Raw genomic sequence first — 288,358 nt, 5'->3', positions numbered from 1 at the left:
GTGCTAACCGAAACATGACAGGTATATGAAGATGGTATCTGTTCTTTCGGATATGACCGAAAGAACAGATACCATCGGTGACCAAGCAGCCTCTAGAATTAATGATAATTAAATCAAGACCCTACGCTGCCGACAGGCGTTGATATACACTCCTGGAAATTGAAATAAGAACACCGTGAATTCATTGTCCCAGGAAGGGGAAACTTTATTGACACATTCCTGGGGTCAGATACATCACATGATCACACTGACAGAACCACAGGCACATAGACACAGGCAACAGAGCATGCACAATGTCGGCACTAGTACAGTGTATATCCACCTTTCGCACCAATGCAGGCTGCTATTCTCCCATGGAGACGATCGTAGAGATGCTGGATGTAGTCCTGTGGAACGGCTTGCCATGCCATTTCCACCTGGCGCCTCAGTTGGACCAGCGTTCGTGCTGGACGTGCAGACCGCGTGAGACGACGCTTCATCCAATCCCAAACATGCTCAATGGGGGACAGATCCGGAGATCTTGCTGGCCAGGGTAGTTGACTTACACCTTCTAGAGCACGTTGGGTGGCACGGGATACATGCGGACGTGCATTGTCCTGTTGGAACAGCAAGTCCCCTTGCCGGTCTAGGAATGGTAGATCGGTGGGTTCGATGACGGTTTGGATGTACCGTGCACTATTCAGTGTCCCCTCGACGGTCACCAGAGGTGTACGGCCAGTGTAGGAGATCGCTCCCCACACCATGATGCCGGGTGTTGGCCCTGTGTGCCTCTGTCGTATGCAGTCCTGATTGTGGCGCTCACCTGCACGGCGCCAAACACGCATACGACCATCATTGGCACCAAGGCAGAAGCGACTCTCATCGCTGAAGACGACACGTCTCCTCCCTCCATTCACGCCTGTCGCGACACCACTGGAGGCGGGCTGCACTATGTTTGGGCGTGAGCGGAAGACGGCCTAACGGTGTGCGGGACCGTAGCCCAGCTTCATGGAGACGGTTGCGTTGGTCCTCGCCAATACCCCAGGAGCAACAGTGTCCCTAATTTGCTGGGAAGTGGCGGTGCGGTCCCCTACGGCACTGCGTAGGATCCTACGGTCTTGGCGTGCATCCGTGCGTCGCTGCAGTCCGGTCCCAGGTCGAGGGGCACGTGCACCTTCCGCCGACCACTGGCGACAACATCGATGTACTGTGGAGACCTCACGCCCCACGTTTTGAGCAATTCGGCGGTACGTCCACCCGGCCCCCCGCATGCCCACTATACGCCCTCGCTCAAAGTCCGTCAACTGCACATACGGTTCACGTCCACGCTGTCGCGGCATGCTACCAGTGTTAAAGACTGCGATGGAGCTCCGTATGCCACGGCAAACTGGCTGACACTGACGGCGGCGGTGCACAAATGCTGCGCAGCTAGCGCCATTCGACGGCCAACACCTCGGTTCCTGGTGTGTCCGCTGTGCCGTGCGTGTGATCATTGCTTGTACAGTCCTCTCGCAGTGTCCGGAGCAAGTATGGTGGGTCTGACACACCGGTGTCAATGTGTTCTTTTTTCCATTTCCAGGAGTGTAGATCAACGGGGACAGTTGTAAATGTGTGTCCCGACCGGGACACGAACCCGAGATCTCCTGCTTACATGGCAAACGCTCTGTCCATCTGAGCCACTGAGGGCACAGAGGATAGTCCGACTGCAGGGATTTATCCCTTGCATGCCCCCTGAGACCCACATTCCCAACTTAATGTCCACACACTACATTCGTAGTGCTCCTGTCCATTACACTCATTACTCACGGCAGACAATCTTACTGAGTCCCGTAAGAGTTTCGGCAATAAGTGCGCATCCGCACAGAAGAAGGTCAATGGCCGGTTAGGCTTAACTATATATGAAGATGATATCTGTTCTTTCGGACATGTGTGGACATTGAGTTGGGAAAGTGGGTCTCAAGGGGAGCGTGCAAGGGACAAGTCGCTGCAGTCGCACTATCCCCTGTGCCCTGGTAGCTCAGATGCATAGAGCGTTTGCCATGTAAGCAGGAGATCCCGGGTTCGAGTACCGGTCGGGACACACATTTTCAACTGTCCCTGTTGATGTATATCAACGCCTGTCAGCAGCGTAGGATCTTGATTTAATTATCATTTCATACATGACAGGGGTGAACGATGGGTGCGGAGAAGTGTAGCGGAGACTAGACGTGCTACTGACCGTCCAGATGAACCAACAAAAACGTTTCCCCATCGACCCTTCATCGAACTTGGCTCCGTGTGGGCCTGGTTCAGCACCGTCAGGTACATGAACCCATGCTGACTGCTCTTCATCGGCGATGAAGGCTAGAATTTTCACGCCAATTCCGTAACTGGACGTATGACGACGGAAGATCTGTTCAAATGAACCACGTTTTATGTTTCATCTGACAGATGGTCGTTGGCATGTACAGCATGAAACTTTTGAAAGCAAACAGCCTATAACAATCGTCAGAGAGTTATAGCCTGGGCTGACCTCGTCATTCTCGAAGGCTCCATAGATCAACACAAGTATGTATCGATCGTTAGAGATTTTCTCCACCCCTATATGCAGTTGCTTTTTCGTGAGCACGATGACATCTACTATCAGCACAATGCAACACGTCAGGAAAGCTTGCCGTGTACGTGAGTGGTTCGAAGAGCACCAGGATGAAAGTACCATACTCTTCTAGCCACTCAGCTTCCCAGATTTAACCGACTCGAGAATCTGTGGGATCACATCGACTGAGTTGTTCGCGCCATCGATCCTCATTCCAGAAACCTAGCGGAGTTGGCCACGGCACTGGATTCAGCATGGCTTCATATCTATGTTGTTACCTTCTCTAGAGTCTTGTACCGCAAGGAAGCGAGGGAGAGGGTGTTGTTCTACAACACAAACGCACACATAGATTAATACAGTTCTTTATTTACGTGAACTGGAAACATGATTAGGGTCCATTTCTTGTGGTACAAGCTCATTAGTAATTATCCTCCTGCAGACTGATGTAATGCAAATATCGGTAATCTTGCTATTATAAACTTTAGTTCCTCACTGCTACTGAAGTACAACTGTGGGCTAGGTAAACCAGTCCCGTTATAGTTAGTAATCTAGTCGCTATGTACTGTCGTAGACTGTGACGAACTAAACCCTCTCTGCGAGTAAACTGAGAGACACGAAACTGGAGATAAAACTGGATGTTTTGAGTAGGCCCTCCGGCAGCGGCGGCGGCCTAAATGCCTGCTGTCGAGAAGGCACTGGGGGCGTGTTGCTTGTAGGGGTGTCCCTGGCCTCTCACGTGATAGGTCCGCTTTATTCAGTGCCTACTAATCGATCTTCGCGCAATAGCTTATTTCAGCACAACTTATCTCATTACTAATAAAATCATAAACAGCTGATCAGTTGCAATGGATAAAGAAATTGTTTACCAATATAAATTTGTCTTCTTGAGAAGGTAGCCTAAGGACAATAAACATCATAGCTTACATCAGAAAAGTATGAAACATAAGCCAAGAATAAATTTTAACAGAAATTAGAGAGCTCTTGCATTACAGAAATATGATAACGACGACTGGTACTTACAAGTTTACATTAGTAAGGACTAATGTACCATCGCCGTTTTTACAAATGTCGGCGTAGATCCATTTGTCAAATATGAAAATAGCCCTACAATTAGGATCTGTCACGTAAATATAAAATAGTACATGGATCTTGCAGAGCTAACAACCGTCTGACTGTAATCGGCGAGGGTAGTTACTCTGAAACCAGGGCAGAATTGGCGTATAAAGGCAACGTGTAAATTATCAGTATTAATAACGTCCTTAGCTAAAGTAACAATAAAAAGGAAGGAAATTAACACTCCCGTTATAACAGTATGGGAGCATTGGTACAAATAATGTAGTTATACATCAAAAAAGCAGGTGGCGCTTACGCCGAGAAACTTACGCCCAGTGGCACATACAGACAAAATATCGAAAATTACGTTACTGTATTAGTGAAGCCCACAAACGGTATATATGTCAGAACTTTGAAGTTGACAACGATGGTTCTTGTCAAGAAAGAATTACGAACACTGGTACACGATCTTGTTAATACACATTCAAAAATTTTAGAGCCAGACAAAATCACATAAGGGCCGATGTAGTAACAAACATACATCGTGAGAAAACCACAATTACATAAGGGGTAGTGAGCTTAAAGCATTGAAGGTGCATCGTAGCTTCCTGAGGAAATAAACCACTAAGGATACCAGCATTAATGTTATACCATAACAGTACAGGTTCAAAGCCTTCGAAAAATTGTCTACAAGCAGGGTTCAACTGGTCGTTCAGTATATTACCGTCCTTGAGCTCAAGATGTTTGAAAATTTGTAACTCTTCCCACAGATCTAATCTACTCCATTTGACTTCTCTGTGTAGGATAACAGTGTCTTCTAAATGTTTAGGCGTATGAATGGCTATCAGGAGGTGTTCATCAAAAGTAGAACTGTGTATATTCGCTCCTTTTTTACCTAATAGGTGTTCTTTACATCTTGTTTTCACAGCTCTGCCTGTTTGACCAATATAATATGAAGGACAGTTATTACAGGTTAGTTTGTAAACCCCTGAATTGGAAAACCAGTCGCCGGCAATCTCTACTGAATGTACAAGATTTCTGTTTAAACTGTTATTTGTAGAGAAGGAGACGTTACAGTTATATTTTTTCATTAGAAGACGTTTTATCCTATACGATATATTATCCAAGAAAGGAATAGAAATAAATTTTTTTGGCTTCTTTGCTATCAGTGAGGAGGTTGTTGCTCAAAGTCGAACAGTTTTGGGTAGTTTTCTTACTGAATATGTAAACGATCATATATTTATTATGTGGAACAGTTGCTGTTGTGCAACTATGTTTAAAATATTGATTATCTCATTACTCTCTTTCTCTTGCAGTGGTTCACGCTGCAAAATGTGCTTTCTCAGGCATTAGGCAGTTGGTCACATTAATGTGACTGGACAGTGTATAATGTAATATGGATAGCAGTATTTGAGTTTCTTCAGGTGGATGCTGATCGGTCAAAACATTGTGACTACACCAGATTGAATGCCAGCTGGTTGTAAGGAAAGTATGTAAGCAGAGATGAGGCGAATAGGGAATCATTCTAGCGACGATACGAGCTACAAATGGGTAACACCACGATATAAGTAAATTTGACAGAGGGCAGACTGCCATGGCCAGACACCTGAGAACGAGCATCTCTGACACTGTTAAGCTGCTCAGTTGTTCGCGTACTATTGTCATGATGGAAAATGGTTGAAGGACGATGAAATTCTGGGTAGGCGACAAGGCGTTGGACGTTCACGCCTCATCACAGGGCAAGGACGTCGCTGGCTTACCCGCTTTTATGGCAAGGGATTCGGCGATGTGTCACAGACATGACCACATGATATACAGTAATGCTGCTTCAAGCAAATGTGTTTCGAAAGACACCATTTAGCGCGCTTTGCTCAACACAGGTTTCCACAGAATATGACACCTACGTGTTCCCATGTTGACTCAATGACATCGTCAGCCAAAACTGTAATGGACACAGAGTAATGGAGTTTTGACCGTGGAGGAACATAAAAATTTTGCTTGGTATAATGAATCACGTTCCTAGTTACGCCAGGCCGATCGTCGTTTATCGATAGGCCATCATTCAGGTAGACGACAAGTCGAACACGCACCGCAGCAGAGACAGTCAGTTGGGGCAATGTTATCCTATGAGCAAGATTCACTTGGGTTTCCGTGGTACCTGTGGTAGTAATTGAAGGCATCACGACAACTATGGACCACATGGACATTATTTCACGTCTCCTGCATCTCATTCATACTTGGTGTCTTCTCCGACAGCGACGGCTCCTTCCACTAGAATAAATGTCCGTATGCAAGGCAACTATAGTGCTACAGTTATTTGAGGAGCAGGACAATAAATTGACGTGATGTCTTCACCACCAATTTCTCCTGATATGAATCTGATGCAACACATCAGAGACGCTACGAGGCGCCAGTCCAGTTCTCACAATCATGGACAAGTAATTTACGGAAAAGCATCACTTGAGCGAATACATTTTGCAGCGCTTACTGGGCGGGTGAAGTAAAACTTGCCTGGAAAACAGTTATATTAAGACTCACGCAGGATTGACCCTTGTTAATGAATATCATAGAAGTAGCAGGAAATGTCCACCGTTTCCAAAGATGCGGTCGTTTGTTCGTTGAGCATAATTGTCCACTCATCTCTCATCTTCTGCAGTTATAAAACAGATAAAGTTTCTTGACCGTGCGAGCTGTAGTAGAACCAGTCGTATTAACAGTATCTGAAGAATTCATCAAATTTTTCTAATATCAGGTTAACTGAGATATTAAAGGATAGATAATTAGTGAGTGAAAACTTCAACAATACATTCTCACTGGTTTTAACACTCACACGCAATCACTGTCACTTCTAATAACCAGCTTATGGTATTTAACCAAACCCGTTACCGGAAACATTTCGAAACGAAATGTCTGTGACAGTTCCCAGCTCAAATGTTACACAACTAGTCCCTTTCAACGATCTGTTCCGGTTCCCGATTTTCCTTGCGGATTTGGGCTATTCAAAAGTCACAGTTCACACATAAAAATCGTAATCTCGCGTGTTCGTCTTTCTCACTCGTTCGTGTTCACTTTGCAGCACTCCACGGTCAAATTTAACTCATAATTCCGTAAAAGTATAACATTCATTTGGTGCTCCTAATACATCCGTCCGATTATGATGAAGGTTCAGTTCCCGCTACAAAATACGCACGAACGTACTGTCCTCTGGCTGGCTGATATACATAATAGAAAATCCAATATTAGTATTAAACTGCGCAATGCCGCATCTTTTACACTTGACCTAACACAGTCCAATAGTTTATACGAACAATTTATTAAATGAACAAATTTAAAATACCGGAATAGCTCCCTGATTAAAGAAATTAACTGTCGTAAGACGTTTCTCGTTTCCCAGTACCATAAACTGGTGATTTATACATTAAAAAGGTCCCCTGAGAGTATTACTCACACTCTCTGTAAAGCCCTACTTCTCACGCTAACATGAACTCAGTTAAAGGACATTAAAAAAATGGTACAAATGGCTCTGAGCACTATGGGACTCAACATCTGTGGTCATCAGTTCCCTAGAACGTAGACCCACTTAAACCTAACTTACCTAAGGACATCACACACATCCATGCCCGATTCAGGATTCGAACCTGCGACCGTAGCTGTCACGCGGTTGCAGACTGACGCGACTATAACCGCACGGCCACATCGGCCGGCTAAAGGACATAACGAACATTCATTTCTGTTAATACTGCGCATTCACGCCTTCAGTCGTAGTAATAACTAAACATACTAAATCAACCATAATTGATAGAAATCGTAATATTTACAGCAGGTAAATTTTTATTTCCAAGACACTTGTTTTCACTTTGTAATTTCACGCTGACTCCTTCCGGCCACAGCCTGAACTTTTAGGATCTGCTGCACCGTAACAGCACATCTGTCGTGCTAGAGCCATGATTCGTATATGAAGCTATGATTCATGTATGAAGCTATGTGTTTGCTACTGTCCGACTTTGTTTGCTACTGTTTGCTACCGACTGTTTGCTACTGTCCGACATACTAGCGATGCAAGGCGCTACACCTCACGTTGACTTAGCGTTGTGCTCGATTCATCGAACTGAGAGACAGGGAGTATCTCTGATTGAGGTACAGCAGCAGTATGGTCTTTAGTCTTCTGCTGTAGCTCTTCCAGTGTTTGAGGACTATCTGAATACACCTCAATCCCCGGAAAATCAGCATATCGACATGGCCAGGAGACTGCATTGCCTCTGCCGGATGTCCTCTCTTCACCAAATACGAAATGCACTCGTGAAAAGGCTGTCAAGGCTGTGTGTGCTATGGAACTGCCTTGGTGAGAATATCCATACAGCCATTTGTCGTCTGTGAGACGATTCGCAGATTGATTAAAGAGTTTTTTAATATAACGGTAAGCATCAACATTTTGGCGGAAGGAATAATAATGTTGCGAGATTCAAAAAAATGGCTCTGAGCACTATGGGACTCAACTGCTGTGGTCATTAGTCCCCTAGAACTTAGAACTACTTAAACCTAACTAACCTAAGGACATCACACACATCCATGCCCGAGGCAGGATTCGAACCTGCGACCGTAGCAGTCGCGCGGTTCCGGACTGAGCGCCTTAACCGCGAGACCACCGCGGCCGGCTGTTGCGAGATTCGGACACCAGACATTGCGTACCAAACACCAACCTTGAGATTATACAGCGTATCCTCAAAGTACTGATGGGGTTTCTCGATGCATAATGAAGCATGTTCTGTGAGTTCACGTACCTTGATAGGCTGAACCAGGCCGCACCTGAGGAAATGAAACACTTTAGATCCCAAAATTCTTGATACCACTTCACTCAGAAATCACCGGGGAAACTCAATGCGTGAAAGCGTCTGGACGCTTTAACCCATGAACAGCGGTTAATTTATAAGGATACAGATGCAGGCCCTTTCCGATAATGTGTCTACACGACGACCTCTTAAATCCTAACAGAGAGTAGACTTCGTCGGACTGTTCCAAACTTTCCTTATTGAAGCAATCTGTCTTAGTGTTCGAACGCTTTTCGAGTAGTTGCGGTTTTTATTCGCTGCAGAGCCAATTTCGTGGCATTTTACCGCTATGTTTTGCATTGCAGACTTTGCTGGAGGTTTTCCTAAAACACTTTAGATCTTAACCCCTTTCCGCAAGAAGGTTCTGTAACTTTTACCCACAACGTTCTCTCTTTGTTTTAGCATGGACACCATTATGTGTTGCATTCAATTGGTCACGGAACACTCCTACGCCTCTCACTCGCTAAAACGTAATGAGGACGAGGTATCCGGGACAAAGTAGGCGGGAGATGTGCCTTTGCATACTCGTAGTAGCAACCGATTGGTGCACGGAAATCACGATTTCCATCAGTTAATGTGACCGGCAGTTCTCCTTTCACTAACAAGAGTCGATTCTGCTTCAGTCTTACAAATAAAAAGACGCACCACGAAAGTATTTTCAGAATGGAACTGAAGTCGCTAAATATGATGTACAGTCATACTCAAAAGTATCCGAACGACCTGAATTGCATTTCGCCTGATTCGCATGCAACCGGCATAACGCAGCTGTCTAGCAGGTCCCCTAATCGCCCCGTTGTACAGTCGTTTGACTATTGAAAATGGTTCCAACAAGTCACCACTAGAAAACACTGCTCTGTATCGCAGTAACTCGAGACGTAAAGTAATACCACGATGCTGCAAATATCAGGGAACACCTTATCACAGATAAGACTGTCCTTAAGGGTTGTAAGCTCACCTTTATTACAATAAATGGCATACCTGAAATGTTACCACTCTCATTTTTACGTCAGGTAGGTAATGCACGTAGTAAGTTCGTCGTACTCATGGTTTCCTCTTCAAAGTAACATACAGTACTTATTATTTAACACAAAATGACATTAAAAATTTAAGTTATCCATGAGCAGCTAGTTGAGAATATGTATGAACTTCAAATGACACGACGCACCGTCTCGTTCTACATATGGAATCAAACCCAGGTTAGGCAGACTAAGGAATGATTTCGTGACTGACGAAAACTAACAGTCATTTCTCATTAGGCATACAGAGAGATATACCTCGATTTTAGACAGTATCAGTTAGCAAATATCAACTTTAAATTACAGAACGCAAACATTTTTAACGGACGTGAATTCCTCCACAGCATCTCTTGTCTCTATTAACGATCTACGAGATATGTTAAATATTTCTTCTTCACAAGTAACTAACTTGAAATGCCGTGGGGTAAAGCTTTGTGTTGGACAAGCATTCGAATCCAGCACCTAATCAGATTGATATCGAAACACAACCAACTGTGACATATCGGATTTCCTTGGCAGTAGCTAGATGTAACTGAAATGACGAGACGAAACATTAATTTTTTCCTTCCCAGAACCCCAACCGGGCACCTATCACTGTTATATTCTAGAGAAAACGAACGTTAAATATGGGTTTGTTGCACCAGCAGCAACATGTGAGCATGTTTGAACAAGAATGTGAATATGTGGAAGAGTTCAGTGCTCACTGAGAATAGAGCCCCACACATATCGTTGTTGACTACACACAAAGAGACATCCGCTACCGAATTTTTCTCCACCAGCAGCTCGGAATAACATCTTGAACTTACAGCGATCTCTCAAATAGGTCTGTGTCCCACTGGGAGTCAAAAACATCAGATATCGTTAGTGTTGATAACAAATGAAAAAACATTAAAAATCAAAATTATTATCCACCAGCAGATAGGTGTTCTCATGCTAGAGCTTGACAATACATAATGAAAACTCAAGCGCCAGGCCAGCATTCGAACCCATTCACGAGCAATATGTGGAGATGTTGAGGAATCTGCAGTTTTGAACAAACAACAAATTGTGGCCGAGCTGTATTGTCACGAAGGGATCAAATTCCGCGTTAAGGGCGCTCTGAGTTGCATTCTCAGTTCAGAACCAATTTTATCGACATACAGAAGCTCAGATAAAAGATGGAATAAGTGTCCTGTGACTCTACATAGCGTTTGTTTCGTCACTAGAAATAAATAACTAGTATAAGAAAGGTTACTGCTGATAGAGTTTCTACATGTCGCCACTCCAGACTTGATTGTGGTTCAATCTAACGTCTACTTGGCAGAGAAGGAATATCATCTTTAATGTGAATTTCAGACCACAGTGCCATTATATCTTCTTCACTTGGTGTAGTCAGAAGAGAATGGAATCTTTCTCTCCCAATCTAAAATCATTGACAGAAATGGGAATCCAACCCAGACCAAAGGTGTATGAAATTACCATCAGCCCAACAGACCACCACACCTTTTTTCTGTGACTCATTTTTCTATCATAACGCCGTTGAGCCACACTGGATGAGAATTCTGACACACAGGCTCCCTGTAGTAAATTGCAGCATGTTCGCTAAATTCATTTACTTGGGAGACTTAATCATCATGAACTAGCTGCCTCGGCTACCCAGAGCATACATTCGACTCTATTTTGTAATCACCGAAATAAAATCACATAACTGCCACCTACACAGAACTGCCAACAGTGTAGGATGCAGAAATTTAAATAGGAAGTGTTCTTTTCCACTTTAGCTATTCTATTGCACTATCTGTTAGTAAAAAATGTCATGCAGCCCAAAAGAAAAGCTGTAACTATTTCTTTCAGAAGTCTAGGCCCGGCCATTTGCATTATCTCGCAGCGCTGTGGTATGCAGAAGTTCTGGAGGAATTTTTGTTCAGCTCTGGAGCTGTTGTTGGTATGTGTCAGCTAGTAGCGTAATTGTAAGTGTCGTGCACTCTAGATAAGATGTCGCGAGTTCGAATACATTTACTGCCAAATTTTTTAGAACGCAATTCTGCTGTCTGCTGAAGTTACAAATCTAATGGAACTTCACTTCTCAACCCAAAATAGTCGCATGTGGAAAAAGGGCTCACTTCTGTGACATTTTGTTCTTTTCAGGTTTAATAGACAGCCAGGCAGCAGACGCATCTCGAAGCTTTTGTGTTATGCATGCGAAGAGCGCATCGTGCCCACATACGTCAGAAAAGTATTTTCTTCATTAGCTGTCGTTTGGTAGTGACATTTTATTCTTCTTCAAACATGGTTTGACACAGGTTTAACTCAGAACAAGTTTTCTACATGCATGTAATCGATAAAATGCATGTGCATCGTCAGACTTATAGATAACATCAGAGAATTCGCATATCTCGTTGATGATTAATTTCGCTCTCGTGTTTACTATTGTTTCAACAACACTAAAGGAAACCTTACCAGAATTGTGCACTGTATTATAAGAAATGAAATAAAACTACCCACGATAACCTTACGACGAAAGTCTGTTTTAATAAAACTGAGTATCTGTACACAAGCATGCCTCTATCGACACGAATTAGTAAAATACTACTCACTTACATTTTGATTGGGTCAGTGTTTAATTGGTATGCTGTGTCATACTCAAGAGGTATGCAAATGTGGCATTTCATAAATATAGTTATGTATTTCTATAAACCCAAAATTTGCTTGTCAGCAGCGGAAAGAGGCGTTACCTGTTGTGCAGCATTGTAAGTTTTTCACCACTGCACTATGAGTCGAAAACGTTTTTTTGCGATTTTCTTATTGATGTTTGATCTGACTGCTTGTAGCTCTTTCACAGAAGGGGTAAAAACATTGAAGTCAGTGAGACTGGAACTGCAAACCACAACTGACGCTTTTTCACAGGTCAGCACGTTACCACAGGCCAATAGTGGCTAGAACTCATAAACCGCTATTTAAAGGACGAGATTAGTTCCGATTTCCACCTACAACGACTTTCTGGGCTGAAAATAGTAAGTTTACAATCCTTTGTTACACCTCAAGCGATAATAACTGAGATTATTCAATGGAAATGACAGGTAAAATCAAGTGAACTTTGAGGCTTAATTTCGTGCACACAAGGAAGTAACTCGTCGATCACAGAGTTGCCATACATACGTCGCCTTGTTGCCAAATCTCAGTTACAGTACCAGCAGGAAGAAGACGAACCGATGTGATCCTACAGCGGGCTAGGAAGTGACCATAGCTGGTGTTGTCCAAGTCCAAGCTGCTACGGTCTGGAATACGTAATGCGTCTGATTCGCAATGCTGTAACTAGGTTTAGGGACTGGAGCGTAGTTACTAAAAATACTCAGAATTGACTGCAAACTAAGCATCATAAATCAGTAACTCTCATAGTGTTTTTTATATTTCATTCGTAAGTGTACTCAAAACTAAGAAACTCATTCACAGGCTTTTTCGTGCCTCACCGGTAGTCGAGCACAACAAACAAAATAAAAAAAGAATGTGTGTGTGTGTGTGTGTGTGTGTGTGTGTATGAGAGAGAGAGAGAGAGTGTTTGTGTGTGTGTGTGTGTGTGTGTGTGTGTGTGTGTGTGTGTGTGTGTGTGTGTGTGTGTGTGGATGGCAGACACACACACACACACACACACACACACACACACACACACACACACACAGAGAGAGAGAGAGAGAGAGAGAGAGAGAGAGAGAGAGAGAGAGAGAGAGAGAGAGAAATAAAAAAGAATGAGAGAAAGAGAGAATGTGTAAAAAATTGTTGTAAAGAAATTGATTCGTGGTATGTAAAGAAATCTTTCATTTAAAATGACACGTTCCACATCATTACGAGGTGTCTCATTCATGATCTATGGAACAAGAATTAATCTAATCTAATCATATTGATGACTGGCCATGAAGAGTCGTGAATTTCGGGAAATTTTTGCCAATACCGGTAACCAAATGTAAACTTGAAAATAAAAGACGACAATTTTTGCAATAAACTGGGACTCCTATCAAGACCTTTTCGTCCCTGTTAGCTGACCATGGAAGATGTCTGATATAACTCCATTCTGAAGTAACGAAGTGTGCATGCAATTAAAGATGAAGTGCATGATGTGAAGTTCTATGACGGAGATTCGAACCCAACACGTAATCGGATTGTTAACTAAGAAAAATCAAATGTTACGATCAGTTTTTCTTAATAGCTGCTAGGTGTTTGAATCTAAAATAAGGATACATACTTTTCTGTCTAAGCGACAGTCGAACTGCACACCTACCGTGCATCCACGAATATAGGTTAAGTATCCGTTGCTTACTCACCAACAGTAAGATGTGTGCGTGGTTGGCCAGAAATAACGACACCTATTGCAATTGTTGGCAACACATCAACAGACATTAAAAATGCACGGTAATTTTCACTAGCAGGTGGATGTGCACTTGATAGGGCTTGAAATGAAATTATGAATATTTTTGTACTGGATCCTTTGGAGGAGACCTAGAGAAGATTGCAGTCTTGGGAAAAGGAACGAAATGATTGAACTATACTGTTCTGAGAGATTCAGATCCTCGAAAGAGGAGATACTAATTCGAATCACAGTCCAACACCAAATTTTTCAACGTCTCTTGTTCAATCAAGTACAAGTACAATAAGAGACCTGTTCCTTTAAATGGCTATCGGTTCATCAAATAAAATAAAATTTTCTGATGTAAGTTTACTGGCGACTGTATTTCTTTTTGCCATGACTTCCTCTATGTCATTTCCCAACGTAAACCGGCTCTGCCCAGTTGGTAATGAAGGAACATGATGTTTAATGCGGATTATGACGTCTTTCTCTTGAGGTTACCAGAGGTAAAATAAATCTGTTTCTGCCTCTTAAAAGTAAATTCCTGAACTCACGCAGTGCACCTGTGATAATTCGTTCCACCAGACCCTTGTGGCCACATTTCCCAGCCTCAAGAGTGTGCTTAGCATACAAAATTAGTCACTGTGGAAAAAATGCGATTCTATTAAATGGTTAAGTAGAAGCAAGCTTCTGACGCGAAGATTATGCTATTCTCATGTCAACAGGATGTAAAGACTCTTGTAGGCATCATAGGCTTGAAGTAAAGCCATTTTGAATTTTCACAAATTGAGCAAATTTCTTAGTTTGAGAAAATCCACTGTGAAGTGTTGAAGTTACCGGATAATTCGATTTTTATTACTATCATTTTATTCATACCTCTGATGGAACACACGTGCTTGAAGATCACTTAATGCCTTTTGGTCAATATGGAAGTAGTTTCCCAAGAACAAGGTCTTTCCCTGTCTACGGAATCCTTTTCATGTTAATATCAAACATCAGCAGTTTCTAGTAGATTACATTAAAACTAAAGTAATTGATGAAGACGTTACTTGATAACAAAAACGCGCTGCCTTTCTTCATTCATTTACGCCTAGAAATGGCTCTCGAGTACTGCCAAACCGAAAGGCAAGAAATCTTACTGCCTTCCGATATACGTCGCTGTCAGTTCTTCCACATGATTTGGTCGACATGACCTGTTTCAACTTGTGTACAACAGACAATGTTTAAGAAAGTAAATTGTTTTCCTTTGAAATAAACAGAAACGTTTTCATTCTAAACTATCCAACTACAAAAATTTCGCAGTATCAGTTCAAATTTAATATTCGCTTCTATAATGTAGGAAAGTGTTTCACAGTTGCAAAACTCGCATCCGACTCATTGACCTTACACGGTATTCTATACCCCGTTTTGTTGCCCTTCATGGCAAGCCATCCTGGGCTTATATTTTAGCAAGATAATACTTGCTCGTAGACGGAGTGAGTTTTTGCTGCTTGTCATCGCATACCAAACCCTACCTTGGCCAGAAAGGTCACCGAACCTCTGCCCAGTTGAGGACGTTTGGAGCATTACAGGCAGAGTCCTTCAACCACCTAGGGATTTTGACGATTATTTGGACAGAATTTGGCACAACATCCGTCAAGAGGACGTCGAACAACTCAGTCAGCCACTGCCAAGCCGAACAGGTGCGGGCGTAAGGGGCAGAGGAGGACCAAAGCGTTACTGACTTGCAAAACTTCTGAAGCTCTTTCTTTTGAATATATCAATCAATTTTTCATCAGTGTGTAAACATTTGGATCCTCTTACAAATTTACTTAATATTCTGTTTAAACGATGTCGAATATAGATGAAGCTCATACCTGCTTCTCTGTATGACGCGTAAGATACACTATCACACTACAGTCCTACTGAATGCGAAATTGATCAGTAGATGTCACGAGAGGCAGAACTACCAGTATAAAAGGGGGCGGGAAGTGCTGTGTTGTCAGTAGCGAAGCAGTAAGGGCAGAATGGGTGGGTCAGGACGGTTCAGTGACTTCGAACGGGGACTAGTCGCTGATGACACCTTAGTAACAGAGCCATCAGGGATGCTTCAAGCTTTCTAAAGCCGCCCACGTCGACTGTTGGTGATCTGACTGTGAAGTGGAAACACGAAGGAACAACGGAGGCTAATTCAAGACGAGTTAGACTTCATGTACTGACGTCGAGGTTCCCAGGGGGTGGTTGAGCAACACTGCGTGAAACCAGCGGAAAGGAGTGAGTTTCAACGTGCTACCTGTAGTCAAGTCACCACAATGATTGGCTGAATGGTTCAAATGGCTCTGAGCACTATGCGACCTAACTTCTGAGGTCATCAGTCGCCTAGAACTTAGAACTAATTAAACCTAACTAACCTAAGGACATCACACACATCCATGCCCGAGGTAGGATTTGAACCTGCCACCGTAGCGGTCGCTCGGCTCCAGACTGTAGCGCCTAGAACCGTACGGCCACTCCGGCCGGCACCACAATGACTGTGCGTAGGGAGTTGAAAATGGTGGGATACAACGGTCGATCAGCTCCTTAAAAGTGACGCTTTAGGTAGAATGAAGAGTGACGCTACTGCTCATTGAACGAGTAAGAGAAGCGTGATTTGGAGTGATGAATCACGCTACACCATTGGTCAGTCTGGTGGTGACTTTTGGGTTTGGCGAATGCCTGGAAAACGTTACTAGCGACCATGTGTAAAGAAAACAGTCAACTACAGAAGACATGGTGTTGCGATATACGATTCTCTCTCTAGGCTGGATGGTGGTACCGTTATTACATTTAGTAAAATGCTAAATTCGATATGATATGGACATATAACAGTAGAGAAAGATTTCGGAGATAATGATTTCTTTTCAGCGTGGCAGTGGGTTCTGTCATAGAGAAACATTTGTAAGCTGATGGTTTGTGGAGAATAACATTTGTCCCAATTGGAACCAAATGAAACACCTTTGGCGTGAGTTGGAATGGCGACTTCACTCCAGATCCCAGCGTCCAACAACACTACTGTTTCGGCTCTTGTGGAAGAACGAGTTGCCCTCATTCCACAGACATTCAGACACATCATTCAATGTGTCCCCAGTAGAGATCAAGCAGCTATAAAGGAGAAAGGTGGTCACTAAAAGGTCTGTATACTTCTCATCAGACACTTTGTACAGTACTGGTCATTAAAATTGCTACACCAAAAAGGAATGCAGCTGATAAACGGGTATTCATTGGACAAAGTTATTATACTAGAACTGACATGTGATTACATTTTCACGCAATTTGGGTGCATAGATCCTGAGAAATCAGTACCCAGAACAACCACCTCTGGCCGTAATAACGCCCTTGATACGCCTGGGCATTGAGTCAAACAGAGCTTGGATGGCGTGTATAGGTACAGGTGCCCACGCAGTTTCAACACGATACCACACTTCATCAAGAGTAGTGACTGGCATGTTGTGACGAGCCAGGTGCTAGACCACCATTGACCAGACTGTTTCAATTGGTGAGAGATATGGAGAATGTTCTGGCCAGAGCAGCAGTCGAACATTTTCTGTATCCAGAAATCTCCGTACAGGACCTGCAACATGCGATCGTTCATTATCCTGCGGAAATGGTTTCGCAAGGATCGAATGAAGGGTAGAGCCACGGGTCGTAACTCATCTGAAACGTAACGTCCACTGTTTAGAGTGCCGTCAATGCGAACAAGAGGTGACCGAGACGTGTAACCTATGGCACCCCATACCATTACTCCGGGTGAGGCACCAGTATGGCGATGACGAATACAAGCTTCTGATATGCGTTCAACGGATGCGACCATCATGATGCTGTAAACAGAACCTAGATTCATCCGAAAAAAATGACGTTTTGCCATTCGTGCAGCCAGTTTCGTCGCTGAGTACCCATCGCAAGCGCTCCTGTCTGTGATGCAGCGTCTAGGGTAACCGCAGCCATAGTCTCCGAGCTGATAGTCCACGCTGCTGCAAACGTCGTCGAACTGTTCGTGAAGATGGTTGTTGACTTGCAAACGGCCCAATCTGTTGACTCAGGGACCGACACCTGGCTGCACGATCCGTTACAGCTATGCGGATAAGATGTCTTTCAACTCGACAGATAGTGATACGAGGCCGTTGGGATCCATCACGGGGTTTCGTAGTACCCTCCTGAACCCACTGATTCCATATTCTGCTAATAGTCATTGGATCTCGACCAACGCCAACAGCAATGTCACGATACGATAATCCGCAATCGCAATAGGCTACAATTCGACCTTTATCAAAGTCGGAAACGTGATGGTACGGATTTCTGCTCCTTACACGAGGCATCACAACAACGTTTCACCAGGCAACGCCAGTCAACTGCTGGTTGTGTATGAGACATCGCCTGGAAACTTTCCTCATGTCAGCACGTTGTAGGTGTCGCTACCGGCACCAACTTAGAGTGATTGCTGTGAAAATCTAATCATTTGCATATCACAGCATCTTCTGCGTGTTGAATTTCGCGTCTGTAGCACGTCATCTTCGTGGTGTAGCAATTTTAATGGCCAGTAGTGTATTACTACGCACAGCGTCAAATTCCGCCCTCTGCCTTTCGTCAGATAACAAGCTGACCCACGTTACCATCGCCTGCTGTTATATAATATAGCTTTTTACGTTACCACCGCTTTGTTTTGTTAATACACTCCTGGAAATGGAAAAAAGAACACATTGACACCGGTGTGTCAGACCCACCATACTTGCTCCGGACACTGCGAGAGGACTGTACAAGCAATGATCACACGTACGGCACAGCGGACACACCAGGAACCGCGGTATTGGCCGTCGAATGGCGCTAGCTGCGCAGCATTTGTGCACCGCCGCTGTCAGTGTCAGCCAGTTTGCCGTGGCATACGGAGCTTCATCGCAGTCTTTAACACTGGTAGCATGCCGCGACAGCGTGGACGTGAACCGTATGTGCAGTTGACGGACTCTGAGCGAGGGCGTATAGTGGGCATGCGGGAGGCCGGGTGGACGTACCGCCGAATTGCTCAACACGTGGGGCGTGAGGTCTCCACAGTACATCGATGTTGTCGCCAGTGGTCGGCGGAAGGTGCACGTGCCCGTCGACCTGGGACCGGACCGCAGCGACGCACGGATGCACGCCAAGACCGTAGGATCCTACGCAGTGCCGTAGGGGACCGCACCGCCACTTCCCAGAAAATTAGGGACACTGTTGCTCCTGGGGTATCGGCGAGGACCATTCGCAACCGTCTCCATGAAGCTGGGCTACGTCCCGCACACCGTTAGGCCGTCTTCCGCTCACGCCCCAACATCGTGCAGCCCGCCTCCAGTGGTGTCGCGACAGGCGTGAATGGAGGGACGAATGGAGTCGTGTCGTCTTCAGCGATGAGAGTCGCTTCTGCCTTGGTGCCAATGATGGTCGTATGCGTGTTTGGCGCCGTGCAGGTGAGCGCCACAATCAGGACTGCATACGACCGAGGCACACAGGGCCAACACCTGGCATCATGGTGTGGGGAGCGATCTCCTACACTGGCCGTACACCTCTGGTGATCGTCGAGGGAACACTGAATAGTGCACGGTACATCCAAACCGTCATCGAACCCATCGTTCTACCATTACTAGACTGGCAAGGGAACTTGCTGTTCCAACAGGACAATGCACGTCCGCATGTATCCCGTGCCACCCAACGTGCTGTAGAAGGTGTAAGTCAACTACCCTGGCCAGCAAGATCTCCGGATCTGTCCCCCATCGAGCATGTTTGGGACTGGATGAAGCGTCGTCTCACGAGGTCTGCACGTCCAGCACGAACGCTGGTCCAACTGAGGCGCCAGGTGGAAATGGCATGGCAAGCCGTTCCACAGGACTACATCCAGCATCTCTACGATCTTCTCCATGGGAGAATAGCAGCCTGCATTGCTGTGAAAGGTGGATATACACTGTACTAGTGCCGACATTGTGCATGCTCTGTTGCCTGTGTCTGTGTGCCTGTGGTTCTGTCAGTGTGATCATGTGATGTATCTGACCCCAGGAATGTGTCAATAAATTTTCCCCTTCCTGGGACAATGAATTCACGGTGTTCTTATTTCAATTTCCAGGAGTGTAGTTCCTCAGTTTACCCGCCAGTATTTGTGGATTGATAGACTAGAACTACGAGCATATTAATATCATACACATACCCAAAGTGCGTAATACTCCTCCCACCCTCACAACCACCCTCCATCCCCAATGTGATTTTAACTGTTCATTCAGAGCTAGCTCTCTCTCTCTCATACATAAACACACTCACAAGTACGCACAATCGTATCTGATGTCGCAGTCGCATACAAGTGAATATAAAGCATTTTTATCACATTTAAAGATGTGTAGTACCGAGGCTCAAAAACAGAACAAAACTCATGCCTTACTACTGCGTCAATAATTCGTAGAACAGCAATCTCGAACAAAGTACTGCTGAAACCTAGTAAACGACAGGTCACGAACTATGGTGTAAGTGAAGAATAGACTTCCCCACAGAATCATTCGAAGTGCCTTGCAGCCACTCAGAGGCCAGGTTTTGTATTGAGCTTGACACTCTTGGGCAGGCCCATGTGACGGACTGCCGGCTCCTCTTACAGACCGCCGGCGAAGTCGATGATAATAGCGATCGCACGGTATCGACCTCGGTGTCGGATGCCAGACATATTGCTCTAGTCACTGCATCATTTGATGATGAATTGTTGCTGTCAATTCCCATTAACACAGAGAGGCATCTCTGCAGCATTATTCGTCTTTAAATGCAAGAAACGAATTACCGCACTGTGTTCGACTTCATTAGTGGCGTGAGCCACTTTGTTTTCGGTTCTTCTAGTGGAATGGTACTGAGGCGTGGTGATTTCAGTGTGTACTAGGACTGCAGACATGTATCTACAAATAAACAAAAAAATTAACTACCCAATTTTATTTCTGTGTATTGATAAAAGTTTAAGGCCACTATTTATAATTGAATGCTTTGCACATAAATGTTTGTGTCACGGGGACATTAATACAGATAAGAAAGCCATGGCCGGACTTGCAGCAGTCTTCTGCAGTCTCATTCATCATCTCCAGGGGGACCAATGAAAGTTCGTCAGAAATGTCGGCTTATGGTTTACGCAGCCTCAGTCGTTTATCGTATGACGCACACAATTTTAATCTACCAGTAAGTTTCATATCAGCGTACACTCCGTTGCAGAGTGAAAAGCTCATTCTGGATCGTATGATGTATTTTAATATCAAAACGGATTTTATTCAAGTTAAAATACAATATATCGCCTTTTTGACGACAATCTCCACAATTTCACAAGAAAATTCATCACGTAAATCAATGCTTGAGCACATGGAAACTCTCAAAAGATATCACCATGGCAACACCAGCGTCAACCCTCCTCACGCAGGGGAAGCAATATGTCCAGAAGACATTCAGCCTCAACCCAAATCCGCCCTCACCACCCCTCATGCAAGGGGAATCAGTTTCTGAGATCAAGTCTCCATAACTCCAGCATCATGCTAAATACCAATGCTGATACGGATTACAACGATTCAAGGAGGGAGACCATTTCTGATTAGATGACTGAACAACCTTTTGAAATCTTGGAGCCAAATCTGCCATACGGAGAGAAATCTAGAGAAATACCAATCTCTCGTCTATTCCCCATTCCTCATATTACTTAATCATCCCACCTGCCTTTCTTATTCGTTAAAGTAATGCTCATCACAGTCACACTTTCCTGTATAGTCCGTCACCTGAGCAATTTATTTTCTCTCTCTCGTTTCCCAGTAATTTCCTAATGTTCATCTCTTCTTTCCTCGCCGTGTAAACATAAGTCTTTGAACGCTTTTTGTATTTTGGTCATGTCCCAGAGCTATAAGTAAAGACTTAATACACACTGAACTGTCTGTTTTACACATACAGTAGGCATAACGTTGCAGGAAACAAAGTAAACCATCCAGCACTGCAAAATGTGTTGATTGTTAAGACTAATATTAGTGTTGTTTATAATAAATTGTCTTGATGACATGTATACATATCGAATCACACAAATATCCATTACATTATCTATTGTTTTTTAATATTTAATGTGCTTAATTTCTTTACTGCCTTCTAAACTATATTACTGGTCGTAATTAAATCAGTACTATGTGAGGAATGAGGGTTGATGAGCGGTCCGTTATGAGAAAGACGAATCTGTTTGCAGGCGCTAGCGCATACAGTCTTACTTTTAGTCGTGACATAATACCATTAACGGACGAAGTCAAAAGAGGAATAAATTATTTTATTTTCTTTTTGCTCAAAGAAATGAAGTATTTCGCGAAGTATAACATATTTGCAGAAAATACAGCTTTGCGTTTCAGGGCACTCAAATATGTCCGCCAGCATTTATTTACCATGGTTTGATGCAACCACTAACAAAACGTAATGATTTTAAGTACTACTGATTAAAACTACAAAAGCGTTACATATTAAAATAATTACGTTAATATGTAACTATAGATTATCACAGTTACATAATATATGCACACGTGACTAATCATTCATAGCAACTAGTTTATAATTATAGAAAGAAGGCACTACTCAAGGATTTGCTTCAGTTAAGATCTGTGTACGCCAGTGGGAGTGAATTTATGGGTTTTACAGTCACACTTTAAGAGAACTTACTGATATTTCCATCTAATACATATTTCACACATAGTGTTCGACTATAACAGTTAAGAGTTATGTTCAGGAAGAATAGTTTAATTCCATTTGTGTCTTTCTTGATATATCAAACTTAAAAACAATATTACAATAGCTTAATCTTTGTGTTACGTATTTGTATCTCCCCATGCACATTTTATACCAATTGTACAGTTGACTTCAGAATCGTATGAAGTATCGTAGAACATTTCGGAGAACTGGTTAGTGGTGTCATAGAAATTTGAGAGAGTGAGGAAAACTTTTATGTGTCGTCGTATTGCATGCAGTGAGACTGTCTGTGGTTATAGTTGCTTTGAGTTGAAGTTCTTTACCTCAAGATACCTACTTTCGGATTGTGTTCTATGCTGTCTATAAATTTTTGAAGTACATATTTGGGACACCGTACGTGTAGTTCACAGTAGTGTAATTTCTTTCAACAGTTAGCATCCGCTATATATTTTTAGATGTTTGGATTGTATCTGTAATTTACCAAAGGTTTGTAGAAGTACACAGAACATTTGATGTAATTACAGATTACTTGTTCATAACAGTTATCACATTTTTAAGTTTAGTTTTATCATGTACCTTCATAAAATTATTGTATATTTTTAAATAATTATGCTGGCACAACAGTCGTGAATACATCAGAAACTCTAAGGACTAACATAAAATGTTTATTTTTTCCTAAGTGCTCGCCATTCACATTTATGGTACCGATCACTGAAGTATACATTTTAGTTTTTACCCTTTCGTTGTTACACAAGGATCTAATGATGGACGCTTCCAAGACTGAAACTAGTTGTTAGTAATTACTTGGCGTCCAGCTGAGTGATCAAACAATAACCCCCAAATACTTTAGAACAGTCCACAAAATATCCCAAGCAGTAAAATTCCAAACAGATTCTGTGTGTTAGTCATTGTAATGTCGTTAGCTGTTTGTTACGATATCACTTGGTACGTCCCCAAACGCATCTCCTTCATATTTATTTCGTTTGAATCAATAGTTTTGATTTTGCGTTTGTTTCACTCCCTGGAGTGAAGTTCAAATCAAGTTCCTAGCACGATATTTATTTTATTTGATTAAATATATAATGATAAAGATTTATTGTAATAGTTTGATAATGCCTGCCGCCATTTCCGAATGTAGGTTCTCAAGTTTTATCAGCAAAATGGTTCAAATTGCCCTGAGCACTATGGGACTTAACATCTGCGGCCATCAGTTCCCTAGACTTAGAACTACTTAAACCTAACTAACCTAAGGACATCACACACATCCATGCCCGAGGCAGAATTCGAACCTGCGACCGTAGCGTCCGCGGTTTATCAGCATACTGGACACTCTCAGCTGGATGCGCTGTATTTAGTATACCTGTTGGTAAGACATCTTGAATAACACAACCACACATTAAAACTACGTTTCATTTACGAGTAGTACTTGCTGATGTGTTACTAGTGTTTAGTAAATATGTAGCCCGTATCATAGTCAACAAACCGCTGACTGCCACCTGGCAAAGTAGAGACGTGAAAATAAGATAACTAAATCTAATCATGTTTTATACGTGGTACAATGCGTAACAGCTGAAGGTATCCAACGTTCACTATCACTCGCGCCCTAAAAGGTGGCAGACGGAGCTCTAAGGAAAGTAACACCTGGCAGGTCAAGGGAACGCACTTGTGCGAGAGGGTTCTGGTGCGCGGTTGGTGCGTCAGTTCCAGGTGCGGGGCCCTGCCTAATTAGCACCGAGGCTTTGGCAAAGCGGAGCCTCGGGGCAGGTGTCTCGTTGTACGCACGTCTCCACTCCGCGGCACAACTGGCACGCCCCAGTTAGCGCTCACGGCACTGGGGGCGCTGTTGCGAGTGATCGCACACATCCCGGCCAGCACTGTGAGGGAACGAGCTTGTGGGGCGTCTACACAGTGTCATTTCACTTATATTATTACAAATAATAAATATGTTATACTGTTTTGATGCGGTCTCCCTTTTCCTATTTTGTGACAACCTTTTCATCTCTATATATCTACAAATCCCAAAGTGCTGACCTGATTTGTTTTGCAGGCTCTACTCTTTGCCTACCTGTATTATTTTTCTCTTCAACTGCTCAGCTTGCGCATTCGTAGACGACGTAGCAGATATTCCGCTAGCCTGTCTCTTGTGCGAATTTTTCCTTTTGTAGGTAACAATTACACCCAATATTCTCTACAGTCTGTTTGCAATACTCCAGTCGTTATCTCTTCTGCAAATGCTTCCCCTGTGCTGCTTCTATGGTCTAAGTCGCTTGGCCCTGTTCAAATTCTGACGTCAGAAAAATGGTAGGACTGTCAGTAGTTTAACGCAGGTAAACCTAATTCCAATAACCGTCGAGGTCATTTGCAGTCTACAAACAAAACGGCCAACGGACAGACCTTTTACAGCCGGCCGCTGTGGACGAGTGGTTCTGTGCGCTTCAGTTCAGAACCGCGCTGCTGCTACGGTCGCAGGTTCGAATCCTGCCTCGGGCATGGATGTGTGTGATGTCCTTAGGTTGGTTAGGTTTAAGTAGTTCTATGTTTAGGGGGCTAATGACCTCAGATGTTAAGTCCCATAGTGCCCAGAGCCATTTGGACAGACCTTTAAAAGATAAGTCTCTGTAAGTCCATCTTTATTCAGGTGGTTGCCGAGCCTCAGTTCTTCTACATAAAATGTCGAATAAAAACACCATCAGCCGTCTGTGTTTCAAGTAATCATTTTATTTGAGCAATGAGTTTCAGTGCTACATTACGCCATCTTCAGGCCCCTGAGCGACGTGTAGGAAGAATCCCACCTCTGGTCCCGTCAAAATAGGTGCCAGCATTCAGTGATTGGTATCTCCAGTTCCAAGGACTTAACTGTGGCGCAGGTACATTCTGGTAATACTCGATGCCTTTACGCGCTTTGTTTCGCTAATACTAAGAGGGGATGTGGTGAAAGGTTTGACCATTTTCCATTCGAGTAAGATTTTTTTCTTATTTCGGGCCACCTGTAACCTTGGTCAGTTGTAATACAACTACCTTTAGATCACGACAGCTCAAAAAATTCTGTTTTGGGCGTACCGGAACCACTTTACCATCATTCCGTATTATCCTTAAACATTGTTTGCTGAGCGAGTTAACAGAAGCCTGGAATCTCCACTCATTTTTTAACACAGTGAAGCTCAAGGTAACTGGAATAATTCCATAGATTGGTTAAATTTCGCTTTCAACTCTGCTGCACGTGAGTCCCAAAAGACTAAGCTCAAGGTTTTTTTTTTACCCATTAAATTCTACAATGTCTAATCTCTGGTCCATTAACGACCTTCTCCCAGAGAATATATATACCGATGCTTAAGGGGAATTGGAAGAGACCATTCGATAACATTTACTCAGCAAATCAAGGAGAACATTTTATACATAACTCATGTAGACGTCTGCCCTTATTGGATGGGCGACCTTGTCTGAATTAAAACCCTGTGGCTGCACAGTAATGGAAATATAGGGCCTCAGATGAGTTACTGTCAGATTTCGCGTGGCCCTTTGAGGTCACTGAGATATGCAGCCATGTATGTTTGTCGAAAAATTTGAAAAGTTGGAAAACATAGGGGCCATTTTAACCAGGTAAAACCTGGAGCCAGGAAGTGAACAGTTGGTTTAGACAGTTTTCAACTATCAGTATCTGTTTTACTGTTTTCATTGTAGGAGAAGATGATTGATCGGTGCGTCAGGGGTAGGGGTTTCAGAAGTGGAAAGGTGCTGCGGATAACTTCAACTATGATATTATCACACAGTTTTTATTAACTTATTCATCTACCTAATGACAAATACAATTTTTGCAAACACATTTTCACGTTTCATCATAAAACGGATTTCTGAATTCAGTAGTAAGAAAGATATATTCATGAAATTAATAACAAGTACAACCTTCAGTTGGCTGATCTGATTAACAACTAGACCTCAATATCATAGAGATTACTAAACAATAAAGAACTTTAACTAACTCTACAAATTAATCACTCTTGTTTCAAAGCAATAAATGAAGATACTTTTGGTTCACTGTGTTGGCATAACCAGACGAATAGGCTTTTGGAATGGTAACATCAGACAGAAAGGGTAACAAATAACAGACAGTAAGCAACAGGATTAAAAACTGCAGTTAGATTGTTGAAACACCAATTTAAGCACAGATCAGACTTTTCAACCAAAAGCATGGGAGATGCAGAAACATACGTGGCTAAGAATTTGGAATATTTTAAAACAATAAACTGGTAGCCAAGATCGCAGGAATTATTCTTATTCAATGATTGCCGGTTTCGGCGGAACTAAAGCTACCATCATCGGATTTAGGGAGGACAGAAAACACTAAAAAAGTGGGCTAGTTACATACCTTAGGACACATACAGGTTACAACAAGAAGGCAAACAATGGTGATATTAATAGCTGTCTATAACACGCAGGCCTTACAAAATTGTTGTAAGTAGCACATAGGCATCCAAGAGAGAGGACATTACAAACGATAAGTCTCTCCATCACATACAAGCGCAAGCTAGGTACTACCGCAACTCCGGCTCTGTTCTTACACTACAGGTCGCGTCGCGAGATGGCGCTATCACGTGAACAAATACAAAACTTATGAAAACTGCAGACCTACACAATTGCACATCTGTCTGGTCACATACACGACATATCCAAAAGCAAATGCAAATTTCATGAGAACTGCGGAATTACAAAATGTACGTCTGTCTGGTCCTATACGTAATAAGATACGAACATGCATAGATATTTTATGGGATCTGCGGGGTAATACACAGCACATCAGCCAGCTGATATATAAAGTCTACCGAGAGTATATACAAATTTTAAGAACATTACAGGGTTACACAGTTCATACCCATCTGGTCATATATAGAAATATCAATAAAACACACCTTGTGTATGAGCGCAGTTTTTTCCGGTCATCTCAAATGCCCATCTGCCTGGTTACATATAAAACATACCGAAAAGAAATGCAAGTTTTCTGGAACTGACCGGCAATATCTGTCAGAAGTTTCTATCAGCAAAGATTCAATCAAAGACTGGGTGGATTGAAGGAGTACTAGAGTATCTGTGACCTACATGGTTTCCTGGAACAGTAGATGAAGCAAGCATCGCAGGAGGCTTTAGGAAGCGAAGAGTGTGAACTGAATGGATGACCACGGAGTTGTCGGATCTGGCTGATGAAGAGAGAAAAAAACTGTATCACATATTGTTAAACACCCGGAGTGGGAAGAGGTACATTGCATATATAAAGAGGCTTCAAAATTAATAATTAAGTGTTTTGAAGAGGCATTGGAAAGAGAATGTGGGGAAGGAGAGCATTTGATTTAACGAAGGAAGGCCGGCCTGTGTGGCCGTGCGGTTCTAGGCGCTACAGTCTGGAGGCGAGCGAATCAGTCCGAGAACCGTTTATTTTTGCTTGTATGTCTTCTGTTCGTTGCAGTTTGTGCCTTGAAAATGGCGGAGTGTTGTCCCACCGAAATATCAGCGGTCGCTGAAAGTGTTTCCTGGCTGAATTCCCGGAAGTTATTTGAAAGTTTTATGCGCCAGGAGAAACTCATGTCTCATACCGTACATTAGTGCGTTACTTAAAAAGCCCTCTTATAATTCATTATTCAAGCGTTTACCAGATACAGTTACAAAAACATGAACACATTATAGATCCATGACACAACAATGAAAATAAAAGCTATTGTTGCTTGTGAGGCCTTTCGAAATACATTTATCATGCAATTAAGTTTTTCTGAGCTGGAGAAAGCTATATTTTAATCGCACGGTACTGTTATCATTACAAAAATAACTTGTCTGTTATTCTGATTATGTTTTATTTGTTTTAGTACTGTTCTTTGTAGACCAAAATGCTTAAATTAAATTCTCAAATTAATAATGTGTAAAGAGATACAACTTAAATTGTGTTGGTCGAGTGTTGTGTATGTGACTTTCGATGTAAACTTTTCATACAGTGAGAGGTGTGTTACAATAAGGATGTCAATAGATCATTGTATTTATACTTACTCAGGAGATCTGTAGGGTGTAACAGGCATAAGAGCAGAAATTTGAATATGTGGTATCTTAATATGCCTACCCATTGGTGTAGGTTATCTTTTTGGTGCGTCTGACACTTTACCCTCAACCACATCGCATAATTTACTACCAGATATTTTGTGCAATGCTTATACCTACACCACTAATTGGACTACACCTATGACTATAGACTGACCATTTAGCGTTCACGTGTCCACACTTTAACACCAGACCTGCTGCCCAGGGGTAGAATAAGCATTGACAGGTTGTACTTGCCACATGAACTTCTAGGTAGTAACCACCCTAAAACACATTACCCTAATAGCTATAATTATTAGTCTGAAAATGAAGTAAATACTGATGTAATGTTGTTCAGTACGGCATCCTCTGAGCTCAATAAAAATACTGCAATTATGCCTGTTACAACCTCTATATTTGTGTATATAGGCAACAATTTCCGTGCTGTGTAGTAAATAGTGAAATATGCTTTATAGTTATCGCCCGCCAATGTAGCTGAGCCGTTAACAATGCCGACTACCATGTGTAGTAGCCTGGTTCGATTCTGGCGACTGGCAGGGACTTTTCGTTGATGGAAGGATTGGAACAGATTGCGCTCAGCTCCATGATACTCGTTGAGCGGCTCCAGGCCCCAAAAGCGATGTGATAAACCCACTCCCCTCCAGGCCACATTAGTTCCGCTATTGGCGGAGGATGACAATGATGGGCCTGTCAGGACCTGTGGATGAATAGTTAGATAGTAATCAAATATCGCAACATATGACATGCAAGTGGACTGAGGCTACCGTTGCAAGTAGCTACTGGCTGGCTCTGAGCACTATGGGACTTAACAGCTATGGTCATCAGTCCCCTAGAACTTAGAACTACTTAAACCTAACTAACCTAAGGACATCACACAACACCCAGCCATCACGAGGCAAAGAAAATCCCTGACCCCGCCGGGAATCGAACCCGGGAACCCGGGCGCGGGAAGCGAAAACACTACCGCACGACCACGAGATGCGGGCGCAAGTAGCTAATGCATAACGTAAACATTAAAGAGGAAATTTAATTCTAATGAAAAGCAGTGTAAAAAGAATGCTAATTTTATGTACTACATTGTATTTCAGGTGGTAGCCCGCTTGTAAAACATGTGTCCATAGAGAAAGAGATGACTTCTCCATAACTGAAACCAGTGGCTCATGGGTTTAATAAAGCATTGTGCCTTGAAATTTATACAAACATTTTGTGTAAATATTCTTCACACTATTAGTGTCTTTGTGAAAATGTGACTGCTGGTAGTTATTAATGGTTCAAATGGCTCTGAGCACTATGGGACTTAACATATGAGATCATTAGTCCCTAACTAACCACGTCCGAGGCAGGATTCGAACCTGCGATCGTAGCGGCCCCGCGGTTCCAGACTGAAGCCCCTAGAACCACTCGGTCACACCGGCCGGCGGTAGTTATTAGATCGCTCATGAAGCGATCATTGAACAACCAAATACAACGCAAGTGGTCACAATTACCGAAATTGTGTGACGAAAACAAGTATTCACTAAATCTTTTCTGGGTATGTGACCATGTCACTTTGTTGCAGAGACCGTCTTTCGGCTACAGAAGCAATTGACCGTCATCAGCGAAGTGTATGTTAATATTAAGAAACATGTACCAAGAAACTACCGTGGTTTGTTTGGTTTTATGTTCGTAATCCCAAAAGTACACCAAACTCTCTCAGTGGGATTTCACAAAGTCAGGCAACTGCAGTTCAACAAATAAGAGAAAACAAAAGGTAGTTCGACATTGAGCAAAAAGGTCCAGGGGACAGGTGTAGCCGTCTACCTGTAAAATCTTCCCTTCCTGGCACACAGTGAACATTTCCTTCACAAAGTCTTAGAGATATGTCTTAACTACTTCTGTTAGATGTAGATGACTTGTAGTTCATGTGGAGCGCTGGTGTTGCGTACATGCTGTCAGTGACGTTGAGAGAGAGAGACAGAATAGAGGAAGTAAAACATGTCAAACAGCCACATCCTGACCTCATCCAACGAAGTTCCCTAGCAGCAGTGAGCCTCAATCATTGATACATAGCAAAGAGGATGACAATATAATCCAAAACACTAGCGCGAAGTTTCATGATTAAGAGTTGTGCATGAGCACCTCCCCTCCCCCTGTCTGCGAAAACAACGGTAACGAAAACATTTTCAGTGGTAAGATTCAAACAGACTTCCTTCGAGTCGAGTGCCATCTCACAGGCATTTGTTAGCGAACTTGCCAGCGGTGACGGCAGGAAGAGCGAAACAAGATAGTAAAGTCAAATAGAACTATATAGTTCTAGAGACCTTTCCGAGTCTCAGACATCTGTGATGTGTATATGCGGCCTGAAGTGAGGAATGAAAATTTATACAGACGCTTGGTACAAACTTCCGTTTGTAGCTTAAGTCTGCACATAACATAGTGAAAGGAAGGTATGTACCATATAATACCTCCGGATTCCGATCGGTATACAATCAAAACTTTCTCTTCGCCGAAAGCGTCATAACTGTGTTCAATAAAAGAAGTGTAAATGTTTTTACACGTAACCGAAAAAGCTAATGCATGTATAATACAGAGACAAGGAACAGAAAGGGAACTACTCTAAGCGAAACAATATTTATGGTCGCATTTGATGTACTGATTTTGCGAGAGCACAGGAGAAAGAAAATAGTCGGATGATCGATACTGATCTGTTTCAGTTTTCGTACTTATTTTCCGTTGTATACGGTTGCTGCAACAGCCCGACGCTAGAATTATGTCTGTCGGTGGCAAGCGCTTTAATAAGGCGTATTCGTTTTGTGCCAGGTGCTCGCAGCAGCATAACGAACAGCCCTTATTTCAGTGACTCGTTCCCATGAATTTCCACTTTTCTTAAGTGCAAATTAATACTTACTGTATTTTACACGTTTTAATAAGAGTTTAAAGATAGCAGTTTCTGGTAAAATTTTACTTCGTTCTCTTAAAAAAAGATCACTGTTTGAGATTTCAGTTATGATACTGATCGGTGGGTTGTGATGTCATAGTGAACAAACAAAATCCTTTTGGGAGGCAAGGGAGATGGACAGTACGTGGAAACTGCGTTACTGCAGTACGTCACGTGATACTTTATGGCCATTCCAATCCACAAACCGTGATTAATGGATACTGCATTCCGCAAGCCATAGTACATAAACGCACCTGAGATGCAACTGATCCTCTTCCTCTTCTTTCAGCAATAGAACCTAGGGGCGTAAACGTAGTTGCTTCTGCTGTTCCTGTTAAAATCTCATTGACAGTTACCAGATCGATGGCACATGCTGTGCTGGTACCTTGGTGTCAACAATATAGTACTTCCGGGAGGGGGTCGATACAGTTCTCCACAGTCGTTCAATGAACAAAGTAAGAGCATATGGACTATCAGACCAATTGTGTGACTGGATTGAAGAGTTCCTAGAAAAAAGAACGCAGCATCTCATTTTCAATGGAGAGAAGTCTTCCGAAGTAAGAGTGATTTCAGGTGTGCCGCAGGGGAGTGTCGTAGGACCATTGCTATTCACAATATACATAAATGACCTTGTGGATGACATCGGTAGTTCACTGAGGCTTTTGCGGATGATGCTGTGGTATATCGAGAGGTTGTAATAATGGAAAATTGTAATGAAATGCAGGAGGATCTGCAGCGAATTGGCGCATGGTGCAGGGAATGGCAATTGAATCTCAATGTAGACGAGTGTAATGTGCTGCGAATACATAGAAAGAAAGATCCCTTATCATTTAGCTACAATATAGCAGGTCAGCAACTGGAAGCAGTTAATTCCATAAATTATCTGAGAGTACGCATTAGGAGTGATTTAAAATGGAATGATCATATAAAGTTGATCGTCGGTAAAGCAGATACCAGACTGAGATTCATTGGAAGAATCCTAAGGAAATGCAATCCGAAAACAAAGGAAGTAGGTTACAGTACGCTTGTTCACCCACTGCTCGAATACTGCTCAGCAGTGTGGGATCCGTACCAGATAGGGTTGATAGAAGAGATAGAGAAGATTCAACGGAGAGGAGCGCGCTTCCCTGCAAGATCATTTAGTAATCGCGAAAGCGTTACGGAGATGATAGATAATCTCCAGTGGGAGATTCTGCAGGAGACACGCTCAGTAGCTCTGTACGGGCTTTTATTGGTTTCGAGAACATACCTTCACCGAGGAGTCAAGCAGTATATTGATCCCTTCTACGTATATCTCGCGATGAGACCATGAGGATAAAATCAGAGAGATTAGAGCCCACACAGAGGCCTACCGACAATACTTCTTTCCACGAACAATACGAGACTGGAATAGAAGGGAGGACCGGTAGAGTGGCTTGCAGCAAGCAGCAACATCAGCCAGTTAAGTCATGGAGACGGTCTTCTGGGACTCTGAGGGGCTTTGTTTGATTTTCTCCTTCGTGGTGCGACAGTCAATTCTGAACGTGCTGTGCTACACTCAGGAAATGAAGAAATCACTTCAGCGCGTTCGTCGTCACAAAAATTCAAACGAGCTTCTCCATCTTCATGACAACGAAAGTCCTTACACAAATCTGCAAGTGAGAGGAGGTCACCAAGGTTTATTGGACTGTTCTTCCTCATCCACCCTATAGCTCTGATCTCCCACCTTACAACAACCATGTGTTTGGCCCAGTCAAGGATGTACTCTGCAGGAAGCAGTACGTGGATGACAGGGAAGTTATTGATGCAGCAACACGTTATTTCCGACGTCAACGAATAGGGTGGTACCTTACCAAGCGGGTATAGAAGCCCTCCTAGTAAGGTGGCTTAAGGCCGCCACACTGAACGGAGATCATGTTGAAAACCAGGGTTCTGTAGCCGAAGGAGTAGGGAGGAATATGGTATATTGGAATCCTAAATAAGACCCACCCGCTTTTAGAAAAGTTGGGACGGCCTTACTTATCAAACGCCCCTAGTACATTTCTGCTCATTTGGCGATTTTAAAATTCGCCAGTATGAAAAAATACGATAAATTCCCTATTAGTTAAATAATTTATTTTGCCGATTAGCAGCTTTTGCTGGAGTCCTTACAAAGTTCAGAAAACTTACAAATGGTTCAAATGACTCCGAGCATTATGGGACTTAGCAGCTGAAGTCATCAGTCACCTAGAACTTAGAACTACTTAAACCTAACTAATCTAAGGACGTCACACACACCCATGCCCGAGGCAGGATTCGAACCTGAGACCGTAGCGGTCGCGCGGCTCCAGACTGAAGCGCCTAGAACCGCTCGGCTACACCAGCCTGCTAGCAAACTAGCAATTTTAGTTTCGCAGCATCCTGTATCACCAAACGATGACTATGTAGGCAACATTATGTTCCCAAAATTGTTGCATTTTATTCCTTCACTATTACAATTTTATAGTTTCCCTCTTGAACCTGCTCTCCTACTTATAACGTCACATCGATAACTACCACAAATCTTGGTTGCTACAGAATATATTGAATTAAACACACCAGGTCAATACAGAACTGGATACACCTGGGTCTCTACAGGTCCTCAAGAGCTGAACGATGCGACTATCAGTCTCCTACATTTACCACACTATCTAATGTGAACTTGGAGCCGACTAGTATACAGTTCGATTACAGTTGCATACTTTTTACCAAATGCTCCTGGTGATCAAGTTTCCTGCTTTTGGAAGCTAATTAAGAGGGAGCAGATTTTTTTTATTCACTTTATCGGTCAAACTGTTTTATTTTTATAGAGCCCAGTCTGCGTCCGTTTTTCGAAGAACGAATTTTTATACTGATAATTAATTAATGGAAAATTGTTTTCGTTGGTACAGATACATGCTCAGTTACGAAGGTGCTGACAGTAAATGAATTTCCTGTAATTATAGCTCTCACGTTCCTCATATTTCACCGAGAGAAATGGAAAGTAAAACATCACGTAGAATTTTATCGAAAGTCACCAAATTGCAGTATTTCTATGTCATATAATCGCTCTTTCCTTTTAGTAAGCTTTAATATTGGTTGTAGTGAATATAAAAGGCAAAAGAGAGAAAGGTTGATTGTGATATTATGAGATGAACGACGAAAGCCGGCGGAGTATGCTGTAGGCCTGCCTTCAGCAGGATTATGTGTGACTGTGTGACGATAATTAATCAGTTTCGTGCGTCAGAATTCAATTTGCAATAAAATGATGCACGTAAATCAGCATCGGACTTCGTTATCTTGCAACTGAATGAAGGTAGGATTGTTTACCGGAGCGTCCAGTGAGTACTTAAATCTGCGAAAATAGCGACCGGTCCTTTACATAATCGTCCTAAGACAACCAACAACAAATACTTGCTGGAAAACTATGACAATTATCAGATGAGGACAAGGAGTAAATTAAATAATGCAAACACTAAAGTAAAAATTAATATTAACGTAATTCAGCAAGTTAAAATAAAATCATAAGACATCACCATCTATAACACCCGGTCAGTAAGTGTGCAAGACAGTACTGAGACAGTAGCGTTTGTCCTAAAAATGAATTCGGAGCGGGAAAGGGTCACAGGACATATCTCTGAGATTGGGAAGTTTTGAGGGTGATAGTGATAAATTGTGGGAGTACAGCATATATCGTACGTTGGTTAAAATTTCATCCTTATGGCAGCTAATTGGCAGTGTAGAAGAAAGTCATTCATACAGATGAGCACCGACTGAGTACATCATGAGTGTTGAGTGAGCTTAACATTACTCAAAGTTTTCAGCTGGAGATCGCAACAAAGCATGTGCAGAGGACAAGCTAGTGCTGTTTATATTAAACCTTTGTGTTGCATTCTCCTTTTGCATACGCAAGTGGAAACAGAGAGTTACTACGCGTGGCGTTTCAATAAGTAATGCAATACTATTTTTTTTCTCTGTCAAATAAGGTTGAGAAATACCGAATTTGTTGCCAGACGTCGTAGAATATTCTTGCTTCAGGCCCTGCAGTTTCATGAAGATCCGATACGTGGCCGCACTGTACGTAGTCTTCAAAGCGCTGTCCGTAACGAAGGTGCGTTCCAAGCTGACAGCTACCACTGAGTTTCTATTGGTGGAAAACCAGATTATTGCAGGTGCTCACAGGCGCCTGAAGAATTTCTACGGAGACCTAGTAGTGAGTAAACAAAAGAACGTTGAATCACTGGGCATGGCGTCTGACATCTTTTCAACGTCACTCCCGCAATGTTGAAACGTGGAGGCACTCTCATTTGAGGTGATCGACGGAGCACAATCAAACATCTCGCTACCAAACTGGACGTCTCTATTGGTAGTGCTGGCGCAACTCGGCGCACCCGAGAGGAGCTCACGAGACTTTGTTGTAATGATCTTTCTCATCCACCCTACAGCCTGGTTCTAGCACCTTCCGACTTCTGTCTGTTTGGCCCAATGACGGATGCACTTGATGGGAAGCAGTATTTGGATGGTAGGGAAGTCGCTGGTGTAGCAAGGTGTTGGCTCTAATGTCGGCCAGTAGGGTAGTACCATGCGGCCATACAGGCCATCCCGGTAAGGTGGTATAAGGTTGTCACATTGAACGGAGATTATCCTGGATTGTGCAGCCGAAAGAATGGATAATATTGTGGTGTATTGGAATCCTGAAAAAAAGCAAGCAGCTTTCAAAAAAGAATGAGTTGCGTTACTTGTTGAAGACTTGTTGTACAAACAGTGCCCTTCAGACACAACTACACACTTTGAATGTACAGGTCTGACATAAGCTCGACACAGTGGTCTCACAACGATTGTGTCCACTCGGAAGTAGAATTAGACTCGATCTGAACTTCCGACTGAACCTACATACTTATATATCATAACCACCATGCAGCGGCCGCCCCTTGCATCTCCGTCGAGGCGTGGCTTAAAACCAGTGATCTAGGCACTGCCGGTGTGACGTTATCCAAGGACGACTCTGTATTTCAACTGTGAGAAAGTTCGAATCATTGCCATGAAAGCAGTGGATGCATAATACCTCTGGATCGCGCGAACAGTGGGCTATAGTGGAATTAACGCAGAGCGTTTTGTGATGACACGGACTCAGGGCAACAGGGTGACAAGGTGAGTGAGCATGGGCCCTAACAGAAGGACCACACAACGACAATATCCTAAGACTGCTTGACTGACTATGGCTGATAGACAGATGACAAGAATTAAATTCTGGCAGAGGTTGCAGGCAGTGTGTCATCATGTACCCTCGAAATCAGAGTACTGGAATCTGGGTTGGTAGTCATGGTCCTATGCACTCTCTACCCCTGGCAACGACAAAGACAACAGTGAATAGCGAGGTGTAGCGCCAGAGTCAGTTTGGTCATGCAAAGAGTCTAACTTTTGTTCGTCTGGCCATATCGATATTACTATGCCTGTACGTGGCCTGATAAACGGCCACTGTATAAGGCAGCTAGATTTTGCCATCGTATATTTAATTCTATTGAAGACTTATGTTTATGTTAGATCATATTTACGCTGAACAATCATGTTATTAAGCATTTCTTTGGCTTTGATAGTTCCTTTGCTACAGCATGTCTTGAAGTTAATTAGGGCTGAGCACTGACATAAAGGGACCTGGCATTCATCAGTACCCGCTGTCGGCTAAAGAGGGGTTAGGAAGCATTTCGTCGTGTTCTGCAGGGGTGAACATTTACTGTTCCGAAACGGAGAAAAGCCTTTCGGCGATGGTTTATGATGCTATCGGACGCAGAACCGCCACTGAGCGGACAGAGCAGACAGAAGGTTTCTCTCTAGTAAATCGAGAAATAAATTTCAGAATAATGAACCTGGAGTAAGAGATTTGTGGGGCAGAAAAACGCGAAAGGCCATCCCTTTAGCGCATAGAAATGTGCGGGGTCCCAAACGATGGTCATGAGCTGACCTCTCAAGAATCTTCGCACGGGAAGCAACTGAGAACACTTCCCATCGCAAAGCGAAGACGCGTTTTTGTTTGTCGGAGTGCTAAAGATGGGGAAGGGGGGGGGGGGGGGGGAGGATGGGGAATGGAACCCACCAGAAAATATTCTGAAAGGAGTATGAGCTTCAGATGTTTCGCTGGCAGATTCATGACCCATGTAATGTTTTTGAAACGGCCGCCGGTATCCATTGCCAGAGCGCAAACGTAGACGCCACATGTCGAGGAGGGAGCGGTGCATGGCGTGAAAATTTATTTCCCTTCAGAGACTGACAGAGAACACTTCCCTCTGGAGATCGATCAAAGGCACTTTCCAGGCGAGAGCCAGAGTGGAGATGCTATCAGTTAAATTTTCAGCTGTGTTGCTTCCGACGCAAGGAGTGGTGTGATGTCATTTCTCTGTGACAGAGTTGTTTTCCTGTTTACTGGAGTGTCGATTATTTAGCTCTATGTGGAGCCTGACACAGAAACGTGCTTGTTTATGGGAAAATACTTTAAATAGCATTTCTGTTCCTAGCTTGTGAGCAAACAGAAGCCTTGATTCGTGCTCTGTCTCCTTAGACAATTCCAACACTAGGAGTTTTAGGACGGCGTATTGCGTCCGTGGAACAGGAACAGAATTGCATGTACACCATGTACGTTATCTGCACAATGCCAACGCCCAAATGAGCAGATCATGGGTGCAATACAACCGTTGTCCGTACCTTAGTAGACGTAATGCTTAGTCCTGTTCGTCAGATAGGGAAATACTCACAGTAAATGTGTTCCATTTACTTGTCCATCGAGTTTTTTCTGATAGTGCCAGTCTCGGGTGTAGGTCTCCTGTTTCTCACTGCCAATAAGTATCAGCCAAGTATGTGTCCATCTAATATCAAGAAAAGCGGTCTGAAGTCAAATATATGTTCAGACAATCTCGGAATCACATGTAGTGTAGAGTCTGATGTTGTGTATTTCATATCTGTACAAGTTTTTTATTGAGAGTAAACAAGTTCATTCTAGTAGCATCCCAATAAGAACAATTGGTCAGATGTGCTAGACTGAATTAAAACCACAAAGTGATACGTCATTTTATGGAAATCCCTAAGTGCAGGCTGTCAAACGCAGGATTATTTTAATCACTTACAAAAATGAGAATTTTGCACACTCACATGAACACGGTATATTTCAGACATCGCAAGGGTTTAAACCAGGAAGAGCCGATTTAGTGCTTCTCTAGACCCACATCTCATCAGTTCGTAGAATGATGATGTGAAATGCTGTGGGATATGGGAACAGGACTAGTTTGGCAACTATCAAAGGCAGGTTGACTAGTCATCAGAATGTGGCAAGAACAGTAAATCCTGCCATGCCCTTCATGTAAGAAGAAGACATACACTTTCTTACCAGACCCAGCCAGCAATCGTCATGAACTGATACATCATGTGCTTAGAGCATTGAAAGACATTCAAGAAGGCATTCTGAGACTATTTGCTTCCATGCCTTAAGAAATACGTGAGTGTATTCATGCCTGTGAGAGACACACTAAAATGTGTTTTTAATGCAATAAAAGCTGGAAATCATCATCTCCTCACAGTCTGATAAATGTAGGATAGCAGCAATATGTTGTAACTTAGTTACGTAGTCAGCCAAATAGCTAGTTCCACAGATCATTTGAGAAATTCTGTTATCAAAATTATGTGGGACGAGTCAGTTTGCAAGATATACATACATGATTAGTGCTAACATGAGTGAACACATATTTCTAGTACTATTCATGGAAGCCGGCCGTTGTGGACGAGCGGTTCTAGGCGCTTCAGTCCGGAACCGCGCTGCTGCTACGCTTGCAGGCTCGAATCCTGCCTCGGGCATGGCTGAGTGTTATGTCCTTAGGTTAGTCAGGGTAAAGTAGTTCTAAGTCTAGGAGACTGATGACCTCAGATGTTAAGTCCCATAGTGCTCAGAGCCATTTGAACCATTTGAACTATTCATGGAACTACGCTTAATTTTTTTTACTAGTTACCAGTTTTCAAGTAGAAATTCCTCAACGGAATAGAAGGGTCTGTCCAGGAGCAGTGATTTAAATTAGATTTAAAACTCGCTTCGATACATGTCAGACATTCTACGTTATGGTCAAATATTCAAAAAAGTTTATTGCTGCATGTTGAACTCGTTTCTGAACCACTGACATCTTTAATAATGGGTAATAAAGGACATTTTTTCCCTCTAGTTTTGTAGGGACAGAATCACTGTTCTTCTCAAACTGTGTTGGGTTGTTTATGAAGAATTTCACTGGTGAATTTATCTTCTGTGACAGCAGAAATGCCTAGCTCCTCGAAGAGGTATCTACGTGCTATCCATGACTGAACACCACATATTGTTCTTGCCCCTTGCTTTTGTGCAATCAGTACTTTCTGTGTAAGTGATGTATTACCCCGAAAAATTATTTCGTAAGAGATTATTGAGTGGAAACACGCAAAATAGCCCAGTAAGTTGATATGTCTGCAAAGATACCAACTGTGCCAATTGAATTTTCAGTGGAAGGTCATTCAAAACATAAGGAATACGAGTTGATCCGAAATTGAACACACTGAAATGACATTTTTGACTTTTTTGCCACCAGTCGCTAAAACTGTATACCTCTCCAACATTGAATTATTCAACACAACCTTTACAATTCTGTTTGTTACCTATGATTCCAACCAATTTAGGTTCAAGTCATTAATTCCACTTCCTGTTTCCATCGATGTATATTTAATAAGTAATATTTCATTAAATTTTAGAGGTAGATTGCCAGGAAATTCACATTGGAGCTCCAAAGGCTTATCGCAGTTTCATTAAGAAGAAAACAGCTAATTATTCAGTTTGTACTCCGAAATGCAAGCAGATTTAGTCAGTGATTTCAAAATGTGAAACTTACCGCTCCTAATGACTAGCAGAACGTCAGTGAGGACACGGAATTTTTCGCATTTACTGTAAAGAACGTGCACAGGCGACCATCTTCCTCCCGCATGGCGTATTTTATTAAGGAGCGGAGCCAGCGCGTTATCTGGCTCGTAACTTGTTGGGCTACACAAGTAGGAATTACCTTCCTAGAGTAAGAGGCACGCAAAAAAGGCTCGTAAAGCCCTCCGAATTATCTAAGCATCCATCAGCTACTGGTCGCTACTGTATTTTGGAGTAAAAAGGACATACCAAATATTTTTTTTTTTGCAGATACCAGTGATAAAAGTAATGTTTTTAACATTTCACCAGAAGAGACATTAACTGAATTAACCATTGGTGTCTGAAAGAGTATGATCGTAACTGAAAAAGAAAGCAGTTTTAATGATATTCTGCTAAGTCTGAATCAATTAACCAGATACACTGAGAAGGCAACAAAGAAGGACGATCAAAGATAATATAGCTATAGGGTACGCAGGAGTACGGATCGTACAGATGCTACAGCCTTTACAAATGTTAAGTTTCTCTTAAAGTACAGACTTAATAAAAAGGATATCTATGTAAAAAATTAATAACTTAATCCTTCCAGTGTGATTACTCCATTTTATTACTTACGTGGTAAAACTTAATTAGCAGTGTGAAGCTGTGTTAATTCATCTAAAAGCAAGCTAGGACTCTGAGACCTGTATTTATTGATTTTTTTATCCTTCCATTACTATTCACCTCCTCTTTATAGGTGTATGGAGATCGTCACAGTTTACATCACATAGATACATCGGAAAGTTCTAACATAATATAAATTACTTTTCCTCTTTGCTTTTGTTAGTCTTGAGCTTATCTCACTTTCACACTCTCCAAACTAGTTACAGACAAATCGTACATCCTAAGATCTTCTGAATGTAGCTCTTATTAGAGACTGTTGCAGATTATGTATCCTCTGTAGACAAACATTTTCTGGCACTGCATCACACCAGGTGGCCCATGCAATCCGTCCCCTGTAGTTTTATGTTTCCCACCTATGTCAATACAAGAAGGGTTGCCTCGTCACTGTTATCCAGTGGGGAAGTACACGTACAAGAGAACTTCGACCGAGCTGCACTGCTATCTGCGTGAGTTTTCCTCCTGGTTTTAGAATTACAGAGATGCGTTTATTAACCGAGGGAGCTTTCCAGGTACACCGTGTCGTGAAAAGACCAGTCCGTAATGCATCCGATATTGTCCAGAACGTTCTTGAGTATTTTGGAGCACATCCCATGCACGATAAAGAACAGCTGCAGCGCCCTAGAAGTATCGAGGTTTTTGGTGCAAAGTATTCTGGAAGAATGAAAATTACATCCCTTTAACGTTGTTCCTCCGCAGACCTCTCGTAAACAAACCAGCCATAAATCTGGATTTCATTAGGAAGAGTTTGTGGCGAGATGAATTCTATTTCGCCAATGACGCCACTGTCAACAGACACAGTATACATTACTGTGCTCCTGCAAATCCTCACTGGTTACGACCACACCACATCCGACCACACTGGGTGCAGCATTCTAGGAAATACCGTCATTTGACCAGTTTATTCGGTTCCCAGACTAACTGGTCGGCGGTATTTGCGATTTATACCGAATGAACTGAATCTTGAGCGTCTACTAGAAGACATCCCACTTCAGTTAGCTGTGAGGAGTCACTGGTTTCAGCACGATGTTGCCGCATTGTTGTAGACGGGTTATGGAATATCTTAACAATGTGTACGCCGAACGGTGGATCGATCGGGGTGGTTGAATTTACGAAATGGAATCGGAAAATCAGGATGTGTTAAAAGAACGGATACGTCATGTTTGTGGTTCAGTATTTGCAGATATGTTAAGAGGTCTCTATGCTAATACCGAGAGGCGCCTACATCAAAGCATACAACAAGGCGTACATGCATTTGAACATCTGTATCATGAATAATGCAATTATAAAGATCTGTCAGTCTATAAGTTTAAAGTAACATCATTTATAATATTCATTGTGCTCCCTGTTCTTTATTACAATCAAAGAAATGATAGCGTTTACGTAATACTGTGAGCATGGATTGAAGCATTACGTGTTGTTAATGAATTAGTTGTCGTATGTTAATATGCCTTGAAACAGGTAATTAATATTCTTTGACCATTGTGCGTATTGGTTTGGTGAGGGCAGTCCTTCTTCTATACAGATATCTTTCTTGAGCCCAAGAATAGAACCCGGCAGTCCTCACACAGAAAGCAAGTTTTCTAGCGACGAACTATAGGACAAGTTATAGCTGTAATGTGTTTGTTTTCAAGCAGTGGTCTTAGTTTAGCAGCGTCTCCTCTGTTGATGTTGAATCCCCTTTACTGTTCTGCTTAGGCAAGCCTTTTAGCGTCTGTGCTATCCAGCATTAGTTAACGTCAATGGAGGACGGCGTGCTTGGGCCACCTGGTATGTATGCACTAGCTGGTCAAAATCGTCTGGAAAGATGTTAGTGAACATTAATATGGTGTTTATCCACCCTTCATCCCTACTAGGAGACACATCCCTACTGCTGGAGACACTTTGCAGTGAGGTGTCGAATGTCTCTGGAGGAATGGCAACCTATTATTCCTCAAATTCCAAAACGAGGGAAGATAGTGATATTGTGCGCTGGGGTCTGGAACGAAATCGGCGTTCTTACGCAACTCATCGGAGTTCCGATGGGTTCAGGTCGGGATTTTATGTGGACCAGTCCATTTCAGGAATGTTGTCCAAAAATCATTGCAGTTGTGTAACAGACTGCATTGTCATGCTGGTACAACCATCGTCTCCTCTACCCAGTACACAATGCTGCAACATGTGTTCCTTCTTCCGTATTTAGCGCCTTTTTTTATCACAACAAGTAGACCACAACATAATCACGAAAAACACCCCTATACCTTAACACCACTTCCTCCATAATCACTGTTAGCACTATACATGACGGCAAGTAATGTTATCCAGAAATTCGTCTAATGTAAAACCCTACGTCGGACTGCCACGTGGTAAAGGGTGATTCACAATCCAAAATTACTCGTTTTTAGTCACCCACTGTCCAGTGGCATTGCTCTTTAGCACCTTAAGCATCGCTTAACCCTGACTACAGAAGTGTGGCTTATAAGGAACTACTCGACAACTCCATGTCACCCTTTTTTAACTCCATACGAACGATTCATGGCTAGATGGACTGCTGGTATCACTTTGAGGCACACGAGAGGTTGCTTCCGCAGATTTGATTTGATTGCTTACAACCACCCTCCACAATGCTCGACGACCCCTATCCATCAGTCCATGAGATCTGCCTGGTCCTGGTTTAGCTACTGTCGTTCCTTCACGTTTCCACTTCGCAATCACATCGTCAACAGTGGACTTAGATGGCTTTATAAGGTGTACAACGTCTCTGATGGATCTGTTAGATGACATCCAGTGACTACTTAACGTTCCAAGTAACTGCGTTTCTACTGGAGCTACTCCCCACCTCATTTATACTGGCGAGTCTGCCTCTCGTGCCATTTAGTGGTCAATTCCGCATTACATGGGGTGTCTGGATACCTTTCATCAGTTAGTGTACGTGTTCCGAGGTTCGTCTTCCGGTTCCTTCTGGTTATACGTAGTATATAGAGGAGTCTCAGTATCTAATGCAGATTATATAGAACAAATTGTAATTGTACAAATGTTAAGGCGTGCATTCATGGAGCTACTGGTGCTTCAGCTATCAGAATGGTTACTTAACTACTGCAGAAAAACTAAACACACCTATCCATTACACATACACACTCTATTACTAGAATGATACTACTCTGTCCATTATTATATCATCCAGTCGTCTGAAAATCCTTCTGACTGGAAAACTCTTTCCGTTTTGTGTGTATGAGATGACCACAGCATCATCACGAACATGTTTCTTGATGTCAAATGAGATCGAACACAGTATCTCAACTGGACTTATCAGGAGCCATTTCTCCTGATACGTCCTCGGAGAACACAGCAATTCACATCAGACCCAGACCCCTCACATGTACTCACAAAAATTACCTCCTGTTGGTAATTATCAGTTTTTGTCACTGATATTGTGTAGACTTTTTAATACTCGCGACGTTGGAAAGGTCACACCTTTATCTTGATTTCGTCATAACTCCTAGTAATGTTTCTCTGTCTGCAGCGGTTGCTGGTCTGTAGTTTCTAACGAACTGTTTTGACTTTTGCTGCTTCCTTTCATGATAAAGTAATGTTGGTAGTTTGAGATTCATCACATTTAACTTTGGATATAGTATTCGATAGAGTATCAAGCAGCAGCAGCTTCTTTTTCTGTACGGACTATGCCATATACAATGACTGATATTATGTCCTCTCCCAGTCTACACGCTCCAGTTGCTTTGGGTTTATTAATCGACTTACACATTAATATTATTATTATATTTTCTGGAGTTCCAGTTGTGAAGTTGTGCTTGAGTTGACATACATTTTTAACAAAAAATGTGCTGCATAACAGACAATCAGTTGTTGTATTATTGCACCGTCTCACATGGCCCTGTTACACATTAATATTATTATTATATTTTCTGGAGTTCCAGTTGTGAAGTTGTGCTTGAGTTGACATACATTTTTAACAACAAATGTGCTGCATAACAGACAATCAGTTGTTGTATTATTGCACCGTCTCACATGGCCCTGTTGCCCATTATTTCTTGAAAACCAGCTTCCAGCATTATTATTAGAGATAACTTCGGCTAGAAGGGTGGGTATATTTTCCAGTGTGACAGGACCCAAGGATATTCTACTGACACATTATTTATGCCTAATACTCCTTGAGAGAAGAATCGGCAGAAATGGTAACACTTCATAGCCACCGATGTCCCCAGACCTTATCGGTTTTCATTCTTGTATGTGAGGCCCGTTGAAAGGTGAAGGCTACACAGAAAAAGTACACACAAGACATGAATTGATAGTTGGGAGTATGAATATTGCTGCCTCCACAAAAGAACGCCAAAACGACCTCAAAAGCTTTCCACATGTTGACAAGAGCTTTAGAATGTGACTTGAAGTCGAAGGTGGAATTTGTGAAAGCTAACTTTAAAGTTAATCACATCTTTTGCTTACTATCTTCTTTTACATTATAATAGCTAAAGCCCTGTAACCTTTAAAATTTGGACTTATGTTATATGGAATGTTTTACACTCCTGGAAATGGAAAAAGAACACATTGACACCGGTGTGTCAGACCCAACATACTTGCTCCGGACACTGCGAGAGGGCTGTACAAGCAATGATCACACGCACGGCACAGCGGACACACCATGAACCGCGGTGTTGGCCGTCGAATGGCGCTAGCTGCGCAGCATTTGTGCACCGCCGCCGTCAGTGTCAGCCAGTTTGCCGTGGCATACGGAGCTCCATCGCAGTCTTTAACACTGGTAGCATGCCGCGACAGCGTGGACGTGAACCGTATGTGCAGTTGACGGACTTTGAGCGAGGGCGTATAGTGGGCATGCGGGAGGCCGGGTGGACGTACCGCCGATTTGCTCAACACGTGGGGCGTGAGGTCTCCACAGTACATCGATGTTGTCGCCAGTGGTCGGCGGAAGGTGCACATGCCCGTCGACCTGGTACCGGACCGCAGCGACACACGGATGCACGCCAAGACCGTAGGATCCTACGCAGTGCCGTAGGGGACCGCACCGCCACTTCCCAGCAAATTAGGGACACTGTTGCTCCTGGGGTATCGGCGAGGACCATTCGCAACCGTCTCCATGAAGCTGGGCTACGGTCCCGCACACCGTTAGGCCGTCTTCCGCTCACGCCCCAACATCGTGCAGCCCGCCTCCAGTGGTGTCGTGACAGGCGTGAATGGAGGGACGAATGGAGACGTGTCGTCTTCAGGGATGAGAGTCGCTTCTGCCTTGGTGCCAATGATGGTCGTATGCGTGTTTGGCGCCGTGCAGGTGAGCGCCACAATCAGGACTGCATACGACCGAGGAACACAGGGCCATCACCCGGCATCATGGTGTGGGGAGCGATCACCTACACTGGCTGTACACCTCTGGTGATCGTCGAGGGGACACTGAATAGTGCACGGTACATCCAAACCGTCACCGAACCCATCGTTCTACCATTCCTAGACCGGCAAGGGAACTTGCTGTTCCAACAGGACAATGCACGTCCGCATGTATCCCGTGCCACCCAACGTGCTCTAGAAGGTGTAAGTCAACTACCCTGGCCAGCAAGATCTCCGGATCTGTCCCCCATTGAGCATGTTTGGGACTGGATGAAGCGTCGTCTCACGCGGTCTGCACGTCCAGCACGAACGCTGGTCCAACTGAGGCGCCAGGTGGAAATGGCATGGCAAGCCGTTTCACAGGACTACATCCAGCATCTCTACGATCGTCTCCATGGGAGAATAGCAGCCTGCATTGCTGCGAAAGGTGGATATACACTGTACTAGTGCCGACACTGTGCATGCTCCGTTGCCTGTGTCTATGTGCCTGTGGTTCTGTCAGTGTGATCATGTGATGTATCTGACCCCAGGAATGTGTCAATAAAGTTTCCCCTTCCTGGGACAATGAATTCACGGTGTTCTTATTTCAATTTCCAGGAGTATATATATATATATATATATATATATATATATATATATATATATATATATATATATATATATATATATATCAAGAGGCAAACTCGTTTATTTCCAAGACTAGCACTTATACTAAGAACAAAATTACCTGAACTTAATTACAATTCAAGTTTTAATCATTATGTACATCTAGAAATGCGGAGCAGTTTACCTTTTTACTGACACGTGTTCACGTGCTACATAAATTGTTTGTATGACTATTGCACAGAATTTAGTATAGTAAATTTTCTCTAAATTTAGGAGGAGAACCTCGTAATAATTCTTTGAAAAAAAACCATTAAAATCTTTCTTGTTGCTTTTCTCTAATGAGATTTATTACAAAACTAGTATCGTCTGCAAAAAGTACCAATTCTGGTTGTTGAATGTTAAGTGGAAGACCACTCACATGTATAACGAACTGGAGTGTACCCAAAATTGAACTCTGTGGAACTCCATTTGTGATTTATCTTCAGCCACTAACATTTCTTTTTTACCTTCGCAACATTGTTTCAATTATTCAACACAAATTTTTTGCATGCTGTTTGTTAAGTATTATTCAAATAAGTTGTGTGTAAATACATCAGCTCCATAAAAACCTGATTGTTCTAAGAGTGGAACATGCTCCAGACTGTCAAACTCCACCGAAAGATGGACAATTAATTATTTAAGGCTTGTAATATTTGTGGGTGAAAGTATAAATAGCATTCTCAGTTGAGCAACCCTTCTGGAATCCAAACTGTGATACGCTAAGTAAATTATTATAAAATATAGAATGAAGCAATCAGTCGTCCTTTTCATATTTTATTACGAAAATCCAGATTTCGGCTAGTAGCTAGCCATTGTCAATGCGCAATTTTTTATTCTCAATTTCCAGTTCAAAAAACAGTGACTGACGCCCGAACAACAGGGACTTACATGCATTGAGAATAAAAAATGGCTCATTGAGAATGGCTAGCTACTAGCCTAAATCTGGATTTGCATAATAAAATCTAAAAGGGACGACTGATTGCTGCACTCTATAAGTCACATACAGTCGCTGAGTGCATCCACTTTCCGAATGGAAGGTAACCCTGGTCAAAATTTAAACAGTGCTGAAGTTCGAACACAAAAATTTCCGTATTTCCTGACATCATTGGCGGTAGCGATAAGACTGTTTGGCAAGCCATCTTGCTCCTATCCCTCTATCCCCTGCCACCCCTCTAGCGTCCCTTTCCTTACATATATCTCCGTGAACCAGCTGGTTGTTACTGCAGTGGCCGTAGCCAGCTCACATGAGCAAATCGGTGAATAGGCCTGCCACAAGGTGCAGAGTATTTAGTAAGGTTGCTAACACAAAAAGATATTTAGACACATCATCGCTGCACCACACATCCCATAAGTAAGTAGTTCTGAACATTCTGTCTTCGCATGCATTCTCCTTCACTGAAAAAAGCAGCTTGAGATCAGAGCTGTATGGCTTAAAGGAAGCACTGATGCCCAACAGCTGTGATGATATTTCCATAAAATGGCATTGAGGTTGCATTAGTGGGAAAAGCTAAAAAATATGAAGAACTTATCTCACCCTCTCTCCCTCATTCTCTGATTTTCTCTCTCTCTCTCTCTCTCTCTCTCTCTCTCTCTCTCTCTCTCTCTCTCTATCTTCTCTCTATCTCTCTCTCTCTCTACCTTCCTCTCTATGTCTCCCTCTCTCTTTCAGTTGTAAGGCTGCAAATGATTACAAGACGACGGAATCATTGGCAAAATACACTACTGGGCATTAAAATTGCTACACCAAGAAGAAATGCAGATGATAAAAGGGTATTCATTGGACAAATATATTATACTAGAAGTGACATGTGATTACATTTTCACGCAATTTGGGTCCATAGCTCCCGAGAACTCAGTACCCAGAACAACCACCTCCGGCCGTAATAACGGCCTTCATGCGCCTTGGCATCGAGTCAAACAGAGCTTGAATGGCGTGCACCGATCCAGCTGTCCATGCAGCCTCAATACCATACCACAGTTCATCAAGAATAGTGACTGGCGTATTCTGACGAGCCAGTTGCTCGGCCACCATTGACCAGACGTTTTCAATTGGTGAGAGATCTAGAGAATGTGCTGGACAGGGCAGCAGCCGAACATTTTCTGTATCCAGAAAGGCTTGCACAGGACCTGCAACATGCGGTTGGGCATTATCCTGCTGAAATGTAGGGTTTCGGAGGGATCGAATGAGGGGTAGAGCCTCAGGTCGTAACACATCTGAAATGTCACGTCCACTGTTCAAAGTGCCGTCATTGTGAACAAGAGGTGACCGAGACGTGTAACCAATGAAAACCCATACCATCACGCCGGGTGATACGCCAGTATGGTGATGACGAATACACGCTTCGAACGTGCGTTCACAGCGAAGTCGGCAAACACGGATGCGACCATCATGATGCTATAAACAGAACCTGGATTCATCCGAAAAAAATTACGTTTTGCCATGCGTGCACCCAGGTTCGTCGTTGAGTACACCATCGCAGGCGTTCTGCCGTAATGTAGCGTCAAGGGTAACCGCAACCATGGTCTCCGAGCTGATAGTCCATGCTGCTGCAATTGACGTCGAACTGTTGGTGCAGATGGTTGTTGTCTTGAAAACGTCACCATCTATTGACTCAGGGATCGAGACGTGGGTGCACGATCCGTTACAGCCAAGCAGATAAGACGCCTGTCATCTTGACTGCTAGTGATACGAGACCGTTGGGATCCAGCACGGCGTTCCGTACTACCCTCCTGAACTCACTGATTCGTATTCTGCTAATAGTCATTGGATCTCGACCAATACGAGCAGTAATGTCGCGATACGATAAACCTCTATAGCGATAAGCTGTAATCCGACTTTTATCAATGTCGGAAACGTGATGGTACGAATTTCTCCTCCTTATACGAGGCATCTCAACCACGTTTCACCAGGCAACGCCGGTCAACTGCTGTTTGTGTGTGAGAAATCGCTTGGAAACTTTTCTCATGTCAGCACGTTGTAGGTGTCGCCACCGGCGCCAACCTTGTGTGAATGCTCTGAAAAGCTAATCATTTGCATATCACAGCATCTTCTTCCTGTCAGTACGTCATCTTCGTGGTGTAGCAAGTTTAGTGGTGAGTAGTGTATTATAGATCATATTTGACAGAACTTGCATTAATCATGCCTTTAAATCTACCGCGATTACATACGCTTCTTCTGATGTTGGACCATTCGCAACCCTAAAATTTTTCCTATCAGTACTGCACGATCTGATTTAGGGCTAACTGGCCCAGTAGCCATATCTGAAACACACACACATCACTCGTTGGATGCTCCATCACTGACGGTAACTCTTCGGGTTAACGCAAACGTAGTAATGCTATCGGCAGATGTACTTAATTTATCGCTCATTCCGGCAGATGTACTTAATTTATCGCTCATTCCGGCAGCTGCTGCCTAATATGGAATGCTCCCGATGTCACTTATGAACTTGCAGTCGCCAACGGCAGACTGAGCAGCAACTGCTGCCGCTGCTGTTCGTGCTACTGTAGGAAGTTTCTGCTGTAGCTGGCTACTGCAGACTGGAACTCAGTACGCCTCTTCTTAGCTTCTTCTTCTGCCTTGATGTTCCTCGTCTATCTCCTCCATGCTTTACTTTTGCTACCGATTATCACGCACGCAAATGCAGAAAAATCATGGAGTTCCCACGCACACTGCGTATCATGCAATAAATTTGGGACTTGAATCGCAGACTATTGTACGGCTTATCACGAAGGAGCCCCCGTTTGCGACGTTACTGAAAGGTATTTTGCTGAGTAGCTGCCTTCTGAACACCAGCCCATGTGAGCAACTAACTCCAAATTTGCCTGATGACGTTCCTACTTTAGGTAACTAAGCTATGCACGGCTCTGTTTAGAGAAAAATAGCTCAATGTAATCGTAGAGTTGAGCCGCACACGTCTGCTTTCATTCCCGGCAGTTAACTCGCTGGATATACTAACCTGAAGCAGTGTTCATGCAGTCAAATAGTCTACGCATTTGTTAGAGTTATACAGAAGTACTGAATATAAATTAAGTGAATAATTTAATAAAAATAATTCTATTTTGACGTCTGTAATCGATATAGGTGACAAAGAATTATGCTGACTAATGTTTGTTCAAGAAAGTGCCCCTCAGACAAATGGAAAGTAAAGCAGCATTGAGTCACGGGAATGGTAGCAGAATACCCATTCTAAATAGTCATCCAAGATGCGCCAAAATTAAGTACACTTGGAGATCACAATAGCAGGAACTTTTCCCAGTCCATATAGTTTAGATTTCAATATGATGATTTACAAATCAACACATGAGAAATAACGAGTAGAAACTGTACTACTCATTCTCTGTCTATTCTCAGTTCCGAAATTCAATCGGAAAAAGTTACAGAATCGCAGCAGCCGTTCACTGTCCAGAATTTATCATTCACTCTATCGAAAAGCACATTACATCACCAGTAGGTTTGTCTTCGAGAACAAACGTAAAAGTATCCTCTTCAATATCTAAACGAAAAGTGCACCACTCGAAAAAAGTCTTCTCATGATTCCGGTGGTCTTCCGCCATGCCTGGTTGCCCATTGGCTGAAAGCTATCCTCACCAAAAATACCTCGTTCTTGAGTTCTACAGATTTGATTTGTCTCAATGTGGCCACCTTCCGCACTAAACTAATATATTACGACTATATTTAAATAAAGAAATGTTATAAACACTCAGACCATACAAAACAAATATAAAAAGATTTTGTTTATAAATAAGTGTCAGTATTCTTGTGCAAGTGCAAGTTGCCGCTAAATATTCAATAAAAAATTATTGATGCCTGCTTGACAGAAGGTCTTTTGGCACTGTTTTTATGGTGGTGTCAGCTAACACATATGACTGACCACTTTTAAATTACCACTGTTTCGTATTAGCAGTTATAATAAATAGTTAAGTAAATATCTGGAAAAATAATAATATTATAATCATTAACTAAACAGAAGTGTGATGAGATATGACTTATTCATGCAGCACTTATTTGCCATGTTATTGTGGAATATACAATGTTCTCACAGACGCATATATAAAAAACAATATAAAAGACATCGAAAGTCAATAAATGAAATAGATACAGATAAGTAGCGTTTGGTGGTGATAGCTGTTGTGTAATACTATAAACTGAGATATCGTTTGTTCAAATCTTGTGAAGCATTTAAAAGTTGTTAATGCAGTGGTTCAGTGTAAAAATGTTGTCATTGTAAAATATTAACTGCCTAGTTTTAAAGATTTTGAAAATATTGTTGTGTCATTCAAAGCGCCTCATTTTTCTAAGATTGCATATGTACTCAGATATGCTTTTATATTTGATTCTGAATTATTATAGATTTTCTGATAGTTGCAACTTAGCCATCTTTAAGTTTGTCCCCTCTTCCACCATTCCTGGTGCATTCCGTCTGCTACTACGAGAGAGACCACTGTCCAGCCCGCCTTCTGGGAATTACTCATTTTCAGCCACGTAGCTCATCTTTATACCTGGTTGGCTAGTACCGGTTGCTTAGCTGGACCGGTTGTGGCACATATTCGGCGCTAGCACCGTACAGCTTCACAAAATCACCTCACCTCGTACCATTTCTAGCACGCCGATCAGGCTACATACCTGTAACGTTTCATCCCGCTCCACACCCATCTACAAGTGTGTTAGGACACTCACACACAGCCCTAACACTTATAGTAACTTTGTACACTAGTATGTGCTGACAATATGTGTAACAATCAGGTGAAATTACATCAAGGCTCAAGAGATATAAACACATACATTAAATCTCCTCACAGTTGCTGTTACCCTCACAAATTATGCGCGGTTTCCATCAGATTTTGTTTTCGCCTAAGAGCAACTCATCTGATGTTGTTTAGGACTGTGATTCTGAAACACATTCAGAATGCAAGTGACAGCGGCAGGAGTTAAAATCCGTGCCCGTACAGGTCTCGAATCACGACCTCAACTTCAGTAGTCACTAACGCTACCCAAATACCACAAACGCCTTCGCAGCTGACAACTTTCGATACCCACATAGACATGCATCCAACTTCTGTGAGGTTTCCCGACCGCTTTTATTTGTATTATCAGGGCTCCCACAGAGATTTCTGACGCTTTACGTGTCGTCAATCTTTAAACAGCTTCGTTATTTTCATCACAATCTGTTAGCAAAATATGATATCCACTTTCATTTTTAGAATCATTTTCGAAAGTAAACTGAACATTTCTTTCTAATTCTAAATGTCTAATGTTGCAAATATATGTTTCATAACATACTTCATTTCAGCCTTCGAATTTGTTATCAAACGAAGAGGTAAGTGACGTTGCCAGAATTTCTGTAACAAAAGGCAACAGCCACAAAACAGAAACAAATACAAATCTGTGAACCGAAAACTTTTGAATCTTGGTCAATGGAACGAATACACAAATAAGAACTAAGAAACGAGAACTCAGAAGTGAGAGCTTATAAACGAGAAGTGAGAAACGAGACCCGAAAACCGCCAACTTTTCTATGGTAGTAGTCATAGAAACATCGTAAACAGAAATTCTTGTTCTATCATGGACAAAATAACGCAGATGAATATTCAAACGAGGGGGTTTGTAAATAAAGCAAAATTAAAGTGAAATGTGGAGAATAATTAATGAATAGAATAACATGGACGAAAATGTAAGAGGAAAGCGAAAGAAATTAAATCGAAGTAACAGATAAAAATCACGTGGACAACCACTCGAATTGAAGAAAGAATGGTTAGAGGAAAAACTGATGGCAAAAAAGAAGTTAATATAATGATTAAAATGATATAGCAAAACATCAAACATAAAAATTAGCCTGTGACATAATTCTTTGAATAAAAACATGATAAAAGTAATTTCGATAAATATTCGAAGGTTACTTCGATTAAGATTTTAAAGCACTGAATGGGATTCGAACCCATGACCTTCAACACGAGATCAATACAGTTAAGTCTCCCAAACTACGCGGTCGCTCTGGGTTTCTGTTTAAATTCACAATATCAAGATACTTACACATCACGTTATCTGCAATTGCACCAGGTGCCGGAACATAACGTATGTGACGATAATTACCTGACACTACAAACCGAGAAATCAAAACCGAAATCGAACAACGAGAACTCTTTGGTGAACTCTCGGTTCACGGTTTGTCCATCACCACTATTTTAAGTTATGTGTCTTTTGTGTTATTGATTATTCTTAATAAAAAATGGCTAAAACACAAATAACTTGCAATCTGAACAGTGTTTGTAAGGAGCAGTATAGTTTTGTCGAATCCAGAAATCACGTGTTCATTGTGTAACAGTAGTGTGTCTGTTCACAAGAAAAATAATGTAGAATATCAGTTTTAGACACATCATATAAACTTCAATAGTGACTTTCCTGTAACCTCTGAATTACGAAAACATAAACTTAAAGACTTAAAATCTAAATTAACTTTACACCAAAGCTCTGCAAAATAGAGAGGTGACAATGGCCACTTACAAAGTCTGCTATGTTTCAACGAAACGGAAAAATCCTATTAGTCATGGCGAAGTAGTTAAGAAAGAAACGATCGATGTTGCGGAATATGTGTTTGATGGTCACTAAGATAAATCTTCACTTACGCCTCACAGATCTGTTGCCATGCGTGTTGAACAAATTTCTAAACATTAGGACTTTCATATCAGGATCTGCAGTCGTGTGAATATTTTTTGCTTTAGTTTTATGAAAAGATTGTTATAATCGGTATTAAAATGTCTATTTATTAGAATGATCTTTCGTGATTTTACGTTTAAGAAGAAGTTCATAAAAGCGCTGTCACTTAATGAACGTCCTAAGGGAGAAAACATATTTAATGCATTCCTGAAATTTGAGAAAGTTAGCAACTCTCCACTCTCTAAACTTGTTGCTATAACAATAGGTGGAAAGCCTTCAATGACTAGACAGAATAATGGGTTTCTTTCTCTTTGTGCTAAACATGATTCATTTTCGAAATTTCTTTTTTATCACTGTATTATCCGCCAGAAAGCTACAGGTGCAAATATTTTGAAGTTTAGCTGTGTCATGAAAATTGTAACCCACATTTGGAATGTATTAGATTCTCAGCATGATGACATAATTCCTCACGCGGACATAAGGTGGCTTAGTAGCGGGAAACCAGAAGGATTTTGCAGTCTTCTGGATGAGATGGCAATTTTCTGAAATCATCTTCTGAGCAATATTTGCAAGAACGTGACGAAATACCATGGCTCCTAGATTTGGGTTTCTTGGCAGATACCACCTCAAAATTAGATGAGCTAAATCTCCAGTTGCAAGAGAAAACTCACAACATTTCAGCCATGATAGTTATAGTAAGTACTTTTCAAGTGTAACTCAAATTATGGATGCACATTTAAGAAGAAATACCCTGTCACACTTTTCAGTTTTGAATTCACTTATGGAAACCGTAAATCTCGTGGAATATGATTATCTACCTTCTTCCAAACATATTTAAATCCAAGTCACAAAATTTAATAACAGGTTTAGATAGATTTCAACATGTGAAACAGTGACCGCATTTATTAATAGTCAATTAGTGTCAGCTGACGTTACTGAACTCGGAGGTAGAATACGTGGGATATTCGAAAAATGTAATCTTGAAGAATCGTTGTTGTTGTGGTTTTCAATCAAGAGACTGGTTTGATGCAGCTTTCGACGCTACTCTATTCTGTGCTAGCAGCTTCATCTCCCAGTACCTACTGCAACCCACATCCTTCTAAATCTGTTTAGTGTATTCATCTCTTGGTCTCCCTCTACGATTTTTACCCTCCACAGTGCTCTCCAATACTAAATTGGTATCCTTGATGCCTCAGATTATGCCCTACCAGCCGATCCCTTCTTCTAGTCAATTTGTGCCACAAATTTTTCTTCTCCCCAATTCTGTTCAATACATCCTCATTAGTTATGTAATCTACCCATCTAATCTTCAGCATTCTTCTGTGACATCACATTTCGAAGGCTTCTATTCTCTTCTTGTCTAAAATATTTATCGTCCACGTTTCACTTCCAGACAGGGCTACACTCAATACAAATACTTTCAGAAACGACTTTGACACTTAAATCTATACTCAATGTTTACAAATTTCTCTTCTTCAGAAACGCTTTCCTTGCCATTGCCAGTCTACATTTTATATCCTCTCTACTTCGGCCATCATCAGTTATTTTGCTCCCCAAATAGCAAAACTCCTTTACTACTTTAAGTGTATCATTTCCTAATCTAATTCCGGCATCATCACCCGATTTAATTCGACTATATTCCATTACCTTCGTTCTGCTTTTGTTGATATTCATCTTATATCTTCCGTTCAACTGCTCTTTCAAGTCATTTGCTGTCTCTGACTGAATTACAGTGTCATCGGCGAACCTCAGAGTTTTTATTTCTTCTCCATGGATTTTAATTCCTACTCCGAATTTTTCTTTTCAGATTGAATAACATCGGGATAGGCTACAATACTGTCTCACTCCCTTCCCAACCACTGCTTACCTTTCATGTCCCTCGACTCTTATTACTCCCATCTGGTTTCTGTACAAATTGTAAATAGCCTTTCGCTCCCTGTATTTTACCCCTGCCATCTTCAGGATTTGAAAGAGAGTATTCCAGTCAACATTGTCAAAAGTTTTCTCTAAGTGTACAAATGCTAGAACTGTAGGCTTGCCTTTCTTTAGTCTATTTTCAAAGATACGTCGTAGGGTCAGTATTGCCTCACGTGTTCCAACATTTCTACGGAATCCAAACTGTAGAGTTATGTTAGGCCTGGCTCTCCCAAGGCTGTAATTGATTCTAATGGGATGTTGTCTACTCCCGGGACCTTGTTTCGACTTAGGTCTTTCAGTGCTGTGTCAAATTCTTCACACAGTATCCTATCGCCTATTTCATCTTCATCTACATTCTCTTCCATTTCTTTAATATTGTCCTCAAGAACATCACTTGTATAGACCCTCTATATACTCCTTCCACCTTTCTGCTTTCCTTTCTGTGCTTAGTACTGGGTTCCCATCTGAGCTCTTGATATTCATAAAAGTGGTGCTCTTTTCGCCAAAGGTCTCTTTAATTTTCCTGTAGGCAGTAGCTATCTTACCCCTAGTGATATGCTCCTCTACATCCTTACATTTGTCCTCAAGCCATCCCTGCTTAGCCATTTTGCACTTCCTGTCGATCTCATTTTTGAGACGTTTGTATTCCTTTTTGCCTGCTTCATTTACTACATTTTTGTATTTTCTCCTTTCTTCAATTAAATTCAATATCTCTTCTGTTACCCAAGAATTATAAATGTGAATTTTGAATCTTCCAAGAGATATATCTTTGAAACCATCTTTTACAATGCTGTTGATATACTTTCCGGGATGTGAGGTCATGGTCCAAGAACTTTTCTGCTCCTTACGTTTCGTCCAGGACTGCGCTGGACTTCCTCAGAGGCGCTGCTTCGCTGAGTCTTGCCGACTGAGAGAATACTGAGCCTCTACTTTATCTTGGATAATGACAGAAGCTGAATTATGAGTTAAAATTTGTGACGAGATCACAAAATAATGTGCCTCGTAGAGGTAGTCCCTGATGAATGTTACCTGACTGCTGCTATCAACGAAATATTGCAGACACGGAGAAGACAAATACACGGAACCACTGAAAGCGCAACACATTTTCATGGCTGGTGCGGTGTAGGAAAAATGTTGGCATTCAAAATAGCGGTCTCGGAATAGGCAAGTAAGTGTACTTTATGCACAAATAAAAAAATAACAAAAATTTCCTCACCTCGGTTCCAAGAGTTCCGGAACGTGTGCAGAAAATTAGAATAGAGATCAATATAAACATCATATCTGCCCTTTTTATTGCTCATGAAAATCACACATTGCATGTTGTACGACCGTACAGCGAGACCTTCAGAGGTGGTGGTCCAGATTGCTGTACACACCGGTACCTCTAATACCCAGTAGCACGTCCTCCTGCATTGATGCCTGTATTGCCGGCCGCGGTGGTCTCGCGGTTCTAGGCGCTCAGTCCGGAACCCCGCACGACTGCTACGGTCGCAGGTTCGAATCCTGCCTCGGGCATGGATGTGTGTGATGTCCTTAGGTTAGTTAGGTTTAAGTAGTTCTAAGTTCTAGGGGACTAATGACCACAGATGTTAAGTCCCATAGTGCTCAGAGCCATTTGAACCATTTTTGATGCCTGTATTCGTCGTGGCATACTATCCACAAGTTCATCAAGGCACTGTTGGTCCACACTGTTCCACTCCTCAACGGCAATTCGGCGCAGAGTCCTCAGAGTGGTTGATGGGTTAATTCGTCCATAAACAGCCCTTTTCATTCTATCCCAGACATGTTAGATATTGCTCATGTCTGGAGATCATGGTGGCTAGTATGTGTGAGTGTTTGAGGTTTACGGGCGCTAAACAGCGAGGTCATCAGCGCCCAATCACATAAAAAAAGGAACACATGCAGTGAAGGGTCTAAGAAGAACAGCGAACAAGAAGAATGGCTAAAAGACGCAGACCTGACGCAGTTCCAAATCCCCACATACAGAGGCAAAACAAGAGGAGAAGGAACACACAAAAAAAGGAAAGGAAACACAAGGAAAAGAGAACAGTAACCGAAGGGAAACAAGGAGGTAATCGTGACTGGCGGACCTCTTACCTAAAACCTGGGTGAGCCAGTCACCCAGCAGCACATTAAAACCCTCTCCCTAAAATCCGAAGCAACAAATTGGACAGGACACAAAACCTTAAGACCTTAACCACAGTCGTTGCGTCGTGTTGCAAAATAGAGGGCAAATCCGGTGGCAAGGAAACCACCGCCCTCTGGTCAGAGAATAAAAGACAGACAAGTAAAATGTGGCGGACAGTAATCTGGACGCCACAAGCACTGCAGATTGGGGAGTCCTCCAGCCGGAGTAAACAACCATGCGTTGAGGGACTGTGCCCGATGCAGAGGCGAGTGAGGAGAACCTCATCCCGCCTGCATGACTGGTAGGACGTACGCCATGGTCGCGTAGTGGCCTTTACCAGACGCAGCTTATTGTCACCAACTGCCAGCCACTCCTCTTCCCATTGACGCATAACACAAAAACGCAAAAGGGAGGTTACAGCATGGAGGGGGACGGCACATTCAACAACGTGAGGGAGGGAACATGCATCTTTGGCAGCCAGTTCGTTTCCCCTAAGACCCACGTGCCCCGGCACCCAGCGGAAAGAAACCTCCTTCCCCTGCCGTTGCAGGTGGAGTAGGGCATCATGGATGTTCTGGACGACCGTATCCGCTAGGTACAAGTGTTGCATGGTCTGAAGGGCACTCAGGGAGTCAGAACAGATGAGGAACTTAAGACTGGGAACACATCTCATCTGCTCCAATGCCCGCAAGATTGCAAACAATTCGGCATCAAAGATGGTAAATGCCGCAGGAAGCCGTAACTTGACGACTCGGTCAGGGAAAACAACAGCACAACCAACAGAGTCCCTGGCTACTCTAGTCAAGCGATGTCGTTATTCTGAAGGAAGTCATTCACAAGATATGCACGATGGGGGTGCGTATTGTCGTCAATGAAGATGAGTGCCTGGCCAATATGCTGCCGATATCATTGCACTGTCGGTCGGAGGATTGCATGCACGTATCGTACAGTCGTTACGGCGCCTTCCATGACCACCAGCGGCGTACGTCAGCCCCACATAATGCCACCCTAAAATAGCAGGGAACCTCCTCCTTGCTGCACTTGCTGTATAGTGTGTCTAAGGCGTTCAACCTGACTGGACTGCCTCCCCGACGATTGTCTGGTTGATGGCATATGCGACATTCATCGGTGAAGAGAACGTGATGCCAATCCCGAGTAGTGCATTCGGCATGTTGTTCGATCCATCAGTGCTGCGCTGCATGGTGTCGTTGTTGCAGATATGGGCCTCGCCATGGGCGTCGGGAGTGAAGTTGCGCATCACGCAACTGTTTGAGTCATAACACGACGTCCTGTGTCTGTACGAAAAGCATTATTCGACATGGTGGCGTTGATTTCGTGATTCCTCAAAGTCATAATCCATACGTAGCGGTCATGCACTGCAGTAGTAGCCTTTGGGCGGCCTGAGTGAGGCATGCGATCGACAGTTCGTTTCTCTATGTATCTCCCCTGAGTCTGAACAACATCGCATTGGTTCATTCAGAGACACCTGGACGCTTCCCTTTTTTAGAGCCCTTCCTGGCGCAAAGTAACAATGAGGACGTGATAGAACCAGGCCTGGCTGAACTAAAGACAACACGAACTGTACACACCTTCCTGGTGGAATGACTGGAACTGATCGGCTGTGGACCCCCCTCCGTCTAATAGGCGCTGCTCATGCATGGTTGTTTACATCTTGGGAGAGGGGGTTTAGTGACATCTCTGAACAGTCAAAGGGTCTGTGACTGTGATGCAATATCCACAGTCAACGTCTATCTTCAGGAGTTGTGGGAACAGGTGTGATGCAAAACATTTTATGACGTTTGTACTTTTAAAGGAAGTATTATACCATTCTCTCTGCAAAACAGCAGTAAGTTCAGGTGATGGATAGGGATAGCGCACCATTCTCTCTAAAGTAGACGAAAATTTTCAATAATATTGAAAGCTGAGAACTGTGGTGGCCAGAGAAGGTGCGAAATTCAATCTCGTGCTCACAATACTAGTCCAGAGCGATGCGATTTATGTGGGCCCTGTCATTGCTATTGGCTCATAAAAATTGTAGGAATGGAACTAATCTGCCAAAATGGTCACATAATCCATGTCTGTAATGCGACCTAACATAGTACCCATGGGGCCCACGGAATAGCACGATGTGCTCAGAAACAGGCTGAAGTGCTTGTAAGCGTGTTGCAATGGAGGATGTGCTTAAAAATTGTCTTTCAGGAAAAAGATCGAAACTGTGTACCATCCCGGAGTTATTTAGCACGAAAGTTAACCAATCAGGTCATTGCATGCGTAGATTCAAACAGCTGAGCACAGACAATGTCAGTGCTAAGTAACTCGGAAACAGCGCAACATATTGAACGAATTCGGAACATATTGAACGAATTTTCTCAATACATCCATCCTTGCAACAGTCTTACTAGTTTTTGTGACCACACTGTATATACATCCTGTCAGCACAAAAACAGCAGGAATGTATCTCCATAGACAGGAATTTCAGGGCAAACTGGAATTCGAAAATATCTCATCAGTGATGCAAATAACCTTAGCAGTATAGCGCGGAGCCAAGCCATAAAACCTGTACTACGGAGCAATGGAAGAATATCATTTGGGAAAGTGTCATTTCCTCCTCTCTATTTTTTTCACACCGTTTCCAACTTATGAACGAGTTTATGTGTCAATAGTAAAACATGACGTAGGTTCGGTGATGACATATATACCGAGAGTTTCTATACAGCGTTTTAAGCTTTGTATCTGTTATTACATTCAGCTGGCCGTTATATATAATACGTCAAAGGAATGTTTTTTTTGTGTCATCGGTCTTCTAATTGATGCGACCCGCTAAATATTCAACATTCTTCTGTAGCACCACTTTTCAAATTCTTCCATTTTCTTCTGTTTCGGTTTTCCGAAAGTTGATGTTTGGCTACCATACAATGACCTGCTCCAAACGTACATTCTCAGAAATTTCTTTCTCAAATTAAGGCCTGTATTTGATACTGACACATTTCTCTTATCCAGGAATGCCCTTTCCGCCAGTGTCACTCTGCATTTTATGTCCTAACATCTGCGCCCGTCATGCGTTATTTTGCTGCCTAGAATTCCTTAAATTTATCTGCTTCGTGATCAGCAAACCTGTTGTTAAATTTCTCACTGTTCTTATTTTTGTTGCTTCAACATTACTTTCGTCTTACTTAGATTTACACTCAAATCATATTCTGTACTTATTACACTGATCATTTTATTTAGCAGACCCTGTAATTCTTCTTTATTTTCAGTGAGGACAGCAACTTTATCAGTGAAGCTTATGATTGATATCCACTGACCTTGAACTTTACTGTCGAACCTTTCCCTTATTTCCGTCATTCCTTCTTGATGTATAGACTGAACAGTACAATTTACGTTGGACCATCCTTACACACTTATCTTATACACTTTTTAAACCGAGCACTTTCTTGTTTTCCACTCTTATTGTTCCCACTTAGCACCTGTACATACTGTATGTTATTCGTATTTCCGTATAATCACTATCTGTCGAGATGACAGGCATCTTATCTGCATGGCTGTAACGGACCGTGCAGCCACGTCTCGGTCCCTGAGTCAACAGATTTGGCCATTTGCAAGACAACAACCATCTTCACGAACAGTTCGACAACGTTTGCCGCAGCATGGACTATCAGCTCGGAGACCATGGCTGCGGTTACCCTTAACACTGCATCACAGACAGGAGCGCCTGCGATGGTGTACTCAACGACGAACCTGGATACACGATTGGCAAAACGTAATTTTTTGGATGATCCAAGGTCTGTTTACGGCATCATGATGCCTCATCTATGTTTGGTGACATCGCAGTGAACGCACATTGAAAGTGTGTATTCGTCATCGCCATACTGACGTATCACCCGGCGTGATGGTATGGGGTGCCATTGGTTACACGTCTCGGTCACCTCTTGTTCGCATCGACGGCACTTAGAACAGTGGACGTTACATTTCAGATGTGTTACAATCCGTGGCCCTACCCTTCATTCGATCCATGCGAAACCCTACATTTCAGCAGGATAATGCACGACCGCAAGTTGCAGGTCCTGTGCGTTCTGGATACAGAAAATGTTCCACTGATGCCCTGGCCAGCACATTCTCCATATCTTCCACTAATTGGAAACGTCTGGTAAATGGTGGACGAGTAACTGGCTCGTCACAATACGCCAGTCACTACTCTCGATGAACTGTGGTATCATGTTGAAGCTTCATGGACAGCTGTACCTGTACACGCCCTCCATGCTCTGTTTGGTTCAATGCCCAGGCGTATAAAGGCCGTTATTTCGGCCAGAGGTGGTTGTTCTGGGGACTGATTTCTCTGATCTATGCACCCAAATTGCGTGAAAATGCAATCACATGTCAGTTCTAATATAGTATGTTTGTTCAATGAATATCTGTTTATCATCAGCATTTCTTCTTGGTATACCAATTTCAGTGGGCAGTAGTGTAGATAAGGAAAAGCAGAGAGCCTGTAACACTACTTTGGGACAGAAAGCACTTCTGTTTTACTCGATGGCTTTCAGTCAATTACTACGAACTGTGTCATCTCTGACAGGAAATCACGAATCCCGTTACACAACTGAGACTTTCTTTCATAAGATCGCAATTTATCTACAATACACTTGCTTGATACAACATCTAAAGCCTTCAGGAAATCTAGAAATGCGGAATCAATTTGAAATCTCATATCAATTGCACCCAACACTTCTTGTTTTTAAAGGGATTGTTGTGCTCCATAAGAACGATTTGTTCTAAATCTGAGTTGACTCAGTGTCATCGAGGTAAATCTGATTTGTCTGAAAGCAATATATGTTAAAAATTCCTGCTCATATCAACGTTAATGTTATGGGCCAGTACTTTAGTGCATTACTCCTACTACCTTTCGTCAATACTGGTGTGACCTGTGCAGCTTTCCATTGTTAGGGGTACGGATCTCTCGTCGAACAAGCGGTTGTATATGATTGTTAAGAACGGAACTATTGCATCAGCATATTCTGAAAGGAACCTAAGTGGTATCCAGTCTGAACCCGAAGATTTGCTTTTATTAAATGATTTAAGTTGCTTCACTACTCCGAGGATACCTGCTTTTAAGTTATTAATGTTGGCAGCAGTTCTTGGTTCGAATTCGGGAATATTTACTTCGTCCTTTTTGGTAAAGGAATTTCTAAAGGATTTCTTTAGAAACTCTGCTTTCCCAGCCCTGTCATTGATAGTATTTCCATTGCTGTCACACAGGGAAGGCACTGACTGTAGGCCAGCCGCTAGCACACTTTGCGTACTACCAGAATCTCTTCGGATTTTCCGCCAGTATTTGAGATGAAGGTTCATTGTGGAAACTATTATAACCATCTCGCATTGATGTCCGCGCTAAATTTCGAGCTTCTGTAAAAGATCGCCAATGTTGGAGGTTTTGCATTCGTTTAAATTTGCATGTTTGTTTCGTTGTTTCTGCAACAGTGATCTGACCGTGTTTGTGCACCAAGGAGGATCAGTTCCGTCGTTTGTTAATTTATTTGGTATAAACCTTTTAATTTCTGTCGATAATACTCTTTTGAATTCAAGCCACATCTGATCTACAATTACAATATTTATTTGGAAGGAGTGGATATTGTCTCCCAAGAAGGCGTCAAGTGAATGTTTATCTACTTTTTTGAACAGGAATATTTCTCGTTTATTTCTGGAGGATTTGGGGGTTATTACAATCCTTATTCAGTTTTAGGAAATGGGAAGCAAAACTGCATCCATTACGAATAACACTACAATCATTTTGGAAAACATTATTGGAAAAACAGAGACCAGTATAAACCTTTTCTGATCGCATTAAATATTTATTAAAACAGTAACAGCTTTCTGTCTATTAAGATAATTTTCAGTCCAATATCTAAAATACAGATACGACTTAGAGGGACATAGGAACAATGAAAGTTAAAAACTAAGACCAGTAAAACGAAACATAATTAATGAAATGATGAAATGATGTATATCCCAGAGATATACTTACACTTCCATAACTCTTGCTTCCAAAAAATCTGCAGAACAGGCCGAAACATATGATTGTTTGTTATGATAACAAATACTGTAATTCTAATGTCTTCAGAGTTCATTGCGATGACTGGTACAAACAATACATCTGCAAAGTGGCTGCGATTTCCTCATCCGCCATAGACAACACTCTTACATGTACTGCTTGTACTAAATCACTATTTGGCCAACACGCTATGCAAGGTAATCATTCTGGAGACCCTATCCAAATAATTTAAAAGTTCTGCATAGTGACGCTTAGAGGACAATTACGAAAATCCCCTTCAGAAGTTTGGTATTTACGCACATTAGAAGAACGAGCTATCTTCTTTCCTAAATGAGGAACTGAATTCCAGAAAAAAATATTTTATGAATTTTTCGATGACTTGTTGTGGTACATTTCAAATGGTTCAAATGGCTCTGAGCACTATGGGACTTAACATCTGAGGTCATCAGTCCCCTAGAACTTAGAACTACTTAAACCTAACTAACGTAAGGACATTACGCACATCCATGCCCGAGGAAGGATTCGAACCTGTGACCGTAGCAGCAGCGCTGTTCCGGACTGAAGCGCCTAGAACCGCTCGGCCACAACATCCGGCTGTGGTACATTCCTACTTTTTTGTTTTATCCTATTTTATCTTGATGGGAATATCGTTTTTTTACATTTCTACTTATTGGTTCTAATCTTAATTTATTTTTGGGCTACAGGATCCACAGGTTTATATTATCTCTTATTATACTTACTTTCCAATTATTGCTAATTTTGATTAATTTTGGCCTTCTGAATATTTTTTCTACGCTGAAGTTCCAGGTCAATTATTTTTAAGCAGCCTATGTTGGCCGCTGAAATACACTCCTGGAAATTGAAATAAGAACACCGTGAATACATTGTCCCAGGAAGGGGAAACTTTATTGACACATTCCTGGGGTCAGATACATCACATGGAGACGATCGTAGAGATGCTGGATGTAGTCCTGTGGAACGGCTTGCCATGCCATTTCAACCTGGCGCCTCAGTTGGACCAGCGTTCGTGCTGGACGTGCAGACCGCGTGAGACGACAATTCATCCAGTCCCAAACATGCTCAATGGGGGACAGATTCGGAGATCTTGCTGGCCAGGGTAGTTGACTTACACCTTCTACAGCACGTTGGGTGGCACGGGATACATGCGGACGTGCATTGTCCTGTTGGAACAGCAAGTTCCCTTGCCGGTCTAGGAATGGTAGAACGATGGGTTCGATGACGGTTTGGATGTACCGTGCACTATTCAGTGTCCCCTCGACGATCGCCACAGGTGTACGGCCAATGTAGGAGATCGCTCCCCACACCATGATGCCGGGTGTTGGCCCTGTGTGCCTCGGTCGTATGCAGTCCTGATTGTGGCGCTCACCTGCACGGCACCAAACACGCATACGACCATCATTGGCACCAAGGCAGAAGCGACTCTCATCGCTGAAGACGACACGTCTCCATTCGTCCCTCCATTCACGCCTGTCGCGACACCACTGGAGGAGGGTTGCACGATGTTGGGGCCTAACGGTGTGCGGGACCGTAGCCCAGCTTCATGGAGACGGTTGCGAATGGTCCTCGCCGATACCCCAGGAGGAACAGTGTCCCTAATTTGCTGGGAAGTGGCGGTGCGGTCCCCTACGGCACTGCGTAGGATCCTACGGTCTTGGCGTGCATCCGTGCGTCGCTGAGGTCCGGTCCCAGGTCGACGGGCACGTGCACCTTCCGCCGGCCACTGGCGACAACATCGATGTACTGTGGAGACCTCACGCCCCACGTGTTGAGCAATTCGGCGGTACGTCCACCCGGCCTCCCACATGCCCACTATACGCCCTCGCTCAAAGTCCGTCAACTGCACATACGGTTCACGTCCACGCTGTCGCGGCATGCTACCAGTGTTAAAGACTACGATGGAGCTCCGTATGCCACGGCAAACTGGCTGACACTGACGGCGGCGGTGCACAAATGCTGCGCAGCTAGCGCCATTCGACGGCCGACACCGCGGTTCCTGGTGTGTCCGCTGTGCCGTGCGTGTGATCATTGCTTGTACAGGCCTCTCGCACTGTCCGGAGCAAGTATGGTTGGTCTGACACACCGGTGTTAATGTGTTCTTTTTTCCATTTCCAGGAGTGTATTTTGTGCACTTTCAAGTTCTAGGCCAGCTACTTTTTATCGTGCATGCTTTGGTTTACTCTCCCATCTTCACATCTACATCGTGACCAATGTCGTCCTCTTGTCGCACTATAACATTGCCGCGACGTTTACATTACTATAGATGCGCCTCAGGCGTGCATCAGTTCATGTTGGCTCATCGAATGTATACATTCCATGGCGACCGAGAGCGTCCGCTTTTCGACACATCAGTGGTTCACCGAAACTTCCTCTCCATACCGACCAACAGCGTCATCCTATCACCACTATATCTTTGGTTTACCGTCTGCTTACCACGCAGGTACGACATCGATACACTCCATGCCGTCTCCATGACACCGATGGCGTACTTTTTCTCATCTCTGCTGGGATCGTGTTCCTATGATTTGTGTTATACTTTCACGTACTGTCCACAGCTATCGTTCCCATAATCGACAGCTACTTTCTGTTTTTACTGTTCATTATTGTTGTACTGATTAACCACTGCTCATAGCAGTTAATGCTGATGTAATGTATTATTTATTTTCTTTTTAGAACTCAGATTTATAATTGTAGCATGTTCGACACTTTTTTACCTTACGTTACGCGTGATTGGCTCCTACCAAAACCGTGCAGCAGGAGTTGGCCGGAGCGTCTCCTACTTCATCCACAGTATATCCACGCTATTCAGTAAACGATGTTTGTGTCTGTGCACATGCGGTTCGTGCTCCACCCGCCGCCTCCGCTCATCAACTGATGGTATACGTAATTTCACTAATTTTCTTTTATTTTATCGATTAGCTTTCACTGTTTCTGTGTCCATCAAAGTTCTAAAGTTATCTGTTTTACATAGATTGGTCTGATGATAATAATTTATTGAAATCCGTTACCTATTTAATAATATTTATTGAGATGAAGATGGATAAAACGAATTTATTAACGCTCCAATCCTCTCATCACTGTGGTGAGCGAAGAAGACGAGGAAGGTAATACCTGAAACGGAACCCGTATCAGTGATTCATGTTCTAGTCACAGACAAGCGCGTGCGTTCGTTTCACATCTGAAAAGTGTGGGTCGCCGTACTCTGCCGTCCCACCAGTCCATTACGAAGCTGGGTCAGCCCTGGGTTTGCGCAGGCCGGAATAACATACGAATGTCAGAATCTATTAATCGGTATCAAGGATTGAATGTTTTGGCACATCGGGAGAAGATCCTCAAACTTATAGTTGAGCCCTTTAGTCAGTTTTGGCAATGCTCTGATGTTTCTAAACTATAATGCTCAACCGCAGTACAATGTTAGTTATCGAGGAAAAACACTGCGATTGACATGCCCAGGTAGCCAACAATAGTGTAACTTTATTCAGCGTAATAAATGAGATGCTATAAGGGCTTCGTGGAATGGGAGTTGAGATTAGGCGGTTCAGTCTGATGGTTAGTCACTGAAGCACTAGAATATCCCAGCAAGTGATGACTGACATTGCGCTGGATATTCGTATATGGTCAAAATGCTTGGTGACAGTGTTCCGCGAGGCGGTGAGCACGGAGACGAATCGGAGACGAAGTCCCGCGACGCAATGAGCAGCGGTGGACACCGACTGATGTATTGCTACGCGCGGCCGGTGTAGAGCATAGAACATAGAGCGCACTCAGCGAAAGAACGATTGAGGGACCTCTAGACACCTAAAGCCAGCAACGTGCATAGCAGTCAGGCAGCGACCGCAATACTCCACCAGCCGTAGGTTATCCATGGAGGCACGAGACTCGCGGAGTCAGGCAGTGCCACTATAGAAGTGGAGGCGCTTCAATTGGCTTAGCGTTAGTTTTGATGGTGACATTTCACGAGGACACGCTGAACCACTTGATAGTATACATGCAAGTGTTTTGAAACCATTCACAGTGCGATGGGTGTTCCACTGCACTTGTTTGCTGTAACATCAACAGTGTATCCGATAAAGACCACAGGTGACTCAGAGCAATAATATCGTAAAATGATAATTAAATCAAGACCTTAAGCTGTCGACAGGTGTTGATATACAGTTGAAAATGTGTGCCTCGACTGGGATTCGAACCCAGGATCTCCTGCTTACATGGCGGACGCTCTATCCATCTTTTTTTTTTTTTTAGCTGATCTAATTTTGTTCTATATTGTTAGTTGAATTTGTTCGGGGTGGACGCCCGATAATACTTGATGAGTTCTTTCAGTTTTTTTTACTGCAGAGAGTAGCTAACCCTCTGAACATGCTGAGCTATCGTGCCGGCATTCATCTGGCCACCGAGGGCACAGAGGATAGCGCGACTGCAGGGACTCATCCCTTCCACGCTCCCCGTGAGACCCACATTCCCAACTTAATGCCCACACACTACATTCGTAGTGCCCCTGCGCATTACACTCATTACTCGCGGCAGTCAATCTTACCGAGTCCGGCAAAAGTTCGGGCAATGCATCCACACAGAAGAAGAAAGTCAATGGCCGGTTAGTCTTAACTATATGAAGATGGCAGATACCATCTTCATACAATAATATTGTGGTCGGTTAATATTTGTGTGTTGCTGCATACTGTTCTGTGAGCTGCAGGGGAAGGTCCGTAAGTGAGCCGGAGCTGCGGCAATTCGCGGTACACAGCTGTGTGGCTGGTGGCTGCGTCACCAGGAGCTACGGAACACATCGTGTCTCTAGAGACCTCCCTTCAGGAAAAGGGTGTGCGGCAGGTTTCAATCTGTCCCGTAGAAGAAATCTGTTTCGGACAGAACGAGGCACTTTCGGATAATTCCGCCGACGCTCAGCTCGCCTCTGGTTTGCTCCTCATGACGCAGACCAGTGAAAGTTTTGCTTAGTACGCCCATATGCAATGCCATTCGCCGCTGTTAGATTTGAAAAACAGTCAAATGATTTGCCTGTGACCAACAATCTGGAAGTCACTCCTATTTGCTTCTCTACTGAGCCTGCCTATCGTACTGTCGTATTTTGGTTTCTGTTCTTTCTCGTACTAACAGTACTAAGAAATTCTTGACCGCTTTGCACGTATAAGAACACTGCAACTTTTGAAATTTAAGGTGATCTATAATGAATTAGCTGCAGTCAGTTACTTTTATAGGTGTCTATTTTTCCCTAACAACATTTCATGACATCTGACATCTGTTACTTTGCTAACGATGTTGCAAAATTTGCGACGGTTGAACAAACATAACATCCGAAGATGGGGTGAACACAAAATAAATGTACTCATTAAAGTTCTTCTTTTGAGGCATAATTTCCTGGCGAAGCGTGGCGCATTGAGAAAGGTACGCCGTTATATTGTTGCATTACACAATAAAAAGTAGCCTCATATAGTTTTGAATTCATGCAATAAACGCGCTATTGCCGAATAACGTGAGTTTAAGAAAGTATATGAATTGAGGGTCACGAAATGTTGTCCATGCCTCCTATAGGAGGACGGCACGAACCGAATGCCGTATGGTAGGCGGTCCCTGGTAACGTGAAGCCAGTTAAGGTAGCTCACGACCAGTACTTCTCCACACGAAAGAGAGAGGTGTCGTGAATCTCTGAGGAGAGGTGTGATTCTCCAGCAAGACAACGCACAGCCTCAAATTGCTCAACTAAGCCGTGCAACCATCGACAAAATGGGCTGGGAAATACTGCCTCATCCCTCTTGAAGTCATGATTTAGCACCTCGTGATTTCCATTTGCTTGGCGCATTGAAGGAGACATTACGCGGGAAGAGGTTCCAAAACAATGAGGACGTTCAAACATCAAGATAAAGAGTTCTGTGCAGCCGGTGTAAAAAAGCTTGTAGCCCGTTGCAGAAAGTGCATAAATGTTCAAGGTGATTAAGTTGAAAAGGAGAAAATGTATTGTTTTGTAAAAACAGGCCAATTTGTCTCTTTAATTCTTGAATGACCTTCGTCTTTCGGAGCGACAGTGACTTTGTGGAAAATCAAGCATCAAGAATGCCGAAATTAGCCAGCCCCAAATCATCCTTTTTTTTGTCAGTGGGTAGAAGAATTTCCTGATTTTTCTACAGACGGAAGAGTTATTCACTGCCATGTGTGTAACAAAAACGTAAGTAAAATGATAACCTATCTGCTACGCCCACTCATAACAGTGATGCTACTGTTTTTCCCGACTGAAGTTGGACCAGACACAAACGAATGCAACAATATCGTTTGTAAACCCTTAATGTAGGTTAATTTTGCTAAATAGATCTCGTAAGTAAATTCTTCCACAAAGTACTTCTCATTTCGTTTTGTTTTAGGTACGTTCTCAACAGACGTCGCGTTTAAGTCAGCTTATTGCAGGGATTAAACACCAGGCAAATTTAAAAACATAAATCAAACTTGAAAGAAACGTTTGTGACTAAATGAAATGAAACAAACAAAAACGAGTTTCACCTTCGCCTGTGTCGAGCCATTGTTGCAGCAAACGTACCATTCAAAGCAGTTGAAAAAAGCCAGTTCAACAATTTTCTAGGGCAATACTGTCACCGTAGTATGCACACTGAGGAAGAACTATTTAGGACTTTATATGAAAATACACAACTGGCTATTAAAATTGCTACACCACGAAGATGACGTGCTACAGACGCGAAATTTAACCGACAGGAAGGAGATGCTGTGATGATTAGCTTTTCAGAGCATTCACACAAGGTTGGCGCTTGTGGCGACACCTACAACTTGCTGACACGAGGAAAGTTTCCATCCGATTTCTCAATAGCTGTTGACAGGCGTTGACTGGTGAAACGTTGTCGTGATGCCTCGTGTAAGGAGGAGAAATGCGTACCATTACGTTTCCGACTTTGATGAAGGTCGGATTGTAGCCAGTAACGATTGCGAGGTTGCTGCTCGCGTTGGTCGAAAATCCAATGACTGTTGGCAGAATATGGAGTCGGTGGGTTCAGGAGGGTAATACGGAACGCCGTGCTGGATCCCAACGGCCTCGGATCACTAGCAGCTTCTTAGCAGGATGGCTGTAACGGATCGTGCAGCCACGTCTCGATTCCTGAGTCAGCAGATGGGGACGTTTGCAAGACAACAACCATCTGCACGAACAGTTCGACGACATTTACAGCTGCATGGCGGCGCTCGGTCTGCAATTACTGATAGTGGCGACACGCGGGTCCGACGTATACTAACGGACCTCGGCCGATTTAAAGGCTACTACCTAGCAAGTGTGGTGTCTGGCGGTGACATCACAGGAAGCGTGTATTCGTCATCGCCATACTGGTGTATCACCCGGCGTGATGGTATGGGGTGCCATTGGTTACACGTCTCGGTCACCTCTTGTTCTCATTGACGGCACTCTGGACAGTGAACTTTACATTTCAGATGTGTTACGACCCGTGGCCCTACTCTTCATTCGATCCCTGCGAAACCCTACATTTCAGCAGGATAATGCACGACCGCATGTTGCAGGTCCGGAATACAGAAAATGTTCGACTTCTGACCTGGTTAGCACATTCTGCAGATCTCTCACCAATTGAAAACGTCTGGTCAATGGAGGCCGAGCAACTAGCTCGTCACAATACGCCAGTCACTACTCTTGATGAACAGTGGTATCGTGTTGAAGCTGCATGGGCAGCTGTACCTGTACACTCAATCCAAGCTCTGTTTGACTCAATGCCTAGGCGTATCAAGGCCGTTATTACGGCCAGAGGTGGTTGTTCTGGGTATTGATTTCTCAGGATCTATGCACCCAAACTGCGTGAAAATGTAATCACATGTCAGTTCTAGTATAATATATTTGTCCAATGAATACCCGTTATTATCTGCATTTCTTCTTGGAGTAGCAATTTTAACAGCCAGTAGTGTACATTGAGCAGGATAAGGGAAGATACAGGCGATTCATACATATGGCTCTCTGTTCATGAGACAGCTGACATGTGGCTAATTTGCTTGTTCGGAAGTTAGATCTTCACACTCGCTCGGTTCTTCATCTTATCTTCAGTAAGCAGTTAAAAAAGAATAACCAGGAAACAGTTGCTCACTTTGTGAATAAAGCCCTCAAATAACTTTTCCCCAACAATCTAGCTGAAAGTAAAGTACATGTAATCTACACTGATGCAGCCACATACATGATTTTAAATTGTCGAAAACATTTTACTCTCACTTGCTCCATGTCACATGTCTTGCCCATGCCACGAATCGCGTAGCTGAGACAATACGTTTCGAATTTCCACATGTAAATAAGTTACTTTCATCCACCAAAAAGGTTTTTTTTTTTTTTTTTTTTTTTTTTTTTTTTTTTTTTTTTTTTTTTTGCACCTACAAGATTCCAATTATTTCGAGAGCTTCTTCAGTCAAGAGAACATGGGTGCTCGGTCCCATTGCGACTAATACCGTCATTTGTTTGAATATGCTTCGCTGACATCTGTTGACGTGGAACGCTCATTCTCGGCATATAAGATGCTATTGAGAGAAACGAGAAGATGTTTCTCAACAAAAAATCTGGAGAAAGTGGTTATTATTTACTGTGTCTGTAATTATGGACTGTGGATTTTTGTGAATCTATTTAACTTTGTAGACAATAATATGTCAGAATTTGGTAACCATGTTTCTGACATTTATAACCTATTTTTGTTAGTTATAGAGCCTATATTAGGTACTTAATTTAAGATTTTTAGAACCTTAAAGTCCGAGGTCTAGTGATCACCAATCCTGTTGTTAAATCTCACTGTTCCCATTTCTCCATTTGTCATTACTTTCATCCTCTTTCGGTTTACTCTCAATCCGTATTCTGTCCTCATTAGACTGTTCATTAGATTCAGCAGACCCTGTATTTCTTCTTTAGTTACTGAGAATCTTATGATTGATCTTTCACCTTGAATTTTAATTTCACTCTTGAACTTTTCTAGTATTTCCGTCATTGCTTCTTCGATGTATAGATTAAAGAGTTGAGGCGAAATACAACATTTCTCTCTTACACACTTTTTAATCTGAGTACTTCGTGCCTGGTCTTGCAATTTTATAGTGCCCTCTCAGCACCTGTACGTATTCTATTTTACCCGTCTTTCCATATAGCTTACCTATATTTTTGTCAGAATTTAGAACAAATGGCTCTGAGCACTATGGGACTTAACGTCTATGGTGATCAGTCCCCTAGAACTTAGAACTACTTAAACCTAACTAACCTAAGGACATCACACAACACCCAGTCATCACGAGGCGGAGAAAATCCCTGACCCCGCCGGGATCGAACCCGGGAACCCGGGCGCGGGAAGCGGGAACGCTACCGCATGACCATGATCTGCGGACAGAATTTAAAACACCTTGCACCATTTTTGTCGAGCTCTTCCCGCAGGTCGACAAATCCTGATTTTTCTTTAGATTTGCTTCCAGTATCAACCGCAAGGTCAACTGCCTCTATGGTCGCTTTACCTTTCCTAAAGTCAAATTGACAGCCGCCTAACACATCTTAAATTTTCTTGTCTTTTCTTCTGTATATTATTCTTGTCAGTAATTTGGATACAAGAGCTGTTAAGCTGATTGTGCAATAATTCTCACGCTTGTCAGCTCTTGCAATATTCGGAATTTTAAGGATGATGTTTCTCCAAAAATCAGATGATATATCGCCAAACTCATGCATTCTACACCCGAACGTGAACAGTCGTTCTGTTGTCAATTCCCCCGTTGATTTTAGAAATTCCGATGGAATGTTATCAGTCCTTTCTATCTTATCTGATTTTAGGTCCTTCAAGGCACTTTTAATTATGATTGTAATACTGGATTCCCTATCTCTTCCTATCGACTTCTGTTTCTTCTTGTGTCACGTCATAGATAATTTCTCTCCCTTGCAGTGGCTTTTGGAGTTCCCTTTCCTACTATGTGCTCTGTGTTCTTCGATTAACAATGGAATTCTCATTGCATTCTTTGTGTTACAGCCCTGGCTTTTAATTTCATCGAAGGTTGTTTTGAGATTTCTATGCGTTGAGTCAGTCCTTCCAATCAGTTATTTGTCGATTTCTTCATGTTTTCCATGCGACCTTTTCCAAGTATAACACCTCCTCCTGTGTTTCTTGAACAGAGTATTCGCTATTACTACCTGAAATTTATTGCAGAACTCGGTTAGTCTTTCTCCTTTCTCATTCCTAGTACCAAGCCCATACTCTTCCATAACTCTTTCTTCTTCCCCTACAACAGCATTTCAGTCCTCCGCAATTATTAATTTAACATCTCCCTTTTTGTACTGAATTATCCGTTCAAAATTCTCACATACTTTCTCTATTTTTGCATCTTCGGCTTGCGACAGTTGTTGTCGGTGTTGCTTTGCTGGCGATTCTGATAAGAATAACCCTATCACTGAACTGTTCACAGAAACTCACTCTCTGCCCTACCTTGCAATTCGTAACGAACCTCACTCTCGATATACAGTTTTCTGCTGATGTTGATTTGACCCTATACTCATGCCACTAGAAATCCTTGTCGACTTTCCATTTCACTTCCCTGTCCCCCACTATATCTAGATTGAGCATTAGCATTTCCCTATTCAGATTTTCTCGCTTCTCTGCCACGTTCAAACTTCTAAGGTTGCACTCTTTTTCTTTTTTTCTTTTGTCTCGCACGGCTTGTTATTTGAGAACTTGCTTCCCTCGAACTTAAGCCCATACACCTTTCCAGATAGGAAAGCAGGTATTAAACTTCTTTTGAGGCTGTTTACAAAGCTTTTCTTCTCTCATAATAAAAGCATTTTCACTCGATACTCATCGATAAATTGTCGACGGCTTTCACGGGAAATTGACAAAAACTGTGAGTTTCTCGAAAAATCTGTTAAAAGCAGAAATGTTTCCTACACCAACACGCAAACTATTGAAGGGGTAACAATGAAAATAGTCGTCTTACGTCTGCATTAACAACACATATACGACAGGTACATTGCACACTACGTCACACAAGTATCGTCATTACTCTGTTACGCACACTAGTATATATACACGCCCACATTAGTCTTAATTTTTTCTACGATATATTTTCTTAGAGATTAAAAATAGCTTGGTTGAATAGTTGTATCGGCTATCTTCCTACGTATATTCCCATTTGAGAAACTGTCCCTTCAGTTCCTGTTCGCTTTCATTTGACTGAAGAGAATTTTACAGTCGACAGTATATGAAACGTAAACTGCCTAATGACCAAATCTATGACAGAGTGAGTGATATTTTTGACAGTCCGAGACAGGTCAGAGATGGGTAAAAGTCCGTCAAATACGTGTCTAGGAGTATTCTTGAGAACTTTGATGTAAGCTCTCTGATTATTACAGCAGGTACGTGTACGATGTTGCTTCACTAGGGCTTGGTGTCAAATACAAGGCATACGTTTCATTTATTCGGAAAATGTCATTCGGCTACACCATCCAAGCATGTTCAATTCATCATGGTCATATTTAGTTCCATTTGTTTAAAAATAGTCTTAATAGTGTCTGATGTTAACAGAGGTCACCAGACAAAAAAGCAGAGATTTTGTGTGTCATGAAATTTCACACAATTCTCGTCACTATTTGTTTAAATTCCAAGTTAGATTAAGATCACGTAAAGCATTGTACTTGTTTTAGAACGTAGTAGAGCTCAAATTACTGTCTTACTACCATTATTTTGAATTCTGTAATTGCCCTGAAATTACTAAAGCCAAGATGCTTTCTCTCCCCACGTAGCCATAGAAATATTGATGGAGTTCCTTGGTTGCCGTCAGCAGTCTAAATCAATGTGGGCAACATTGAACACTACCGCCGATGCCCGCAATTTGTTCGCGTAACATATTGCAGCGCTCATTTGTCGAGCTGTCAAATCTCGCTTCTGACAGATCATCCTGTATCCAACATAGGAGAGGGCAAGTCCCATTTATCACATGTGAAAAATTTATTAATCGAAGTGTCGTTGCAATTTACATTTTGTTAAATGAGTCACGTCGAAACAATTAATGGAGTCACAATGTCATTAGTTTATGATCGGATACAGGTAGATGGTAATGTGCACTTTATCATCAAAACTTTAAATTAATATCTCGAACACTTGTTTCAATAATAGGAAGGACAAGTACGTTTGCACATGAGATTTACCAATAATTACTTTGTTAACGCTCTTCTGTTTGCTGATGACTGAGTTGCCCTACAAATTATCTGTTACTACAAAAACTATTCTCCAAGATCATTATCAAAATGTGACAAGCATCGTGACCTGACGATAAACCAGTTCGCTCAAAAAACTTGTTGTTGACTGGTTTGATGGTGCTCTCCAAGCTATTGTTCGTCTCAGAATAACTGTTGCAACCTACATCCTTCTGCATTTGCTTACTGTACTCATCTCTAGGTCTCCCTCTACAATTTTTACGCTTCACACCTACCTCCAATAACAGTGATCCCTTAATGCCTTAGGATGTGTCCTGTCAACCGCTCCCTTCTTTTAATCAAGTTTATCACAAATTTCTTGTCTTCGCAATTCTTTTCGGTATCTCTTCACTAGTTTCGTGATCTAAGCATCTAATCTTCAGCATTTTTCTGTAGTACCACATTTCAGTAGCTTCTGTTCTCATGCAGAATAAAACCCAGTCTTAAGTATCTCATTTTACATACTTGTAACAACATCTCTCATTTTCAAAACTGAGGCCAAAAGAAAAAAATCGAGAAGTATCAATACGGATGTAGCACAAACATTTTAAATTTACTAAATAAGGTGAGTACGGATATAAACATGAAATTCCAGAAAAACTGCACTGCCACAGACGTTCAGAAGTCACACTTCCACAAATAGGAGAAAGAAGAAACTACACTGAAGAGCCAAAGAAACTGATACACCTGTCTAATATCATGTAGTGCCTCCACTAGCACGCAGAAGTGCCGCAGCACAACGTAGCATGGACTCCACTAATGGTTGAAGTATTGCTGGAGGGAACTGACACCATGAATCTTGAAGGACTGTCCATAAATCCGTAAGAGTATGAGGGGTAGAGATGTCTTCTGCACAGCACATTGCAAGGCATCGCAGATGTGCTCACTAATGTTCATGTATGGAGAGGTTGGTGGCCAGTGGTAGTGTTTAAACTCAGACGAGAGTTCCTGGAAACACGCTGTAGCAATTCTGGACGTGAGTCACATTGTCCTGCTGAAACTGCCCAAGCCAGTGGGAATGCACAATGGACATGAATGGATGCAGCTGATCAGACAGGATGCTTACATAAGTGTCACCTGTCAGTCATATCTAGATGTATCAGCGATCCCATATTACCCCAACTCCACACGTCCCACACCTTACAGCGCCCCCACCAGCTCGAACCGTCTTCTGCTGTCCTGCCGGGTCCATGGATTGATGAAGTTGTGTCGTGCAGTCATGAACGGTACACGAGTGGTATTTCGGCTCCGAAAGCCCATATCGATGATTTTTCGTTGAGTATTTCGCATACTGATCCTTATTGATGGCTCAGAACGGAAATCTGCAGCAGTTTGCAGAAGGGTTGCACTTCTGTCACATCTCTTCAGTCGTCGTTGATCCCGTTCTTGCAGGATCTTTTTCCTGTTGCACTGATGTCTGAGGTTTGATGTTTTACCGGTTTCCTGATGTTCACGGTACACTCGTGGAATGGTCGTACGGGAAAATCCCCACTACATCGCTACCTAGGAGATGCTGTGTCCCGTCGACCGTGCGCCGACTATAACACCACGTTCAAACTCACATAAACCTTGATAACCTGCCGTTGTAGCAGCAGTAACCGATCTAATAATTTCAACAGACACTTGTTGTCTTCATAGGTGTTGCCGACCACAGCGACGTATTCTATCTGTTTACGTACCTCTGCATTTGAATACGTATGCCCATACTAGTTTGTTTGGCACTTCAGTGTATGCACACAAACATATGAAATGAGATTCCTAACTATAGTTAAAATTGTAGCAGAGAGAAGCGACAGTTAAAAGGTCGTAAGACAACGCGACAAACCTTCATTTAAGGGGGTTAAATCGAAAAATGATAACATGACAGATGAAAGAAAATATGATAATGACCGGTAAAGTTAACGAATCAGGGACCATGTGATTTAGGAGCATTTAGATTAGATTGGACGGAACAAGTACAAAACTTAATCCGTTACTGATGATGCCGATGATCGAGAAACATATGTTTAATTCTAGTAAAGCTGCGGAAGAAATGAACTGTGTTTATGCATATTGTTTAATCATATAATTTCCTTATTTTAGCTGAGATTTAAGGATGTCTCTAAGAAAATCAGAACATAAGTGGATCAACGAATAAATACTATTAGCAGTCAGTCCGACACCACAGGTTTAACCCGAAACGTTATTAAATATAATAGAAAAAAGATGTTACGTATGGAGGAATCGAGATGTGTTTTGATGACTGTTACGCAAATGCCTCCGTATAATCGGAATGCTGTTTACAGTAGATTCATGAATTCATTATTTTGTGGGAAGACTAATTGCTGAAGTTAGTCCAAAATGAAGTCTTATGCTTCTGTCAGTGTTGTTATACTAAAGTATAATTTTTCTTTCTCTATAATTCCGTTATGTATTGTGACCAGAGTAGCTATAGTTCTTTGTTTAAACTTGTTCAGTTCATCACAAACACCTATGGAAATGTTGACTTGTCAACAGTTCTCTGCTGTGAGAGTGAAGCCTCATGATTTCATCGTTTACGTACGCACTTACATGTAGGTGTACGAAATATGCAGCACACTCCAGTAGTAATTAGGAAATATGGCAGTGTGAACGATGTTAGACACAAGAAAGTACTGTTGCTAGGAAGTAGCCATGAGAACGAGATGGAGGCAGCGTACCAGGTCACTAGCTCCTTTAAACCTGGTCCAAGGCTGAGTCAAGTAATAGAGGATTTAGGGCATTTAGTAGGAATATCGCAAGTGACATTGACATTGTAATAGTGGATGAGGCAGGCAGCAATTTGGATAGGGAGTGCGCATGTTATGTGGGTGGTGACCTGGACAAGTACCTTTCCAGAGTCCTGACACCAAAGAGCACTTTGTTTACTTCTTCCAGCGCCATCTTAATGGTGGTGTGAATCGTGTTGATGTAGGTCTTGTGGCGCATCGTCTGTCGGGAGGAAAAGTTGTAATCCATGATATTAATTCTGTTCCCTGTCGGCCTCCTGAAACTGGACACACAAAGATTTTAAAAGCTGATCCAGGTACAGCACCAGTTGAAGAGGCCTAAGATCAGGCCTCTGAGAATGCGCAATGACTAATAATCTAGTGTGCCTCTGACACAACTGTTCTCAATCAAGGTGGGCGGTGATTCCACTTACAGCTCGTGCCTGCTCACCACCGATAAACATCAAGACTATCAAGGTAACTTAAACTATATCCTCCCAAAACACTATATCCCCACTGAATACCACGTGGCTCGTACAAATGAATAACTTCTGCAGAACTATCATCGCAATCATTAGCAGAAATAAAATTATCCTCACTGTAGTAGGCTTTTCCACCCAGCAGTCGTGCTAACCATATTTTTGAATACTAAAAATGAATGTAGACGGTTGCCTTAGGCAAAACATCACAGGCTGAGGATGACACTGATAACTGATGACTTAGGGCAATGGAACTAGCTGGACTGATAAAAGGGTTATCATAAGGCAAGGCCGACATCTGGTAAGGGAAAGCTGTTTCACTAATTAGTGAAAGCATACTAGGTGCGTCTCGCGCCACTAGTTTTCAAACACTTGTTATCATTCTTAGGAGGTGAAATAGACCCATAGTTAAAAACCTTTAGGCCACCTGAGAACTTTTGTCAGGAAACTGGTTTCTTTGGTGAACGCTGTTCAGCCTTCTCTCGAGGTATCAGATTTATTAGAACAAACTTTATTGCAATAAGCCTTTCTTTCCTTGACACTTAAGATACACATTAGTAAAACTTCAGCTGAATAATATTCATTTAATGGAAACACGCTCGACCGCATCACAGTAATATTAACAATAATGCAAAAGACAACAAAATAATCAAGGAAAACTATTATTGCGTGGCTACCTTTTCCTTTTTTCTTAATAAAAAATACAATTTCGTTGAACTACTTGTACAGGAAACCACATAAGACATCTTAACATTAAACAGCTTTCATGATCCCTCTGACAGTAATATAATATAGCTGCCAAAAAACCAGGCAGTTGACCCGATATTTTTATCGTCAAGAAACATCCACGGAGCACCTTGCGAGAAAAGTATCTATCATCTTTCATGTTATACCTTACACTGTGTTTAGAAAACACAAACAACAATCTAAGAATTATACACTGGCATTAATCAAAAAGACTAATCATTGACAAATAATACCAATAACATTAAGGAAATACAAATCAGAATCTTCCTAGAAATATTAAACCAGGGAAATTAGGGTAGCACCATTACCGAACCGCAGCCATAAAATGCAACACTCTGTCGCCTGGACAAGAGTATCCAAATGTGCCCCAGGCCGCTTTCAATTACGAACAATCCCATACTAGATCAGCAGTCAGTGCACAGGTTATAGTCAGGCTTCTAGAACAGACAGACAAGTGAAATTAGTTAACTGAAATAACATACACTTCCATTCATGCACTTACTGTCTGCTGCAATGTGCCCAATGGACAATAACACAGTGAGCCAAACAGTTTTGTAGCTATTTTTACAAACTTAAATTCGGGGCTAGACATGTCCACTGTGACAAAACAGCTTCTATCTGAAATTAATCTTAACAAAGTAATGTACTCTTGACCGCATGAACTTGCCGTAAGGTGAGAGTAGCACAGTCAATTAGAATCCTGGATTGTCCAGAAGGAGACAAATTCAAAACCCAGCATTTGCAACGAAGGTACTGTGTAATATTTACAACGAGCCCTAACCCCAGCACAATCCCCCACGGGCAAAACGTGCTACAGAACGCTCCACATATCACAAGAAAGTCTACACACCTCACGCCCTCTTTGACTGTAGTGAGCTTTTTTTAAGATACGACCTGCGTTACAGGGCATGTCGAGAAGTCACCTATCAGCGATGTGGTTGGAATCGATCGCAGTCAAGCACAATCGACTGGAACACATAAAGAGGGCTAGGCCTTCTTTATTACTATAAACCGTCAAGATGTGCCCTTGCTTAAAAAATATCCCGTTAGTGTAGAAACGTCTCCGATTAGATATAAAAACAGATTCCATTACAGCAAAAAAGTTTGCTTATCAGGCTTCGGCATCAGAAAGATGCCACAACGATACTGGAATTCGTAAAGATATAATAACCCTTCAACAATACATTGTCAATGATGCAACAAGAACCTGCCAACTGTTAGTCATTTCTCGAAGCACAAGAATAAATTCTGCCAGTACTAAATAGACAGTACAACTTTTAGATGATTTTGGTAGCTTCAAGACCAATCTATGGGTGTCTAACAACTGTAGCTAGAGTCAGAATATTCGTTGAAACTTTCCAGCGATAGTAGGCATCTTTCACAATTTTTCATCGCTGGCACGACGAAAATTCTTCGAATTATCAGAGTCTACTAGCCAAGTGTGCTGCATACTACCTAACTACAGGAAACTGACAGAGTGAATTTCAACAAGAAAACCTGAAGAATGGATATATGTAAGCGGAGACAGATATTATAGAAGTGAATCAGGAACAGTGATTTTGTTGGGCCTGCCCTCTTTCATACAGAGCGAAAGAGTGGATTATACTCAGCTCACAAGGCATACGCCCACTTCAGGATGCCCTATGCCCTATGCCCAGGGGCATAACCCATGCCTAGGTCAGCTAGCTTTGCTTGGAAGCGCCAAATCAAATATTGAACATTTTGTCCCTAGCAAACCTTGTTCCTCATTACGTCATTTAAACCTCTATACTTTGAAATACAAATTAGGAACTGGTGCATTTTCATGTTATTATATAATAAATATGATCAAATATTTGACAATAAATACATTATTCGAATAAAAGTAAAAAAAAATACATCAAGGAGAATCGAATCAATAAGCTAATTTTCAACTTTGTTGTCTCATCGTTCTGAGTTCCGTGTAATATAACACGTCTACAATACCGTGCACGCGGCTGCTCGTTGTTCTGTTACAAAGGTCGACTTTTTCTGTACTTAGCGTGTCTGGGAAATTTTCAAAGGCGACTTCTCTGAGGAATTTTGAGAAGGGCATCCTATTGTTTTAGGGAATTCATGTCTGATACTGACAGGTTGATTTGAGGGAAGGGACAAAACAGCGAGGTCATCGGTCCCGTCGGATTAGGGAAGCATGGAAGACGAAGTCGGCCGTGCCCTTTCAAAGGAACCATCCCGGTATTCGCCTGAAGCGATTTAGGGAAATCACGGAAGACTTAAGTCAGGATGGCCGGACGTGGGTTTGAACCGTCGTCCTCCCGAATGCGAGCCCAGTGTGCTAACCACTGCACCACCTCGCTCGATCCTGGAACTGATGTTATATTACAAAAAGTACGAAGAAAATCGAAGACGGCAGAGAACTCGATAAGGTCCCCTTGTAAGCTTCTGTTACAGTTTATATTTTAGTTTACAAAATGCGAGCAACCCTCAGCATATTTTCAAATCCACAACACCCGTAGATACACCGATCTTGTGGTCTTTTGTTGTCGAAAGTTGAAGGTCTACGGTTTGCAGTACAAACAAAAAAAGACGGCGAGAAACTGAATGATATTCCGATGACTGAATTGGCATGTTGTATGAAATTCCTGTAGAATCAAGCGCTAACTGAGTTACGTATCGAATGTGACGACGTTAGCCTGTTTCCAAATCAGCCTGTCTTAATTCCTGCTCTACTTTCCCTCCTCAGTGTTATCACGAATGATATATTACTGTTTCCATTTGTACTGGAGATACAGGACATGGGAGAGGCCTAGTTGTCTTCCACCGCTTCAAGCAAGAACACTGAGATTCACTTTTACTCCACTAAATCTTCTATGAATGTGCTCGTCCCAGCGCCGATGTAGTGTTCAGGTTGCGAGTTCGCATTTCTTGAAGTGAAGCTGTAAAATAAGTGGTGACAAAGATACATGGTAAGACTCTTGATTCGACTAAGTGATCTGATAACTCCCAAATTTTGGACGCCAACAACATTTTTATCCATAACACACCAAGCAGACAAGACTGTACAGTGCCAATAAGACGTGTCTACGAAGTCTTCATGTTTCACGCTTCATACCAGAATCAATCACAATCATATTACATTAAGTCTTGCAGAAAAAATATTCACAGAAATTATACACACTGTTACTTTGTTTCTCTTTGCTTTGCTCGCAGAGTCAAGATACCTAAATACAATTTGTTGCAGCCTGCAACGTGAACCATCTCGCTCAATACTGACCAGGCAACACGAGTCACTTCATATTTTAGCGCACTTTTGGCGAGAGACCAAGATGAACGAAGCGGTTACTCTGAATACCGTTATTCTATGTTAATAAAAACTGTTATTAAAACGAGATCGGAAATAAATGAATTAAAAACTTGCTACTGAGAGTGTATTCAGCGTGACAGAAACTAAATCTGAATTATATTTTATCAAACATTCATAAAATAAATTAGGAGTGCTCGCTCCTGTTGCGATGACCAATCGTATTATCCTCTTACTAAGATGATGCAACATTTTTCGAAATTTTTGCTCGCTGTCTCGCTGTAGCATCTGTTGTCTGCTTCTCATCCCACTTCTAACATCAAGCCTCAACTAATGCAAGCTCAGCAATACTGGAGAATAAATCTTAGGATGGAATTTTAAGGCTTTAAATCCAGAAATATCACACGCTACACACGTTGATTGAGGTGGTTTTGAACTTTTCGGGTATTGTTAGTTTATTATTCTTCATTCCGAAAACAATAAATAACACGAACTGATTCACCGAAACTTTGCCTTTGTGTCGTCACATTAGCCGAAAATGATATAGCGCTATCTTGACAAACACGCACAACCGTAGCTGTCAAAGCGCCTGCTTGCAGCACCCGTGGATAGCGTGAACAAAAATGTCCCACAAGTGTAGTGCCACCTAAGTGCCCACATTCAGCTGCGACTGCAGCTCGTATTCTAATAGCTTTCGGCGTCATTCTAGTTGCGTGAAACGAGGCGTATATCAGAATTACGACGCACCTCACGAATAAACAGTCATGTCATTATAAGTCAGGTTGCTATCCAGTTATACAACTAATTTCGTGGGTAGAAACGACATAGGGAGTTCCTAGGACATTTCTGGTTCTTTTAATATGCTAATATCGTTTTTAATCTATTGGCCGTACCAGGCTGAAAGAGCGTGGAAGGTCTAAAAATATGCAACAAAATCACAACGAAAAAGGCCAAAATAAGAACCACAATGTATATTTGATTTTAATTTATGTTTGATTAGAGGGAAACGAAGCTGAAACTCTATTTCGTCTAAAGTATTACAAGAGTTATCGATGCATGTATTCTATATATCCACCATGATGGAGAGAGGGAACGCAGTTCTCTTCATGAAGAACCGCAACAACTTTCAAAAGATGCTTTATTGAAACAACTGGTTCAGTTGATTTAGATCTATCCTCAGATATACATTTGAGTAGAAAATGCGGGAAAAAATAAAATAAACAATATTGTCTACACGTCAGGTTAAATATGATGTAGTAAATAACGTGTGGTATTGTCGAAACATCGCGGTGCTACACCAGAGATGGCAACTTGCATCGATACCACAGATATTAGCGATGTCTCGCTGCAATCCGCAACAAAGAATGGTAGCGCTCCTGAGGACACGCCCAATCTCTCAACACTGCGGCGCCATTGCACGGACGTTGATCTACAGCCGAGCACAGACTCGCTCTTTCCCCGTTCACAACCTCTGATGAAGCAGTCAGTATCGCCTAGCTACGACACCAGTGCGTTTCAAGCCTGAGATGGAACTGTACTTTTGTAATTTTTGAATTTGTGCTTCAAGAGAAGAGTTTTATAGCATCAAGTGACACTTTACTGTTGGAAGACAGTTGAAAAAAATCTGGAACAGTACTGTGGCAATGGATTGTACAAAGTTAAGTGTATATTCTTTTCATTCTTGTAATAATGTGAACTAATATTTCATATGTAGTTCCGATTAGCCAACTCACATAACGATCTAAGAACCCAGTTATGACTTCACGATTGCAAATAGTTCAAATGGCGGTGAGCACTATGGGACTTAACTTCTAAGGTCATCAGTCCCCTAGAACTTAGAACTACTTAAATTTTACTAACCTCAGGACAGCACACACATCCATGCCCGAGGCAGGATTCGAACCTGCAACCGTAGCGCCTAGAACCGCTCGGCCACCCCGGCCGGCTTGACGATTGCAGCTTCGTCGTGTCATAGCATAGCGTATGAAAGTACTCACTATCAATTAAGATAAAATGTAGACTAGGATGATACGGACGATCAGAAAAAAACGTCCGTGGAAGTAACGGTATTCAGGTAATAAAATAGACAGAATAGTGATGTCGATCACCCCTAGATAGCAAGGAATTCCACAGTAAAAAAACGTCAAGAGAACTGATAGGATCTAAAATTCGAAGTATGAAAATGTGGAACTGAAATGGAGGTAAAAAAACGGGAATAAAATTAGATAATCACCGTTGGGAATGTTGTGTAGAATGCTGTAGGACTCAGCAGCGACACAAACAAGGAAGGAGAGAAGCTGCGATGGCCCTCAGCAGGAATCTAAAAATGATCTGTACATTAAACTTGCAGATTAATATAAATATTTATTTCTGTTAAGGGAAGAAACAATATTTTACTTTTTTTTGCCTCCTAGATGCAGTGACTAAAGTCTATACGACCGAACTGGGGTCAACCAGCGATGAGCGGCTGGCTAAATCAACGCTGACAGTCGGCGTTGAAATCTGTCTTCCTGAAGGTATGGCGCTGACCGCTCTTTCCACTGGCGCGCGTGTCAGCGCCTTCTTGATGTCATTTCGTGGCGTTGAGCTGGCTGGTGGGCAGTCGATGCTTCAGAACTGCGCAGGAAGAGTAGCATAATGTAAATGGAAGCGTGTGACAGCTGCATACGGTGGCATGCAGATGGGAAGATCGGATGAGAACCATCATAAAATGAGAAACTTAAAATAAAAGTAGGACATTAATGGCCAATAAAGACAATTTAGGGAGAAAATAGATATAGAGAAACCGACTAACAAAAAGCTCCGAGAAATGGAAGAAGGGCGGTACTAAGGAACTTAACAGAATGTGAAATTCAGTAGTCATGTAGCTGGAGTAAACATAGGCGAGGGCTGGTAACACTGAGAGCGCAGGATCAAGGAACAGACCGGAAAGGCCAGCGCACACAGGCTAGGTAATAGGAGACACACTGCGAGCATGGTAGAAACAATAAATGCTACAAAGGAACGGGACGAACAAAGTTGGTTCAAATGGCTCGGAGCACTATGGGACTTAACATCTGTGGTCGTCAGTCCCCTAGAACTTAGAACTTCTTAAACCTAACTAACCTAAGGACATCACACACATCCATGCCCGAGGCAGGATTCGAACCTGCAACCGTAGCAGTCACGCGGCTCTGGACTGAGCGCCTAGAACCACGAGACCACCGCGGCCGGCGAACAAAGTTGGGTGGCCTCGTTTCATAGCTGATTAATACAAAGATAGCAAAATATAGTCAAACCTGGAACACAATCTTGCGCATGCTAGCTTTTTCGTTCGGTTCATTCCCATGCGCTCTCAGTGTTCCACCAGCTCTCGCCGTCGTTTGTTCCACCCACGTGACCACGGAGTTTGGTTCTCTGTATCTATTTTGTCGCAACCTGTGTTTATTGCCTTTTAATGTTCAATTTGTGTTTTAGGTTTTCTACTTTTACAGTGGTTTTTCTCTGATCTGTTTCTCACTCTGCATACCACCTCATACCACCGTCACACGGTTCTGTTCGGGATTTTGTTCTTCTCTCAACAGTGAGTTCATTTAATTGTATTCCAGTTTTCATGTCTTCACTTTAAACCCACATTTTCGTACTTTGAATTTTGTACCTATCTGTTATTTTGACGTTTGTTATTGTAGGATGCCTTTCTATCTGGAGTGGTCAACTCCACTGTTCTGCCTATTTTATTACCCGATTAAAATTCCTTTATTCTGATTTGACTGAGAATACTGGGTCGTCCATTTAACCCCGGTCAGGATTGTATATGGACTGGTATATACTTCCACAGTTGTGGCTGCAAGGAGTTTAAAAAGCTCTGCAGTCGTATACCTTGAGCTTAAGAATAAATTTTCCTCTAATTGCAAAAATTATAGTCAGTTTATTCTGTTATTAGCCGCATCATATGACCCAAGTTGTATGTGTAGCTGTACTAGTATCACAGCTTACTGTCAGGTACCACCAACCAGTAGCGTCCAATGGAAAACCTGTAGAGTGATGCTGTGGAGTCATGTTTCACAGCGCACGCGACTGCTGGTGCTGATGACAGCACGACGTGATCCTGAGGAAACCATGCAGGTGTTCGAGAAAAATATGGGAAGAACGCGAGATATGCATGCTCGAACATAAACACAGAAGCTAGCGGATCATGTAGGTTTCGCTGTTCTGTTTGACTGCTAACGGCACATGGGCAATGTCCTCAATACGTGTAAGCGTCAATTGTGGACAGAAGAGTGTTCTGCATAACTGTCAGTGAATGATGTTGGGGTTAAGTGAATTCGAAAGTAGGCAAGCTGCTGGTGCCAATATGGTTGGTGCTTCCACAACCAAGGTAGCCGAATTGTTTGACATTTCAAGAGGCACCGTATCCTAGAATTCTACAGCATGCAGGGAAAATGGAATAACATCATCTGCTATATGAGAGAGCAGACAAGAGTGCGTGATGAGTGATTGTGACGGATAGACCATCAGACAAGGAGCACTTCATGTTCCTACTGCTAATAAGGCTCGTTTGGTATATATTTTTACAAGCTTCCAACAGGAGCGACTTATTTACGGACACCTGTGTAGCTACTAGATTATTCTTGTAATTTCTTGCACGTTTGAGTGAGTACTAGGCACAACCTCCTATTTTAATAGCAGCATAGTGTACTGTAACGCCATTGATATCGACCCTTGTATCATATAGGCTTTTGTTTGTTTTGTTAGTGTAGCTGAGTGTTGGTTAGACAGTCACTGAGAATTCCTGCTGCTTATAAACTGAGTACACCATTCGTTTGTTACATATTTTTACGAGTGTCAAACAACAGCTACTGCAGTAATGGGTAGAACTGTGATTGCTATGTACAGATGCAAGGTGAGTTGGCGACCCTTCGCTCACAGCTCCAGGCTGCATTGGCTTCCATCACACAGCTTGAGGCTGCAGCCCAGGGGCTTCACTGTTGGGGGTCAGATGGGGGGATGTGAGGGACATCGAGCACATTCCACGTGTACCCCTATCGGTCGACTGCTGTGGCAGCCCCCAGTTCCGCCTTGCACTGATGTTGACCCCTCACCTGTGGTCGAGTGGGAGATCATTCCCAAATCTGTCTGGTAGTGAAAAAATTTGTGATGGGCCAATCGTAAGTCCTCCCTAGTTCGTTTGACGAACAGGTTTCGGGCGTTAAATGTGGCTGACGATGTCTCTAAGCTGGATGCAGTCGTCCACCTTGTTCCATAGGAAGCTTTTCGGCCTGCAAGGTCTGGCCACTCACAGATGGTGGGTTTGCTGGTAGTTGGGAGGTATAACGTTAGGCGCGTAATGGGGCCCCTTAAGAACATGGATGCCAAGGAGGGGAAGGAAGCCAGTGTGCACTCCGTGTGCATAACGGGGGGAGTCATTTCGGATGTGAAAAGGGTGCTTCCGGATGCCATGAAAAGTACAGGGTGCTACTAACTGCAGGTGGTAACTCATGTCAGTACCAACGACGTGTGTCGCTTTGGATCTTAAGAGATTCTCTCTGGGTTTGGGCGGCTAGCGGAAATGGTAAAGACTGCCAGTCTTTCTTCCGAGATTAAGGCGGAGATCACCATCTGCAGCATCGTCGATAGAACTGACTGTGGTCCTTTGGTGCAGAGCCGAGTGGTGGGTCTGAATCAGAGGCTCAGGCTATTCCGTGACCCTGTAGGCTGCAGATTCCTTAACTTGCGCGGCTAAGACCGGAAATAAGGTCAGTCGAAATTTTATCAAACGACCTAGCAGTGTTCTGAAAGGATACATTTGGTGGGCTGTCAGAAATAGTTTGCCTTGTAGTGAAATTGAAGTAGACAGTTCCTGCGAAATATTATGAGTAGAGGTTGTACCAGAAAATCGGACTAAACTATTAATTGGATAGTTACACCGACCCCCCCCCCCCCCCCGACTCAGAAGATATAGTTGCTGAACAGTCCAAAGAAAACATGAACCTCGTTTCAAATAAGTACCCCGCCCATAGAACTATAGTCGGTGGTGACTTCAATCTACCCTCTATATGCTGCAAAAATTATACGTTTAAAGCCAGTGGCAGACATAAAACGTCATCCGAAGTTGTACTGAATGATTTCTCAGAAAATGATTTTGAACTGTTAGTTCATGAGCCCATTCTAAGCGTAAATGGTTGCGAAAGCATACTTGACCTCCTAGCGACAAATAATTCTGGACAAATAGTGAATATCGTGACTAATACAGGGATTAGCGACCACAAGGCAGTTGCTGCTAGGCTGAATACCGTAACACCTACAATCATCAAAAAGCAAGGCAAAGTATATCCATTTAAAAAAGCTGATAAAATGCTCTTAAAGCCTTTTTAAGAGGCAGTCTTCATTTCTTCCGATCTGATCGTGTAAGCATAGAAAAGGTTGTGGAACGATTTCAAAGTCATAGTGACGACAGCAGTTCAGAGAGATATACCACATAAATTAATAAGTGATGGTACTGATCCCCCATGGTTCACAAAACGGGTTGGATCGCTGTTGCAGAAGCAGCGGAAAAAGCATGCAAATTTAAAAGAACGCAAAATCCACAAGACTGACAAAGTTTTACAGAAGTTCGTAATATAGCGCGTACTTCAATGCGAGCTGCTTTTAATAATTTCTACAACTAAATTATGTCTCGAAATTTGACAGAACATCCAAAGAAATTCTGGCCATATATAAAGCACACCAGTGGCAAGACGCAACGAATACCTTCACTGCGCGATAACAGCGGTGAAGACACTGATGACAGTCCCATTAAATCAGAGTTACTGAACACGGTTTTCCGAAACTCCTTCAACAAAGAAGACGGAGTAAATATTCTTGAACTACAATCAAGAAAAACTACCAATAAGAGAAACATAGAAGTAGATATCTTCGGTGTAGCAAAGCAGTTTAAATCACTTAATAAAGTCAAGGCCTCCGGTCCTCTCAGAGTATGCTGGTACAATAGCTCCATATTTAGCAGTTATATACAACTGATCGCTCACAGAAAGATCCGTACCTAAAGACCGGAAAATTGCTCAATTCACAGCAATACCCAAAAAGGGAGCAATCCGCTAAATTACAGGTCCATATGACTCATGTCGATTTGCAGTAAAATTTTGGAACATATACTGTATTCAAACATTTTGAAGTACCTCGAAGGCAACGTTTATTTTTCTCCATATTTTGCAGCTTCTTACGTGTTTGTACGTAATACACTCGAGGTATGAATTAAAAAAAACACCTTCAGTCACAACGTTTCGTGTTTTATTCAGTACACGATGCATTTTAGAAAGTGAGCTGCAGGGCAGGTTGCCAATGTGAGATAATGTGGATGATGTCAGAAGTAAAAACTCAGTATAAGAAGAAAGAAAATATTATTAAGTGCTTTTATAACACATATTTATAATTAGCTAATACATTACACCCATTAGAACTAAAAGCTGCTGAGGAGTATGTTGAAAGTATTTAAAAAAATTCAAATTGAGATCACACACAGGTACCAAAAGAAATTAGAAGCCATGCAACTAAAGCCGCATCAGGAACCGGGCAATCAAACATCCAACAAAACACAGTTTTATGAAAGAGCCGTTAACCAAACTGATATCACCTGCAGTGAAGACGGACAGCATCTACTCAAGAAAAGGGCTAAAGCACAATGTAAAACCCAGATTAAGTAACAATTTGTCATATTCCCAAAATGTATCGGATATCTTTTAGTATCCAAGCGGATGACCGCGCACTTTTTTTTTTGTTTAGTGCCAAATGCCACTTTTCGCACCAAACAGAAATTCTCTCTAGATCATTTTGTAATTGGAATTGATCGTCTGATGATTTTACTACACAGTAAATTACAGCATCATCTGCAAATAATCTAAGGGTACTGCTGAGATTATCACCTAGTTCATTTATGTAAATCAGGAACAGCAGAGGGCCTATGACACTATCATGCGGAACCCCAGACATCACTTTGTTCTACTCAATGATTTACCGTCTATCACTACGAATTGTGACCTCTGAGATGAAATCCAGTCACACAACTGAGACGATACTCCATATGCACGCAATTTGATTAATAGTCGCTGTGAAGTGTTTACAAACATGTGTTTGGCTCGAATGTGCCTCTTAAACAAAGTGATATGTTTCAAAACGATCGAGAAAAAAACGTATGGTGTTGCTAAAACGTTAAAAACGCTTTTCTTGCATTATTTGGTAATCCACTATTTCGCACGTATTTTCCGCATTTGACTTACGAAATTGGTAACCTAGCATCAAACCTTTTCGTGACAGGAATATGCATTTCATCTCATTCAAGAGAACAAAATAAAGTATGTATTAAGACGAATTAAACGTGAAGATGGACCCACAGGGTCCGAAATGTATCGTGTACTGAATAAAGTGACTGAAGGTGTTTTTTAATTCATACCTCGAGTGTAAACGATTTATTGACACATAGTCAGTACGGATTCAGAGAATATCGTTCTTGCGAAACACAGCTAGATCTTTATACTCATGGAGTAATGAATGCTATCGACAGGGCATACCAATTCATTCCATATTTTTAAATTTCCAGAAGGCTTTCGAGAAAGGTCACAGTTCGTGGTAATAGACGGAAAGTCATCGAGTAAATCAGAAGTAATATGCGGCGTTCCCCAAGAAAGTGTTACAGGCCCTCTATTGTTCCTGACCTATATTAATGACATACGAGACAATCTGAGTAGCCCTCTTAGATTTTTTGCTGATGATTCTGTCATTTACCGTCTTGTAAAATCATCAGATGACCAAAACTAATTGCACGATGATTTAGATAAGGTATCTGTATGGTGCAAAAAGTGGCAATTGACCTTGAATAAAGAAAAGTGTGAAGTTATTCATATGATTACTAAAAGAAATCCGCTAAATTTCGATTCCGCTTTAAGTCGCACAAATCTGAAGTCTGTAAATTTCAACTAAATACTTAAGAATTACAATTACAAATAACCTAAATTGGAAAGATCACATAGATAATTTTGTGGGTAGAGTGAACCAAACACTGTGATTCTTTGACAGAACAGTTAGAAGTTGCAACACGTCTACTAAAGAGACTGCTTACACCACGCTTGTCCGCTCTATTCTGGAGTACTGTTGCGCATTGTGCGATGTGTATCAGGTGGAACTGACCGATGACATCGAAAAAGTGCAAAGAAAAGGCAACTCGTTTTGTACTATCGCGAAATAGGGGAGATAGTGTCACAAAGATGATACGTGAACTGGAGTGGCAATCATTAAAACAAATGCGTTTTTCGTTGCCATGGGATCTTATGAAATTTCAATCAACAGTTTTCTCTTCCGATTGCGAAAACATTCTATTAACACCCACCTACATAGGGAGACATGCTCATCACGATAATATACGAGAAATCAGGGCTCGCACAGAAAAATTTAAGACCTCGTTTTTCTCGTACGCCGTTCGAGAGTGGTGCGGTAGAGACAGCTTGAAGGTGGTTCATTGAACCGCCTGCCAGGCACTTTATTGTGAATAGCACAGTAATCACGTAGATGTAGATGGGCAATTATTGAAGCTGACTGTGACGAAAAAGAAGACGGCAGCTACAAAATTCACCGCACTACTGAAGTAAGTGCCAAAACTATGTGAAGGGAGCTCGAGAGTTTTACGAGGCCCACTGATGTTTAGAAACCAATAGTCATTTAATCAAATGCCCGTAACAGAAAAAGTTGGCGTTGAAGTCTTAAAACCTATGGAACAGTGGAAGAAAATCACTTGGTCGAATGAGTGTTGTTTCACACTGTTTCCAATTTCCGGTCGAGTTTACGTCTCAAAATAGTAACACATGGCGGAGGGGTTGGTTACCATTTGGTCCCATGAGTACTATGATAGGTCACACTACTGCCAAAGATTATGTGACAATTTTGTCTTATCAGGTCCATTCCTTGGTGCAATGTCTGTTCCGGAGTGTTCCAAGACGACAGAGCACCTGTTCAATCATATCACAGCGTCTGTACTGGTTTTGTGAGCACAAAGGTATATTGTCGGGTCTTCCATTGCCTCCGCAGTCACAGATGTCAACATTTTGGAGGCACTATGCTCAAAACTTTGGAGAGAGAGGGGGAGGATCGCTATCCACCTCCATCAACGTAACCTGAGCTCACCACTATTTTGTAGGAAGAATGGTACAAGATTAACTTGGAAACCATACGAGACTTGTATTTATCCGTTCCGAGACGACTGGTTGCCGTTTTGAATGCCACGTTTTGTGCTACATCGTATTATTTATGATAGCGTCTTGTGTCGGAGGTGTTTCCATACCTTTGTTCGCCACTTTTTGCTCACATCGATCAGATCTATATACAGGGTGGTCCATTGATAGTAACTGGGCCAAATATCTCACGAAATAAGCATCAAACGAAAAAAACTACAAAGAATGAAACTCGTCTAGCTTGAAGGGGGAAACCAGGTGGCACTATGGTTGGCCCGCTAGATGGCGCTGCCATAGGTCAAACGGGTATCAACTGCGTTATTTAAATAGGAACCCCCATTTTTATTACATATTCGTGTAGTACGTAAAGAAATATGAATGTTGTAGTTGGACCACTTTTTTCGTTTGGTAATAAATGGCACTGTAGTAGTTACAAACATATGGCTCACAATTTTAGACGAACAGTAGGTAACAGGTAGGTTTTTTAAATTAAAATACAGAACGTAGGTATGTTTGAACATTTTATTTCGGTTGTTCCAATGTGATAACATGTACCTTTGTCAACTTATCATTTCTGAGAACACATGCTGTTAGACTGTGCTTACTTGTAAATACTACATCAAAGCAATAAATGCTCAAAATGAAGTCCGTCAAACTCAATGCATTTAGCAATACGTGTAATGACATTCCTCTCAACAGCGAGTAGTATAGTCACGAACATATAAGTACGTGCTATCACGTAACTTTCCGCCAGTACTGACGTTATTTGCTTCGTGATACGTTACCCGTTTTAATTGCGGAAAAGGTTGATATCGTGTTGATGTAAGGCTATTGTGATCCAAATGCCCAACGAGCGTGTGCTATGTATGGTGCTCGGTATCCTGGACTACATGATCCAAGTGTCCGGACCGTTCGCCGGATAGTTAATTTAATTAAGGAAACAGTAAATGTTCAGCCTTTGTGAAACGTCAACCACGACCTGCAACAAATGATGATGCCCAAGTAGGTGTTTTAGCTGCTGTCGTGGCTAATCTGTACATCAGTAGCAGACAAATTGCGCGACAATCGGGAATCTCAAAAATGTCGGTGCTGAGAATGCTACATCAACATAGATTGCACACGTACCACATTTCTATGCACCAGGAATCGCATGGCGACGACTTTGAACGTCATGTACATTTCTGCGACTGGGCACAAAAGATTTTACGGGACGATGACAGATGTCATTCACCAACAGCGGAAATCTAAATGGTGCAATGTATGCTGATTTCCTACGTAATGTTCTACCGATGTTACTACAAGATGTTTCACTGCATGACAGAATGGCGATGTACTTAGAATGTAATGGATGTCCGGCACATAGCTCGCGTGCGGTTGAAGCGGTATTGAAAGGAATATTTCATGACATGTGGATTGGTCATCGAAGCAACATACCATGGCACTCACGCTCACCGGATCTAACGTCCCAGGATTTCTGTCTGTGGGGAAAGTTGAGGATATTTGCTATCGTGATCCACCGACAACGCCTGACAACATGCGTCAACGCATTGTCAATGCTTGTGCGAACATTACGGAAGGCGAACTACTCGCTATTGAAAGGAATGTCGTTACAGGTATTGCCAAATGCATTGAGGTTGACGGACATCATTTTGAGCATTTCTTGCATTAATGTGGTATTTACAGGTAATCAGGCTGTAACAGCATGGGTTTCCAGAAATGATAAGTTCACAAAGGTACGTGTTTCACATTGGAACAACCGAAATAAAATGTTCAAACGTACCTACGTTCTGTATTTTAATTTTAAAAATCTACCTGTAACCAACTGTTGGTCTAAAATTGTGAGCCATATGTTTGTGACTATTATAGCTCCATCTATCACAAAGCGAAAAAAGTGGTCTTACTAAAACATTCATATTTCTCTTCGTACTACACGAATATGTAATAAAAACGCAGTTGATGTCCGTTTGACCTAAGGTAGCGCCATCTAGCGTGCCACCCATTGCGCCATCTGGTTTCCCCCTTCAAGCTAGACAAGTTTCGTTCGTTGTAGTTTTTTCGTTTGACGCTTATTTCGTGAGATATTTGGCCCAGTTACGATCAATGGACCACCCTGTATACCAGATGCATAAGAGGATGGAGCTGGTAGCCCATCACTCAATCATGCCAGTATAAAAAGAAACTGAAAAACCTTTAGGCTGATACAGGCAAATTTATTCCTAATCTCAAGTAGCTTGTGTATATTTATCTATATCCTAATTAGTTAGCTGTAATTAAAAATCGTTTTTGAATGAAACAATTTATCTGAATGGATGCTCTTCGACTTCGTGCTTCGACTGAAATACATCAAATGCTTGGAAGGCTATTCAACACACATGTTGAAATGAAGATGAGCAGTGCTCTCATATCAGGCATTGGTGAGACTGGTTCGTGGAAGTTATCCTCCGCAAACTCTGTTATGTCACTGCGAATGAAGGGTGGCTCTGTTTTCCAGTACGTGACAGCAAATCTTGGGATAATTAAAAAAAGAAAGGAACCAACTATGAAAACTCAAACCACAAAGATTGCCGTTGGCGTAAGCACAAGTAAAAGATCAGGGACGGATAATTTAAAGCAAGCGTCTGGTACTTTACATGAGAACCAGCTTTTATTACGTAGAGTCTTATGTTACAGTTTTCAGAGCAGTTTCCTCTGGGATAGATCGAGTTCTCGTAATCGATTACTGATTTATGAAAAGAGCGGCGTGTTCAACTAAATTAAAGCACATATGACACTTCTTATAATAAAATGCACAAAATGTCCTGTACATTGTGACGGCAGCCTCCACATGCTGTGACGGAACAGAATGGCCTGAATATTCTTATCGGCTCTGTGTACCGGATACAACCTCTTCATGAATCAAAAAAATGTGTGTGAAATCTTATGGGACTTAACTGCTAAGGTCATCAGTCGCTAAGCTTACACACTACTTAATCTAGATTATCCTATGGACAAACACACACACCAATGCCCGAGGGAGGACTCGAACCTCCGCCGGGACCAGCCGCACAGTCCACGACTATGCATGAATCGCAGAACGTTTAACGCACAGTAGCGCCGGAATTTAACGATAATGTGTCTGCTTAGTTTATCGGCGGCTCCATTTGTAAGACGATGCTCTACTTCGGTTTTACCGCCCTCCTCTGGGGCCTCTCGCGCAGGTCTTAATGCGGCACCTCGGCCTCCCTCGGCCGTCAGCCCTCAGCCTTCGGCTCTCGGCTGGCTAAGCAAGACGGAGCGCCCTCCCCAGCCGTCCACTGGACGGAGGCCGTTTGTCGGCGTGACAGATCGCCGCCGACGGCGCGGCGCTGCTGGCTGAGGGTACCTGTGGCTCACGGCACTCGGGCTGGCTCCACTCACTGGACAGCCTACTCCACCGCCGCCGCGTACAGATATCTCAACAGGCGGCGCACCACAGCACTTCGATCTCAGTGCAGTGGTCCCTGCCTTCTCTCCACCTTCCTCTCCCCCCTGTCTCACCATCTCCTCATCCTTCCTTTCTCTACCAATCTCATCTTGTAGCTGAAACTTTAAATTTAACATTTGAGAAATCTTTCACGCAGGAGAATCGTACAAACACACTGCCGTTTGAGTCTCGTATTGTTCGCGTATGGAGGACATAGTGATAGACATTCCTGAGGTTGTGAAGCAGCTGAATGGGTTGAAAATAAATAAATCGCCAGGTCCTGATCGGATTCCAATTCGGTTTTACAGACAGGATTCTACTGCATTGGCTACTTAATGATCGCGAATCTCTTGCCCAAGTCTGTAATTAGTCATAGTTTGGTGGTGGCCATTCATTTGATAAATAGCTAGTGTCATCTTCTCATAGAACACTGCGTACTAATTTAGCTACTCCTACAATTAGGGAAATGATTCAATCCTATCATACTATTTTAAATTATCCCGAGCGACTGGAAAAAAGCGCAGGTGACGCCTGTATATAAGAAGGGTAGAATGACGGATCCTCAAAATTGCAGTCCAATATCCTTAACGTCGGTTTGTTGCACGATTCTCGAACATATTCTCAGTTAGAATATAATTAATTTCCTTGAGACAGAGAAGTTGCTGTCCATGTATCAGCAAGGCTGTAGAAAGCGTCGCTCCTGCAAAACGCAACTCGCCCTTTTTTCACATGTTATCTTGCGAACCATGGATGAAGGGTATCAGACAGATGCCATATTCCTTGACTTTCGGAAAGCGTTTGACTCGGTGCCCCACTGCAGACTCCTAACTATGGTACGAGCATATGGGATTGGTTCCCAAGTATGTGAGTGGCTCGAAGACTTCTTAAGTAATAGAACCCAGTACGTTGTCCTCGATGATGACTGTTCATCGGAGGTGCGGGAATCATCTGGAGTGCCCCAGGGAAGTGTGGTAGGTCCGCTGTTGTTTTCTATCTACAGAAATGACCTTTTGGATAGGGTGGATAGCAACGTGCGGCTGTTTGCTGATGATGCTGTGGTGTACGGGAAGGTGTCGTTGTTGAGTGACTGTAGGAGGATACAAGATGACTTGGACAGGATTTGTGATTGGTTACAGAATGGCAGCTAACTATAAATGTAGATAAATGTAAATTAATGCAGATGAATAGGAAAAAAGAATCCCGTAATGTTTGATTACTCCGTTAGTAGTGTAGCGCTTGACACAGTCACGTCGATTAAATATTTGGGTGTACCATTGCAGAGCGATATGAAGTGGGACAAGCATGTAATGGCAGCTGTGGGGAAGGCGGATAGTCGTCTTCGGTTCATTGGTAGAATTTTGGGAAGATGTGGTTCATCTGTAAAAGAGATCGCTTATAAAACACTAATACGACCTATTCTAGCGTTTGGGATCCCTATCAGGTCGGATTGAGGGAGGACATAGAAGCAATTCAGAGGTGGGCTGCTAGATTTGTTACTAGTAGGTTTGATCATCGTGCGAGTGTTACGGAAATGCCTCAGGAACTTGGGTAGGAGTCTCTAGAGGCAAGGAGGCGTTCTTTTCGTGAATCGCTACTGGGGAAATTTAGAGAACCAGCATTTGAGGGTGACTGCAGTACAATTTTACTGCCGCCAACTTACATTTCGCGGAAAGATCACAAAGATAAGATAAGAGAGATTAGGGCTCGTACAGAGGCATATAGGCAATCATTTTTCCCTCGTTCTGTTTGGGAGTGGAACAGGGAGAGAAGATTCTAGTTGTGATACGAGGTACCCTCCGCCACGCACCGTATGGTGGATTGCGGAGTATGTATGTAGATTTAGATGTATCCTCTCTCTGTCCATGTCCTATTCTTCCCCTTATTCATGTGGTCCTCCCCGTATGTACGTTTTCTCCTACCTCCTTTGTCTGTCAATCTCTTCTTCTCCTCTCTCCGTCTGGGCATCTCCACTAATTCCCTTTCTCTTTATTTCCAACTTCCGCTCTCTTTATCCATCTTTCCGCCTCTCGTTCTGTCCATCTTCACCTACCACATTTTCTCTTCCCGTTATCATCTCCACCCCAGTAGGAGGCTGCTGGTTCTTTCGCCCACACAGTATTTCATAACACACAGTAAGTAGTATGTGACCCAAGTTCGGTTGAAATTTAAAATCGATGCAGAATCTTTCGGAAAAGTAACGCCTCCTAATTTTTTATGAAAAAGCTCTTAAAGTTTTAAAATATAGTAAATATTACTAACATTCTACATCTTTATTCTTCATGTCATCATATTTATTTCTCAACGTAGTCATCCTGCTGACGATCATATTTCTCCCACCAAGAGACCAGTTTGTTGGTACTGTCACTTTGGAATGTTTAATTTTGTTGACGGAGGCGCGACCTCACCTCTGCTTGCACCCCTCCATCACTATGAAACTGAAGGCCTCACAAGTGTTGTTTAAATTTTGAAACGGATGAAAATCGGTGGAGGGAGCCTAAGGCGTGGGAAGGTTGCAGATGTCGCAGCGTTCGTTGTAGTTCAGTATCATCATCCTGAACGAACTCTTCAAGTTGAAAACTCGATTCCAGTAAGTTGTTCGTATCGCACCGACATAGTTACGCTAAGACCGCATTCTTGCCCGCTATAATTCGGAACCCCCTGCGGCAAAGCGGTGGAAATGTCTAGAGATGATGAAAAAGATTCAGACTCTTAATACCGTTTGTTTTATTGAAAAATCTATAACAATTTTCACCTAAATTTCGGAGAAATTAATTTTGACCACGCCCTCGTATTTTACAAGTATTTTTACACATAGTTCGCTTCTATCTCTAGTTAATTTCATTCTGCAGTTTCATTTTCACGTATCGCAGTGTTTACGTCACCTTGTGACGTTCAGTGGTATAATTTTGTACATTCATTCAGCCGCGTATGTGGATAATGTCTGCGAAATGTGCTGCGAATAGGGTTACTAATATACAAGCAATAAACATCATCCGTGATGTGGCAGTGTTTCAAGCATCTCATTGCATACGACGGCATATCTCTTCACCTATGAATCGTAAAATCATATAATTTTGCAGGTCTATTCAGTGGTATATGGGAATACTGTGTTCAAAATGTGTCGCGAATACATTGAGTAGTAAGGAAGTAATAAATTTAAACTTCATGCCTCAGGCGGGAATTTTATTGCGTGGGGTGTGTTAGCGAGATAAAGTCTCTAAAATGTTTCAAATTATATGTAAAGTTCGTTGTAAGCCACTGAGTGCTCTCTTTGTTAAACATGGATGAATAAAGTCAGTGTATTCGCCCGTGGTGGGCTACACACATTTTTAAGGCACCCCGGCCCTCTTGTTCGTACTTTCACAGGCATTCTTTCCAGGCAATAAGTGACACGTGTACCAAGTTTGCTTGAATTCGGTCCAGTGATTTAGAAGGAGATGTGGAATATACACACATTCCTTTTAATAATGTGTGTGGATTATTTTAAGCTAATAACATTAGCGCCACCAGATGCTCTCTCGCATATTTTTTCGTTACATTCATTTCGATTACCATTTTATACGTTGCATATAATATAGAACATTACAAAACTTTCCGTAATTGCTCCACTGCATAAATAACACAGTCTCTGTATGAAAAGCAGTCTTGGTTGATGGGCTGTAATTGTTATTTAGTTACAAATAACACGTTTCGCCTAATTCAGTCATATTCAGATTGACTGATATTAGATTGTGCTAGGCACATGGGATACTAAGCATGCAAAACTTTTTACCAGACTTCATTCATATTTGAAAAGGAGAGCACTTGACGATTTCCAAGAAACACACAAATTCAGATCTTTACGAAACACTTTCAAGATGACACCCCTTTCTCCGCCCCCCCCCCCCTCCTCTACCCCGCACACCCCCCCCAGTCACACGCTGAAAGGAAAGAACTATATCGCCGACTATATTTTTGTGGTTTAACTTTTTCGATATTCCTTGTGTGAATAACCCGAAACTAATAATATCAACACAAAAAGAATTGAATCCCCTTCATCTCTGAAGGATGTCTAACACACCTTAGTTAAGTAATAAATTTGTAAAGTTTATAAAGCAATAAGCTCTTGCCAAAGGAGAGGGAGTGACGAGCGGGAGAGGGGACTCTGGCTTCTGATTCGAAAATTCCTTTATAATGCACGTCTTTCCGCTTAGTTGGCACAAAATCGTGCATGGCAGGGCGCACCACAGGTGTAGTTTAAAGTTCTACTGATCTTAGAATAAATATCAAGTTTTCAGGGAGCTTATCTAAACTTAAAGGCACAGCACTTGGTCTAAGATTTTAAAATATTCTACTGTCTGAAAATTCCCTACCCATCTGGTGAAACAACTAGTCTTTTTTTTTTTTAAGTTATCGTGTTAATTTTTTTTCAGTTTGTAGTCTCATAATTGAGAAAATTCGAAACACACCTCACTATCCTGAACTGTATGAAGCCAGACATATTCTATTTTCAACCACACTTACGTTTCAGCGCCAATCATTCAACTAGTTAATATAGAGCGCGGTCGTGAAACGCGGAATACTTCTTTGGCTGAAGTGAGCGTTTCGTGACGTGTCAGTTAACGTGCTGATGTGAGCGTTTCGCAACGTGTCAGTTAACGTACTACAAGTAATATCTCCAGATAGTGAAAATAGCGACATTTTACCCTCTGATGAAAAAATAACACTATGAAGCGCAGAATTCAATAGGAACACAGCTCAAAAGAAAGTAGCAAACTCAAAATCAGATCCTCTTCTAGGGGCAGAAACGATGGAGTCATGCCCAAACAGTGTGATAGACATATAGGTTTGTGCCAAATAAAGAACAGAGATTGTGAATGAAGCATCAGAATCCCACAAAAAGCCTCACAAACATTTAATGCGTCTTTGGCATTATACCAACTGTTGGGATCGAATTGGTCGAAGAGAAAGCTACGAATCTGGCTGTGGGGAAAAGGCACCCCAGAGCATAATGCCTGGCAGGGTCTGATGTATACCGATGTTCATACCAATAATCAACAACGTAATCGGCACGGGAGTCTCTATCTTAGGGAGACAACATGGTAGAAACTGGACAATATCACCAACGCTATTTCAAGAAAGACATATCGATCAAGTCTATTTCAGTTTACAATCTATTTCAATTAGTTCTAGTGTACACAAGTGACTGATTCGTGGGAAACAAGTTGCGGGAAAATAGTAGGTGTAGATATAACTAAATATGTTACAAGTTACTGTGCATAGTAACTAAAATATTGCAAATAGTTAAAGGGAGGTTGGACATCCAGGACTTGTAGTGGGGAGTGAGTACATAATGTCTTGAATAGGAAACGATGCCTGGAAACGCACCGTTTTCGTGCTACAGCAATTTGAAAAAGTGTTCGCTACGTAGGTAGGCAGTCTATGAGGCAATAGATACTGAATACCACAGTAAGAATGGAAGAAGCTCCCGTATTAAAAAGGGTATAAGAAAGGGATGTTGTGTTTCGTCCCATGCCGGATTAAAATTCAGGGTGAAAGTATTTCAATGATAAGATTCGCTGGCGACATTGCTGTCCTCAATGAATGTAAAAACAAAATCTAGAATCTGTTCAATGGAATGTTAAACTGCCATTTAACATTTTTGGTGCGTAATACGAGTAATGAGCGCTGCGTTCGACATTTCTCAAATAATGTCATGAGTCTAATATCTTTTGGGAAAAACGACATTGCGTTTCCGGGCACGGTGACTCACTTATAATAAGGTGTTATTTTTCATATTTGACACAACCACCTTTTTATGATACAACCCACATAATGCATGAACACTAGTTCATCAAAAGCCACCATAGCAGCTGAGGATGGCCATTGCAGTTCGAAACCAGTTATGACCGTTTCTTAAAAAAAGTGATTTAAAAGTGATGGTGTCCTTGTTTCTAAAATTTGGTTTCCTACTGACTAACACCGAAAACCGGATCGCATTTTCTTTTATTTACAATCTTAAATGTTATGCTATGTTTATCACCTAGAACAAATAAATATAGCATAACAGAAACTATTTGATCGGAACCATTACGCGCATTATACAGCGGAACAGAACGAGAAATGCCCATACTGCAGTAAGCCATTGGATTATCTCGTTAGAAATTGCTGCAAAGCTCATCACTAAATTAGCTGTAGCACTGATGAAATATGTGTTGTACTCTGTTAGCCTACGGGAGCAGGAGAGGATTCTCGCATATTAATAAAGGCGAGCAGGGAATCCCCGACGAGCCCCAGAAGCCAAGTCTGCTGTAGCCTCAAACTAATCTCGAGCCATACATCTTCCGGCAAAGCTGGACCTGCGGCAAAGACGCTTTCACTGCGCCCGTATCAGCATCCGCACGAGACTGCACGACCTGCTGGATATTCCTGCATCACGTGAATTACAGCAGTCTCTCCTTGTTGCTAAAACTGGTCTCCCAAGAAATATTGCCGAAACGGAGCACTTTTCGTAGTCACGCAGGTTCGAATATTTGTCACAATTGCTTAAGGAAAGTCAAAATCGTAAATGCATGGCTTCAATGGTGTTTCCTCCAGACGATAGTCTATGTTGCTCTGTTGCAGAGACCGGTATCACAGTACAGTTTGAGACCACTATGACAGTGGATATATATTTTCTTGTGAAAAATTCTAGTGTGCGATTCCTGAAGATTACCAGGCCTTATTCGTAAGTACACATACACCTCGTAAAGCAGCGGAAAAATGTTTCTATCGAAGCACAAAAAGACGAATATACTGCTTTTTAAACGACTCTGACTGAAAAGTGAAGCATCAAGTTGACTCGTTCCACCTCAATCAGCACCTTTAAAAATCTTCCCAAATATTTTCTCATACTCACCTCTCACTCCAAAAAGCTCCAAGAAGTGTAACTCGCTGTAACCCACTAGTTCACTTCTGTAAGTCGCTTGTACTCATCCACTCCCACTTTCCCACTTTCACTCATTCATTCGGCTCATCTCATTGTCATTATCTCTTTGTGGCTGTCTGTCACTCATAGCAACAGTCTCCTTCGTTCTGTACTACTACTGTTGTCTCCTCTCAATTTCACGGTTTCCCTTTTGCCCTCTCTTACTGCTACTCGAAGAAGGTGTTTGTCGTAGTCTCTCTCATTACCAGTGGCTCTCACCCACTTCCACTTTCTCCTTCTCGTTATTCATCTCCCACAGGCATGTCTCCTTCACTCTTTTGCTAGCACTGCTCTGTCATTGTTAACTGTGTTCCACTGTAACCTCTTTCCCCTACTTTCTTCCACACTGCCGTTGTCTTTGTGTACCACAAGCACTGTCTATTATCTTCCACTATCTTTCACTGCTAATGTCTCCTTCTCTCTTAGACAAAAATGCGCGAATATACTCGCATGCCAAAATTTCTGGAAAATTTTTTTGAAGGTGCCGAGGATGGTAGCATGAGGCAGCTGGTACCCCAACGTTCAGAGTCTTAATAAACAGGTGTATATTCGCCTTTTTGTTCTCCGGCAGGAACATTTTTCCGCTGGACGCCTTCTTTTCCCTGTAAAGTACGACATGCCTCTCATAAGAAAAGAAGTTTATGGGTTAGTAAAATTTGGGTAGTTTACTTATTTTAAACTGAAATTTTGAATAAAAATCAGTAGCAATGATGGCCGAAGGTTCCTGGTATGAGATACCCTCAATATGCCAACTGGATTGTCATACAGGGTGGAGGAGCGGCCGGAGTTGCAGTTTCAGGGAATCCTCTTGTCTTTAAGCCTAGATTACTTAATCCTCGTAATATTTACGATGCAGTTGCTGCCATGTCGCAGTTCCCACCAATCTGGTATTGCCAGTATAAAACAGGACATTTTGTACTTATTTCGTGTGTGACAGATCACGGCACACCTTGAGCTGTAATTCTATAAATTATGATGAGTTTCTTTGAATAGAATACAGAGCAGTAAAATAGACGACTGTTTAGTAACAGCTGAACATATACTCCGTTCGGTGCTCGAGGGTAGGTGGAGGACGAATCAGAAATATGAACGGCATTGGAATGCAGAAGGCAAGAAAACAGCCGGACACACAACACATATCCAGAGGGTATGTGCCCTGTATTGGAAGAAATGTCAAGATGAAATCTTCATTGGCGAAAGATTCCGAAGTAGCCCTAATTCTGATGCCCAGGACAAGAATGCAAGACGCAGGGGGGGGGGGGGGGGGGGGGGACAAGACTGAATAACCTACGAAAGGGAAACATGCTCTGAGTCTGAGCCTGCAATGTCAGAAGTTTAAAAGTGATACGGGTGCTATAAAATGTGAAAAATGTAATGAAAAGGCTCAGCTGAGATACAATGGCGAGCCACTGAAACAAATTGTAAAAACAAACTGTGTTCAGATGAATGCTGAATAATAATAACAGCAGCAAATTATGGCTAATAGATTCGCTATGAATAGGAACGTAGGGAAGAGAGTGTGTTAGTGAGAACAGTTTAGTGATAATGTTGTTCTCATCTCAGGATCGACAGCAAACAAACGCCAAGAACAATAGTTCAGGTAAAAATGTTGACATTACAACCAGAAGATGAAGAGATAAGAAAGTTTATGAGGATACAGAGCATTAATTCAATAGGTAAAAAGAGATTGGGGGTTGGAACCCCGTAGCCGGGAAATCAATAACAGAAAGAGTTGCTTGAGAACATGGACGTAGTAGTAGGAAAGACTGATTAAGTTATGTATAAATTCCTACTAGTGATAGCGAGTACACTGTTAAAAACTCTCAATAGGAACAGGTATACTTGGAAAAGTCTTGGAGATCCTGGAGGATTACAACACACAGTGTTTCCGAAATGAGATAGTGAATTACAATTAGGTGTAGCTAGAAGTAGATACAGAGTCAGAGAATAAGATATTAATGATGAAGAGTAGGCTGATGTTCAAGAGACTCAACAAACGTGCAGAAAATTGGGGTATTAAAGTACCGAGGAATAATGAGACGCATTGTAAGTTCTTCAGGTTACTAACACTGCGATAATGTATACAACAGTAGATAGGTCTGTCGAAGAGGAACTGACATATCAAAAGGGGCTTTAACCCAAGTCGGGCTTACAAATATGGGTGCAAGAAAGATAATTTCGAAGAAATCCTGGGTAACGGAAGAAATGTTTTATTCGTTCGACGGGAACGAGAAGACAACTCCATTAGGAATCTGTTCAGAGAGGAGACATGTCGATCTCTGCAGCATTCAGACAATGAAAGAACTGATTTTCGACATATGTAAATTTTTACCAAAGTCGTGAGTCGAGCCCGGGTGTCTCCTGTTCATGAGGCAGTTGCGTTAACCATATATACCACCTTAGCACAGAGGCTACACGTAACACTTTAAACCTAAATACATTTCCTGCACACTACCAAAGTCACATCCCCAAGTCGTACGAGGTCGGGCGATGAGTGCTCTGCATTGGATGATCATTTCAGCATTCATGGCCAAATATATCTACATGAGTGGAGTCTGTTCTTTCGGTCATGTCCGAAAGAACAGGCACCATTTCGGTGTTTGACTCCTTTGCTGGACACAGAATATGTTCAGAAAGGACAAATTCAGGTCTCTACTGCACTCGGGCAATTAAATAATTCATTGGCGACAAATAAAAATTTGTACCAAGGCCGCAGGTCGAAATCGGGTCTGCCGCTTTCTAAGCAGATGCGTTCACCATCTCCACCATCTTGGCACGGTAGTTACGCACAAATGCACGAACTACGAACTACCAAGCACGCTCCCACGCCCCCCCCCCCCGCCCCCACACAAAATCCAAATTCCCGTTTACCAAATGTACCAAAGTAGCGTACCCTATCATTGTTTTTCCCTTTCCGTCGTCACATAACGCGAAGTTCGGACAGGTCAGACACCACTCATATAAATATAAACTCGCAATTATGGCTCATATGATTCTACAGTGCAGAGCACTCATCACACAATCTCGTGCGACGAGCAAACAGAGAAAAAAAGGCTAGAGGACGCTACATTCGTAGTGTGCGGTAAATGAGAATTTGGATTTTGTGTGTGTGTGTGTGTTTGTGTGTTGGGGGGGGGGGAGGATGGGGGGAGGGGAGAAGCGTGCTGGGTAGCCCGTGCAGTTTTGTGTAACCACTGTGCCAAGATAGCGAAGCTGCTTAACGCAACTGCCTAGTGAGCAGGAGTACGGAATTCGCCTCCTAGCCTTGATAGAGTTTTCATTTGTCGTTAACCAATTCTTTCATTGCCCGAATGCCGCAGATATCAGAATTTCTCCTTCCTAAGCATATTCTATGTCCGGTTGCGAGATGAAACACAGAAATGGTGTTGTTCTTTCGGACATGTCCGAAAGAATGAACACCACTCATGTAGGTAACAATTATACATGAAACAAACAGAGCAAAGATCACAAGGCGAAATGGCTAAAGGTAACATATGGAAAAACCGAAAAATAAACGAACTTCGGAAGGACTGATTGAGCAAATAGAGCCGTGAGAACAACTTATAATATTTAAATGAGGGGCGTCAATATTAACTCTGCAAATGGGAATTCTACTGTTAAGCGCAAAGGGGAGAGCGAGTAAGTTGAAAGAAAAAACTTGTCTGATTATGCGAATAAAGAAGAAACGGGAGTCTTTGTAGAACACGCAGGGGATCTAGTATTAGAGGCAGAGTTCAACATCACTTGAATACTTGTGACTAAATAGAATAGAATGTTTAGATAACTTTCCTTTGGAATTCCTGAAATCATTTGAGGAAGACAAACTGGAGACATAGCATGCCTTCCGCGAATTAGATCCTTCACTTATGCGGGCACGAAATAAAATTTTCACTGCTCACTTAGCGAGAATGTTGTACCGGTACCCTACAACTACATTTCCTTGTAGTCTTCCACAAGAAGAATCTTCATTTCTTTCTGATAAATCATGATGCATTTTAAATAAGTTTGGAAATTTGTTGTAAGGTCTTATGGGACCAAACTACGGAGGTCAACAGTCCCTAAACCTACACACTACTTACTCTAACTTAAACTACACTACCCTATGGACAACACATACACCCATGACCGAGGGAGGACTCTAACCTCCTACGGGGGGAGCCGCACAGACCGTGACAAGGCACCCTAGACCGCGGGGCTGCATTTAAAGAAGCCTCTTTCTGCATTCTGAACTGATCTTTTGTTATATTTTGTTGAATACCTGGCATTTTAAGCTATTGTTTCTGTGAAGTATAATCACTGAAACACATTACAGATATTGTTTGGTGACCCAATGGTAGACATTAAAAATTGACACATTTACTGTCTTCGTAAGGGTGTTACATGAAATTTCTGATGTACATAAGGAACTTCAAAAAGTTATTTACATGGGGAATTCCTGTTTTATGAAAATGTTTGTTTCTACAGCAGAATCTACATATGCAGGGTGGTCAGAAGCAGTCTGAAAAGCATTTAAGGCTGTTGCAGGGTATCTTGTGCAGATAAATAATTGTTTAGAAAAAAATTAGATGCGTTGCACCGTTTCAGAGTTAGTCAGCACTAAATTATGACGATCAGGTCGTTGCGCGTGCAAAAACCGCACAAGAGAGCAAAACAAAAATTAAACATGAGACTGCAGGAAGGACTGAACCCGAGCCAGAGGCTGCGCTGTCTCGTGCGCTGTGCCATCATCTGCGCTGTGAGAACTGACATTAATTGTATCTGGTGGGCAGCTGAATTTGCGTGCCTGACAGCCAAATGGCGCAAGGTACCGAATTTTTTAAGCAATTATTTCTCAGCACAATCTATCCTGTAACACCGTTACAAGCTTCTCATACTATTTCTGACCATTCTATATACAAATATTAATGATGAATGACAGTCACAATTACTCTTTTACACACTTTCGATAATAACTTAGGAAAGTTCCATTGTGCTTTAGCCTTTTCTGCAGCCAGTCCGTTTGTTTGACTAGGTAAAACCCAGAAAAGGTCCCAGAACTGGTATCGCTTAATGAAGATTATAATGCATAGATAACATTGGGAGCAGAAATCGGGTTGAAACGAGACGTCAATGACAACGAAATCCTAAGTTCAGATTGGAATTTGTACCGTAAGGACAGGTTAGTCGCCAATGGTGGCGGCGTTATTTATTGCAGTAGAAAATTCGATAAAATCTAGCGAGGTTATCACGTATTCCGAATATGAATTTATCTGGGTGAAATTGAGCATCAAAGAACGGTCGAAAATGGTGATCGGATGCTTTTATAGACCACCTGGTTCAGGATCCGTAGTTCTACAGCGCTTCAGACAGAACTTGCAGAATACCATTACCAATTTTCGTGATCATTCAGTTGTTATAGGGGGTGATTTCAAACCGCCAGGTGGGAGTGTTATGGCATCAAAATTGGTGCTAGATATAGGGATTCGTTCGGCATTGTTCTGGTTGTCATATCCGAAAATTATCATGAGCAGATAGAGAACCAACTAACGAGGGTAACGTTTGGCAACAAACACACCTGAACTTATCGAGTCAGTTAACATAGAAAAAGGTATCAATGATCATAAGGCTGTGACAGCATCTATGACGACGGCTCTTAAAAATAAAGTTAAGAAAGGTAGGAAGATATATTTGGTCAGCAAGGGTGACAGGATAGAAATTTCATAATATCTCAGCAGTCAACAACACATATTCGGTGATGAAGACGAAGACGTGTAGAACAAATGGAAAAAATTCAAAGGCATAGTTCAATATGCACCAGAAAAGTGTGTTCCGAGTAAGGTTTTAAAGGATGGGAAAGATCCACCGCGGCTTAATAGCCGTGCTATAAAAGCGCTACGTAAACAAAGAGCAGTTCATCTGAGATTCAAAAAAATGGTTCAAATGGCTCTGAGCACTATGGGACTTAACATCTATGGTCATCAGTCCCCTAGAACTTAAAACTACTTAAACCTAACTAACCTAAGGACAGCACACAACACCCAGCCATCACGAGGCAGAGAAAATCCCTGACCCCGCCGGGAATCGAACCCGGGAATCCGGCCGTGGGAAGCGAGAACGCTACCGCACGAACACGATATGCGGGCTCTGAGATTCAAGAGAAGTAAAACCTAGCCGACAATCAATAGCTGAACGAAGTGAAAATGAACGTCAGGAGAGAAATGCGAGAAGCGTTGAATGTCAACCGACCTGAGTAAAAACCCTAGGGATTTTGGTCATATGTAAAATCAGTAAGTGGGTCAAAATTATCTACTTATTCTCTCAGCTACCACACTGGCACCGAAGCAGAAGATAACAAAGATAAGACCCAAAAACTGAATTCGGTCTTGCGAAGTTGTTTCACCGCGGAAGATCGTAACATTCTCCCTCCTTTCAATCGTCGTACGAACGCCGAAATGGCAGATATAGAGATAACCGATCGCGGAACTGATAATTAGCTTCAGTCGCTTAGTAGTGGAAAGGCGTCAGGACCAGATAAGATACCTATAAGTTTCTATAAAGATTATGCAGAAGAACTTGCTCCCCTTCTAGCATTAAATTTATCGTAGATCGGTTGAGCAAGGAAAGGTACCTAAGGACCGGAACGAAGTGCAAGTCACTCGTTTTTATGAAAGGCTGTAAGGCAGATCCACACAATTATAGACCTATACCGATGACGCCGATCTGTTGTAGAATTATGCAAGATGTTTTATGCTTAAGAATTATGATGTTTTTGGAAAATGAAAGTCTCCTCTACAAAAATCAACATGGATTCCGCAAACAGCGATCCTGCGAAACTCAGCTCACTCTGTTACTCCATGAAATTCGCAATGCAGTGGACAACGGCACTCAGGTTCATGTCGCGTTCTTTGATTTCAGAAATGCATTTGACACCGTCCCGCATTGCCGTTTAATGAAAAAAAAAAACGAGCTTATGGAGTATCGGAGCAGACTTGCTACTAGATTCAAGACTTTCTTACAGACAGAAATCAACACGTCGTTCTTAGCCAAACAAACTCGACAGATGTAAAGGTAATATCCGGAGTATGGTTCAAATGGCTCTGAGCACTATGGGACTTAACATGTATGGTCATCTGTCCCCTAGAACTTAGAACTACTTAAACCTAACTAACCTAAGGACATCACACACGTCCATGCTCGAGGCAGGATTCGAACCTGCGACCGTAGCAGTCACGCGGCTCCGGAAATATCCGGAGTACCTAAGGGAAGTGTGTCGTAGGAACATTGCTATTAATAATATATATAAATGATTTAGTAGAAAGCATCGGATGCTCTTTAAGGCTATTCGCAGATGACGCAGTTTTCTTCACCAAAGTAGCGACACCAAAAGAGAGTGAGAATTTGCAGAACGACTTGCAGAGAATTGATGATTGGTGCAGGTTCTGGCAGTTGACCCTGAACGTAACGTATTGCGAATGCATAAGACAAGAAATTCACTACTTTACAGCTACTATATTGAGGACAAACAGCTAAAACAGATAAAATATCTAGGCGTGACTATCCAGAGCGGTCTTAAGTGGAACGACCACATGAAACAGACAGTTGGAAAAGCAGTTGCCAGACTCAAATTCATTGGAAGAATCTTCAGAAAATGTAACTTATCCACGAAAGAAGCGGCTTATAAAGCGCTTGTCCGCCCTGTTCTTGAGTATTGTTCATCTAGCTGGAAACGAAATTAAGTCAATTAATATCACTATGCATTACTTCAGGAACGTCATTACGTATATTCTTAATTTTTTTCAGCTTAATATCTCGTGCTATGGCAACATTTAGAAATGTCTTGCAATATTTGTACAATTTTCTATCAGTTATTAGCTTCTGAAACTTCAGCCATCTTAATATGAAATGTGGTTTCCTTCCAGTATTACTCTGTCTTACAGATTTATTAATATTAAGGTCTTAAACGTAATTTTGTATTACGATGGATAATTCACAAGTAACTACTAGCATATACTTGTTTTTGTTTACTTTTCTGTTTATAGCAGACAACCCTGCAGTATTAATTTACAGTTCACTGCATACACACACACACACACACACACACACACACACACACACACACACGCACTCGCGCGCGCGTACGTACGTTTTATACTTCTCTCTACCATAACATTCTACAGTAATAAGTTTTTAGCACATTTTGCAATATTTCTGTAGACCAAACTCTTTGTTAATCATATTGGATAGTAAAGTATTATTCGAACGTGATCTTTCTGTCCAGTCATTTGTGCTAACAGTTTCAAGAAAGACGCAATAATTCCAGCTCCAAAGAGGCCAAATGCTGATAAGCGTGAACATTACCAAAATACTGGTTTAGTCATGGTTGCAACATACTGACAGAGTTATTTACAGAAGAATACAAAAAAAACTTGTAGAAGATGTCGGCCAAACTCAGTTTCTGTTACAGATAAATGTAGCAAAACGCAAGACATTTTTCACCCTACGAGTAATCTCAAACCTGCAGTTATGGCATATTTGTATTTAGAAAAAAAGCATTGATGATGTTCACTGGAATTCCCTCTTTGAAATTCTGACCGTAGCACTTGTAAAACACAGGGAGCGAAGGATTATCTACATCTCTTACAGAAACCAGACTGCTGTCGAAGAATATGAAACCGAAGCAGTAATGGAGAAGAGGTTGTAGCCTAACCGCGATGTTATTCAATGCTTATATTGAGCAAGTTGTAAAGGAAACAGAAAATTTAAAAAAAAAATGAACTAGGATTTCGGGGAGAAGAAACAAAAACTTGCAGGTTTGTTGATGGCACTGTAATTCTGTCAGAGACGGAAAGTGACTTGAAAGAAATTTTAATTGGAATGCATAATTTCTTGAGAAGAGTTTGCAGGACGAGTAACAACAGAAGTAAAGCAGCAGTAGTTCTCGAATTAAATCAGGCAATATCGAAGGAAGTAACTTATGGAGTGAGAAAATGAAATTTATAGATGAAATTCTGCTATTCGTCCAGTAAAGGAACTGAAGAGGGCATTGAATATTATTTAGTTCTACAAGGGTAACCTCCACATGCAGCTGATTCCATTTATATGAGGGGCCAACAAAATTAAATAAATTTGGCGTCAGTGGTCAAATGAAGCCGTTAGAGAACCGATATGCGGAACCACTCCCCAGCTAGTTAGTCTTTGGCCTCAGAAGTGCCAGTACAGCCTGCCCAAAACGCCGGATTATTACAGTAATTAGGAAGTTCAAGCAGAAGGGCAACCAGAATGATTGCTTCCATGTTGGTTCTCAACCGATTAGACAAAGATATGAGTCCATTGTTCAATGCTATGGACTCACATTCAGTAGTTGCACGTCGCAACTTTACATCCAACCATCCAGCTGCAGGTACGCTGTGATTTCCCTAAATCATTTGCGACGTATCCCGGAGTGCTACCTTTAAAAAAGGCACCACTGGTATTTTTCACCATTCTTCCACTATCCTACTAGCTATGGACTCCCCGTTGTAATTTTTAGACACTGTTGCTTTTACAAGGCGCGTTCAATAAGCAATGCAACACATTTCTTTTCTCAGCACATTTCGGTCCAAAAAATGCTGAATATTCTCCATTCAGCCCCTATAGTTTCACGAAGTGCCCACAGGTGGCGGTGTTACATGTAGCATTCAAAATAGCGTCTGTAACGGAGGTGCATCTTAAGCATAGAGTTGTCATTGAGTTTCTTTCGACGGGAAACCACAGCTTCGCAGACTTTCGCTGGTGTCTGCGGAGACCTGTCAGTGACCAGAAGCACGTTGAGTTGTTAGGCGAGGCGTCTGTCATCATCACAACAAGAACGTTTAGACGTGTCCGATTTCCCGCATACCTGCCGGCCTTACACAGCTGTAACTCCTTCAACGTTGGAGTGTGCGGACACTCTCATTCAAGATAACAGACAGATCGCAATCGAACACCTCGATGTACGCCTGAACGTCTCTGTTGGTAGTATTGATACACTCGTGCACCGGTTGAAGTACTCAAGGCTGTGTGGCCCTTAGGTTCTTCACGGCTTAACAGAAGACCGTAAAGAACAACGAAGAACCATATGCGCGGAATTGCTTGCACATTATGAGGTTGATCGTGAAAGCTTTTTGTTAAACAATACGTGGATGACTCGGCAGTTATTCATGCTCCAAGACGTTGGCTCCGGTGTCGTCGACCAGTTGAGTGGTACCATGCGGGTACACAGGCCCTCCAAGTTAGGTGGCGTGAGGCCCTCGCGTTGAACGGAGATTATGTTGAAAAACAGGGTTTTCTATCAAAAAGAGTGGGGATTAACATGGGACACTGGAATCGTGAACCTGCTTTCAGAAAAAAAATGTGGTGTAGTACTTACTGAGTGTCCCTAGTAGTTTCGCAGAAAATTGGTTCGACTCTTCTATGCGCTGAAGCTGTCCTTGTTAAAACCATTTATTTTTCAGTTTCTTCGCATTTTCTCCTACAGCCATTTATCTTTAACTTCCCTACACGTCCCATTAATTTCATTCCTAAGTGAATTATACAGCTGTATTCTTATATTTAACTGAACAATTTTGTACTTCCTTCATTCGTCGATCAATTAAAATGTTTCTTCTATCAGCAAAGACTGCTCTATATTATCTTCCTGGCCCCTCTATTTACCTGTCCAACTTCTGTGATTTCGCATTTTAGAGATGCCCATTTCTCTCCAACTAAACCGCCTGCTGTGGTAATCACTATCGCAAGGAACTACAAACACAGATCATCGGTGCTCAATAATTCAATATATAATTTCTTTCTGTATTGATTCTTCCTAATGGTTCTCCTAAACTTTAACCTATTCTTCATCATTACTAAATCATGGAGTACGTCTTACAAGGCGCTGTCTGGTACCGGAATCTTTGTATTGCCATGATATAATCCATCTGGTTTCTTTTCTTGTCTCCAGAGTTCTTTCAAATTACACCTTCCTACCCTGTGGTTCCTGAACAACTTATTCATTACCGGATGAATGTTATTACAGATATCAGTTACTGTTTCTCCTCTGTGCTTAAATTCTTCCGTATGTATGCCCACCCCTGCTACAGCGATGCTCGATTCTTATATTTACATCATCCTTTACATAATGAATTACCTGTTTAATATCGTCATGCACTTTCCGTGCCTCTTCATCTTGTGCTTATGACATTAGCAAGTATACCTGAAACGCTGGTTTGCTGCAGATTCTCATTAAAAAATCCTGTCGCTAACATGTTTACCGTAACTCACTCTCTGCCCTATATTCGTATACATTATGAATCCTATTCCCCATATCTTGCTGATGATAACGCTCTGTATCTTCCCTGTCCTTCCAAAATCCGGCCTTGTGCTCTGGCTCTAACGACCGCACTGTTGACGGGACGTTAAACACTAATGTTTCTTCTTCTTTTTGCGTTTGTATGAAGTTTTGGATCGCAATTTCTGTGATTTTGACTCAAAATTCAGCAATGCTGGTATCACAACCGGGATCCCGGTAATTTTGATCACTGGTCAAAGACGATACCGCTACACCAGGTTCACATCACTGTACGGAAATGAAACGTGTACCATTGGATATAAGCTAGAGAAAATTGACACATTTAAAACATGGTGCCATCGAAGACAAAAATTAAAGGACAAATAAATTAAGAAATGAAGAAGTACTAGGAAGAAAAAATCGGGGAGATTAGTGGACATATGCGGCGACCTGCGAGAATGGGAACTTGGCACAGGAAAGAAGAGTAGAATGTAATAGAGGTTAGAATGTACAGAACACATGATGGAGAATCTTTGGAGCAGTTGATACGTAGAGTAGTAAAGGTTAGATAAAGTAAGTCAGCGGACTGATAACTTTCAAAATAATCACCGCCCTCTACGTACTGACAGTTTACTATCAAGGAAGGTGAAGATCTTAATTTGGCTAGTCGGATTTTTAAAATAATTTACCTGAATGCACTCTCATGTCATCCGCGATTACCGCCGGTATTTCTGCAAGAGCACACTGTCATTTTCAAAGAAAAACTGCAGCAAGCAAGCGCTGTCCAAGGGAATTTAAAACTTCAGTTTGAAGAGAAATTCAGAAAAGACACACACGCACACACCCACTGTAAACACTAGCGCCATCATTCACGGGCATCAGAAGTCGTCGATGGTGAAAATTCACAACCACCGGTTGAGATAGAATTAAATCTGTTCCTTTGTTTTTTGGCAAGAAGAGATAAGAAAAAAATCTCCATCTATGTGTATAAGATTATTTGCTTATTTAATTTCAACTGAGACTTGAATTTTTCCCAACATGTACCATGTTCAAATAACTTATGGGAATGCAATTTCAGCTGGATGATGGCGTTGATAACCTGGTTGCATTCCCGTAACTAATGCTGATGGGGAAAAAATCTCTACACTAAAAATAATTAAAGTAAATTAATGAAATTTTCAGAATACATTTGTCTAGGTAAAATATTTGAGTGATTAAAATTGCAAGATCACAGATTGATGCAAGCTTGAGATAAGCCACTGCAAATTTGACATGCTGGTATGTTAATAAACGGTGTAGCCGCCAGATTGATGAATGTAAGCGAGCGAAATTGCATTCTTTGTATTGCTCAGGTGCCGGACGCCAGTTTGTGGGATAGAGTTAAATGCCTGCTGCGCGCGAGGCAATACGTCTGGTTACAACAGCGGCACGTGGGCGAGATTTATCCTGTTGAAAACATCCCCTGGAATACTGATCATGAATGGCAACACAACGGTTAGAATCACCAGATCGACGTACAGTTTTGCAGTCAGAGTGCATGGCATTACCACAAGAGTTCTCCTGCTTTCATACGAGATCGCACCCCAGACCATATTTCTATGTGCAGGTCCAGTGATTCGAGCACGCAGACAGATTGGTTGCAGACCTTTAACTCTAACCAACACACAGCCATCACTCGAACAGAAGCAGTACCAGTTTCATCAGAAAACACAACAGGCCTCCACGCCTCCCTCCAATGAGCTTTCGCTTGAGATCGCTGAAGTCGCAGAAAGTAGTGGTTTGGGGTCAGTGGAATGCATGCTACACGGCATCTGACGCAGACCTCTCCTTGAAGTAAATGATGTGTAACAGTTTATCCCCGCATATCGTGATCGTGCGGTAGCGTTCTCGCTTCCCATGCCCGGGTTCCCGGTTTCGATTCCCGGCGGGGTCAGGAATTTTCTCTGCCTCGTGATGGCTGGGTGTTGTGTGATGTCCTTAGGTTAGTTAGGTTTAAGTACTTCTAAGTTCTAGGGGACTGATGGCCATAGATGTTAAGTCCCATAGTGCTCAGAGACATTTGAACCATTTTTTTAACAGTTTATTGTGTCACTGAAGTGGAAACAGATGCTCACAAAAAATGGTCCAAATGGCTCTGAGCACTAAGGGACTTAACATGTGAGGTCATCAATCCCCTAGAATTAGAACTACTTAAACCTAACCAACCTGAGAACATTGCGCACATTCATGCCCGAGGTAGGATTGGAACATGCGACCGTAACACCATCGCGGTTCTGGACTGAAGCGCCTAGAACCGCTCTGTCACAGCGGCCGGCTGATGCTCACACAGCAACTGGAGGAGCAGAATACGATGGTCATCCCTCTCGGTATTGCAACGTGACCGTCCGTAGAGTTTTCTTTTTGCGACTATACATCTTCATGTACACCGCTGCCAGAAATAATGTACTATGACAGCATTCCTGCCAAGTATTTCTGCAGCATCTCAGAAGGGACATCCACCATCTATTATCTCTATTACACGACCTCGTTCAAACTCAGTGAGGTGTTGATAATGATGTCTTTGCCGGGTTAAGGACATTCTTCAATAACATCAACGACCACGTCGAATCTCTAAAGTTCAGGAGACTGTTACAGCATGTGTTTAAAGCAAACCTGATTTGCATCCTCATAATAATGCTGCTAGCACCACTCCTATGCGACTCATGCGAAACTGTAATAGATGTTTAATTTCTGATTTGGAAACACGCCTACCAATTTCGTTTATGTCGCACAACTCTGTCTTTCTGTTGCGATTTTTTCCCATCACTGTATTTGATAATTTCATCTGCTTCCTTAATAACACTTGAGCCGTGCCCGGCTCGTGGTCATGCCATTTATTGCTCGTCATCTTGTTTTTATGGTTCTGTCGCCACTTCCTTACTCAATTTTTTTGACATCACTACGTTGCTGGTTTCCTTGCCAGTGAGTGGCAGCAGCAGCGCTTATCGGTAAGTGCACTGTCGTACTATCTCTGTAGCGACAGTTAGTATTTCCGGGGCGTCGTCTGTCGGGAGTTAAGTCGGGGCAGAGCGCCAGTGAGGCGCGGACAGCCAGTACTTACCGAACGCTGGCCACACATATGAACTGACCGACGGAAGGAGATTGGAGCGGGAACGACCACCGGTTGGTCGTCTCATTGGGTGACGCGACGTGTATTTGGTCTTTAGACCGTTTCTACGCTTCGTCAGTTGGTCATCTTGCCGGACGTGGGTCGGTTATTTCCTCCTGCAGAGATGTCGTCGCCGATGGGCAGGAGTTATCATTGCATGGGTGGGTGCGAACCAGTGTGTCCGGGTCGCTGTGTCTCCGAGTTCCGAACGGACATCGAGTTGCGTCCGGTTGGAGCTGTAGTCAGCTCTGGACAGCTAAGACTCCCCCGACCGTTGCTGACACTGATAACTTGAATGGGGACGATTTGGTTGGTCGTCTCATCTGACGACGTGTATTTGGTCGCAAACTGGTTATGGAAACTCTGTTTGTGTGTGTGTGTGCGTGTGTGTGTGTGTGTGACTTGTCATTTCTCCTTGTTGTTCCACGGTGATTGGTTTGAGGATTGTCGGAGTTCTTGGTGCAAGTGTTTACACGGAACTGTGTGTAGCTTCTGTGATTTCCGCTGAGCAGATGAATGCTGTCTGCGTACTGGAGTAGCCAGTCGGTCGGTTGCGACAGAGCAGCGAGAAAGTCTCGATGGCGTGCGGTCAGGCTGGGGCCAATAGCACCGTTCACGCGCAGTTGGAGTTGTGAGGCACTAGCTGCGAGAGCAGCAAAGTTCGTCACCCACCAAACCTGGATACTGGAGCTGAATATTCTGTTAAACTGTTATGAAACCTCAACTGCCGTAACATCTCTTCGTTCATTACCGGTTATTGCCTCCTGGGCTGTTCCTTCAATCAGCAATGTATCGGGTGTTGCAGTTGGCAAATTTTGCAGCTATCTTTCTGCATTGTGTTTAACTATTGAAATGATCGTAACTTATTAGTGAAGTGCACCAGCGATATCTTCTGCCTTGTGGCCAGTAAAGTTCCGGTTACGTGCCCCAGTCGTTAGCATAGTTTTCTGGCAGTGTGTTTTCCTCGCCGTGTTGATGCTGTCCGGAATTGCGTGCAGTTCGACAACTTTGGTGTTCTTAATTTTTTGTCTTTGAGTGCTTATTGTACCTTGTCTGTGTTCAGACGCCAAGTGTCGAGACATAGTCTTAGCTGATATTTTCGGTTGTTGTGCCGTTGGTCGTGTGGAAGAGAATTGATTAGGTTGTTGGTTGGATTGTCAGCCGTTCCTAGGTCTACTGCCACCCGATATTTAGTGATACGCTTGGCTGCCTGTCTCACCTAAGCTGTTGTTAGAGTTTCCTCCCAAGGCCTACCCTTGGAACACTTCTGAGCACCACTGTTCCGTTGTTTGAGATTGTGAATTTATTTTGTATCAAGTACTGTGCGAGGCCTTCAGCAGTGTATTAATTTAGTTGGTTTTAATGTTCAGTATGTGGTCTTCAGTCGAACCTTATGTGAAATATTTTAAGATACAGCTTTCAACCATCTGAATAAAAACAAAAAGAAATCATCATTTGAAAATCTTCTCTCTATCTTGTTATCCAGGCCTTAAGCCTTGAGTTGTTCTATGTTCAGTATATGGCCTTCAGCTGAACCTTACGTGAAATAGTTTAAGATTAAGCCTTCAGCCTACTTAATTTAAAATTTCATAGGCCTTTGTCTAAAACCTATTAAAATTTTGTTACTGGAGTTCTTGTTGTCCAGGCCTTAAGCCGTCTGTTCTACTGTGTATTCCTCGACGCAATTTTAATAACTTGTGTTCTGGCCTTCAGCTGTATTGCTTCTGAATTCTTTTAAAGGCATGTGTGATTAAGTGTTTATAGTAAATAAAGTTTCTATGACTTTTGTGCAACTAGCAGCTACTGATTTGGGCCTGTTTCCACAACCTCATCCTCTCTGTCTCTATATTTCATAATTTCAAGTGCTTCCTTAATAACACTGTCCCAACAGCTGGGACTGCATGCCAGAATCTCCGTGTTGTATATTCATGAGGATGACCTGTGGCAAGTCTGTATTCTGGAGTAACAGATTTACACGGCTTTTGAAAGGTGTGTGCGACGCTTACGCTCAGTTCACCTACTCTCCACAGTCCTGACAGTCTGATCAATATGACACTCCACAACTGCAAGGAACACGGTAGACATCCGCTTGACGCAAACCAAAACCAACCTTCACGGACTTGAATCTCAGCGGATAGTCGAAAAACTGTCGCCATCCGCCTCAGTTTGAAAGAGTACTTTGGTTCACAGGACCGACATCATCGCAGACGCTAAGAGTCTGGCAGAAGAATTACCAATTTTGAGGTCCCTTTCACCAGAATGGATCTAGTGAAAGACGGTCGTTGCCCTGTCGACCTGCTGTTCCGGGGGTGAGTGATAATAGCGATGTGGAACCAAAGTATACAGCCCTTTCGCCCTATTGCAGAGAGCATTTCCAACAGGGTTGGTAGTACGAATATTTTGCGGAAATATGACGTGAAACCGTCTAGGATTAAGATCCTGTTATGTCCCAAAAGGATTATGTTGGTGTGCGTAATGTTACTGTCTTCCGTATTCCGTGTAGTTATGGTATTTCACATATCGGTTCAGACTCTCAGGACGGTTGGGGACCGGTGTACTGAACATAAGCGTCAGACACGCTTGTAACAGACGAGTAAAGCTGCTATTGTAGAACAGTCTCCAGCAACGCGCATCCTATGGAATATAACATGGAAAATCTATCATGAACTTCCAACTGTTGAGATAGTGTGTTCAAGGAAGCTTCTGTAATTAAATTAGCCACTAGCATTACAAATAGATAAGAGGTTTCTGCTTAAATTCCGCGTATAATCCTGCTCTCTTTCTTGTCAGAGAGTAGAGAAATGCTATTTCACCCATTCGTTATTAATTTTCACTGTCGATAACTCCTGTAGTTGGTCATCTATGGTTGAGTAATGGCACTAGTGTTTATAACAGGGCTTGCAACTGTCGAAATATCGGTGGTTGTCGAGAACGGCAGCCGATTGCATTCCAGTAAGTTACCAGAACATTTTATACGCAGGGAGAAATTCAGGTCTACAGAAGTTTTCAATGCTCTTGCGTAAGCTATAGACACACTGTTTCACTAGGTGATGTTTTAAAACTTTACTCCTTGTTACTTTAAGCAGTTCAAACACAACCCTTTGCGATTCATCTTCGGTTTGTGAAGATATTACGTGTAATGCAACATGAGCTTCTTGATGAAATTATTACTGCGCATGTCATTGTGGAAAGCCAATTGTGGACCTGTTCCCTTCGATCATATGATATCATTGCCAGTATTTTTAATGGAATACCCTAGTCATGCACCCATCTTAATGCATTCTGAAATGAGTTCCTATGGAATCTTCTTACTTATCTAGGTAAAGCCAGTGAAGCAAGATGGTGGCATGCTTGCAGGCTTGTACCAACGTGTAGCAGCGATTCTTATTAGATTTCTGTGAATCTGGATCTCCTTAGCATGTGGGGGAAATTATATTCTAGCTATGATCCATATAGCTTTTTTCCCAGAACTCCTGCAAGGGCATTAATGTAATCAATAATTACAGTGCAAGAGCTGAAACTCCATTATCTCTCTTTCTCAGTGATCTGCTTCAATACGAAAACGGTAGCGGTGGAACTACAAGGGCGATTCAGTAAAAAAGTCGATTTTTTTAAAGACTCTTTTACGAAAATGGAATACAACAATTATTTATTTTTCAACGTAACTCCCGTCAAGTTCTACAATAAGGTGAAAAAAGTCATGGGACAGCGATATGCACATATACGCACGGCAGTCCATTAGCGGAGCTGTCATTTGTACTCAAGCGACTGTCGTGAAAAGATTTTCGACGTGATTATGGGCGCAAGACGGCAATTAACAGGTTTTTAACGCAAAATGGTAGTTGGAGCTAGATGCAGGGGACATTTCATTTCTGACAAACGTGCAGTAATACAGTATTCCGAGATTCACAGCGTCAATAGCGTGCCGAGAATACCAAATTCCAGGCATTACCTCTCACCACGGACAACGCAGTGGCCGACGGCCTTCACTTAACGACCGAGAGCAGCTGCGTTTGCATAGGGCTGCCATTGCCAATAGGCAAGCAACATCCTGGGCTCGTGAGCATATCAGTTGGACAACTGGCGACTGGAAAACGTCGGTCTGGTCAGACTTCAGTCCAGACTTCAGTTGGTAAGAGCTGATGGAAAGTTTAGAATCTGGCGCAAACCCTTCTAAGTCATGGGCTTAAGTTATCAACAAAGCACGGTGCAAGTTGGTGGTGGCTCCATAATGGTGTGGGCTGTATTTACATTGGATGGGATGGCTCCTCTGTTTCAGGTGATCCGATCACTGAGTGGAAATGGTTATGTTCGGTAACCTGGACACCATCTGCAGTCATTCATTGACTTCATGCTTCCAAACAACGAAGTCATGTTATGAAACGTCCCCTAAAAAAAATTAAAAATGACAGTGCTGGAAAACCTCTTAGGTTGTTCGATTCTCAAACAGCAGAGCAAAACTGAACGTTTTCAGCCATTTCGCTCTTTACTTATTGTGATCATCACTAAACTGACACACAATATTTTTAGCGCAACGCAATCTGACTTTCAATAATCCCTACAAAACAATGGTCCTGACGTAGAATGACCTATACCTTTCATGAATCACTTACCTCACAATAATTTCGTTACTTGAACTACTGCAATACAGTGAGCGCCAGCTAAATAAGAGATTTTAACTACTGAAGGCACTAAATACTGATAGGCATAGTTAGCAAATGAAAGATTTTGATGGAGAACAAACAATGTATTTACCTTTATAATGTTCAAAAGTCATCATATATATATATCATGGCCGGACGGTGTGGCCGAGCGGTTCTAGGCGCTACAGTCTGGATTCGCGTGACCGCTACGGTCGCAGGTTCGAATCCTGCCTCGGGCATGGGTATTTGTGGTGCCCTTAGGTTAGTTAGGTTTGAGTAGTTCTAAGTTCTAGGGGACTGATGACTTTAGAAGTTAAGTCTCATAGTGCTCAGAGACATTTGAATCATATATATCATGACCTCTATCCTTTTCCTGATGGACACACGGCCAGATCGTCCGCTTATAGTAACCTCTCAAAACTCTGGTCTGCTATCTCTCTCTCCACATCCACTAGTGCTGGCGGCTCACCTCTAACTGCCCAACGCTACGCGCTGTTCACATCCAACTGCCCAATACTACAATAGCGAATATTCCAACAAAGCCAACCAGCCACAGACTGCACGCAGCACAGTCAGTGATTTTCTTACAGAGCACTACGTCGCGTTACCAACATAGAAACCTAAACAGACTACTTACAATGTCACCGGGCCACAACTGTTCGCGATTGGTTTTTAATAACATTCTGGAAAATGGAGCGAATGATTTGGCGAACTAGAACACCCACCATGAATTAAATTGAAAATTTAATAAAGATAATGAAGAGTTCGTGCAAAACACTCTGCATGGGCAAGAGTTTCGTAATTATGGACGGCTCTAGAGGCAGTGGAACCCATTGTCTCTGCCAGGGACTTCCAACGACTTGTTGAGCCCATGCCACGACGAGGTGCAGCTCTGTCTGAGCAAACGGAAGTCTGACACGGTATTAGGAAATGCCCATGGCTTCTCGTCACCTCAGTGTTTGCACATATGTGAGCGCTGGACAAGCTTGTGAATTCCACCTGCAAAGAATTCTTCGGGGTATCAGATCAGGTTGCCCGTCGCTGGTGCGAGATCAGTAATATTGGCACTGCTATTATAAAATGCTAGAACTGCTAAAATCTCATCCTACTCCCCTACCGCTACAATCATGTTCATTGCTGCATAACTGAAGATTCCAAGCTACTGCGATGAGGTAAGTCTGGGTTGCAGCACATATTTAATTCTTCACATGTTGATTTCTTCTAGAGATGTTTCATTCGTCGTTACCAGTAACCGCCTCCTCTCATCTCCATATTCTGTAAAGAATTGAACTCCCGTCAATAAAACAGCTTCAAACGTTACTTTCTCACACATGTCAATGTTTATTATATGCAGAACTATGTGTTGTAAAACGATATTATTTTGCATGTAGATTTAGTGCTATGTGTGAATACTATCCGCAAAACGTTTTGCGAAAAGAGAAAGGAGTAAAAAAGTAAGAACTTGTAACATCATGCCTGATGCTGAAATTTTCCCACATGTCCAACGAAAATGTAATACGCGATAAACATTATTCCTTTCATTGGTTCTTCGGTAGTCTAAGCGAGGATAAGTTTCTAAATGTTTGAAATTATTTGTGAAGTTTGTTGGAAGTCACTAAGGACTCTCATTCTAAAATACTGGATGAGTACAATCTGTGTGATTTGCACACCGCTAGCTACCCTCTTTGAAGACACATACACAATTTCTCACTTTACTTCAAAACGAAATTCGGTAGTCAGTTGCAAACATATTTCTATTTTGGTTTTCGACAAATTAATTTGTTATCTTCAGAAACCTACATCATTATGAATATTACAAATCATTAGACCTTGCCCATACATTTATGCAAAGTGTAAAAAGTGTGTTACAGAAACTTACTTAGCATTGGTTTAGTAGACGTAAATAGCTTCCTCACAGAAGCATAGTGCCATTGTATGTCCAAAAGTGTACATATTTTATGTCATTATAGCAAAACCACAGATTGGTAGATTGATAATTTGCAGTAAATCAATCAAACCTATGTACATGTTAAGCTGTTGTGCCAGCTGCAAGGAACATATATGGAAGCATACAAAATGTATAACTAAGGTATGTAACGAAGTTATATATAATACATTTGACGAAACGTGGCACATACTGCTAATATCTAAAAGGAACAGGATGATTTTCTCTTGTTATAAGAGTTGCTGTATGATAAAGACAGTATTTTTTGATGGCGCTCAGCTACAGTCATGCAATTTTTTTTTTTTAAGAATATACCGCCATTTGACTGTATGTTACTGTATCTTCTGTACAGTCTAGATTTGGGCTGTTATGCCATTATCGAGTATAGTGATAAAATTTCTTAGACCTTTAACACGACATATCTGGACTGGCTTCACCAGGCATGACGTATTAATGATCTAAGAACTTTGAACACTGTTCTCGGTAATGGCACAAAAGCCGAAATCTAGATAGTACAGAAGAAAAATGTAGTAATATTCTAGTACAGTCAAGTGCCAATTTACTCTGTAAAAAAAGTATATTTTTCAATGTAAGCTGATCATTCAAAGTATCTTTTGAATACAAGAAAAATATTCATATATTCGTATATTTCAAATTCTTCTGCGTTTTACAGCCCTTGCCATTTATAAGAAAAATTTCCATATGAGGAAAGGGTGGAGGGGGTAGAGTATGTTTCTCGATTTCGAGATGTTCTGCAAAGGTTGACTGATATGAATACTCACGTTCTGTTGAGCAAGTACTGACACAAGCTGGTCTCAAATGGCAGCCCTGTCTGCCCTAATCACGTACAAAATATACACTTCTGGACATGACATAGCATTGTGCTTCTGTGAAGAAGGCATTGACATCTGCTAAACGAATACTAAGTGTGTTTCTGTAATACACTTCTTATACTTTACATAAATGTATTGTTTATGATACCCCTAATTTTGTAGGCTACTGAAGAAGTACCTGTGCAACTGAAGAATGAATTTTATTCTGAAACATGTAACACGCCTACAGAAATGTAACAGCTAAACTGAAAAAAAAATCACAGCACCAAGAAGGAACTGTGTGACATAACCAAAGTTGGTTGGCGCGTTTCTACATCAGTTTCGCACCAGTCGCATTAGAGTGGCGTTAGTAGCATCACTATGAGGATGCAGATCCGGTTTGATTTAAATATAAACTGTAACGGTCGTGAGTGTTCGTTACCTCTAAGATTGGACTTGGTGAGATTACGTTACTCAAGAATAACTTTAATGGGACAAAGACGCCATTATCAACACCTCACTGATTTTGAACGAAATCATGTAAGGGACATATGAGAAGGTGGATGTTCCTTCGGCGATACTGGAGAAATCCTTGGCAGGAATGTAGCCACTGTACATGACTGCTGGCAGTGGTGGTCACGAGAATGTACTTCCGCAGGGAAACTGAGCTCCGGACGGTCGCGGGGTACTATTGAGTGGGAAAGACCATCGTGTTCGGCGTACCTCTGTGTTGCATCTGCAGCAGCAACTTGGCCAGCAGTTGGTATCGTACCACAGTGACACAACGAACTGCAAAAAATCGGTTGCTTCAAGGACAGATCCGAGCTGCTACGATCGCAGGTTCGAATCCTGCCTCGGGCATGGATGTGTGTGATGTCCTTAGGTTAGTTAGGTTTAAGTAGTTCTAAGTTCTAGGAGACTGATGACCTCAGATGTTAGGTCCCATAGTGCTCAGAGCCATTTGAACCATTTTGAACCACTGACCCCGAATCAACGCCGTATCGAACGTTAGTTGCGTGAACCAAGAGCTCATTGGAGAGCAGAATGGTCGTCTGTTGTGTTTTCAAATGAAAGCTGGTTTTGTCTTGTTACCAGTGATGGCAGTAGGTTGGTCAGAAGGACTCCAGATAAGTTCCTGAAACGATCCTGTCTGCATTTTAGACATATTGCACCTACACCTAGTTATGGTGTGGAATGAGAATTATGACATCAGGATCACTCTCATGGCTATCCCTGATCGCATGTTTGTACGTCAGTCTGCTGATTCGACCTATTTTGCTGCCATTTAAGGACATTCCAGAAGGTATTTTTCAAGAGGATAATGCTCGCCCACATACCGCTATTGTAGCTCAACAAGCTCTACAGAACGTCGACATGTTGTCTTGGCCTGCTCGACCACCAGGTATGCTGCCAACGGAGCACATGTAGGATATCATCGGACTACTACTCCAGCGTCATCCGCAACCACCATTAACCATTCCTGTATTCACCGATCACGTACAATAGGCATGGACGTCCATCCTACAAATGGATATCCGGCACCTTTGATGCTCTGGATAAAGATGAGTGTGCCACAGGCATATTTTTGGATCTTTCTAAGGCGTTTGATAAAGTCGACGACAAGACTCTATTAAATAAATTAGAAGCATTAGGATTAAGAGGGATATCTAATGACAGGTTTCGATCATACCTAACAGATAGGGTACAAAGAGTAAAGATAACACATTCTTCAAATAAATCTAAACTTTTAGTAAAACAATTATCAGAATCAAAATACATTAATATAGGGGTGCCACAAGGTAGCATATTAGGACCAATACTGCTCCTCAAGTACATCAATGACTTTCTGAACAGTGTTACTCATGGTGAAAAAATTCTCTTCACTGACGACAGCAATATTATAGTCACTGAGAAAACAAGAGAACTCCTTGCCGAGAAAGGAAACATAACTCTCAAGGAAGTTTATGATTGGTCAATAGGGAGTAAAGTGGCATTGAACATAAAGAAAACTAAGCCATTAATTTCAGTTTGAAGAGGAAAAATGACAATGTTAAATTAAATGTAGATGGCACTTCTATAGACTGTGTAACAAATGCGAAATTTCTAGGAATGAATATTGATCCCAGCTGAAGTGGTGTGAACACATAAAGGTATTTGCAAACAGAATGTCATCAGCATGTTATGCCCTTAGAATCCTATCATCAGTGTGTAACATTCATTGTCTTTTAGTTACATATTATTCATATGCACACTCAATTCTTAGCTATGGCATTCTTTTTTGGGGAGCAAAGGCACAAAATATATACACAATTTTCAAACTCCAGAAAAGAGCCATAAGAATGATAAGCAAAAATACTAGTCGAGCTCATTGTAAAGATCTGTTCAAAACACTGGGAATTTTAACTGTTCCATGTGAATACATTTACCAGTCAGTTGTACACATCAAAAATAACATTTGTAATTACTGCACAAACAGCGCTGTCTATGACCATGCAACAACAGAGAGACTCAACTTACATTTACCAAGGAAAAATAAACATAAAACTCAAAGCAGCATTTTCTGCAAAGGAATAAAACTGTACAATAAATTACCAAAGGGTATTAAAGAAATTGAAAAAATACACTTATTTGAGGCAGCTAAAAAGTACCTGTTCTGGAATACATTTTATACATTGAAGGATTACTTAGATTAAATAGAGTAGATATTTGATTAAAAAAATTATAAAAATAAATAATAATAATGATTATAAAACATCCAACATTCCACATAACACTTAATTTTAGTTTTTTTTTCTTCTTTTTTTCAAAAAATGGTTCAAATGGTTCTGAGCACTGTGGGACTTAACATCTGGGGTCGTAAGTTCCTTAGAACGTAAATCTACTTGAACCTAACTAGCGGTCCCGTTGTTCCAGACTGTAGCGCATAGAACCGCTAGGCGAGTTCGGCTGGCCCATTTTTTTTCCTTTCTAGGAATACTTACCACTAAGCTATGCATAACACAATACTAACACCTCTTCCTCTTTCTGAACTCAACATCTCACTCATTATGGAGGGCTGCTGACTCAGTTTTATGGATATCAAATGGGAAATTGCAGTACAGAAAATGACCCAGAGAACACCAGTGTGTGTGTGTGAGTGTGTGTGTGTGTGTGTGTGTGTGTGTGCTTGTGTGTGTAGTGAGTGAAGTGTTTGTGAATAGAGTGTGCTTTGGCAGATAGTGAGATATGAGTGAACAATGTGCCATTACATTATTTAATAAGTTATTTGGAAAAAGCAAATCTAATTATTGTCTCTAACTAGAAGCCTGTGTATAAGAATTAGCTTATTTTGAATCATTCTAAACTTGTAAATACTTTGACATGTCCTATAACCTTGTAGAATGAGATCTACGGATGAATAAAGCAACTACTACTACTGTACAATACAATAAATCCACATTTCCATGCTTGCATTCATCATTTTGGCGGCTACGCTGGTTATTTATGTACCAGCATGTCACATTTGGATTGGCGTAAGTGGCTCTTACATTAACCTGTGATCTTGTAATTTTAATCACTTAATTATGTTGCCTAGACAAAAATATTCCCAGCTTCGTTACTCTAACTTATGTTTTGGTGTTGTGTTTTATTTTACATAGGTGTTTTTCTAGCTTTAATACTTGATTTATTCTGACAAATCTATAACTTGAGATTATGCCTCTTAATAAACAGATTCCGAAAGTGTTGAAACTTTTTAATTCGGATAGTAATTGAATGAAATATTACAAATTAATCTTTCCAGCCCTGGAAGCCATTAGATGGGCAACTTGAAACTGAGATTGTGCACCTTTTCATCCCTTTAATAATGTCTATCGGGTTTCGACATCAAATGTTTCAGATAATTACATAATTTTGTTCCATTAATTCGTCCTCTTGCGAGTCTACCAGCCAACAGCCCGAGTTCATTAGAAATGTTAATCGACTTCACTGTCTCTATGTAAGACACGCCACGCTTCTCTGATGCCATCGATTACGCTGTTTGCGGCGTGGCGGTAATCACAGATCGATCTGCAGACGCCTGTGCAGTCTGCACATCGGTTCTGAACGCTGCCACACGGCAGTACCCCGGCAGATCACTGAAATGTCGTGTCGTCGATCACAAAGCGAGGCCTCGTTGCTGGAAGCGGCAGATGCCGTGCCGTTAGAGTTTACGACGTGCATTCCTCACCGTTCTAAGGGTCGTTACAAAGATCGTGCACGGCGCCGAATATATAACAGTAATCGTTCGCCACACAGCACTCTACTACAAGCCACAGAGTTTCGCTGCCGCTGCAGCTGCAATAACCTGGAAAAATGCTATAACAGCATCACGATTCGAAAACACGCAGGAAACGCTGTAATCTCTCCAGAATCTGTGTCGGCGGATACCTGCTCAACAAGTTCTTTGCAGTCAAGTGTTGATTGCACTGATGTATAAAAACGTTACGTTGTATGTTTGCAGGTCAGTGGTTTTGAAACTTTTTGTCCTGAACATAAACACCTGCGGCGCTAGTCGCCCGTGACTCCCGACTCGAATTTAAGCTTAGAAAAAAGAATAAGGTTAGTTATCTGTTTATCAGTTGTTCACATATCATTTTTAATCTACTTGTGAAGCCATTACATCATATTCTTCCAACGAAATCAAATAGGAAGTACGAACTTTATCATCAGTTCTTGAAACCAATAACTTTGTGAGCCCCGAGTAACGAGGGAAAAACTGTTATCGATATCTTGTGTAAGCTGATTGGTTTTTGTGTGTTTCTATTCCCTGCTCTGGAAAAGCAGCGTCAAACTGAGAAATTGAATGTTAATTCGCAGAAAGAATAAGTAATTGATTATCTAAATCTATAGTAATCATTAGTTTAACGTAATAGGTCTGCATCCTACTTGTTAAATAATTTGCATGTTTTCCTGCTATCGCACTAGACTCATCTGGGACCGCTGTATCGAATGGGTACGTAAAATGTACCTCTAAGTATCGTTTTCTTTGTAACGGAAAACAAACCGGCTCTTTCCATTGACACAGGGAATCGCTTGAAAGATTTGATGAGTAATATTTGTTGGGGCTGACAGCAGCCACCCATTGCAAAAGCGGAACTGTCCGTATCTCCCGAAACACCAGAAACAGCGCCTGACGACAGTTAGGAGAGACGCCCTGTATAAGATGAACATTAACAAAAGCAAAACATAGGTAATGGGATGTAGTCGTATTAAATCGTGCTATGCTGAAAGAACAAGAGTAGGAAATGAGATTCTGAAAGTAGACGGTAGTTTTGCTATTTGGGCAGCAAAATAACTGCTGATGGCTGAAGTAGAGAGAATATAGAATGTGTAATGGAAACAACAAGAAAAGGATTCTGAAGCAGAGAAATTTGTTAATATCGAATAAATACTTTTAGATGTTAGCAAGTCTTTACTGAAGATACTTATCTGACGTGTAGCTTTGTATGGAAGTAAAATGTGGGTGATAGTTCAGACAAGAAGCGAATATAAGTTTTTGAAATGAGCTGCTACAGAAGAATAATGAATATTCGATGGGCAGGTCATGTCACCAAAGAGGAAGTACTGAACAGAACTAGGAAGAAAAATTTGTGGGATGACTTGAGTATATGAAGGGGTCCGGTAGGACACATTATGAGACATGAAGGGTGTGTTTGTGTGTGTGTGTGTGTGTGTGTGTGTGTGTGTAAGGAGGACGGGGCTACGCATTGTAGAGGGAGACCAACAGATGAACGTAGAAATCAAGTTAGAAAGGCTGTAGGTTGCAGTAGTTACTGGAATAAGCTTGCACTGGATATACCAGGTGATCAAAAAGTCAGTATAAATTTGAAACCTGAATAAATCACGGAATAATGTAGATAGAGAGATACAAATTAACACACATGCTTGGAATGACATGGGGTTTTATTAGAACCAAAAAAATACAAAAGTTCAAAAAATGTCCCACAGATGGCGCTTCATCTGATCAGGATAGCAATAATTAGATTAATAAAGTAAGACAAAGCAAAGATGATGTTCTTTACAGGAAATGCTCCATATGTCCACCATTATTCCTCAACAATAGATGCAGTCGAGGAATAACGTTGTGAACAGCACTGTAAAGCATGTCCGGAGTTATGGTGAGGCATTGGCTTCGGATGTTGTCTTTCATCATCCCTAGAGATGTCGGTCGATCATGACACACTTGCGACTTCAGGTAAGTCCAAAGCCAATAATCGCACTAACAGAGGTCTGGGGAGCTGGGAGGCCAAGCATGACGAAAGTGGCGGCGGAGATCACGATCATCACCAAACAACGCGCGCAAGAGATCTTTCTCGCGTCTAGCAATATGGGGTGGAGTGCCATGCTCCATAAACATCGTGCGTTCCAGCAGGTGTTTATCAGCCACGCTGGGGATGATACGATTCTGTTACATATCGGCGTACCTCTCACCCGTCATGGAAGCAGTTACAAAACCAGAATCACGCATTTCCTCGAAGAAAAAAGGCCCGATACCGGTAGATGTGGTAAATCCAACCCATACCGTTACTTTATCGTCGTGCAATGGATTTTCCACGACAGTTCTAGGATTTTCGGTAGCCCAAATGGGCGTTGACAGACCCTCGGAGCGTGAAAAGAGCTTCGTCGGTTCACATCACGTTACTCAACCAATCGTCATCTTCCACCATCTTTTGAAACGTCCACATCGCAAATGCCCTCCGCTTCACTAAATCGCCAGGTAGCAGTTCATGATGCCGATGGATTTTGTACGGATAGCATCGGAGGGTACGCCTAAGTGCCAACCAAACAGTAGTGTATGGAATGCCGGTGCGACGTGCGACTGCACGAGCGCTGACTTCCCCGTGTATAGACGACCCCGCTACAGTCTTCATGTCTTCCTGAGCTGTCACAGCAGCATTACGTCTTGTGCTCGGACGGCCACTACGGGGTCTATCGTCTAAACAACCCGTGGCTTCGAACTTCGAAATCATTCTCGCCACAGCTGCATTTGTCAACGGACCTTTACCCGTTCGAATCCCCTTCCTATGGCGATAGGATCGTAACGCTGAACTAGCACATTCCCCATTCTGATAATACAGCTTCACTAAAAGCGCCTTTTGAGGTAACATCAACTTGCTACGACTGCTGCAGAATCTGATTCTCTCTCTTATTACAGCTCCTTTTATACACGATTGTCATGCGCAGTCATTGACGTTTATAACTGCATTAGAAGACTATATTTACGAAAAGGCAAATTACAGCCTTTGAAACAACGAAAATGCTAATGTTGTTGTTGTTGTGGTCTTCAGTCCTGAGAATGGTTTGATGCAACTCTCCATGCTAATCTATCCTGTGCAAGCTCCTTCATCTCCCAATACCTACTGCAACCTACATCCTTCTGAATCTGCTTAGTGTATTCATCTCTTGGTCTCCCTCTACGATTTTTACCCTCCACGCTGCCCTCCAGTGCTAAATTTGTGATCCGTTGATGCTTCAGGACATGTCCTACCAACCGATCCCTTCTTCTAGTCAAGTTGTGCCACAAACTTCTCTTCTCCCCAATCCTATTCAATACCTCCTCATTAGTTACGTAATTTACCGACCTAATCTTCAACATTCTTCTGTAGCACCACATTTCGAAACCTTCTATTCTCTTCTTGACCAAACTACTTATTGTCCATGTTTCACTTCCATACATGGCTACACTCCATACAAATACTTTCAGAAACGACTTCCTGACACTTAAATCTATACTCGATGTTAACAAATTTCTCTTCTTCAGAAACGCTTTCCTTGCCAATGTCAGTCTGCATTTTATATCCTCTCTACTTCGACCATCATCAGTTATTTTGCTCCCCAAATAGCAAAACTCATTTACTACTTTAAGTGTCTCATTTCCTAATCTAATTCCCTCAGCATCACCCGACTTAATTCGACTACATTCCATTATCCTCGTTTTGCTTTTGTTGATGTTCATCTTATATCCTCCTTTCAAGACACTGTCCATTCCGTTCAACTGCTCTTCCAAGTCCTTTGCTGTCTCTGACAGAGTTACAGTGTCATCGGCGAACCTCAAACTTTTTATTTCTTCTCCCTGGACTTTAATACCTACTCCAAATTTTTCTTTTATTTCCTTTACTGCTTGCTCAATACACAGATTGAATAACATCGGGGAGAGGCTACAACCCCGTCTACTCCCTTCCCAACCACTGCTTCCCTTTCATGTCCCTCGACTCTTATAACTGCCATCTGGTTTCTGTACAAATTATAAATAGCCTTTCGCTCCCTGTATTTTACCCCTGCCAACTTTAGAATTTGAAAGAGAGTATTCCAGTCAACATCTTCAAAAGCTTTCTCTAAGTCTACCAATGCTAGAAACGTAGGTTTGCCTTTCCTTAATTTTTCTTCTAAGATAAGTCGTAAGGTCAGTATTGCCTCACGTGTTCCGAAATTTCTACGGAATCCAAACTGATCTTCCTCGAGGTCGGATTCTACCAGTTTTTCCATTCGTCTGTAAAGAATTCGTGTTAGTATTTTGCAGCTGTGACTTATTAAACTCATAGTTCGGTAATTTTCACATCTGTCAACACCTGCTTTCTTTGGGATTTGAATTATTATATTCTTCTTGAAGTTTGAGGGTATTTCGCCTGTCTCATACATCTTGCCCACCAGATGGTAGAGTTTTGTCAGGACTGGTCCTCCCAAGGCCGTTAGTAGTTCTAATGGAATGTTATCCACTCCCGGGGCCTTGTTTCGACTCAGGTCTTTCAGTGCTCTGTCAAACTCTTCACGCTGTATCGTATCTCCCATTTCATTTTCATCTACATCCTCTTCCATTTCCATAATATTGTCATCAAGTACATCGCCCTTGTATAGACCCTCTATATACTCCTTCCACCTTTCTGCTTTCCCCTCTTTGCTTAGAACTGGGTTTCCATCTGAGCTCTTGATATTCATACAAGTGGCTCTCTTTTATCCAAAGGTCTCTTTAATTTTCATGTAGGCTATATCTATCTTACCCCTAGTGAGATAAGCCTCTACATCCTTACATTTGTTCTCTAGCCATGCCTGATTAGCCATTTTGCAATTCCTGTCGATCTCATTTTTGAGACGTCTGTATTCCTTTTTGCCTGCTTCATTTCCTGCATTTATATATTTCCTTCTTTCATCAATTAAATTCAGTATTTCTTCTGTTATCCACGGATTTCTGCTAGCCCTCGTTCTTTTACCTATCTGATACTCTGCTTCCTTCACTACTTCATTCCTCAGAGCTTCCCATTTTTCTTCTACTGTGTTTCTTTCCCCCATTCCTGTCAATTGTTCCCCTATGCTGTCCCTGAAACTCTGTACAATCTCTGGTTTAGTCCGTTTATCCATGTCCCATCTAGTTAAATTCCCACCTTTTTGCAATTTCTTCAGTTTTAATCTACAGTTCACAACCAATAAACTGTGGGCAGAATCCACATCTGCCCCTGGAAATGTCTTACAATTTAAAACCTAGTTCCTAAATCTCTGTCTTACCATTATATAATCTATCTGATACCTTTCAGTATCTCCAGGATTCTTCCATGTATACAAACTTCTTTTATGATTCTTGAATCAGGTGTTAGCTATGATTAAGTTATGCTCTGTGCAAAATTCTAACAGACGGCTTCCTCTTTCATTTATTGGCCCCAATCCATATTCATCCACTATGTTTCCTTCTCTCCCTTTTCCTACTGTCGAATTCCAGTCACCCGTGACTATTAAATTTTCGTCTCCCTTCACTACTTGAATAATTTCTTTTATCTCAATGTACATTTCTTCAATGTCTTCGTGATCTGCAGAGCTAGTTGGCATATAAACTTGTACTATTGTAGTAGGCGTGGGCTTCGTGTATATCTTGGCCACTATAATACGTTCACTACGCTGTTTGTAGTAGCTTACCTGCACTCCTATTTTTTTATTCATTATTAAACCTACTCCTGCAGTACCCCTATTTGATTTTGTATTTGTAAGCCTGTATTCACCTGACCAAAAGTCTTGTTCCTCCTGCCACCGAACTTAACTAATTCCCACTATATCTAAATTGAACCTATCCATTTCCCTTTTTAAATTTTCTAACCTACCTGCCTGCCCGATTAAGAGATCTAACATCACGCGCTCCGATCCGTAGAACGCCAGTTTTCTTTCTCCTGATAACGACGTCCTCCTGAGTAGTCCCCGCACGGAGATCCGAATGGGGGACTATTTTACCTCCGGAATATTTTACGCAAGAGGACGCCATCATCATTTAACCATACAGTAAAGCTTCATGCCCTCGGGAAAAATTACGGCTGTAGTTTCTCCTTGCTTTCAGCCGTTCGCAGTACCACAACAGCAAGACCGTTTTGGTTAATGTTACAAGGCCAGATCAGTCAATAATCCAGTCTGTTGCCCCTGCAACTACTGAAAAGACTGCTGCGCCTCTTCAGGAACCACACGTTTGTCTGGCCTCTCAACAGATACCTCTCCGTTGTGGTTAGACCTACGGTACGGCTATCTGTATCGTTGAGGCACGCAAGCCTCCCCACCAACGGCAAGGTCCGTGGAATAACATCCAACAATCAAGACGGATAGAACATGAGTGCTTGTGGTATGAAGAAAATTGCTCCACAGAGAACATAGAGGATGAAACCGAAATAAGATGTGAAAACGATTTATGTATGGGTGAATTAAAAAAAAGCTCTCAACTCCACAAGAATCATAAAAGCTATGGGTGGTATAAACCTGAACTGCTGAAATATGGAGGAATCCTACTACAACAGAGAATACTAAATTTATTTAATTTATTCTGGAGAAAGGCAGCTACTTCAGAAGCATGGCCACCAGCAAAGGTGCGATCACTATTTAAACTAGAAAACGAGAGTTAATTAGGCGAAGAAAAAATGGAATTTTGGAAGGACAGATCCGCAGAAAATGCAGTATTTATAATAAAACAAGTAATCTGAAAATAGAGAAACTTTAATGGGGAAACTCGTTTAGCGTCCATTTACTTTATTAAAGCATTAGATAATAATGATAGAAAGAAACTGTGAAGAATTATAAGGGAAACAGGATACCCACGGCATCTGATAAACGTTTAAAAATGTCTGTACACACACACGGCTGTAATTTTAGATATAAACGGTACTTCACCACAGCCTAGAGCCACAAACAAAAGAGTAAGACAAGGGTGCAACATTTCACTCATACTCTTTAACATTAATTAGATGGCACAGTTCGCCGGCCGCTGTGGCCGAGCGGTTCTAAGCGCTTTAGTCTGGAACCGCGCGACCGCTACGGCGCAGGTTCGAATCCTGCCTAGGGCACGGATGTGTGTGATGTCCTTAAGTTAGTTAGGTTTAAGTAGTTCTAAGTTCTAGGGGACTAATGACCTCAGATGTTAAGTCCCATAGCGCTCAGAGCCATTTGAACTATTTTTTAGATGACGCAGTTCGGAAATGTAAGGAGATATTTCACGTGGGTATTGAGGTCAACAGTAGTTTCTGATTGAATTGTCTATTATAAGAAGATGACGCCACACTGTTATCGGATAATGAAAATGACCTACGAAACGGAATACATTTATTCGTTAAGATATGAGGACGGTCCCATTTGACGATTTCAGAAAAGAAGAAAAATCAATGGCTTGCAAAGGGAAATATCCCGTACAGACAAAAATTGTGACCAATAATAAAACAATAGAACGCTTTAAACATTTTAACTAGCTTGTGACGTCACAAACGAGAATGACCGCGAAGACATATACAAAAAGAAACTGGTGCACCTGAATAATATTATGCAGGGCCCCCGCGAGCACGCAGAATTGCTGCAACACGACTTGGTATGGACTCGAATAATGTCTGAAGCAGTGCTGGAGAGAATTGACTCCATGAATCCTGCCGGGATGTCCATAAATCCGTAATAATATGAGGGAAATATATTCTGAACAGCACGTTGCAGGCATCCCAGATTGCTTATTAATGTTCGTGTCTGTAGGGTTTGGTGGGCAGCGGAAGTGTTTAAACTCAGAAGAATGTTGCTGCAGCCACTCTGTAGAAATTCAAGACGTATCGGGTGACGCCCAAGTCCGTCAGAATGTACAATTGACACGAATGGACCCAGATGAACAGACAGGATGCTTACGTACGTTTGACCTGTCAGAGTCGAATCTAGCAATATCAGAGGTCACGTATCACTCCAACTACACACGCCGCATACCATTACAGACCCTCCACCAGCTTGAACAGTCCCCTGATGACACGCTGGGTCCATGGATTCATGAGGTTGTCTCCATACCCGTACACGTCCATCCGTTCGATACAATTCGAAACAAGACTCGTCCAACCAGGCAACATGTTTCTAGTCATCAACAGTCCAATGTCGGTGTTGACGGGCCCAGGCGAGACGTAACGCTTTGCGTCGTGCGATCATCAAGGGTACACGAGTGAGCCTTCTGCTTCCAAAAGCCATATCGATGATGTTCCGTTTAATGGTTCGTACGATGACACTTTTTGATGGTCCAGCATTGAAATCTGAAGCAGTTTGCGGAAGGATTGCACTTCTGTCATACTGAACGATTGTCTTCAGCCGTCGTTGGTTGCCTTCTTGCGGGATCTTTTTCCAGCCGCAGTGATGTCGAAGATTTGATGTTTTACCCGATTCCTAATATAGACGGCACACTAGTGAAATGGTCGTACGGGAAAATCCCCACTTCATCGCTATCTCGGAGATGCTGTGTCTCACAGCTCGTGCTCCGACTATAACACCACTTTCAAACTCGCTTATCTTGGTAACCTGCCATTGTAGCAGCAAAAACGTATCTAATAACTACTCCAGACTCTTGTTGTCTTATATAGGCGTTGCCGACCACAGCTCCGTATTCTACTAGTTAACATATCTCTGTATTTGAATACTCATACCTAAACCAGTTTCTTTCGGTCTTCAGTGGGAGAAATTAGAAAACTTTAGGAATGTAGCTGTAACAATAAAAATAAGTTTTAAAAATAAATCAAGGAAAGGAACAAAACTGATGTTTTTTTGGAGACAACAGGAGTCTCAATGCTTGTTTTCGGACGCGAGTCATGGGCTTATAAGTAAGTGTTGAGAAAGTCGCATACAAGCCACAGAGATAAGATTTCTAAGAGCAGTAAAGGGATGCACAAGAGCCGACAGATTTCGAAATTCGGAGACTAGGGAGGAACTAAGTATATATAACATCCTCAATACAAGAAAAGAAAGTAAAAGAAACTGGGGTGAAAATCCTGAAAGAATGGGTGGAGAACTATTGCCTCTGCAGCTAAGAAGTTGTTAGCCAGTTTGGAGAAGAAATCAAGGAATACCAAGAAAGCGATTCGTACCATACCGTAAGAAGCAAAACCAAAAAAGGGCCTAATGTTTGAGGTGAAGATGAAGTTGATTAATCGTTTGTGAAGAAGTGGAGCAGTAAGGAACACACAATCAGTCATGCCGAAAATCCTGAGAGGCCGCAATAATTTGGATACTTTGGTACATCTGTAACATAAACATAACACTTGTCACAGAAAGGTAATCAGTAATATCAACGACTCACTATATTCCAAATTAACATACGCATTCGAAGTGACGATTATCATGTTTTGCCATAGCGTATTAGTACAGACTTTACCGTCAGTCTTCCGTTTCCTTGACGGTGCAGAGTCGGATACATTCGTTGCATTTTGGGCTGCACTTCGAGAACAGTTGAGGAGTTCTGCATTCATGGGGCTCCTAAGGACAGGAAGAGAACCGCGTTTTTATTCAACAAGCTCTTGTGAACGTAGGAGCGAAAGTCGTGAACGCGAAGTACCCAGTAAAGTGCTCTAGGGTACGGCGAATTCTCCTTCGGTGCATTGCCGTTCTATTGTCTTTCCTCCTTTCTCTGTAAGAGGTGGCGAGCCTGCATGAGGTCGTTTGCGGAAAAAGAACAGAATTTCGGCTAAAGGGACGCAGCGCATAAAGTCATGTAGCCGTCCAGACGCGCGAACCCCTTTCCTGTACTGGGTTTCCGGAACTGCAGGACAACTTTAAAACTAGTCTGCAGCTGCCGTTCACAGGCACTTTTACCGCGCGTTTCAAGTATGTCACCTATGCGGATGTTTAGCGATAAGCCCTTTCCAGCATGGTAAAATCAACACAAATGATAGTTAATTTCGAGAACGGCGGACGCCAGAAGAAAAAAGAAAAACAAAACAATTATTATCCAACTGAGCAGTAACTAATAGATTCCTGAAACTTTAACCACACAATATGAAGCTGTCTCATCACACTCTCTATGTTTGTGTCGGAGCGTATTAACTCTTGCAATTCCTCCACCTAGTGATCGAACTGTTTTCTAGGACTTGCGTAGTCTGGAATCATCTGAAAACAGATGTAGATAATACCGCTCCCACAAACTTCAATTTACACAGAAGCCAGGAAGCGTTGGCTAAGAATAAAAATCAATGGAACTTTACTTTTTAGTGATCTTCCAAAGAAGTTGTCGTTAATACGGAACCTTCTGTTACTTCATGTCTGTTTTTTTCATTATCCATGATCTCTGTTTATGAATGTAATGTAGTACTTCATCTTACACGTTATAACTGTGGCCTTCTTTAAGCAGGAGCTGTGCAAAAGTACAGTTTCCAACTTCAGTGGTCTTCCTGCAAGTAGTTATACATTGTGCACCAAGACTGACCTATACGGAATTTGCCACAATTGCAAGTGGTTTTGTATATTCCACTCTTTCCCAGAGCTGACGCACTGTCCTTACTAATGGTCAAAAGGTTACCGATAGTGATCAGTAGATAAAACCGTCGTTTAAAGTTCCTGAATTGAAAAGCTTTCTGAGACATTCAGACAGACGTTTCCAAAAAATGGAATGCTGCATCATTTATATCTACATTTGTATAACTTAATTGTTTGTGAAATTGGACCGATGGAAGGAAAGATTATTTTGTTCAGTCATTTACTTCTCAGAGCTATTAAAATTTCACAAAAACAGTTGTTCATGACTTTGTTTATATGGGTTAGAAGGCTGTATGTCTGTCGGAGAAATTATTTTACACTTTTAGTCCGTTTTAAAAACATATTAATAAATAATGTTACACGTAAGAGAAACACAACACTCTCAAGGACTGGAGAAATATAATTGGTCATTTCTACCCTAAAAAATTAAGATTCTGCGGGTAGTTAAGGAATTACTGCTACTCTTGACAGCTTTTCAAATTTCACATCACACTTTATTACCACGCTCTCAATTTCCTCAAATGAAATATTTTGTACTGGGCTGAATGTATTCATCGAGTTATATTTATTTTTGTGTTGTATGTATGAGCTTACACTTATTGCATTAAGTGAACAGCACCAGAAACTAAGCTTTGAAGTTGGCCTACGATATTCAGCTTACATATTAGTTCACATTTGATTAAGCACATCTTTAACATCTCATTTTCAATAGTGCTGTGGCAAAATTTCGTATATTTTCTGTAACACTTTCGAGTATTCTATTTCCAATACCACCAGATAACCTATGTACACATATAACAAGAATCAGCGATAATCCTTCAGCGAGCATTTGAAATGTAAAGGACAGGTAGTTAGCTTATTTTGTGGCACGATTTAGCCCTCATTCCTGCCATTTCGCAATACCAGTAGTTTTAAATATATTGATAAACTAAAATGATCGCTTCCATTTCAGTAAGTATTTACCTGCACCTTCATTTGGAAAATTCACTAGTAAAACTAAATGACAGCTGTAAAAACTATTAAGAATAACTGATATAAAAAATAAGCTTAACAGCGATAACTGATACTCCGAAATAATAGTTTGGTCCATCTCTTCAGCACTAGCCGATTCCAGTATAATTAGTTCGGTAGCTAACTGGCTGTTGGAGATACGAAAAGAGCCATTATTATTGGATTAGCAACAAATCCCCCACACAATAACAGTCGTAAAACACCGAGGAATAACGCTCAAGTTTGACCTAATGTAGAATGACGATATAAAACTAGTTATATGAACAACAAATGAGGGTCTGAGATTCCCTGGAAGGACGCTAAAGAAATGCAATACATCCACGATAAAACTGTCTAACAAAACTCATACGACCGATCCTTGACTGTTACCCTGTAATCAGGGATCCTTATCGGGCAGTGTTAATAGAAGAGACAGAGAAGACTTAAAAAAGAGCAGTGCATTTCGTCATGGGTTCGCTTATGATGCACGAGATTTCCACTGGGATGAGCTTCTAACGCCAGTGGCAGGTAGTCGAGCGAAGTAATGTACTGAACGAAGAGGCTTTCTGATATAATTCCGAGGGCGTAAAATCTAAAAAGAGTCAGGCAACATGTTACTTCTCCTGCGTACATCTCTTGAAATGACCACGACCGAACAATGAGAAAAATCGAACTCCTACGGAAGGTTAAGCACAGTCGTCCTTCCCATACACCGTTCGTGAATTTAATAGGAAAGAAGTAGCCTCTGCCATATACAGTAACATGGCTTGCAGAATATTGACGTAAATTTACAGTCTATAGTATCACCGTGATGAAGGGGGGGGGGGGGGGGCGTATAGGGGGGCAGTCGAGACGAACAATTTGATATTGGACACTTGCGGCCTATCAAGCCGGAAGACAATCGCAAATTGGGTTTCAGAAGCCACCTAATCTACAAAGCATGCTGTCCACGCGTGATTTTCAATAGTCTCTCTCCCTCTTACGCCATCAACTTAGTCAGCTATTTAGTTAACCTTATTGTTGTAAAGAATTTTGTAACCAATCGCTAAAAACAAACCAGAAAGAAAATGCCCGTTTCAGAGCACAAACAAGACGAACATCTACCTCTTTTAAAGACTTCCACAGAAACGTGGGGAACTAGCTGCGTCAATCCCCATTCCGCCTTCCTCCCCAAAAATTTTGCCATGTGAACAAATTAAGTGCTCTTTTAACACATAATAATTTAAATCCTTTTACCGAGTCTCTTTTTTCAGGAAATCCTGCATACTCAGTATCTCCCTTTCACTGCTACTGTCTCCTATTTCTTCCATTGATTCGCAGTATATCCCAACTGCCACTGTCTCCTCTCTCACTTGCATTGTCTCCTTTTATCTTTCTTTCCCACTGCCATTCTCTCTGCCATACCCTGACGGATCAGATGTGCAGGGAGGGGGGGCGGGGGGAGGGGGATTCCAACTTCTTTTTTACCTTATCCCCACGTGTTTAAAGTTTCGGTCTAAAATGCACGCTGCACTATATCTATGTGTTTAAGCCCGCCTGTCCGATATATAGGCCAAACCTATATATCGTCTGCACTCTTGTGTATTTTTTCCTTCCGCCGTCTCCTCTCTCTCTTGCTCCCACAGGCTCTACCTACATTCATCTCTCTCTTTTATTGCTACGTCTCTTACTTACAATCAAAATTTCTACTCTCTTTGGCTTCCAGTACTATTGTCCTCATCCATCTCACTTTCTCTTTCATTTTACTTTCTCTCTCTCAACGTCACTGTGTCCTCTCCGTTTCTCTCCCATTGGCACTGTGTCGTTTCGCTTCCACCGTTACCCTCTCTCGGCTGTTCTCTTTAAACAACAGCTGCAGCAGGACTTCCTGCATATATAAAAAGAATAGGTCAGTTAAGTTTTGACAGTTTCTTTGTATACTTCTACACATTTATATACTTTGACACATTTAAATAACAAAGAAGTACACATAATAAAAGGTTAACAAAAAATGTTTTGCTTTAAATTTTTTCTGGACACTTCGCTCGTCGATTGCAGTTTGTCAATGATTCCTGGCTTACTATTTACGTCTTAAATGAGTAAGCACGTTATTAGAATTACTTTATTGAATTTGCAGACTTTCATGTGTTACATAACTTTTATCAGTCAATTTCAGTTCTTTACATTCATATTAAGACCTTTTTAACCCACTTTTAGTCAATGTAGTGCCACTTTGGGCGTATTTGTATAGATCTGAAATGCCCAGTACACATAGACACCACGTGATAGTTTTATTGACAGAAAACATGCTGACTAAAACATACATTGGTGACCTCAGAACTCCTACAATCATCCGAGAACCCTTGCCATATTTTCACTACGGCAGTTAAAACTACATTTACCCGTTAGACCGGACATCATGCGCATATTTTATGTGTGGAAGAACGTTAACTTTGAAACTCTGGATCTCGCTAACGTATAACGATACCGAAAAAAAGTTTCATGGTTCCTCGAGAACATCATCTTAATAACATACTGCAAAAATTTCGACAGTTTGTCATGAATATAAGGTATGGGAGTGGCCATCTGTACAGTTCGTACTTCAGGTTTTTCGGGTGTATCTTCATTACGCATACCAATTTTTGGTGAACGAGAAAATGACGCTTCTAGATGAATGCCAAAGAATGAACAGCTGAAATTTGAATAATTTGGTATGGTTAGTTACTTAGATAACAGCGGTCTACGGCCCAAAAACGGCAAATAAGTGTTTTTGCGGCTTTCTGCATAAGTACGTTGGTTTGAACCTCTGGATCTCGGTAACGGATAATGATATCGAAACATTTTAGAAGTTCCCCGACGATACCAACTTATGAACACATTACTTTATAACTTTTTACGATCTGGCATGAATAGAAATTGTAAAAGTGGCATCCATACAACTGATACATTTCGTATCCAAAAATCGTGGTTCATCGGAGTTTCCTCAAGGAAAGCCCGTGGCCAAATGGTGCTTTTATAAGCCACCTAAGGTCCACCGTAGGCCAAACCTAATGCAATTCAAAAGAACAAACCGATTCGCACAATTTACCTCTGCTGAAGAACATGAACAAAGTTTGACTCTTGGCCCTGTACACCTTCTTCCAATTGTGACACAAATGGTTGCTAGGCCATGAGCTATGCAAACCACTTGCCACCTCATCGCTGTGATCAATAAAGCCCGATATATGACCCCCTGAAAAGTAGCATTTTCCCGGGCGGCTTTTTGGAATATATTATTGCCGGACACTGTCGTGCACAGATCGTTTATGTTTACAGTTCAATGTAAAGGTAACCTTTAGTTTTATTGTACGAAGGTAGAAAAACAAGCCAGTTCTACTGTAAATTTTATGCTGTTAGAATTCGTAATATTTTAAGCTAAAATTTACTCAAAAGTCATTTTTAGTTTTTTGAGTGCAAAAACCATGGGTTTTCAATATCCAAGGACGATTTTAACCCAAATCTCGTGTGGTGCGCATGCACTGTGGCTTAGATGGCTCTTGCAGAACAGTTTGAGGTCGTTGCCTGGCTGGATAAGCCTCAGGTGATCCATTCACTGCTATGGTAACCGTTACCCGAGAACGATTGTGGTACGTTGTAAAGAGTTACTGTTAACACCGTGTGCACGTTAGCCCGTGATTTATGAGCGCCTGATATTTCCTTGTCTGGGTAAATATTTTACATCAATATATTTTATGTAGGCTACCAGTAGGTGTTTGAGGCGATGAAATTATTTCGATACAGACTTGAAAAGAAACTATAGATGTTCGATATGATACGATGCTGAAAGAGGTAGTCCAAAAGATAAAAAGAGATTAAATCATCAGAATCAACACCTACATGTTAGGGGGTGAAGATGCCATAGCTGTTGCAGTTTAATTGTAATCTACGAATGGTGGTCTTCCTGGGAAATAAGGTACCGTCAGTATACTTTAATTTCATATGCACCTCGTCATTCGGGGATGCAGCGCCAGGCAGAGAGTAACTTCCTTATTGAAATTCAGACAGGACCCACTCCTCCTCCTCCTCCTCCTCCCCCCCCCCCCCCTCGGGCCTACGTCTCACCTTCTCCCCTACTCCCCTACCCCACCCTCATCACCAGCGTCTTTCGCCTCTTTGCACCCCAACCCCTGTTTATCTTCTCCATCTCTCATTCCTCCCCCTACACGGGTAGGAACTTAACCGCTTGGCTAAAATACAGCTCCGTGCCGCTTAACTGTTATTTATGGGCACTTTTAAATTAGGACTTGATTTTTGCAGTGTATCAAGTGGAAGATAGACAAATGCGACTGCGGGTAGCTGTGGGGCAGCGCCAGAGATGAAACTGCTAGCAAATTCCACAGAGCTCGTTTTCCTAGTGTAAATAGAGGATTAAAATTAATTCCGCCGCATGAACAGCTGTTGACAGCTCAACTTTCAGACACCAATTTGTTTCAATGATTATGAATGTCTTCCTACAGTGTGATGGTCAGAAAAATCGTGAACCATGTTGGGAACACGAAGCTCTCCTAACATGATGAAGGCCGTGAAAGTTTACTTAACAGAAAAGGTCATACATTTAGACATTCATAAATCACATAAAATACGCTCCTGGAAATTGAAATAAGAACACCGTGAATTCATTGTCCCAGGAAGGGGAAACTTTATTGACACATTCCTGGGGTCAGATACATCACATGATCACACTGACAGAATCACAGGCACATAGACACAGGCAACAGAACATGCACAATGTCGGCACTAGTACAGTGTATATCCACCTTTCGCAGCAATGCAGGCTGCTATTCTCCCATGGAGACGATCGTAGAGATGCTGGATGTAGTCCTGTGGAACGGCTTGCCATGCCATTTCCACCTGGCGCCTCAGTTGGACCAGCGTTCGTGCTGGACGTGCAGACCGCGTGAGACGACGCTTCATCCAGTCCCAAATATGTTCAATGGGGGACAGATTCGAAGATCTTGCTGGCCAGGGTAGTTGACTTACACCTTCTAGAGCACGTTGGGTGGCACGGGATACATGCGGACGTGCATTGTCCTGTTGGAACAGCAAGTTCCCTTGCCGGTCTAGGAATGGTAGAACGATGGGTTCGATGACGGTTTGGATGTACCGTGCACTGTTCAGTGTCCCCTCGACGATCACCAGAGGTGTACGGCCAGTGTAGGAGATCGCTCCCCACACCATGATGCCGGGTGTTGGCCCTGTGTGCCTCGGTCGTATGCAGTCCTGATTGTGGCGCTCACCTGCACGGCTCCAAACACGCATACGACCATCATTGGCACCAAGGCAGAAGCGACGCTCATCGCTGAAGACGACACGTCTCCATTCGTTCCTCCATTCACGCCTGTCGCGACACCACTTGAGGCGGGCTACACGATGTTGGGGCGTGAGCGGAAGACGGCCTAACGGTGTGCGGGACCGTAGCCCAGCTTCATGGAGACGGTTGCGAATGGTCCTCGCCGATACCCCAGGAGCAACAATGTCCCTAATTTGTTGGGAAGTGGCGGTGCGGTCCCCTACGGCACTGCGTAGGATCCTACGGTCTTGGCGTGCATCCGTGCGTCGCTGCGGTCCGGTCCCAGATCGACGGGCACGTGCACTTTCCGCCGACCACTGGCGACAATATCGATGTACTGTGGAGACCTCACGCCCCACGTGTTGAGCAATTCGGCGGTACGTCCACCCGGCCTCCCGCATGCCCACTATATGCCCTCGCTCAAAGTCCGTCAACTGCACATACGGTTCACGTCCACGCTGTCGCGGCATGCTACCAGTGTTAAAGATTGCGATGGAGCTCCGTATGCCACGGCAAACTGGCTGACACTGACGGCGGCGGTGCACAAATGCTGCGCAGCTAGCGCCATTCGACGGCCAACACCGCGGTTCCTGGTGTGTCCGTTGTGCAGTGCGTGTGATCATTGCTTGTACAGCCCTCTCGCAGTGTCCGGAGCTAGTATGGTGGGTCTGACACACCGGTGTCAATGTGTTCCTTTTTCCATTTCCAGGAGTGTAGTTGTGATTCATGGTATCGCGTCAACAGTTCATAAAATTCACGAGTGTGGCATCATCGACTACAGGAAACTTAATATTAACGCAGGTGCTAACTTAAATGAAGAAAAAATTACAAACATTTTGTAACACGCAGATGACATTACTGTAGGTCAGGAGCACGGAAAATAGTGCACTAAGAGGGGAGCATCAGTTCGAAATGAAATTTATGTGACCTAATGATACAGATGAGAAGTCACGTGATCCCAAAATCAAGAAAAGTAAACAAATGCAAAGTAGAAAAATTCAGTGTCACATCAATAACGCGCTGGACCACTTATTGCTGCAATACATGAAGCAACACGGTCTGGCATATCGGTGAATAGATGCTGGATGTTGTCCTCTGAGGCAGACTGACCCACAAATCCTGAATAGCCAACTTTACATCAAGTACAGAGTGGCTCAACGGTATGTGTAGTTTCAGATGGTTGCACACATCTTCTGCAGGGGGCTAGTCCGAGGAGCAGGCCGGCCATGGAAGAGTCGGAACATGACGTATGCATCTTGAGCAGCTCGAGCTGTATGCGGACGAGCGTTATCTTGCTGGACAGGAGCCCCTGATAGACTATGTGGGAAACATTCAACATTGGGTCGAAGAAGGTCATCAGCATAACGCTGGCTCGTCAAGGATCCACTTACCACAATTTGAAGGGACTCGCTGTCGCAGTTTAAGGCCTCCCAGATCATTACGCCGGCTATGCGGACTCTTTGGTGCGTGGGTGGAACTGTGCCGTTTAGCAGGCCCATACCCGCATGTGGTTATCATCCGTCCCCAAAATATATGAGGATACATCACTAAAGACACGTTTTGCCAGTCTGTGCCGATCCACGTCTTTCTGTCTTGTCACGACTGTAGACGGAGTCGCTGATGCCTCACTGTTAAAGGCAGTACATGATAAGGGTGCATGGACTACAGTGTCGCATCCGCAAGACCTCTGGAATTGGTCTGTGGAACAACTGCTACCCACGCGTCTGCTTGTAACGTGGAGCAAGATACACTGGGATCCCTGACAGCTTGCCATACATGGTTCGATCTACTCACCTCGTCGTGCTCCCAGTCACTCCGGACTCGGTACGTCCCATGTGGGTGCCATCTTGTGTCCATCGCTTCCAACATCGTCTGACGGAACATTCCGAACGATCGATCTGGCGACCAACATGGCAAGGCATCCAGCCTGCGGTATTCATGCAGATGATTATCCCCTTCTCAAACTGAGCAAACGGTGAGGAACGTCGTCTAACACGGCTACCTGGCATTCTGCGGCTATTAATGTCCTTCTCGAGTGGGTATGAACGTCACTTCTAACACTCGTCTACTATGCACTGCTTAAATAGTCCCCAGTGCCACCGTAGTGTCTTTGGGAATGTGCATCGTCGCCATAGATGGATCATTTGTATATCGGATTTTACGCTACTTATTTGCAAAGATTCGTATTTGTATCTTTTTCCGCTCTGGGTGCGCTATTTTTAATGCCGCAATGTGTATATGGCGTAAGACATCTACTGGAAAAAGGAAGGCAGTGGCAGACTATGAAAATAAGCCGACGAGATCGAAAATAGCGACTGCGGACGAAAATTATTCGTCTGAAATTAATAATCGTAAGACATTGAAAGTAAGAAACACTTAAAAGATTCGTAGCAAACAATGGTGATAAGACTGAGACATTAAAGAGTAAAACCAGTCCAAAATCCAGAATTTAATGTTTCCACGTCTTATCAGTTCCTAAAGTGATGTATGTATGTGAGATGTGGATAAAAAGACAAAGAATAAGGATTAAATCTGAAATAAAATTTATAAGCAGGACTAAGGAATGTACAAGAGAATAAAAGGAATGGAAATATATGACAGGAATTAAAAGTACAGGCAGTCACCTTATGTAAGAATACAGATGAAGATGAGAACGTTATATTTAGAAGATGGATAATACCAGAGCCCAAACAGTAGAGATGTAGAAAGAGTAAGGAGGAGAGAATCGAAGGAACTATCTATTGAAGAAAAGATATCAGCTTCATCTACCTCTACAGACGTACTCCGGAAGCAAACGAATGTAACGTGGCGGAGGGTTTCTTCACTACTAATCACTTACTTTTCTGTTCTGCCAAAACGAGTAAGACCTTATTTCTTTTATCTTCATACTCCTTATGCGAAATCTTCGTTGGCGCTCTACAACTGGCTCAAACGCCCATTCTCCAAATTCTCACAATAGTATTCCACAAAAAGAATGTTTTCATCTTCCCAGGTATTCCCACTTAAGTTCACAAAGCACTCCGTAATAATCGCATTTTGATCGAACCTATCGGCATTTGTAGCCCTGCGCCTGCTATACGGACGTTTGAGTCACAGCTCCCGTACAAGATAAGTAATTTTAGTAGTAATAAACTGTTTGTAACACTTTAAACTAATTTATTACGTTAATTATAGTGCTCTTCAAGCGTACCATTAAAAGTTTTTGTCTTACTCGCGTATTTTCACAGTAATCAAGCAAAGTTCGTTTTGTTTACATATCGCGGCCAGGTCGAACTTTTGAGCTTTCAGATTAAACTTCATACCGCAATTTTAAGTGCATTTACTGGTAGTTTAGTGTGCCAAATACGTTTGCTGCCCCTTTATATCTGTAGAGTATCGTCATCTCTTAAGTAATTTCCAGTAAGGAACTTCTGAACCATTGTTTACATTGTCGCGAGTAGGCCAAATTTTTTGTACACGTATTTTCATTGTTTTCCGGTAACTTAATTGTCTTTCTGTCACTAAAATCGATTTGTACCATGAGTGTAAAGTGCCTGACGTGCCGTAGAATCGTTAGCTCCGGGGTCTGGTGTGATGGATGTAGTAACTTTTTTCATTGGGGAGATTCTGGTGGCGTGGGAACTGGGAGAATGAGCGAGACTCATCAGTGGCTCTGTAGGCTATGCAGTAGAGATAGAAAGATTGTGGAACAGGAGGGGAAAATTGCTGCCCTACAGGCTGAGTTAGATGAGGCTAGACGAGAACTGTGCAGGTTAAGGGGGGAGAAGGGTAAACAGGGGTGGGAAGTGGCAACAGGTACAAGGAACAGGCCAAGAAATTCTTCTGACAGCTTTGTTATTAATGTACAAAATAGGTTTGACCTGTTGCCTCAGTCGGAAACTGATGAGCCTCTCACAGAAGTAGATGTAGACAGGGATCAACAAGCTTTCAGCAGCAAATTGAATAAGAAGGTAGGGAAGTGTGCAAAGAGAAAGAAAGTCTTGTTGCTAGGTAGGTCGCATGCTAGGGGTGTAGGCCAACTTCTGCGGGATGAATCAGGGTCAGAATACCAGGTCACAAGTTTTTTCAAACCTAGTGCTGGACTGGGGCAGATAACAGAGGATTTAGGTTCACTATGTAGAGGCTTTACCGTGTTTATTGTGGGTGGGCTGGGCAACAGTATTGATAGAGATCCGGGGTACAGCATAGAGTGTGACCTGGCAAATATTGCATCGGCATCGAGTCATACCAGTTTTGGGTTTGTGTCGGTTCTGGAGCGCCACGACCGGCCTCATTTGAGCTCTTCTGTCAGGAGAGTTAATTTGGAGTTGGAACGGCTACTTGTTGGATCTGATGCGGGGTCACACATTGGTGTGGTTCCTGTTGATTCACTCTGTAGGCGGGACTATACTAGACATGGCCTACACAAGAAGGGGAAGGGTAAACTGGCTGGGCTGATAGGAGGAAATTTAAAGGGGGGAGGAACTACATCTCATGGTGGTAACTCTTTTTTAGTGTAAGATCAGTGTCCAGTGGGAAACTCAGCCAGGCAAGTACTAAAGATGTTAAAAAAGTTCAAGATACTCACAAAAGTAAAATGAAAAACGTTAGTATATTTCATCAAAATATTGGGGGATTGAAGAATAAAACTGATGAGCTTCTGCTTTGTTTAGAAGACATAGAAACTGAGAATGTAATAGATGTACTATGCCTGTCTGAGCATCACATTGTCACTGATACGCAAAAGGTTAGCATCAATGGGTACAAATTAGCTGCACATGTAATTAGAGATAATATGATGAGAGGAGGAGTTGCCATATATGTCAAAAGCTTCCACAGCGCAAAACATTTGGAAACTAAAAAATTTTGTGTAGCGCAACATATGGAAGCATGTGCCACTGAACTAAAACTAAATGATGGCACTTTCATAATTGTAACAGTGTATAGGTCCCCCTCAGGGAATTTCCAGCTATTTCTAGAAAAGTGGATACTTTGTTGTGCTATCTGTCAGACAGGGAGAAGCAAATTATCATTTGTGGGGATTTCAGTGTTGATTCCCTGAAAGAGTGTGATAGGAAGAATGACCTTGTAGTATTACTCAGTTCTTTCAATTTGAGCTCCATCATTGATTTTCCTACTCGGATAACAAAGAACAGCAGGACATTGATAGATAACTTTTTTATAGACCAAGATAAGTTTAAGGACATAAATGCTTATCCTGTTGAGAATGGTCTTTCAGATCATGGTGCACAGCTAGTTACAGTACATGGCTTAGCTCCATGCAGTATATCAAATCAGAATTTCAAAGCAGTGCGTTCAATTAACAATATAAATACTGCAAACTTTAGGGAAAGACTAAAGGAGCTAGACTGGAATGAAGTGTATATGGAACCCGATGCAAACTTGAAATATAACTTATGATACATTTTTAAGGGTATTTGAAAATTGTTTTCCCAAGAAAACAGTGAAACATAATTCCAAGAAAACATATAAAAAAACCTTGGCTAACTAAAGGAATAAGAATATCTTGCAACTGTAAAAGAGAACTTTATCTAACAGCAAGAGGGAGTACTGACCCCGAAATTGTTCAATATTATAAAAACTATTGTGCAGTACTAAGAAAAGTTATTAAAAAGTCCAGAAGCATGTGTATCATGTCTGAGATCAGTAACTCTGATAATAAAATTAAAGCAATTTGGAATATTATTGAAAGGGAAACAGGGCAACCAAGAGCACAGGAAGACTTTAGTGCCATACAACTGAATGACAAGTGTACTAACAAACAACCTGAAATTGGAAATATTTTCAATAATCATTTTTTAAATGTTGTGGAGAAAGTAGGATCTAGATCTTCTCTAGAAGAGGCAAGACTTCTAATAGAAGAGGCCATACCTGTGCAGTTTGAAACAACTGTATTTCCACGAACCTCTCCCTCTGAAATCAGTAAAATAATAAACTCACTGAAAAGTAAAAGCTCTTACGGAATTGATGGCATTTCCAGCAAGATACTTAAAGCTTGTTCCCCACAGATAAGTAGGATTCTCAGCCACGTATGTAATACCTCTTTGGAGCAGGGTGTTTTCCCCGATAGACTGAAATATGCCACTGTAAAACCATTGCATAAAAAGGGGGTATACGTCGGATGTCAACAACTATCACCCAATCTCTCTTCTGACAGCTCTATCAAAAAATTTTGAGAAAGTAATGTATTCAAGAGTAGCCTCCCATATATGTAAAAATAAAGTACTAACAAAATGTCAGTTTGGTTTTCAGAAAGGCTTTTCAACAGAAAATTCTATATACGCTTTCACTGATCAAATATTAAATGCTCTGAATAACCGGACATCATCCACTGGTATTTTTTGTGATCTCTCAAAGGCCTTTGACTGTGTAAATCATGGAATTCTTTTAGATAAGCTAAATTTTTATGGTTTGAGGGGGCAGTGCACAAATGGTTTAATTCATATTTAACTGGAAGAATGCAGAAAGTTGAAATAAGTGATTCATGTAATGTTAATACAACAGCAGATTCCTCAAACTGGGGGTCTATCAAGCACGGGGTCCCACAGGGTTCGATCTTAGGTCCTTTACTGTTCTTGATATACATTAATGACTTACCATTCCATATTGATGAAGATGCAAAGTTAGTTCTTTTTGCTGATGATACAAGTATAGTAATAACATCCGAAAACCAAGATCTAAGTGATGTAATTGTAAATGATGTTTTTCACAAAGTTATTAAGTGGTTCTCAGCAAACAAACTCTCTTTAAATTTTGATAAAACACAGTATATACAGTTCCATACAGTAAATGGCACAACTCCAGTAATAAATATAGACTTTGAACAGAAGTCTGTAGCTAAGGTAGAATTTTCAAAATTTTTAGGTGTGTCCACTGATGAGAGGTTAAACTGGAAGCAACACATTGATGGTCTGCTGAAACGTCTGAGTTCGGCTACGTATGCTATTAGGGTTAATGCAAATTTTGGTGATAAGAATCTCAGTAAATTAGCTTACTATGCCTACTTTCATTCACTGCTTTCGTATGGTATCATATTCTGGGGTAATTCATCGTTGAGTAGAAAAGTATTCATTGCTCAAAAACGTGTAATAAGAATAATTGATGGAGCCCACCCATGGTCATCTTGCAGACATCTATTTAAGGATCTAGGGATCCTCACAGCAACCTCACAGTACATAGATTCACTTATGAAATTTGTTGTTAATAATCCAGCCCAGTTCAAAAGTAATAGCAGTGTGCATAGCTGTAACACCAAGAGAAAGGATGATCTTCACTATGCAGGGTTAAATCTGACTTTGACACAGAATGGGGTAAATTATGCTGCCACAAAAGTCTTTGGTCACCTACCGAACAGCATCAAAAGCCTGACAGATAGTCAACCAACATTTAAAAATAAATTCAAAGAATTTCTAGATGACAACTCCTTCTACTCATTGGCTGAATTTTTAGATATAAATTAAGGGAGGGAAAAAAACTAACTTAAGCATTAGTGTCATGCAATATTTTGTGTAATGTAATATCTTGTACAGACGTCTTTCATTAACCTGACACGTTCCACATCATTACGAAGTGTCGTATTCATGATCTATGGAACAAGTATTAATCTAATCTAATCTAACAAATATTGCGAGCTGTATGTGAATTGCTTCAATGTCTTCCTTTAATCCGACATGGGGGGAATCGTAAACACTCGCGCAGTATTCAAGAAAGTGTCGCACTTGTGCTCTACGCGCAACCTCCTTGACCACCTCTGCTACCCGTCTTTACGTGCTCCTCACATTTCACATCGCTCTGCAACATTACGACTAGATAGTTAACTGATGTTCTTTATCAAGCAGTCCACTGCTAATGCTTTATCCAAATATTATGTGATCATATTTCATAGTCATCTGCAACAACTTTCTATATTTTGAACATGATGCCATTGATCATACGAGCCAGCACAATGATTTGGATTAATTTAAAGAAAACGTGTGGGAGGGTGGCCCAATTCGACATGTCATTTACCATGCCCAAACAAACATTTTTTATTAATAACAATTCTATCATAATCCAACTACCAGTTAACAAGATTCTTGCCCAATTCATACAACTAGTCAAAGCTTTTAAATTAATTTCACAATGCATAAGGAAATTTGGATTATTCACAAAATTACAAATGGAACTCGAAGAACATGTCAACTGTAGTATATAATGTAGACCCTACTAAAAACATACTGTTAAGTAAATCTGCAGTTGGACTCTGTTGCCGGACTAGCATCACAACCGTCAGCTAATCTCATAAGGATATGATTATAATTTCAACAAACGTTAATGAAAGAGATTAAAATGCATGTATCTCAACTGAAAAAGTAAGCTCCAGACTCGAAGGCAAGAAACTAGAGACAAGTATATACTGGGTGATGAAAAAGGCAGTGTTGTTGTTGTGGTCTTCAGTCCTGAGACTGGTTTGATGCAGCTCTCCATGCTACTCTATCCTGTGCAAGCTGCTTCATCTCCCAGTACCTACTGCAACCTACATCCTTCTGAATCTGCTTAGTGTACTCATCTCTCGGTCTCCCTCTACGATTTTTACCCTCCACACTGCCCTCCAATGCTAAATTTGTGATCCCTTGATGCCTCAAAACATGTCCTACCAACCGATCCCTTCTTCTAGTCAAGTTGTGCCACAAACTTCTCTTCTCCCCAATCCTATTCAATACCTCCTCATTAGTTACGTGATCTATCCACCCTATCTTCAGTATTCTTCTGTAGCACCACATTTCGAAAGCTTCTATTCTCTTCTTGTCCAAACTAGTTATCGTCCATGTTTCACTTCCATACATGGCTACACTCCAAACAAATATTTTCAGAAATGACTTCCTGACACTTAAATCTATATTCGATGTTAACAAATTTCTCTTCTTCAGAAACGCTTTCCTTGCCATTGCCAGTCTACATTTTATATCCTCTCTACTTCAACCATCATCAGTTATTTTGTTCCCCAAATAGCAAAACTCCTTTACTACTTTAAGTGTCTCATTTCCTAATCTAATTCCCTCAGCGTCACGCGATTTAATTGGACTACATTCCATTATCCTCGTTTTGCTTTTGTTGATGTTCATCTTATATCCTCCTTTCAAGACACTGTCCATTCCGTTCAACTGCTCTTCCAAGTCCTTTGCCGTCTCTGACAGAATTACAATGTCATCGGCGAACCTCAAAGTTTTTACTTCGTCTCCATGAATATTAATACCTACTCCAAATTTTTCTTTTGTTTCCTTTACTGCTTGCTCAATATACAGATTGAATAACATCGGGGAGAGGCTACAACCCTGTCTCACTCCTTTCCCAACCACTGCTTTCCCTTCATGCCCCTCGACTCTTATAACTGCCATCTGGTTTCTGTACAAATTGTAAATAGCCTTTCGCTCCCTGTATTTTACCCCTGCCACCTTTAGAATTTGAAAAAGAGTATTCCAGTCAACATTGTCTCTAAGTCTACAAATGCTAGGAATGTAGGTTTGCCTTTTCTTAATCTAGCTTCTAAGATAACTCGTAAGGTCAGTATTGCCACACGTGTTCCAACATTTCGACGGAATCCAAACTGATCCTCCCCGAGGTCTGCATCTACCAGTTTTTCCATTCGTCTGTAAAGAATTCGCGTTAGTATTTTGCAGCTGTGACTTATTAAACTGATAGTTCGGTAATTTTCACATCTGTCAGCACCTGCTTTCTTTGGGATTGGAATTATTATATTCTTCTTGAAGTCTGAGGGTATTTCGCCTGTCTCATACATCTTGCTCACCATCTGGTAGAGTTTTGTCAGGACTGGCTCTCCCAAGGCCGTCAGTAGTTCTAATGGAATGTTGTCTACTCCGGGGGCCTTGTTTCGACTCAGGTCTTTCAGTGCTCTGTCAAACTCTTCAAGCAGTATGGTATCTCCCATTTCATCGTCATTTACATCCTCTTCAATATCCATAATATTGTCCTCAATTACATCGCCCTTGTATAGACCCTCTATATACTCATGCCACCTTTCTGCTTTCCCTTCTTTGCTTAGAACTGGGTTTCCATCTGAGCTCTTGATATTCATACAATTGGTTCTCTTTTCTCCAAAGGTGTCTTTAATTTTCCTGTAGGCAGTATCTATCACCCCTAGTGAGATAAGCCTCTACATCCTTACATTTGTCCTTTGACCATCCTTGCTTAGCCATTTTGCACTTCCTGTCGATCTCATTTTTGAGACATTTGTATTCCTTTTTGCCTGCTTCATTTACTGCATTTTTATATTTTCTCCTTTCATCAATTAAATTCAATATTTCTTCTGTTACCCAAGGATTTCTAGCAGCCCTCGTCTTTTTACCTACTTTATCCTCTGCTGCCTTCACTACTTCATCCCTCAGAGCTACCCATTCTTCTTCTGCTGTATTTCTTTCCCCTATTCCTGTCAATTGTTCCCTTATGCTCTCCCTGAAACTCTGTACAACCTCTGGTTCTTTCAGTTTATCCAGGTCCCATCTCCTTAATTTCCCACATTTTTGCATTTTCTTCAGTTTTAATCTACAGGTCATAACCAATAGATTGTGGTCAGAGTCCACATCTGCCCCTGGAAATGTCTTACAACTTAAAACCTGGTTCCTAAATCTCTGTCTTACCATTATATAATCTATCTATTACCTTTTAGTATCTCCAGGGTTCTTCCACGTATACAACCTTCTTTCATGATTCTTAAACCAAGTGTTACCTATGACTAAGTTGTGCTCTGTACAAAATTCTACTAGGCGGCTTCCTCTTTCATTTCTTAGCCCCAATCCATATTCACCTACTATGTTTCCTTCTCTCCCTTTTCCTACACTCGAATTCCAGTCACCCATTACTATTAAATTTTCGTCTCCCTTCACTATCTGAATAATTTCTTTTATTTCATCGTACATTTCTTCAATTTCTTCGTCATCTGCAGAGCTAGTTGGCATATAAACTTGTACTACTGTAGTAGGTGTGGGCTTCGTATCTATCTTGGCCACAATAATGCGTTCACTATGCTGTTTGTAGTAGCTTACCCGCATTCCTATTTTCCTATTCATTATTAAACCTACTCCTGCATTACCCCTATTTGATTTTGTGTTTATAACCCTGTAATCACCTGACCAGAAGTCTTGTTCCTCCTGCCACCGAACTTCACTAATTCCCACTATATCTAACTTTAACCTATCCATTTCCCTTTTTAAATTTTCTAACCTACCTGCCCGATTAAGGGATCTGATATTCCACGCTCCGATCCGTAGAACGCCAGTTTTCTTTCTCCTGATAACGACATCCTCCTGAGTAGTCCCCGCCCGGAGATCCGAATGGGGGACTATTTTACCTCCGGAATATTTTACCCAAGAGGATGCCATCATCATTTAATCATACAGTAAAGCTGCATGTCCTCGGGAAAAATTACGGCTGTAGTTTCCCCTTGCTTTCAGCCGTTCGCAGTACCAGCACAGCAACTCCGTTTTGGTTAATGTTGCAAGGCCAGATCAGTCAATCATCCAGACTGTTGCCCCTGCAACTACTGAAAAGGCTGCTGCCCCTCTTCAGGAACCACACGTTTGTCTGGCCTCTCAACAGATACCCCTCCGTTGTGGTTGCACCTACGGTACGGCCATCTGTATCGCTGAGGCACGCAAGCCTCCCCACCAACGGCAAGGTCCATGGTTCATGGGGGGGGGGGGGGGGGGGGGAAAAGGCAGTATAAATTTGAAAACTGAATAAATCACGGAATAATGTAGATAGAGAGGTACAAATTGACACAGATACTTCGAATGACATGGGGTTATATTAGAACCAAAGAAATACAAAAGTTCAAAAAATGTCCGACAGATGGCGCTTCATCTGATCAGAATACCAATAATTAGCGTAACAAAGTAAGACAAAGTAAAGATGATGTTCTTTACAGGAAATGCTCAATATGTCCACCATCATTCCCCAACAACATCTGTAGTCGAGGAAAAATGTTGTGAACAGCACTGTAAAGCATGTCCGGAGTTACGGTGAGGCATTGGCGTCGGATGTTGTCTTTCAGCATCCCTGGAGATGTCGGTCGATCACGATACACTTGCGACTTCACGTAACCCCAAAGCCAATAATCGCACGGACTGAGGTCTGGGGTCCTGGGAGGCCAAGCATGATGAAAGTGGCGGCTGAGCACACGATCATCACCAAACGAAGCGCGCAAGAGATCTTTCACGCGTCTAGCAATATGGGGTGGAGCGCCATCCTGCATAAACATCGTACGTTCCAGCAGGTGTTTATCAGCCAGGCTGAGGATGATGCTATTCTGTAACATATCGGCGTACCTCTCACCCGTCACGGTAGCAGTTACAGAACCAGAATCACGCATTTCCTCGAAGAAAAAAGGCCCAATACGGTAGATGTGGTAAATCCAACCCATACCGTGACTTTCTCGTCGTGCAATGGAGTTTCCACGACAGTTCTAGGATTTTCGGTAGCCCAAATTCTGCAGTTGTGGGCGTTGACGGAACCTCGGAGCGTGAGAAGAGCTTCGTCGGTCCACAACACGTTACTCAACCAATCGTCATCTTCCACCATCTTTTGAAACACGCACACCGCAAATGCCCTCCGCTTCACTAAATCGCCAGGTAACAGTTCATGATGCAGATGGATTATGTACGGATAGCATCGGAGGGTACGCCTAAGTGCCAACCAAACAGTTGTGTATGGAATGCTAGTGTGACGTGCGACTGCACAAGCGCTGACTTCCCCGTGCATAGATGAACTCGCTGCAGTCTCCATTTCTTCCTGAACTGTCTCAGCAGCATTACGCCTTGTGCTCGGTCGGCCACTACGGGGTCTATCGTCTAAACAACCCGTGGCTTCGAACTTCGAAATCATTCTCGCCACAACTGCATTTGTCAACGGACCTTTACCCGTTCGAATGCCCTTCCTATGGCGATAGGATCGTAACGCTGAACTAGCACATTCCCCATTCTGATAATACAGCTTCACTAAAAGCGCCTTTTCAGGTAACGTCAACATGCTGCGACTGCTGGCGCATCCGATTCTCTCTCCTTTTTTTCCTTTATTGTTATTTTAAACCTGTTAACAGGCAGGCCAGCAGCAGCATACTACGCCCCTCTTCGGCCGCAGAGAAACATACAAGACAGAAATGATGACACTGTGAGATAAATAGATGGTGGACATATAAACGGAGACAAACACTTTTTAAAATACATGGAGCCGTTCACAGGTGTAGAGTCCAAGATTAAAGTCGTTCAGACACTTGGACACAGACATAGAGGAAAAATAGTCACACGTGAACGTAGGTGCACAAAACGAATAACACTGAGCCACGTAAGCACAAAACGACGGCACACACAGAAACACGAGGCGTCGATCTCCGGCGCCGGATTCTCTCTCTCATTACAGCTCCTTCTATGCACGATTGTCATGCACAGTCACTGACGTTTTGCTGTCCAGCGCCATCTGTCGGACATTTTGTGAACTTTTTTTTGTTCTAATAAAAGTCCATGTCATTCAAAGCACGGGTGTCAATTTTTACCATCTACATTATTCCGTGGTTTATTAAGTTTTCAAATTTATACTGACTTTTTGATCACCCGGTATAATGTTGGTATCCAAAGTCCATTAACCACCTCAGCACTAGGAGGTAGGCAGTCACGTTAAATTTTCCTTTTACTATCACTAATAGTGAGCGTAAGGCAAATGAGGCCACACTGGTGCCATAAGGCAGTATTATTCTGCTGCCTCATGGACAAGATACGACCAAGGGCAAACGCCACTCACGTATAAAAACCGAAGCAAACAGTAACATTTCACTGATTACTCACAAGATTGTTACACATAAATCAAGTAGTTAAATAAACTGCCGGGCACCTAGGATATAAGTATAGGAACGGAATTAAGTATAGGAGCGGCCCGCACATAAACATTGCAATTAAACTTTCCTGACAATAACAATAAAGAAGGGACAAAGTCATTTAAGAGGATAATCACCTAAAAATCAAACAAGATTAAATAAGTAAGGTATACCATTACTGGGGCCTTTTAGGGACTAATAGACGCTGTAATTTGGATACGCATAAAAGGGCAAATGGCAGGTTAATATGTACACCCATAACCAGAAGGGCTCCTCAACACAGAGTAAGAGACTGTGCGAATACAAGCATGCACACACACATCACCCACTTGTGCGTACCTTTAAGTTGGCTCAAAAAGGGTCACTGAAATGCATAAAGGAACCGGATTCGTGGCCAGCTCACATCGGGGCAGAATTAACAATCTTTAAGTACAGTACTTACCGAACAGTCTTCATACATAACTTCAAATAAATGCAAGGGAGGCCAATAGCTTCAGGACTCCAGGTAGACCCTGGATAATACTGCCCTTCTGGTCGTAGCTGCTGACAGCTTGTTCAATACATCTCGGCGTATTTAGCAAACCACAATTGATTGATGCACTTCATAACCAGGTTGCGCGTGACGATAGCAGCTCCTTGACAGCTAAACGTGCCGTTATCAACGGTCAAGGCTGCAGGAAAACGCAGGCTCCAATAGCTCCGCGGTCAAAAGTTTCAATTTCTTTGCGATCACCAGGATGCCCAATACTCAGGCACACCCGTCCAGCTCCGTGTCTAGCACACCACTCACTACGACACAGCCCCAGAGTAAATACATAACCAAACAAAAATGATACAACGAGGGCCACAAAAATTGTTCAAATGGCTCTGAGCACTATGGAACTTAACATCTAAGATCATCAGTCCCCTAGAACTTAGAACTACTTAAACCTAACTAACCTAAGGACATCACACACAACCATGCCCAAGGCAGGATTCGAACCTGCGGCAGCGCGGTTCCGAACTGAAGCGCGTAGAACCGCTCGGCCACACCGGCCGGCTGCTCACCCTACTAACCAGTTCATCTATCTATATAAAGAATAAGGGCGATCCTATCACATCTCCCTGGTGCACTCCTGATAATATCCTTTGCCTGATGAACTCTCCTCATCGAGGATATCGTACTTGGTCTACTACTGAAAAAGTGTTTGACCCACTCACATAAATGGGAACCTAGTCTGTAATCTCGTACGTTCATTAAGTCTGTGATGGGCCACCGTGTCAAATGCTTTCCAGAAATTTGCGAGTGCGGAATCTGGCTGTTGCCCTTCATTTACAGTTCACAAGATATCATATAAGAAAAGGAAAAGCTGAGTTTTGTATGAGTGAAGCTTTCTAAATCCATGCTGATTTTTGGATCAAGGTTCTTCCATCTCAATTATTATATTTGAACTGAGAATATGTTCAAGGACTGTACAGTAAACTGAGGTTAAGTGTACTGGTCTGTAATTTTGCAGGTCCATTCTCTTACATTCTCTTTATATAGGAGTCATCTGCATTTTTTTCCGTTCATACTGCATGTAGTTGAAGGACGTCTTTTTCTGTTATGTATATAAGGCAGAGTGTATGTGTGTACATCTGGTATCTCCTCCAAAACCCCGGCATCAATTTCATTCAAATATGGCACAGGAACAGCAGGTCCTGTGAGTATCAGCACTGTGGGGTTTATAGCCTCTTAGCTGCAATAAGAACGGACATACGGCAAAAAAAAAAAAAAAAAAAAAAAAAAAAAAAAAAAAAAAAAAAAAAAAAAAAAACAATTCTTCACGCCCTCCCATATAGGTTGCCATGTATGACAGCCATTTTGTATTAGAGTAGTATGGGTCTGCTTTACATACATGCTTTACATTGTGGCCTGTATGTTGGAGACAAACAAATGATTTTCATTTAGCCTTTCCTGCACGAAAACTATGATGTGGGAGCAGTATCAGCTAGCTTTATTGAACTGCATTGCAGGTGCTACACGTGCCAATGTGCACAGCAGGGGACATCTCGAGATGGGCAGATGGGATGGACAGAGTGAAGGAGGACATGGGCAGAGGCGGGAAGGTTGGGTAGATGCATGAGGCAGGTGGAAGACGTAGAGCAGTAGGGGGGAAAGAAAAAGGAAGGGTAGGTGGAGAAGGTGGAAAGGGGGAAGATGATGCTACGGTCAGAGGCAGCGAGAGGAAGAGATCGTGTCTGAGTAGGAGTGCATAAAAGGGACGAAAAGAAGGGGAAGAGTGGTATGTTCAATATATGTGTCGAATGTAGGGGAAAGGAAAGTCTTACATAAGCTCACCACACAAAATAATAGTCAACTCTTAAAAGAGCACAGTGGTTGCTTTGGTGCGCTGTTTATGGTATAGAACTGGTACCTGGCGGTCATGTTACTCTCCAACATTCATATAAGTCGTGGTAGTGAAGTGGTATGTATATGGTAGTAGTTTCTACGAAACCAACGCAGCAAGAACAGCGTAAAAGGGGTCGGAGTAGACTGGGAGGATGAAACTGTCGTGTTCGGATTTGTCAGTGGGCCACTGTGAACGAAGTTGCCAGGTTTATTGGTGTATTGACATGCTTTGTTCAACGTCTGTAATCTATAGGAAATGGTTTACCACCGACAATCATACAACACAGACTAAGAACAGTGGTCGTAAAAAGATACTAACTGAAAGGACTCGGAGATGTGACATCTTTTCAGTGACAATCTGTTTCAAACACAATAGCAACTGCAGTTGTCTGAGAATTGCAGGTCCCTGCCAACCAGTTTTGAAACAACTTTAGGAAGAGAAATATATACAATGGATGAAACTTCCTGGCAGATTAAAACTGTGTGCCCGACCGAGACTCGAACTCGGGACCTTTGCCTTTGAAAGGCAAAGGTCCCGAGTTCGAGTCTCGGTGGGGCACACAGTTTTAATCTGCCAGGAAGTTTCACATCAGCACACACTCCGCTGCAGAGTGAAAATCTCATTCTGGAAACATCCCCCAGGCTGTGGCTAAGCCATGTCTCCACAGTATGCTTTCTTTCAGGAGTGCTAGTTCTGCATGTTTCGCAGAAGAGCTTCTGTAAAGTTTGGAAGGTAGGAGATGGATACTGCAAGAAGTAAAGCTGTGAGTACCGGTCGTGAGTCGTGCTTCGGTAGCTCAGTTGGTAGAGCACTTGCCCGCGAAAGGCAAAGATCCCGAGTTCGACTCTCGGTCGGGCACACAGTTTTAATCTGCCAGGAAGTTTCATATCAGCGCACACTCCGCTGCAGAGTGAAAATCTCATTCTGTATACAATGGATGTCCGAAGTCGGTTGCCTCGAGAGAGGCATTTTCTCCCAGCTGCACGACTTGTGTTGGCCAAACAATTCCGAACCTGTGCAGTAGCGATTAGAGCCCGGTAGTGTCGTCTCACGAGTCGTAGGTTCTCTTCGTATCAAAAAATGCAAGGTGCCAAGATCACTGCCGCCTCAATGATACATACAACCCACTGTGTGTGTGTGTGTGTGTGTGTGTGTGTATGTGTAGATCAGGCGTGTGGTGGCCCTGTGATGTTTTGGAGTGCTTTTCATACAACTACTTGAACTCTTTCTTTATGTTACTGTGAAAATTATTCAGAGCTATACTTTAAGCATTCTCGGTGTTCTAGTGTTAGCTTTTTTCTTTTTTTTACGTCTTCATGATGAATATCAAATGTACATGCCTATCTTCGAGGTGACAACAGCGTTGATCACAGTGGTACGCTAGTATCTTCCTAGTCTGATGAGCTGTCAGACGCCCTATGACATCTCAACTGGTTCTCTGTATCATCCTACTTAATCCTATACAAAACTTAATGATATAGAATAGCGATTGAAACAGAGCACTATTACTGCTTTATGGTAACTCAGATGGATCTGATCTTGAATGACTGGTATCAGCTGCACATGGTGGAATTTGTGGACGCTCTTCCTCGCTGAACTAAGACAATTATCAAGGCTACAAGTGGTGTTACACAAAATTAGTCTGATGTTTCCAGCAGCTGACTTATGTTTTGCCCAATGCATACGCATTCGATGAATATGATCGTAGAAACTGATGTGATTAAACATTCAGTGCAACTGGGGACTAACGTACGGTAACAGCCTGCTTATAGTGACTGCATTAACTTACTTTACTAGGTAATCTACAGGCCTACTTGTCTAGGGATACTGTGTAATACAGAAGCGCTTGAGAAGGTAACCACAGTCCATAACGTAGGAAATTTCTATGTTTAGTAGTAGTAGTAGTATGGTATTCTGCCTTACGGTAGGTCTTGTCATGTGTTAAGCCTCTTCCAATTTTGCCTGTCCATAGCCAGTCTTTTCATATCTGAATATTTGTCTTCTTTTATATTGTCCAACATTTGATATCTTCTTTTTCCTTTTTACCTTTTTCCCTCCACCATTCCTTCAATTCCTCACTTCAACAAACAGTCCCTCCTCAAACAATGTCCAATCCAGTTCCGTTTTCTCTTTCTGATAACTTTCAACATTTTTCTTTCTTCTCCAACTCTTCTGAATACTTCTTCATTCCTTACTCGGTCTCACATTTCACTTTTTCCATTCTTCTCCGTATCTACACCTCTAGTGGCTCCAATCTTCGTTCATCTTCCTTCCTCACTGTCCAGGTCTCCACACCATATAGTGCAACACTCCAGACGTAACATTAGGAAAGTCTTTTCCACAGATCTTTGTTTAGTGATCCACAAAGTAATTTCTGTTTCCTCATGAATCCTTCTTTTGCCATTGCAATTCTTTTCCTAATTTCTGTTGAGCAATACATTTCATCCATTATATCTAGAGTTAAAAAAGAATGCAGAAAGAGCCATGTGACTATCTTCGGAGAACACGCCAATAAAGATGGTTTTTCCAACGAACAGGTTTTTGTGCCACATAGTACGTAATTCTCCCGTCTTTGTGCATCGTCTCCTTGACAGTGACATAAATCTGAGTTTTCCTAGGACCAGGAATTTTGCGACATGTAGTACCGAAAGTAATCCGTCCTTCGAAATGCCTCTTCTCTTGTATAGCGACATAAAGCCAGGTATTCCAGGGTGCATGTATTTTGTGCCACATCGTACGTAATTCACTGGTCGTAATGCATCGTTTCATCAACAGTGGCATAAAGCCGGCTTAACCTGGGAGCAGGGATTTTGAGCCATGCGAACAGGACAGGACGTTTCTCATCATGAGGGATGAAAAATTAAATATGTAGCGCTTTGTGTTTTCCCATGAAATGAAACTGCAAGTGCATTAACTACTCAGCCTACATCTTCTGTCCAGGAAGTACATTGTGTGATTGCTTTATTATAGTTGTTATTAATAACTTCTTATTATTTCAAGAAACAGAAAAGAACATAACAGTTTTACAAAGTGTAGCATACAACGAAAGCCTCTGTTACATACGACCACAAAACAAGTTTCAGATATTGTACTCTTTTTTTAATGTATAAAATGAAGCATGAATCATTGACACAACATTTTCTTATTCTTTGGTATTAATACATGCTAATTAGTAAGTCATTCTGTGGAAAACCGAGATCTTTGGTAACAATGTCACTTGTTTGAGTAACTTCAATGAGAGGTGTTGCAGGCGTGTCAGTGGTTGCAGGTGTATCAGTGGTGGATCTGAGGAATGGTGCTGATGAGAGCTGCAAGGACGAACGGCTTACTCTGCAATCCACAGATGGTGAGCTAGCACCTTCTCTGAGACGATTTTGAAAACTCCAATCTAGGTATGCATAATAATATCTGGCCGAAATTTTTTCATAGTCATAGCTGTGGTTTTGAAAGACATGTCTATTTTATCCCTAGTTGTAGTGCTTTCGACAGCTCTTCCAGGCAATTTCTGAAATAGAACCTATCTTCTTTGTTCTTACGTTTTCTCTTTGTTCTGTAGTGATTGTAGGTACCCTTCCATCATCATTAGCACTCATTCACTAGAACGCAGCGTACAACGCACTGAACTCGTTCCGAATCAGTTGGCCTGTCACTCTACTGTTTTGTCATTCTTTAGTGGACCACGTAGTAGGCTGGGTGCATTAAGTACCTCGCAGCTCAGAATTCCTGCTCCTAGGAAAACTCGGCTTAATAGTGTCGGTGTTTTTTGTCACAATGCAACACAGGGTGTAAATTCACGAAAGTCACTTTGAGGACATATTCCTTACACTAAAATAAGCAAAAATGTTCAGTAAACAAGGGCTCCAATATGCGCACCTTAAGAGCTATGAGAACTTGTTCATCTGGTTTACTGTGAAGCGTATATCTTCCACTGCAAGCTATTTTCTTGCTATATTTTGGGGGGAAGTATTGTGGACCAAAACAAGAAAAGTCCGGTAGACATGGGCCCTAGAATGGTTACTTTAAGAGCTATGAGCATTTGCTCATCTTCATTTCTGTGAAACATTTCTGTTCTATTGATTAAGTGCTCGTAGTTCTTAAGGTATTCATTTTAGAGGCCATGTATACAGGACTTTTTTTCTTGTGTTGGTTTATAGTATCTCCCCAAACGTATAGAAAGCAAAAAGTTTGCAGCAGAAGTGATGTGTTTCGCAGTATCGAAAACGAATAAGTGCCTATAGCTCTTAAGATATGCATTTTACAGCCCATGTTTTCTTTTGTTTTAGTGTAAGGTACCCGTCCTCAATGTCAGCAAAGGGCCGCCATCTATGTAGTACGCCTGCGCTCTGCACTGAGCGACAGAAGTCACGGGACACGCACATGTACAGACGGCGGTAGTATCGCACTCACAAGGTATGAAAGGGCAGTACAATGGCGGAGCTGTCATTTGCACTCGGGTGATTCAAGTGCATAGCTTTCTAATGTGACTGTGGCCACACGACAGCAATCAACAGAACGCGAAATGGTAGTTGGAGCTAGACACATGGGACATTTCATTCCGAAAATCGTTAGGAAATTCAGTACCCCAGATCCACAGTGTCAAGAGTGTGCCGAGAATACTAAATTTCAGGCGTTACCTCTCACCACGGACAACGGAGTGGCCCATGGTCTTCACTTAACGACCGAGAGCAGCAGCGTTTTCAAAGGATTGTCAGCGCCAACAGACAATCAACACTGCGGCAGAAAACCGCAGAAATAAATTAGAACAGTGTGGCGAAATTTGGCGTCGGTGGGCTATAGCAGCCGACACGAGTGCCTTTGCTGACAGCACGACATCGCCTGCAGAACCTCTCCTGGGCTCGTGACCATATCGGTTAGACCCTAGAAGAGTGGACAACCGTGGTCTCGTCAGATCAGTCCCGATTTCTGTTGGTAAGAGGAGATTGTAGGGTTGGAGTGTGGCACAGACACAAGAAGTCACGGACCCAAGTTGTCAACAAGGCGCTGTGCAAGTTGGTGGTGGCTCAATAATGATTTGGGCTGTATTTCCATGGATCATGGATTGTAAATGGTTATGTATGGCTACTTGGAGGCTCTTTGCCGCCATTCATGGACTATGTTGCCAAATAACAATGCGCCGTGTCACCGGCCCACAGCTGCTTGCGACTGTTTGAGCGAATGATTTGGCCACCCAGATCACTCTTCATGAAACTCATCGAAATTTATGAGTCGTAATCTAGAAGTCAGTTTGTACATAAAATCCTTTACTGGCTCCAGTTTTGCAATTGTGGACGGCTATAGAGGCGGCATTCCAAGTACTCCAAATCTCCTTTAAATTCTGCCTGTACGTCGTAGAATCTAATCTTTCTTCTGTCACGTAAGAAGACCCACCCCCCGTTCCTTCGCCTTGTAATGTAGCACGGTCTCACGTTGGGCACAAAAAATGTGAAGAAAATTAAATTGAAATGGAATGTAGGGAATAAATACAGGGTGGTTGTAATTAAACTTCAGCAACTTGAGCCATTGTTAAAGGGAAACTATTTACCCTAAGGGCACCAAACTTTACGCAACGATGTTCAGACTGTGCGCTGCAGGATTTGTGTTGTTATAAGTGTTAGTGTTATGTCGTGCCGTTACACGCCGGTACTGGTACGGCGACATGGGGTTGAAACACAAACATCAGTGTGAATTCCAACACTAGACAGTCAACATAGGTCTGGACAAGGTAAGCATGACTTTACTCGTATAGCATTTTTCTCTTTACTCTTCGCGAGTATCGATGTATTAAAGGAATACCGGAGATGTCCTCATTCAGCACTGGAATTGAAGCACATGATTCGGAAGATCGAAAAATACCAGAGATTTGGGAATTGCTCTTGGGAGACCCTGACGATCAATTACGCCACGAATTGTTGAAGAAGCCACTGTTACCATGACAGAGAATGAGATGTTCAAGCGGGGCACAAGTTGTGTCACGAGAGGTGAACATTCCGTGGTCCACCGTTCTAAAAGTGCTGTAAAAATGCCCAGGTTGTTTTGATTTCAGATGGTCGTCATATTGAGCGACGTTTGTAACCTGCAATGAAAACACAGCACGCAGTAACAAACGTTACTGTCTCAGGTGGAAATTGAAATCAGTTTCTTTCAATGGTTTATTCGTTATTTTTTTCGTGCGTTCTTATCAATTTTTCACCAGATTTCATTGTGCTATGATCAGTCGTTTTTCATGGGAGACGGACCTCTCAAGCAGCGGAAGTTCAATTATTACCACCCCTTAGATTTGAAAAAGTAACTTCGAAGAAATCTACGGTAACAGAAGAAACACACTGATCAACAAAAGAAGGAAGAACAAAAATGTTCGCCGGCCACGGTGGTCTAGCGGTTCTAGGCGCTCATTCCGGAACCGCGCGACTGCTACGGTCGCAGGTTCGAATCCTGCCTCGGGCACGGATGTGTGTGATGTCCTTAGGTTAGTTGGGTTTAAGTAGTTCTAAGTCCTAGGGGGCTGATGACCACAGATATTAAGTCCCATAGTGCTCAGAGCCATTTGAACCATTTTTGAACAAAAATGTTCAGGAAATGATAGTAACAGAATAGTCCATATAAGTCACTTAGGAATCAGACAAACAGGAAGTGCAGGGCAGAAAAGGCGAAATGGCTGCAGGATAAATGTGAAGAAATTGAAAATATTTGATCACCGGAAAGTCTGACTTACCATACTGAACAGTAAAAACACCGTTAGATGAAACTGAAAGCAAGGGGTGATATAATCAATCACTGGAGGGAAACCTGAACACTGGCGACTTGCACATACATATGGATACATGGAAACTTCACTATGAGTTTGGTCTGTCTCGACTCACAGTATCTGCTAATAGTTGTAACACCCTACGTCAGAACCCGTGATCTGATGGTTACCGCTTTCATTAATGATCAAATCGCCATCGGTCTCGGGTTCGAAAACCCGCCACCGCTCAAATTTTGGTTAATCATCACCACTGGCGGCAGGATGGTCAGCATAAGAAGACACCTTCACTCTGCCAACAGCCTTGTCAAAGAGGACAGAAGAGCGAACAGATATTCAAGACATTCTCTTGTCCTTCGTGTGCCAAACTGACCCTAAAGGCGGACGAACCAGCAATCATCAACGGCATGTGGATGCAGAAGGCAATGGAAACCACTATACTAAAGACACATAACGTGTATTCACAGGGCATGTAACTGAGAAAGTGTCATGGTGATCTCTCAATTGGAAAAAGATTCCGGAATATTTCCCTGTTCGGATCTCTAGGTGAGGGCTGACAATGGGTAGGTGACGATGAAAAAAAGATTCAATAATCAACGAAAGGATAGCGTTCTAAGAGTCGAAGAGCGGAATATCAGAAGCTTGAATCTGATAGGGAAGCTAGAAAATCTGAAAATGAAAATACAAGGGCCCAATCTATATATAATAGGGGTCAGAGATGTGAAATGGAAGGATGACAAGGATTTCTTTATCAGATGAGTGTATGGTAGAATCAACAGCAGCAGAAAATGGTATAACGATTCGTTATGAATAGGAAGGTAGGGCTGAATGTGCGTTACTGTCAACAGTTAAGTGATACGGTTGTCCTTAACAGAATCGACAGCCAATCGACATCGATAGTTCAGGTATACATGCCAACGTCGAAAGCTGAAGATGAAGAGACAGAGAAAGTGTATGAAGACACTGAAAGGGTAATGCAGTACCTAAAGTGAGGTGAAAATCTAATAGTCATGGGGGACTGGAGTGCAGTTGTAGGAGAAGGAGTGGAAGAAAAGGTTACAGGAGAATATGTGCTTGGGTCAAGGATTGAGGGAGCATAAATACTAACTGAGTTCTGCAATAAATTTCAGCTAGTAACAGTGAATATTCTGTTGAGGAACCACAAGAGGAGCATGTATACTTCGAAAAGGCCGGGTGATATAAGAAGGTTTCGGTTGGATTACATCACGGTCAGACTGATTCCGAAATCAGATACAGGATTGTAAGGCGTACCCAAGAGCAGAAATAGTCTCACATCACCATGTAGTAGTGATGAAGAGCAGGCTGAAGTTTAAGAGAGTAGTCAGGAAGAATCAATACGCAAAGAAGTGGGATAGGGAAGTACTAAGGAATGGCAAGACACGTTTGAAGTTCTCTAATGGTATAGCTCCAGCAATAAAGAGTAACTCAGCAGGCAGTACAGTTTCAGATGAATGGACATCTCTAAAAAGGGATACCCCGGGAGTTATAAAGAGAAACGTAGGTACGAAGAAGAAACCATGTGTAACAAAAGAAATACTTCAGTTGATCGATGAAACAACGAAATTCAAAAATGTTCAGGGAAATTCAGGAATACAGAAATAGATATCAGCAGTAATGAATAAGCAGGAAGCGAAAGGAAACTAAGGCGAAATGGCCGCACGAGAAACATGAACAAATTGAAAAAGCAATGATCGTCTGAAGGACTGACTCAGGGTATGAGAAAGTCAAAACTACCTTCATTGAAATTAAAAGCGAGGGTGGCAACAAAAAGAGTGCAACGGGAATTCCACTGTTAAATGCCGAGGAGAGAGCGGATAGGTGGAAGGAGCTCGTTAAAGGCCTCTATGAGGGGGAGATTTATCTAATGTGTTAGAAGAAGAAACCGGAGTCGATTTGGAAAAGAGGGGTGATACAGTATTAACATCAGAATTTAAAAGACGTTTGGAGGAATTCAGATCAAATAATACAGAAGAGATAGGTAATAGTCCAACAGAATTTCTAAAATCATTGGGGGAAGTGGCAACAAAACTACCATATACGTTGGGGTGTAGAATGCATGAGTCTGGCGACATATCATCTGACTTTCGGAGAAATATCATCCACGTAATTCCGAAGAATGCAGGAGCTGACAAGTGCGAGAATTATGACACAAGCATCTTAACACCTCATGCATCCAAGTTGCTGACAAGGATAATACCCACAAGAATGGAAAAGAAAATTGAGGATGTGCTAGATGACGATCGGTTTGTCTTTAGGAAAGGTAAAGGTACCACAGAGGCAATTCTGACGTTGTTGTTGATCATGGAAGCAAGACTAAAGAAAAATCAAGACACATTCATAGGATTTGTCGATCTGGAAAAAGCGTTCGACAATGTAAAATGTTGCATGACGTTAGAAATTCTGATAAAAATAGTTATGAACTATAGGGAGAGAAGGGTCATATACAATATGTACAAGAGACAAGGGGGACTAATAAGAGGGAACGACCAAGAACGAAGTTCTCGGAAAAATAGGGTGTAGGACAGGGATATAGTTTTTCGCCCTACCGTTCAGTCTGTACTTCAAAGAAGCAGTGATGGAAATAAAAGAAAGGTTCAGGAGTGGAATTAAAATTCAAAGTCAACTATCAACGACACGATTCGCTGATGACATTGCTGACCTAAGTGAATTTGAAGAAGAATTACATCTTCCGCTGAATGGAATGAACATCCTAATGATTACAGAATACAGATTGAGAGGAAGTCGAAGAAAGACGAAAGTAGAGAGAAGTAGCAGAAATGAGAACAGCGAGAAATTTAAAACCAGTATTGATAGTCACTAAGTAAATTAAGCTAAGGAATTCTACTACCTAGGCACAAAAATAACCAATGACGGACGAGGCAAGCAGGACATCAAAAATAGTTTAGCGCTGGTAAAAAGGGCATTTCCGGCCAAGAGAAGTCTGCTAGTATCATACGCTTTAATTTGAGAAAGAAATTTCTGAGAATGTACGTTTGGAGCACAGCATTCTATGGTAGTGAAAAATGGACTGTCGGAAAACTGGAACAGGAGGGAATCGAGACATTTGAGATGTGTGTTGAAAATTAGGTGGATTGATAAGGTAAGGAATGAGGAGTTCCTGTGCAGGATCGGTGAGGAAAGGAATATGTGGAAAATACTGACAAGGAGAAAGGACAGGATGATAGAACATCGGTTAAGACATCAGTGAATGACTGACAGAGTACTAGAGGGAGCTGTAGAGGGGAAAACAGTGTAGAGGGAGACATAGATTGAAATACATTTAGCAAATAATTGAGGACGCAGGTTGCAAGCACTACTCTGAGATGAAGAGGTTGGCGCAGGAGGGGAGTTACGAGCGGGTTGCATCAAACCAATGAGAGGACTGATGACCCAAAAAAAGAAAGAAAAAAAGTCAGAAGAACTCGATCTGACATAAGTTGCTGCAATGATTAGCAAATATTGTGTGGACTAAGCTAAAGGAAAATTCATAGTGAAGTGCCCTTGTACCGATATATACTTGTAAATTGCCAATGTCCTGCTTTCCCTGCACTGATGACGGTTTTATGAACCTAAACCGGCTGAATAATAGAGTTCGTTTGCGGTTCATTGTTTCAAGTGAATCACAGCTGTGGACTGTTCCTGCGAGAAAATTATAATCAAAGATAATCAAAGGGGGAAAAAGGAATTCAGCGTCACGGCCAAGCACGAGCCTACGCGGTACGCTTACTTCATCTACTAAACTAGCTGCTCTCAAGCTTTCTGAGACCCCCCCCCCCCCTAATCTTGTAACCCGCACTGTCATCAACGTTAGCGACTAGCTAAACTTTAGATTAACATTCTTTGACATTTCCATTTTTAGAAGGATGGAAGATAAATGGTATTTATTTATTATATCTGTTTTATTAAACTACGAGCTAATGAATCAATGACTCAATTGCACTGCTTAGTACTTACACGAATGATGAAGCAAGTCTAAGTCTGTCGCGAGTGCTATCCAAAACGCCTCTTTAGAAAAGAAAACTAATTAACCACAGTATGGCAGACACTTAAAACAAAACGTACTTTCTCTGTCCTACTCCTCTCCCTAGCAACAGCTACTTTAGTTACGCGCCGCACCCCCACCCCCAGCACTTACAAAATCAACGAAATTAAGTCTTCTATTTGCAAATTACTTGACTGCTGGACTCCATACTTCTAAACTGGCGGAAACTGGAAGATCTCATGCTGCCAATGCATTGCCTGACCATTCCCGCTAATAGTAATAATAATAATAATAATATGTAGGTCCTACAGGAGTGCAGTAGCCATAGCAAAGTTACTGTTGTACTGTGCTGTTAACTGTTCTGTAGGATACAGTGATGTAATTGCTACTGTACTGTGGGAACTACATACGACTCGGAGAGGGAAATCTCATTAGATATTTAAGCGTATGCCACGTACAGATGTATCAGAAACAGCTTAAAAAGCTTGTAAGGATGTTACAGCGTAGGCTGTGCTGAGAAATAATTGTCAACGAAAAATTCGCTGTGTCTTTTCGAGTTAAATAGCACTAAATTTAGCCAATCAGGCCGTTGTGAGAGCGCAGATTCAAGATGGTATCACCAATCGAGTTCTTTGTCATTTCCTGAAACCGAGCCATGAGATCAATACAAAAATTGGTCGAGGGACAGTAGTACGGATCAAACCCGAGCCGGCCGCTGTGGCCGAGCGGTTGTAGGTGCTTCAGTCCGGAACCACGCGGCTGCTACGGTCGCAGATTCGAATCCTGCCTCGGGCATTGATGTGTGTGATGCCCTTAGGTTAGTTAGGTTTACGCAGTTCTAAGTTCTAGGGGACTAATGACCTCAGATGTTAAGTCCCATAGTCCCTAGAACCATTTGAACCAAACCCGAGCCAAAGGCTCAGGAGGTTCGAGTGCTCCATCGGGCGTGGGTGGGTGTGTTTGTCCTTAGGGTAATTTAGGTTAAGTGGTGTGTAAGCTTAGGGACTGATGACCTTATCAGCTCTGTAGGAAAATCACTGACTGTGCTGTGTGCACTCTGTGGCTGTTTTGCATGTTGGAATTTTCTATTGTATTGTTGGGCAGTTGGCTGTTAACAGCGCGTAGCGTTGCGCTGTTGGAGGTGAGCCGTCAGCAGTGGTGGATGTGGGGAGAGAGATGGCAGAGTTTTCTGAGCGGATGATTTGGGCTTGTGTCCATCAGCGAGAGTACATTTGTAATACTGGATATCATGAACTGATATATATATATATATATATATATATATATATATATATATATATATATATATATATATAATAACTTTTACTATTAAGGTAAATACATTGTTTGTTCTCTATCAAAACCTTTCATTTGCTATGCCTATCAGTAGTTATTGCCTTCAGTAGTTAGAATCTTTTATTTAACTGGCAGTAGTGGCCCTCGCTGTATTGCAGAAGTTCAAGTAACGAAGATTTTTGTGGGGTAAGTGATTCATGAATAGTATAGGTTATTGTCAGTCAGGGCCATTCTTTTGTAGGGGTTTTTGAAAGTCAGACTGTGTTGCGCTAAAAATATTGTGTGTCGGTTTAAGGACAGTCATTTACAATTTTTCTAAGGGGACGTTTCAACACATTTGAACATTTTTTTAAGGCTCAGAAGTATCGTCCGCTGTCATCTGTGCGACTAAAACAACTGACACAAATTTTATCTGGCGGGCCGTTGAATTTGCGCTAACAGCGGCTTCATTGGTCAACTTCAGTGCTAATTAAATCAGAAACGGCGCAACGTATCAAAATTACATAGATTTGGAATCACTACACTGGACTAACTGCATTTGAGCCCATAATATCGCCCAGCGGTCTAGAACCTTATTTCGACTGCAGTATGGAGAAGCACTCCACTTCCCTGCCATTAATTTCAGCAACAGGGGCCACTACTTCCTTTGACAGTGACAGAAAACGAACCCGCATCCTCCAAGTACTGTTTAATTATCTGTGTGCAGCGGCAGTCGAGGAAGGCAAAGAGACCTGTAGTAGCAAAGACGGGAAATATAAAAGCACACGGGGACGGATAGCATGTGCCTGTGTGAAGACTGCGTGTGTTACTGTGGGTGAGGCTGTCGCGTGGTGGGGGAGCGCTGCTGGCCTGCTATTGGCTGACCGGCGCGCCGGTGCGTGGCGCGCCAAAGTCCTGCCGGCGTCGCGACGCCGACGCCCGGCGTCAGTCGCCTCGCGCCGCTCCACAGCCATGGTCGACCCGCTGAGGATCTTCTGGGTGCTCGCCAACAGCTCGTTTCTAGGTACGGTGGCGGTCTCAGTCCACGCTCTATTACCACACCCTGAAAACCAGTAACCTCCTCAGTTCTCTGAAAATAAATCAAAATGTAGATCGCGGCTAACGCCGATATTTACGGTAGCTTGATGCTAGGTGCGTTTGTAATTATTGTGTAAGATTTATTTCGTACTCACAACTCCAGAAGATACAAAAAAATCAATTTTAAGAACAATTAATTATAGCAATTTTTTATTCTAAGCACGCACGTAGATTGTTATTGCTCTGATGCTCGTTTCTAAATTAACGTTCGAATTAAAGAACTGCTCCTGTTTACTTTTCCTAGCCAGAATTGGTGCCGATGTAAGAAAGACGACAGAGAACGAACAAATTTTAAGCACATTTTTTATTCTAAGCACGAATGTAATTTGTTAATCATGTGGTCCTCATTTCTAAATTAAGGAACGGCTCCTGTTTACTGCTTCCTGCCGGAATTTGTAATGTGCTACAGGTTGGGATTTAATGCATGGACGCAGAAACATTTGCAATGAATTGAAACAACGTGAACATCCTTTTTATGAAAGCTTACTACATTGTCCTGTATTTTTAGGCTTACTTCGTGGACGCCGAGAAAAAAAATTAATCGCAAGGCATTCAAACAATGCCAACGCTCATTTCATGAAAGATTCAATAGTATGAAACCATTTTTACGCGATTATAAAAATATTTTTTTATAGAGATAATTAACCCTAACAATAAACATCATAAAAATTTTAAAAAACTAAATTCGTTATTTGTTGTTGACTTAGGTTAAGAACATACTTTTAAAAGAGTCACTGATGTGTTAGTAATGTCCAGAACCTGAAAAATGTCTTTCAATACCAAAATATTTTTAGTAGCATGTGCTAAAGGAGGTACTTTATGCCCACTCAAAAAAATTGTTTTTAATTTGAATTTCGTTAACTTTTATTGATTTTTTACTCACAATATACTTTCCAAAGAGAGATCATGACGTATGGGTAAGATCCTGAAACTGAAAATATTGAATATGACGTTCACTAGGAAATGTTATATCTACTACAGATACTTAAATTTTTGGGTTCCACTTACTTGTGGAATCATGTAGAAGAATTCATTAGAAACAACTTTTTTCTTTAATTTTAAAATATGAAGAACTGAGTACATTATAATATTTTTAAAAGGTGGGCACTGAGTACTCCCTTCCTCTTGGTATTGCGACGTTTAAGGAATTATGTTATGTAACAGAACAATACACCTTTTGGTACCTCCAGAAAGGACTGATAATCCCAGTGAGACTTTTGGCAAAAATCCGCTTTAATCATGAACGTACGAACAGATCCCCAATATGTGTTATCAGCAATGCAGAAGATTTGAAAGAGAGATGGGCTTTACTCCATGGATATGCACGCTACGCCTCTATTTATATGGAAAGTTTCACTGCAAAATTATATAACCAAATTCTTGTTTTCGGTATCTGTTGAAAGATTTTTAAAAAATTCTCCTAATTACTAAAAAAGAATCACGATTATTACATCTTCTTACCAGTTCGCCTTTTGTCACCTGTCTAACTTTGTTCCTATATCCTGATTTTTTTAAATAATGTAATAATATTGCTTGCGTTACAGAAATTTATGTAATGCTGTCAGAGGAGATGCGGCCGTCAGTCCGTCGCTTGTTTCAATTTTAGGGCTGCTATTGCAGAACACACAGTATAGTTCCTAGTATTTGGTGAGACTGTTCCACGGTTTATTAGTTTCTCCATATTTGGAGACCGCTGTTCCTCCGCAGCTGTGTGCTCCAGCTGCCAAAAATTTCTATATTTTCCTCGATGGCTGGTTCTGCCTTTTCTATTAACGCCATTTTCTGCGAGAATCTGTAAATTATTCTGTGAAGAATCGAAATTTTTATATTTATTTCACCGCGACACAGATGTCTAACTTAATTCGGAAATAGCTTCAATATAAAAGGTAAAACAGGTCATCGAGGATAAAGAAATGTTTCAGCAACTGGAACTGTTATTGATCAATTTATTCTATTTTTTGTCAGTATGTAGAGCGTCTTTTTAAATCGTGCTACAACGCAGGCAACACCAATCACGGTCATTTATGTCAAATTCCTGACTACTAGAAAAGACTCCAGTGGGCTGGATTAAGAACATTTCTCTCCACTGTGTCTCGTGGAGTGGCCGGAAGCTATCTTCTCGATGTGAATCAGTCCGTCGTTTAGGACGCATGCCACACCGGGTTCCTTTGTGCTAACTCAGAAGGATAGGCTCTGTGCTGACTCGCCGCTTAACTCATTTCCTTCATGTTATAACGTATCAACCCCTTAAGGAAGTGAAATGCATGGCACTGCAAAGGACTCACAACATTTAATAACAGGTCGGAGTAATGCTACCTCGTAACTCTTCACTAGGAAATCATTCCTACTTTACAGCAATGTAGCCGAAAAGAATCGTCCAGTTCAGCCGACATTTCGACCAGAAATCACCAAACACACTAAAGACACTAACTGAAATGTGATCTGTTCGTTCTGTGAAATTGAAGCCCACAGGAGCGTGTAGAATGATGATTACGAGAAAGCTACCCGTCCAAATACCAACTGTTTTGGCATATTCTACCCAGCCACACTACCGTAGACTGTTCGAACAATGTAGGCAACGGAAATAACGTATTTAAATTTTACACCATCACTAGGATTTAGTCCAGCACGGCACTAAGGATTCCAGAATCGTTCCCAGTACTCTCTGTCAGAGTTTGGGGCTGATTTTCCGTTTAAACACACGTTTTGTTTTACACATGTCGACTTGGATGATCGCTTTCTTATTCACACGTTCATTAAATTGATTGTTGCGTCCTTGCATTAGCAAATTGGTGGACGATTCCTTGATGCATCAGGATCTGTCCTGTCAAACTGATCCGTTCTCTTACACAAGTTCTGCCACAATTCTTTTTTTTTCGTAATTCTATTCAGTAGCTATCTACACATCTAGCCATCAATATTCTTCTATTATCGGAAAAATGCTCCTATCGAAGCACAAAAAATGGGAATATGCTCCTGTTTAACTGACTCTCACTGAAAAGTGGGGTACAAACTGTCTCAGTCTACGTTTCTCACCAACGTTAAAATTTTTCCCACAAGAATTTGGGCATACGAACATATTCAGGCACTTTTTAACATGAAACTCACGTCTCACTCCCACAAGCGCTCCTAAGTGTATCTCGCTCACACCCACTAGTCCAGCTGTAAGTCGCTTATACCCATCCACTGCCACTAGCCCATTCTCACTCCATTTATCCCAGATCTTTGTCATAATCTCTTTGTGTCTCTCTGTCACTGCCTTCTGCGACAAAGCCACAGTCTCTCTCGTTCTATGCTACTACTACTGTCTCCTTTGACTCTCACTGTCTCCCTCTTGTTCTCTCGTACTGCTAGAATCTGATTCCTTCCTTCCAACTGCTGCTGTCTCTTCTCATTGTCACTCTCTCTCTCTCTTCCTCGTTGGCATTATCAGATTCTCTCTCATCATCATTAGCTCTCACCCACTTCTACTTTCTGCTTCTCTTTATTCCTCTTCCATTGGAACTCTATTCTTCACTCTTTCCCTAGCACAGCACTATCACTGTCAACTACACTGCACTGCCACTATGTCCCACTCCTTCGTTAACGCTGTCATTGTCTCCATCGCTGTTTCTATAGCACAGCCACTTTCTGTTATCTTCCAGTTTTTATTACTTTTCCTTCTAGTCCCCATTGTCACTGTCGCTTTCTCTTTCAGGACAAAAAAGCGAAAATTTGTTTGAATGTGAAATGTTTTCGGGAAAATGTTAAAGTGCTAACGAAGGTAGAATGAGGCACCTAGTACCCCACATTTCACAGCCTTTTGAACAGGAGCATATTCGCCTTTTCTGTGGTCCGATAGGAGCACTTTTCCGCTAGTTCCCTTCTTTTCCCTGCTATAACAGAGCATGTCACTCATAAGAAGGGAACTTTATGGGTCAGTAAAATTTTGATACTTAACTTGTATGAAACTGAAATAAAGCAGATCTAATTTTACACCAGAGACCGGATTTTACGCGCACAAAAATTTTGTATGTGCTTCAGTTCTACAACGTAGGCTTCCCAGAACCATTTTGATGATATTGGAGACACTATACAGCATATATCTCTATGCTACGACCCTTTATAAAATAGGTTTTGGCCTCACAACGGATTATAGGTGTTTATTTTACGTACACATCTAGGGTAGCTTTGAACTGCTGTGTCTCGGACACTGATAAAAATATAAGAAAAAATTTTTCAAATTTATTCGAGATCAGGATCTTAGGAACATATTGTAAAAATTACTGCCCTTCACTGTGCGTAGACATTTTGAATCCGCGGTTCAGTTTGTTGTTGTTGTTGTCTTCAGTCCTGAGACTGGTTTGATGCAGCTCTCCATGCTACTCTATCCTGTGCAAGCTGCTTCATCTCCCAGTACCTACTGCAACCTACATCCTTCTGAATCTGCTTAGTGTACTCATCTCTCGGTCTCCCTCTACGATTTTTACCCTCCACGCTGCCCTCCAATACTAAATTTGTGATCCCTTGATGCCTCAAAACATGACCTACCAACCGATCCCTTCTTCTAGTCAAGTTGTGCCACAAATTTCTCTTCTCCCCAATCCTATTCAATACCTCCTCATTAGTTACGTGATCTATCCACCTTATCTTCAGTATTCTTCTGTAGCACCACATTTCGAAAGCATCTATTCTCTTCTTGTCCAAACTAGTTATCGTCCATGTTTCACTTCCATACATGGCTACACTCCAAACAAATACTTTCAGAAACGACTTCCTGATACATAGATCTATATTCGATGTTAACAAATTTCTCTTCTTCAGAAACGCTTTCCTTGCCATTGCCAGTCTACATTTTATATCCTCTCTACTTCGACCATCATCAGTTATTTTACTTCCTAAATAGCAAAACTCCTTTACTACTTTAAGTGTCTCATTTCCTAATCTAATTCCCTCAGCATCACCCGATTTAATTTGACTACATTCCATTATCCTCGTTTTGCTTTTGTTAATGTTCATCTTATATTCTCCTTTCAAGACACTGTCCATTCCGTTCAACTGCTCTTCCAAGTCCTTTGCCGTCTCTGACAGAATTACAATGTCATCGGCGAACCTCAAAGTTTTTACTTCGTCTCCATGAATTTTAATACCTACTCCAAATTTTTCTTTTGTTTCCTTTACTGCTTGCTCAATATACAGATTGAATAACATCGGGGAGAGGCTACAACGCTGTCTCACTCCTTTCCCAACCACTGCTTCCCTTTCATGCCCCTCGACTCTTATTACTGCCATCTGGTTTCTGTACAAATTATAAATAGCCTTTCGCTCCCTGTATTTTACCCCTGCCACCTTTAGAATTTGAAAAAGAGTATTCCAGTCAACATTGTCAAAATCTTTCTCTAAGTCTACAAATGCTAGAAACGTAGGTTTGCCTTTTCTTAATCTTTCTTCTAAGATAAGTCGTAAGGTCAGTATTGCCTCACGTGTTCCAACATTTCGACGGAATCCAAACTGATCCTCCCCGAGGTCTGCATCTACCAGTTTTTCCATTCGTCTGTAAAGAATTCGCGTTAGTATTTTGCAGCCGTGGCTTATTAAACTGATAGTTCGGTAATTTTCACATCTGTCAGCACCTGCTTTCTTTGGGATTGGAATTATTATATTCTTCTTGAAGTCTGAGGGTATTTCGCCAGTTTCATACATCTTGCTCACCAGATGGTACAGTTTTGTCAGGACTGGCTCTCCCAAGCCTGTCAGTAGTTCCAATGGAATGTTGTCTACTCCGGGAGCCTTGTTTCGACTCAGGTCTTTCAGTGCTCTGTCAAACTCTTCACGCAGTATCGTATCTCCCATTTCGTCTTCATCTACATCCTCTTCTATTTCCATAATATTGTCCTCAAGTACATCGCCTTTGTATAAACCTTCTATATACTCCTTCCACCTTTCTGCCTTCCCTTCTTTGCTTAGAACTGGGCTGCCATCTGAGCTCTTGATATTCATACACGTGGTTCTCTTCTCTCCAAAGGTCTCTTTAATTTTCCTGTAGGCAGTATCTATCTTACCCCTAGTGAGATAAGCTTCTACATCCTTACATTTGACCTCTAGCCATCCCTGTTTAGCCATTTTGCACTTCCTGTCGATCTCATTTTTGAGACGTTTGTATTCCTTTTTGCCTGCTTCATTTACTGCATTTTTATATTTTCTCCTTTCATCAATTAAATTCAATATTTCTTCTGTTACCCAAGGATTTCTAGCAGCCCTCGTCTTTGTACCTACTTTATCCTCTGCTGCCTTCACTACTACATCCCTCAGAGCTACCCTGTAATCACCTGACCAGAAGTCTTGTTCCTCCTGCCACCGAACTTCACTAATTCCCACTATATCTAACTTTAACCTATCCATTTCCCTTTTTAAATTTTCTAACCTACCTGCCCGATTAAGGGATCTGACATTCCACGCTCCGATCCGTAGAACGCCAGTTTTCTTTCTCCTGATAACGACATTCTCCTGAGTAGTCCCCGCCCGGAGATCCGAATGGGGGACTAGTTTACCTCCGGAATATTTTACCCAAGAGGATGCCATCATCATTTAATCATACAGTAAAGCTGCATGTCCTCGGGAAAAATTACGGCTGTAGTTTCCCCTTGCTTTCAGCCGTTCGCAGTACCAGCACAGCAAGGCCGTTTTGGTTAATGTTGCAAGGCCAGATCAGTCAATCATCCAGACTGTTGCCCCTGCAACTACTGAAAAGGCTGCTGCCCCTCTTCAGGAACCACACGTTTGTCTGGCCTCTCAACAGATACCCCTCCGTTGTGGTTGCACCTACGGTACGGCCATCTGTATCGCTGAGGCGCGCAAGCCTCCCCACCAACGGCAAGGTCCATGGTTCATGGGGGGAGGGCGGTTCAGTTTAGGTACCCAAAAATCATGATTTTGCGGTATTTATCGATAAGGATTAAAATTTTTGAGTACGAGAAGATGACACTTCTAGATAAGTACACATAGAATAAACAGTTAAAATTTAAGCCATTTACTGAGGTTAGATCTTCAGATATCGGCTGTTGATGGCGAAAAATCTGTGAGAAATGCTTTTTTCGAAATGTCTCCGGAATCGACCCTAAACTAAACGTTGCGACCACAAGCGATGTAAGGCTGTATCTATTGCAAAAAGAACCAACCTATTGCTCCATTTAGCTGAGCTGGAGGGAGGGTGTAATATTCAAAAATTGACCTATACTTTTAGAATAGTTACAGTAAGATGGTCCTCTTTTTAGGTACAGGAATTGCCAGTGGTCCGAGTGTTATTCAAAACACTTTACCTTGTATCTCTATCACCAACAGAACTCGAGGTATCAGCGCGGCGCATTGAAACTTACTAGGTAGCGCTGTTGCGTGAATACCGATAGGACCCCATTTGAGAAGCATGAAATGTATACGCAGTTGCGAATCCGAACAACCATCAGCTGTATAAGGATATAATGAAAATGAAGATGCCGTAACCGCACTCGAATCCGGATTTCCCACTATACGCGAGGGGTCGCCTTAAGCGCTTGTGCCATCCATGCACAGCTCACAGCCAGACCCAAACTTCCAAATACTTATATGGATATTGTGTCTGTTCTTTCAGACATGTCCGAAAGAGCGGACACCGTATCCATGTAGATCTGGCTATACCGGCCATGACCATCCTCTTCTCTGACGGGACTTTGTAAGAATGTCTTCCACGAATAATGAGTGTGTTGGGTAGCGACACTACGAATGTAGTGTGTGCAACATATAAAGTGAGAATGTGGGTCTCGCGGGAGGGGTGCGCGAGATAGTCCCTGCAGTCGCGCTCTCCTCTGTGCCCTCGGTGCCCGGGTTTGAGTCCCGGTCGGGGTGCACAAATAATGTGTGTGAAATCTTATGGGACTTAACTGCTAAGGTCGTCACTCCCTAAGCTTACACACAACCTAAATTAACCTAAGGACAAACACACACACCCATGCCCGAGGCCCGCGCGGCCGGGGCACACATTTTCACTTGTCCCCGTTCATACATATCAACGCCTGTTAGCAGCTGAAGATATTAATATATAATTCTAATTTCAAACTTCCGAATGTCGTCGTTCCCGCATCAGTGTCTGTATTTGTACGCACATTATGTAATTCCCGTACAGTGGGAGGGCATTTTAATGGAAATTCGCTTTCTGGTATCGGCGGATAAATACGATATTGTGGTGCCCGTATTGTTAAGAAGAGCGATGAAATGTTTCTTGGACATACATGCATGCACGTGAATTACATGAAGGGCTTATTTCAATCGTGGCACAAGTCCATTACTTCCACTTTTCTGTCTATAATGCTTTTGAAATTAATGAGGCAAACAAACAGAAAGAAAGGTTCATCTCTAACAAGAAGCCATATGCATGAATATTTCTGGTATTTCAACAGCAGATTTTTCAGCGCTCATTTAACTTCAGGACTCTGTATGTCAATATGAACAAAAGTGGACTTGTAACATTACTGAAGTAAGCCCTTCACATAATGTGTGGCGCAGGTAGATTTTCGTCTGGCTGTGAGTCGCGCAAAGCGATTAAGGTGAGCACTCGCGTAATGCAGCAAATCCGGGTTCGATTCCCGATACAGCAGATGGTTGTTCATATTCACAACTGCCAATACACTTCATGTACCTTATAAAGGCTGTAACCGTCGTAGTCTCTCTCCCTTCGGACATGCATGCATGTCCGAAAGAACTTAGCATCTTTGTTGTTAAGAGCAGGCACTGCAGTATTGCAAGACCAGATAGACTTTATGTACAGGCTGAGAGGAACCGTCGAGAGTCACTGAGAAGGCTGTAACAAACCATAAGAAAGCAGAGGAAGAAATCACTCGTGAGCTCCGTGATGCTACCATCAGTCCATTTATCACAATAACTGTGAGTGGGGTTCAATGGACTAGCAGCTCCTCATAAATGGTTCAGATGGCTGTGAACACTATGGGACTTAACATCTGAGGTCGTCAGTCCCCTAGAACTTAGAACTACTTAAACCTAACTAACCTAAGGACATCACACACATCCATGCCCGAGGCAGGAATAGAACCTGCGACCGTAGCAGCTGTGCGGTTCCGGACTGTAGCGGCTAGAACCGCTCGGTCACAGCGGCCGGCACCTCCTCGTAAGTTACACATATTTTTAGTCAATGCTAAACGGCGATTGAGGTGGTGGCGGGGGGCAGTGGATGACTGGGAACTAGATACTTGGAGTGATGATTCAAGCCATACCCTGTGGCAATCCGACGGATGGGCATAGGTTTGGTGAATACCTGGGGAACCAAATCTGTCATCATGTGTGGTGCCAATAGTGAAGCACGGACGAGGTGGTGCGGTATGAAGGTAGATCGAGTGTGGTCATTTTACTGCGATTAAGAAGACGGTAAATGCGGAAGGACATGACAACATTTTATAGCATCGTAAACTGGCCTCAGTTCAGCAACAATTCGGAGACAATAACAGTCTAACTTCAGTGACAGTAATTTTCCTGAAGTGGGCTGTCCTGGTCCATAGTCCTAGACGTCAACGCAGTGGGACTCCTTTGCGAGGAGAGAATGTCGGCCTCGATCCAGATCCCAGAGTCCAACGTAGCTTATATCTGGTTTCCGCTTCAGGGGCATAATAATAGGCTCCCATTGATCCACAGACATCATACATCACATTGAAATGGTTCCCCGCAAATACAAGCCGTTGTAACGGTATGGGAAGAATTAATTCCGTATTAATGTTCTCTAAGAGGTTTTCGGATACTTTTGATCGTGGCGGCCGGTGTGGCCGAGTGGTTCTAGGCGCTTCAGTGCAGAACCACGCTGCTGCTACGATCGCAGTTTCGAATCCTGCCTCGGGCACGGATGTGTGTGCTCTCCTTACGTTAGTTAGGTTTAAGTAGTTCTAAGTTATAGAGGACTAATGTCCTCAGGTGTTAAGTCCCATAGTGCTCAGAGCCATTTGAACCATTTGAACTTTTGATCATGTAATATATATGACTGGCAGTGGTGTGACAGTTTATGTCATTATAGTGGACTCGCACTTTACAGTATTCCTGTTTCTGCTTCTGATTTTGAACTGTTTTTACACCAACAGCAAAGGTGGGAATAGAATTTCTTTCGGTGCCGCGAGGTTTTTGTTCAAACCTTACGGTTTCAAAGAATTTTTTGCAGGTCACTTCAATCGGGACCAGTAGTCTAATATTCCATTCACATAAGAAAGAGGAGTATTTCTTATGTAATATACAAATTTTTAACCATTGAGTGTTAATTCTAAAACAATGATAAGTTAAAAACCGCCCACTGTGAACGAAATACCGAAAACGTCTAAATATTGGAACTGGTTCATCGTGGCCACAAGCTTCCTACTGAGGGAGCCAGTGCATATCATTCTCTAACTTTCCCTGAAGGCCAAGTCATATGAAGTTACATATAGGTTAACTACGTTCTATCACAAGAAACCGAGCGACGGAAATCTATCGACCGATGAGGAAATTTATCTTTACTGAATTCTTTCTGATATCTTTCTCTTACAGGGTGCATCAGATTAATAACCGGAATAGGAGCTGGTAAGCACACTTTGGGGCGAATAGGGGGGGGGGGGGGGAGGGGAATTTAAGGAACTAAATGTATTATAAAAGGGCGTTTACTCACAAAATGGAGCGTACTCCTGAACTTCAGTGAACATTTAACACATATAAAATCGTAACACGATGGTTCTGTTTGTGATGATCATTATTCCTTAGCGAGGACTGGGTTGACTAAGGAACGCAACATGGACACTCATGTGCTTACACACCAGGACTCAAATCCGAAGGCAAAATTGACAACTTTTTAGTAAAGGTTGAGTCGTCAAAGCTTGCTTGAGACCCGCAGCGAAAAGAAGCATCAAATTTAATCGCAATCAAAATGCATGAGGTGAATCGTCACCGGGTAGAGGACAAAATAAGAACCACTTAGGACTAGGTAAACGGTAACCGAATTGTCACTCACGAAATCTCTTTAATGCTTCTGACGAATGACTTTGAAAACTATTAAAACTTCGTAGCACGAAAACCTGGACTAATTCCCACCCAAAATCACCTTTAAAATACACCAAACCATAGCACCTCTCTTCCCTGGGGCACTTCTGGCGATACCTTTGTTTCTGATGATCACTCGTCGTTCCTTACAACCTACTCGGTTCTGTTACTTGAAACGTTTTTGAGCCACTGACATATCTGAGAACCTATTCCGTGTGCTCGGATCCTGATGGTATAGGTGAGTGTTGTACCTAGAAACAAACGATGTCCTTTGTCGATACTTCATTCTAGTGACTGATTTTAGACTCACATGAAGGAATGCGCAGTAAAGACCGCCATAAGCAGTTCCACCATTTTCTAGAGTTTTTGTTGATCTTTCACAAGATGTTGCTGTTTGCGGTGCATTTATAAATATTTCGTATTCTCACATTTAAATGCTCTATGATATATTAACAGTATTTGGAATATATGGTTAATTTTTCTAATTATGTTGAATAAAATGCTATATATTTTTAGAAGTATTTATATAACCCGTGGTCAGTTAAGCCACAGTTCGTCGGTCGTGCACCATTTTGGACCATGAAACAGAATAATGCATTTTAGCATGGGACATGCTAACGAATTGGTTTCTTTCATGTCCTAACAATTTCATGGTCTTGAAAATGTAACTTGTGCTAGTTTACAATACCTTCTATTTAAAATCATATTTAACTTGTAATTAGCCGGCCGGGGTGACCGAGAGGTTCTAGGCGCTTCGGTCCGGAACCGCGTGATGCTGCGGTCGCAGGTTCGAGTCCCGCCTCTGGCATGAATGTGTGTGGTGTCCTTGGGTTAGTTGGGTTTAAGTAATTCTAAGCCATTTGAACCATTTTTTTTGTAATTGGTGTCTGATAATACTTCCGCTCAATTTCATTTCACTTACTAGTTACTGGTTTGTGGTAGAGTAATATTGTAACAGGTAGACTATAAAATACAGTATTGACAACATTTTCTCGGCTGCAACACGTCTAAACGTCAATTGAGTATTTGTTCCTAGATAAAGGGCCATATTATACCTTCTAACATTTTCTCACAAACAGAAAAACAATTATCTTTTCTTATTTTAGAAAACGACTGCAGCACATAAAAGTGAATATCATCGTTATAAAATTGTAAGAAGAAATTATGCGAGTAGGGAACGTGTATTAAGGGCTGGCTAGTGGCCAAAGCCTGAAAAGTTTACCATACTACAACACTCGTTCGTATTCGCCTAAAATTTTGGGCATCAGTTCCTCTTTCTTCTCCAGAGGACTGACGTCTATATTTGCCTATACGTGGTGTTTAAACGTAAGTTCCCCCATATTCTTAAAGGTTATACAACAGATTAAAAGTAGAAGAAAAGACCAGTAACAGTAAATCCGGGAGCAATGACTCATTCTGTCCTATGACAGTATGTCTGTTTAACACTACAGGATTTGCTGAATATGATTACGATTCATTTTTATGCATTAGTCCACCTTGAATGATGAAATCGTGTTGTCAGAGACTCGATATGATCACATCCAAGGGACACACGCTGCGTCATATGTCCATGTTGCCTATGGATATGATATTTACCAAAGTCTGCAAATATCGCAATAGCCAGCCATGCAAGGAATTAAGTTTAGTTGAACGAGTTGGTAAAGCACTGGAGCCATCGCCCAATCTGTCACTCATAAGACTTTCGTGTTGGTTACTCTCCTGGAAGACCTACAACGAAGTGCATTGATTTGAAAGGGTATCACACAGGGATGTATGCTTCCACCCTTACTGTTCTTCCTAAACACCAAAGAAGGTGTAACAGAAAAAAAATTGTTCAGAAGTGGGATTAAAATTCAAGGAGAAAGGATAACTACAATAATTGTCGCTGTCCACGGTGGAAGTGAGAAATTATTCTATGACCAGTCGAATGGAACGAAAAGTGTGATGACCATAAACTACACACTAAGGTGACAAAAGTTAAGCGATGTCGATATACGCATAAACAGATGACGAGACTATCGCCTTCGCTAGATATAAATGGGCAGTGCATTGTCGGATACGTCATTTGTACTCAGGCGATTCATGTGTAAAGGTTTCAGCGTGATTATAGCCACACAACTGAATACGGATTGGTACTTAGAAGTAGACGCATGGGAGATTACATTTTGGAAATAGTTAAGGAATTCTATATTCAGAGGTCCACAGCTTCAGGACAGCGTGGAGAGTATCATATTTCAGGCATTACCTCATACCATGGACAACGCAGCGGCCGTTGGCCTTCACTTAACGACAGAGAGCAGTGGTGTTTAAGTAGAGTTGTCAGTGCTAACAAATAAGCAACACTGGGTGAAATAACCGTGGAAATCAACATGGGACATACGACGAACGTATCTGTTAGGGCAGTAGGGGGAAATCTGGCGCTAATTGGCTTCTTAGAAGATGACCGACACTTTTGTCTTTGCTAAAAACACAACATCACCTGCAGAGCATCGCCAAGGCTTATGGCCGTATCGGTTGGACCCTAGACACTGGAAACCCGTGGTCTGGTTGTATGAGTCCCGATTTCAGTCGATTTCATTTGGTAAGAGCTGATGGTAGGGTTCGAGTGTGGCACAGACCCCACGAAGCCCTGGGCTCAGGCTGGCAACAGGGAATTGTGCAAGCTGATGATAAATTCATAACTATGTGGGCTGTGTTTACATGGAGTGTATTGGGCCCCCTGGTTCAACGGAACCGATCATTGGCTGGACATGGTTTTGTTCAGAGGCTTGGAGACCATTTGCAGTCGTTCATGGACTTCATGTTCCCAAAAACCGATGGAATTCTGATGGATTTTAACGTGCCACGTCACCGGGCCATAACTGTTCGAGAGTGGTTTGAGGAACGTTCTGGGACAATTCGAGCGAATGATTTTGCCTCCCAGAGTGCCCGACTTGAATCCCTTCGAATATTAATGACACATAATCGAGAGGCAAGTCAGAGCACAAAATCTTGCATCGCAACATCTTCTCAATTACGGACAGTTCTTGTGGCAGCATAACTCAATATCTGTACAGTGGACAGCCAACGAATTGTTCAGTTCACGCCACGTCGAGTTGTAACGTAACGCATGCCAAACGAGATTCTACAAGGTGTTAGGAGGTATTCCGTGCATTTAGAGACTTTCATCATCTCAGATTGGGTAACGGAACAAGGAGGAAAATAGAACAAATGAGATTACCTGTGAATTAACATCAAAACTGGAAACCATGAAGAAGACAATTGGAATTTTGCTACACTAGAGGCAAAATAATTTATCTCGACTACTAAAGGCCTGCAGGTTGCGCTGTTGTATTTGATCATAACGGCACCTATGCTACGTCAATACGTTAGAAATGTCAGTCGTGGTCAGACTAGTATTCTGTGTAGTTGTGAATACGATACGTCGCAGCTAATTTAATTTGGACTGAGCAAATTGTTGGCGCTAGCGTGGGGTGTGCTTCCCTAATCAAAACAGCAGAAGTGTTTGGCGTTTCAAAACGCACTGCACCGAAAATTTATACCGCAAATAGGGGAGGTGGAAAAGCATGATTAGCTAAGTCACAACGAGGGCAGAATTTCGTGTTGAGTCATCATGACACAGGATTGTGATTAAAAAATGAGAGGACGACCGTTGCGAAAGTCACTGCAGAACAGAATGTCGTACTCGCCAACCCAGCCAGTACCAAAATAATACAAAGGGAGCTCCGTAAGCACCGAATCGTACGTAATCACAAAACCACAAAACCGTGCATCAGTGATGCGGATTCCAGTAATAGGAAGACGTGATGGTTCAAATGACTCTGAGCACTAAGGGACTTAACATCTGAGGTCATAAGTCCCCTAGACTTAGAAGTACTTAAATCTAACTAACCTAAGGACATCACACTCAATCGTGCCCGAGACATGATTCGAACCTGCCTGCAACCGCAGCAGCAGCACGGTTCCGGACTGAAGCGCCTTGAACCGCTCGACCACATCGGTCGGCCAGGGGCTCGGTGTTGATTTGGGCAGCCATATCGTGGTATTTCATGGGCACCATGGTTACTTTCCAATGTCGCATCCCTGCCAGTGATTAGGTGAACGTTTTGGCTGATAACTCCATAGTAAAATGTTTATATCCCAATGGTAATGCTGTGTTCCAAGACGCCCCCGTTCATACATATCGCATCCACGACTCGTTTTATGACTACGAAGATGAAATTTCGCATCTTTTCCGGCCAGTACAGTCACCAGCTGCCTTTGTGGCCAACATTGGAAGAAGAGTGCGTGATCGCTATCCACCTGCATCATCGATACCCGGATTTGCCACTATTTTGCAAGTAGAAGAGTATAAGTTTCTATTGAAAACCATGTAGAACCTGTACTTATCCACATAGAGACAAATGTAAGATGTTTTGAATGCCAATGGGATTCGTAGTTTGTATTAGGCGTGGTATGTTCTGCGTTTTTTCTGCTTCCATATTTTTGTCCGCAGGACGTATTTGTCGTCAAAATAGGTTTATAGGGCTTTTGGTTCAAAAATGGTTCAAATGTCTCTGGGCACTATGGGACTTAACAGCTGAGGCCATCAGTCCCCTAGAACTTAGAACTGCTTAAACCTAACTAACCTAAGTACATCACACACTAGTGCCTAGAACAACCCGGCCACTCCGGCCGGATATAGGACTTTTATCTAGAATTTTAGTCCTGCTTCCTGTATGAAAGGAGGTTTCTACTTCTTAAATAACCCGTGTACTCCATAGCACAATAATACAGCAGGCAAAAGATACATCAACCAATATTAACAACGTCGTTCCCTATCCTATGTAAATGTGGACCGGGAAGAAATCACTGTATGATTTGGCCGAGCGCTAGAATTTCTTATTATCATTTTTCCTACGCAAGATATACGATGGATTGCTTTATGGTCTGCCACCTCTTTCAAGAGCCTAAACTTTTTTTTAACAGGGGATGTCTCTTTTCCTGCGTGATACACTTGAACGTTTAATCGCTAATTAGTTATAAAACTTTTAAGTGCATATTTATTATCGTTAGTTTTACGTACTATACACGATAAACCATAATCCTGACATTTAACGAGCATATGAGAAAATTTTGCATATGAGGTAATATGATAAGCCAACATAAACTTGCAACTGCCGTGATTAATTGCGAGATATATTGCATTACTGCACTATAATTCTCGGCGTGTAAATCACCACGACAGATTTACATTGTTTCCTCTCCACATAATTAGCATAATTTTATGTCATACACTGTACCTCGCAGGACTGTCAACATCTGTAATCTCTTTCTCGACACGTGGTTAGTGGGTCGCAGCTGGTATGGGTTGTTTTGAAAGCTATTGTTCCTAGTTTGCATCATCTACTGCTAATAATGTAACAGTGTGTTTCCAGTTACTGCTTTCCATTTCTGCGTACGATGCACAGTTCCGTTACATGTTGAAACCCCCTTATATCGGATCATTTCCCTTTTACTGCGGTTATGCATCAAATCTAAGGGATATCTACAAACCGTGTCACGTCACAGATGAAGTTACTTCAAGATTGCTCGTACGTGTGACCTCTCAATACGTGTACCTCAAATGTCATACAACCGTTTCTCACGAATTAGTGACATTTATTTCCAGGATTTGTTAATGACTACAAGCCTCAACAAATAATTTATTTCTGTATCGTAAGAGGTTGTCTGTTTCTCGCAGCCCTTTGTTTCGCCAAATTTTTTCTCATCGCCTGAAAACAGTTATCATTAAAATCAACTAAAAGTTGTGAATACATTTTATTTTATGCATTAGATATGTCTACTGAAAGTCCATGACTGTAAAGACGATTATTGGTTTGTTATTTTATAACACTTGCTGCTGTCAGTTACGATAAAACAAGTAAAGGAAAATCAGTTTTGCTCCTAGCGAAAGTTATTTTGTACCAAAACTACTGAAGTAAAAATAGTACTTCGCTTCTACTTGGTAGAAACGATACTGGACAATCATTTAGACGAATATCAAGGTGGTATTAGGAAGATGAGATCTTGTTCTGAACAAATAATTAATCTGAAGACAATCATTTGGCACGGATTTATGAATTCAAAACATATTGTAGTAATGTTTGATCATTTCAAAAAGAGTTTAGATACCGTCGATAGACAAACTATGCATAAAATAATCCGATAATTTGGTGTAAAGAGTAAATCAGCAAATAAAATTCGTGAAATAAATACGGACAGAGAAAAGGGAAAATTCTGTAATAAATGTTTAACCCCTTCGAAATAGACGCATGTGTACTGCATCACTGTTTTAATTTTTTCAGAAAAAATATCGAGAATTTTGAATGAAAAACTGAAAAACGTAAGATTTAACAAATAAAGTTGGGAAGAAGGGAGAAGAAACATTGGAACAAATTGTCTTGCATTTACCACAATTTCTGAAAATGTGACATATGCTGTAACACAAATTTATCTTTTAGAAGAAATAGAAAGTAGGACCGACTAAAGAATTTCTGCAGAGGAAACCAATATTTTTTTACAAACATCAAAAACTCACCGGTAGTTCTGAAAGCAGATATTGGCCAAAAGGCAAAGGTTGAACAGTTTATTTATCTTGGTGAGATTATTCAAGAAAACGGTTTGGGAAAAGCTCTTATAAAGGATAGATAAAATGGGCACGGCATACGGTACAGCCAAAGAATTCTACAACAAAAAATTCCAGTCTAAACATGCACAAAAAAGGCACTGGAGAACAGTAGCGAAGTCAGAATGTCTATATGCAAATGAATGACTAGCTTTAATCTATAATTTAGATAAATTAGAAATACTAGAAAGGCGAATCATTTGTAAAACATTAGGCTCACGATACATAGAAATTACGAAGCATAGAACACATATCAGAAGTACTTAGAAAAAGTAGACTGTCACTTTTAGACATTTATATCGAGTGCAGGACAGTAGATCAACCAAAAAAAAATCTTCAAATTGTCATCGGATAAGAAGTCAACAACAAAGTGGATACGGAATGTAAAAAATCATTTAGATAAAAGTAATACAAAACCTGAAGAAACAACTGAGTGAGGAGTGTTTAGGGATAAAATGTAGATAACGAAGGCTTCAAAGGTACAAGCGAAAAAATTTGGTAAAGACTATTCAATAGCAAATATTGCACAAAATATTTCTGTAAGACAACTGGTTCAACAGACGTTGTATCTTCAGGTCTTAAAAAACTTTTCGTTGTAAAAAGTGTTCATTTTACACTGAACCTCAAGCCAAGATGGCAACTGGATAAAAATCAGCACATTATAAAAGGTTTGTCATCGCCAAAATATTTAAAAACATAAAGCGGCTTCCTCAGAAGTGCGTATCTGTGTACATAGTACTCACAGATTCTTACTACATCATGCAAACATGGTATATAATGGAATATTCTCATATGAGAATATGTCCCATACATAAGCCGATGTGCTATTATATATCGTGTTGTCGGGAAGGTGAGCCAAAGGTAGCGCTTCATTGGCAGGACACTTAGAAGATGCAACAAGTCTACTAAAGAGACAGCTTACACTACACTCGTTCGTCCTCTGTTAGAATATTGCTGCGCGGTGTGGGATCCTTACCAGGTGGGATTGAAGGAGGACATCGAAAGGGTGCAAAAAAGGGCAGCTCGTTTTGTATTATCACGTTACAGGGGAGAGAGTGTGGCAGATATAATACACGAGTTGGGATGGAAGTCATTACAGCATAGAAGTTTTTCGTCGCGGCGAGACCTTTTTACGAAATTTCAGTCACCAACTTTCTCTTCCGAATGCGAAAATATTTTGTTGAGCCCAACCTACATAGGTAGAAGTGATCATCAAAATAAAATAAGAGAAATCAGAGCTCGAACAGAAAGGTTTAGGTGTTCGTTTTTCCCGCTCGCTGTTCGTGAGTGGAATAGTATGGAGGTAGTATTATTGTGGTTCGATGAACCCTCTGCCAAGCACTTAAATGTGAATTGCAGAGTAGTCATGTAGATGTAGATGTAGATGTCTGTGTGATGTAATAAGCATCTGTGAGCTCTACGTATACGGACATAGCCATTTGCACAAGGTTCCTTATGTTTTTAAGTACTTTAGCGATGACAGACCTTTCGTAATCTGTTGATTTTTATCCACTTATCGTTCAGTATAAAATGAACACGTTTTGCAACAAAAAGATTTTTTAACGCCTGAAGATGACAGCAAAGTCTGTTGAGACTGGTTGTCTTAAATAAAGAAATGATTTTTGTGATATTGGCTATTGAATGATTTTTAGTAGTTAGAACAATCGCCCTTCAGCACTCACAAAATGACAAAATTCTACGAAAAAATTTGTTATGAATTGGAAACAAGACAATAAGAAAAGCCACACTGAACAGATGAAAGAGTACTGGCAGAAAAGAAGAGAACAACTAATAAGGAACTGAAATTGGCATCTGGTTCTTAGTTCGCTTATCCTAGGACAGAAAAAAATACACTTTGAATGTCAGAGGGAAATCAGCTGTGAAAGTATTATCAGTCAATATTACCGTGAGATGTATATTAGTGTACAATAAAGTAAGTATCGTTACTGTTCAATATGATTGAACGTAGGGTGTCCCACTCAAACCTCCCTGATTTCAAGGACCCAGGAGAGAAAAACCACAGTAGATTCGACAGTGAAAAATGCAACACATTGTAGAGCATCTCAAAGAATTTATATTCTCGCTTCAGAATTGCCAATTATCGTCGCCACAGTGCAGGATGGCGGCATGAACTGAAAATGGCGACTCCACTGCAGCGCGAGCAAGCAGTAGCATGGTTTGCAGAAATAAAATCGCCGATTACTGTGGAAAGAAGTTATCGTCGTGTGTATGAATGCGGTCCACCTGATGTAAAAATAATTAAGAAATAGTATAGGAAGCGTTCTGAAACATTCTGGCAGTACACGTTACGGAGTTTCAGAAGAGACAGTGGAGGACATCAGACAAATGTTTCTCAGAAGCTCACGTCAGTCAATTCGTCAAGCATCTAGGCAACTTGATGTACCTCGATCAGTATTGCATCGTGTAGTTCACTAGCGTCTTCGTATGTGTGCTTACAAAGTGCAAATTCTCAAACATATGACGCCGAACGACATCCACGCCGACACAAATTTGCTGCAGATATGATGCAGTGTATTGGTATGGATGCCAGCTTCCTGAAAAGATGTTTATTCTCAGATGAGGCAACCTTTCATCTATCAGGAAGGGTTAATAGGCATAATTCTCGGATTTAGGCTTCGCAAAATCCGCATGCTGTCATTGAACATGTTTGTGATAGCCCTAAACCAAACGTCTCGTGCGGGTTAAGGTAAGACAGGATTGTTGGACCGTTCTTCTTTGTGGAACAAACAGTGAATGCGTCAGTGTATCTGGAAATGTTGGAGCAGTTTGTGTACCCTCAGATACAAGACTTGCAACCCAACATCATTTTTCAACAAGATGGAGCTCCGCCGCCTAGGTGAATGGCTGTTCGCAACTTCCTGAATAGGAAATTCCCCAATCGTTGGATCGGGCATGGAGTACCCATTGCGTGGCCACCAAGCTCACCGACGTGACGCCGCTTCATATTTTCATGTAGGGATTCGTGAAGGACCGCGTGTATGCGACCAAAGTGGACGATATTCCTACGTTGCAACATCGTATCACTAATGCAATTGCAACAATAACAGAGGAAATGTTACAAAGAACTTGGCAATGAATTGAAAGTAGACTCGATATTCTTCGTGCTACAAATGGTCCACATGTAAAGGTGTATTGATGATAAATAAATAAATTCTTTTAGATGCTCTACCATGTGGTGCATTTCTCATTGTCGTATCTACAACGGTTTTTCTTCCTGGCTATAGTTCATCAGAACCTGTGTGCTGCGCCCCAGTACCTCGCATCAAAGACAAAGTACCTATCTCATCGTAATACAAACAGAAGGTCACACTCATGTAGTACCCTAGCTGTGCTTTTATAACTATCTGAACTGCATAGGACTCTTTCATGTAAGAGCTTCACGTTTGTTACAAAGAGTAACTCTAAATTGAAATCGTTTGGAAATAATAATGACATATCAGAATTTTTTCAGATAATAAAACTTAATTATATTTTTGGTGTTTATTGAGATTTTTTTCTTTCATTTAAAAGGTTACTCGGTGTTTTCTTCTATCGTTTTCTATACAATTCTATACAATAATTCGCAGAGTTATTTCTTTTTAGAGTTTTCTTTGTTGGTGTATTAACATAGCCGTCTTGGTTTTATTTAGAAAGATATTTTTTTCTGATGACTATCAAAACTGGTTCAAATGCCTCTGAGCACTATGGGACTTAACTGCTCAGGTCATCAGTCCCCTAGAACTTAGAACTATTTAATCCTAACTAACCTAAGGACATCACACACATCCATGCCCGAGTCAGAATTCGAACCTTCGCCGTAGCGGTCGTGCGGTTCCAGACTGAAGCGCTTAGAACCGCGCGGCCACACAGGCCGGCTCTGATGACTATCAAATATATTTATTTACACTAAAGGAGTATAGAGAAGAGAAACTTAAATTTGGACGATGACGTTCTTCCCATCAGCATTGCTGCTCTCTCTCGGGGGCTGCCTGAGCTCACACTACCGAGTTGTGTTAATCTTAATGGCAGGACACCACGGGTTGTTGATAGTTTTGGAGAGCATCCTTTCCAAAGCTCATTGGCATGCACCGAGAAAAGTGGTAGGATTTAGGAGCCTGCTTCGCGTGATCATTGTGGGTATGTGAGATCCTGTTCGCAAAAGTATCAGAAACTACAGAGTAGCATTTTGTGGATGCAGGGCATTCTAGGTTATTTGGAACACAGGAGCACTGCTTGTGCTGATAGACCCAGAATGATGATTAACAGACGATGCATCAACAAACCAGCTGGTTTTACCAGCCTGTACCACATTCATAATGATGATCATGATGGACAAGGCAGCGATTGTGTTTGTGGGCACAGCAGGTACATCATCGGCAAATGAGGCTCAGGCATAGAACACATTGTAGCTGGGTCAGTTAGTGGAATAAGCTCAAATGCAAGCCCACATTCCATTACAGCTTCCATCTCTACTACAAAGAAACAAGATACTTGATAAATGTCACGCGGTAATTTAAAAAGATGAAACATGCATGCCTCTGTAATGGACTACTCACCTTCTAAATTAGCGGCATGCAAATAAGTCTATGAACCCCTCATCAGATCTTTATTTGCAGCAATGTCTTGTAACATTGTATTCTGATAAACAATCATAATATTCCAGATTGAGATTTTCACTCTGCAGCGGAGTGTGCGCTGATATGAAACTTCCTGGCAGATTAAAACTGTGTGCCGGACCGAGACTCGAAGTCGGGACCTTTGCCTTTCGCGGGCAAGTGTTCTACCAACTGAGCTACCCAAGCACGACTCACTACCCGTCCTCGTAGTTTTACTTCTGCCAGTATCTCGTCTCCTACCTTCCAAACTTTACAGAAGCTCTCCTACAAACCCTGCAGAACTAGCACTCCTGAAAGAAAGGATATTGCGGAGACATGGATTAGGACGGGTCGTGAGTCGTGTTTGGGTAGCTCAGTTGATAGAGCACTTGCCCGCAAAAGGCAAAGGTCCCGAGTTCGAGGCTTGGCAGGTTGTGGTGTAGTTGCTACAGGTTGATTTCCAAGTCGACACACATCCACTACATCTGCAACAGATGTTTTTAAGAGTAGCATCTGCAGCCCATCACTCGCACATCACACGCCATTGTTCAAGAACGCCATAAATATTTTAGGAATGCGCATTTTGCAGACTACTCAAACACCTGCACTGAGTATGATATGTTCATCATCCTACCTCAAAACATTGACAACGTTTCCGTCATGCTCTGAAATACCACCGCCAGGGGCTGCAATATCATAAGCATCAATCAGTATGGGCTGATGACATGAGGTTATTTGCTGATGCAGCCATGTCATTCGCCTTCTGGCATTCCTCATGGAACTTCGTGGAATCACACACCTGTTCAACATCACTCTGGGTCTAGCAACAGCAGACGTGCCCCTGCCCATTCTGTTACAGATCACCAAGTAAGTCCTACAGCCGCTTCGGACTGCTCTGTTGTTGTTGAAATCTTTGGGACAGGGTCTCATATGTCCACAATAATCATTCCAGTGCAGGCTATCAAGATCCTGCCACTTTTGTGTATACCTGCCCATGTGTTTGGAAACAATGCTCCCCAAAATGGTCAGTAACCCGCAGTATTCTGCCATAAGTGTAACACATCATTATACTGTCAGCTTACACAACACCTGAGAGAGGGCTGTGATGAAGATGAGTGGAAGGCCAGCTTTAAAATTTTTGGAAGAAGTGTGGCTGTTTAATTGCAAAGTATTTCAGAACTTTCCTCAAAAGTGTTATACTCGGTCATGTTTTCAACATGAAGGAAAGAGGATCAGATAAGGAATTCCACTGTGAACTCCGTCTCGATATGTACTCTCACGTTTATGATCTACTTAGTTGTGGTCCAGTTTCATCCATTTTCTAATAGATATTGCTGGGTGTTCATTTCCTAAATTTAGATGAGGAGGATGTATATTGCTCTGCACGGTCGCTGCTTGCAGGCCACAGAAATTACCTGAAATATTCACGCTGCAATCGTAATTAAATATGCAGACATTACAATTTTCAAGGCATTCCATTTCCCACAAAATTCTGGAATTCACTAAAAATCGAGAGGCAGAACCCTGATAATTCATGTATTCAACCTGGATGCAGGCAATCCAGGAGATAATGACCATGAGCACGCTGTGTGGAACAATGAAGTCAAACGTAATTCAGTTGGACCAGACTACTTTTCCAAATTAGCTGGTCAGATTTGTTGCTAGCCTCAAAGAGCGATAAGTAAAACTATGTGTCCATTAAAAACATATCTCACCTATTTCCTCCCCGCCCCCTCTCCCCTACCCCAAACGTCAAAAAATAAATTGAAAACTTTTTGCCTTAGGTGTCTCAACTCTTTTACCAAGAGTGAGTAGAAAGGCACTTTACAGATTCCTTGAGCCAGGAACTGGTAATATAAATGTCTACCAACGATAAAAAGTTCTTGAAGTATAAGAAAGCCCACCAACAGGACCGATGCCCCTTCGTCTATTACACCGACTTTGACTGTATCCTAGCCCCTAATGACGGAAAGGCAATCCCTCTGCTTACCATACTATCTTCATAGAATGGCACATATCTTATGTGGCAGCATATCAACTTGTATACCCATAGTTACTCCATGTACAACACATTTCAATCATTCGTTAGGGACCCGAGAAAGTTGCGTGGGAATTTGATGACTTATCAACAACAATCCCATAAGCAGGTAGATATCACTGTTATCTAACGAAGAAATTTCACAATGCAGCTCACAATGTATGCAACTTGAAGTACCAACTGCCATGGCACATACCCATCTACTTTCACAATTTGAGTGGGTCCTATGATCACTTTCTCGTTCAGCATTTGGATGATAAGGCTGATATGGTCATCGTCATTCTTGATAATGTTGAAAAGTACACTAGTGCCCATTAAAATTGCTACACCACGAAGATGACGTGCTACAGACGCGAAATTTAACCTACAGGAAGAAGATGCTGTATAATGCAAATGATTGGCTTTTCAGAGCATTCACACAAGGTTGGCGCCAGTGGCGACACCTACAACGTGTTGACATGAGGAAAGTTTCCAACCGATTTCTCATCCTCAAACAGCAGTTGCCTGGCGTTGCCTGGTGAAACGTTGTTGTGATGCCTCGTGTAAGGAGAAGAAATGCGTACCATCACGTTTCTGACTTTGATAAAAGTTGCATTGTAGCCTATCGCGATTGCGGTTTATCGTATCGCGACATTGCTGCTCGCGTTAGTCGAGATCCAATGACTGCTAGCAGAATATGGAATCGGTGGGTTCAGGAGGGTTAAACGGAACGCCGTGCTGGATCCCAACGGCCTCGTATCACTAGCAGCCGAGATGGCAGGCATCGTATCCGCATAGCTGTAACGGATCGTGCAGCCACGTCTCGATCCCTGAGTCAACAGATGGGGTCGTTTGTAAGACAACAACCGTCTGCTCGAACAGATCGACGTCGTTTGCAGCAGCATGGACTATCAGGTCGGAGACCGTGGCTGCGGTTCCCCTTCAAGCTGCATCACAGACAGGAGCGCCTGCGATGGCGTACTCAACGACGAACCTGGGTGCACGAATGGCAAAACGTCATTTTTTCCGATGAATCCTGGTTCTGTTTACAGCATCATGATGGTCGCATCCGTGTTTGGCGACATCGCGGTGAACGCTCGTTGGAGGCGTGTATTCGTCATCGCCATACTGGCGTATCACCCGGTGTGATGGTATGGGGTGCCATTGGTTACACGTCTCGGTCACCTCCTGTTCGTATTGACGGCGCTTTGAACAGGATGATGCACGACCGCATGTTGCAGGTCCTGTACGGGCTTTTCTGGATACAGAAAATGTTCGGCTGGTGCCCTGGCCAGCACATTCTCTAGATCTCTCATCAATTGAAAACGTCTGGTCAATGGTGGCCGTGCAACTGGCTCCTCACAAGACGCCAGTTACTACTCTTGATGAACTGTGGTATCGTGTTGAAGCTACATGGGCAACTGTACCTGTATACGCAATCCAAGTTCTCTTTGACTCTGTGCCCAGGCATATCAAGGCCATTATTACGGCCAGACATGGTTGTTCTGGATACTAATTTCTCAGGATCTCTGCACCCAAACTGCGTGAAAATATAATCACATGTCAGTTCTAGGATAATATATTTGTCCAATGAGTACTCGTTTATCATCTGCATTTCTTCTTGATGTAGCAATTTTAATGGGCAGTAGTGTACTACTTATCAGTCACACCTTTTTCATATCACCAAACGTGATGCGTCGGCCGCCCCTATGTAATGTAGAATTGACCACTAGAAGTCACTTGAGGCGAACCCAACAGTATAAAAAGAGGCGGGTATTAGCTGGTGGTCGGTAAAGAAGCATAAAAAATAGAACGTATGAGACGGTACGAAGAGCTCAGTGACTCAGAATGTAGACTAGTTATTGTATATCACCTGAGTAACAAGTCTATCAGGGACATTTCAAACCTCTTGATGCTGTCAAACCCGACTGTCGATGATGCTGCTGTGCAAAGGAACAACCACAGCTAGCCAAGAGCAGGCACACCTCATGTGCTGCCGGCCGCGGTGGTCTCGCGGTTAAGGCGCTCAGTCCGGAACCGCGTGACTGCTACGGTCGCAGATTCGAATCCTGCCTCGGGTGTGGATGTGTGTGATGTCCTTAGGTTAGTTAGGTTTAAGTAGTTCTAAGTTCTAGGGGACTGATGACCACAGATGTTAAGTCCCATAGTGCTCAGAGCCATTTGAGCCATTTGAACCTCATGTGATGACAGACAAGAACAGTCGAGTGTGGTTAAAAAACTTCGCCGGAGGAGTCTATAGTGAGTTCAAAAGTGCTATCTTGCTGTAGTCTGTGGGGTTGGTTTCGGTGTGTGCCTGGCGCACTTTACCACCCACCACGTGTAGTATCAACAGTGAAATACAGAGGAGATGGTTTTAGTGTGGCTAGGGGAGGTTTTTTTTGTTTTGTGTGTATTCCCCTTCTTGCGCTTAAGAAAATGTTAAAAGCGAAAGGATATGAACACATTTTACAACACTGTGTATTGCATACAATATAGGAACAGTCTGCTGAGGATGATTATTGCTATCAGCATGACAATGCCAATTCAATACGCCATAAAGTAGAATGTGGGTGGCAATTGTTTGTGAACAATGAGATCACTGAATTTCCCTGGAATACAAAAAAGCCACAAACCAATGGAACACCTTTGGAACGGATTAGAACGTCACCTTTCGCTCGACGTCCAAGCACCCTACATCACTACCTTGTATTGATTCAGATTTTGAAAACGAAACGGCTCAGTTCCACCACAAGCATTCAGACACCACACTGGAAGCGCCCTCTTCAGAGTTCAAGCCCGTATTAACGTCCCTTAAAGATTTCTAGATACTGTTGATCGGATGGTATATATGTCGACTTCCTTACTAGATTTAGCGAATAGGACATTATTTAAAAAATAATAGATGGAGAAAGTGAGAAAGAAAGATTCTTCTTACATCCACTTCAAACGAAAGAGAGAGACATATTCACCAAATGAGTCATTGCCTGACACGTGAAGAGGAAACAAATCGAAATATACATTAGAGATCACAATGATAACGTATGCGAGTTGTGGGTCTTATGTGATGAAACGTGACTCTATAAAGGAGCAACTTGAGGACAACAATCAAAACTCACGTAACTGCAGGCAAGAGGTGTAACCGTAGGAGATTGCGTGAGTTGGGGCTCTCTGAAAACATTAATATTATTACAGGGGAATGGGATGCAAATAGATTCCGTCGCAGTCTTATAAGAACCAACCTAGCGCTCTTCACTAACTAAGTCAAGAGTAAATGGAGTTTCCGACGATTTAAGATGATTCATTTCTATTTGATAATTATCAAAATAAGTAAATGAATCCAAACAGCCACATCACATTGTTTGGAGGAACATTGCTAATGTTTATATGTCTGTGTCTTCATAACATATCAATTAGATGTTTAACAGATAGGCTATTTGTGAACATTTGATGGTAAAATGATAGAACCCATAGCGCTACCCCTGTCGATCTTTTTACCAACTTTCATGGACGGTTTTCGGCTCTCCTACATATCATTTTTACTATAATATCAAGAATATGTTTTCTGTTCTTAATGTTACTTACACGTTGACGATTTATTAACTGGTCTTGTTATTTAATTGTAGTGCAAACCATTGGTGATTTTTGTACTTCACATCCATTCTTGACCCAAGCGCATAAGGGGAGAAGGGTATTAGTGTTTAACGGTCCGTCAACAACGAGGTCATTGGAGACCGAGCACAAGCTTGGATTAGGGAAGGATGTGGAAGGAAATCGGCGGTGCCCTTTCAAACGCACCATCCAGGTATTTGCCTGAAGCGGTTAAGCGAAATCACGGAAAATCGAAATTAGGATAATCCGATGCGGGGTTGAACCGTCGTCCTCCCAATTGCGAGTCCAGTATGTAACAACTGTGCCATCTCACTCGATGCGAGCGCTTAAGTATTCCTTGAGAGTACATACAAGCTGTTACGTACAGACGGATCTTGCTAGCATCAAATTTTCCCTTCCATGTGATTTTTGCTACATTAACACTACCACACGGTCAAGAACGCAGTTGACCTTGCCAATAACAGATACGACAATCTCGTTAGGAGCAGTAATTAGCAAATCTATGTAGTAAAGCATTACTCCGACTGCCATTATGCAGTTCGCTTTCAGAAACTCAAGCTTCGAGATCGAAACCAGTTTCCTACTGAGCTTCTAGTCGGGCAGGAGCAACGACGATAGTACACCGAATACTGTTGTAGAACGTGAGAACTTGTCCAATACTCAACACCAGTACTTTAATAAAAACTCTCTTCGTTTTTATGACCGCCATCATTACTAGTTGACAGTCATTACATCTGCTAACGTAACTGTTTCCTCATTTACTCGAATAACAGTGATCTCAGGTCTTTTCAGGAAATATGGTAGTCTTTTCCGGACCTTAAAGTCACTTTAGCCTTAGGAAAAAATGTCCGCTAGCCGCACATTACTGGAAGAAAATAGTCACAGTAAAAAGAAAAAACCGTTTGCCAAGAACGTGTTTCTTCGTGCTATATTGTTCGGATTAACACTAAAGTGGGAGATGCGTAGAAATGGTGCTACAAAAATACACTTTGAAGCTTGACCTTGTCTTGCAACGCTGCTCACACTACTGCTGTAAAGGGACTGCAGGAGCACAGCTCGTCATAACATTTTTATTATACCAGTGGAAAAAGAGGTTATTTGTCTGCATGCGAACCGCGCTGCTAATAAAAATAGTGGTCTTTTGGAATAGTATTATTTTATCTCAGAGCCTCAAACACTGACGAAAAAGTAATTTCATCTTAGGTATCAACTTATGAGATTAAAGGCTTCCCCGGAGAGAGGATTAAGCTATGAAGGCGATTGAAGTACTCGGAGCCACAGTAAAAATAAGGGACTTAATATGAAAATAAGCGCTGCAGTTAGGAAGGCAGAAAGATCTATATTCTCGGAAGAAATTTTATTACCGGTTTCCAACTGTGATAGCAGAGGATCAAACTGAATTCTTGGTGTCAACACGTCACAGACATAAATTATTAACCCTTCAGCTGTTTCTAAGAAGATACTTCTCATTGTACAGTTGTCAGGTAGCTCCGAACCAGAACTGTATGAACTAATAATTCTCAGACAGGACACGCGTATTATACACGACTTCCTAAGATGTTCATAGCAAATTAATTTTGCGATGATGCATACTTATTCGACTGGAGATGAGTCCTTTGGCACTTTCTACGACAGCCATTCTGAGAAGGATTGGAAGAGGCACAAGAAAAAGGAACTTTTTTGGTGTTTGATCCTAGGACTGCTTCTAATGACGTCTTCGTCTACTGGACATTAAACCATAAACCAACAACCTCCTGCCTTTCTTTGTTTATTTCTTTATTTATTGTTTCTTTAGCCTGTCTAGATAAGGGCCTTAAGACCTTCTCTTACGTGTGCCCAGGTACAACAAATACGAAAGACATTACAAGAATATTCACAGGAATAATAATTATAATAATAAATAACAGTAATAAAATTATAATTGACCCTAATAATGATAATAATATCAATACTGAAAGTAAATGTTGGCAACGATAATAATAATGATAGTAATTGTAAAGTGCAGTAAGAATGATATAGATCTGTTTAACACATTTCCATTTATGTTTAGCATTTTAGAAGCGAAGGAATACAAAAAGAGGAGAAGACTGGAATAACAATGACATTGGAATTTTCGAAATAACGGAGTTAAAATAAAAGAAACTCTGCCAACAGGGGGAGGGAAAGTTTGAGGGGGAGGGGGTGACAGATTGACAGGTAGGATATGTGAGAGATGGCTATTGTGATACGTGGGCCACTAACTGCCTTTTGAAGTTTTAAAGGAATTCAGTTTCCCTGATTTTTTCGAGGAAGTTTGTTCCGAAGTCGGATTCTTGTACAGGAAACGGTTAGAGTACAACGCGGAGTTACGTGACGATACAGAGAGGATTTTACTTTGTTGAGAACAAGTATTTCTGCTGTGCTCTTCATACAGTAGTATCAGATTTGAAGATAAATAAGAGTACTATGATTGAAAAGACGATAGAGCACACGTAGTGTATTACAGTCGCTACACTTTTCGGCAAACAGCCATGATAATTGTTTCTTGACAGGAGTGCTATGGTCGAAATAGAATACATCATAAGTGTACTGCGTACAGGCATTCATCGCCAGTTCTGGGCTGCGTGAGCTTTTGTACGAAAATCCCTGAAGATTTAGCATCACCGTAGTCAAGTGTGGAGAGCTTCTTTTCAAGCTCGAAAGGGAAAAGTTATTTATATTTCTGTAGTGAATCCTAAGATGATTTTAATCAAAGTCTACGCTGGTGCATCATGTGTACATCTACTCGTTTCTGAACAACTACTGCAACCTACACGAGTTGAACCTGTTTACTGCATGAAGCCCTCATCTACTTCTACGATTTTTTCTCTATTGCCCCCTCCTTACCACTGATGAATCTTTGATTTCTCGGGATGTGTCCTATCACATTATCCCTGTTTTTGAAGATATTTCTCCCTTGTTTGTTTCAGACCCTCTTCATTAATTATTCAGTATACTGTCGTGGTCTTAAGCAGCTGTACCACCACTATCCAAAAACCCCAATTCCCTTCTTGCCTACACCGTGTATCGTCAACGTTTCACTTCCCAATGTCTACCATATTCTCTTTATTTCTATCATCACTATTTATTTTTCTTCCAAAATAGCAAAACTTATATACCAACTTTAGTGCCTTATTTCCCAATGCAATTCCCTGAGCCTTGCATGATTTAACTCTAGTGCATTCCGTTACTCTTGTTTTACCTGTGTTGGTGACGATCTTAAAATCTCTTTTCAAGATATTATCCATTCCGTTTTACTACTCTTCAACGATCTTTAGCATTTCTGTGAGACCAACAACATCGTCGGCAAACTTCACTGTTTTTATTTGTTTTTATTTATTTCCCCTGAACTTAAATCTACCTTCCATATTTCTCAGTATTTTTATTTACACCTCTCTCAGTGTACTGTTTTACCTCTGACAGTTGTCCATTCCTTTCCTGACGTATTTCTTGCGGCCCTATATCAGACACTGCATGTTGCGGGTTCTGGAGCTCCCAAAAACTTTTTATTGTTTCAGTGCATTCAGGTCCCGTCCTCCCATTTCTCTACTTTTATGTAGTCTCTTCCATTTTAATCTGCATGTACTAACTAATAAGTCATGATCATAATTCACGTCTCGATCTAGATAAGTTTTGCAGTTTAAATTTATTATTTAAATCTGGCTGGCCCACTGATTTATGAATCTACTGTAAATAAATTTCGGCATATAACGTCACCATGGTGCTGCCACTACATAGTCAGTGACAACGGAGAAGCGGACAAAGGTGCAGGACACATTCTTATCCTTGAGGTGAAAAACTGCCCTTAAAAGGCAGACGAATCAGAAATGCTCAACGGCAGGTGGGTGCAGAAGGATTCCACAGGGTCAGAGACACATAAAGTGTATCCACAGGGCGTGATATGAATGAGATAGTCTCATGGTGATCTCTATATGTCAAAAAATTCGAATCTACAGAATGGAACTGCCAATGGGGAAGTGACCAAGGGAAAAAGATTGAACAATGAAAGAAAGAGTGACATTCAGCGGGACGGGGAGTGAAATGTTGGAAATTTGAACGCGGTAGGAAACTTGTAAAACCTGTTAATGAAAATGCGAAAGCTCAATCTAGATACAGTGTGGGTCAGTGATTGAAATGGAAAGGTGGTCAGAAGAGTCTAGGGTAATACCAACAGCAGCAGGAAATGTTATAATGGCAGCAAGATTCGTTATGAATAGAAATTAGAATAGAGAATGAATTACTGTAAACAGCTCAGTGTTAGGACCGTTCGCACGATATTCGACAGATAACCTACGCCGACAACTATAGTTCAGGTATACAAGCCGACATGGCAAGCAGAAGATGAAGAGATAAAGAAAGTATGTGAAGATACTGAACGGGTAAATCAGCACTGAAAAAACTAGACTCCATCACAACAGACCATGAAGGCCCAACGGTACCGACCGGCCGCCGTGTCATTCTCAGACTACAGGTGTCACTGGATGCGGATATGGAATTGCATGTGGTCAGAACATTGCCCTCCCGGCAGTTTACGAGACCGGAGCTGCTACTTCTCAACCAAGTAGCTCCTCAGTTTGCCTCACAAGGGCTGAGTGCAACCCGCTTGCCAACAGCTCTCGGCACACCGAATGGTCACCCACCCAAGTGGTAGCCCATCCCGACAGCACATAACCTCGGTGATATGACGCGAATTAATGTTACCACTGGGCAAGGCCATTGGCCAATTCATAATTAAAGGGAGATGAAATTTAATAATTTTGGGAGAGGTTGATTACTGTTCTAGAAGAAGGAACAGAAGATATGTTACGGGAGAATACGGGCTCGGGAGCGGGACTGATAGAAGAGAAAGAGTAATTGAGTCGTCGGGCAAAAAGAACTCTACCCCCCTCCCTCCCAACCGCCCTCCCCTCCCCCTGTAGTCGCAGTGCCGCTCTGGTGCCTGAGACTATGTGCTTTGCAGTCCTCTTAAAAGTGGTTACAACCGCATGCACTGTTTGACGTGGGTCCCTTCTTGGCTGTTGCACAACGTAGCTGCCATTTGCTACTGTAGTTCAACGTGGTCGACCACCTCATCTCCTTCGGGTAGCAGTGGTTCCCATGCATTGGAAAAAATGCTGTGGGTAGTACCAAATTCCTGGGCTACGCTCGTCACGCTTCGTTTTTCGTTCAGTTGCCCGATGATTATCCCCAGTGTGAAGCCATCCAAATAGTACCTCCAGCCCGTGTTGTAATGAGAAACTCTATCGCAGCGCACCACAACTGCCCGCCGATTGACACACATTGTCTTTTCCCATTCCTTCTATTGCCTCGAGTTGTGGGGCCAGCCCCTACAGTTACGCTAATCTCTCGCCACATACATCCAACTTCCTGTGCACGACTGTGAGACATCGTCAACATGCTCTCGACATTTGATTCATTTCCTCCGAGTAGTTAACACCTTATCTTACTCTATCTTTTATATGAGTGCGTAGTGTCTGGTCGACTCTATGGGCAGTGAACCCGCAACAATCACTGTGGATGCACGTTCCCATGCGATCTCCAGATGGAAGCCAGACAGTGCAACATGTGAAGCCTCATGATCCACAGCAACGTTCTGAGTTTGCTCTTCGGATTCTGTCACGGAACGAAATTGATGGCATGTGGCCGGTCTATTTTCAGTGTAGTGTTGACGCACAATTTATACCACAGGTTTCATTAAATATACAGAACCGCCGATTCTGGGACACTGTTAAACCACCTGCTGTGCATCAAGAACCATTATATTCGCCATACGTGACTTTGTGGTGCCGACTGAATGGTACTTTTATTCTTGTTCCGTTCTTCTTCGAAGAGAATTCAGGCAGAAGAGCTATCAGGTGTACCGTGAATTTCGCATCTTTCCGAGACCTCCTTATAGAGCGCGTGATTCCTGCTTTGGCAAAGCGCAGCTGTGTAGAAACCACTGTTCTCATGCAAGATGGAACGTCACCTCATGTTTTCACCTAGTGAAAAATCTGGTTAATGGAAAGTTCCACGAACGTGTTATCTCCAGAGGTTTTCCACGTCTCCGGGGCTCATGTTGCACAAACTGTGTATACGGAGGTTAATAATAAAATCAAAAATATAGTTTCTGACTTGTATCATCTTTTCTGCCCACGTCCCGTTCCTAATCCATTACAAATGGAAACGATTCTACACTTCATTCTTTAATTCATAGTGTCTCATTTGCACCGGATTGTGCACATTAATGGATTAGCATATCTACCAAGTTATGATGCCATACGATAATTACAGCTCACATTTACCTATAGCGGCACTGTAATTATAACCATACAGTACCTGTACCACGCTGTAGGCATTTGCTACGTTTAGCCATCGTAATTGACGTTTTCCATAAACCACTTTATGCAAATGGTGTAATGATGCTTATGCGTCGCACTTTCATTTAGCTGAATTAAATGTTTCGCATGTTGAGATTTAAACCTCCACAAAACATTTAAACGTAATCTTCCTTCATTTCTCCTTCCGTCCCTCCAATACGGCACAGTTTTAATCTAGCTGGAAATTTCATTACAGCGTACATTCCGCTAAGTTCTAGACAATCCGTTGTTTAAGGAATAAAAACGATCTTACTGCAGAAAATGATGACTTTCATCTTAGTTTCTGGTTACAGTTGCATTGTTAGTGTTTGGAGAACGCCATTACGAAGTTTTCCTTTTCACAGCCTTTTGATCAACCCCGAACAAGTTAAGAAACTTTCTGAATAGTAACAGATCCTCCATCTACCTTCTCCGCTTGCAGTGAGGTATTGCGTAATATTGCTGAAACCGCCGGAATGTTCGGTGTCTTCTCCTGCGGCAATTTCGCAGCCCCAATGAGCCACATTCCATTAGGGCAATAGGATAGCTAAATTACTATTAGAGGCTACCCTCTGCCTTGGCAGCGGACTCTGTCAATAGTCGTTATAATGGAACGTAATACACCCAATAAATATTCTGTCATTGAAATAACTTTATTTCAGATAACTTCGTTCGGTTCTTAAAAACATTTATAAAAATATTGGGTCGAATGCGATTAGTCTATTTTGAGAACTACATTCCGATTTACATTACTAAGGTCTTTGGTGTCAACACAAGATAAGGTCCTCGTATTAAGTATCAGCTTTAAAATAATAGCACGTATCGTTTTGTATTCACAATGAACTCTGCGAGGTAATAACTTTTACCTTTGTTGTATTGGCCTTGCGGTTCATGCAAGACGGAATTCGACGCTATCGAAGCGGGAGAATGTTTGATGTAAGGATTTTTACATTGTGCAGCCCTGTCAGCAACTGTAATAATTCACCTTGTAACACGTTAGCCTCAGTTGCAAATAGAAAGCACTTTTTAGCCAGGTTTCAGTGAAAATAATTTGACCTTCTTCAGAAGCCAGTGACACTTTTGGCATGCAATAGCTTAGTGTCACTGGCTTCTGGAGAAGGCCAAATTATTTTGGCTGAAAACAGGGTAAAGACTGGTTTCTATTTGCAACTGAGGCTGACGTGTTACATGTTCCGCGTCTGATGTCCTGGAGGAGCACTTCGGGGACAGCATTCTGGCTCTAGAGTACCGAGAGACCGTTGCCATGGGCGTCGATTGGCCGACATTCACAGGATCTTATCACATGCGGCTCACTTTTTGGAGGTTGTATTAAAGACAAAGTGTAGGGCAATCAACAGGCATTCAGGAGGTCATCGATATCCCACACATCAGCGGGTCATGCAGAATTTCGCTATGCGCCACATCATCACCAATTGTGGCAGGCATAGCGAACACGTCAAAAAAATAATCTTAATATCCTTAGTGACGTTTACATGTCGAGCAAAGTGTGCACACGCCGTAGTTTGTAACTAATTTAAGTCTTTTTCATACAGTTCTATAATTGTCACCCTGTATGTACAATATTTCCACATGCGTCTCATCAAAATCTCTGTGGTTTATACACAACAGAAAATTTCCAGACAGCAAAGTTATAATATATCAGACAGGGAATACAATCCCCCCCCCCTCTCTTCCCCAAAAGCCGACACCCACTGCACTCTGAGAACAGATCTTGACTTGATAACATTCAAATCGCTTTTCCTTGTAGTAACTTGGCATAAGGCTGAAGCTGATTAGCTGACGCCATGACTAGGCTATCTGATACCTGTGCCTGCATAATGACGAAATCTTCAAGCACGTCGTTTTTTTTTTTTTTTGAGTATGGGGAAATCCTGGAAATGCTTATCTGTACCAGAATATAAAACGCTGAATTCATCTCCCCTTTGTACAATTTAGTGCATGATGCGGAAGGCTTCCACACCTAGAATAGAAATATCTCTGCATTTAGCTCCTGAACCTACTCCCTTATGCAAGTCAGTGTGTGATGTTTGAAACATCCTCAACTAGCTAAGGTCTGCTCTTCATAAATACAACGCAGATGAGGCGAGGATAGCATGTTTCAGTGATTTGTCGTCAGCTATTAAGCAGCGACCACACAAATTCAGTGAAACTGGATTCTTTTACACTTGTATTGAAGGTCAAACTAAGTGTTTCCACTGTAGTGGAGGATTGAAACGTCGGGAAGAAACGGATGATCCATAGGTTGAACATGCTCTGTGATTTCCCAAGGGTCTGTGTGTGTTTTTTATGAAGGGTAACGATTTTGTAGATACTATATGTCAGAACAAACACATCTTAGTTACAGTGAATGCAGCTAATACTGAACTTCCTACAATTCTTCAGGAAACTGGAATGTCTGTTAACTCGAAAGCAGCAAGTGTCTCTTCAAACTCGAACGGAAAATGACTAAGAGGACTGTTGACAATGACTGCCTCTGTAAAAGTAGTTTCCTTGAAGTGATGTCAGACCTATTCATTCCATGCAGACACATCACTGTTTGCATTAAATGTGTACCTTCCCTTTCCTCATGTTCTGTGTATCATAATCTATTTGTAGGTAGAGTATGAGCATTTTGTAGTAATAAATTCGGTATCAACAAATAGTTTTGACCTGTACACTTTGTTAACTGTGAAAAACAAATAACTATTCTTAAAAGAATGTCACTCTATTTTTTTTGTACTAGTGGTCTTTAGAAATAACAAACTTGTCCAACTCCTACGTCCATTTCAGTTCACTAGCTGTTTTTTTAAATGGGTTCGTGCTCTTCAGCTTGAAACCCCTGGCTCGGTCACAACTTCAGTTGTTTACAAATACTCCTTAACTTAAAAGTTGTTGCCAGTAGTTGCAATTAGTTTAATAAATAAGACAAACTATTAATATGTGGAAACATTTAATTTGACGAGCCATTTTCCTTTAAAAGAGTGCGAAATCTTACACATTTTGAGAAATAGCGGAATTTTATTTCGCTGCAATGTTCCCATTTGCATATTACGATAAGAAACCTGCGTGTGACTGTGTTTTTGTACTGGACGAATGATAATTTTTTCTGAGATTTTCATTTTCCAGATATCGACTCTATATTATTTGGTGTTACGTCTTGGTCACCATCTTTTGTCGTGTGGTGTGTACAAACGAAGCAGGTGTTCTGCAGTTCAAGTGATACATCGTAATACAATACATTCTTCCTTCTTTCCCAAAATCGTGTTACAGATTAAGTGATAAAAACGTTAGCTGCCTATTCAATATGAACTATGAGAGCCTTAGTTCCGATTGGTAAACGTTTTAGACAGCCTCGGCACCATAGTGTTCCACAGCAACCCTAATAAATTTTAGAGTCTTTTGCTCGACACAGACGATACAAAAACCAAGTCCGACTCAGACCTTGTGTTACAATCATAATATAAAGCACGCAGAGAGTGCCAGTATTGAAAAAGTAGGGCAACGCTCGTAACTCATTGCTACAAAGCAAGCAGAGCTCTAGCAATAAGAACAAACGGTGCAGTATGACGGTTCCCAGAACGTCGTTCTACAAACGGAGTAATAACGGGCAATATCCGAGCTCCTCCGTTCCAAAGCGTTCAAGTACTAATGAGAAATGAGAGGCAGGGAAAAATTGTCAGTACTTGAGTCTAAACATTCATGGTGGTGTCTGATTGTTCTATATCGTGTCTCCCTACCACTTTCGCGCAACGACGCTCTGAGCGTGTTTTTTAGGGAATTAACTAGTTTGAACCTGGGACCTGTTGCTGGTAAGGAGACGCCAGACCACACATGACATGTAGAATTCAGAAGAGTTCAGTGAGACTAGCGATGATATAACCAAAAACTTAATGATCTCAGCGTCAGCTCCACTGAACTCCCTGTAAAAGAATCTTAATACTAACTAAATTTAGTGGAAAGGGTTCAAGGCTCTCCTATTTTTAGTTAGCTGGTAAAATAACGTCGAAAAAGCAGTTAAATTTACCATTGGAAGTTTTATTCTACTCACAAAACATCGTTTATAAATTGCGCTATTGATAAAAGGAAATGTTTATACAGGATGTTAAAAACCAACTGCGTTCAACAAAAATGTGAACGAATATTCCCTGAATGGGTTTCCAAGTTCTACAATCGATCGAAGGATGACCTATGCCATATCACATCTATAATCTAGGTTTAATTTAAGTTTCACAAAAGAGAAAACTATCAAAATGGTCTACAGTGACCCTCAATTATCTTTAATTACTTATTTAACTTGTCGTAAATTACAGTGGCTGATGTGGCTTCTCAATAACTATATAACAGAAAAATTATCGCGTTTTAGACTTTTACTTCAAGTGGCAAATGTGAACACCATGACTATTACGCAAAAAGGAGGTGTAACAGATGAGACTTCTGCAGTTCTGAGTGAAGACTTATGCGCTCAAAAATGCGGCATCGCGTGCGTTCATTACCCTGTTTAAGCAGCGTCAGGGCGGCAGCGGCCGGCGCAGCAGCCATCCAGCTCGCCGACTCGGAACCAACTCTCTTAACTTCTCCTTACTACAATTTACCGAAGTTAGTTTAAAAAAACTATCTGGCTATGTTTTCATCTGACCAATCAGGGTCTCAATGTTAACCTTAAGCTCCGCCTACAAAAATTCTGTCTATTCAATGAGAAACGTTATACTTTTCGTGGTGGGGCAATGTTTTTTAAAGTTTGCAACGTAACAGAGACGCTAAAAAGTCTCACGCTAAAACCTGCAGCTGGTGTAGTCCTTTTAGCGTTATCGTGAGATCTATACTGTTCTTATGGAGGGCTCTATCTTTCAACATGGGCTGGAGGATTGTCCTAATGTAACAGACACGCGAAAAAGTCTCACGCTAAAACTTGCGGGTGGTAGTGGTCCTTTTTGTGTTATCGTAAGATCTACACTGCTTTTCTGGAGGGCTCTAGCTTTTAACATGGACTGGGGGTTGTCCTTGACGTACCTGAGACGCGAAACAGTCTCACGCCAAAACGTGCAGGTGGTAGTCGTACAGGGAGTCTGGCCCGTCCTCCCTTATCGTAGGGCCATCTAGCTTAACACGGTTCTGCTCTCGGCTTCTGTCCTCGTTTCTCCCCTCGGAACTGCGTCTGCCTCACGGTGGGAAGGTACGACATGCATTTAGGCATTCTTGTGTTAGTCTGTGGTATTCCATTTGCTCACTCGTTACTCGTATTACTTTGGTTAATTTAATGTCACGATTTATTCGGAGCTATGTGACATACTAGTAGATTTGCTTATTATGTCAGGGTTTTCATGGAAGGTGTTGGATTTGCCTGACACCTTACATGAGATACCACTGTGCCGACAGGGCCGCTGACAGTTGGGCAAATAGTCACCTAAACTGCTATAATGACGTAATGTACGTTTTTAAATACTCCGGTTTTGGTCACGTCGTCTTCAGCGTCTGGTCACTGCGTCTGCATCATTGATCCCGATGGAATGACAGGTTTGTTAGTTAACTGTGCTGGCGAACCGTATATGCTGCTTGCCGCCTGTTTGACTACTACAATATTGAGACTGCAGCTTGCCAGCTGTGGGTGAGTTTTATCGCTCCATGGTGCCGCTGTCGACTGATCGCAGTCGTAGCTGGCAGAAGTTTCGGACCTCTGGGGCCTTCCTCTGGTGAAGGGCCGAACTAACTCACTGCAAGCTGCGATCTTCCCTTTGCTGGGTGGACACCTGAGTGTCAGCTCCCAGGCTGTACGTGTACTGTCTTCCTGGCTGTATTCTGTGTGTGCTGAGTTAGCCCTGCGCTTCCGCCTTCGGCAAAACCGCCCTCCGGGAAATGCCGTGAGCACAGGTCTAAGCGCGCATTCCTCTTCGAGAGTGCTGAGGTCCTCACGTCCACAGAGTCGCGTCCGTGGTCCGCCTCTCTGGTCCCCGCTACAGCATCCCGCGCCACCTAGATATCAGGCGGAGTGCCTAAACAGTCCTACGTTACATGATCTGCTGGAGTGCTGTGTCAGCACTCCTAGCCGACGCCTGGGTCATTTCCTGAGTGCCGGAGAAGTCAGTATTGATAGCGGCAACCAGACTAACAAAGTTTTATTTTAGATACCACTGTTTCACCGACGCCTCCGGGCGTAGCACTGAAACATTCGTCATCCTACAGACCTCAATCTCTGACGCAATGTTACCGCCGCATCTGTCGAACATCGACGCCCATTTGACCTCTTGTCCCGAAGGAGACGCTTAACACAGGCTCCTGAAAAATATTTCAGCAGATCATTTGGATTTAGGCTTGACTAGACGCAATGATTTTAATGAAAATCAATAGTTATTTATTTCCTAGTGACGCATTTCTTCGCTGCTCCCTAACCGCTGGTGATAAACGTTATTTGGTAACCGTACACAGCTTCAGACTGCACAGCCTTTACATATTTGGATGCCTCTGTAGCATTTAAATATTTAGTTTCAGGCTGTTGCACAAATGGTAGGCCAAAATGATTGCATTCAGAATTCCTCATATGGTCAGTTTCAATCTTTTAAGCCTAACTTTAAATGTCAACTGCTTGTTACTTGTTTTTAAGTAGTTATGTTTTGGCATGAAATCAGCGTACTTGTGAGTTCACAGTTGTATTTTGGACACCAAATCGACGAATATGCGTGTGTGAAAAATAACATCATGACACTTGGCGTAACCATTTTGAAATTTGATGTAAACATTGAACTTTTTTGAAGAACTTTTAGACTATTTTGACACTTGGAAAGCATCTTAGATGTGGCGAATAATTAATTTGTAGGTTCATTGTGCTACTGAAGTGTGGTACAGCAACTGAACATCGGACATTCACAGGGGCAGCAGTCTTTGGTGACGAAAGTCAACAGGAGCATCAGCCAGCATTTAACCTTATTTTGTGTTTCTGAAGTTGTGCTAAATACTAATTAAAATGAAAATCATCTTTAGCAACTATGTATTACTAATTTGTTAATTAGATTGCATAAGCAAACTGTTTTAACTAGTCATTAAGAACATGTTTTTCGCCAATTCTTGTATTCCACAGCGAATGATCATAGAACGATTATTTGGAGTCAAATATGAAGGTGTAGTTGACCCTACTCTTAACGTGGCATTATTTTACGCAGTTCAGTGCGGGCGTTTAGATGATGTACGTTAGGTGTGAAAATAGTGTAAATGTCATTTTTGCACAATCAATTCGAATATTTCTGAGCACAGCAAAGAAGGGGCTACAGTCTAACTGTCTGTTTCTTATTAATGATGGCTAAAGTATTAGGCTCCTGTGAGAGGAGCTGGGACGAGTTACAAACCGCAACTGGGATAGATTCGCCAACTTTGATTTTGATTGACTGTTTCATCGGAATATTAAGCGGTGATTAGCTGGAGAGAGAGGTGATTTTAAATTTTCCTCTATTTCAACTGGATGTTGGATCTTTATTTGATTTTGCACTTAAATATTATACATCTAATTCCAATGGGAACTGTGTGCACAACGACCGTATTATTGTCAATATATTTTTAATAAGTGGCAGCAGCGGTCGTAAGGATTGAAATCCTTTATTTTACAGATTGATTTCGGTCACTGTGTGAGCATCTTCAGTGCAAACTGTCTAAACCTTGTAGGCTTTATCATTAAACACAACACTTTCCTTGAGGTGTAAGCCAGCCGCGGTGGCCGAGCGGTTGTAGGCGCTTCGGTCCGGAAGCGCGCGACTGCTACGGTCGCAGGTTCGAATCCTGCCTGGGGCATGGATGTGTGTGATGTCCTTACGTTAGTTAGGTTTAAGTAGTTCTAAGTTCTAGCGGACTGATGACCTCAGACGTTAAGTCCCGTAGTGCTCAGAGCCATTTGAACCATTTGAATCCTTGAGGTGTAACATGTACTGTGTTGGAATTACTCATCACAATACATATTACACCTCATCGAAAATGCTGTTATTGTGATCTGACCCTACAAGGACCAAATAGTTTCCACAGAAGATTGTCACACAGTGACTGAAATCGATCTGTAAAATAATGGATTTCAATCTTTACGACCGATGCTACCATTTATCCAAAATGTATTCTTCAATAGTAGGCTGCTATCTCCTGGAGACGGATAGGGAAAAGGAGGGGAGAGGAGTGACGGTGTAATAGGGCGAGGTGAGAGGAGAGATGAAGTGAATGTGGCTTTATGACATCATCGACAAGGAGAGATGAGGCTTGCAGCCATCTTAGATTGCGACGTCAGAGGAACTCGCTCCACCTTACAAATTTCCAGGAATGGCCAGTGTCTATATTGGACAGAAGCCCCATTTCCATTATATTAGAATTCTCACTGAAATACGTGGAGACCGTCAGAATATGACAGAAAAGTGTCGAAAAAGACTGGGTAAACAGCAAAAGATGTTGGGATTTGCAGTAGGTGAAGTTTCAAATACCGCACTGAGTAGTGTACTTCCAGGATACCTTTTCCACTTGCCCATTGACGATCCTTCCGTGTTTATCTGTTCACGGCACTTGTTACGTTCTCACCAGGATGATGTGTACTTGAAAATGAACGACAGCTCCAATCTGCGTCTCAGAATTCCGCCACAGAGGTGACTGTGATGTGTTTCAGTGACGCGTCTCCTGCAGGGGGAGACCGGGATGTTCTTCTCGGCACCTGTACTGGAGGCAGAGGTCCCTGAAGACGCAGCCGTCGGCACCCTGGTGGCGGACACAGCGCCAGCCGGTAGCCAGCGTGGTGAGTACCTGGCAGCTGGTTACACTGCGCTGCAGCCGCATTCGCTCAGACAAGAGGCTGGCAATTCCATCAGGACAGAACGTGTGTACGAGCTACTATACACGTTTATTGCGTTCATTTAATGGTTCTGTAGGGGCAGATCTCATTTACGAGCTTCTACAGAACTCCGATACAGCTCCTAAATGAAATCTATGATTTTCTTGTGTCATCAGCTTCTGCATTTTCTTTTGAAAGAAACACCACAAAAAATGAATATAAATAAAATGCTATATCATTTTGTTTGATCTATAACTGAAAGTCCTTTGTTGGTTTGGAAGAGTAAAATATAGTGTATAAGCTAAGTATAACGGGATAAAGACGTATTATTTCGTCATCAAATAGCGAGACCTATTCTAAGAATACAGCTAAGGTGCAATCTGAATAATTCGAGGTTCATTCTTTGAACCACAATTCAGGTGTGTAAGTAAGCGCAGATGAGTCGGTAAGCTGAGTGCGGCCCAAGTGACACTCGACTTAATTCAGTCTGATTGTGGTGACAGACTTAGCTTTAGCACAGCCAAAGGTCTACATTAAAATGAACAATGGTAATTTGATTGTTATTTGGTGAAGCCAACGAATTTAAATGCCAAACAAAGATTCTGGTAAAAGATTGCCCTGTAGCATGCCCTAATTTTACATTGTTACCATATTTAGTTTGTTGACTTCAGTTGAATGCCAATTGTACCATATTCACCTTAGTTGTTCATTAAGCACAGTGCTTAAATGAACTAGTCACCTTGGCCAGGGAGGGTGTACCCTTTCTCCCTCCATTTTCCCTCCTTGACCTCAAGTATTAGGAGTAAATATTCATAAAATCACTTGAACCATCAGTAGGGTACGCAATCATTATTAAAAATGAGTACGAATTACGGATAGGACCTCTACAACTTATTAAACAGTCTCGTTGCTCTACAAATCAAATTTAGTTAACATTTTACCAGAAGGGAACTTATAAGTGTTATTTATTGTCAAACATGGCAGTTTATAACGACTGGACAGGTAAGTTTCATGTAATATTTGTCAATGTAATGTAGTATCCACTTAATTAGTCGTTAACCACTACGAGCTTCACAGATACAATGTAGGAGAAGAGGCTCCAGGAGCATAAATTTCATTTATGAGTATTATATACCTGTACTTCTCAATACGGGAATTAAACGTGGCATACGAAATATACAGGGTGTCCCAGACATGTTGTAGAGGGTGTCTTCAGGAACAAATTGGGGATGGGAACCCGTTTACATACACATGATTAAACAACAGTATTTGTTATTCAGTGATCTCGATCGATTGCTGCGGTCACTAGTGGAGAAGATGGAGCTAGCTGCTAATCAGACAGGCTTCCTTTCGTAGGAATTCGATGTTCTTTTGCCTTGGTACATGGAGGTTTGGGACAAAGATTTCCATTTTCAGTTTTTTCCCTGTATAGCGATGTTAGAGCGTTACTGGAGAAAAATAAAAAGCAGATGGGAAGCTGTGCCCACAAAAATCATCTACCAAGGCAACTAAGCATCTCATTCATAGGAAACAAGGCATCTAGCAGCATCTTCTCCACTGGCGATCGTGTCAATCAGTGACGATTACTGAATAACAAACGACATTGCAAGATACCCTGCCTATAGTCCATCTGCGTACAAAGTCACGTTTGCTGCCGAAGGGGTGGCCCGGTGGCAGGCGCTGGTACGTATAACTTCGATTCACTGTAGCGTCGTTGGATGACTTTTTCGGAGAGAGGTTCCTATCCCCGATTCATTCCTCAAGGCACACTAAACAACCACATTCAATATTCCCTCAAAGCTTTTCGCAACATTTATGACTCACATGTACAACAAAGTGATTAGACTACAGAGTTATATCAGTTGTCTGTAAGATATTTTGTACATAAATCTTGTGATACTCGTATTACTTTTGGCAGCGTATTATTCTTTGAAATGTAATATCTGCAGCCATCATGCACCAAGTGTATAAGCTGAACAAAATGTACACGATCGCATGTATATTTATGCACATATTTTTCCCCAACAGGCAAAGTAACAACTGGAAGTTTTGATAAACAACTTCACTTGTGAACTTTGACTTCTCCATCAAAGACGTTATTAAACACCAACCATTTATGGCAAAACATAAAACTATTCTGAATATGCTGAGCACCAAAGCTGACGCTAACGTCAATGATTTATTAAAACCATCATCATTATTATGCATTCATTGCATTACGACCATTGTCAGATCTGGTGCTCAACATAATAAAGAATATTTCCTGTCTGCAGACGATCCAAAACCAGCAGTCCTTGCAGTTCAACGGACAAGAATAAAACTGGCAACCTGAAGGTGTTCTACAACAGGAATAAGTCGTAACCCAATAAATGTGCAGATATACATCTGAGATGGTTTTCATTCATCATGAAAATACAACTCATATGTCACACTCACATATTACTATATATCATAATTTTTGTCCATGACGACACTGCTAAGATTGTGCTCATCCTTTAAAATGTCATTTCGAAATCTGGTAATGAGAGAAACCTTCGTCACAGAATTTACAGAATGTGTCTATTACTCAGCACTGAAATGTGCTTTATTCTGAAAATTCCTGCCAATTTTGGACTGTCTCACCTCCGGAAACTTCCCTTTCTCAGGTAATGCTCTTACCGACTTAGCAACCCATGCACGATTCAGCACCAGAGCCCAAAGCCTCTGTCATGACTTCCTCCCTCTTTACAAACATGTCAGCCAGGTTTAGATTTTCCGCAGTTTCTTAAAATCGCTTGAGGCATATGCTGGGACGATTCTTTCCTTCTCTATCCTTCTCCAGACCAATTACGTATGCCATCTGCAGTGACCTCATCATCTTCAGGACTTTAAACCTCAGCCTCCCTCCCTTTCTTCGTTGTTTCGAACATGGAAATAACAACACGTCATTTGCCGCCGCACAGAATTACTATATACGACGGCCTGTAAGTTCATAATTCAACATCGCAGAAGTGGACTGTACACCTCTTCTATGTGTCCTGTTTCCCTGCGTATCATATACAGCCGAAAGTCTTGGATATCACCTCGGAAGGTATCGCTCAAACTGTCGAAACTTTTAATGGTACACTTGGCGATAACATTTGTGTAATATTGCTGAGCGGTGATGTAAGGCATAAACATAGTTCAGACTGTATTAACGAAATTTAAAGTATTGAGGTATCAAGCCAGATCAATTTCTGAACGAAATATGCGGACGTTTCACCACTCTCATTATACAGGGTGTTACAAAAAGGTGCGGCCAAACTTTCAGGAAACATACCTCACACACAAAGAAAGAAAATATCTTATGTGGACATGTGTCCGGAAACGCTTACTTTCCATGTTAGAGCTCATTTTATTACCACTCTTCAAATCACATTAATCATGGAATGGAAACACACAGCAACAGAACGTACCAGCGTGACTTCAAACACTTTGTTACAGGAAATGTTCAAAATGTCCTCCGTTAGCGAGGATACATGCATGCACCTTCCATCGCATGGAATCCCTGATGCGCTGATGCAGCCCTGAAGAATGGCGTATTGTATCACAGCCGTCCACAATACAATCATAAAGAGTCTCTACATTTGGTACCGGGGTTGCTTAGATAAGAGCTTTCAAATGCCCCCATAAATGAAAGTCAAGAGGGTTGAGGTCAGGAGAGCGTGGAGGCCGTGAAATTGGTCCGCCTCTACCAATCCATCGGTCACCCAATCTGTTGTTGAGAAGCGTACGAACACTTCGACTGAAAAGTGCAGGAGCTCCATCGTGCATGAACCACATGTTGTATCGTACTTGTAAAGGCACATGTTCCAGCAGCTCAGGTAGAGTATCGAGTATGAAATCATGATAACGTGCTCCATTGAGCGTAGATGGAAAAACGTACTGACGAAACTGAAATGAGCTCTAACATGGAAATTGCCGCCGCGGTGGTCTCGCGGTTCAGGCCCTCAGTCCGGAGCCGCGCGACTGCTACGGTCGCAGGTTCGAATCCTGCCTCGGGCATGAATGTGTGTGATGTCCTTAGGTTAGTTAGGTTTAAGTATTTCTACGTTCTAGGGGACTAATGACCACAGATGTTAAGTCCCATAGTGCTCAGAGCCATTTGAACCATTCTAACATGGAAATTAAGCATTTCCGGACACATGTCCCCATAACATCTTTTCTTTATTTGTGTGTGAGGAATGATTCCTGAAATTTTGGCCGTACCGTTTTGTAACACCCTGTATAACCTCTTCTTCGTCGGTGCGTATCATATGACACACGACAAACATCATTAAACTACTCTTTGTAGACGTGATACACAAGATGTGGCACAACTCTGCAACTAGACATTGTATTTACCTGAAGATGATCTTTCTCAAATGACTGGCAGATATTTTCTCATTTCACGTACACTTATAGACAATAACATATTAATAGGTAACGTTGGGTATCAACAACTGATACATGAAACGATGTTGCATCGATAGCATACCCTTGAAAGACGAAGCAGGTATGCGAAAGTGATATGTCGGATGCATCAGCATTAGCGCTTAGTGACTGTACCTATCAGTCATATCTTACTACGTAATTCGCCTATTTCTATGTCTTCAGTCCTTTCAATAATTTGATGCCGTCTTTCGTCTCCAAATATTCTGCTAAACATTCGCTTCTTCTGCAGTCAACGTTATCGATAATCTGGTTTGTGATCTTGCGACAAAAATCAAAAAATGTTCGTAATTGCGTTCGTCTGTTTCTTGAATATGAATCGTGGATAGAGAAGGAAGGAATTTTTTGGTAAAAATATATTCCCAAAAGAACGGTGAGGATATGAGTGAGGTGGGGGGGTTAGTGCGGAGGGGGAACTTACTAAGCATTACGCATTAATTAAATTTCGTGGAGGAGGGTGGATCGAGCCGTAGCTACAAAGATATACACTACCGTAACACACCCATTAAACAAGATAGATTACCGAGGAGCTACTGGCAAAGACACAATGATTCTTGCTGATTAACAGTGTCCTTTCGCTATAACAAGTTTCGGCCAAACTGTTCTACATTGGGTGATCCGATTAACACCGATGTGTTCTTCCAGTTCTGGCATAAACGTAACAGGACTCGTACTGCAAATGCTTGCACCTATCGAATATCAACAATTAATGAGGGACTCTTCACCGTAGCGCATATTTCCACAAGCGCCTGGATTCTTACCTTCTACGGTCAAAACATTTCTACACTTCGTATTCTGTAAGGCTGGTAACACATTCCGCCGTATTTGACTTGCAGCGGAGTGCGAGAAAATATTTGTGGTGAACAACTCCGTAAGACACGCCTCAGGTGAAGATCTAACTGGAGTGCTAATACGTAGTGTAATATACAGTGCTGCCCACTAAAATTACAGTCCCTTGAAGACAGCATGCATTATCAGTTGGCATGTATTGATCATATGCTTGGATATCCAAAGGGTTAGCGTTTCAGAGCAACTGCACGAGGTACACAGGGGTAATGTCAACTGCGCCCATACATATTATAAAAATGAATGTTTGTATGTATGTTCCACATCGCTTCCAAAACCACTTGACCCATTTAAATCAAATCTGGTACACATATCACACACTGTTTTGAAAGAATTGCTGTGGGGGCGAGAACCATCTACCTATCAAGAGGGGTGCGGGTCAAAAGATAGTGTGACCCACAACGTGCGATTACTGAGACTTTATTCATCCACTCTTTCCCTTTGAGAGCACTTAATGACTTACATCAAACATTACACATAATTTCAAGCTTTTAAAAACTTTTTCTCGCTGACAAACCCCACAAAATGATGACAGGAAAAAAGTTTAATACTAACTACATTTTCGCTCTTCATGCAGTAAAATTGCCACATCAGGCACGACGTTTTAGTTTATTGTGTATCCGTGACACTCTCTGCAGGGGTATTTACATACAACACTGAATGTACCTGTAAAATTATGTCACTGTATTATACACAGCTCAGGAGATAAATGTTGACAAACGTGAAAAACTGCCATATTATTCACGACATTTAAATTTATTACTTCTTTGCTACTAACTGTACTCGTAACACAATTCGGAGACAGAACCCACATATGCCACTGAATGTACCTACAAAATTGTATTATTGTACGACACATATTTAGGGAGACATGACTTCAGAAACATGAGCTGCTTGCAAACGAAATTGCAGGGTGAAATTCACTAAAGACATGGTTAAAATATGTGCATAAAAATATGTGAAATATGTCTACGATGTGTGCTTACGCGGGAAAAACCATGGATAAAAAGCTCCTCCTAAACCCTGAAAAGTATTCAACCAAGCTTGGTACACACATTACTTACTATCTGGAAAGAAATACTATGGGGTTAAGAAACACAACCTCCTATTGGGGTGTGGGTAATAACGTGTAGGGAAAGGGGGAGGGAAGAGATGGAGAAAGAGAGAGGGTTATATGTACACAGAAAGGTGGGAGCAGGAGGTGGACAGAGGAAGGGGAGTGGGAGATGGACAGAAGAAGGAAAGAGAAGGAGATAGACAGAGAGGGGGGCGAATGTGATGCACCAAGAGAGGGGGAGGAGGAAATGGACAGCGTGAGGCGCAGGAGGATATGGGGTAGGAGGAGATGGACCTATGTGGGAGCGTTGGGAAGAGAAGGTGGACTAATAGAATTGGAAAAATACATGCTGTAGCAATTGTGGGTACTCAGTTAATTCCATGCATAAGGAAAGATTATGCACCAAATATATCTTTCAGAAATACATTTGAATGTTGTTTGTGAAACGATAGTGTTCTTCAGAAGAAGAAACAAATATCAGCATATGCTGGAACTTTGCAATGGCAGTGTAGTGAAATACTGACAGAGTGGTTTATCGTTCAGAGATATTGCCGCTGGTGTTGGTCGGGATTCCATGACTATTTACTGAATGTGGAATATGGATTCACTAGGGTTAAACTGAAACGTCATGCAGTTGAATTAGATAATGTCAGTGTGTTAGAATAAGATCGCTCTTGTGGCCATATAACTACTTTAGTTGTATGACTTGTCTGCATTCATGACGTTTAAATTTATTACTTCTTTGCTACTAACTGCACTCGCAACACAGTTTGCAGACAGTATCTACATATTGCGATACCGTACTTAAATTTTACCACATGATATAAATTTAGGAAATGGACTTCTCTGATTATCAGGATTGTGACGCTATCAAACAAAATACAGGTGACTAATTATACACTTCCACCATATCTATTAATACTTTTATCGAATTGTGAACAAGACTATTAATGAAACTTCTTGGCAGATTAAAAAAGTGTGATGGACCGAGACTCGAACTCGGGACCTTTGCCTTTCGCGTAAAGTGCAAACGCAGGAGAGCTTCTGTAAAGTTTAAGAAGTAGGAGACGAGGTACTGGCAGAAGCTTTGAGGACGGGGCGTGAGTCGTGCTTCGGTAGCTCAGATGGTAGAGCACTGGCCCACGAAAGGCAAAGGTCCCGAGTTCGAGTCTCGGTCCGGCACCCAGTTTTAATCTGCCAGGAAGTTTCATATCAGCGCACACTCCGCTACAGAGTGAAAATCTCATTCTGAAAACTATTAATGCCTTTATGAAAAAATGCTGTGCTGCGGTTGCCCACGCATCGACTATTGCACGCACGCGTGGACCATTTCATTCGAAGCAAATGACGCGGCTCCCAAAACATAGAAATCGCAAGGAGAGAGATTGAGACTGTATACAGGAAACTGCTGCCGTATAGTGAGACAACCTTTGTAACATATGGATGCGGCCACAAACGATTCTCACCATAACAGTTGTCGCAAACTTAGGGCAAACAGCTGTATCATCTCGGACCACTTCCTTTTCGGTATACAGAAGCTGTCGAATCACTTGCACACTCATCGTTGCATGGTACAAAGGTAATGTTGTGCGCCATCGGACGTTCTAAGTGCAGTAAACGATCTCATAGATTGATGCGTCGTGCGGCGTGCATCGGTACAAACCAATGATAGGATCCAATTACACCGAAAGAAGCCTCATTAGGCAAAGCTGCCTAGTGTACAATGAAACAGCTCCCATGATACTTTCTCTTAAAATTTTTGACATAGGATTGTAGCGACGGTGCCGCGCGCTAATTCAAGGTCGCCGGTGTGTGTGTGTGTGTGTGTGTGTGTGTGTGTGTGTGTGCTGTGCGCGTGGGTCAGTGCAGTGTTATGCGGTAGTAATTACTGTACACGACGTTTGTGTAGTTCCGCGCCCAGTCTCTAGAGGCGCTGTGTTTTCTAGCTTTTATATACGTTCTGTTTATTATTATTATTCCTTGTATTTTGAGGATGAGTAGTTCCGTGCCTCCTGACTTGTGTGGACGAGTACTATTTTCTCTCCTAACTACGGAAGTTTTCCGAGGATTGAGGATCCTTCTGTAGAGTCCACAGGTAACCTACGCCGGCAGCAAAACAACAAACTGACCCATCATTCTTGTAGTCTGTCAGAAGACTCATATGATGCAGCGCTCTACAGGACTCTGTCGTGTGCCACACACTACGTAAATATTACCACGTATATCTATTTGATCCTGGTTGCTGCACTTGACCTTTGGTCTCTCTGAGAAAACTTTTACTTATCTCCTACATCAAACTGAAGAATTTTCGATGCTTCACGACGTGTCCAAACAATCGATGTCTCCTCCTGGTCAGATTGTGTCACTAATTTCATTTCTTCCCAGTTCCATACTGTGCTTCCTCTTTAGTTATTAGCAGTCCTCTAACCTTCAGCATTTTTTTGTCTCACTATTCTCTTCTTGTCCTATCTATCGTCGACGTTTCACTTCTATACAAGATAACACTCTAGATATATGTTTCAGAAAAGAGTTCATAATATTCAGTTATATTCAGTGCTATCAAATTTATCTTTTTCACAACTTTTTTTTTTTTCGCCGGTCTGCATTTTATATCCTCTCTGCTTCGGCCATCATCAGTTGTCTTGCTGCCCAGAGAGATAATCTCGCCAATCTCTTTTGGTTTCTAATTTCCTAATCTAATTCTCTACTTATCTATTGATTTAATTGCACAAGATTGCATTTTTGGTGCTCTCCTAATCTGTCTCTCTCTCTCTCTCTCTATTTCACTCTTCATCTTCTTTCAAGAGAGTATCCATTTGACGCAATTGGTCTTCCAAGTCCTTTGCCGTCTCTGACAGATTTATAATGTCATCAGCAAACTTCTTTATTTCATAACTTTCCAAATTTCTCCATCACCTCAGAGAAGAAGTCTTTGAGGGCACCGTGACCTTTCTGACACTACCTCTGTTCGGAGACCTTGGACGTCCCAACAGCTACGATCGACCGCCGTGTCATTCTCCGCCAAAAGCGTCGTTGGATGCGGTGTGGATGGGCGTCGGGTGAGCGCACCACTCTCCTGGCCGTCCTCGGTTTTCGATACGCTTATCTTGCTCACCAAAATCTTTTTCTATATATCTCACTTCTTATGTCGCTTTTCCGGCTACTCATTAACACATTAAAGATGGTAACACTGTGAAAGGGATATTATTGGAATTACGAGGGCTGTTCGGAAAGTAAAGTCCGATCGTTCACGCAATGAAAACCGCCACGAAGATCGAAAATGTTTTATTTAAAACAGTTACTTCTCACAATCCATAGCAATCACACAAGTCTAGGGCACTCCAGTTCGCATCCTCACTTTCGAGTGAGACAGTATGCTAAGTTCCACCGGACTCCTAGTACGTGCGGTAATTAGTCACAAGTACGAGCGAAGGCAGGCGTAGGACTGGCGGTACAATGGTGTTGCAGTGGCGTATACTGCAGTGGCGTATATACCGTCCTGGCAGTCCGGGAATACGGGGAATGGTGGCGTCAGAGGGCGAGTGGAGACTCGCTTCCATCTCGCAATACCGGCCCTCTAGTGGTCACCTCGAAATGGACTACGCGCCCGGTCGGCGAATCTATACGCCCGATCTCTGTGTGTATCTTTGCAGCAGCGCGGCTGGCTGCGCTTTTCGCGAGTTGACGTTCACCGGTGTCGGCCGGTGGCTGAGTGATGGCGGAGACCACAGTGTGTCAAAGTGTTATACCAACTTTCCACTTACCTAGTCAGAGAAGACAGACACCAGTGCATTCCACCATTTAACTACGTTAGTCTACAGCTCATTCTCTGTACCAAGAAGTTGTATTCATAGCCAGTGGCTCATCTGACCAATGATGAAGCTCAGGGGGATCCCATTACGGTCTGCATTGTGGGTGATCAAGCACTTCCCACCGAAAAAGCTGCAGGAGCGTCTTCATTGCCCCTGCAAAGTGGGCCCAGAATTTTCACGAAGAAGGAGAAGCATAAAGTTACGTTACGTGGGCTGCATGGCATCAGGTGCGATCGATGGGCACACCAGAGACACTGCCCAACACATATGTACAAAGCTTCAACAGATTTTTATTGTGGTTTCCATTTCGCGCCTGATGGGACCTTACTTTCTGAATAACCCTCGTACAAACGACCTCTGCCATATGCAGCTCAGCTGTTATAAATGTTTGTAGTGTCTAAACTGCATTACATTTACATTAAAACGTTTCACACAGCTGAAAAAGTTTTCAAACAAAATAGTTTTAGGGAAAAATCTGCATATAATGCAATGCTATACAACTTACCTAACAACCATGTAACATCACATATTTGAAAATAATACAAATAATACTATAACAAGTGGTGTTATAGCACGTGACAACGTGTGATAAAATATAACAACTGTAAAATATGGAAAGGGCGGACAGGAGAATTTATTATAACAACAAAATGAGATTCCGTTTAGTTATTTAAAAAGTTGTGCGCTGTTATGGAAAAACATATACAACTTCACAGCAACCACCACGTAACAGTTAACACGATGCAGTTCTTATCAGGCCGGTGTAGCCGAGGGGTTCTAGGCGCTTCAGTCTGGAACCGCGAGACCGCTACGGTCGCAGGTTCGAATCCTACCTCGGGCATGGATGTGTGTGATGTCCTTAGGTTAGTTAGGTTTAAGCAGTTCTAAGTTCTAGGGGACTGATGACCTCAGATGTTAAGTCCCATAGTGCTCAGAGCCATTTGAACCATTTTTGAACCATGCAGTTCTTATCGAAATAGTTGAAATGCTATGTCTCATCCCAGTGTTGTCGTAGGTATTTTAATATCGTTAACTAACGCTGCACAGTGGCAAAGATTGTTGATCTTATAACATGTTTTACTGCCTGTGCCAGTTTTGACACTGATGTTGTAGTGGAAAGATTACAAGTAACAAGATATTGTGAACCAATTTTCGATTTATGTTAGTAAGCTTCACTGCCTCATTGTAATTAGTATTTCTCTATTTTCTCTACCATTGTATTCTTATGCCACAGATCTGATGACGGGGTAACGTGATACGCATTATAAGAAGTTAGAAATATATAAAAATATTTGGTGACCAAGACAAGTGTATCGAAAACTAACCACGGTAAAGGAGAGTGGTGTACTGGCCCTACGCCCCTTCACATTGCATCTAATGACACCATTGGTGTAGGATGACACGTAGGTCGGTCTGTAGCAATGAGTCCTCCACGGTCTGTGGACGCAGTTAAGACAAGTGTATAAACAGCAGTGCCAAAATGGTCGCTGGTCCTCTCAAAAGCTTCTTCTCTAAAGTGATAAGAAGTGACAAAATAAGAGGTTTGAAGTGATATTGTAAATAATCTGTCATAGACAGAAAAGGAATTGGAAACCTAATTGCATGAAATGAAGTTGATCTTGAAAAAAGAGGAAGAGAGAAAAAGATAGAAGGGGTGAGAGAGAGAGGGGGGAGCAGAGACAGCGAGAAAGGGGGGGGGGGTAGATTAGGTGAGCACCGAAAATATAAAATTTATGCAATGAAATGTTGTAGAATTAAAACAGGCAAGACGGATGAAATTAGATTACGAAATGAGACACTAAAAGTAGGAAGTGAGATTTGCTCTCTAGGCAACCAGATAATTGATGACGATCGAAGTTGAGATAATATAAAATACAGACTTGCAATACTAATGAAATATGTAAAACGAAAATTGGTAAACATTTGTTTCATTGGCAATCTGGCTGATTCGCCTCACGTGGTTTTCGGCATAGATGTAACCCACAATAGGGGTGTATCGGCGCACGCTGCGCAGTACTTCAGTCCACGAGAGCGTTTAGCACACTTCCGACGTCCGATGACGCACAAGATTATCTCTGTATCCTACAACGGTCAGTGAGCAAGTGATTCGGTAACTCCTGTACCCCGGAAAGGAAGTGTTCGAGGTGGTACAGATGCTTACTCTAAGTTTACAACAGCTGATCTCGTTAGCATAATTTTTCTGCCTAAGCACATGTTGCCAAGTTTGTCTCGACTACGCTGCAGGAGTTTTTCGATGGGAAGCCCTTACGCTTCCTCCATACTGCCTCAATTTCTCCCCATCCCATTTCAAAATTTTTAGCGCCATAAAAAAAGAAATTCGTGGCCGTTGATTGCCTTAGGATAAAGAGATGCACGGTTAAGTACAAACATGCTTCCGTAATCAACCGTAAAAAATTTTCCATGAAGGCATTGACCGTCTTGTCTCGTAGCTGGAGAAAGGAGTTAAAATTATGGCGATCACTTTTGAAATAATGTAGAAATTAGTTACTTTTCGTACCTGCCTCCTTTTCATTTGACTGCCCCTTATATGTACATTTATTTAATGAACTTTTCTCTTTACGGTGGAATGTGCGTTATTTTAAAACTTCCTAGCAGGTTAAAACTGTATGCAGAATCGACCACGATCTCAGAACATTGTCGGTGAGAGCATTGCTCCCTAAAGGAAAGTTTACGGATCGAAGTCTCTAACGGGCAAACAGTGGTCATATGCTGAGTACACTGAAGATGTTACACATTTTCATTAATTTTCACAATGTTCATGTGGCATAAAAGTAGCCGAATGACTTCAAGCTAGTGGTATGAAACACGAACGTATTTTAGGCAAAAATCGTCTCAAGGAGAAAGGGCAGTTTATTATACTTAACGGTGTAGGTCACATTCAGTATACTAGTCAAGTGTTCCTGCCGAAAGCTGCACTAGTTAAGGTAATCCGTTCGTGGATTATCGTCGTGAATTGGTACGTAAGTTGTCCTCGTACCGCCTCTCTGTGAAGCTCTAATAGATTATGTCCCTAGAAGCAGCTCTTATTCCATACTGGATTCGCTCGAAGATGCAAGTAGGCGACCTGCGCTTCTAAGTGGTAGTACAGGTAAATATTTTATAGGAAATAATCCCCAAGATGCCATTACGTGCGTTTATTTGCAAACATCGGAACACAGTTAAGTACAGTGAAACGATTCCTTTCAGTGAAGATTAGATGGGTAGATCACATAACTAACGAGGAGGGATTGAATAGGGTTGGGGAGAAGAGAAGTTTGTGGCACAACTTGACTAGAAGAAGGGATCGGTAGGTAGGACATGTTCTGAGGCATCAAGGGATCACAAATTTAGCATTGGAGGGCAGCATGGAGGGTAAAAATCGTAGAGGGAGACCAAGAGATGAATACACTAAGCAGATTCAGAAAGATGTAGGTTGCAGTAGGTACTGGGAGATGAAGAGGCTTGCACAGGATAGAGTGGCATGGAGAGCTGCATCAAACCAGTCTCAGGACTGAAGACAACAACAACAATAAAAACCGAGAGCATGGTAAAGTCGACTACCACATAAAAACGAATTACGGGTACGTTTCATCAGTGACTGGCGAAACTGGCACACAACCCAAATCTCTTGCTTACAAAGACCTTCGTAAATATTCGGTAAGTTAACAATATTCGTTTGGTTTCTGAATTGACTGGTTTAATGCACAGCTATATTTTTGTAGTGAAGCTGTGATGACCCATAGCTCCTCTTAACACCAGTTACGCCACAAGCAGATTTTAATCTTTAAACCTTAATATTTAATAAAGAAAAATATGCATTGCGCTCCAGGACACTTGTGGTTGTCCTTCGTATTTACTGCCCAGCAAGATTCGTTCTCAAGACTCACGTTACTCTCTCCACTCTAGTGATTCACCACCGCGAAGTATGCCACTGTTGTTACCACTGTCTCCGAGAGAATCAGCTTCCTAGCCCCTGGCGTCTTATTCTGCAACCCTTGTAGAGGCAAAAAAATGATTTCTGCTATCCACTGGATTACTGTAAACGTAAAATTTGGAAAAATAGATACACCCAAAAGAGGAGAAACTTCATCACTTCCAAAGACTAGATATAGCCTTATCCGCCGGCCAGAGTGGCCGAGCGGTTCTAGGCGCTTCGGGCATGGATATGTGTGATGTCCTTAGGTTTGTTAGGTTTAAGTAGTTCTAAGTTCTAGGGGACTTATGACCTAAGATGTTGAGTCCCATAGTGCTCAGAGCCATTTGAACCATAACTTTATCCCGAATGCTAAAGTTATGAACGATATTCTGTGTGAATCACCTTGGTTGAAACACCGCTTTCAAGATGCCTCTATAAAAATCCCTGATAAAAACTTTACCTCACTGAACAGTCAATGTAAATTTTGAAAATACTATCAGTTCACGCATGTTTCGTAGAATCTAAAAGCTCTAGGGAAACAAGAAGCTGCTGTATTCTTTAATTACATGCATACGGACTACGGACTTGTGTTCGTTACCCGTGACCTTCTTCACATCTACATTAATTTCCCAAGTACTCAGTTGTCTAGTAAGCGAAGCTGAGTGTCGTCTCAGAACTTCTTTAACAGCCATCAACACAACACAATTTTAAATAAGTCGAATAGTAACAGAAATTTTCTCTACCTCTCAGCAACGGATTTATATCCTTCCAACTTAATTTAATGCTTAAGGGTTTTTTTAAGCCATTGTAGCTGGACTGCTACACACGCTGTGTTGGATTTATACGATTTGCCATTCTATATGGATGACGCTCATTTTTGAGGACCGCATCCAGGAGCTTTCCGAATGTATACTGTACGGGGTCACATTTTATACTCCCTGCGTCTGCCACGGAGAAGTGAGAGTAGTACCGGCGGAGGACGTGCTCGCCATTCCGAGCCTGCCACTAAATGTATGAGCTTCCAGTGGCCCCTGGCAACGTCGCATCTCCAGCTACAGCCAGAAGTAAAAGCTAGCGAGTTTCGCTTTACGGTCACTGCTGCCCCTCCGGATTCCTCACCACACCGCAGCCCCGGCACTTTTCTGAAACTCGCCGAGCCTGGGCGGGGCACATGACGGCCGCAGAAGCGCCAACACTACCGCCGCACCGCGCCTTTACGAGGGCCTTGTATGGCGGGTTGCCTACGTCGAAGGCGACCTGCCTCGGCCCTTCAAATCCATCTGTGCGGCACATTTGTCGGGAGGAAATGGAAATAGTCTACCGATCTTGACAGCGCGGCTGCTGTACCTTACTGTTATGCTCCCCGCAGAGTCGATGTTCCTTAAGCTTACCAGTTACACGTTCAGCGATGGATGCCATCTACAGTTCCCAAACTTTTGGGGCCTCAGGACGAAACTTCGCCAGAAGCTCTTTATGGAAGACGTCGGAGGCATTGATTGAGACAAGGCAAAGTTTTTGTCAGCAAAGGAGATGCAGCTGAGCCGGCACCATTCTGCAGAATTCCTTTCTGCATCAACATATACAATTAGGTTCGGAATCCAGTACAAACAGAATCATCCAGGATTAGCGTTTTTACTTCCTAACTATTGTAGACAACTGCACTTTGTGCAGACGCAGTCAGATGACTCAGAAATATGTAAGGTGTACTAGAGGGAGCAGTTGCTGTTTAAAGAGACAAATGTGTAATGGAAATGCTCTTGCTCCCAATGTGTAAATTACTGGAAATGGCATTCAAAAGTATTTGTTCATGTTAACAACTGATTCATTCTGATACAGCTGGCAGAGTGAATATTATAACTCTTAATTGAAGAATGCGTGGATTATAGGAAGCCCTTCTGTGGCTGGTACAACATAGTGCTACTATGAGTGAGCAACAAATTTCGAATAACAAATCGAATTATCACCAAACTTTCTGTCCATTTCACCATCAGTCGATGCAAGAAACTACTGTAAATTATGTACCATGCCCGTTTGCACTTTTTGCCAATGCGTAATTGGTAGTGGCAAAGATCGAGAGAGAGAGAGAGGGAGAGAGAGAGAGGAGAGAGACATTCGAAGAAAATATGTTTCAAACATGCGTAGCTAGAGTATGTAATTTCCGCGACTTAGACTGGTTGATAAAATTTTAAACTCCAACTTTTTTTTTGTCAGCAGTCTACTGACTGGTTTGATGCGGCCCGCCACGAATTCCTTTCCTGTGCTAACCTCTTCATCTCAGAGTAGCACTTGCAAACTACGTCCTCAATTATTTGCTTGAGTATTCCAATCCCTGTCTTCCTCTACAGTTTTTGCCCTCTACAGCTCCCTCTAGTACCATTGAAGTCATTCCCTCATGTCTTAGCAGATGTCCTATCATCCTGTCCCTTCTCCTTGTCAGTGTTTTCCACATATTCATTTCCTCTCCGATTCTGCGTAGAACCTCCTCATTCCTTACCTTATCAATCCAACTTACAAAATGAATAACAATCATCACGATCTGTGTCCATTTCACTAGCAGTGTATGACCCAAGTTCATCTGAACTATGTACCACGCCCGTGTAATTTTTGTCGATGTGTAATAGGTAAGCGCTAACATTGGGAGAGTAAGAGGAGGAAACGAAATGGGCTTTCGCAAGGCGAGAGGGAATGTCATTTTGGTGATTAAAAAACCGAGTCAAATTTATAAAGAATTTGGAAGTCCAGGCCTACTTATCTGTATGAGGTTGCACCCCTCTGGGGTGGATGCATGCGATGACTTCGTTGGGTAGGACTCATAAGGCCATTGTATCTTCTGCTGAAGCAAATTGGCTCACAGCTGATGTAACTGGTCCTTGACATCCTAAAAGCAGGCACTGGGACGGAGCTGGCCACCGATCTGGTCACACATGTTCTGTCAGTGTCAGATCTGGACTTGTTGCTGCCTACAGGTATACTTCGACATCACAGACACACTTGCCACGTTTGCGCGATAAATGTCACGTTGAAAAATAGCCCCATGGTGCTGTCAAATGTGAGGTTACACATGAGAGTGGAGGATTTTAGACGTACCGTTCTGCCGTGAGATTTCGCTCAATCGTGTACAACCATGACATGACGCTATACCAGATGGCAGTCCCCCTGTGCCCCTATGTAACCCTGGAAGAATGAGTAGTCCACCATATGCCATAGTCGCCAACGGTGGTCATCTGGGGTAGTGGAGAAACACGATTGACCGCTGAACATAGTGCGACGCCGTTCATCAGAAATCCAGGCTTCCTGGTCATGACACCACTCCAAATTCCACCATTTGTGTTGAGGCGTTAACGGCAGATTGAACTTCTTCTCCTTCTTCTTTCGTGTGCTCATTAGTCCCACAGTGGTCGCAGGGGCGCTGTGGTTACAAAGGATTTGGTAAGGTTAGTTTTAGGGGTGACCAGATGCCCTTCCCGCCGCCATTCGGTCCCCCCAAATGATGGAGTCAGTGTACCCCAATTGTCTGCGTCTAGTGTAAATCGTGAAACAGTGCGAACGTGTTTCAAATGTCAGCGACTCGTGTAACTGACACTGAACGTGGGGACCATCCAGGTATTCACGTAGTGGATGTGGAAAACTCCCTAAATCAGATCCAGGTTGGCCGGAACACAGGCCCTCGTCGTGAATCCGCCGGTCGAATTCTATCCGGGGCCGGCCCGCCTACCCGAGTCCAAGAAGTAGTGCATTAGCGCTCTCGGCTAACCTGGCGGGTCATCAACGACAGACTGAACATCGGACACATATTCCTCTGCCCGGCTGTTACCAGTCTCTGACCAATGGTGTGGCATGACACAGAATGTGGCACGGAGTACAGTACTTGCTCTTGGATGGGAAGCACGAATACAACGTGGTTGGTGCACAGTAAGGTGTTCGTCCCTTGTGGTGGTCGGACGTGGTCGACCAGAACGTTGCCCATGTTCCCATGTAATCCAATATCGCGCCTTTGTCACATCCGAATGCCTAGAAACCTATTTATTGCATGGTTCGATCAGCGGATCAAATGGAGCCAAAAATGTGGCATCCTTCAAACTTAAATCTACTGATAACGCCTTCTCACCTTAATAGGCTGCAAGTTCGTGTTCTTCACTCAACATCTGTTACATACCCCACCAGATCTATTGACAACATTAAACACGGAAAACACATGTACTCTGGTGATCGTCCCACCTGTCAGTGAATTGTAACCCCAATCTTTTGCGTATGCACGGATGGGATGTTTGTGTACACAGCTACACTGACACCCAATAATGTATTCTGGCAGCCTCAGGATTTTTGTCATGCTCAGTACATGAAATTTCTTATTATGATAATGGTTTTTAACCATATCTAGTAGTAATAACAAAGGACATGTAGACAGCTACGTGTCACGAATTTAATACACTGTGTGTTCAAAAGTACCCGGACACGTGGCTGAATATGACATACAAGTTCGTGGCGCCCTCCATCGGTATTGCTGGAATTCAATATGGTGTTGGCCCACAGGCCTTGAGGAGAACTTCCACTCCCGCAGGTATACGTTCAATCAGGTACTGTGAGGTTTATTGTGGAACGGCAGCCATTCTTCACGGAGTGCTGCACTGAGGAGAGGTATCGATATCGGTCGGTGAGACCTGGCACGAATTCGAAGTCCCAAAACATCCCAAAGGATTTGTATACGATTCAGGTCAGGACTCTGCGCACGCCAGTCCATTAAAGGGATGTTACTGTCGTGTAACCACTCCGCCACAGGCATTGGATTATGAACAGGTGCTCGATCGTGTTGAAAGATGCAATCACCATGCTTGAATTGCTCTTCAACAGTGGGAAGCAAGAAGGCGCTTAAAATATCATTGTAGGCCTGTGCTGTGACAGTGCCAATCAAAACAACAAGGTGTGCAAGGCCCCTCCATGAAAACTACGACCACACGGTAACACCACTGCCTCCGAATTTTGCTGTTGGCGCTACACACGCTGGCAGATAACGTTCACCCGGCATTGGCCATACCCACACCCTGCCATCGGATTGCCATGTCGTGTACTGTGATTCGTAACACAACACAAAGTTTTCCACTGTTCAAACGTCCAGTGTGTAGGCTCCTTACACCAAGCGAGGCGTCGTTGTGCATTTACCACCGTGATGTGTGGCTTATGAGCAGCCGCTTGACTTTGAAATCCAAGTTTTCTCACCTCCTGCCTAACTGTCATAGAACTTGCAGTGGATTCTCACGTAGTTTGGAATTCCTGTGTGATGGTCTGCCTAGATGTCTACCTATTACACATTACGACGCTCTTCAACCATCGGCGGTCTCTGTCAGTCAACAGACGGGGCCGCCTGTACGCCTTTGTGCTGTACGTGTCCCTTCACGTTTCCACTTCAGTATCTCATTGGAAACAGTGGACCTAGGGACGTTTAGTAGTTTCGAAATCTCGCATACAGACGTATGGCAAAAGTGACACCCAATCACAGACCACGTTCGAAGTCCGTGAGTTCCGCGGTGCTCCCTATTCTGCTCTCTCGCGATGTTTAATGACTACTGAGGCCGCTGATATGGAGTATCTGGCAGTAGGTTGCAGCACAATACACCTATATGGTGTTCGGATACTTTTGATTACATAGTGTAGCACTGTAGCTCAGCTGGCAATGATAATCTTCATTAAATGATTCAGTTGTTGACTCTAGTATTTTCTGATAGGAGCCACCAAGATTTTTGACCCGGAGGAAAGCTTCTGACAAAGATGTTGCTGTCACCATAGCGGAAACTCGTTTTAACCGTCACAACTGATGTCTAACAATAATGCCTTCAATGCAGATAGTGTGACATTGATGATGGAGTGGCCTGATCCTACACTTTGGATTTTGAATTTATTCTAAATTTCTGGTTATGGAATCACTGAATTTTCCTTATGTCTCGCCTGCAGAGAGACAATATTTCGCAGCGTTTACACCAAGCGTTTAGTCTTCAGTTAGACTCGATTCCCCTGCGAATTCTCCAATGATGTAGCATTTGCTATTGGTAGCAGATACGGTCGACCAATCAATCTGTGTCTTCACTTTGTGTAAAGACACACTATGTGTGACTGTATCCAGGGTGGTTCATTGATCGTGACCGGGCCAAATAACTCACGAAGTAAGCGTCAAATGGAAAAACTACAAAGAACGAAACTTGTCTTACTTGAATGTGGAAACCAGATGGCGCTATGGTTGGTCCGTTAGATGGCGCTACCATAGGGCAAACGGATATCAACTGTGTTTTTTTTCTTTGTTACATATTAGTGTAGGACGTAAATAAATATGAATGTTTTAGTTGGACCATTTTTACGCTTTGTGATAGATGGCGCTGTAATAATCACAAACATATGGCTCACAATTTTAGACGAAGAGTTGGTAACACGTAGGTTTTTTAAATTAAAATATAGAATGTAGGTACGTTTGAACATTTTATTTCGTTTGTTCCAATGTGATACTTGAACCTTGTGAACTTATCACTTCCGACAACCCATGCTGTTACAGCGTGATTACCTGTAAATACCACATTAATGCAATAAATGCTCAAAATGATGTCCGTCAATCTCAATGCATTTGGCAATACGTGTAACGACATTCCTCTCAAGAACGAGTAGTTCGCTTCCGTAATGTTCGCACATGCATTGACAATGCGCTGACGCCTGTTGTCAGGCGTTGTCGGTGGATCACGATAGCAAATATCTTTGAACTTTCCCCACAGATAGAAATCCGTAGACGTCAGATCCAGTGAACATGCGAGCCGTGGTATGGTGCTTCGACGACCAATCATGAAATATGCTATTCAATACCGCTTCAACCACACGCGAGCTATGTGCCGGACATCCATCATGTTGGAATACATCACCTTTCTGTCATGCAGTGAAACATCTTATAGTAACATCGGTAGAACATTACGCAGGAGATCAGCATACATTGCACAATTTACATTGCCATCGATAAAATTGGGGCCATTTATCCTTCCTCCCATAATTCCGCACCATATATTAACTCGCCAAGGTCGCTGATGTTTCACTTGCGCAGCCATCGTGTATTTTCCGTTGCCCAATAGTGCATATTATGCCGGTTTATGTTACCGCACTTGGTGAATGATGCTTCGTCGCTAAACAGAACGCGTGCTAAAAATCTGTCATCGTACCTTAATTTCTCTTGTGCCCAGTGGCAGAACTGTACACGACGTTTAAAGTCGTAGCCATGCAATTCCTGGTCCATAGAAATATAGTACGGGTGCAGTCGATGTTGATGTTGCATTCTCGACACCACCGTTTTTGAGATTCCAGATTCTCGCGCAGTTTGTCTGCTACTAATGTGCGGATTAGCCGCGACAGCAGCTAAAACACCAACTTGGGCATCATCATTTCTTGCAGGTCGTGGTTGACGATTCACATGTGGCTGAACACGATCTGTTTCCTTAAATAATGTAACTATCCGGCGAACGGTCCGGACCCTTGGATGATGTCGTCCAGGATACCGAGCAACATACATAGCACACGCCCGTTGGGCATTTTTATCACAATAGCCATACATCAACACGATATCGACCTTTTCCGCAATTGATAAATGGTCCATTTTAACACGGGGAATGTATCACGAAGCAAATACCGTCCGCACTGGCGGAATGTTACGTGATGCCACGTACTTCTACTTTGTGACTATTACGGAGCCAAATAACACAAAGCGAAAAAAGTAGTCCAACTAAAAAATACGTATTTGTTTACGTACTATACGAATATGTAATAAAAATGGGGGTTCCTATTTTTAAAAAAACGCAGTTGATATCAGTTTGACCTATGGCAACACTATCTAGCGGGACAACCAGGGCACCATCTGGTTTCCCCCTTCAAGCTAGACGAGTTTCGTTCTTTGTAGTTTTTTTGTTTGATGCTTATTTCGTGAGATATTTGGCCCAGTTAGTATCAGTGGATATATATATATATATATATATATATATATATATATATATATATATATATATATGTGTGTGTGTGTGTGTGTGTGTGTGTGTGTGTGTGTGTGTGTGTGTGCGTGTGTGTGTGTGTTTTCAGTAAAGATTGAATTGTTAGCATGAACAGTTAAAGTATAGCCATGAACTGTCTTGTTATGGTATAATAAATGAAATTTTATGCCTCAGAAAACAAATTAGAAACGCTATCTGGTCACGAAAATTTAACGGATTGTCGCAGATACAAATACGTACTTAATGTAGGTGCAAGAAAAACGAATTTTTCATAACTAACTGTTCAAACATTAAACAATAAGTAAATTTCCACTAATTAACAGTCCAAAAGTTATACAGTATATTTGCTTCCGGCTTAGAGACCAAGCAGTGCAAATGGTAATGTTCTCTCTTGCCTGTACTTACTAGATCTAGTTTTGAATGAATGGTTAGTGCTATATTTCCTTGAACCATTGAAATGAGAGTATAGCTTAAAAATACAATCTCCTCCTAATATGACAATTAGAAAGCTCTTCCCTATCATGTATTTCCCAAATACCTCCCCCTAATGTACCACTTCGTTACTCATTGCAAACAAAAATTTGCAAGCTTCCAGAAAAAGAATGCAAAGACTTACCTTTCCCCATCTGAAGTCCAACTCCAGGCAAAAAAACGGGTATTTGTTACTGATGGTTTAAAATTGTAGAATGTAATACATTTATTTAACTGTTCATGCTATAGCTGAGTATTTACGCGACAAAGACAGCGGAAACAAATGTGGGCAAGATAGCGGGGTGGCGGCGTGAAGGTGCGTTATGTAAAAAGAGTGAATGAAATGACTAAATAATAATCAGAGAAAAGTATTAAGGCTATACACATATATTGTTCTCAAAAGGATGCAACTGATTTACATTGCAGACACAGGTCCTCAAAGTAAATGCGAATAAGATTATCGGAATTAATAAATAGAATCAAATGCTGTCAAAACTCAACTTCTAACAAGGCAATGACTCTTTTACGAGGACGTGCTGAAAGGTAATGGCTCCCAATTTGCTATAGATAACGCTTAAAGCTTTTTAAATGAAACAAACGTTATTAACGTCCTTCATCCTTATTCTTTAAGTCTACACATTTATTTCTCAACATGGTCATCTTCTCAACATTTCCCCAAACGAGAGACCAGTTTGTTGATACCGTCACTGTAGAATGTTAGACTCTGTTGATGGAGCCACAACGTCACATCTGCTTGCACCGCTTCATCAGTAGCAATGTGAAGTCCTCGAAGGTGTTCTGTAAGTTTCGGAAACAGATAAACATCAGACACGGCCAAGTCGAAACTGTATGGAGGATAATTGATGACACTGAACACAAGGCCTCGGATTGTTACAGATGTCGCTGTGCTCATGTGTCGTTTGGCATTGTCATGCTGAAAGAAATGGTGCTCCATGTGTGGATGAATTCTTCGAATTCCTGCTTTCACTTTCTGTGAGCGTCTCACAGTATCTTGTAAAGTTTATGGTGGTGCCTTTGGGTGAATTCCAAATCACATTACCCTGACCATCCCAAACATTATAACCATAACTTTGCCTACTGATAGCATAGTCTTCGCGTCGGTCTCCTTTGTGGCGGCACTCCATTGATGCTCTTATGTTTTCGGGGTCACGTTGAGGTTATCAGTTTTCAATACCTGTCACAATGTTTTTAAGGAACTCGTCACCTTCAAGCTCACAACGCCAAAGAAATTGTTGACAGATGATCAATCTCCTCCGTTTCACACAATTTGCAGGTCACCCACAGGGCACACAATTTTTTGTACCGCAGTTCTGCAGTGAATGCCTGTACACGCTCTCGCAATACGCCACACTTACCTGAGAACTGTGTATTTTTTATCAAACCATATTCTCTGATAACTTAATCAATATGATTCTACATCTACATCTATATGGATACTCTGCAAATCACAGTCAATGCCTGGCAGAGGTTTCATCGAACCACCTTCACAAATCTCTATTATTCTAATCTCGTTTAGCTCGAGGAAAGAATGAACACCTATATCTTTCTGTAAGAGCTCTGATTTCCCTTATTTTATCGTGGTGATCGTTCCTCCCTATATAGGTCGGAGGAGAAGGTTGGTGATAGGAATTTCGTTCGAAGATTTCGTAGCAACCAAAAACGCTATAGTTTTATTATTTCCAGCCCAAATCCTGAATCATTTCTGTGACACTCTCTCCCATATTTCGCGATAATACAAAACGTGCTGCCTTTCTTTGAACTTTTTCCATTTACTCCGTCAGTCCTGCCTGGTAAGCATCCCACACCGCGCAGCAGTATTCTAAAAGAGGACAAACAAGAGTAATGTAGGCCGTTTCCTTAGTAGACCTGTTACATTATCAAAGAATTCTGCCAACAAAAGGCAACCTTTGGTTAGCCTTAACCACAACATGTTCTATGTGTTCCTTCCAATTTAAATTGTTCGCTATTGTGATACCTACGTATTTAGTTGAATTTACGGCTTTTAGATTAGACTGATTTACCGTGTAACCGAAGTTTAACGAATTCCTTTTAGCACTCATGTGGATGACCTAACTCTTTTCATTATTTAGGGTCAATTGTCACTTTTCGCGCCATTCAGATATCTTTTCTAAATCGTTTTGCAGGCTGTTGTGATCCTCTGATGATTTCAAAAATGGTTCAAATGGCTCTGAGCACTATGCGACTTAACTTCTGAGTTCATCAGTCGCCTAGAACTTAGAACTAATTAAACCGAACTAACCTAAGGACATCACACACATCCATACCCGAGGCAGGATTCGAACCTGCGACCGTAGCTGTCACTCGGTTCCAGACTGTAGCGCTTAGAACAGCACGGCCACTCCGGCCGGCTCTGATGATTTTATTAGTCGATAAACGACAGCTTCATCTGCAAACAACGGAAGACGGCTGCTCAGATTCTATAGATAAGGAACAGCAAAGGGCTTATAACACTACCTTGGGGAACGCCAGAAATCACTTCTGTTTTCGATGACTTTCCGTCAGTTACTACGAACTATAAACTCTCTGGCAGGGAATCACAAATCCAGTCACATAACTCAGGCGATATTCCGTAATCACGCAATTTCCCTACGAGCCTATTGTGTGGTACAGTGTCAAAAGCCTTCTGGAATTCCAGAAATACGGAATCAATATGAAATCCCTTGTCAATAGCACACAAAACTTTATGTGAATAAACAGCTAATTGTGTCTCACAGGAACGATGCCTTCTAAAAACGATGGTCTATTGACTGTGTGTCAATAGACCATTTCCTTCGAGGTAATTCATAATGTACGAACACAATATATGTTCTAGAATCCTGCTGAGTATCGACGTTAGCGATATGGGTCTGTAATTTAGTGGATTACTCCTACTACCTTTCTTGAATATTGGTGCGACCTGTAAAACTTTCGAGTCTTTGGGTACGGATATTTCGGCGAAAGAACGGTTGTATATGATTGTCAAGTATGGGGCTATTGCATCGGCATACTCCGAAAGGAATAAGTGTCATCGGTTGCTGTACGCAATCGTCCAATCCGAGCTCTGCCACGCACGTTGAGGTTAGCACCACCGGGAATGAAATCAGGGGAAATCTATCAGCAGGTATCGATACATAAACGGAGACACTATCTTGTAGACGACTTACGTGCTCTCAGAGATGAAAAGAGCGTCGTGACGAGTTCAACGGGCATACTAGAGACACTGCCCAATACATCTGTGCAAAGCTTCATCGGATTCTCACTGTGGTTTCCATTCCGCGCTCGTTGGGACCTTAATAAATGTATAGCCCTCTTATATTGGGTCACTCACCTACAATTTGTAGCGCAAATATTGCGGAAATGTAAAGCGCTATTGATGTGCGGTTTTCACACAGTGAATTGGCAGTCAGGGACTCGTATTGTTAACCACTAAACAGATTGTAATAACAGTTAGAAAGCGTATTTTTTTGTGCAAACATACACTTTTTAAAATGGAACAATGTCTATTGCTATTAATAGACTAAAATAGTTTAAATTAGAAAGTTAGTGGTTTTTGTTACAGGATTCTAGTGCGAATCATTTACGAGATATTGTATTTTGAGAAGTTTCTGCACTTGTACAATACCTGAGGTAGCAAACACTAAACAGCAACTCAAGTGCATGCGCTAGTAATATGGATTCTGACCAGCCAAGTGACCATCACGGGTTGTGCTGAAAGTGACCACCAATCTGGTGTGAAACGACTGTTGCACAAGTGCTAGATTTCAGCGGAGATGTCATAGCCGGCTGCAGTAATACGTCGTTGCTGCTTATCATCTCCTTGTAGACAGAGTCTCTCAACTTCCTCCACAGAAGAAGAATCTACAGGGTCAAATCTAGGGAACGGGCCGGCCAATCCACCGATTTGGTAACAATGCGTGAAGACATTCTGTATTAATTCGAGCTCTATGGACTGTACATCCAATATGTTAGCATCATAGGTTCCTCCTAGTCTGCAAAGGAATATCTTCCAACATCCGTGGAAGACAGTCTGTTAGGGGGCTGCGATACTTGCACGCGTTCAGTGCTCCTCTATGAAAAATGGGCCTGTGAGCTGCTGGTTTACTATCGCACACCACACGTTTACGCTTCTTGCACGCGATGTTCCAGCTGACGAAGCCAATGGGGACTGTCAACAGACGAATAGTGCATGTTTCGCCGATTTACCTGGACATAATTGGTAAATGTGGCTTCGTCACTAAAACAGACACATGATAGATCTGCAGTATCCTGTCTTAATTCCCTCGTACAGTATTTAACACAATTCTCATAATAGTTTACACGCAGTTCTTGCTGGAGAGAAATATGATAGGGACGGAACCTATGTCAATGGAAAATGCGGAGGACACTTGACTGACTCATTCCACTTCCTCGTGAGATTACGCGGGAACTAACGTGCAGAGCAACGGCAGCAAGAACATTGAATTTCCTCTCTTCTGTTGTCAGTTGCTTGCTTTTGTTACGTTGTCTAGATGTTGCAGTACCACTGTCACGTAACTGGTTGAAGAGGTTGATAAATGAATGCCGTGATGGTTGACATCTAACTGGGATATCTCGCCGCATACACCGTAAAAGAACAAACTGCATTCTTTCTGCACTCTCTACGCATCACGAGAATGTCGGCTTTTTCTGCACTGGTAAATCTTATCATCCACTCGCGATCTTCTGCTTCGACTGCCACAAACTAATTCACTAGCAAGTCACAGTCCATTCAAGGCACAAACAAGTGTCCGTGTAGAAACATTTCAAAATACGATATCTCGTAAACGACTCCCACTAGAATCCTACAAGAAACACCACTGACATTCTAATTTCTCCTACTTTTAGCTTGTTAATTTCAAAAGGTATTGTTCGATTTGAAATAGTTTGTTTGCACAAAAAGTACCTTTCTAAGTATTATAACAGTCTGTTTATTGTCTAACAATGCGAGCCCCTGACTACCAACCCATTTTGCGAAAACCGCATATCAATATCACTTTCCTTTTCCGCAATATTTGTGGAGCAAGTTTTAGATTATTCACCATGTATGTTTGTGATTCAGCCTGTATATTGAATGTCAGACGCTTATATATCTGTAGTGTCTCGATTTGCTATATGAAGGCAATTTTTTTTCCAAAGGTGTAGAAGGCTTCATATGGAAAGGAAAACTAACGTATCTTACACGACATGTCCGATAGTCGTGCATCTGTTTCCGCTGCTGCTTCCTTTCCCCCGCCCCTCCCCACCCCCGACCTAACACCATCCCCAAGGGGCATCCTGCCTTGGTCTGTGTATCTCTGTCAGATGGTATCTCACCCAGAAATCCGCTCATTCCGAGGATCCTCACGTATCACGAGCGGAAATGAAGCCGCCTTTCTCGCCGCATACGAAGCTGCGTTATATTTGCTTACATCTTCGTCTATTGAACGCGGCGCTCCCTGCATGGAAGGGATGCCAGGCGGGTGTAAGAGATAACCCTGGAGGCGCCGCTGCCCTGGAAATTTCACCGCGGCGACTCTTTGCTAACACTGGCTGCGTTTTTCTCAGTGCACAATCTGCCGCGGACGCGCGAATCAGGAGAAAATGTTTATATTCCGCCAGGAGGAAGATTGTACAGTACTTTTTGGAGCAAAAGAATACAACAGTATGCTGAGAACTTGAAGGTTCGACTTGCTCGTCAGATAAATTTCCAGTTGTAACCCATGTGCAACCCTAAGACCTGTGCTTCCAACCTCTGTTCACTAAATAAGCGCCGAACCAGGGGAAATTATACATTTTTTTAATTTACCAGATTGGTGTTGGGAGCCCCGCAGATTTATATGTAGACTGACGGTATTTTTGAAAATGTAAAGTGCATACCGCGATATGATAATCGCTCGATGCTTTGTAATTAGTTAAGTTTCTCGGTCTTCTTCTTCGAATGACTGCGGGTTCAGATTGTAAGATAAAAGAAAAAGTGTTATTGAGAATTATTAATGAAGTCTCTCTCACAAAAGACTAAAATAGCGGAACTGGCAGTACAACAATTACTAACATAAATATGTGGACTGGTGTTGTAATCAAGTAACCGAACACATTTTGAATGAGAAGTAGCTTAATATATCGGAAATTTTTCAGAGCTACAGAGAACGGTGCGTACATGTCAAGGTCAGGATGGTAAAAGACAAAAGCGAACAGCCAGGTGTCTTCTAGCTGCCCTTGGAAAAATCGAAGGCTGTACCCTCGTTCATTTGTACAGATAGTATAAAACCTGATGTATGGACTCTTTGGTCCTAAATCGTTACACAAAATTTACACACGAAAAATAATTTTTAATAAAAAGGGGTTTTACATGATGTCTCAGGTAGTTGGAGGAAAAAAAATTAATAATGATGCTGCCTTCAGCTTATTCATCTGGACTTACCAGGACCGGTGAAACGTGTTGAGAAGTGCTAATTACTTGGTTGGGTAATGCAGTAAGTTGTTTGTCTGGTAGTATTTGAGTAGAATGTTTGTTTTATTTCAGTCTTTAATAGTAAATAATTCCGTTGTTGTGTTCGGAACGTCTGCTGCCTGGTCGTTGGGGTCAGCGACTGGACAACTACAGAATGGCTGCACGTGATATGCAGCCAGACACGACAAACAGGTTACTCTGAAACCACAGTCCAACACGTACATTCACGACATTCCCGCTCATTTCTGTCATATAGTGTGATAGCAGCGCTCCAAGCGGAAGGAAAGTTAAACTTCCGTATATCATGTCGGATGAGTGCGAAGAGGATCATTTAAACTGATTTGTAACCTACTTTTTACAATAAGTGTCTCATATAGTGCCATAAAAATCAACATTAACTAAAAATTGTCACCACATTCGTCCTTCTGTAGCTTCCTAATCATCCTCGCAGGTATAAACCGGTACACTACAGGACAGTATATTTACGATTCTCTTGCAAGCTACAGACATTTTTTGAATAATATAGTTGTCTTTAAGGAAAAAAATGTCTAGTAAACACCACAAGACCTAAACTTTTGCTTAAAGATATTGTATACTTACTCAACAACGTAAAGATTTCCTCATCCCACTTCCATTCAAATCAGTAAATGTGGAGATTTCTATGGAGTGCAAGATCTTTATGATTTAACATACTAAATAAGCCAGTACAACCTTAGCTGCAAGAAAAACGACACAGACGTGATAGTAAATCGTCGAAAGCAATAAAACTGTTCCTTAACGCAAAAGAAACCAATTCCATAATTCTTGCTATATCTGTCTCACAAACGGCAAGAATCTTCAGTCATTCACTTCTGAAGCAAAATTAATTGCATTTAGAATTAATTTGCATTAGAAAATCGAGTGTAGTACTACAATAAGACCAGACAACGAAAATATGCGCATCTTACGTATAAAATCTGCGTTTATATTATCTTGCTTTCGGTGGAGTAAGCTGAAATTATACACGCATTCGAAAGAATTTCTTCATGAATTATATTGTAGCTCACGTCACCGAATCAGTGAGATTATTTTGTTTTACATAATTCAGGTTTCTTGATAATTTTCTAATTCTTGTAACGAAAAACTATAATAAATGTATTGTTAATTAAGTAGAATACTAACAGCATCAATTTTACGGCTGTTTTTGCCGGTAGTGGAGCTATTTTCACAGAAGCGATTGTTGCGACTGCTTACCTTAGACTGTAGTAAAACGGAGAATCGCATAAATAATGTGGGCTTTCGTAATTGTCTAACTCCTTACGGCGACATTCCAGATCTGGCAGGTGGAAATATTTTAAACACTTAATGGCACCATACTCAAAGAAAGCGTCCGTGACTGCAACTAATTAAATTAATCAAAATTTTCCAGTGTCCCTAAGCTAAAACTCCTTCCGAACAGGCCGTGAAGGCCTAACGGTACCGACCGGCCCCGGTGCCATCCTCAGAGCACAGGCGTCACTGGATGCGGATATGGAGGGGCATGTGATCAGCACACCGCTCTCCCGGTCGTATGTCATTTTCTGAGACAGAAGCCGCTACTTCTCAATCAAGTAGCTCTTCAGTTTGCATCACAAGGGCTGAGTGCACCCTGCTTGCCAACAGCGCTCGGCAGACCAGATGGTCACCCATCCAAGTGGCAGCGCAGGGCGACAGCGCTTATCTTCGGTGATCTGACGGGAACTGGTGTTACCACTGCGGTAATGATGTTGGCAGTGTCTCTAAAACAAAACAAAAAAACACATAACATCAGAAACGACTCCCTTCAACAAGAACAACATAATTCAATCTCTGATGCACGGCGTCGCCAATCCAGTAATAATCAACTCTCACAGGTTGATAAAACTTCCACTAACGACGAAATATCAAGCAGTCACAGATAGGCAGACGACAACAACAATTTTCTAACCGAAGGTGTGGAATCACTCTCTTGAGAATTGTCACTAAGGACAAAAGACCAAGCAGTCACAGATAGGCAAGACGATGACAGCAAATTTTCCAAACGATGTTGTGGAATTACTCTCTTAAGAATCCTCACAAGAGACGAAATAAGAGAAAACCAAATGTAACCAATAAACTAACATACATAGAACACAATCCAAGTAATTTCAAGTCCCTCAGCCGTAGATTTCGCAGCGGGCCTCGCACAGACAAAAGAAGGAGGCACACGTGACTGAACAACAAGAACGGGCGATAAAACACTTACCGTTACAGTGCCGCACAGTTCACAGAATTGATGTACCACTCAGGCGAAATCGCCGTGAACACTGAGGCAACCATCCCACCGACGCATCAGTTTGAAGATAACCGTTAGGTAAAACGCTGTTTACTGTTGAAGAAGACCATAACTAGCTGCTGAACATTCTTGTTAGACAAGAATCGTCAGCAATTCTCCCTTTTTAAGGCACCGAAGGCATGATAATCGTTTGAGGAGGGGTCAGGATTTTGAGTGGGTGCCCGAATGCTCCCACTTGTCTGTAATGAATAAGGCGGGCCTCCCAGGTTGACCGGCGTTTTGAGTCGAACCGTGACCAGCACAGAACTTGGCGCATCATCCCACAATGGTAGTTTTTGACAGACATGCTGCCGCATTCACAACCATTATTCTCCGATGGTTGTCTACCGGTGCCTGTCCTTCGGTAACCAAGAAAATGCTAACAAAACGTTTATCTTGTTTGGACCTCTTTGGCAATAAAGTAGCCATAGTTTACGCTTCCGCATTTACCGCACGCATGTCGGAAAGTTGCGAATACTACACTACACCCTCGCCTACCAGTCGGTGCTTGCATATACGGATTCTCACTACGTTGCATATAGGCTGAAACAACGCCTTCAAACGGAAACGTTTTCATCGCCCCTTGTATTAAGCTAATGATGGTGTGACTACACTTACTGTGTCACTAGTTTTTCAGATAACAAGCAGTCAGCTCAGTTGTGATCTTCCCCTGTATGATGCCCAAAATACCCCTTCATCTACACATAATCTGGAAAAACAGGAATCAAGGAACACTACCAGGCTCTAAAGCCAATGCCCGCAATTAATGTCAATTCACAGTCATTCAAGTGCACCATCGACAGATACAATTAGCGACTGAGCTTACAACTGATTTACGCATGACAATAAAAGTACATGTCCGAAACACCAAACTCATGCAGTTTTGCAAATAACGCCAGTAAACGAAATTCGTTTTCCCAAAACATGATGTCAGTGTTTTACGGAAAACGCACTCAGGCACATATTGAACGCCCTAGCAATGACGTTAGTTCCTAATGTAGAAGCAAGCATTAAACTGGATGGTGGACTTGGCGTGATACTTACGGCTCACGGCGGTCCACAGCTACCAACGGACCACTAGGTACACAAGTACTCTTGACCTAGACTCAGCACCATACTAAGTTCATCACGGACACTTCTACTTTCACCGACACCAGATAACCAATCATCCTAACATATGAGGGTGAGTCAAATGAAGACCTTAAATATTTATTTTAAATATTATTTATTGTGCAGAAGTGGTAGAAAGCTGTATCACTTCTCAACATAATCTCCCCCACGCTCAGTGCAAGTCCTCCAGCTCTTACAAAGTGCATACATTCCTTCAGAAAAAAATTCTTTTGGTAGTCGGCGCCACCACTCATGCACTGCGTGGCGTACCTCTTCATCAGAACGGAAAGTCTTGCTTCCATTTGCGTCTTTCAGTGGTCCAAATACATGGAAATCACTTGGAGCAAGGCCTGGTGAGTATAATGGATTAGGAAGACATTCAAAATGCAAGTCTGTGATTGTTGCAATTGTTGTATGGCCGGTGTGGCGCCTTGCATTGTCAGGTTGTAAAAGGACAACTGCTGACAGCAGTCCACGTCTCTTTGATTTTATTGCAGGCCGCAGATGATTTTTTAGAAGATCTCTGTATGATGTACTGGTCACAGTGGTCCTTCTAGGCATATAATGCTCCCAAATGACGCCTTTTTCGTCCCAAAAGAGTGTCAGCATAACCTTCGCTGCTGATGGTTCGGTTCGAAACTTCTTTGGTTTTAGTGACGAGAAATGGCGCCATTCCTTGCTCGCTCTCTTCGTTTCCCGATGGTGGAAGTGAACCCACGTTTCGTCCCCAGTAACGGTTCTTGCAAGGAACCCGTCACCTTCTCGCTCAAAGCGCCGAAGAAGTTCTTCACAAGCATCAACTCGTCGTTCTCTCATTTCAGGAGTTGCAGACACTTCGTGAAACTGGAGCACATCATGCCCAATTTGGTGTGCTGACCCATGACTAATCTGTAAACATGTTGCAGTGTCATTCAATGTCACTCGGCGGTTTTCCTTCACTATGACTTCAACTGCTGCAATGTCCTGTGGAGTCACAACTCGTTGTGCCTGACCTGGACGAGGAGCATCTTCCACTGAAGTCACACCATTCGTAGACTTGCTGCTGTGACAAACATGCATCACCGGACTGAACCTTCATTCGTCGATGAATTTAAATGGGTTTCACGCCTTCACTACGAAAAAACCGAATAACAGAACTCTGTACTTCCCTGGTGCAAGTCGCAAGTGGGGCGGCCATTTTTGTACTGATACTGCGACAGCATGTGTGCATCTGCTCTATCCTGCCACCTACAGGCCATTATGCACGCTGTTTGTAGCACGCTTACTAACGTACAGGATAACGGCGCCAAATTTCGATTTGTTACTACAAATTTAAGTTTTTCATTTGACTAACCTTCTTACATACGCTGTGCAGTCAGATTAATGTGACCATCAGTCAAAAGTTTGAATAACCACCATCTATAGCGTGGACAGCTGCGAAACGGGCTGTAAGAGAGAGGCTACCGACAGGTACGTGGAACTATGCCGACTCCATTGCCGTGGCTAGTTGCGCTAGGATTTTCTGTTATCGATCCATGATTCGAACAGCCTGACAGAGGCGGTCCCGCAGATTCATGAAGGGGTTTAAGTCCCAGATGTTTGATGGCAATGTTATCGATAAAATCCTGATGTTCTTCGAACCATGCATGTACACTACGAGCTGTGTGGCACGTTGCACTGCTGTGTATGCCATAACGCTGAGGAAAACAAACCGCATGTAGGGGTGGACATGGTCCGCAAGGGTATATGCATACTCATGTTCGTTCATTGTACTTTCCAGAATGACAGGACTTTCCAGGGAATGGCTCAAAAACTTTATCCCAGACCACAACACTCCCGCCTTCCTCCTGGACCCTTCCGGCGATTGTTGCAGGATGTTTGTTTTCAGACGTTTCACAACGATGGAGCATAAAACGTGATTCATTTGGAAACACCGCCTGTCGCCTTTCAGCAATAGTCCGGTTGCGATATTGGCATTAAAATTCCAGCCTCCGTCGTCGATGAACATCAGTCGCTAATGGTGTATGAATCAGGCGCCTGCTCTAGAGGTCGTTAAGTAGCAACGTTAGCTGAACGATCGTTCAGGAGACACTATTGGTAGTGTCTTGGTTCACTGGGGGGTCATTTTCTCAACAGCTGCAAGTCTAATTGCCCGTAGACGTTTTCACAGCCGTCATTCACTCCTGTCATCTATGGTGCACCACAATTGCCTCGGCATCGGGTTTGGATAGCGCCATTTTGCCCTGCATGGAATACTTAAACTACGGTGACATGCGAATAATGTACAAACTAACCGTTTTGGAAATGCTTTCACTCTTCACCAGAAAAGCCAATGACGATGCCTCTCTGGACGTCAGTTAAATTACTCCGTTTCCGCATTACAACAACGGATACACTGTATCCCGCGTCTCCCTTCGACACGCTTTACATACCCTTCATTGCTGGTCCTGCCGTCTGCCGTCTGCGAGTACTTATTCGACGTTGACGTCGAACATAGGCGGTGGTCACATTACTGTTACTGGGTCGTGTATACGCCTCACCTGAGAAGAGTAATTCCTTGCGAAAATACATTTGCCCTCGAACTTGGCAGGTGGTACTGGTCGATGGTCCCTTCCACTCTATTCGACTACACTAGAGGAACTCACTTCGTGGGCAGAGCCAAAAAGCGCCGCAGCAGTCAGACTTTCTGCCTATTGTTCGCAGCAGTAATCGTCCAAATTCCCGTGGACAACGAGCATTTAGCTCAGAGCGTGTCGAATCACAACGTACCACTATCCAGAGAATATATTTCAAAGAAAGAAAAATGCTGCAGAGTGTAAATGTTGAATAACACCGTGATAAGGCTATCGGCTTGACTGCAGGTAGAGTACATCCTTAAATGTCAGCGGCTCTAGAAGGGGATGGATGGCAAAACTTTTACCCCCGGAAAATATACCCAATAGCCATCTAACAGGAATCTACACCTAAGCCCATCCTGGAGGGACTGCAACTAGAAACAATCACTCCCCCTATCCGGTACTAAAGATGAGGCCTCAAGCGCCGAACTCGTTGCGCCATCCCCTAGACCTCCATGGCCACGAATTGGATCATGCCATTAATTAAATCTGAAAATTCAAATTATGTTTTGAAAACAAAATGGTTCAAATGGCTCTAAGCACTATGGGCCTTAACAGATGAGGTCATCAGTCCCATAGACTTAGAACCACTTAAACCTAACTAATCTAAGGACATCACACACATCCATGCCCGAGGCAGGATTCTAAACTGCGACCGTAGCAGCAGCGCAGTTCCGGACTGAAGCGCCTAGAATCACTCGGCCACTACGGTCGGCTGTTTTGAAAACATCATCACTTCGAAACGATAATAATTCAAGGTGTTGTTGTGATAAACAGCAGTCAATTATTCCCATAGGCTGTGATAGTTAAGCTGTGCAATACGTATGATTCTTACACACACACACACACACACACACACACACACACACACACACAAAAACGCGCGCGCGCGCACCTTCATAATCTACCGCAGCACGTTCTTGCATAGCTTCAATTTGAATATTAAATAGTGAGTAATGACTTATCAAGAAAGTGATCAAGGTTTTAACAACTGTTGGTATCTCTGTTTATAGCACCCAGCCGTGCTAATGATAAGATCAAAGGAACAAGTAACCTATCACAATAAACATGTAACTTGCATCTACATCTGCATGTACCTCTGTGTCATACTCTGGAAGTCATCTAACGCTGTTGGGCGCAGGGTACTTCTGGTACGACAAACTGGCGCCCCCCCCCCCCATCCCCCTTCCTTGTTGTACTTGCAGATGGCGCGTGGTAAGTATGGTTTCCGGTAAGCCTCTGTATTAGGTCTCATGTCTCGAATTTTCTCGCCGTGGTCATTTCGTGATGTATGTGGGAGTAAGGAAGATGTTCACGACTCTTCCCGGGAGACGCTCACTCAAAATTTTAGCAGTAAACATCTACGTGATGCACAACGATTCTCTTGTAACATTTGCCACTGGGCTCTGTTCCGCATATACGTGACGCTATCTCGCCGATTATCCCGTGTGAAAACGCGCTGAACTTCGTTGGATCTTCTCTATCACAATATCTTTCCTACCTAGTAAGGATCCTAATCTGGTAAACATTAGTCAAGAATCGCACGAACAAGTGCGTAGTTTTACAGTAATGGATTTCTTTTCCTATGTCTGCGCAATATATTACGTTTATATACGTTCAAGGTCAACTGCCATCGCATGCACCATTCGTCTTTCGTCGGCAGGGTCAGTCTGCAAAACGATATTGTCTTCTTGCGTTGCTACTTTCGTATGCACAATCGTATCATCTGTGAACACTCTTAAAGAGGTTCCGACGCTTTCTACTATAACACTTTCATACAATGTATACAGTAACGGTCCTATCACACTTCCGAAATTACCTTTTCATCTGTCGAATTGTTCTGTTAAGAGCGACGCGTTGAGTTCTATCTGCAACGAAGTCTTCAGTCCAGTCACAAGTCTGCTCTGATTTCATTAAACGCAGTGCGCCAATATATAACATTTCATTGACACCTAATAACATTGCACCTCGCATCATATTGAGTAAGCAGCTACCGTCGAATCAGCATTCATCAAGCTGGCTTTTCTGCACCTTTAACATGATAGCATGCAAAGAAAGAGCATTTATTTATTACTAAAGTTGTGACTGGAACTCAGTATATGTTACCGGTACATTCAAATCTTCATGGACAGTAAATCTAACGGGCGATGAAAAGGAGATGACAGACATGTAACGTGGCATATCACGTGCCCAAACGAGGGGTAATAGCGACCAAATGACAAGAAATTTGGCCAGCGATCCCCTAAATAACTGAAACACTCGCCTAAATTTCACCGCAGGAAATTTTTGAAATGATCTCATCCAATCTTTTAAGCGTTGTGGAATCTACACACCACCACAGATCGGCTCCAGACAAAACGAATCTTCTTTCCAAGTCGGAGCACATACACGGCACCAGGAAATGGAATGGTGAATGCCAAATGAAATACGATCACGTGGCTTTTAAAACGCAGAGCCTTGCAGTTGGTCGATAGACAGTCTGACTCCCCAAGTATGTGGAACCGCCTCAGTAAACATGCAAAGAGGCTGGTCGAGGAACTTATTCCGATCAATCGAAGATGAGTTAAGCAGGACTGCAAAGACAACCGTCGTGATCTACTGAAAGCAAAATGTAATGAGAATAAATGACATTGATCAACGGACGGCAACTTTCACTATATCGTAATTAAGTTTTTGTAATTTTTGGAGGTACATATGCACAGTGTTAGTAAACAATGAAGTCTCCTTTCACAGTACTGTAGCACGGCAGACAACAGTTTTTCCTGTGGAACGGTCTGGCCCAGCTGTAATATTTGCGCTGCTGCTCGAAATGCCTTACAGTTTCATACTCAACCTAATCAGTGGGCAGCACTATTTCGTTTTGGCTCGCCTAGTGGCGTGCTACGGTACTGTGGCAGGGGATTTCAGTGCGCATCAGGACAGCAGACATGTAACTGCAAAATAATAAAAAATTAATTGCGTGGCTTTAATTCGGATGGATTCGTTGTAGCCGATCTGCCATTAAGCAATTATTTAAAGAATGAAAGACACGGAAAACGAACGTGAAATCAGTTTTTCATCTGATTATAGTCCATAGTTGTAAAAGGCACCAGCTGTTTGCTACGATGTTCGGCCCATCTGCAGCTGGGACTGGGTCGGCGGGTAGCAGGGGTGGTGTGTCCGAGGAGGGCGGGGGCGGTTCCTTTTGCTTAGCCTCATCTTCGTTTTCCTCTTCTGTGGATCTTTTACAAAAAATTATGTAATCTACGAGTTAAGGAAACGCTCACCTAACAGTAGAATCGTTGAGTCGTCGACAGGCACAAAAAGCATCCAGACGAATTCCTTAACGAGCTAGACTGCACGCACACACACACACACACACTCACACACACACACACACACACACACACACACACACACACACACCAACACCCGTGGGGCTACATCGAACCGGCTGAATACACAATACCAGCATTGTGTGTTCAGCCGGCATAACGTAGCTGCACAGGTGTGTGTGTGTGTGTGTGTGTGTGTGTGTGTGTCTACTGTAGCTCACAAAATAATTTGTCGGAATGATAGTGAAGTTTGGATTTTCTTATTTTGTGTTCCTGTCTACGATTCGACGATTCTACGAAGAGCTGTTTCTTTAAATCGTAAGCTATTTATATTCTCTGACAGTATAAATGTTGAATAGTCAAGTTATTTGCTTTCGCTTTTGTTTGATCCTCTTGACTAATCGACGATTCCACTATTCGTTTAGTGGTCTTATTTACTCCCATCTATTTACTCTAAAGTCTGCTACTTGTGCAATCGATCTTCAGAAACTGAAGAAGTATTTTGTTTTTCAGTCAGATACATCGTAAAAGGAAGAAATTCTGGACACTCTTAGCTCAGTAAGTCGAACTCTTTATAAGTACAAACGTCGGATCGTGATGTCTTCAAACATCGTCCTAAGATGGCGGCGTCACGCAGACATGTGTTATGGAGACTGGTACGGGAGAGTTCCAACTGTTTTTTTTATTTAGTACTGACGCCCACAACTGCCATCTTTCCCGTTATCGTTGTTATGGCTTCTCTGCACATCTTAGCTTTGTAGTTATTCGATACTGATGGAATTATAGTTCAGGAGAAACAAATTTGGTGTTTCCCTGGTTCCGGTCCAGGAAGTGCAATAGCCACTTTATCCGTTTTTACCATATGACAATTGCTCTTGTTTCCTTTAAGTTGAGTGTTGATGCTTCTTTTAGTAAAACACATGTACACTTGATCACACGGACTAAATTTCTGAGTAGTTATGTAGTGATTCGAAGATCTACCAGGAGCTAATTTTAGCACAACGTAGGGGCAATTTCTTACCACGTCGAAGTGTTTACCAGTTAATTGAACGATTGAAAAGCGGTCGATCAAGCTGAACCACGAGGAAAGAACGAGACGCCAAATCACATTCATTACTTATGTCAATATTTGGCATGTCCATGATGTGATTTTCAATAACCAGCGAATGGCTGTCGATGAAGTCAAACGCTATTTCCACATAAATTATGGTTTTTCATATGACTCCATCCTTATCACGCTCAACTTTCGAAAAGTCTGATGAATCAAGAAAATGGAAGTTCAAAATATTTCGCAGCAGTCTTTGTGACATGCTAGCCAAGTTGAAATATTTATGAAACGAAACATCATATCGGCCCTTATCTCGAACCATACGGAAATTCAGGAGAGGATCCACTGCAGAATATATTATTAATTGATGTATTTTCTTCTTTATTTTTGAAGCTATCGACTCAGGTATGGGGGCTTTAAGCAGAGGACGTGCTCCGTTACAAAATAAACCTGACCCATGTGTCATACAGATAAGCGTCTCTTACAGAGTTCAAATGTCAAAGTTATTCAGAGTAAAATGGAAAATGTCACTTTTAAATAACAATAGTACAAGTCATTTCACTTTATTTTACCATCCCTTTAGCACGTAACATGTTTACTTAACTATGGCTGAGATCATATAGGCTCGTTTAATAATTATGCTTCTTCCACATTCACATTTGAAGTAATCATTGCTACGTTGTGTTCCCGCATTAAATAAGTAGGTAATCCTGTATCGATAAAAATCGTGCGTCACTATCGCAGATTTTCTTTATTGGTTACCGGTTTCGGCTTATTGACGGGGCAAACTCAGATATAACAAGAAATATCGTAGTTGGTTAGGTAAAATTACTTTTTTTTAATCAGTCATCTGACTGGTTTGATGCGACCCGTCACGAATTCCTCTCCTGTGCCAACCTCTTCATCTCAGAGTACCACTTACAACCCATGTCCTCAATTACGTGCTGCATCTATTCCAGTCTCTGTCTTGCTCTACACATGTTGCCCTCTACAGCCCCTCCTCAATCCCTCATGTCGTAACAGATGTCCTATCATCCTGTCCATTCTCCTTATCAGTGTTTTCCATATATTCCTTTCCTCTCATGTTCTGTGCAGAACCTCCTCATTCTTTACCAGTCCACCTAATTTTCAACATTCTTTAGCACCACAACCCAAATGCTTCGATTCTCCTCTGTTCTGGTTTCATGCAGTCCATGTTTCACTAACATACAATGCTGTACTCCAGAAGTACATTTTCAAAAATTTCTTTCTCAAATTAAGGCCTATGTTTCATACTAGTAGACATCTCTTAGCCGGGAATGATCTTTTTACCATTCAGTTGATAATGTACTTTTCATGTCCTTCTTGCTCCGTCCAACATTGGTTATTTTACTACCTAGGTAACTGAATTCCTTAACTTCCTCTACTTCGTGACCATCAACCTGATGTTAAGTTTCTCGCTGTTATCATTTCTGCAACTTCTCAATACCTTCGTCTTTCTTAGATTTACTCTCAATCAACATTCTGTACTCATTAGACTGTTCACTCCATTCCGTAGATCATGTAATTCTTCTTCACCTTCAATCAGGATAGCAATGTCATCAGCAAATCTTCTCATTGATATCCTTTCACCTTGAAATTTCATTCACTCCTGAACTTTTTTTCTTTTCTTTAAATTTCCATCGTTGCTTCTTCGATGTTCAGATTGAACAGTAGGGACGAAAGTCTACATTCGTGTCATACACTCTTTTTAATACGTAGACTTCGTTTTTGGCCGTCCTCTCTTATTATTCCCTCTTGTCTCTTGTACATATTGTATATTACCCATCTCTCCTAATAGTTTACCCCTGTTTTTCTCAGAATTTCTAACCTTTATGCACCATTTTACATTGTTGAACGCTTTTTCCAGGTCGACAAATCCTATGATCGCGTCTTGATTTTTCCTTACTGTCGTTATCAACCGCAACGTCAGAATTGCCTCTCTCGTGCCTTCACCATTCCTAAAGTCAAACTGATCATCATCTAGCACATCCTCAATTTTCTTTTTCATTCTTCTGTATATTATTCTTGTCAGCAACGTGGATGCATGAAGTGTTAAGCTGATTGTGCGGGAATTCTCGCACTTGTCAGCTCTTGCAGTCTTCAGAATTGTATAGATGATATTTTTTCCGAAAATCAGATGGTATGTCGCAAGACTCATACATTTTACTCACCAATGTGAATAGTTGTTTTGTTGCCATTTCTCCCGATGAATGTAGGAATGCTGACGGAATATTAGCTATCCCTTCTGCCTTATTTGATCGTAAGTCTTCCAAAGCTCTTTTAAATTCTGATTCTAATACTGAATCCCCCATCTCTTCTAAATCAACTCCTGTTTCTTCTTGTACCACATCAGGCAAATCTTCCCCGTCATAGAGGCTTTCAACGTATTTTGTCCACCCACCCACTCTCTCCTCTACATTTGACAGCGGAATACCCGTTGCACCGTTAGTCTTGCCACCCTTGCTTTTAATGTCACCGAAGGTTGTTCCGACTTCCCTGTATGCTGGGTCCTTCCCATAATCATTTTTATTTTTCGATATTTTCACACTTTTCATGGAACCATTTCGTCTTAACTTCCTTGCACTTCCTACTTATTTCATTTCTCAGTAGCTTGTATTTCAGTATTCCTGAGTTTCCCGAAAAAATTTTGTACTCCCCCCTTTTATTGATCAACTAACGTATTTCTTCTGTTGCCCATGGTTTCTTCGCAGCTACATTCTTTGTACCTATGTTTTTCTTTCCAACTTCTGGGTTGCCGTTTTCAGAGATGTCATTTCCTCTTCAACTGTACTGCCCACTGAACTACTCCTTATTGCTGTATCTATAGCCTTAGAGAAATTCAAGCGTATATCGTCATTCCTTAGTACTTCCGTATCCCACTTCTTTATGTATTGATTCTTCGTGACTAATGTCTTAAACTTCAGCCTACTTAATCACTAATCAAATATTGTTACAGTCTCTAAATTGCCACACGGCTGACAGTTGTGAAACAGATAACTTCCCTGCCCTGTTATGAACATTAGAAGTGATATCTCGTTTACACACACTCATGGAGGATGCAACTATCATTGCTGTTGATCGTTTCTAGAAGTATTTGGAAATGTGGCCACTGTAACAATATTTAATCAATGATTAATGTTGCCAGTTTTCACAACTAACAACGATTTTTCTTTTTTTATATCTGAGGATGGCTCGTCAAGGAGCCGAAAACGGTAATCAATAAAGAAAATTTGCGATTTTGACGTAGAACTTTTATTCACACACGTTTTAAATCAATAGGTCGCGTATCTCTGCATTGACAATGTCAAGGAGTAACATCAATAAGTAATTAGAGATCTTCGCTAGAGTAGCTCCTCAATTGGCATCACGAGGCTGAGTGCACCCCGAAAAATGGCAACAGCGCATGGCGGCTCGAATGGTCACCAATCGAATGGCCGGCCTCGTCCTACGCGCCTAACTTCTTCGATGATCTGACGGGAACCGGTGCATCCACTGCGGTAAGGCCATTGCCAAAAAGAAAACAAAGCACAATAATATTTACTATCTACTTCAATACTTCCAGTTAACGATTTTTATTGTATACTGTCGTACCTGTAGGCACTGACACTAAAATAAAGAATATTTATATCTCAAGAGCAAACAGCATGCAATCAGCATGTATAGCATCAATAATCGTAGAAGAGTAAACAATTTAAAACTTTTAGTTTTGCGTAAGTGATGTAAAACAGGCAGAAAACGTGATATCTGCAGTTTGAAAACACCAAGAAATACAAATACTGGCAGAAGTAAAGCTGTGAGGAGGGGGCGTCAGTCGTGCTTGGGTAGCTCAGTTCGTAGAGCACTTGCCCGCGAAAGGCAAAGGTCCCGAGTTCGAGTCTCGGTCCGGCACACAGTTTTAATCTGCCAGGAAGTTTCATATCAGCGCAAACTCCGCTGCAGAGTGAATATCTCATACCAAGAAATACAGTTAATACAAATTAGAAGCCATTTTCTTGAAACAAAACAATCGCCGTATTTGGCATTTTAACTTTTCGGCACAACACTTTTAGCAACGCACATACTCACTGAAATGTGAACTTATTATCTGATTGTCACGTTTCTGTTAAAGACCCGCGGCGAGCGAGACAGAGTCGATTCTGCGCTCTCGTCGTCGTGAAGGCAGCGTGGGATGGCGGCTCAGCGGCAAAGCTGACGCCACCGCCTGGCTCCAGCGAACGTGGCCATGCGGAAGGGGTAACGGCATTACCTCATAGCCCCCCCCCCCCCCTAGCTCTCCCGCTGTCATCTCAGCAGGTCCTCTGACATGTCAATAACATGCAGTGGCTGTACACCCGACAAGAATTCAAAACATGCGTAGCGCGTGACTCTCCTATTTTTTTGTAAGTGTTTGCTTCACAGCATGCCGAAAGAAAGAAAATTTCACTGTTCATTACAGCGAAAGTCTACATTGCTGCTAGCGTAAAACATACTGTATTGTGACGCAAACAATATAAAATTAAAAGGCAAATCGCGGTTCGTAAATATTTGACAGTTCTGTCATTTCCAAGTGCCACTCAGACTTCTTGCTGCCGTATAACACGAACAACCCATTATTGCAAACCTCTTCTTCATCTTTTTTCTTCTCGTCTTCCACAGCTGTTATTTCAGCTCTGTCCATTCTCCTTTGCACCAATTCTCGCACACTTGTGTGATCTTGACTGATAAGTTCGCTCTCTTTGCACTTCTTTCTACATTTCTTTTCATAAGCCTTACCTCACTCGTATTGACTGTGGTAATCGCATCCTTTCTTGTTACTTTCCCTTGTGTTTCGTCTTGATACCTTTCCCTTCTTGTCCGCTCTGCTTTTTTCGGACCCTTGTCGCTACTGCTTCACCATTCTAATTACACTCCTGGAAATGGAAAAAAGAACACATTGACACCGGTGTGTCAGACCCACCATACTTGCTCCGGACACTGCGAGAGGGCTGTACAAGCAATGATCACACGCACGGCACAGCGGACACACCAGGAACCGCGGTGTTGGCCGTCGACCGAGGCACACAGGGCCAACACCCGGCATCATGGTGTGGGGAGCGATCTCCTACACTGGCCGTACACCTCTGGTGATCGTCGAGGGGACACTGAATAGTGCACGGTACATACAAACCGTCATCGAACCCATCGTTCTACCATTCCTAGACTGGCTAGGGAACTTGCTGTTCCAACAGGACAATGCACGTCCGCATGTATCCCGTGCCACCCAACGTGCTCTAGAAGGTGTAAGTCAACTACCCTGGCCAGCAAGATCTCCGGATCTGTCCCCCATTGAGCATGTTTGGGACTGGATGAAGCGTCGTCTCACGCGGTCTGCACGTCCGGCACGAACGCTGGTCCAACTGAGGCGCCAGGTGGAAATGGCATGGCAAGCCGTTCCACAGGACTACATCCAGCATGTCTACGATCGTCTCCATGGGAGAATAGCAGCCTGCATTGCTGCGAAATGTGGATATACAGTGTACTAGTGCCGACATTGTGCATGCTGTGTTGCCTGTGTCTATGTGCCTGTGGTTCTGTCAGTGTGATCATGTGATGTATCTGACCCCAGGGATGTGTCAATAAAGTTTCCCCTTCCTGGGACAATGAATTCACCGTGTTCTTATTTCAATTTCCAGGAGTGTAGTTTGCACTGCAGAAGACCACAAATTTGACTTGATAGCTACCGGATTGGCCTATGAACAGTGTTATTTCCTCCATATTTTAATTCAGAGTACTAACTTCTTTCTGGTACCTTTTCCAGATTATGTGTACATTGTGTCGTATATCGTTAGATTTAAAGTATAAACTCTAAATTTTCTTGGTATTTATCGAGTAAAGTCTTCTCAACCTCTTTGTATGACAAACTTTCTCCTTCTTATTTCCCAAACAACAATTTCTCAATTTTCTTCTCAAGATCTATTGAACCCTGAAAAATATATATCATGTAAGCCGTAATAGCACTACAACACTTACCCGAGGCACTCTAGATATTACCTCTTCATCTGCCTTTGAAAGTCCCGAAATAAATCTGGTCTGACGCTCGTTAACCTCCTATTTTGTTTACCAAACTACAATGCGGAACTATGTCGAATACCTTTCGGAATTGAAGGAACACGGTGTCAGCGTGGGAACTTCTATCAACGGAACTCTGAGTTTCATTGACGAACAGAACGAAAAGCGTATCACAAGCTCTTTGTTCACGGAAACCACGCTGGTTTTCAATAGAGGAGATTTTCGTTCAATGTCATAATGCGTGAGCACAGAATATGTTGCATAATTCTAAAATACATATACGTCGGCGATACGTGCTTTAGTATGACGGTTCATCTTGAAAACGGGAATAAACATTGTTTCCTTCAGATTGCTTAGTAGGTTACCCGTCGTTGTTTCATCGATCGGCGACACAGTGCTGTTCAAAGGGGAGCAAGTTCTTTCGCATAATCTCTGTATAATCTCATGCGGTCGAAAAGTGTTTCTACTATTGAGCGATTTAGTTCATTCGTCCTACAATCACTTATCTCAAGATCAGCTATTTCGGCGTTCGTACACTGTTTTAAAGAAGGACCCTTATCACGATATTCCGCGGTGAAACAATTTCGGAATATTGGATTCACTATTTAGGCCGTGTATCTTGTCATCTTCCGATTCGGTGCCATTATGGTCACTGAGTGATTGAATAATTGATTTAGATTTGTCTTGCTGACTATCTTTAAGACCAAAACGTCTTAGGATATTTAGCCAGATCTTCTGACAAGATTTTACTTCCGTTCTGTTTCTGATAAACATCTTCTGCCCCTCTCCATCGCTTTGTCGTAAGCGGGCACCAACTCAGCTTATCTGCAGGATCGATACCTGACCACTATGTTCCAAAGCCTGCTCACATTCACACTAAAAGCGTACGTGAATTCCATTACAGCCTGTCCATGCTATCCGTACAATGCTATTGTGAAATTATGCTGGACTACGCTCATTCCAGTCCCCACTGTAAAGCAGTATACGTGACAGTATTACAGTATTTCTGCCTATACCAAACATTAAAGTAACAAAAAAAGAAATGGGTCTGAGCGCTATGGGACTTAATATCTGAGGTCATCAGTCCCCTAGAACTTAGAACTAATTAAACCTAACTAACATAAGGACATCACACACATCCATGCCCGAGGCAGGATTCGAACCTACGACCGTAGCGGGCGCGCGGTTCCAGACTGAAGCGCCTAGAACTGCTCGGCCCCTAAAGTAACAGCTTGTCTTCATTTTGTACATCTACCAATACATTTGCATACCCCAAATTTCAGAGGACGCTGTTTGGAAAATTCACTCATGTCTTAATGATAGGTAAGTTTTTATATCTCTTCATTGACAACGTAATTACAAATGTAGAACAAATACGGAAGAACCAGGTCATCGTTCTGACGAATACCAATAATCGTCTGATGTGGAATAGATAGGTTAGATGTGTGGAGGCGATAACCGACCCTTGTAAATTGGAATGTGTTCGGTTTATAGACTATCTTTATGTAATACTTCAGTTAAATGTCCATTTGTGCATTAGATATATGAGAGTCTCCAAAAAGTATGTTACCCCTTATTATGGTAGGCCAAGTAACGTTTATTGAATGATCCACTACAAAGTGACACAGATATATGACATTATTTTTCATCATTGTCACCAAACTCTGAAAGCAACCGTCTGAACTTTCTACAAATCGTCCAATTCTTCGACGATAGAAATCCGCTCCTTTGGCACGAATACTTCCTAGAGTGGTTGTGTGAATATCTTCGTTAGAAAATTCTTTGTCCCCTCCCCCCGCCCTAAGCATTCTTCCAGTTTTCCGAAAACGTGGAAATCGGATGCCGCAAGATCTGGCCTGTACGATGGATCAGAATCGCCCACGTCTGTGCGTCCCTAGTCACATTATTGGCACCTTTCCACTACGGCTGGACCTGACGTTACATTTAGTCCATATACTGCCAGAATTTGACGGTGAATCTGTGTGCGATTTTGACGTTTAGCCCACAAGAATTTTACTCTCCCGCGTAGTTTGTATCCGTTTCCAGTCGCCGCGATATTTCACCCCCACACTGTGAAGCATCTGTCGTATCTACTATAGCAGAACTGTATCTGTTTTTTCTGACAATGTGCCACTGTTGTTGCGAAATGGTCTTACTTTGGGACTACACGTGTAACTTAGTGTGTGAAGTCCCTACGTTGTACTGAAATTTGTATGATTCTGTTTACACGAAGCACGGTATACGAGCATTAATTTGTGCAAAAATCTGTGAATAAATAGAATCTACACCTCCACTTCTGACTTTTGTATTAAAACAAAATTATACCAGCATCAGACATTAGAAGACAGTGGTATACGTTAGAGGTGGGCAAACTCTTTCTTGTCTGAGAACTAGTTCACTGGGACTAGTTTTTGGGACCCGTTCATTTTTCCTCGTTCGTAGTTATTTTTTCTGTCTAATTGTGTAACGAATTTAAGAACTTATATTTACCAGCCTTTGTTGCTTCGAATGTTCTTTCCTGTCATATCCCTGAATACTGACCATTCCTCCTGAGACAGCCTGTATGAAATAAACTAGTTGTGAGTTTAAAAACTGAAGTATTTACAAGGGAATCTTATGGAATGGTCCACGTCAGTTTCCCTTATACTGATAGGGTTTTAAACTCAGTGCTAAGAAACGAAATCCAAAGTAGCACAAGCAGTTGTTACAAAACTAGAACAAAATCTCTCTTTAAGATTAGAAGATCTACCATCTCTGTTATATATAAAACATTTCCCCCTCAGAGCAGTTGCTATTAGCTGATCGCATAAATATACAAGTATTCACGATACATTAAAATTTGGTACAGGAATGCATAACATAGAACAAAAAATAAAATACTATTTGTTTTTAAATTTGAACAATATTGCTTTTCTATATAATTTCACAATCCGATCTCCCTGTTCCACTTCTGGCAGTACTTCACTCTGCGGGCATCGCAAGGTTTTGTGTTCGAGTCCCATTACGGCTCAAATTTTTAATCGGCCAGGCAGTTCCAGATTCCATTTTTTGTCTGTTTGCTTTACAAAATTAGAAAAACAAGCATTCTGTTATAGGATCAAGATTCTAGACTAACGCAAACTATGACCATAATAGAATGGCTTCTTAAATGTAACGTTAAGAAACTCTTTCAAGCTAGTTACGTTAACCAATGAATCAGGCTTAGATCTTCTGATTAAGATATTCATATTCAAAACAGCTGAATTGTACTTTTATGACTACTGCAGTTTTTCTGAAACTAGAAATCTTAGTGTGAAAAGTGAAACTCCATTGAATTCGATGAACTTCCGACTCCTCTTTGCAGGACCTAACTTGAGCTTCTAGAGAAGTAGTTCCAAATCTTTCTGAGACTACTATCTGTGGTGAAATTAGCTACCAGCCCCCCCCCCCCCCCCCCACCCGACTTCACCCTTACAATCACTGATGTTAGCGCCTAACTAAATTTTAGAATGAAAATGAATTTTATTTGAACGCTTTTATTTTAAAAATGTTGGAAGGAGACATATATTTTGTTTTTATAGGTGTTGTATTAAATCACGAACTAATAAGTCAGTAAGATATTAGGTGCCCACTGCTTGTTTTTCACAACCTTTTTTTATAGAATCGTGAAGCCGTTTCCGATGCATTGGGAGTGATAACTACAACTCATCATTAGAAAAGAAAGTTAACTTTCGACATTGAGGATACACACTTGTTACAGAAGAAATTTCTTTTGCACTGCTCCTCTGCTTAGCATTACTTCACTCACATCCTGTGCTTCCGTTTAAAATCAACCACGTTAAAATATGTGCATAATGCTTAAAGTTTATAGATCATTTCATTGACGGACCCCTTAATCTGAAATGTCGGAAATTGGACGAAATCAGTCTGCAATTGCTTTGTGTCTGGCTCCTGACATTAACAATAATAATAATAATTATTATTATTATTATTATTGCTATTATTATTATTATGATTATTATTATTATTATTATTATGGCAACTGGGATATGAACCAGATGGGACTGCAGTCGTGTGGCCACTATTCTGATTCTTTGGCTGCTCTGGGTGATGGCTCACTGAAACTACAACATATGAGATATTAGTTCACTTTATTACATGAATGAATAAAAAAGATTTACTTCACTTGATGCAATTCTACGCCACAGAAATGCTTGATAATTTTCAACTGTCACTGAGTATTAAAGCATCACTTGATGCACTAATTAACAAACTGTCCTCTTGAAGTACAATGGTGAACATTTACAAAAGTACATATAGTTGTGAGAACTAACACTTTTCCTGCTCTACAGTGATTACTGCTGCAGCTGAGACCATGAACTGGGTGGTACTTCCGTGCTCGGGTCTGTATTGACTTCTGTGTGAAGACGCTGCTGCACTCACAGAGAGGGCATATCTTCTTCAGACTCTCCCATTCGTCACTGCGGATTGCTGCGAGACATCGCCAATGCCTGTGGGATCGATGTGTGTTGCCGAATTTGGTGTGGTGCCGCGATCTTTGGATGATACCACAATAATAATAATAATAATAATACTGTTTAGATCCTCGCTTCAGTCCGGAACCGCGCGACTGCTACGGTTGCATGTTCGGATCCTGCCTCAGGCTTGGAAGTGTGTGATGTCCTTAGGTTAGTTAGGTTTAAGTAGTTCTAAGTTCTAGGCGAATAATGACCTCCGATGTTAAGTCCCTTAGTGCTCAGAGCCATTTTCTTTTGTGTAGATCCTACAGAAGTGTAGTAGCCATTACTTAGTTCCTGTTGTGTTGATAAATATTTTCTTTATAGTTGCCAATAGAATAATGAAGCAGATTCTGTATAGTGTTAGAAATATTTACAATTCGGACAAGGTATTTTCACCAGATATATGTCTGAACAAGTCATGGGAGCATACTGAAGTTGCGAAGTACGTACGTTGTCCGTGGACTATGTGAGTAAGATGTTCAGATGTTCATTTCACAAGCTATAACTTCCACCACGTCGTCTAACACATTAATGCTAGTATTTGAAATTAAAAGTGTAATTTTTGTTGACTTACCTAATCAGTATTGCAGTGTTACGAAATACTGATATTTTGAAAATAATTTAGTTTCATGACTGGAACACAATTGAACCCTTTCTTTCCAATCCCTCAGGGTGGGAATCACCGTTCTAGGGACTGTGGTGTGGCTTACAAATGCTATCGATTGTGTGTGCAGTACAGAAATTGGTAGTGGTCGATTTCATTGGGAACATCTGCTGGTGTAACAGGTGAAGCAGCTTGTTATACAAAAACAGCCCATTGCACTCAGTTTTTGGCTGGCAAGCTCTTTTGAGTGTGCTGCTCATCGGCACATCATAGTGTGTGTGTGTGTGTGTGTGTGTGTGTGTGTGTGTGTGTGTGTGTGTCTTTCTGTGTGGCGCATAAGCCGCGGGCGTTTAGCTGGGTTGCGTGGGCGCCTCCACTCCCCCTCCCCTCCGCCCCTCAATTAAACAGACACCGACTGCAGCAGCCGCGGGCCGTGTGCTCGTACGTACCCGGCATATTGTTCCATTGGCGACCGTTGTTGCCGATATATCAGATGTAATGCCGGAGACACTTTTAGCAAACCTCTCCGGGAGTTTACGCTTGGCTGGCAGCAGCTGTAATATTGTTATCGTTACTCCGCTAATACTTCCAGCTCTCCAATTACTGTCCTTTCCCTCTTTTTCCTGACAAGCTACCCCACCATTTTTCGCTCTTACGTCAAACACAACTGATCATCGTCAAACACTAAAGGTAACGCCTTGATGATGTATTCATTCTTTTGTGTCCTTCATCGTCTTTACCAATTGCTTTTGCAGCAGAGCATCTCACTGATAACGCTTTATAATGATACAAATTTTCTGAGCCTGCCTCGTGATGCTTTTCCCAGATTTTTCTTTTTAAGATGGTATTTCATGAAGCTCTCGTGTCGGATTCAATTAATTTAACTTTTTGTCTCTTTATCACGTAAATGTCCGATTCTCTTTAATTTCTTTTAGTATTTGTTCATTACATTTCCTTTCACTCGAGCACATCTTTTTTACCCCTCTCTGTCATATCTCTACACCTTCTGTTTTTTTTTCTTTTTTTTCCCCCATCTTGCTCCCTTCACACACATATGGTAATCAGGCAACATCGCCATGAACATTGGCGAAATCATGCTACCGATGCTCCAGGTTGAAAACATCCAGCTGTTAAAACGCTGTATCCTGCTGCGAGAAGAAATCCGTAACTGCCTGCTGTGCATCCTCAAGGTCTTAGGGGATCAGAGGCGTGATAATCGCATGGGAGAGATCAGGATTATATACCAGGTGCTGGAGTGTCCCCCATTTGAGGTGGCGCAACTTACGCGTTACAACATTTGCGACATGACGACGTGTTCCATCATGAAACAGCAGCACCTATTGTCGCAATTGTTTTACGGAGATATGTTGCCATAAACACATTCTTTATTTTGCGATGTGTGTCAACTGCTGTTTGTCCTTCATCATCAAAAACAAGAAAAGCAGCACATTTTTTGTGTTTGGACGTATTTCGTAAGTACGTTGCTATACTTCACGTATCCACATTTATCGCTAGCACGTCGGAAACATACCAATTACACATTAATCCATTGCCTATGTGTCGGTGCTTATATGCTCGCATCGGAGACGCACTACGTTGCAAAACTTGCAGTAGCACCCTGGAACAGAAATGAATTCTGGAAATATTCAATCAGGCTGTTAATTTTTCCGGGTGTGCTTGTCCCGAAAAGTATACAGGTTCAAATGGCTCTGAGCACTATGGGACTCAACTGCTGTGATCATCAGTCCCTAGAACTTAGAACTACTTAAACCTAACTAACCTAAGGACATCACACACATCCATGCCCGAGGCAGGATTCGAACCTGCGACCGTAGCAGTCGCACGGTTCCGGACTGCGTGCCTAGAACCGCGAGACCACCGCGGCCGGCAAGTATACAGGTGAAATTCTGTGACGTTTGGAATGCAGGAGGTGTACGGGTGAAAATGAACTTTGAGGATGGATCGTGGGTCTTGCTCTGGTGGCTGATTCAATAGAGCTCTTTTCCGCGAAAGGTAACGGTCTCGGGTTCAGTTCACTGTACGGCAAACAGTTTTAACCTGCCAGAAAGTGCCAGTATTTTACCTGACTGTTCTTGGAACGTACGCTCTCGAAACGTCATCAATAATGCTTTACGTAACCGATAACGCCTCTCTTGTAACTCCTGAATCTCTGTTACAGTGAAGTGTCGGTCGTTATGTGGCTAGTGATTACAAACATAAAAAGACATTTATGCTGAGAACAAATGAAACATGACGCTTCCGAGACGTTATTCTTCTTATTTAAACTGTTACCGAAGATTTTAGAAATATATCTACTGTGATAATTTAGAACCACTTAAGTTGAAAAACTGTGAGATATAAGAAGTTTTCTTGAATATTATGTAATTTATACAATTTAGACAGAATACTTAAATTAACATACCGAAAAATAATGAAGTCTGTAGAGGAATATTAATATACAGGTTGTTTATAAATGAATATCGGTGTTTTAACGCTTTATAATATTTATCATACTAAACTTACAATTATAAATGATATGTCAAATGGAAGAGCAACTTAAACAGTTTTACCAAGAACCTTATAAATATTCAATGTGGGCACCATTTGTCACACAGCACACATCAAGTCTACAGCCGAGTTCTTCCCGAATGTTGATAAGTGTGTCTCAGTGATTGTAGCAACAGCTGCTTCAATCCGGTTTCTTAATTCAGGGAGGTCTGCTGGTAGCGGAGGCACGTACACACGATCCTTGATGAAGCCCAAACGGAAAAATTCGCATGGCGTTAGGTCGGGTGAACGTGGATGCCTATCCATCACTCGGGTACAATGAAGTTTAACCAGTCGCTTACTTCGCTATTCCAGTGAGGTGGCGCACCATCTTTCTGGAAAAAGAAGTTCTCTGACTCATCTTCTTCCAACTGAAGGAACAGCCATTGCTCTAGTGTATCAAGGTAAGAAGTGCCAGTTACAGTAGGTTCACCAAACAAGAAAGGCCCATAAACTTTCTGCTGGGATATGGCATAAAAACAGTCACTTTAGGGGAATCTCGTTGCATTTGTACCACCTCATGAGGATTTTCGGAGCCTTAGGTGATTCAGAAAATCTTCATCGCCATGAAACAACATTTCGTTGGTGAAGTTGGCACTTAATCTATAGTCTGCCGGCTTTAGAAATTGTAAAAACTGTAAACGGTAAGGACGTAGTTTATGGGTTTTTTCTTAAAACTTTCCAAATAGTGGACACGGGAACTTGTAATTCACGACTAGCCTTCCGGACTGATTTCTTGGGCTACAAGTGAACAACTCTCTCACTCGCTCAATAGTCTCTTCACTAACTCTTGGTCGTCCTTTGCTCTTTCCTTTACAAAGGCAGCTGGTATATTCAAATTGATGATACCATCTACGAATGTTTTTATCACTTGGAGGATCACAACCGAACTTCAGCTGGAACGCACGTTGCGCAGTAACTACAGATTCGATCTTTGCAAACTGTAAAACACAAAACGCTTTCTGTTCACTAGTCGCCATCTTCGCTACGACCGCTGTCTAGCGGATTGCGGCGGAAACATTGTGCGCTGCGCATGCGCACTGGTGCCAAACACAACTGTTTGAGTTGCTCTTTCATTTGACATATCATTTGTAACTGTAAGATTAATGTAATAAGTATTATAAAGCGTTAAAACTACGATATTCATTTATAAAAACCTTGTAGTCCTATATGTTACATATTTCAGTTAAATATTTTTTGCATGAATCATATATACGTGTGTGTTATGGTACTACAGACCACTATGAGGCGGAATATTCGTACGCCAACTGTCTGTGTTCAGTTTTATTCATGTGAATGTGAACAAACGTTTTCTAAATGTTTGCGAATCGTGTAACCGAGGCGGAATTGCTTATCAGCCCGGTGTTCAGTTAGTGGAATGTGCAAAATCATATCCCGGCTGGCAGGCACAACGCTCCCCGTTGTTAATCCACCGGGTGGACTCGATCTAGATCCGACGCACCTCCCCGTCCCTGAAGCGGCTCTTTACAGCGCACAGCTATCCTGGTGGGTCTTGTGTGTCCAGCCCATTGTTAGCTCTAAAACGACATCGACGATATAACGGACTTGTAAATGGAAGAAGTGTATGTACTGGTGCTATCCGAGTCTGACTACTGTGTCTGATTTCCAAATTTCTAACTACTCATCTGTTTCCCTCTTCATACCATCCAAGTTCCAGAGACGCAATCCTATGAAGTCGGTAGACTAAGACCTCTTTGTGCCCAGGATGTTCGCAGCGAAAAGTTGAAACCAAACTAAACTACCCCCATTGGTGGACTACCCCCTACACTTTATATTAACAAACAATCTACGACCTTCAAGTACTCTTTTAAGTATGTAACAATATGGCCGCCACAGATTCCACTCAAACTCTTCAAAAAGAGTAACTTTAGTGCGGCCAGGCTGATAGCTCTGAAAGCCAAATTCGCTAGGAAAAGGCATACACACTTCTACGTTTCCTAATAATGAATCTATCAACGTAGACTTGCCAAAATTAGTATCACCCTATAAATAAAGTTGCAATTCCCTTACCTTGCGTAACGCATAAGAGCGATTGAACTAATTCACAACATTTGAAGCCCAGCTACCTCCAATATAAGGCTTATCGTATGGTGACAGATGTGCAGCCTTAGAACGCTTCAACCTATAATCATGAACGAACGTTTCCATAATTTTAAGTTTGCACCAATGCTAGACAACAGAAGGATGAGGAACATCAATCACAGATGAAATCAAGCCTCTCAGCAAATTTGCGCAACTGATAATACAAACTTAATTAAGATTCCTTTCCCTGGCTTGTCGGTAATTTTTAACTATTTTCTCTCTTACGTTAAGGCCAATGTTATACAGCGGGTCATTGAGTTCTTGTCAGACACCGGCCTGTTATGGACAGTCAATACACTACTATCAACGTGTGACCATCGAGGGAGATTGAAAACTGTAAATAACTCAGAAACACCATCAGCCGTTGTAAAAAGCAGTCCTGAAATCCTTTATGGAAAAGATTAAGAAAATAAAAAAGAACTGAAATGTTGACTATTATGAGACTCGTATGAGAATACAGTGGAGTCAAGAGTATTATACTGTGACATTCTTAAAGAGCAAAAACTAGCGTTGTACTCATTTCTTAACGAATCATTCAAATCATCAACATAATTACACGTGTTCCTTTCTTGAAGCACACATTTTCCTTTGTTTTTAAACGAACTTCTGTTTCAGGCTGTGAAGTCACAACCGATATCTAGTGGCTGCCATGTAATCCTCTGACATTTTGCGTGCGTCATGCACACCGCTCTCCCGGAAATTTTGCAGCCTTCCTAGACCAAGAACCCGCAACTATACGGTGAAATAACTCCTGAACTGGCATCATAAGGCGCATTGCACCACTCATTGCACCACTCATTGCACCACTCATCGCTTCAGTCACCAGAGAAAAATCCTTGGCAGCACTGGGAATCCCGCCGGGCTCCTCCGCAGGGCAGTATCCATGCCACCGTAGCGACCTTCGTTTGTTTTTAAGGATCTGAAATATTACGACATGGTTAAAACCCGTCTCATGGTGCAGGGTCCCATTTGCAGGCTGCGTATCTGACTGCTTCCATGGGCAACAAAAACGTTGATTTCGATACACCATATAATTACTGATAGCGTTAAAAATATACGTACAGCGCTGTCTCAAATTATCCATTAATGGGCTTGCATGTCCGAAGGACATTTTATTTTGAAGATTCACTAAGTGATCAAAAGTATCCGAACACCACAAAAAACATACGTGTTTCATATTCGGTGCATTGTAAAGCCATCTACTGCCAGGTACTCCTTATCAGCGACCTCAGTACTCATTAGACATCATGAAAGAGCAGAATGGGGCACTCCGCGGAACTCACGGTCTTCGAACGTGGTCAGTTCATTTGGTGTCACTTCTGTGATAGGTCTGAGATTTTCACACTCCTAAACATCCCTATGTCCACTGTTTCCGATGTGATAGTGAAGTGAAAAAGTGCAGCACAAAAGCGTACAGGCCGACCTCGTCTGTTGACTGACAGAGACCTCCAACAATCGAAGAGGGTCGTAATGTGTAAAGGCAGACATCTATCCAGACCGTCACACAGGAATTCCAAACTGCATCAGGATCCACTGCAAGTACTATGACAGTTAGGCACGAGGTGACAAAACTTGGATTTCATGGTCGAGTGATTGCTCATAAGCCACACATCACGCCGGTAAATGCGAAACGACGCGTAAACACTGGACGGCTGAAGGGTCGAAAAACGTTGTATGGAGCGACGAATCACGGTACACAATGTGGCAGGCCGATGGCAGGATGTGGGTATGGCGAAGGTCCTGTGAACGTCATCTGCCAGTGTGTGTAGTGCTAACAGTAAAATTCGGAGGCGGTGGTGTTATGGTGTGATCGTGTTTCTCATGGAGTGGCTTGCACCCCTTGTTGTTTTGCGTGACACTATCACAGCACAGGCCTATATTGATGTTTTAAGCATTTTCTTGCTCGCCACAGTTGAAGAGCAATTCGGTGGTGATTACATCTTTCAACACGATCAAGCACCTGTTCATAATGCACGGCCTGTGTCGGAGCGGTTACGCGACAATAAGATCCCTGTAATGGACCGGCCTGCACAGAGACCTGACCTGAATCCTGCATAACACCTTTAGGAGGTTTTGGAAGTCGACTTGTGGTAGGCCTAACCGACCGACATCTATACCTTTCCTCATTGCAGCACTCCGTGAAGAATGGGCCGCCATTCCCCGAGAAACCTTCCAGCATTTGATTAAACGTATGCCTGCGAGAGTGGAAGGTGTCATCGAGCCTAAGGGTAGGCCAACATCATATTGAATTTGGGCATTACCGATGGAGGGTGCCACGAACTTGTATGTCATTTTCAACCTGGTGTCCGGACACTTTTGATCACATAGTGTACATTAATTATTTAACAGTATAAGTCAAATACTGAAGTTAGGAACTGTTTATGCGCCTTGAACAGAATAGCGCACCCAGTCTGTAGTCATTTTTTGTATGTCTATCCTTGTGACTGACGATCTGCTGGACTTAGGCCCTACCAACAGTTGATGGTTGCAGACAGACTTCCAGTAGTTGACTACTGCAGGCGCGACATTGCTTTTACAGTACTGTACGGAAGCCAATCCACAGATGATGGACACTGTTTGGATCGTGTATACGATAGTAGTCCACACTCTTAGTGCACTGAAGACCTGAAGATGATTATTCAGTCACCTAAACTGCTTGCAATATAATAAAATAACATCAGAATGACAATTGCAGGTGTTTCATCCTATTACAGATTATTACATCCAGCGTTTGGGAGTGAGAGCACTTAGAAACTTCGCACCAACTTGACACATAGTTTTCAACATTTACGAAAAGTTCTCTCGCTGACGTTCCCCACAAAATGATGAAACGAAAAACGTTTATTGCTTACTACGTTTTCGCTGTGCATGCAATAAAACTCCATCAAGGCAACGACTTTTCAGTTCATTACTTCTTTACTACTAATTGTATTAGCAACACATTTTCTACTCAGTATAAACATATGCCACGGAAGTATCTGCAATAATAGATCACTGTACGAGTCACAGTTTAAGACGAGGCAAGCGAGATATATGGACCATGTGTAAGGTGTCAGGCAAATCCAACACCTTCCATGAAAGCCCTGACATGATAAGCAAATCCAGTAATATTCCACATAGCTCCGAATAAATCGTGACATTAAATTAACCAAAGTAATACGAGTGACGAGTGAGCAAATGGAATGCCACAGACTAACACAAGAATGCCTAAATGCAGGTCATACTTTCATACCGTGAGACAGACGCAGTTCCAAGGGGAGAAACGAGAACAGAAGCCGAGAGTAGAACCGTATTAAGCTAGAAGGCCCTTCGATAAGGGACGGACACCCACGTCACCAGCTAACCGGCAGGACCACCCCCCAGCCCATGTTAAAAGCTAGAGCCCTCCAGAAGAACAGTATAGATCTTACGATAACACTAAAAGGGCCACACCAGCTGCAAGTTTAAGCGTGAGACTTTTTCGCGTCTCTGTTACGTTGCAAACTTCAAAAACATTGCCCCACCACCAACAGTATAACGTTTCTCATTGGATAGACAGAATTTTTGTAGGCAGAGCTTAAGGTTAACATTGAGACCCTGATTGGTCAGATGAAAACACAGCCAGACAGTTTTTTTAAACCAACTTCGGTAAATTGTAGTAACGAGAAGTTAGGAGACAGTTGCTTCCGTGATGGCGAGGTGAGCGGAGCTGTGCTGCCCGCCGCTGCCCTGACGCTGCCTAAACACCAACAAGGTAATGAACGCACGTGATGCCGCATTTTTGAGCGCATAAGGCTCCACACAGAACTGCAGAAGTCTCATCTGTTACATCCCCTTTTCACGTAATACTAGTGGCGATCGTCAATTCAAGCTCATGGTGTTCACATTTGCTACGTAAGTTAAAATCTGAAACGTGATGATTTTTCTGTTATATAATTATTGAGAAGCCACATCAGCCACTGTAATTTACGACATGTTAGATAAGTTATTAAAAATATTTGAGGGTCGCTGTAGACCATTTTGATAGTTTTCTCTTTTTTGAAACTTAATTTAAACCTAGATTATAGATGTGATATGGCATAGGTCATCCTTCGATCCATTGTAGAACTTGGAAACCCTTTCAGGGAATATTCATTCATATTTTTGTCGAACGCAGTTGCTTTTTATCATCCTGTATTAAAACATCACCTTTTATCAATAGTGAAATTTATAATCAATGTTTTGTGAGTAGAATAAAATTTCCAATGGTAAACTTAACTGCTTTTTCGACGTTATTTTACCAGCTAACTAAAAATAGGAAAGCCTTGAGCCCATTCCACTAAATTTAGTTAGTATTAAGATTCTTTTACAGGGAGTGCAGTGGAGCTGATACTGAAATCATAATGTATTTGGTTATATCATCGCTAGTCTCACTGAACTCTTCTGAACTCTACATGTCATGTGTGGACTGGTGTCTCCTTACCAGCAACAGGTCCCAGGTTTAAACTAGTCAATTCCCTAAAAAAACACGCTCAGAGCGTCGTTGCGCGAAAGTGGTAGGGAAACATGACATAGAACAACAGACACCACGCAGAATGTTAGACCAGCAACGAATGTGTGACGTCATACTAGTCGGCTTGTCCTCCACACTTCGCGAACTCTAGTCTCCGTGCAGCACCCGCAGGGAATCAGTAATTACAAAGGTACCCTCTAAAGGTCTTAATTTTCTCGTGTGCTGTCGAGAAATTGCATGCATTTAAACACTCAATCAAGAATTATTGAACTCGTGTGAAATAGTACTTTCTCCCCCCGGAGACGGTTGCTGCCAAGAATTGTAGTTTCACGTGCTGTGACGTACGCGACGCGGGCCCTCTTTGTCGTGGGCTCGGTGTAGGAGATATGGCATCACAAACTTTGAGAAACGTGAAAATCTAGCTCTTGCTTAAAATGGAACGCAAGCTAACCAGCTATACGCTTCCAGCATCTGCCGATTTCAGAGTAGTTTCAAACATAATTTAAACGTTTTCTAATTTTTCTCTGGCTTAAATGTGTCACATCAAATATTTAATGCATTAACTCATTTGTGAAGTAATCAGAAGTTTGAAGCTACTTGACACATGGGAGGTCCATTCTTTGATTAATCGAGGAGGGGAGGGGGTTACTGATAACATAAATTTCGTGGCAGTTGTAGAAAATTTACTTTTAATTTCTATAACTTATACCTAAAAACGATTTGACGTTAAATGAAGGAATGGTAAATGTTATTTCTACGAGGTGCGACAATAAAGCAATGAGACTGATGTGAAAAAAATGTTGCTTATCGTTTTAGTCAAGTTAAGTGTCGTCTCCTTGAAAGTAGTTCCCTTCTGACTGCACACACTTTTTCCAGCGCTTTTGCCATTGATGGTAACATTCTGGAACTCATCTTGTGTAATATCCTCCGAGACTATCGTGACAGCTTTTCGGACATCTTGTGATGTTTGAAAATGGTGCCCCTTGACCGCCGTTTTGACTCTTGGAAATAGAAAAAAGTCGCACGGAGCGGTATCTGGTGCATAAGGTGTCCTGAAATTTGTTTTCAGGTTAAAAATTGTTGTACCGACAGAGCAGTAAGGGATGGCGCATTATCGTAATGAAGAATCCAATTATCAGCAATGTTGGCACGGACACAAAGACCTCTTTTACGAAGTCTTTCGAAAATTTCTTTGTAGTAATGTTGATTAAGTGTTTGTTCAGGAGGCACCCACTCTTTATGAACAATTCCCTTGGAATCAAAGAAGCACACAAACTTGCATTTCACTTTTGTCTTTGACAAACGAGCTTTTTTTGGTCTGCGTGATCCCTTTGAGCGCCATTGCGAAATTAGGCGTTTTGTCTTTGGATCGTACTGAAAAAACCGACCAGTGATAACACGGCTCAACAATCCTGCATTGATTTCCGTTTGCTCTAACAGATCGGGTGCCACATTTTTCCGTGTTTCTCGCTGTTGTGGTGTGAGACTTTTGGGGACCTTTTTTGCACAAATCTTTCTCATACAAAAATCTTCAGTTATTATTAGACGAACCGTTTCTCGATTGATGTTCAGTTCTTCTGCAATTATTTTCACAGATAATCTTCGATCACATCGTACGAGTACACGCAACCTGGCCAAGTTGACATCCGTCCGTGAGGGTGATGGTCGTCCACGGCTGTCTTTATCTTCAGTATTTGTTCTGCCTTCACTAAACATTTTATGCCAACGAAAAACTTGAGCTCTTGAGGTAACCTCCTCTCCAAAAGCCTTCTGAAGGTTACCGTGAGTTGTCGCCGCGTTTTCACCAAATTTAACGCAAAAAGAAATGGCATACCGTAGCGCAATATTGTGCGGTTCCACTTCCGTGACGAGAGACACAAACGCGTGTTAACCTATTACAGGACAACTCACGACTGAGCAGTTGTATCCATATCCCGCTTGGACTAGAAGCAGCTTATAGACGAAGGTCAAAGATATCGTGCCTATGTAAGCCTGCAGGGTTGTCACATCTTGCAAAGAAAATCAGACTCATTACTTTATTGTCGCACCTCGTGCGTTGTTTAAGACACATTTGTTTTAGTTATGGATACAAAAACAGAACGATAGCGCGGTTGGTAGTGAGTTACCCCCGGAAGGCAGTCATCCGAGTTGTCTTCTGTTCCAGTACAAAATTTTAGTGCGTCAGATGCGTTCGTTGCAGCTTGTTCTCGGCTAAAGGGTATAAAATGCATCGTGAGGAAAACACCTGTTATACCAGACGTCGTCGAGTGTTACTTTTTTTCTGTGCTACCCTCGACTCTCGCTGCCTGCTGCCACCGCCAAATGCTGCGAGTTCAATTTCTGCGAGTGCAAAGCCGTCTGGCCGGGCTGCGCACACAGAGGCAGCTTTCGGCTCGCTGAGACGTCCGACACAACAGCAGCCGGCTCTCTGATAAACGATGCCAGGGCGTAGACACAGCAGACGTCTGTAAAGCTGATGTGAGGCGTCGCCCCTTTGTGAACGGCATTGGGTCAAACAATGAGGGTACTGCCCTTCTCCTTGAATTCTTCTTATCCGGGGCCACTCCGTTAGCAGTGCTTTGACAAAAGATTTACACTACTGGCCATTAAAATTGCTACACCACGAAGATGACGTGCTACAGACGTGAAGTTTAACCAACAGGAAGAAGATACTGCAATATGCAAATTATTAGCTTTCCAGAGCATTCACACAAGATTGGCGCCAGTGGCGACACCTGCAACGTGCTGACATGAGGAAATTTTCCAACCGGTTTCCCATACACAAACAGAAGTTGAGCGGCGGTGCCTGGTGAAACGTTGTTCAAAACTGGTTCAAATGGCTCTGACAAGGGAACCTCCGCATCGCACCCCCCTCAGATTTAGTTATAAGTTGGCACAGTGGAGAGGCCTTGAAAAACTGAACGCAGATCAATCGAGAAAACAGGAAGAAGTTGTGTGGAACTATGAAAAAAATAAGCAAAATATACAAACTTAGTAGACCATGCACAAGCTAGAAAACATAAAAGTAGTGGGAACTCAGGAGCGCCGTGGTCTCATGGTTCGCGTGAGCAGCTGCTGAGCTAGAGATCCTTGGTTCAAGTCTTCTTTCGAGTGAAAATTTTATTTTCGCAAACTGATCTGTATGTTCCTTCATTGACGTCTTTGTTCACTGTAGTAAGTTTAGTGTCTGTGTTTTGCGGCCGCACCGCAAAACCGTGCGATTAGTAGACGGATGGACGTGAAAACATGGAACCGAAAACATTTGATCACAAGGTCATAGGTCAACCTATTCCTCCACAAGAAAAAACGTCTGATATATTCTATACGACACTGGTGCCGGCATGTGCGTCACATGACAGGAATATGTTGTTGGCCCACCTAACTTGTACACTTGGACAATGGGTAAGAAGATTCTTCTACCTTGCCCGATTTAGGTTTTCTTGTGGATGTGATAAGCCCGTTGGAGAGGCCCGTCTACTAATCGCACGGTTTTGCGGTGTGGTTGCTATACATAGATACTAAACTTATTACAGTGAACAGAGACGTCAATAAACGAACAGACAGATAATAACTTTGCGAAAATAAAGTTTTCACTTCAGGGATGACTTGAACCAAGAACTTCTCGTTCCGCAGCTGCTCACGCTAGCCATGGGACCACGGCGCTGCTGACCACACGTTATCCATAATATTGCCTATCTTTCGCATGGACTACTCAGTTTGCATATTTTGCTAATTTTTTTCATAGTTCCCCAAATTCTTCCTGTTTTCTCGATTGATCTGTGTTCAGTTTTTCAAGGCCTATCCACTGTGCCAACTTATAACTAAATCTGAGGGGGGTGCGATGGGGAGGTTCCCTTGTGAGCACTATGCGACTTAACTTCTGAGGTCATCAGTCGCCGAACTTAGAACTAATTAAACCTAACTAACTTAAGGACATCACATACATCCATGCTGGAGGCAGGATTCGAACCCTCGACCGTAGCGGTCGCTCGGTTCCAGACTGTAGCGCCTAAAACCGCACATCCACTCCTGCCGGCTGAAGCGTTGTTGCGATGCGCCGTGTAAGCAGGAGACATGCGTTCCGTTACGTTTCCAACTTTGATAAAAGTCGTATTGTAGCCTATCACGATTGCGGTTTATCGTACCGCTACATTGCTGCTCGCGTTGGTCGAGATCCAGAATATGGAATAGGTGGGTTCAGCAAGGTAATACGGAACGCCGTGCTGGATCCCAACGGCCTCGTATCACTAGCAGTCGAGATGACAGGCATCTTATCCGCATGGCTGTAACGGATCGTGCAGCCACGTCTAGATTCCTGAGTCAACAGATGGGGACGTTTGCAAGACAACAACCATCTGCACGAACAGTTCGACGACGTTTGCAGCAGCATGGACTATCAGCTCGGAGACCATGGCTGCTGTTATCCTTGACGCTGCATCACAGACAGGAGTGCCTACGATGGTGTACTCAACGATGAACCTGGGTGCACGAATGGCAATACGTCATTTTTTTCGGATGAATCCTGGTTCTGTTTACAGCATCATGGTGGTCTCATCCGTGTTTGGCGACATCGCGGTGAACGCACATTGGAAGCGTGTATTCGTCATCGCCATACTGCCGTATCACCCGGTGTGATGGTATGGAGTGCCATTGGTTACACGTCTCGGTCACCTCTTGTTCGCACTGACGCCACTTTGAACAGTGGACATTACTCTTCAGATGTGTTACGACCCGTGGCTCTACCCTTCATTCGATTCCTGCGAAACCCTACATTTCAGCAGGATAATGCACGACCGCATGTCGCAGGTCCTGTACAGGACTTTCTTTATAGACAAAATGTTCTACTGCTGCCATGGTCAGCACATTCTCCAGATCTCTCACTAACTGAAAACGTCTGGTCAATGGTGGCCGAGCAACTGGCTCGTCACAATACGCCAGCCACTACTCTTGATGAACTGTGGTATCGTGTTGAAGCTGCATGAGGAGCTGTACCTGTACACGCCATCCAATCTCTGTTTAACTCAATGCCCAGGCGTGTCAAGGCCTTTATTACGGCCAGTGGTGGTTGTTCTGGGTACTGATTTCTCAGGACCTATGCAACCAAATAGCGTGCAAATGTAATCACATGTCAGTTCTAGGATAATATATTTTGAAACGTCCCCTTAGAAAAATTTATACACGACTGTGCTTAAACTGACACACAATAGTTTTTAGCGCAACGCAATCTGACTTTCAAAAATCCCTACAAAAGAATGGCCCTGACTAACATTAACCTATACGTTTCACAAATCACTTACCTCACAAAAAATCTTCGTTACTCAAGCTACTGCAATACAGCGAGCACCACTACTGCCAGCTAAATAAAATATTCAAACTACTGAAGGCACTAACTACTGACAGGCATAGTTAGCAAATGAAAGATTTTAATAGAGAACAAACAGTGTATTTACCTTAATAGTCAAAATATATATGGTAGTTCATGACATCCAGTCTTACAACTTACAAAACTCTGCCATTTCTCTCCTCACATCCACCACTACTGGCGGCTCGCCTCCAACTGCCCAACGCTACGCGCTGTTAGCATCCAGCTGCCGCAGCTCAACACTACAGTGGCAGACAACAATGCAAACTAGCCACAGACTGCGCACAGCACAGCCAGTGATTTTTCATCCAGAGCGCTACGTGGCGGCGGCGTTACCAATAAAAAATCCTAAACAGCCTACTTACAATTTGTCCAATGAATACCCGTTTATCATCTGCTTTTCTTCTTGGTGTAGCAATTTTAATGGCCAGTAGTGTACTATGTATCAAAAACAATTATTCTTTTGTGGTTAATATTAAAATCGTTGAAAGGCTGCACAATGTTTTTTATTAACTCAACAACGACGCGTTGTGCATCTTCAGGTTATCTAGAAATACGAGAGGAGGACGACATAACGGTTAACTCAACGTGGTCTTATCCTAGATTACTATGATGGCAAACATTGACCAGTCTAGATGGGTTTTTAAAACTAGGTTTCAGGAGCATCTACCCACAATGAAGGAGCAGGTTAAACATAATTCCGCCTTTGCAGAATACCTCAAATCCAGCGGCCACCCACAACCCCCATTCGTGGAACCTAATAGCTTTACAACAAGCTCACAAAGGGAAGAGACTCAACATTCTTGAAGAAACTGAAATCTTTAAGCATTTGTACACTAAGAAGGATATGATGCTTAGTGACTAATTAACCAGTAAAAATCAAGTCTTCTATTATTCCATGTTTCCCATTTTTAGAAAAAGGTTTTTGTAACTTGTGTTGTTCTTTAATAGCAAGGACGTATTTATTTTATCGTACTTTATTTATATTTTCATTGTTTCATTTTAGCTTTGTATTTGTTGTCAATCTTTTTCTTTATTACAGTTTTTACCAGGTTTGCTTTTATTTTATTGGACTGCGCTTGCACCTGTGGCCTTTTCTGTTTATTCCTTCAGACTTAGTTTTCGATTTAATAAGTTCTTAACTGCGTAAATTTACATTTCTGTTCTAATATGTTATAAATTTGTTTTTCAATCTATTCATTATCATTTTACTGTTATTTCGGCCACTGGAGACATAGGTGAGACCAACAGGCCGATAGCAACGAACATACGAAGCCATGAGCGCTACATTATTCTGGAGCAGCGCGGTAAGTCTGAGATGACTAAACACTGGCAAGACCGCCGCAAGGAAATCTACACTCCTGGAAATTGAAATAAGAACACCGTGAATTCATTGTCCCAGGAAGGGGAAACTTTATTGACACATTCCTGGGGTCAGATACATCACATGATCACACTGACAGAGCCACAGGCACATACACACAGGCAACAGAGCATGCACAATGTCGGCACTAGTACAGTGTATATCCACCTTTCGCAGCAATGCAGGCTGCTATTCTCCCATGGAGACGATCGTAGAGATGCTGGATGTAGTCATGTGGAACGACTTGCCATGCGATTTCCACCTGGCGCCTCAGTTGGACCAGCGTTCGTGCTGGACGTGCAGACCGCGTGAGACGACGCTTCATCCAGTCGCAAACATTCTCAATGGGGGACAGATCCGGAGATCTTGCTGGCCAGGGTAGTTGACTTACACCTTCTAGAGCATGTTGGGTGGCACGGGATACATGCGGACGTGCATTGTCCTGTTGGAACAGCAAGTTCCCTTGCCGGTCTAGGAATGGTACAACGATGGGTTCAATGACGGTTTGGATGTACCGTGCACTATTCAGTGTCCCCTCGATGATCACCAGATGTGTACGGCCAGTGTAGGAGATCGCTCCCCACACCATGATGCCGGGTGTTGGCCCTGTGTGCCTCGGTCGTATGCAGTCCTGATCGTGGCGCTCACCTGCACGGTGCCAAACACGTATACGACCATCATTGACACCAAGGCAGAAGCGACTCTCATCGCTGAAGACGACACGTCTCCATTCGTCCCTCCATTCACGCCTGTCGCGACACCACTGGAGGCGGGCTGCACGATGTTGGGGCGTGAGCGGAAGACGGCCTAACGGCGTGCGGGACCGTAGCCCAGCTTCATGGAGACGGTTGCGAATGCTCCTCGCCGATACCCCAGGAGCAACAGTGTCCCTAATTTGCTGGGAAGTGGCGGTGCGGTCCCCTACGGCACTGCGCAGGAACCTACGGTCTTGGCGCGCATCCGTGCGTCGCTGCGGTCCGGTCCCAGGTCGACGGGCACGTGCACCTTCCGCCGACCACTGGCGACAACATCGATGTACTGTGGAGACCTCACGCCCCACGTGTTGAGCAATTCGGCGGTACGTCCACCCGGCCTCCCGCATGCCCACTATACGCCCTCGCTCAAAGTCCGTCAACTGCATATACGGTTCACGTCCACGCTGTCGCGGCATGCTACCAGTGTTAAAGACTGCGATGGAGCTCCGTATGCCACAGCAAACTGGCTGACACTAACGGTGGCGGTGCACAAATGCCGCAAAGCTAGCGCCATTCGACGGCCAACACCGCGGTTCCTGGTGTGTCCGCTGTGCCGTGCGTGTGATCATTGCTTGTACAGCCCTTTCGCAGTGTCCGGAGCAAGTATGGTGGGTCTGACACACCGGTGTCAATGTGTTCTTTTTTTCATTTCCAGGAGTGTAATTTAACGAAATCCGCGTTCTAGATAAGCAGCCGGCTTTTACAAAATGCAAGATCACAGAAACCAGTGAAATAATAAAACACCCTAACAACGAGAACAGGGATGGTGAATACAGGCTTCCCCATTGTGGCTTCCAGCCCCCAAAGTCCAACAGGCCGAAGCTCGAGTGCCACCGGTGAGCAACTCCCGTATGCGGCTGAGTCCAGCTGGAGGAAAACAGCGGCCCGTGCCTCATTTGCCGATGAGCACCAATCACAGTAAATAATGTGAGAAGCAATAGACAACAGCAAGATCGCACTACAACCGATTATAATAAAGTTTCCGCTCCCTGCACCTCAAGTGACCAATTAACAACGACCTTTTATGATTATGACGTAACGTCTTGCTCAGTGAGCATCAATGACAAAATATAAGCGATTCCAAACAGCTGTGTATCATCAGTAGACCGACAACAAGGCCACTGTAAACGTATGTGAAGCTTTGGTTTCTCCAAAATAGCCTATTT

The sequence above is a fragment of the Schistocerca gregaria genome, chromosome 6, assembly GCF_023897955.1.
Source record: "Schistocerca gregaria isolate iqSchGreg1 chromosome 6, iqSchGreg1.2, whole genome shotgun sequence".
In the NCBI taxonomy this organism is placed as follows: domain Eukaryota; kingdom Metazoa; phylum Arthropoda; class Insecta; order Orthoptera; family Acrididae; genus Schistocerca; species Schistocerca gregaria.
Note: the sequence above shows the minus strand (reverse complement) of the source record.